Here is a 246,935-nt window from a genome sequence, read left to right on the forward strand (position 1 = left end):
ATGATGCGTTAACTTCATTAGCATATTTAAAAAAAAAAAAAACTAATGATAATTAATAATTTTGAAATTAATAATAAATAAATTTGAAGTAAATTTGATTTTGGAATTTTTTAATTAAAAGATATTTTAGACATTTTTCAATAGTTTATGCAAACATGGACTCAGAAACGTTCAAATATGATTAGTTATTAAGTTTGTGATAAGTTACATAATTTAAATAATTTTCATAAAATTTATTTCAGCAATATTTTCGTTTATACAATATTTGTCTGACTAATTTTCATTAGATCAAAACATTTAAACAAGCCGGAGTCGAGTTAATTTTGTTTTTGTGCTTAACTTCGTAGTCTTGATTGTAACGCTGCATTGCTCATAAAAACATGCAAACTTGAGAATTATCTATTGATATTTAAAAAATATTTATCTAAGTATATCGCCGATCAACCGATTTTTTTTTGAAAAAAAGGTTGACAATGCCTTAAATATTTTAGTAATTTTTTAAAAAAAAAGTCTAATCAGTGTTCTGCTTAGTAGCTAGATTGTATAAAAATAAAATTTTTCTCCGTGTTTTTTTTTTTTTTTTTTTTTTAAAAAAAAAAAAAAAAAAAGACTCAAATTCAAGCTTTTTTAATTTTTCTTGATGAGTAACACCCTTTAGTTATAACCAGTAGATATTCAAAAAAAGTTTATTTGAAATAAGTTTAATTTGAAAATTCAAAAGAATGTTATTCTAAGAAAAGCATGCCTTCATCAGAAGTTGTTCCAAAAAGTTGAGGGATTAATAGCGGATTACTTGACCTGTAGGAAAGCGGGGATTAGTGATTTCTGTTTTGAGAACTTTAAAATGTAAAGACAGTACACGGTCAACCATCGATTTATAATGCTCAACCATTGCAATTTCGAAAATATTTGATAAACTACGAAATGCTTTTTTAGCCTATTCACTAATAATAATTTCTGCAATTGTCAGTATATGATACTCAGAGATACAAAACAGATGTTGAAAAAAAAAAAACCTTTAAACCTGAAAGACGTCAGTTGTAGGGAAAAAAGTGACAAGATACGTCAATATGCCACTAAACGACGAATCTGATATTGTGTTTGATTTAGCCTTTTCGAATTACTTTGTTCTATCTATCAAAGCAGATGGCAGAGACGAAGTAAGAATCACTGCTTCGATAGTATATAAATGACTACTCAAGACAGCGTTTTGATACTTTATGAAAATTCTTTTGTTTTGCTGAAAAAGTAAGTATTGATTTATTTTCTTATTTCAAACGACATGGCGTTAGATGGGAATTATGCGCATAAAAGTACAGCTTTGATGCGTCTGAAGCGGGAGCTTAGTTTAGAGGAGCTGTCCGCTTACTGCAAACGATTGGAAGATGGTCAGAACGTTTCAGACACATGGCTTGGCATAGCGGGTGCTGTAGCTTCGGTTGCAGGTGCTTTGGTTATGCCGGGATTGGGGGTGGTCCTGGGCGGCATAATGCTGGGCGCTTCAGCTGCTAAGGGTTTGCTGGGTGACACCAGTATCGAAAGAGATTGCGCTGACGTTCCATTCAAGGAATTAGAACAAAGACTGGACAAAAAATTCAACGAAGTCAACCGTAAATTGGATCAGCAAGCAGAGATTTTGAAAGGCATTTCTGAAAAAGTGAGCGAAACACTTTCTCAGCTAGAGTTAACCAGGCAAGAGATGAACGCTGGATTTGAGCGCATTCTAACGTCCATTACAGCTCAAGACATCAGCGACATCATATCCGATATCGAAAACGCGAGGATGTCAATTGCTTTCAGCGAAAGTAGTAAAAGGGAGGCGAGCAAAGAAGAATACGTAAACATAATAAAACAAGAATTAAAAGATAATTTTCTATTTAATTATGTGAAACAGCAAGGTTCTTTGTTTGAAGCACTGTTTTCGATGATCAACAAGAAATACGCGGTTCCGAGTAACATAAACGATCAGAATGCGTATAACGCCCTCGCAGCTTTGAACTTTGGCACACTGACTTACGCATCGATTGTTTTTACCCTTCTAGACGAGTACGCGTACATATCCGAATACTTTTACCAAACGAACGAACTTGGTGAGTTCAACCAACATTTAGATAAACTTTTGTTTTATTTTACCACTTTCAAGCGCATTATGAATACAAATCGCAATGGTCTAATCGATAAAGTCATTCAGTTGTTGGATAGTGCTAAAAACAGCCATGACATGCGAAACTCTAAAAAAGATTTGTACAGTGCTTTTGAAAGTCACATTTTAACACTAAGGCAGTTGAAACAAAAAATAAATGACATCACCTTACCAGTTATCGATAAAGCACCGGAAAACGACATCGATATATCATTCAAGTCTTACGTGGGTGTAAGACGCAGTAATACTAACTTTTTAGATTGGAAGCGTGGTGCTAAGGTCAGCTATGCTTTACAATTTGAAAGCGATGGTAAATATTCTAAAATAAGCAAATGGCTGCCACAGCAGGAAGTTATTGATATCGCTAACCCTGACATTAAGTTGAGAAATTCCAATCGCATGAACAGGCTAGTCTTTCGAAAATTCGACAATAATCCCCCGGAATTGATACGAGTCGTATCAAACGCTCAAAGAGCATTCAGGGATGTAGACAGAGATTTGTATAATTTAGCTTTTGTAGATTCGTACCAGGATTATGAGATTTTGAATAACATGAATAAACTTATAAGTCTGGGAGCAAGTGTAAAGGCAGTGTTCGAGAACAAGAGAGGGGTTATCCACGCTGCCGCAGAATCGGGGAGGGTGGGGATGTTAAAGCGGATATTAGACATTGATCGTTCGCTGATTAATCAGAAAGATTCCATTGGCTACACCCCGCTGCATATAGCTTCGGAAAGGAAAGAGGTCGATGTCGTGAAAGAACTTATTAAGCGGAGGGCTGACGTAAACTGTAAATCGAACACTTATCACTTGACACCCCTGCATCTAGCCGTTCGTTATCAGTCTGAAGACACCGTGAAAGAACTGCTGGCAAGTCCCAACATCAATCCGAACGAACAAGACAAGGCTGGAATGACTCCATTGCATATCAGCGTGTCGGATGAAACTTTTAGTTCGTCTATTGTATGGAGGTTATTAACCAATCGGAAGGTTGATCCGAATGTGAAAGACGCGAATGGTTTAGCACCCATCCATTACTCGGCAATTTTGGGACTGTACATGGCTACCCAGAACTTTCAGCAGAGGAAGAATGTCGATATGTTCCCAAAGGACAACACTGGCATGACTCCGCTTCATTACGCCGCCATGAAGGGACACGATGGGTTAATTACAGACTTAGTGACCAACAACAGGAGCCACATCAATGACGTGGCGGGAGAGAGGGAGTGGTCTCCTCTGCATTACGCAGTGTTCTTCAAGCAAGCAGAATTTGCCAAACTTCTGCCATCGCTCGTCAACAACCAGCCATACATGGACGTAGATTGCGTAGACGTAGACAACCAGACACCTCTGCATTTAGCAGCTGCAAGTGGTCAGAAAGACGTAGTGAGCACTTTCATCGCCAGAGGAGCGAAAGTTTACATAAAAACAGTTAATGACCACACACCCCTTGATCTGGCAATCATCCATGGAAAGAAAGACATCATCGGAGAGATATTGAAAGCGGAAGAGAGGCAGAAAACGCAAACAGGTAAAGCAGCAAGGCAGGAAGATACACTGGCGTGTGGCTTAGCTAAGGGAGATATTCTTGATATGCTGATAAGAGCAAACCGCTGCAGCAGCAAATTTCTGCGTGCAACCGATCACCAGGAAGATAGTCACATTCGATCATCACTGATTGAATCTATCAGGTCAAAATTAAACGTAACTAGTGACAACATGAATCGTTACGCCAGAAAGATAGTATCAAGAAATGAGAATCTTCGCGGAAAAAAATATTTAAGTTCCTCAAAGTCCAAGGAAAATTTGGATCGAAAGAGTAGCGCAGTTTTAAAGCACGTAGACATTAACGGTGCTTTACTTTTACTAGACCTGTTTATTAGAAAATTTACTAATGAGAAATATAATTCAGATTGGGTTAATGACGATGAGCAGTTGGACGCGCGTGCTCGCACGTTGAGCATCATGGAGAGTCTAGAAAAGGTCATGGAATCTGTTGCAAAAGAAGGAGACCTGTTCGATGTACATTCGAAAATCTATAAGGCTGTCTTGAGTGGTAATGAAAACAAACTATTAAGTACGTTATGCTCATACGTCAAAGATAACTCGTCTTTGGAGCCAAAAAATGTCGATAAGATTGTAACACACATCTTGAAGAATAGTTTCATCATCAGCAATCCTAAAAAATCGTCCGGGAAGTTTCAAAATGTCGTTACTTACACTTGTTATTAGAATATTATCTTCTGTTTGCGTGTAGTAAAAAGCAGTTTGAAGAACTAATGAATAGCATTTTTGATTTACTTTAGAGGACGCTATGCCGCGGGGGAAACTTTTCATGGCTAGTTTTTTTTCTTCCGTTTTCATAGGCATAGTTGGGACTTGGCTCCGCTTTCATCACTTGGTATCCGACGATACTATTTCGCTATTTTTAGGAGAAACAATCCTGAAAGTGGTTACTATTTGGCGATCGTATAAGAAAAATATTTATTTCGCAATCTTTATGGGCAATTTTTTTAACATTAAATATTTCATAAATTTGATGATATTTCTCTCTTTTGAGTGAATAGTTTGTTCTTTTTGAAGTATTTTGTCGGGAAAAAAGCAGTTTTTAAATTTAAAATATATTGAATTAACTAGACTGAAAAAGAATTCACTGTTTGCATTTGGCACGCATTTAGGGTTGTCTCAATTTCAAGCGCAAATATATTTCTCCTTTCCCGCGCTGAAATGAACTCTGCGTTTGGGGAGGTGGAGCCAAATACCAACACCTGGTGAACGAACTATAGTTAAAGATTTAAAGTTTAGAGAAAAGTGAACTTATGTAATCCTAGAGTAAAACATGAAGTTTCAATTAATGAAAAAGTTTTTCAAAGGGGGAGGGGCAAGATCCAGATGCTTACCAATCCCGATGATTGCTTCTCAATAATTACTGCTTCTTGGCATCAATCAGTTGAAAGTATTCAACTGAAAATATATGTACTGAAAAGAACACTTGTGCCTCCCACGTTCAAATATTTCCGCTATGTCGCTATTAAGGTCTATAAGTTAACATATATCATTTTTCTAAGTAATCACTTTTTGAAATAACTTTTAAAATTAAAAGTATATTGTTATAACAAATTTCGCAACTGCAATTTAGTATTTTTGCTTATGCATACAGTTTGCTTTGCATTCACCACTTTGTCTATGAAGCTGAAAGTTAAGTCATTTAACGAATCTCTTTAATCGTCATTCATATGTCAGCATATTTATGTATTTTCCTCCCCCAAAAATAATAATTGCAAAGCGTTTAATAAGATCAGACACCGATTTAAATAACTTTATCTTAAAATACAACGCAGAATTATATTATTGTAATATTAATAATAAAAAAAAAACCTCCTAAACTTTTAATTTAGAAATCCAAACAAAATCAAAAACGTAATAATAACAGTACAGGTAAGTTTAACCTTTAAAAATTAGGCAAACAGAAATATTTATAGGAAAACAATACCTTTATGACTTATATCAATTCCATGCTGATGACAACCACACCAATATGAAAATAAATGTGGGAAACTGGACCCTACCATGTGATTTTTCGGCCAATATAAATGTATTGACAACAATGGAAAACACCATCATTAAATTTTTATATCGAGAAAAAAATTACTGCGCGATAATTTTCCCACTGCGTATCGGAAGATTGCGTAATCCTATCGTAAGTTTTTTTAAGTTTGATTTTTTCAATTTTTTTTTTAAACATTTGAAACTTCTTGATTTATTCTAGGTTTATCCGAACTCACTTTTTTATACTTTAAATTTTAATTTGCTTCTGGAGATGAAAAAGAATTGCCATGTAGGTTTTTTCCCGCGGTATAGCATTCTTTTAACTGGTAATTTTCAGCATTTATTTCTTCTTTAATTCATTTAATTTAGACACGTTTGGAATAATTTAATTATTATTTTACAATTATTAAAAAAACCATCACTTCAGAAAAAAACATTGTCCGGAAAGTTTCAAATTTTGATTACTAACATTTGTTATTAGGGTGAATTTTTCTATTTGCATAGCTGCTCAATCTCCTGGTCTTGGCGGAAGGTTTTATTTTTATTTTTAAAGTGGTAGTACAATCTATACATTTGCATTCTTTGTTTAACCACGCTAATTTATAATGATTTTGACAACCACTGCTTGTAAATAATTTAAATAAATATGCGAGAGTCCTAACAAAACTCTTTAAAACTATTAAAACGAATTCTGCTTACAATCATAAAATCGATATCTATATCGCTCTACCCATTCGAAGTACCTCCATCAGAAGTATTGAAAACGGCAGTTATGTATTTCAGTGCAGGGTCACAAAAAAAATTGCAATTTAAAGATAAAAGAAAAAAACAATTTGTTTCTTTTTTCACTGATTAATTTCTATTTTAATTTTTCCGGTAGAATCCGCTTATTATCGACATGACTGAAATATTTTGCGACTTCCATCGGATTTTAAAAATTCATTTTTTATGCTCGACAATCCTTTACCCAAAATTGTTATTTTTACGTAAATTTTAAGGAGTAAATCTACTATTAGTTTTATTAATCTTAATTTTTAAAATAATAAAATTGAATGAAAGATTTCAAAAACTTTCAGGTAGATTAAAAAGGAGAATATTATTCTAACATAAAACAAATAACTTTGAATAATTAAGAGAGCTGATGATTCCTACGCTTTCCGTTTCACGTGTGACAAAAATAGAAAGATTTTTACCTTTTTAGTTCACATGTGAATCGTAATTTTTGAAATGTTTATTTTATTATATTCTTCTTTTTAGTTTTCTTGTCTGTCAGTTGGTTTATACCAAAAAAGTGACAGAATAAAGATAAAGTGTTGTAAGTTAACTTTAAAAAGAAATTGTAACTTGCATTGCCATCAGTTAAGAGTCCTTCATTTTTTTTGAAAGATTTGAGTTCTCTAGCTATTGAAAAAAGTAGTTAGAATATCGATTGCCGATAAATCGTTTTTGGTAATCGTATCGTAAAAATTTTGTTTATGGGTATCTGAAAATGATCGAAACATGAATTTTCATCAGGCTTGAGTGCTTTAACTAATCAGAAAGTAGTCGAAATTCCAATGGTCAGATTCCATCGTTAGTTAATAAACACGTTTTCAAAGCGCAGGTTAATCCACTGATGTGGTATTCAATGCAATGTTCGGCATCTCATGTAGAAGACAAACTGTAATCGATGCTACTTTTAATTTGTTATTCAAAACTAGTTTTAATTTTTTTCTCCAACTTATTAAAAGGCTCTGCTTACTGGTCTCATTCAGCATTGCTTTTTCTTTTTCTTTCTTAAAAGTAGATAAGGAATGATTTTATGAAATATATTCATTTTGCTAGTAAGTAAATGTTGGTGTCTCTGGTAATGAGCCTGGCAGAAATGGGGGCACTACTGAGGTTGCAACACCTGACTACCTCATCAAGAGATTTACTCCCTGAAGAAAAGCCCTTCTGTTTACCACTGGTTTGGCAGAAAAAAGCCCTGGTGGTGCTCTAGAGTTGTTTAGGATTTCATCATTGGCCATTTTAAATTCTTAACTTTCAAAAATGTGGGGCAAAATCTTCCCAACATGTGCAATTTGAAACATCCGAACACATCCTCGATTCTTAGAGTCTTTCAATTTTGGTGTGTGATTTTGCCAGAGGAGGACTCATGGATTTGATAGGGTTGAGACTATACTGTGAAGGATAGGAAACAAGTTAATTGTAATAACTTGGATTTCAAAAATAACAACTGCACTTCGAATATTCAAACTTAGGAATGTGCGACACAATACGAAGTAACAGGCGATTTGCTAGCTACCCTTCACAGCCTCCTGTATTTTTAATAATTTTGATACAAATGTTGTCACACTTAATTTTTCTATTACAGTCGAACGATCGCATCTTTCGTTTTCCCCTATCTATCGACACAAATTCCTTATAATGCTACCCGCTTAGATTGTTTCTGATTTTCATTTCCATCGTTCAGAAATTCTACTTACATTTGAGAAAAAGATTTGTATTAAAAAGAAAAACACAGTGATGGTAATAATGTGTGTTGCAATTCTTATGCATCAGTTGATTAAAATGTTGAAACTGAAGAAGTGATGAAGCAAACCTTTGCTGAAGTACTCAAAACAATGCGGAACTATCTAGTTTTGCATCAGAGTTGCCAGACTCACAAATCAAATATATATCATGGTTACAATAAAATAGGTAAACCAATAATTAATCTAAGTTAAGTAAAAAAAGTAGACGAAAAAGAATTATATTTCATCTAATTCGATGTGCGACACAGATCTGTATTTAATTAACTTTGATTAACATTCTAACATATCTAGAGAAACTTTGTTCAACTTTAATAATCCATTTTGCTGATAAAGATTAGCTGGTGCTGACGTCATTGGTCACATGTGTGGGTATGGGAGGTCTTCTTCTTGAAATGCAAATACCCAATTGATTAAAGTAAAAACTGTATTGGAAGAAAGAGAAAAATAATTGTAATTTAACTTTTAGTGTTATTTTAATTGTATGAATATTCTTTGTTGTTGACATACAATAAATTGTCTGAAAAAATTTTAAAAGTGTGAGATATTTTTGCTGCTGGAAATTTTATATGTTTTAATTTCTCTTTAATTATTTAGAAATCATTTAAAAAAAACATTTCCCTTTATTTGCAATAAAATTCCATTTTATTTGCAAATATCGCATTGAGTTGGTTAAAATATTTTTCAAACTCATAACTTTTTGAATATTTCTCAGATCAAAACTCTGAATAAACAAATAATACTTAAAATAATCAAATCTTCGGAGTATCATTGCAATTATTTTGCAAATTATGATAAAAATTGAAGTTCATGATTGCTTTCAAGATATTATACTTAAAAATTTTCGAACCTTTTATATGATACGTGACGTTATAGTACGTCGATGGATCCAATAAAAATGGGACTTTTTTAATCGCAGCAGACGATTTTTATTTTCATTGTTATGGCAACAAGTTATTTTGTGTACATTGTCATGCCATTGTTTTTTTAATTGTTTTTATTCTCATTGTTATTCTCATAGAACTTTATCTAGAGTCTAAAATATTGTTTGAAAGTGTTAAGTTCTTTTTTTAGTAGCTTTATTACAAGTTATTCAATTAATCATAAGTGAGAGCTATGTTTCTCATGCAGTTGCAAAATGGATAATAACTCTAGAAAATGTCAAACCTATTGAAACTTTGCGCAGATTACAGTTTGGCAATGATATCCTGTCGAAAGCTCACTTATTTAAAGAAGGTTCGTGAAGAAGTCTCTCACGGCAGAGAAAAACTGACCAATAACGACTGACAAAGGAAAGTTAACAGAGATGCAAAGCATAAATCACGAAACATCTCAGCAAAGGTGTTTGAACACAAATCAAAAGACATTTGTCGGTAACCTGCAATTGGTTTACTTCTTTCTATGCCACCGGGACTAAGAAACTTCAAAAACGTTGGAAAAAGTGTGTTCACGAAAAATAACATTTTTGTATTTTTTTAAAGTAAAATTTTAATATTTAGTTATTAAAAGTCTCATTTATATTTGATACAACCTCGTGTGTACTATATGGCAAAATTAGGCACTACTGGCCCGTGGACCTGGTAATGGCCAATTATATCATTTTTCGCAGTGGTCACCACACGTGGCCATTTTTTTCTTCAAAATTTTAAGCTATCATTGCTAAAATAAAGCGTTTCTTTTGAAACATTTCTTAAAGTACAGCAAACATGATAATGTTCATTTTTTTAATTGTAGAAGAAAAACTCTTTTTCTGATCAAATATTTACATTTTTGTGCAAAAATGCCTTCATGAAAAGAAAAAAAAATTGTAGTAAATTTATTGAGAATATGTTGTTAACTGCCATTTTAGCTTCAACCCCTTCGTGACATCATATAACGTGTGTCACAAATCACACACGATTTAATCTTCACGGCCCAGGATTTCATGACCACGGATCACAAGATTTCTGACTCTAGCGACCCAATATCAGGCGGACGTGATCTCAATAGGGTACTCTCGTATTAGTATGCTTACGTACTCTTTAAGAAGGGACTGGCGAGCATCTTTCTCTCTCCCCAAGTCCTGAAGGGGTTGAAGAAAACAGTATATTTTATCTACGGTAAGATCTCCCCCAGCTTTAAAGTCTGTGGCCGTCTGCTGCTATGGAAACAAGAATAGTGCATTTCAGGGAGGGTAGCTTCTCTTCACTCTAACACAATAGACTGAAGAAAAAGATTCCCTTTCTCTCGACGATCCAAGACAAATCTTGTCCTAAACAGTGAGTGACCCCACACCCCTACTTGAATCAGTTATACGACCCCGTTACCATAGTCACCGCTACGGGTCCAGACCAATGGCTAGGCAAGTTCTTACTTTAGACAAACTATACATGCATGTTACTGTGAATGACCGAAATGGGTGGACGATCACATAGTCGCTTTAGTAAATGTCCGAAATATATACTAGGTCTAGTTAAGTGCCACTGACCGGTATTCTCTACTTCAATGTTTTTTTTAAGTACCACCTCTTAATATGCATTCAACCGGTAATCCGAACACTCATGTTTTTCCTAATCTATCCTCGGCAAATATTTAAATATGGAATAAATATCAACGAATAAATTAATATCAAATCGGATATAACAAATATTTCGGGCATTCACGAAAGCGACTATGTGATTGTTGACATTCACGGGTGAAAGTCGACATTCGGTCATTCACGGTAATATATATATATTTGCTTTATATCAAATTGTATTAATGTAACAAATTATGGTTATTGCGACATCGATGCTAAAAATGAATCACTTTTTTCAATTCTGTAAAAAAACTTATTTTTGAGCCCTTAGTAAGCTGTATGGTACATTTGTAAAATTTAAAAAATTATTGTCTTATTCTAATGTGTCTATTTTACATTGGATTAATTTATAAAAAAAATATAATGCAAAATTGCAAAAGTGTAATTCACTTTATTGATTTTTTTATGTATTTTACTATAAAAAATTAAATAATTACCATAAATTATTAAATATTTTACAAAAAGTAAAAAAAAAATTTAGCATGAAGATTCTGCTGTTGTTCAAAAAACAGAAAAGATAAGTACTCTTTTGTTTTTTCAGTGCATTTAAGACCTACATAACTTAATTCTGATATGTGGGCACTGAAAGTGATTTTGATGCAAGTCTTTGGAAAACTTTAAATGCTTTTCATAAATAATTGCATCTTTTTTTTTCACAATTTACCAGGCCAATTTTAAAAAACCTGTCTATTTTGCTTTGTTCTTCGTTTTATGGTACATATTTAAACCAATTTCTTTTTTTTTTACGAAATTGTTATATGTGAATTTTTTATTTAAGTTTTAAGTAAAGTTTGACGACTTTGCATTTTAATTTCTAATTTCAGTATCAAAAGTCAAACTTATAAAATTTTAAAATTTAAATCTTTAGTATTTCAACTCTCTTTTAGAATTTCAACCATCTTTTAAAATTTCAACCTCAAAGTTAATTTGCGACCCCCACATTGGAGGTTGTAAATTAATTTTTAATCAGGCAAAAACAAAACTCTATCGAAATCTAACAAACTACAGTAGAGGAAGTAGTAAATATCCTATAGAGTATCCTATACAGTAGAGGAAGTAGTAAATATAACAGGTTTCATTGGAGGCTGGAAGGAGTTTCAAATAATCCTTTTTCGAATCTTCTCTGTTTATTCACGCAATCAAGACAGATTTCAATAGCGGATTTGTTTCCCTTTAAATATCAATTTCATATTTTGTTTTCCTTTTTGATAAGGATTCTAAAGATACATATTGAGTGCGGTATTAACTTAACACCTTATATATATATATACAAAAGACATACATGATTACAAAATGGGTCGTTTTGGCTGAAGTTGAAAAGGGGACTTTCACCAAAATTTTTAAACCTTATTTTGCTTTTCGAAGATACAATGTACCACAAACATTTTCTCATTTCTTTAATTATAATTATTCTTATCTTCTAAGAACTGGCTTCACAAAAAATATTATTTAAATGAATTTTGAGATAATTATCACATTTGAACCCATGTTTGATTGAATTATTGAAAAGACTCAAAACAATTTTATTTAGCTCATTTGAAAATTATTTAAAAATATATGCAAATGAATTCTATGCATCATTTGTAATAGTTTTCCAGAATATACCTTAAAGAATTTTTTTTAATCATAAAATGCTCATAAATCTAATTTTGGATATTTAGCATTTTTCTTAGAATGGTTTTGATTCTATAATTTGTTCAAGTTCATACACTTCATATTTGAAATATGAAAATATGTATTTGTAATTGAATGTTTATTTCGAACTTCTTATAAGAATATGTGTCATAAAAATATGTATAATAAGATTATTATTTTAAATATTTTAGCCAAAATTGTTTATTTATTTTGAAATTCATTTTGCTTAAAATGAAGCATTTAGTATTTCCATTTATTATCGTTCTGGTTCATATCTTGCTTTGCAACACATATTAGTTTAAGCCCTTGAAAAAAAATGATGAAAAATATATTTCTGCCTATAGAATCCTTTTCATAGAATAATCCATTTCTTCTAAAAGAATGGATTAAAAAAAACCAAACATTTCAAAGATCACGAAAAAGAAGCATTTCTAAAAGATCACGAAGGAAAGAAGTCTGGAAAGAAATTTCGAGCAATTAATGTTTGAAAGGATATTCGAAAGAATGGATTAAAAGAAAACCTAAACATTTGAAAGAAGATCACGAAAAAGAGGCATTTCTAAAAGATCACGAAAAAGAAGCATTTCTAAAAGATCACGAAGGAAAGAAGTCTGGAAAGAAATTTCGAGCAATTAATGTTTGAAAGGATATTCGAAAGAATGGATTAAAAGAAAACCCAAACATTTGAAAGAAGATCACGAAAAAGAGGCATTTCTAAAAGATCACGAAAAAGAAGCATTTCTAAAAGATCACGAAGGAAAGAAGTCTGGAAAGAAATTTCGAGCAATTAATGTTTGAAAGGATATTCGAAAGAATGGATTAAAAGAAAACCTAAACATTTGAAAGAAGATCACGAAAAAGAGGCATTTCTAAAAGATCACGAAAAAGAAGCATTTCTAAAAGATCACGAAGGAAAGAAGTCTGGAAAGAAATTTCGAGCAATTAATGTTTGAAAGGATATTCGAAAGAATGGATTAAAAGAAAACCCAAACATTTGAAAGAAGATCACGAAAAAGAGGCATTTCTAAAAGATCACGAAAAAGAAGCATTTCTAAAAGATCACGAAGGAAAGAAGTCTGGAAAGAAATTTCGAGCAATTAATGTTTGAAAGGATATTCGAAAGAATGGATTAAAAGAAAACCCAAACATTTGAAAGAAGATCACGAAAAAGAGGCATTTCTAAAAGATCACGAAAAAGAAGCATTTCTAAAAGATCACGAAGGAAAGAAGTCTGGAAAGAAATTTCGAGCAATTAATGTTTGAAAGGATATTCGAAAGAATGGATTAAAAGAAAACCCAAACATTTGAAAGAAGATCACGAAAAAGAGGCATTTCTAAAAGATCACGAAAAAGAAGCATTTCTAAAAGATCACGAAGGAAAGAAGTCTGGAAAGAAATTTCGAGCAATTAATGTTTGAAAGGATATTCGAAAGAATGGATTAAAAGAAAACCCAAACATTTGAAAGAAGATCACGAAAAAGAGGCATTTCTAAAAGATCACGAAAAAGAAGCATTTCTAAAAGATCACGAAGGAAAGAAGTCTGGAAAGAAATTTCGAGCAATTAATGTTTGAAAGGATATTCGAAAGAATGGATTAAAAGAAAACCCAAACATTTGAAAGAAGATCACGAAAAAGAGGCATTTCTAAAAGATCACGAAAAAGAAGCATTTCTAAAAGATCACGAAGGAAAGAAGTCTGGAAAGAAATTTCGAGCAATTAATGTTTGAAAGGGTATTCGAAAGAATGGATTAAAAGAAAACCCAAACATTTGAAAGAAGATCACGAAAAAGAGGCATTTCTAAAAGATCACGAAAAAGAAGCATTTCTAAAAGATCACGAAGGAAAGAAGTCTGGAAAGAAATTTCGAGCAATTAATGTTTGAAAGGATATTCGAAAGAATGGATTAAAAGAAAACCCAAACATTTGAAAGAAGATCACGAAAAAGAGGCATTTCTAAAAGATCACGAAAAAGAAGCATTTCTAAAAGATCACGAAGGAAAGAAGTCTGGAAAGAAATTTCGAGCAATTAATGTTTGAAAGGATATTCGAAAGAATGGATTAAAAGAAAACCCAAACATTTGAAAGAAGATCACGAAAAAGAGGCATTTCTAAAAGATCACGAAAAAGAAGCATTTCTAAAAGATCACGAAGGAAAGAAGTCTGGAAAGAAATTTCGAGCAATTAATGTTTGAAAGGATATTCGAAAGAATGGATTAAAAGAAAACCCAAACATTTGAAAGAAGATCACGAAAAAGAGGCATTTCTAAAAGATCACGAAAAAGAAGCATTTCTAAAAGATCACGAAGGAAAGAAGTCTGGAAAGAAATTTCGAGCAATTAATGTTTGAAAGGATATTCGAAAGAATGGATTAAAAGAAAACCCAAACATTTGAAAGAAGATCACGAAAAAGAGGCATTTCTAAAAGATAACGAAAAAGAAGCATTTCTAAAAGATCACGAAGGAAAGAAGTCTGGAAAGAAATTTCGAGCAATTAATGTTTGAAAGGATATTCGAAAGAATGGATTAAAAGAAAACCCAAACATTTGAAAGAAGATCACGAAAAAGAGGCATTTCTAAAAGATAACGAAAAAGAAGCATTTCTAAAAGATCACGAAAAAGAAGCATTTCTAAAAGATCACGAAGGAAAGAAGTCTGGAAAGAAATTTCGAGCAATTAATATAGGAAAGGATATTCGAAAGAATGGATTAAAAGAAAACCCAAACATTTGAAAGAAGATCACGAAAAATAGGCATTTCTAAAAGATCACGAAAAATAAACATTTCTAAGAGATCACGAAGGAAAGAAGTTTGGAAATGAATTTCGAGCAAACTGATATTTGAAAGGAGATTGCAAGTGCATTTGAAATGTAACCACGGGTAACAGATATTTGAAAGGAGATTTCGATCAACAGACCTTTGAAAGAAGAAATAAAGTCTCAAAAAAGAGAAATTTGGAAAGGACATTTAAGGGAGATGGCGAGACATTAAAAAAGAGATACCTTAAAAGTGTATGTAAAATGCTTTGTGAGATACGAAGGATTGAATGAGCCCAGTTTCATGATCGCGTAGAATCAAAGAAAATAACCCAAGAGAGACAATTAATGCACTCAATAACAATCTGTGCATTTATTCATAATTTAGTTTTACACTTTTTAAAAAAATAAAGTAGAATATGTACTGAACTTTGAATTAAGATTACGACAACTACCAGAAGAGATATCAACTAAAATTTGTGAGAAATATTTCATCCGAGACGAGAGCCCATAAAGATCCTATAAAACCTGAAAATTCTGAATATTGAAGACATAATTCCTTCAAAAAATGTTTCCAAATCTCCTTGCATTAACAAAACTCTATACTATGTACAATTGTGCTCTTGCTCTGGTAGCGGTAAATTGCTACTCATAAATTACAATGATTTTTTTTGTGCATAAATTTCGTCTTGAATTAAAAATCAGTGTTGTCTTTCCTTTTGTTCCTAAATTCTTCTCATGCAATACACAAATGCAGAAGTCTCTATTTAGGTATGATTGTCAAATAAATGCACGAAAAGGTTTCTCAAATCATTTTTTTTCAGGGGGAGGCAAGAATTTGACAAAAATATAATTTTATCATACTACAGTAAAAAAAAGGAATTATTTGGTTATCTAAAAATAAAGTTCTATTCAGCGGAAACTTTTAAGTTCGCTCCTTTAAGAGGACGCTACACAAAGGACGAAATCCCTCATGGCAAATTCTTTTTTAACTAAATAGATTATATAAAATTTAAGGTATAGAAAAAATGATTACAAGTTAATCTAGATTAAATCAAGAAGTTTCGAATGCTGAAAAAATATCTTTCAAGACATCGATATACATATAAATGATGGCAGTAGGTTACCGCTGTGAGGAAGCTATCCAGCAATAATTTGTTTGCCGGTTGAAAAATTTCATAGTTTAATCTAGGTTTGTTTCATTATCACGTAACTTTAAAACAACAATGGAGAGGAAACACAATTTTCAACGAAAATTTTTTTATCGCGGTATCGCTAACTCGAACTGTTCGAACTCGCGTATCGTGTTTTGGTGGGAAGAAAAAATGGAATAAAAAGGGCAAAATCTAGACAAACGGGAATATTGCTATCTGAACAAGTGAGGTATTGTATCAAATGCATTTTTTTTTTACATTGAACCAAATGAGATCAGAAACAAACATCATTTATAAATATCATCAAAATATATTTGAGCATCACAGAAATGATTATGGAATCGGTCGGTATTCGACCGAAAGGACACGTGTTCGACCCATGTTCAAAGATACACCAAGCCATTTTGAGTGGTGGACAGAAAAAATTGGTTTTTATTTTTTGTTCGTATTTAAAAGATTCTCACTAAAACCAAAAAATTTCGACTTATTTTTTGAAAAATAATTTTTAAATACCAGCTCTTTAATTATAGTGTTGGAAAACTCAAAATTTTTAAAGTTCATTTATCACACATGTGGGAGGAGAATTCGAAAACTAATCTCTATTTCTCCACAAATAAGACATGCACGTAGATTAAATATAAATTGCATATTTACATTTGAAAGATACATTTTCTTCAATTTTTTCAAAAAAAATTATAATCATGGACATTCAAGCACTTATCATAGCTATTCAACTCCTGTTCGCTACAGCTCACCCACCCCGATAATTTCTTCGCAATAACTTGATTTCATAACCGTCACTGAACAGCCGACCCAATTTTTGGGCTCATGATTACCACTACTTTATGCTTCCAGATCATTGAGTTTGATAGTCCCAAAAAATGCCTGAAAATCCCGTTAAATACGAGTATAATTTTATTTTATTTTATGACCGTCGTCGAACAGCAGATCCAGTCTTTTGAGTTTAAAACTACTACTGTTCAACTCCGTAGCCGTGTCATTTTGAACCCAATCCGGAAGACAAGGGAACTCCTGGATAAAATGTTGGGAGAAATCTGCCTTCATGGAGGACTTTTTGATGGAACTAACCCGCATTTGCGTTACATGGAGTGGAAAACCACGAAAACCTCCCACGGTTAGCCCGAAGGAAAGGAGACTCTAACCCATGATTTGTCTAGCACTGAAGATATTTTACGTCAGGTCGGTGAGGGCCGGGTGTGGAATTCGTATCGATCAGCCATCGCTGTGGTTCGAACCAGGCTCACCTCATTGGAAGGCAAACCACGCCTCCTTCGCAATAATTATTGTTTCTTGGCAGAAAAAAGTTTTTCTTACTACAAAATGCACTTAAAGTATATGAACAAAAATAATAATTCTGTTTACGCTTACGTCCAAACGTTTCCCAACTGATTCTATTATTAGGTGAATACAAATAATTTTGCTCAGGAATCACTGTTTAAAATAACATTTCAAAAATCGCAAAAATCGTATATCGTTATTACAAATTTGATAAGACCTTAATTTACTGTTTTCGTTAACCAAATATATTAAATACATTATTTGTGCATACTTCACTATGCGCATGATGCCGATCGAATTTCTTAATCGTTTAACGAATCTCTTTAATTCAAAATATAATATTAATATAGTTTGCACCAAAAAATAATAATTTTAAAACGGTTCATAAATTTAGAGTCTGATTTACATAAAGTTTATCTTAAAATGTAACATATTAAGGTAATATCATAAAATTATAAGAAGGAAACCAATATTAAAGAAATCGATAAATATATTATTCCAAATCAATACATACGTATGTATGTTATTGTAGCAATTACTTAATGAACTTACTAAAAATAAAATAAGCAGATGTACAACCACATTCTATCAGCTTTTATAAAACTCAACAATCTTTGAATGTAATTTTTTCTCAAATCTATTTGCTAAATTGCGAATAAATTTTCACATGACTTAAAAAGAAATATCCTACTTCATAATTAAAACATTCGGCTGTCAGCGGAAAAAATACGAATGAAATGTTACGTAAGTCAAGATCCTCATAAGTTGACTACATTTAAATATTAATCACCCAATATTTCTGCATTGTTTGCCAAAGATAAATAATTCATATTAATTTTTTTCTCGGCTTTTACTGAATAAAAACAATTGACACTTTAGATTTTCCAATAGAAAAAGACGTCGAATTACATAATATAAAAAAAATTATGACTTACAATTGAAAATTTTTTCTTCCACAATTAATTGATAAAAAATAATAAATAATTATTACAAATATCGTTTGCTTAAAATTATTTTTGTAAAAATGATTTTCATGAGCGGGTGAAATTTCTGAATTAGTTTTAAAGATATGACTAAAAACGCAAAAAGGGAAATTAACATTAAGGAGACCAAACTTTCATCCGCTCTCCTGTCTTAAACTATAAGGGACACAACTTCCAGATTGCGGCTACCCCCTCTGTTTTGAAGGCCAAGATTCTAAACGTGAAAAAAAAATTATTCAGAGAAAGTACGCTTTTATGTCTGATTTCGTAACTTAATTAATTTTCGTCATTCAAAATATAAGGTTCTAGTTTTACGTTCTTTAGTCTAACACATGTATAATTAAATAAACACATAAATCGGATCTAATTAAAAGTCAGAAAAATTCATTTCTTTAAATCAGACACAAAATCGCGCTTTCTCCAAATAAACATGCCTTTTTCTGTCAACGGATTCGGATGTCTCAAAATATAGAGGGGGGTGTAGCCACAATCTGGGAAATAGGGTCCCCATAGTTCAACTAGGAGAGCGATTCGAAGTTTGGACCCCTTAATGTCAATTTTTGCCTATTTCACCCTATCTCGAGAACTTTGGCACACATTTAAGATTCGTTTATCCAAAGATAATGCCATGCAAAAAATAAATTTCAGTAAATATTTATTATTTTTTATCATTTTATTTCATTGGCAGATAGGTACTGCAGAACTCTCTACCTATGGCAACACTTGGCATGCTTTCACCATTAGCGTGCAGAGAGTCATACTTAGAAGGAAGTACGTTAATTTCTGTATTGATTTTTAAAGAGATTAAAAACTTTTAAATTAGGAAACTCAAAATTACATGGAACATAGTTCTAAAAGAAAGCATCGTGGAATTAAAAAAATTTTTTTTTTGACAATTAAATACGAAAAATGTTGAGAAAGGGGAAAATATTCCTATACAATTGAGAAAAGGATGAGAGGGAAGAAGTTCTTTCCAGACGGTGTATTTGAGTGTTACGATCGCGATTAATAATCTAAAAAGTAACGAATTGTAAGGTATACCTTTTTTTTTGTCATTTTAAAGTAAATAATTTTTCATGACAAAATTCAATATACGAGCGAAATTGGTTGATTAGTTCCTGAGAAATTAAACTTTAAATTCTCTAAACAATTGCTTTACAACAAATCGTTGGTGAGCTTTTTTATTCTGGACACAGCAAAAATTATGAGTTTAATAACACGGATCAAATTGCTTGTTTAAGAAAATGAACACAGTTCACAATACGTGTTTAAGAAAAATGAACGTGGATAAAAATACGTGTTTAAGAAAAAGAACACAGCCCACAATAAGTGTTCAAGAAAATGGATGCATCAAAATACGCGTTAAAGAAACTAGACATGCATCAAAATACGTGTTTAAAAATTGGACACAGCTCACAGTAAGTGTTTAAGAAAATGGACGCAGATCAAAATGAGTATTTAAGAAAATAAACACAGTTTAAAAAATGTGTCTAAGAACATACACATAGCAATGTAAGAAAATGGACAAAGTATTTCCTTCCGTTTTCTCAAACTCTTCTTATGAAAATTGTTCTTTTTCAAAGAATATACTAATGAATCCAAATAAATTCGTAACGTGCTGTGGTATATTTGTCTGAATCACTTAGTGCATTCTTTTAAATGAGTCCTGATCTTTTTTTTAAGACTTAAAAAGTCAACACACGGTTTTACACTGAAGAGACATTACATTATGACCACCCTGCTAATAACATGTAGGACCACCTTTAGCCCTCAAAACTGCTATAGTCCATTCCACCTTAAGTTGGCACTGGAGAGAAAGGTAGGTAGAATGGATTACATGGAAACTGGGTTACTCTTTAAGTCAGTACGGGGATGAGGTAGCAACAAAGGGAGAGAAAGTGGCCAGTATTGGCGTTTAAGAAAGCAAAACGCCGATTTTTTTTAAAAAAAAAACCAAGAATCGTACTAAAATTTTGTACAGAATACGGAAAAGAGCACAATTTTTTAGAGCATTTCTCATAATTATTATTTTGAGATACTAGTTGTAAGCTGATTTCTTAATTAGTATTTAAAAAGCAGATTTTCTTATTATGATTTTTTAACTAAACGAAACTAATTTTAAACAGAAAAAATATATCTATTTAAAGATATTCTTTTTTGCTGAAATCTAAGTAAAAAAAAAAGGAAATGCATAGATGCGCAAAAATACTTTGTTTTAAATATTTATTTTTATATTCTTATTCTTATTTTTTGTAGATTAATGTACATTAATTTATCCCACATTGGTGATTTGTTGGGGAAGGAAAAGCCAGCATAGGCTGGAAATTATTGATCATGAAAAAGATCATACTTATGTTTTATAATACTTACTGTTTTTTTTTTCTTATTATAATTTTTTAATCAAACGAAACTAATTTTAAACAAAAAAAATTATATTTAAAAAGATTCTGTTTTGCTGAAATCTAAGTAAAAAAAAAAAACAAAATGCATAGATGCGCATAAATACTTTGTTTTAAATATTTAATTTTATATGCTTATTTTTTGTAGATTAATGTACATTAATTTATCCCTCATTGGTGTTTTGTTGGGGAAGAAAAAGTCAACATAGGCAGGAAATCATTGATCATGAAAAATATCATACCTATGTTTTTTTAATATTTACTGTTCTTTTTTTTTTATAAATGAAAAATTAAAAAAATCTTTTCAGAAAAGTTATTTTTTTCTGAAATATATTTGCTTCTAAGAGACAATAGAACTTACCTGAAAAAAATAATTAGTATTGTCCATATGGGGGGGCGTACTGTTTGTTCGCCGCCGCCATCCCCCCCCCCATGTTTTCAGCTGCCATATCCCACCCTCTTAGACTCAACAGGAACTCTTTGAATAACATGATAACCACCTATCCTGGTGGTTATCATGTTATTCATTTAATATTTTAACAGTTGACAGTTCCTTCTGCAAACTCTTTGTGGGGTAGCCCTGAATTTAATTCAATCCACAATTTCTCATCAGGCGAAATTCTACTTGGATGGGTAGGAGCATTTCTTCAAAAGAAAATACATATTTTGAAATATCAGAACTTTCCTTTACTTTTCAGGACCTTTGCAGGTGAAAGGAGGCTTAAGAGAAAAATCCGTATAATTTGTTATTTAAGTACAGTAGAATTAGTTAGCCTCGAAATATTTTGTCAGATACTGAAATATCTTAATATTTTCTACATAAGGGAAAGGTTTTCTCAGCTTTTTGGGCTTTGTATTTCAAAAGTAATTATTAAAATATTGATTGGTTTAAATTAACGTTTCGATGTTTAAAAAAAATTAATGATTCAAATTTTGCGTTTTTTTTAAAATTATTTCAATTCCTATACATTTTATTAGTTTATAAGTAACGGATTAACACTTCTATTATGGAAATTGTATTTCAGATAATATTTAAAAGTCCCTTTAATTGAACTACCTAAAAATCTTAAATTTTTACATTATTTAAGTTCCTATAAAAAGCGAATTGTATTTCAGAACTAAGCATGGCGCATAAGACGCAAAATTTGAATCTTTACAGAGATCGATCAAAGCGAAAACAATTTTTTCTTTTGTCGTAAGAAAATAATAATAAAATCACATGTTGAATTAGCTACACAGCAAATATGCTCAACTGTCATCAGTTTAATAATATTCACCTGTCTATTGGGGTGTTTTTTTTTTTTTCATTTATTCTGTGGGGAAAAAAATTTTCATTAAATATTGTACAGATGAGGTTAATATTTAGAAAATTAAAAAAAAAAAAAAAAAAAAAAAAAAAAAAAAAAAACGAAATAAGAACTGCACAAGAGATAGGACACTTAAGCAAAGCCAAGGCGAATGGAAAAGCTGACTGACCAGTGTAGAAACATAGCCAATGAGCCAATTCCTTGTCCTTGAAAACTAATTCAGCGCCAAACTAAAACACCTCCTTCTTCTTTGTACATTCGCTTTACTGAGAAGGTATTTATAAGTTAAATGCATTTAAACATGAAAAACTTCTAATGAATGTTTCAAGATATACTTTTCTTACTACGCAACATTTATTTATATTTGTACGCGCATTTAAACTGCAATTAATTCCAAAATAGCGAAGGTGAAAAGGCGGAGTATTACATTTCCTACCTTTCTCTCCAGTGCCAACTTAAGGTGGAATGGACTATAGCATCCACCGTGGCATTGATTCCACAAGGAGCTGATAGGTAGTCTGAGGTATCTGGTACCAAGCGCTTGCCAACTGGTCCTGCAATTCCCTCACATTGTGAGGGGGTAGCGTGGCAGCCCGAATTTGGTTTTCAAAGTAGGACCACAAATGCTCTATTGGATTAAGGTCAGGTGAATTTGGGGGCCAAGACATGACTTGAAAGTCACTGGAATGTTCCTCGACGATTCGACTACAACTATGTTCAAGTAGCTTACAGACGTCAGGGATTGTTCTATGAGGATGCCCCATGAAAATGGAGCATCCTAATGTGCCCCATGAGAACATTGTTCCTGGGCGAGAAACCATGAAAACCTGGGCGAGCCCATTGTTATAGATGGATGGTGGTCATAATGTAATGGCTCTTCGGTGTATAATATTATCACCGGTCTTATAAATTTATATGTGGTTATGAATTTACGTTGTACGAATTTAGATTTTTAAAAACCAATTTAGTTTACTGAATAGATACCAATTTAGTTTATTGTAAAGAAATCACCTGAAATGTTACATCGGTAATGAACCCAGTCCGGGACGATTATGCTATGTGTTTTAATAAGAACAAAATTCCTCATTCAGTTGTTAAATATAGTTAGAAAGCAAAATGGGGATCATTTCTCTTAAATGCGCATTTTAAGCTGTGCTCACACAAAAAAAGAAAAAAACTCACCGACGAATTAATAACACAAATACCGTTTGAGTATTAGTCTTGTTTTACACAAAACAATAATTTGACATTGAACTCATGATTAAACGAGTTATCAATCCAAATTAGATAAAAAAAAAATGTATTTCGTTTCTGCCATATTTTTTTAATTTACTAATTTTGCTTTAAAATACCATTCACTAACAAATTACAGTACTTTTTAGTTCTCACAAGTTGTTTGAAAGCAACCGCTTGCAAATCATTCTTTGATTGGAAAAGTTTGTCTTAAAACGCATTTCTTAAGAGTGAAATGAATGTTGTCACAAAAGATCATTGTTCTGTCATTCAATACCCAAAATCATTCCTTCTTCTTCACCTGTTGTGGGGAAGATGTCTTTTTTGGACGTCATGCTTTGTTCAAGTGTCATATCTGCACACAATAATAGTAACAGAACAAGTGGAATTTTGTTTTGCAATGTATACATTCATTTCAAATGGTCCATATTCGATGATCACATAGATGCACAAAAGTTAAAAATAGGAAGGGAAAAAAAAGTATCAGCGTAGGTGATATTTTATGCTTTCATTAGGGGGTTGAGCCCTCTGTTCGCTACCACTCACCAACTCACCAACCCCGATGATTTGCTTCGTAATAATTGTTGTTTCTTGGCATCAGTTTTTTCTACAAAAGTTAAAATTATTCACTTAACATACTAAAAGGAATTCTGTTTCCTTACGCTTGTGCCTCCACCAGGGCTCGAAAAAACTCAGAAATTTTACCCGTCCCCGAGGACGGCTTGCCCAACAATGTACCCGTCCTCCTTTGAAACTAACCCGTAGCTTCTAAATAAACAAAAATGTAATTTTCTCTTATCTATTACGAACATTTATATATAAATTGCACAATGAATTAGCAGTTTCTAGGATTGCATTATACAGTAATAAAAGAAATACTAGGTTACTAATAGTAAAACCCAGTATTTCTTTTATGAAATAATTTATTTCCTTTATGAAATAATTTAAATGACAAAGGTCAAGTTATCTGGAATGTCAATTTATCCGAGGGTACTGCGTTTTTTAAATGAATCAAATATGACGTTTGCCAGTTCCACAATCAAGTCAATGATTTACAGAGGTTCAGTTTATTCCTTCGTTAGAAGTCCAATTGCACTTGCACAGAGCAACTTTTCTTTTGTTTACCGATTACGTGAGCATGCGCATTCGGTCTGACGAAGGAATTAACGGGATTTCTAGATTAGAGGGTCATTTTAAAAGTGAGAAGATAACAAAAATTGAAAATGTATCACGAACATTATCGGGAAAATGGCCGTCCGCGCGGACGTAGGATTCGAGAAATTCGTTGTCCGCGGGGAATTTTTGACAGCCGTGGACAGGCGGTTTTTCGAGCCCTGGGCCTCCACTTCCCACGTCCAAATATTATTATCTATCAGTAATACTATAAATATTTAGATCTATTGGTGAACAGAAGTAATTTTTATAAGTAATCATTTTTGTAAAATAATATTTATATTGCTATACCATTATATAGTGTTCAAACAAATTCGATGAGTTCACAACCATAATGTAATATTTTCTCTCATCTTATGGGCGGATAGTATTTTAAATACTATATTTGCTTGCATCTCATTCTGCAAGAAGCTGATCGTTAAGTTCTGAATCATTGAGCAGATCTCTTTAACTGTAATTTATAACAGTAATGTTATTTGTTAATGTTAGCATTAATGTTATTTGTACAAAAATAATAATTGTAAAACGGTAAATAAGATTAGACCACCTTTCTAAATAATTTTATTTTAAAATGTTGAGCAGAATTACATAATAATAATAATATAATAATAAAGTAAATTCTCTTCATTTTAAACCCTTGAATTAAAAGCGCAATAATAGCATTACAGGAAAATAACTTTAAATTATGGATTCGCGATCGCAACGAACTATAGGGGGCGTTGTTGTATGAGACGAATTCCTGCGATTTCCACAAGAACAGTCGTTCAGTTGCTCTGGAAATGTCTTCAGTGTAGCATTGTAACGTTCCTTCTTTATTGTGGCTTATTAAATTTAAAAAAGAAAAATGTTTGATATTCTTTTTTATGCAAACGAAAACAAAATGATATCTCTCTCTCTCTTTTTCTTCTTTTTTGAAATTTTTTTTATAGAAGGAACATTCAAAACACATCGGAAAAATATTTGTAAATAAGCAGGATAAAAAATATGTATCTTCCTATCAGAGTTAAAACCTAATGCATGAGAAATAGTTTTACTAAATTTAATGTATAACATGAAAGGCCTATTTAAACTTTGCATTCCATAGTTTTAAGAATCATATTACTTCAAACATTAAAATATGCATAAGCTCACAATTTTAAATAATTTAATTTTGAAAAAAAAGTTTTTCGACAACAATTTTTATCAAAAAATTTTACGTTTCAATAAAAATCATTATTTATAAACTGAAAAACGTAAAAGAAAGAATGCTTAAGAAACAAAAAAAACAAAAAAAAAAAAAAAAAAACGATTCTAAAAATTCTTCACATTAAAATAAAAAACTTTCATGTTTCTTTTTGCTTTTTTTTAAATTCATAATCGGACGTAGAAAACCATTGTATAGAAAATTATCATCCAATAAGAAAAAAAAATATTTACAAGTAAAATTTTTTATTATAAAAATTGTAACACTTACCTGCATTATAAATGCAGAGAATTCCAAAATGATATTTTGTTCATTTGAAAACTTTATTCTCAAATAATATATACATAGATTATCCCTTCATTACTTTAAGATGCCATACAACACACAATAAAATTTTATAACTGCAAGATCTCGATATGAATTTTAATATGTAACATAAAAACAGAATAGCTGAATTCTAGTTGAAATTTATCATTCAAAATTCAAGTAATTCGGATGATTCTTTACTATTGTTTTCCGAATTATATAGATTCAGAAAAATATACTATTCTATAACTATTACTGTTCTGCATGTTCTGAAATTACATTTGCTCATTGGAATAAAGTAAGCACTGTTGACTTCACTTTAATTTGTAATGAATTAAGGGAAAAAAAATTTATTTTACCGTAATACACACATCTGTAACATGTATGGAATGTATCGGTTGCAAGTTTGTTGAAAATAAGAAGGTAAAAATTATTGAGAAATTTCTTTAAATGTTGGGAGCGTTCTGTTTCTGAAAGATTTACCAATGTACTGGGTCGTTTTTTCAAGTTCTTCTGCCTTTTCCTTAGGGAAATTTTGCTTCTTATTTGCTACTAAGAAAATGACGTTCAACTTTGCCAATGAACTAAATAAATAGAACTAAATGGATAGATGATAGAACTAAATGCCTGATATTTTCAGGCTCCCGCTAGAGGGCGTACTCAAGCGTTGCGATCGCGAATAGAAAAATGTTTATAGAAAAACAATACCTTTATGACCTTTATAAGTTTTATGCTGATGACAACCAAAACAATATGGAAGAGAATGAGGAAAAATTGGATCCACATGATTTTCTAGCCAATAAAAATGCACGGATAACAATAGAAAACTGCTACTCAATCATTAGATTTTTATACATAGTAAGAAAAGAAACTGGTACTTTAAAGTACATATGAAAACTAGTACATTTTAATCAGTTTATTTTTTTAATAAAAAGCTTTAAAAAAATAAACCCGTGAGAAAAAAAGATAAATGGCTTAATTTTCTTATAAATTTGACCTCTAGATGGCAGCCCCCGTTCAAAATTGAACCTGGTAATTAAGAGACCACACGCATTCATTTGAACTAGTCTAACCAATATTAATTCAACTGAAGAGTAAATAAATACAACAACTGTATCAGTTTGGTGTTTGGTTGTCGTATTGGAGCTACACTAAGGAGCTATAGGCGATCGCAACGCTCGAATACGCCATCTGAGGAGAAGACCGGTTCCATAACTTTGGCCAGCCTTCCTTTTCACTCCTCCTCTTCCCGATTGCATAGGAATGTTCTATTATAATTTTTCCTTTTCTTATCATTTTTTATTAATCAAAATACTTTTTTAAAATTTCCATGATACTTTCTCGTAGAACTATGTTTAATGTAGTTTTCAGTTCCATATAGTATCCCAACTTAATAGATTTTAATCTATATGAAAATCAAGACAGAGACTAACGTGCTTCCTTCTTCTATGACTCTCCACACGCTAGTGGTGAACGCAAGCTAGTGTAGCCATAACTAGAGAGTTCTGCTCTACGCCACCTGTAGCCCATTTCGATCTCCAATTGTCGACGGTCTGGGATTTATCCTGTACTGTTACCTCCAAAATTTAGGTTTACGCTAAATATTAATCAATTTAGAAAATTTGGCAACAGTTTTACACAGGTTCGAATAAAAAAAAATCAACCAAGAAATTATTTGCAACATTAAACATTTACAATAAGTTTATTGATGCTTAGTTTTTCCAAAAAAAATAATAATAATCATTTCTAAATGCTATTATGCAGACATCACATACGTACAAATTGTTAGTACTTCAAGGTTTAAAATTGAGCAATATGAAATTATATTTTCAGTAAAAACAATTAAAAGTACATGGCACATTACTCTTTCAGTAAAAGCAATTAAAAATACACGGCACATTACTCTATATATCTTGTAAAAGTATTAATTAAAAATAAAAGGCACATTATTTTCTAAATCTGGTAAAAGCAATTAAAAATAAAAGGCACATTATTCTCTAAATCTAGTAAAAGCAATTAAAAATAAAAGGCACATTATTCTCTAAATCTAGTAAAAGCAATCAAAATTAAGAGGCACATTATTCTCAAAATCTAGTAAAAGCAATAAAAAATAAAAGGCACATTATTCTCAAAATCTAGTAAAAGCAATTATAAACATAAGCATACTATTCCTTAAAACTACTCTAAAATTAAACTTAGAGTTTTTAACTTTTAAAGCGAATTTTAGACCGAGATCTTTGAATGCTCACCGGTACTTCAGCCAGAACTCGTGGGTCAGGTGAACACTTCCTTTTCTTATATGCAGCGCACTGAAACTCCTCCACCGCTTCCTTCTAGTATTGCAGCTGGAACAGGTGGATCAGCAACCATTCTGATATTAAGCACCCCAACACTTTCATTACTCCGTCCTTCCGGCAACACAATAGGAACAAGTTTGTCAACACATTTCCTTCTAATTCATCGACACAGGTACTCTTCCCAACAGGAATCCTTCATCTTACCAGCAGTGGGAGGACTTGGAAAAGGCAGTCCGTCTCTTATGTACAGGGTAACAAAAAAGTATAGGGATCACTTTTGTGGCTATCTACCACTAAAGTTTTAAAGCCTTTTTACATATATAGCTTACTGATCTAAAGCTCTGCTATTAGACTTTCAATTGCAATACTATTTCATAAAATCACAAAAATGCCTTTGAAGAAATTTGACAAAAAGCTAATTGGTCAAGTACAAGCATTTTTAGAACTTAGCTGGAGCCACAGGATTATACAAACCCATTTTAAAAAGAAAGGTATTGCGATTTCAATCAGCCATATCAGTCGCATCAAGAATTCAAAACTCGAATCGATGCAAAATAATGCGAAACCAAAAAGAAGTGGACGGCCAAGCAAATTGAAGAAATCAGATTTGCAGAAGCTTGATAAGATGACAACAAAACCGGATCCACCAACACAGACAAGCATGGCTAAAGCTCTTAACGTGAGTCAGCAAGTTGTAAGCTATCAACTAAAACAAAAGTTGAAGAAAAAATGCCATAAAAAACCTAAGTGTCATCATTTAAGTGAGAGATCGGTGCAGATTAGGAGGCAACGTTCATGGCTCCTCTACAAGCTTCTCCGTAAGGGCAGATGGCGAAAGTTCATTACAACTGATGAAGCTTGGATCTATCTATCTGATACCAATGCTAAATCTAAAGTTCAATATCTTAGTCGCTGGCAGAACAGGCGAGACTTGACACCATCAACCACGGTGCCTCATCCCAAAGGCGTAATGGTTTGGATGGGCATATCCGCCCATGGTGTGACCAAATCTCGGTTTGTGAAACCTGGGGCCAAAATAAATTCTGAGTATTATATACAGAAGATATTAAAGCCCTTTCTTAAGGATGATTACTGCAGATTGTACCCTAATGATGATGCTGTGTTCCATCAGGACTCTGCCCCATCGCATGCATCTAAGGTCACCCAGAAATTCTTAACAGATCAGCAAGTGCAATTCCTGAGACCAGAGCAATGGATTCCAAACAGTCCTGATGCTGCACCATGCGACTATTTCCTATGGGGACATCTGAAAAACAAACTGAATAAGCGAAGAATTTCTACATTGAGAGGCCTTCAAAGAGCTATTAGAGAACAGGTGAAGAAAATCCCACAGGAAATCATTTTGCGGGCTTTAAAATCATGGCCGAAGCGTTGTAGACAAATCTATTATGCCGAAGGTCGACATATTGAGAAGCATCGCTGAATTTATGTAATAAATTTTGGAAATATAAACATTCAAAAATGATCCTTATATTTTTTTGTTACCCTGTAGTGGCTCTGGGCAAACTTCGCCACTTTCATTCATCTCTTTTTTTTCAGTCGTTCTCCACTACCTTTTATCCACGCGACAGCAAAGCGAATGAATCTCAGACTGACCTCTTTCCCCTCACGAGCAGTAGCGCAATATCCGTGAATGCCACAAAAAACAAAACAAAAAAAAACAAAAAAAAAAATAGTCCAGCGATGAAAACAGTCATGAATGAAATAATATTTTATACAATTGATAAAACAATACTAATTTGATATAAACATAATTTAACCAAAAAATTCATTATTTAAAAAATAATTAAAAATTTAATATAAATATATCACTAAACTAAACTAAACTCAGTGGCGCGACAGCCAATAAAGGGCCAAGGCCTTCTGTGCCCATCTCAGTTTTCTTGACCTTGGGCTCTGGGGTGCAGGAGCAGATGTTCCTGTCAGGTGGTCAGCCGAACGTGGAACCCCCAGTAAATAGTTCCCAACCATGCTTGGTACTCATTTATCGACCCACTGAAGGGGTGAGTCAATCTTGCCCGACCCGAGGTTCGAACCCAGGACCTGTGGCACCGGAGCGCGAAGCGCTACCACTCTACCACCGGGCGTATAAATATGTCACTATTGTGATTCATTTTAAAACGTATCATAGTGGTGCCACCTGGAGGCAAATCATGGTATACACCATTAAAACTTACAAAAATTCGATAATAAGCCGAACTAGCCAGTGATGCCACCTATTCAGGAATAAGTGAACAATTTTCAATGGTAAACTAATATTTAAAAATATTTATTAAATAAAATGTAATACATTTTTATTTATTACAATCCTAAACAATGATGAAAAAGACAATTCTCTGCATTCTAGTTTATAACCGGCATGGAACAACTCACTCTATTTTGAATTTACGACTATCTATGTTCAATGTCATAGCTAAATCATTTTGAACCCAATCTAGAAGACAAGGGCACTCCTGGATCAAGCACTGCCATAAACTATCCTCCATGAAAGACTTTTTGATTAAACTAACCTGCATTTTTGTTACATGAACGGGGAAACCATGCAAAACCTCCCTCGGTTAACCCGATGGCAAGGGGATCTAACCCATAGTTCTTCTACCACTGAGGAAATATTTTTATGTAAGCATTGTGGTCGATTCAACCTGAAAGAAGAATTCATATCAACCAGGCATCGCCAGGATTCAAACCTGTGTCCCCTCATTGGGAGAATCCTCAGAGCCACCGCGGCTCTGGTGAACTACATTAAGGATCATTTTTATCTGAGAGTAGAAGACAGTAGCAATCCTCTTTTAGTAGTTAATCCTGACCTGTTGTCTTTTATTGTCCAGAAACAGACGTCATTTATTGCAAATCAGTTTGGATTCCGAAGATCCGTACCAGCTTTTAATTCGATCAGCCGTAGACCACGCCCACAACATTGACTAGGCAATTCAGTTCGAAAATACTTCGCGAAAGAATTATTTACTTTCGAACTTAGTTTCTGGACTGTGTATTCGATTTCAATCTGGAAATTCATTTTGAGCTGACTATTTTTGGAACTGATTCTATATCCAGTTTCTTGACAGAGGTTTATAATGAGTTACTGAACTTGATATATCTTGATACTTGCTTCTATACTATTAAGAGATTATTCCCTAATTAATTCATTTTCGAATTGATACAAGGATGTTTGACGGATTTGTTTTTGAACAGGAATTTATAACAATATATGATTACATTTCCCTGATGTGTTGAACTAGTCAAACCGTGTATGAATAATTTTTCTTAACAATTTAAAAAAAAATTTAGATTATTTCCACTTATACTAATTGTAAAACTAATTATGTTTATAGATAAAGTTTCAACGGGAACTTTTCTTTAAAATGTTCTGACAAAAATTACGAACTGATAGTTCACAGTTTCATGTTGATAAATAAAGAAAAATTATGGATGATTTTTAAAAGCAATTAATAGGAATAATTAATTTTAATTTCATTCCCAAAATCTTTCATCATACGCTTAACTAAGTTTTGGCAGCAAATCAAACAAACAAAAAATAAAGTAACTGGAAAATAAATTAATATTTCATTTAGTTTATTATTTAGCTGCAAATATAATTTCGTGAAAGTTTTTTTTATTTTTATTTCCAATGGCCGGGAATACAAACAATAACACAGAGGAACAAAAAATAGAAAATAACAAAAGACCGAAGTCATCTTCCCAAGAGCTCTCTCACACGCCAATATCTTGCGGTCTCCGAGTCAAGTCCGTGGAGCCTCCTACAGCAATGGAGGTGCTCTCTATTCATTGGTGCTCCAGAACCACACAGTTGACACCGAGGGTGGTCATAAATACCTATACGATGCAGAGGAACCCTACCATGAGCTCCATGGAATGAAATTCCATCTGGGAATGACGTCACGTTCCAACGGGAATTATTTTTCCCCACCACGAACACCTTAAAGAGTTTCTTGGCTGGAATTGGAACCGGTTTCATTCCAACCAGTCTCCGGCACCTGGAATCGTCGTTCCAAGGAGGGAATGATGAATTTTTAAGGACTAAATACGATATTTCGTCGATGAATGTCTTAATTTTTTTCTATTTCATGAGAAAAGATAACAAAATTTCTAAAAGATAAACTTGCCCGAGCCATTTTCAAGACGATAATTAAAAGAGAAATGTTTTGTTTCATTAGTATGTGTGAACGAAAAGATACTTTCAGAGTTAACTAAGAAATTACGGCAAACTAAAAATAATTATGCTTTCATATGATAAATGTTACTATTTCTATGTTATTATTACGGGATATATTACTTGGCCAATAACTTTTTTTGAAGTTCCACTCATTTCTTTTTTTAATTTTCTTTCGATGAACTTTTAGTTAAACAATATTTAACTTCCTTTCGAACGATAGTTCTTTATATTATACACCAATGGCAGCACATTTTAAAGAATTTGTAATATATTTGTATAATAAAAAATACAAAAAAAAAATAAAAAAGTTTCAGAAAATATTTATGAAATTTGTATTTATTTCTTCTTTTACTCATTTTCAAAATTTTTATTCTCATTCTTCCATTAAAATATATACTATAAAAGCTGCGGAAGTAGTTCCCTGAACTATAATTTTTAAGTATTTCATACGTAAAATGATTTTACAAATCACGAAAAAAATTTTACGCAGTTCTATAAATTAATTTCTTGTGAACATATTTATTTAACTATCAGTAAAAACAGTCACTTTTATAATGTAACAAATAAACCAAAGTAATAAGCAAAGCAGTAAATTCAGTCATTCATACTGTTACAAATTTAATTGAAAACTAATGAACTTTTCTGAAATTAAATTAATTTCAAAGAGATCAAGGCAAACGTTAATTTTTTTGTCTGATAAAATTTGAATTCTTTCTGGCAATTAGTTTGGATTTAAAAACTAGTATAATTAGTAATCTATCTACATGCAGTTCTCAGGCACGAAATTTTGAATCTTAATTCATTAAAATATGATCATTATTTTAAGAGTTGTACTTTTTAAAAAATATTTAAAATAAGTAATGAAACGTATTAAGGAAGGGATATATCAGAAATATTTATTATGAAAAAATGATTTTATTTTATGAATTATACATGATAAATATGACAGTTTTTAATTAATAAAACTATATGTATAATAAATTAAAGAATATTTCAAAGTATTCGCAGTTCATGTTTTTTTAGTCTAATGAAAACAAAAAACATTATAAAAAGAAAACAATAAGTAGTCAAAAATATTATCCAAATAGCAGAAGCTCGTTTCGTTTTACTCATGCTAATGTTGCCAGACTCAAAAAGAAAATCTAAAGTAAATTGTGTGATTGGTTAAATTTTAGCCACGCCCTGAGAGCGAGTTATCGTGGAATGTCTGATTCCAAGGGAGTGTTCATGGTGCGGTATTGAACATTCATGGAACCAAACTTTCCCAGTTTCACTTTCCAGCCGGGAATCTTCATTCCATTCCCGGTAGCTCATGGTAGGGCCCCCAAGACAATCATGACCTGTTAGGAGTCTAAAGGTGGCTACTGCATCTCGGCGAGGCTTATCAGGCACTGCCTTAATATCTGTCTCACTCCAGTTCATATTCCTTAAGCTTTCTCGTAGGTCAGCAGAGGCATTCATTTTATATGTAGTTTTATGGAATGGTATGACAATCCAGAGCAACTTAAAGGATTTGTGTTCCCTTGCGAGCAAGAAAGTCAGCTTGCTCGTTACCATAGATGTTACAATGGCTGGGAATCCACAAGATGACTACGCTTTTGTTTTTTAGTGCCAAAAGTCTAATAAGTCTCCGACACTTAAGCACTTCATCCGACAAAGTGTCTCCCTGTGACCCGATTGCCTGAATCTGACAGCAATACAACTTTTCCAAATTTTGAATGGATGGCCAACAGTTGTTTCAATGCAATATATATAGCATGTACTTCGCCATCGAAGGCCGTTTTGTATTTCCCGGCAGATGCGTAGAAGGCAAAGAGATCAGAGAAAACACCGGATCCGGCAGCCATTTACAAGTCAGAGTAAGAGCCATCTGTATAAATGTGTAACCATTGATGCTTTGGGTACTCAGTATACATGGTCTCCAATGCAAGGGATTTTAAAATTTCAGGTGCTGTTATTTTGTGAAATTTATACTATATTTAAATACAAAAACATATTTGATTTCTATTTGATTGCATAACTTTCTTTTCCCCAATATTTTGTGCTGAACCGTGGTGGCTCAGAGGATAGAGCATTCGTCTGCCATTGAGATGAACCGGGTTCGAATCTCAGCGATGGCTGGTGGATACGAATTCCGCACCTGACTCGCACCGGTGACTGTGCTGACTCAAAATGTCCTCAGTGGTAGACGGATCATGGGTTAGAGTTTCCTTGCCGTGTAACTAACTGTGGGAGGTTTTCGTGGTTTTCCTCTCCATATAATGTAAATGCTGGTTAGTTACACCAAAAAGTCCTCCACAAAGGCAAAGATTCACCCAGTGCTTAATTCGCTGGTTCCCTTGTCTTGTGCATTGGGGTCAAAATTGCAAGGCTATGGCGTTGAACAACGGTAGCCGTAAACTCAAAATTGGGTCTGCTGTTCAACGACAATCATAAAACATTTTGCGCTGACAATCTCCGGGTACAATGTTTTGTATGAAAAACACCTCCGAGTAGAATATGCTGCTTGGAAAAAATCTCTGTATACAATATTTTGTATAAATAACGCTTCCAGTAAGAAGCTTTCAAACTATTTCGTCTTCTTTCATGATCTTTCAACATCTTTCATGAACATATTGCTTGGAAAAAGTCACCGGGTACAATATTTTGTAATGTTTTGAATGTAATGTAATGATTTTGTTTCTGAGTAGAGTATGTTACTTGGAAAAATCTCTCTGTACAATGTTTGGAATGAATAAAATTTGCTTATTTTGGTTACTAGCACAAAAAAAAAAGAGAAAAAAAACTGGATACAATATCTTGTACAAAAAAACATAGGTAATATTACATTATTTTGAAGGAAAAAAACTGGTTTCAATAATTAGCATAAAAAATGGTAAGTTTGAAATAAAAGAAACTGCTTAAAATATTGAGTATAAAAAAAAGAAATCACTGGTTACAAAAACTGACAAGAAAAAAAAAAAAACGCTTACAATATTTCGCACGAAAAAAATATACCCAGTTGCAAAACATTTGAATAATTGAAGTCCAAATCAGTGCAAAAATCACTTGGGAAGAGATTTTTCATGAAATGAGAGTACTGATCTGGAAGATTCGGTTACGGTTAAGAATTGATTCTTTTATGCTACTAGCTTGTATTTAAAATTAAAAGAATTTTAGGAGGGTAGGTAGGAATTTTATTTACGTCGCACTAGAGCAGCACAATATGCTATTGGCGACGGTCTGGGAAACATCCCTCAGGATGATCCGAAGACATGCTATCGCAATTTTGATCCTTTGGCAGAGGAACTAGCTCCTCCGCTTCGGTAACCCGACGACCTGCGAGCGAGGTCGAGCACTTTACGGTAGAACAGTTTAACGCGAACCGATACCGCACACCCTTGGTCCCTACTTAGGCTGATCAAAGTGGTTACCCACCCCTTACTGACAGCAGCCAGTGATGCTTGGCTTTGGTGTTCTACTATGGACCATGTCCTTACGATCAGTTCATAAGATTGGGTCTACAGGAATGTATTTAAAGAAATTTTGGTTTGAACAATAGAATTAAAATATAATGAAGCGTGGAGATGGTCACAATTTATGTCATCACAATAAAATCACGTGATTGTGCGATTCGAGACAGAGAATTTTCAACCACCGTTTCTCCTTGATATTTCGAAAGGAAAAAATCGATGATTTTGAAGCCAAAAATATTAAAATAGGGTAATTTATAATGTGGTGATTTTTTAAGTGAAAAAAGTTTACCAAACTTTGTCCAATACATTAGGTCTCGAAAGGTTTAAACAAATTTAAAAAAAAAATAAAATTAAAAAAAATTAATTTTGTTAACGAAAAAGGAATTTTAATGGGGAAAAATACATCAAATGAAATGTAAAAAAATGCGGTGGAATTCCAAAAGACATTTGCCAATGTTCCGTCAATCAGCAGATGTGTGCAGCTGCAAAAAGCTGACATGTTATCATACTAAAGATCATTGTTGCATTCAATTTTTTTTCTAAATACATTTATGCAATAAAAGAAAAATATGATAAAAAATGGAGGAGGTTCTGAAGTCTCAATTTTTGAGTATAAATAAGTTTCCCAAAACAGTACTTCACGCATTTTTCTCTCAAACATTTTTTTGTTTTTTGCTGTAAGTAAGTATTGATTCTATTCATGTCTTCTTCCGTCGATAAGAATATCCGGGCATTGATGCGATTGACGCGAGATGCCGAGTTAGAGCAGTTAGCAGAGAAGTGCAAGCGCCTAGAGAAAGATACGAACGCTTTCGACACTTTTCTGGGGGTGGCGGGTGCAGTAGGAGCGATTGCGGGTGCTTTGGTCATGCCGGGGCTAGGGGTGGTCATGGGCGGTCTCATGCTGGGCACTTCAGCGGTCAAAGGTTTGCTGGGTGATGCCAGTATTGATAGAGATTGCTCTGACGTTCCATTCAAAGAGCTGGAAGAAAAACTAAATGAGAAATTCAGCGAAGTCAACCGGAAGCTGGATGAGCAAATGGAAGTTCTAAAAGACATATCTGGGAAGATCAGTGAAACTCTGACTCAGCTAGAAATAACCAGGCGAGAAATGAGAGCAGGATTTGAGCTAGTTCTGACAAAGATGGATTCTCAGGATATCAACAGGAACGCGGCCATCATTACAGGCGCGAGTTCTGCTTTCGCGACGAGTGAAGAAAACAAGCGGAACGCCAACAAAGAACAATACATAAATTTCATCCAACAGGAAATCGAAGGCAACATCCTTTTTGAGTACATAAAACAACAAGGCACGTTATACGGGGCATTATATTCGATCATGGGACAGAATTACGTCAACCCCAGTGGCAACAATGATAAAAATGCGTACAATGCTCTCGTTGCTTTAAGTTACGGAACAGTGACGTACGCTACGATTGTCTTTTCCCTTTTGGATCAATATGCTTACATTTCCGAACATTATTATCAGAAGAACGAGTTGGATAAATTCAATAGGCACGTAAACAAATTGTCCTTTTACTTTACAACTTTCAAGAGTATTCTGGGAAAACCAAATGGTTTAATAGACAAAGTGACGCAGTTGCTCAGTGGGGCAGAAAAGATTTATGACGCACAAAGCTCTATGCACCAAGCTATTGAAAACCAAATGACAACTTTAGGAGCGCTGAAACAAAGAGTAAACGACATGGTTTTACCCATTATATCTACGACACCCCGAAATGACATAGAGATTACATTCAGCACCTACGAAGGTCCTCTAAATAGTAACACTGACTTTCTGGATTGGAAAAACGGTGGTAAGGTTAGCTACGCGCTGCAGTTCGAAAGTGGAGGTAAATATTCTAAAATTAGCAATTGGATAACGCACGACGTTATTAGCGTAGCTAATCCCAATATTGAGCTCAGAAGTGAACATCCAATGAACAGGCTAGTTTTTCGAAAGTTTGACAACAACCCCCCGGAATTAGTACGCATCGTCTCGGGGATCCAGAGAATATTTAGGGACGTAGACAGGGATCTCTATAACTTGCCATCTAAAAGATCTCTCAATGACGCCGAAGTTTTAAATAACATGATCATTCTCAATCAGAACTTGGGGGCAAGCTTGGCAGCGGTGTTCGAGAATAAAAGAGGTGTCGTCCATGCCGCCGCAGAAAACGGCAGAGTCAGTTTACTTTCTCACATTTTACAGTTAGACAGCTCACTCATTGATCTGAAAGATTCTGTTGGCTTCACGCCGCTTCACATTGCTTCGGAACGAAAGCAAATTGGCGTCGTGAATGAACTGATTAGGCTAGGAGCAAACGTCAATGTTCAAACTGACACTTATAATTTGACCCCATTACATTTGGCCGTTCGTCAACAGTCTGACGATATTGTGGAAGCTTTGTTGGCAACTGCCAGCATTGACCCCAATCTAAAAGATAAAGCCGGAATGACTCCTTTGCACCTTAGCGTGGCCGACACAAGTTTCAGTCTGAGTATTTGCAGTAAGTTGCTAGACAGTGGAAAGGTTGATCCGAATGCGAAAGATGCTAGTGGTTTGACCCCACTGCATTACTCTACAATCCTGCATCTAGAATATCCTCTTAGAAGGTTACTGCAAACCAGTAATATTAATAAGTGGCCGAAAGACAATAATAATATGACGCCACTGCATTATGCCGCCATGAAGGGGCTTGACGGGTTGACGGAGGATCTCTTGACGAGGAATAAAAGACGAATCAATGATGCAGCGGGAGAAAGAATGTGGACTGCATTGCATTATGCCGTATTTTTCAAGCAACCAGAGTTCGTGGTAGATTTGTTAGAGACCGAAGGTAGAGAACGGCACATCATGGTCGATGTTTTAGACGCCGACATGCAGACGCCCCTACATTTGGCCGCTGCTAGTGGCCAGCAGGAATCGGTCAATGTCCTGCTCAGAAATGGAGCAAAAGTGTATAAAAAGACATCCAAAGACCAGACACCCCTCAATCTTGCCATCATCCACGGTAAGAAGGACGTGATTGTTCCATTATTAAACAAGGAAAAAGAACAAAGATTGGAAGATAATACACGAGCCAGGGATGCGGATACTTTGGCCTGTGAGTTAGCAAAGGGAGAAATTCTAGACCTGCTAGTGCAGAGAGGCCGCTGCACTAGGCAATATCGCCGAGATATCGAAGATTCTAATAAATTGACGTTTGACTCAAAGAATAAGAAACCATTCGTTGCATTGAATCACAACGGCAATTATGTGAGAGATGCTCTTCATCATCTTTTGGACCATCCTTCAAAGCCATCGGAAAATTTGAAAGTGAAGGAAAGCTTAAAATCAGTTGATTTAAACGGTGCGTTGCTTTTGTTAGATTTGTTCGTTCGGAAAGTCACGAATGAGAAATACAATTCCGAATGGGTTCATTCAGGGTCTCCGTTATGGGCGAGAGCTCGTGCTCTCAACATCACAGAGAGTCTCGGGAGGATAATGGAATCGGTTGGGGTTCGGAACGAAGATCTTTTTGACCTGCATTCGAAGGTCTACAAAGCTGTTTTGAGAGGAAGTAAGAAGGAACTGGTGAGCTCGTTGTGTTCTTACTTGAAAGATTATTCTAGTTTAGGACCGCAACAAGTTGAGGAATTCATTACAGCCGTTTTGGAAGATGAAACCGTTTGCAACTAATTCTGAAACAAAGGTCTTTGTAAAACTTAATCCCATACACCTGGAACTCAAAACAGCTCTGATATTCATTTTTGGCAAAATGCCACAAAAATAAGAAGAAAAAAATTGCCCTCTCTGTTTATTTTGTTTTTTTTCCCTTTCATTTAACTGTGAAAGTAAAAGTTTTGTCGCCCTAATGTGCATTTTTGGCATATTCTTATAATAATAATAAATTATAATAATAATAAATTATGGGACCGATCTGCGTTTTCTAGAATTTAATATCATAAATATAGCATTTAAATTTTGTATTTCCTCTTTTTTTATGCATTTAAATTTTTTGTAAGCCTTCCTTAAAGTCAACGATAATGTTAAAATAAAAGTCTAGTCAACTCCTTTACGCAGAATTTTTAGTAACATATTTTTCATACTTTTTTTCGTTATCTTAACTTAGGTCAAAATCTTTAGGTTATCTTAGGTCAAAATAAGTGAAGAAATTTTTATTTAGAACTTTAATAATTTAGGGTTATTGAAATACAACATGAAACACAGCTGCCTTTATTTTGCTTTAAAGGTCTTCAAAACGCGGCTCACTTCCAAACAATAGTTTTTCAAATTTGCAGTTATTTGTAACTATTTGGAGCGAAGAAAAATTCATCATTGCAAATTCTGTAATTCACAAACACCAATTATTAATAAATTTTCGAACATAAATGAAAAAAAAAGAAACAATTTTCAAGCTATTATTTTTTCGTTCTTTCTTTGTTTTGGGATTTTATATTTTACTCTTAATCTAATTAAGATAATATAACAAATTGTTTTCAGCAGCTATTTGACAACTTTCTTATAATTAAAAAACACCAAAAAATATTTTTACTTATAAATAAAGTGTCAGAAAAAAACATATGAAAGGGACACCGGTGTTGCATCGGAGTTACATAAATAAATAAGCAAAACGAAAAAAGGGGAAAAAAATACAAACTGCTTATTTTTACTATTTTGTACCATAAGGAGAGGGAATGAATCAAGTTATACGATACAATCATATCATCAAAATCTAAAAAAAAAGTTTCTTTTATAAGACATGTACAATATAAATCGTCTATCATCGATATTTTGATAAGAATAGGAAGAAAAAAGAAAGAAATTTATTTCGAATTTACGATAGAAAAGATGAGAAACAGAACGATAGCGAAAATAATTTTATTCTACATATTGGCTTTTTTTTATAAACATAAAGCGTGTAAAAAAAAAAAAAAAAACGACGGAATACCCTGAACAATTGGATTTTTTCATACTAAAACTCTATTTTATTGGTTTGAAGATGGGCCAGACCATATATAGGCTAATTAATCAGAGTAAAAAAAGAACTTAAAAAAAAAAAAAAAAAAAAAAAAAAAAAAGAATTCTCTCTGTATAAACATAGTCTTTTCGACGGATTTCGATTTTTGACACACACAATATGACGGGTACCCGAAATCCGCGAAATAAGATTCCAATATATTGATCATGAGAGCTGTTTATACAAAATTATATAAATTTTTTAATCCAAAGATAATTCCACTCAAAGAATAATTTTTAATAATTATTTATTATTTTATCTGATAATAGTCGAAAAGAGTTTAAATTGTAAAGTATATAAATTTTGTAAAGTACATAAATTTTGTAAAGTATATAAATTTTGTAAAGTATATAAATTTTTACATCAGTTTAAAGAATCTAATTTTAATTGGAGAAGTACAAAACTTGAGTGCAATTAGTTGAATAGTTTCTGATTTATAAATTTAAAAAAGACGTATATTAGTTTGATTTCACAAAAACTATTTGAAAAATTTCAATGGATCCATATATGTTTGAAAAGAAAAAGTAAATTCTTTTTTTTTTCTTTCAAAAAAGGAAAGAAAAGAAGAGGACATGTAACGAATAAAATGTTCCTCATTACTTTCCGTTTGCATTATTTATTTTAAATTCAATTGGCTGAAACTATAAAGTGGTTATTTTTTCATTTATTATTTTCATTTTGTGATACATTATTTTCTGCTGAAACTCTCGCAAATTATTTTCGAATTATTAATTTATGTAACCTATTTGTTTTTTCTAAATTGTCAGAATTTTTAAGCACCACTCTCAATTTTGTAAAAAATGTCTCTAACACTGATAAAAAAATTAAATAAGAAGCGAGAGAGATAAAAAAATCTCGTATTAATAATATTTTTTCATTAACTTTTATACAATTTTAACCATTTCTCCAAAGTTTCAAATGTGTTGGCAAAAAACGATTGATTTAATACTGTATTCTACAACTATGAATTAAAAGGAATCCATTTTTTAAATGTTTTTGTTACAGTCGATAACAAAAAACACATATTCATAGAGTTTAAGTATAATATTTGAAAGAATACAACAAATGTTATATCATTTGAAAATATAACATTATATAACCACTATTCAATAACTTTTTCAATATGCACTATCTTAATAATAATATTGAAATTATAACAAAAGTCATTATTAATGCGTTGCTAAAATGTTTTTGTTGTAAAAGGAGAAAAATCAAATATCTTTAGCAACAAATTTAAGAGAAATAATTGAGAATGATACCACTCTTTGTGGCGGTATGATTCTCAATTATTATTATTCTAACAATTTAAGAATAATAAGATTCGTTTTGGTCGCCTCATTCTCGATTTTTTGAACAATTAAAGAATAATATGATCCCTTGCGGTCGCATCATTCTCAATTATTATTTCTCATTCTGTTACTATTATTCTAATAATTTAATAAAATGATCCTTTGTGGTCGTATTATTCTCAGTAATTATACTTGATTTTACTATTATTTTAATAATAATTCAAGAATATTACGACCCTTTCTGGTCGCATTAAATCTATCCATAGTTGTTAACATACTGGTCGGAATTAATTTTTGTTGGCCGAGTGAGCATAATATGCATTATAAAGTAGAAGAAAAATAAGTCTTTTTTTTAAAAAAAAATTATTTCAAAGTGAACAAGTATTACTATAAGAGATCAATTTCTTGCTATGGGATTGAGAGCGATATTAATTAATTACATATTCCATTAGTTTCTTTGAATAATCATTATTCCATAACTATTTTGGTATACTCTTCCCTTTTAATACTATAGTACTTATTAGAAAAATAAAAAAACAATGCATAATTATATTATTGTTTAAACACCAAGTGTATGTCATTTGAATTAATTTTCATTTTTTCGTTACAAATCCTATTCAGTTATTAATACTAAACAATTATTTCAATATGTACTACGCTTGTAATAATTATTTTTTTAACATTATTACGAAAATCAAAATTATTCATCATGTTTGGGTCTAAACTATTGATGTTTAGAACGTATTTGTCACAGGTATATTGTATTCTTATTCATTCAATACGCATTCCGTTGAATAGTGCTATGAATACAAATTCATCGATTTTAATTTTAAAATAATAATTTTTCTGGTAGTTACTTGAAATGAATAGAAATTTACATTTGTCTAGAGTTAATTTAAAATACAGTCTAAGCCCGCTATAGTGAATTCAACTGATGATATTTCTCATGGTGACCTATTGCAGTCACTGTTTCGAACAATGTGTAAAAGTACATTTTTGATAGAGTGTACCAGTTTATAGGCCACTTATTGCTGGTTCACTATAGGGGGGTGTAATAGAACTGAAACTATTCTGTATATTTTCTATATATCACATTATTTTTAATAACTGGTTGCATAATAGTATTGTTCTTTTAAAGGGTTGTTCAAATATTATGTAAGCACACGTTTAACCTCTTATTTTATCAGCAAATTACAAACCCCCTATTAAGTTCATATTAGAAAACTGTAACTCCTCTTTGTTTAAACTTACACTTCTACTGTAGCAATTTAATTTTAAGAATTTTTGGATTAAACTGAAACGAAAGATACAATTTTTCGTAAAAGAAATTTATTTTATAAAATTTTTCCAAATTTATTATTTTACTTATCTTTAAAAAATTAAATTTTAGTCTCTTACGTAAGCATTGCTCATCCTCCCTTCCTATTAGCAAAAATAAGCAAATAACAAACCCCCTTTCCTCATTTAGGTGCTTACGCAATGTTTGGTCAACCTGGTCAATGTTCGACATGTTGATTGGTGCCCCAATGGTACCAAAATAAATGATTGTCTCCATAACAAATTATAGTTTGCATATCATCGTAAAAGACCGAAATCTGGAGATAGTCAACTTTCACCGGTGAATGGCAACATAGTCACTTTAGTGAATTTCCAATATTAATTTATTCCCTAATATTTTAATATCGATTAGATAAACGTCAGAGTAGGGTATACCGGGCTGTGGTATTTTTTTTTACAAAATAACACAAGCGTAGGAATTATGGGGGAAGTGTATACCGTGAGATGATACTCAAATTTAAAAAAATAAAAAACAGTGCAGGGTATGCCGGGCAAAGATTTTAAAAACTAATACGGTAGAAAAAACCGATTATTATCCCTGCCCGGATATTCCCAACACTTATGCTTTTCCGAATCGGATAGTAAAATATCGAATTCAAAAACCGATGAATAAATTATTATCAAATCGGACATAATAAATATTTTGAACTTTAACCAAGGCAACTATGATTGTTGACATACACTGGTGAAAGTTAATAATTTTGGTCTTTCATTTATCATGTTTGTAGACGAGTAATTTCCAAAAAATATTCAACGTGATAATGGAAATTTGTATTGCAAATTACCCATGATTTAACAAAGGACATTACTTGCTTTCTCCATGTATTAGCATTGCAAACATCTTTATTAACACGATATTGTATTAATGAACCACTGAAATAACCTATCTTCCAATAAAGCATAATTTAACCAAATAGTCTCTTGAAAACGTTGCCAATGTCATTAGCCAACCATATCTCAACAAAAGACCTCTCTAATGTGTCCAGTAATATATGTTTGAGTTAAGTTTAACTTTTACAAATACTAGTATAGTCTCTTACAAAAAGTTTACTCAAATGTCTTGATGAAGAATTAAAGAGACCTCTACTGTTTTGCCAGTGTAGCTCGTCCTGATAGTCTAATGAAAAAAGTTTACATCACTGTTCCAATGAAAAATTAAAGAGGCCTCTACTATTTCACCAATGTAAGTTCCACTAAAGTATGGTTCATTCTGATAGCCTAATGCAAAACATTTACACCACTGTTCTAATGAAAAATTGAAGAGGCCTCTACTATTGCACCAATGTAAGTTCCAGTAAAATGTGGTGGTTCATTCTGATAATCTAATGCAAAACGCTTACACTACTGTTCCAATGAAAAATTGAAGAGGCCTCTACTATTTCACCAATGTAAGTTCCACTAAAGTATGGTTCATTCTGATAGCCTAATGCAAAACATTTACACCACTGTTCCAATGAAAAATTGAAGAGGCCTCTACTATTTCACCAATGTAAGTTCCAGTAAAATGTGGTGGTTCATTCTGATAATCTAATGCAAAACGTTTACACTACTGTTCCAATGAAAAATTGAAGAGGCCTCTACTATTTCACCAATGTAAGTTCCAGTAAAATGTGATTCATTCTGATAGCCTATTGCAAAACGTTTACACCACTGTTCCAATGTTTTACCAATGTAAGTTCCAGTAAAGTATGGTGGTTTATTCTGATAGTCTAATGCAAAACGTTTACACTACTGTTCCAATGAAAAATTGAAGAGGCCTCTACTATTTCACCAATGTAAGTTCCAGTAAAATGTGATTCATTCTGATAGCCTAATGCAAAACGTTTACACCACTGTTCCAACGCTTCACCAATGAGAGAACTATTTCACCAATGTAAGTTCCAGTAAAGTATGGTGGTTTATTCTGATAGTCTAATGCAAAACGTTTACACTACTGTTCCAATGAAAAATTGAAGAGGCCTCTACTATTTCACCAATGTAAGTTCCAGTAAAATGTGATTCATACTGATAGTCTAATGCAAAACTTTTACACCACTGTTCCAATGAAAAATTGAAGAAGCTCTACTATTTCACCAATGTAAGTTCCACTAAAGTGTGGTGGTTCATTCTGATAATCTAATGCAAAACGCTTACACTACTGTTCCAATGAAAAATTGAAGAGGCCTTTACTATTGCACCAATGTAAGTTCCACTAAAGTATGGTTCATTCTGATAGCCTAATGCAAAACGTTTACACCACTGTTCCAACGCTTCACCAATGAGAGAACTATTTCACCAATGTAAGTTCCAGTAAAGTATGGTGGTTTATTCTGATAGTCTAATGCAAAACATTTACACTACTGTTCTAATGAAAAATTGAAGAGGTCTCTACTATTGCACCAATGTAAGTTCCACTAAAGTATGGTTCATTCTGATAGTCTAATGCAAAACTTTTACACCACTGTTCCAATGAAAAATTGAAGAAGCTCTACTATTTCACCAATGTAAGTTCCACTAAAGTGTGGTGGTTCATTCTGATAATCTAATGCAAAACGCTTACACTACTGTTCCAATGAAAAATTGAAGAGGCCTTTACTATTGCACCAATGTAAGTTCCACTAAAGTATGGTTCATTCTGATAGCCTAATGCAAAACATTTACACCACTGTCCTAATGAAAAATTGAAGAGGTCTCTACTATTGCACCAATGTAAGTTCCACTAAAGTATGGTTCATTGTGATAGTCTAATGCAAAACATTTACACCACTGTTCTAATGAAAAATTGAAGAGGTCTCTACTATTGCACCAATGTAAGTTCCACTAAAGTATGGTTCATTCTGATAGCCTAATGCAAAACATTTACACCACTGTTCTAATGAAAAATTGAAGAGGTCTCTACTATTGCACCAATGTAAGTTCCACTAAAGTATGGTTCATTCTGATAGCCTAATGCAAAACATTCACACCACTGTTCTAATGAAAAATTGAAGAGGTCTCTACTATTGCACCAATGTAAGTTCCACTAAAGTATGGTTCATTCTGATAGTCTAATGCAAAACTTTTACACCAATGTTCCAATGAAAAATTGAAGAGGCTATACTATTTCACCAATGTAAGTTCCACTAAAGTGTGGTGGTTCATTCTGATAATCTAATGCAAAACGCTTACACTACTGTTCCAATGAAAAATTGAAGAGGCCTCTACTATTTCACCAATGTAAGTTCCAGTAAAATGTGATTCATTCTGATAGCCTAATGCAAAACGTTTACACCACTGTTCCAACGTTTCACCAATGTAAGAACTATTTCACCAATGTAAGTTCCAGTAAAGTATGGTGGTTCATTCTGATAGTCTAATGCAAAACGTTTACACTACTGTTCCAATGAAAAATTGAAGAGACTTCTGTTGTTTCGCCAATGTATGATCCAGTAAAGTATGGCTCATCTTGTCAGTCTCAAGGTATAAGTTTTACACTTCTGTCTCAATGGAGAATTGAAGAGACCTCTACTATTTCATTATTGTATTTTGCACGTTCAATTAAAGTATAGGCTATCCTGATAGTCTCATGCAAAGAAGTTTACTGTTTTAATGGAGAATCTATAATCTGTTACTAATATGTCCCACTAAAGAATGATCTATTGTTTGTCTACGGTAAGAACATCCCCCGCCACAATGACTGAGGCCGTCTTCTGCTATGAAAACAAGAACAATGCATTTCAGGGAGGGTAGCTTCTTTTCACTCTAGGGATAACACAATAGACCGAAGAAAAAATCCCCTTTCTCTTACTGATTCGACCCGAAACCTTCCCAAATCAGTGACCCCACACCCCTACCTGAAATAGTTATACCTCGTTACCATAGTCACCGCCAAGGGTCCAGACGAATGACTAGGGGAGGTCTTACTTTAGACAAACTATACTTAGGCGCGAATTGGAAAAACCCCACAAGGGTTTGTTCAGGTGCACCCACTTTAAAAAAAACTACTTTTTGCAAGATTTTTTCTTATTTTCGAAATCCGTTATATAATTATGCTTTTCAAGACTAATAGAAATCTCTGAATTCAATAGATTACATTTATACCAACTCTTTCCCCCCCTCTTTTATACACTTCACCTAAACCGAGTTTTTCGGTTATCCAAGTGAGTCGTGGTCAACATCGACTCGGTTAACCGGGACTCTACTGCATTTCAAAAATTATATTTTGTTTAAAAAAGCTTATAATTACAATCTAATATAAACAATAGTATTAATTTTCAATCTATATAATGTCATTTTTAAAACTAAAAAGTAATTAATGCAAAAGAAAATAAATTTAATGAATTTCTTTAGAGCTATGGTTCTTCAATATATTGCGCACAAGAGTATGTATCAGAGGTGATTGTGAGCCCAAGTTAAAATTCCGGAAAATTTCTTGAGTAAGAAAAATTAAATTTTTTTTTAAGTCGAAAAATTAGAAAAAAAATTTAAACAAGGTTTTTTCCTTTTTCTCAATGCTTCTTAATTTACTTAAAATATATTTAAAATTCTACACATACCAATGGTCACTTGGAGAAGTAATTGAAATTTACAAATATGTCTTTCTTTGTTGAGTTTATGATTATAATAACTATTTACTGATAAAAAAATGAATATTAATCTTGAACATAAGCTTATAAAGTATCTGGCTCTCCCATACAAACAAAGAAAATAAACTGAGTTTTTAAGTTCCACCTTTGAAAATTTGATTTCCGGAAACCTTTGTGATCAATGATTTTTTTAAACGTCTTAACCTTCGATCTCCGGAAACATCCGGATCACGGTTAGCGAAACATCCGGAAATCCGGATTTTTTCCGGAGCACAATCAGCCCTGGTGTATAGTAAAACCAAATTTTATAATAGTAACACAAAAAACTATTACATTATTTTAATCAAAATTTTTTAATATATAATACAATATACTGAACATATACACCACTAGAAAGAGAAGCTTTTCATGATAAAATTCTTTTTTTACCTCTATCGGTATTTCAAAATTCATAGAAAAATGAATTCAAGCAGACCACGAAGTTTCAAATGCTGTGAAATTCTCCTGCGGTATAGTGTCCTCTCAAGAAAAAACCCAGAGGCGTTACAATTAAAGAGCGTTTCGAATGGGACGTAAAAATAAGTTGCTTCTGAAACTTCTACGGTTCCATGTATACAGACGTACATTAAAGGAAAGACCAGGTTATTTAGAAACATAAAACTAGTCATGAAAAATAATAGAAGGTAGGATCGGTTATCATAGACTCAATGCGTGTTTAAAAAAAATGAAGATACATTTAATTCCGATTAACTGTTAACTGATTCAGATAACATCCATTTACCTAAATCACTTGGAGCATTTTTTCTTCTAAATGAGTCTTTTTTGAAACTATATGAGTTCTTTTTACAAGGTTGATGGGGTCTCTCTGTACATTTTATTTCATGACAATCGTTGAACAGCAGACCCAGTTTTTGGGTTTACAACTACTCATGTTCAACTCATTTTGAACCAATCCAGAAGACAAAGGAACACCTGGTTTAAGTATTGGGAGAAATTTGCGTTCGTGAAGGACTTTTTGATGGAACTCATCATTTGCGTTACATGGAAAGGAAAACCACGAAAAACTCACGGTTAGCCTAACGTCAAGGAGACTCAAAATCTTGATCCGTCTACCACTGAGGTTATTTTTCGTTAGCACTATGGTCGGTGTGAGCCGGAATTCACATCGATCCGCCATCGCTAGGATGTCTAAAAAGTAATATTGCTTATCACTAAGAAAATAGGAAAAATAATATACCAAACACAACACTCGATCCCGCAACGTAATAATCCTAACTCAGCAGTGAATAGTGTTGAAAAAAAGTGCGAAATTTCTAATTGTTAAATTTAGGTTGAATATTGAAAAGACGTTTCTTAAAACATTAGATAAAGAGACACCCATTAAAAACAACAAATTTATTTTACTGAATGAGGCACTTCTAAATGATAAAAATACAAAAACAGAATAACTACAGGTTCATCATTTGGAATGCTTTGAATCAAGAACATTTGAAAAAGAGATCTCATCCCTTCTTTCAGCAAGCTATAAACATTTAAAAAAAAGTTTGCGTGTTTGTCAGATAAACAAGGAAAAAAACAATGCAACTTTTTCATAAAATATAACATTCATCTAAAGGCCCACATACAATCAATTTTGAAACAATGACAAAAGTAATTTAGGTTATAAAAAGTATGGCTTACTAGCTAAGACTAAAATAATATATTCAATTATAATGATTTTAACCTGGTAACACTATTAAACATATCAACGTTTTAAGAAATGTGTTTATTTTCTGAAAGGGAGTTATAGAGTGACTTTTTCATAGGAGTAACTACGGTGAACTAAGCAAAGCATCTTCTGAAAAAGTTGAATTTAGTTTATTACGTTACGAAAAAAACTTAATTTAAATATTTAATTGAAAGAATGTATGGGATCAAAATACTTAATTAGAATGGTGTATAATATGAATATTTCGTATTCAGTCAGAAGAGCGTAATTAGCAATAAAAGAATTATAATGTAAACAATTTCGCTTATAATATTTCATTTACTTATTTTAAAAATAAATAAATAAATGTGTTGTTAACCGGTTGGATATGGACCGGTTTTATTTTCCGTTCTAAGCTGAATATCAACATAAATTTTGTTGGTGCATTAGTAATTGTAAACAACGGATTCTCAACTAAAATGAAGTAAAATTCTTTTAGTTTTGGTATTCAGAAAAGCGTATAATGAAAATGGTCTGTGACAAAAGAAGAAAGCAGATATAATTTCCAGATTAATCCTTAATAAATATATAGTCTGTGGGGGGGGGGGGAAAGACGATTTTTTTGATCTTGCAACCAAACAGGTTTTGGAGTGCCGTCTCCAACAGCATATAATTAAGAGAGTATTTTTTTCCTTATTTAAATATTAGTTTATTAGATTATTTTTGATAAGGATTCTAAAAATAAACTTCAATGTCAAATTTTCATGAACATTGTATAACTCTTGTTTGTTCAAATGTTCTACAATTCACCAAATTAGTTTTCCTTAAAAAATATGATCGATATTTTGATGGAATGGTATTAAATATTTCATGAAGAGCGAATTAATGAATGCTTTATAGCATTTTTTTGAAGCGGTTAAAGTGCTTGACGCTTCTATAATTCAAAACTATGTATATAATTTTACCGTAAAAAATTAGATCAGATAAATAACTTAAATATTTCATAAATTATTTATTAAACTTTTCTAAACATCACTAATTTGGGAAGCGTTTTCCTTCTGAATAAAAATCACTTGAATAAATGAATGATTCTCAATTTTTTTCAAATTTTACCCTGTTAATACATTTTTTCTTCTTTATGTTTCAGAATCAGAAAGTGCGAATCATGTCTGAAGCATTTCTATTATATTTAAGTAATACTTCAGAACAAAAATTTTCTAGTCGAGTACATTTCTAATGTTAAATATGGTTCAACTTCGGCAACAGTTCCTGTAAATGTATTCGTAATCGGAATGGCCAACAGATGGCGCAATTCTTTTCCCGTGGCAACTGCTTCAGCATTAGGTTGTGGATAGTCACGGGAGGTGGCAGCACTAAGTGGTGTTTAAAATTGATTAAAAAAAAGGCTACTTAGGTCTCAAAATGCATTAAAAATAGTGCTTAAAGTAAATATATATCTAAAAGTTTAAAATAAATATTTTATAATCCGAAAGTGAGAAGAACTGTAAATGGTAATAACATCGAAAAACAGTGACATACAACTGAGTAGTATAAGAAACTTTCATAATTTACAAAAAGTGGTAAAATCAAAGCCTGAAAATAATTCTGAAGAATTATTTTTTAAAATAGTTTATGAATTAAAATTACGAATTTAAGTACAATCATTGCTTGAGCTGCATTTTCATATAGAAAATATACTAAACATATTTATTCTTCAAAATATTTTAACTAACGTTAAATTCTGTTATTGTTCGATTTTAGTTTCAAAAACTAAATTTCCGAAATTTATTTTGAAGACCCATTCATAATATTAAATTAAATCATACACAAAGTTGTAAAGTAACAGAAAAAACGTTTTTGATCAGAATTTTAAACAAACACAAATGCTTTTTTTCCCTTCCCTTTTTAGGTTTTCGAAAATAAGACAAAAAAAAAAAATAAATAAATAAAAAAAAAAAATACAATTTTAATAAATAAAAATGATTTGCTCCTGTAATGACAACTTTCTTTTAGTTGAAAACGTTTCTTCAGTTTTTTAATTATATGAATAGAGTGAACCGATATTATAAACAGATGAAATGATTTTTTTCACATGACTGAGTTCAACCAGTCGACAATGTGGACATAGTTTTTATCCATCCACCTAACATTAGCTTCGGCATTTTCCAGCGACTGATCAAATGCTCTGTTGGCTGTACCCAGATTATTCTTGTACTTTTTGTAAAACTCCTTCAGCTGAAAAAAAAAATATATATATGTTAGTATTTTTCAAATTAAAAGAGATTTGAAGCATAATGTTTATCCTTTAAGCATCTGGATCGTTGATTCAGTGCTTCAGAGGACGCTAAACCATGGAAGAAAATTTTCCACCCAAATACTCTCTTACTCCTTCATTATACTAATTTAACATTAGAAGTGAAGAAGTAGCCATGAGTAAGCCATGAAGTTTTAAATACTGAAAAGAAAATTTCATAATATACAAATGAAAATGAAGATGATAAGGTAGGAGTACGAGAAGTTCTCTACGAATAATTTGTTTGCATTTTAATATTTTGAAGTATTTTTTTCAGCAATGGAAACTTTACGACTTAATTATTTTTTTTTTTAAATTAGTAAGGAAGGAGAATTAGTGAAGAAAATTTTCTTTCGCGGTATGGCTTCCTCTTGTACCGCATGTTGGCGAAAAACGAGGTGACAAGAAGATACTACTCAGAAAGGACAGCTAGTAATATTTTTATTTTGTGACGTAACGAAGTTAATTGATCCTACAACCAAATCATGCATATTTGTCTCAACTTCCGTCGAATTCCAAATGAATACCGGTTCAGAAGTGTGCTCGTTCTTACCCAAGCAATGCTTTTTACTTATTGGAACTGGTTGAACCTCTTCGAATAATGACAAAAATGGATACCCATAATTAGAAAGAAAACTGCTCAAACCTAGTCGTCCATTCTAGGGCTCTTCCAAACTGAACCTGATGTTTAGTTCAGAATGGTAGGTCAAAGCGTCTTAAAATTTTCAGCAGTTTTAACAGCTAATCCATCACTAAGAAGTCAATAAAATCTCTGAATGGATATTACTTAGCATCGATTCAGAGTAAATGAATTTTAAGCAGACAAATTTCTGAATCATCGGGACATAATAACTTATCGATTGAGATTCGGCATACTTCTTAATCAGTGAAATGAATTGAACGTCGGATTAAATCTCTTTTGCCGTGCAGTATGACGTGTAGATTCGTCGTGTAAAAAATTACCCCTGACTATCAAAACTCGAAATTTCAATAAAATACAATAAGTACATTATTGGGTGATACGTTTCTTCTATATTAACAATAGTGACTATTTTACAAGGTCCGAAACCAATTACATTAGTGATTCGAATGAAAAGTGTTGATTTATGCAACTATTGCGTTGATAAACAATACTGGCCTACGAAGTATAGACATTTTGGAATTCAATACAAGAATCCTCTCGCCTTTCGAAGCAGAGCTGAAAGTAAAACTGAAAAACCATTTTATTTACAGCTGGTTTATGTGATGCTTTTGCTATTTTCTAAGCTATATTCATCACTATATCTCAGGCTTGAATTACTACATATGTGTTATTACTGTTGAAAAAAAAAACCTTTTCTTGACATTGTCAATAAGACCATTCGCGTTATTTTTTTTCTTACAGTCCCGAAGCTGCCTGTTGTGGGCTAGGGAGGTCAAGGCTCTACAATTTCGTGACCAACGACATGATTTTATTTTATTTTATAACCATCGTTGAGCAGCGGACAGAATTTTCAGTTTACGACTACCAATGTTCATTTCCGTATCCTTGTCACTTCGAATCCAATCCAGAAGACAAGGGAACTGCTGGATCACGTAGTGGTAGAGCCTTCGTGAAATACTTTTTGAACCCCCATTTGCGTTACAAGGATATGAAAACCAAATCGAACTTCTCAATTGCGAGATTAGGCTGTTGCAATATCGTATAAGAAATATCGGATTCATAAACTATGGAGAAATAAATAGAATAATTGTCAAAAATTCGATAGAAATATTGCCTTAAATATAAATACTCAAATGCACGATTCGAATTTTCCATATTATTTGATATACATCAGGATATTTAAAATCCACGTAAAAATCAATATCAATAGCTGGCAAAAGTACAATCGAAATATTACATCGATTTACGATATTATCGGCGTAAATTGAGCGCCTCAAAAAGTGAACATCTAAATGACTGATTCAAATATTACGTGTAAATTTCTGTAGAAAAGAAAATGATTTTTTTTTACTTTTCAAAAGAAAAATCTTTCAGTAAGAACTCTGTAAAATTCTGTGACAATGTCGCCGCGTCGCTGCAATACTGCCACGGGGGTGACATCTTCATCATAAGGTTAGAGAACAAGGACGGGATTTGACAAGAATTTAAATAATTATGGGTTGATATTAGATATCCCACCTCAATCCCATACAGTAAATTACAATTCAGCGATCTTTCACGACTCTTTCCTTTGCTGTAGTTGGTCGCAATTATTATTCTAGATTTCATTTCTTTTAAAATTTGTTACCTAAACTAAGTTAAAAATCATGTTTTTCATAATTTAAAATAATGCCAAAGCAGGTCGTTAAAAGTCGTATCCAGTATCCAGTATAGTACAAAAAAAAATAAAAGAACACCCAGCAGAAACTTTTGATAATAATGATCGATTTTTCACGTATTAGGAACTTATCTTAATGATTCGAGAGGGTGACCTCAAATACGCTAACTAATGAATACGAGCGATATTTTAAGTTACAAAATAAGACACAAAAATGAAATTTACTTTCTCTGAATAAGCGTACCTTTTTTTGTTGTTAACGTATTTGGATTTCTGATAGCCAAAATTTTTGCTCACAATTTCAAATAGCTTTTATCGCAAAAAATTTCATGCATATTATAACTTTAGTAAATATTTAGTATTTTTAATTATTTTATTTTAAAAATTGTCAAAAAGAATTTTGAACCGTACGGTATTTTTTAAATAATAATACGTATTTTTTAAATAATTTTGAAGAAAGTAATTTTACATACTTAAATACAAAATTTGATCAAAATCCATCGAATAGTCCCTTAGAAATTGAATTTTTCCCAACGGATTCCTGACTCTAAAAACTTTCAGAGGTAGCCGAAATCTAGAAAATATAGGACCAAAAGTTTGGTGGAGAGAGGGGTCGAAAACTCTTTAATGTTAATTCACCCTATCTCGAGGATTCTTTAAGCGAATCGAAGCATTTTTGCAAGCAATCTATCCAAGATACGGCGAAATACGCATAAACTAACATTAAGAGGTTCAACCCTTCTCCTGTCTAAACTATTGAGACCCTATTTTCCAGATGGCGGCTACACCTCATATTTTGAGGGTTAATAATCCGAATTTATTTAAAAATATATATGTTTATTCATAAAAGGTACGTTCTCGTGTTAGATTTAAAATATTGTCCGCTCAAAATAATTAGCATTGATTGAAACCGTGAAGATTGAGTCCTCGTACGTGAAAATCCGATTCTTAAATCAAAAGTTTCTCAGAGAACTCTTTTTTTTCCGCACTGTATATCTCAAAAACATTAAATACATAATTTAAATTTTATAGAATCCAATTCTGGTAAATCTTGAACTAAATAGCCATAAACTGCAAAGTGTTAGTTTCAAATGAGAAAAAAAAAAGAATGACTAGAAAAATTAAAATAAATCAACACTATTTTAAAATACAAACTATTAAAATATAATAAAATCAAAAGTATGCGCATCTAATAATGATGTATAAAAAGTTAAAAACTCTTTTACTTTTGGTTCCTTTGCTATGTGTTTCAGATATGTAATGAATCTCCTTAATATTAAAGACTTACATAACACATAACATACGGCTTGCAAAATATTTAAAGAAAACATACATTTTGTAAGTTTTGCCAACAATACTTACCTTAGTAACGTAAAAACATTTAATCTATACCTCAAGTGTTTTAATGGCACATAGAGCCAATTTTAGTAATTTTACAGCATGGTGTTCTGTAATCACCTCCCTTTATTATTAGAATTCTTTTCTATGAAAGTTTGCAAGTTAGAAGTCACAAATTAATATTTAAGCGAGGAAAAACGGTATCGAAAAATTTTGAATCATTACTGAGGAAGGCGACAACAAAAAAAAATCAAAACAAAGATGATTTCCTGAGGAAACATGGTGCATCTTAAAGGTGATAATAAGTAACACATGCAAGTTTCATCAGGTAGCAAAACTGGTTTTGATATTTTTCATTCAACCTAGTGATTCAGTACACTACTAGAATTTCCTCCTGGCTTAAATATTATTTGATCTCTTAAATAAAAGATTTTTAATTTTCTTTCTTAAAAAGTTTTTAAAAATGTATATTGAAGGCGGTTGTTACAGAGCACGTTTTTTAAGAAATATACTTTCTAAATATTTTGTGCTGGGAAAAAGTCTTTCATGACGTATTTGCAATTTTAGTACCACATTTCTAAGAGCTAGAAAAGGCGCTTCAAGGTTACTTGATTTACCCTCTCCGTTACCATGGTTGCAACAAATCTTTTTTCACCATTGCTGTTCGCTTCATGAAGGCAATTTTTTTAAAGGCTCCGTCGTCCTATCAAATGAAGCTTTTTTTTGCCATTAATACGCTATTGTCATAATTGCAATGAGTTTGCAACAGTTACTCATAACTGTTAGGTCAAGTTTAACCTATCTAAAGTCAGCACTATCTACGCTTATTATGAAAATGTCGCCAAACGTTAATATGGAGAAAAGCCATAGTTTTTTAAAAATGAGAAGCGTTTGAGGTCTAGTTTTTTTTAAATATTTAAGAACTGGCTGCAATGCTGCATTATTTGGGTTCATCAAGATTTGCAAGAACTGAGAATAAAGCAGTTATTTTCTTAATTTTCATCACGATGGAAAAATGGCGGCACATTAGCGATTTCTTAAAAAAATTTAATAACTTTTAAACTATTTATTTGTCTGTTTTAAAGGTCAGATAGTTCTTTAGGTCAAGATGTAGTTCAAAAATCATCGCTTTGCTTCAAGTGTCAGATAACTGTGGGTTTGTATTTACCTTGTGACGATAGAGCTTCGAAAAACCATGTTAAAAAGTAAGAATATTCTGGAAGAAGAAAGGGGAAAAAAACGAAACCATGGTAACGGAAATAGAGCTCCATGTGATGATATCTCCTTGAGATGCCTATTCTATTTATAGAGTCGTTTGATAATAATGATTTCAAAACTAAGAAGTAAGTTACGTTATTAAGGTAAGTTAGAATGATTTTAAAACAATAAAATTAAAATGGCGACTCACCTGGAAGAGTTCGAAAGGTGTGTTGAGAGATCGTGTGACTGATTTCAACATGCTGCTGATTGCGAAGAAGGACTTACCATACCTTCAAAGACATAAAAAAAAGATTAAGAGAACGAAAAGATTTGGTTTCTTTAAATGTACCTTTTTTTAAACTTTTAATTCTCGAATTGCACCCTAATTAAAACAAACATTAAGTTACACGTTGAGAATTTTCATGTTAAAGAACTATTGCAACTATTTCCTGTCAAATAGTAGAGATTTTTTTAGGAAGAAGACAGTGGCATCAGCCAAACAGATCGTCCTTTGGGTCAATTAAAACTAATATTAAAACTTTAAATCTGTGATTTTTAGTGTGAAAAATTCAATTTTTAAAAAATATTTTGAAATATTTAGCTGAAAAAAATCTATTTTATGAAGAATATATTATGATCTAATAATTTAATAATCAGGTTTAAGGTTACTAAAATTTAAATATTTTTTACATTTAAAAACAATAAAAACAAACGAACTCTATTACCATCAATACTTATTTATAAATAACAAATTTTTAAAAATGACAAAAGTAGCAAGTCAATTGGTTACTTGCAATTCAAGATGAAGAAGATCTCCCATATGACATATGACGTCAGCGCCAGCCAATCTTTATCAGCAAAGTGTCGCATTAAAGTTAATCTAAGTTTCGCTACATAAGTCAGAATGTTAATGAACGATAAGTTGTTTAAGTGCAGAGTCATATCGCACATCGAATGAGTAGAAATATAATTCTTTTTCGTCTACTTCTTTTACTTAATTTAGATATTTATTATTTGTTTACGTTCTTTAGTGTAACCGTGATATATTTTTGTTTTGTGTGCCTGGTAACTTCGAGGCATAATTTGTTTATGATCCACATGACTTCGTGCCTATTTGGCGATTTTTAACTGATACAAACAAATAAATATCTTTTATTTCATTAATTTTGCTGCTTAGTACATAACTTTTTTTTAAAAATTTTTAATTCAATTACCATTGATATTAAATTATTTAGTTTCATAAAAACATGTTTTAAAAGTCTAACTATAAAAATAAACAAGCATGTGGTTTTAGATGATAAGTTTAAAAAATACTCCTCAGATGGCGTAGTTTGCTTACGTTGTCTATGCCACAGCCTTTGCTGTCTGCTTATGCTAACACGTCCATTTTGATCACTTTATTTCATTTTGTCGTTAAACAGCCGATCCAATTTGGGATTTACGGCTACTAATGTTCAACTCCGTATCCTTGTAATTTTGAACCCTAACCAGAAGACGAGGGAGCTCCTGGATCAAGTATTAGGTTGCCTTCGTGGAGAACTTCTTGATGAAATTAACCGGCATTTACGCTACATGAAGAAGAAAACAGCGAAAATCTCCCATGGTTTGCCTGACTGCAAGGGAACTCTAACACATGATCAGTCTATCACTGAGAATATTTTACGTGCTTATTGGTCAGTGCGAACTATATGTGGAATTCGTATCGATCAGCCATCGCTGGGATTCGATCCCAATTCGCCTCTTGGGAAGGCGAACACCTGAGCCTCAACAGCTTTCATTTTGATCATTGAGCTTATCTGACATGATAAGCTCAATGATCAAAAAATAATTAAGTATTAAAGAACTTAATTAACTCATTTTTTGATTAAATGGAGTTGTAAGCTAGCAAACATCACTGATGTTATCCTTAAAATACTTAAGGCAAAAGTGTAATTAAAATACTTGATAAAACAGAATTGCTTATAGTTTATTTAATACAATGGAGAGTCGTAACGACGATCTCAACCTTCGTCTATGAAAAGGCACCTCAGGATAAATCAAGTTAATATGTCTGATATACTAGCGAAATGGAATTGAATAATTGTAGTGGTAGACACGCTACAGTACTCCCCCACCAGAATTTTGTCTGCGACAGAATTCGACGAACGGATACCACTAGTTGATTCATTGCTGTTTTGTGATAAGCCGGGAGAACTGTATTAAGATCACCTGACTACATGTAACCAACTTTTACAACTACAGATTGTGAAGAAAAATTTTGAGCACGATTATTGGATTTTTCGGCATCGCCTTCTGTTACAACTTTTTGCAACTCCTCCCCAGTATCGTTTCCCCGTAATTTGTTCACAAAATGTAAGAAAATAAAATGGTCGAAAATTAGAGTCCATCTATGTAACTTTTTTTGCAAAATATAGAAAAATATATCAACCAAACTTTTCTTGATTGAAGAATGCATTCATTATCTTCGTTTATTTTCGAGTCAAAACAAGCGATCTTCCCCGTTAACCCGAAGTCTGTTATTTATCGAAAATGGTACTTTATATCGAAACATAGTTGCCTCAGGATTTTTTTTGTTGTTAGAATTCTTATTAAAGTGACGCGTTGCTTTGTTAGGAGTTAATATTTATGAAAAAGATATTTACCTTTCAAATACAATATTCCACTTGTCTCTGATGTAATTGAATGTTATGTCTCTTCCATAAAGTTTAGATCCAACAGATCGGAAGACATAACTTCCATCCTGTCTACGAATGCCCGAATCAGAACTCAAACTCCAGTTTAGGTACCTAAACACAAATATCAAAGCACATTTTAGGCTAAATTTATGTCCACCTCAGAACACAACTAACTTTTAATCACTTTTTTTTTTAAAAGAATGAAAGAAATACTTTCTTAGAAAGCATAATTTTTGAAAAGTTATGCGATGTGGGATTGATAGTCATTTACAACGACACATTTGCCAGTCTTTAGATTTTTTTTCAAATATAATTTTATTAGAGTTTAAACGAATGAAATCTGATTTAGAAGAGACTTTAATTGCGCACGAATAAAGATATTAATTATAAAAAACCTGAAAGCAATCAAAGTTATTTTTTCAAAAAACGAAATTGTGTTGGTAATAGAAAAAACTGAAATATCTCAAATTTTAATTGGGCGACGGCACACGCATAGCTGCCAACTTTTGCGATTTTTATGGAACATTAATGCTTCACACTGTAATATAAGATTCTGGAAGGGAATAAGAAGGCAAAATCTGAAAAGGGATTCTGGTTTAAAAATGTTTATAAACAACACGAATGAGAAAAATAAACGATATATATGTTACCGGGAATGATCGAAATTGAGAGAATGTCGACTTTCACCGGTGAATGTCTGCAATCACATAGTCGCTTGGGTGAATGTCCGAAATATTTGTTACATCCGATTTTATATTAATTTATTCGTTGATATTATTATAATTATTCGATATTTTAAGATCTGCTGAGAATAGATTAGGAGAAACATGAGTGTTCGGAGTACCGGTTAAATGCATGCTGGGCAGTGGCACTGAACCTTTAAAAAAACATGGATGTAGAGCATACCGGGCAGCGGCACTTAACTATACCCAGTATATATTTCGCACATTTACCAAAGCGACTATGTGATTGTCAACATTCACCGGTGGAAGTCAACAACCACCCATTTCTGTCATTTTCACAATAACATATATATAAAAATCCGGAAAATGATGTAAAATGATTTAATGGTGATTGTTTTGTATAGCATTTTCTTAAGGACTATTAATTGTTATTGTTACATTTGTTTGTATGATAAGAAGGTTCTAATAAAGTAAGAACACTTACCTTGTGAGCAACCATGGTTCTTTGGCGCATGCCAATGAATACATGAATTTGTCTTTCTCAGATGCGATCTGAGCTTTCTTGTATTGCTCCCAGATGAAATTCCAAACATCTTCTCCGCCATTTTTGACCGCCGAGCAATACACTACGCTTCTCAAATTAGGAGGAATTCTGGAAAGGAAAAAAAAATTATTTGTCCTTCATAGGCTATTCTTTAGGGTGGATAGAACAAGTGTAACGTCTTCACTGATTTGACCACACAATGTCTTCTTCGAATGGCCAAACTTATTGGAAATTCTCCCCTGAAACCGAAAGTCTGTTTTTTTTTCCGTCAAATGCTTATTTATTTAGTTATCAAGCATTTAAATTGCCCAAAAATGCCTTCGTAAGTGATGCAATCAAAAACAATCCCTGATTGTTTATGAATTGTGGAATTAAAATTATGCAATTATGAGTGAAATTGAAATTATGCAAAAACGGAACCACTGATCCTAAAGGACTGAAATTTCAACAGTATGCTTCCAAATCAATGAGCCTTTTTTTGGCGTGGTAAAAGGAAAACTTTATATCGCACTGATAGATGGCGCTGTATAGAAAAGTCGGGAGACGAGTTTGAGCTTGACACGTGCACAGTGGCGAAGTTAACGTTTTGGTTGTGTGTGATAACTTTTCTTTTGCTCAAAGCATTATTTATTGTTTTCGTCACATTGGGGATATTTTTAGTTTTTGTTAACTTAAAATCACACCGATAGATAGCGCTAACAGTATTTTCAACAGAGCCTAATTTATACTCACTGTCAATAAAATAGGCGTTTCAAGGTTATGCGATTTCCTCCTCCCCCTCTATCCGTCACTACGGTATCCACATTTCTTACTTTTCCCCAAGTCATTATACTCAGACTTCTTAAAAGGGAAAATACAATATCTTTCGCAACGTAATCATGAAAAAGGAGGGGGGCGAAGAATAGAAAATTTGTGTATAGTTTGTCGATCGAAAGAATTCTCTTCGCCATAAAGTCTGTTGCTATGGAGACAAAGAGATCTTCTTTCTCTCGCTAACGTGTCCTAACACGTTGACTGTCGCCTCACTCATATTCGGGTGATCGGACAGCGTTACCCATATTCGGGTGACAGCAAAGTTTCTGATTGGGCCGCCTCATTTATATTCGGGTGACAGCAAAGTTCCTGATCGGGCCGTCTCACCTGTATTGGTAGGGTGACGCTTATTTGACTACCTGCGTAGGATATTCGTATGTATTTGAAAAGATATTTCACAGGAAATAACAAAACTATGGATTGTTATATAAGTAATACAAAAATGATTTATTAAGAAAATTATTGCGATCCTCGTTTCTTGTTCACTGCTATTTGTCTCTCTAAGAAATAAGTTTGTTTTTAATCGAAATTTCAACGAATTAGGGTAAAGATTTTAAATCCTCGGCAAAGATTCAAACTGATCGTGTAAAGTGGCGAGATGCGAAGCAACAGACTCGATACCATGAAAACAAACGGATATTATTCTTGGGATCACCAAAGACTCGCATTATTAAAATATCGGTGGGAGTTCTTAGCAGAATACGCTTCGTACAGCGGTACTGGAGGAGATTTCACTGTAAATGGCTGTTAAATATTAATCCTATAGGAAAACGTCGCAACTATAGTCACCAGTCCAGTCGAATCTTTCCCAAGACAAACTCTTTTCTATTAACAAAGAGGACTTACACGTTAGTGTTGGTGGGATCTCTTCTCCATTCTTCAAATTTTTGCTGGGCCGTTTTGATGCAGTCTGGATAATCATAACCGCACATCCATCCCACAACGGTCGTTCTCTTGTATCTGAAACATCACAACAGTTTATTATAGCAAAAAACAAAATATTTCGAATGAACAGGGCAGCCACAGAAAAAATATGAAAATAATTAGTAGTATATGAAAATCGTAAACCATTCCATATCATAAAATATTTATCAAATCCAATGAAAAACCTTTTACTTGGCTAGTGATCGGAGGGATTATTAAAGTAGACAATTAGGTCCGTTGTGTCAAAATGAAGTCTACCCTGAGCAACTTTTGATCTAATAATCGAATCTTCACGTATTTAATGTAATGATTCGAGGCTGGGGGGGGGGGGGGTAATCTGAAATATGCCATGTATAACACCATTTTATGAAGATCCGTTAATTTGGGAAATATTTAGATTGTATTTACACTATTTAACTAAACTCTTGTATGAAATGATGGTAGCACATGTTTTAATGTTTTTGGATCATTGTTAAAAGTTTAAAGGCAAATAATTGAGTAATATTAAGATATTGACAATAGGGTGGTTTGTTTGCAAGATGTGTACTGGTGAAATAGGAGTTCTTGTCGGATTTGATTGACACACTGGCTCACTCTTCTTTACTGATTCATAAAAAAATATTGATTGCGGTCAATTTTTTGTCCAGCCATTTCGATCTTTTAGTCGGATTGATTTGCCGAACTATTTACATAAACTATTATAAAATTTGTGTATGCTAAGTTGCATAATAAAGATATTCTTATTCTCATATAAGATTTACATAATTCTATCATTTATATAAAATAATATTAAACTTCTATTCACTTCGAATTCATATTAATAGTCTGCTTGTGCTGTGTCTATGTTTGATTAACAAACTAATTTTATTTTAAGAATTAATGTACATATGCACATCCTAAATGTATTATTCTTGCTTTAGATTGTATCGTAAAAGTATCTTTACCGATTCTTATGTGTATCACATAGTATTATAACTATAAATGTTAGTGTTACTGAATTACAAACAGGGTTACTTTGCAAAAAGTAGTTTTAAAGAACATTCTAGATGTTTCATTACTCTTGGTTTTGGTGTAGTGGCACGCTTCGTGAAGCACTCCTTTGTCGTTAGGTATTTGCCTCCATTTTTGTATGAAAATCGCTTACAGTACATGTTTTCGACTCCGTATACGCATTATTTTAACCATAATTGACCAAATTCTTGCATTTGTTTTATAATCAGTTCTTTATCACAACATACAAATAAAAAAAACTTTCGTGATTTAGCTACTGCAGTGGCCGAGATAGCCTATGTAGCAGAGCACTGGACTAAAATGTAGTAATAGGTGAATCGATCGTGTTAAATCCGTCGGAACACAAAGTGCTCCATGTTCCTATAACAAAATATACCTCTGTGGGTTATGAATTAGAGATGAATCGTTCTCTGGTACAAGTCAAAATTACGATCTGAGGTATAAACGGGTGTGACATATGGCTGTGGCAGAAGTCGAATTCTTGGTCATAGATGGCGCAACTGGAAAACAAGAACAATCGCACCCCTTGCCTTAATAGCCTACGGCAGCAACAACAATTAGTGCAGACAATATTTTAAGTTACAAAATCAGACACAAAAACATACTTTCTCAGAATAAACATACCTTTTTTTCGATTGATTCCATAGGGGGTAGCTGCAATCTAGGAAATAGGGAGACCATAGTTTGGTCAGGAGACCATTTCAAAGTTTGGACTCCCTAATATTAAATTTTTTTTGCGTATTTTGCTATATCCCAAAAAATTTTTAAGCGAATTGAAAATTTTTTACACACTATTATAAAATTCATTTATGCAAAGATAATTCAATGAAAAATATTTTTTCCCGCAAATATTTATTCTTATTTTATTTAATAATGGTCGAAAATATTTGAAACTGCAAGGTCGTATAACATTTTTTACATCATTTCAAAGAATGTAATTTTATTTTGCCATGTAAAATTACATTCTTCAAAATGATGTAAACAGATTTATAGCGTACAATTCAAAATATTTTCCAATATTAATAAATAAAATAATAAAACATAATAAATGCTTGCTAAAATTTTATTTTTGCATGGAATTCTTTACTTATAAATGAATTTTATAATTGTGCGCAAAAATGTTTCTCTTAGCCTAAAAAGTTAGAGAGATATGGCGATATACTCGGTCATCCCTTATATTATTTTGGGGGGGGGGGGTCAGAAATCCGAATATTTCGAGAAAAAGGTATGTTTATTTAGAGACAATTTTGTGTCTGATCATGTAACTTAGAATATCATCTACATTAATTATTTAGCATTTTAGAAGTAACCTTCTTAAACTTTTAAGAATGAGTCCTAGAACGCGGAGATCCAATCAATAGATCAAAAGTTATTTATGGTGGTCCATCTCTTATTTTGTTTCCTGCATACTAAATTAGGTGCGGATTTGTATAAGGTTCATATACATATGCATATAAACATTCCATCACACACACACACACACACACATATATATATATATATATATATATATATATATATATATATATATATATATATATATATATATATATAGCTTCAATTAATCTCTTTATGCTATTCCTTTTCTGTAAATCCTTTTTTTAAACGCTTTCGCTCACACTTTTAAATTCATATCCTGTCTATTAATCTATTTTTGGTTTAAGTAAGCATTAATTAAAAATAAAAATTTTTTCCCTTTGTTCTTTGTGGGAATCGCGCGACTTATTTAATAAACGAATTACAATTACTAAGATTTCCCTTATTTTTTCAAATATTATTGGGAAATAAATAAAAAATATGAAAACTACAATCCGACTGAAACGTTCGATAACGAAATTAAGTCTCCCTAAAAATTTGAACCAGCCTAAAATAACCTGAATGTTCCGGGAAAAAAATAGCTTTCCCGTGTAATAAATAATAAGAGAACTTGCTCGTGTGTTGAAACACATGGGGTGTATTTTCGGTGAAAATAAAAGGGATGATCGGTTGCCAGTTAACAAACAAATTTTTACTCGCCAATTTTTATACTTGGTCGTCCTGCGATCGGTGGTTAATTTTACCCTACACAGGATGAAGAAAAAAAGGTTTTTTTATGAATGAAAAACAATAATTGAATTAACACATAATTCGTAAAATATTATTTCGACTTTAATACAACTGGAAACTAAAGTGATTGTTTTATAAATCAGTATAATCCTTATCGACTGTGAGAAGGAATTATTGACCCATAAAAAGGCATTCAACTACTCGATTCATTTCGTACGTCTGTTCATATCTTATGTCCAAAAATATTTTTTTTCCAAAAATTGATACTTACTGAACTAATATATTTTCATCTGAATTTTCGTTCCAGCCAAGGCGTTCATACATAGGTTTCAACTGCTCAACCAAATAATTCTGAAAGATAAACCATTTAAAAAAATTTGCATGTGAAATTTTTTTTCCGCGTTGTCAGAAGGAATTGAAATATCAAGCGAGCGAGGGGTCATAGAGCATGAGCGCTTAAACCTACAACATATTTCATTTTTATATTTGATGTGGTAGTAAAATTTATATTTTATTGTTCTTGAAATAAATGCAGTTTAAAATAATTTTGACAAACATTACGTTTAAATAATTATATATGGTACACTTGCTGGTTCTTTAAAAGTATTTTTAAGTGTTGACTAAATTTTATTAAAATATGAGCTTACAATGTGAATTTAATTTGATGTTCCCTACTAAGAAAACACTTTTTTAAAAAGCGTGAAACTTGGAGGTATCATACTTAGACTACAAATTTACAAGTGAAAATTTTTCAAACTGAGCTGTAAGTTGTACAAAAATGTTAATTTGGACGTCTAGTTTCTGCCACACTAGATGGCAGCACCGAGACTCTATTTGGATGCTAAAGTGCACCAGGAATTTAATTTTTCCGGAAATGCCAAAAGCCAATAAGGCACTCCAGGGATCTTTTACATGCCGCATAATCATACGACATGGCCGCTGAGGATTTTCTGCATCCCGAAAATCCGGTGTCTGGGCCGGCAGACTTGCAGACTTGGAACCCGCAGACTTGGGCTCAAAAGGCCGACGACAAACCAACTGCGCCACCCAGCCACACGTTAAAAAGTGATTACTCTTATTTTGAATTCGTTTCCGAAACGATATGATATTAAAAATATCGTTATTTCAAAAACCACGTAAAAAATATCGTATAAACGAAAAACAGCTACCGAGAATACGGTCGCAAAAGGTAGATGGAATTAGTCACAAAGTCATTACTCAAATGCGCAATATCGCAATTACATTGCATTAAAAAATCGGAATTTGGAAAAACTCTGTCGATCGAAAAACGACGTGGGTCACCTATAGGTTTCAGAACAGTCTCAAAATAAGCGCGTTAAAAAAATAATTATTCAAATGTCGCAATAACACCTGGTTAAAAATACCACATTTTGAAAAACCATACAGAAATGGCCGAAGAAACGATAATTAGCAGTCGAAAAAAGGAAATTGTCGCGAAACGATCGGGTCAAAAAGTGATAAGTACTCAGACACGAAATTCGTGTTTCCTAATAACATCGTATTTAAACACTGCAATTTTTAAATTGCATGGAATCGGCAGAGATTGCAATAAATATAACGCTGATTATAGCAATCAACAGAAGATGACCTTTACCAACGTGTATATTTAATTTTATTTCAAATTTATAACCGTCGTTGAACAGTCGATCCTATTATTCTAAGTTTAAGACTACCAACTCCAAAGCCTTGTAATTTTGAACAAAATCCAGAAGACAAGGGAACTCCTGGATTAAGTATTGGGAGAAATTTGCCGTCGTGGAGGACTTTTTGATGGAACTAATCCACATTTACGTTACATGGAGAGGAAGAGCACGAGAACCTCCCACGGTTAGGCCGACGGCAAAGGGTCTCTAACCCAAGATCCACTTACCACTGAGGATATTTCACTTGAGCACTGTGGTCCGCGTAAGCCCGATGCAAAATGAGTATCGACCAGCCATCACTGGGATTTGAACCCGGTTTACTTTATTGGAAGGCGAACGCTCTATCCCCTGAGCCATCTGGGAATCGAATGTAGGGAAATTGTGCCAAATGTTATTGCTCATAAAAGTTCGATTAACGGCATCGGAAGTTCAATCTTGGCCGCCAACTCAACAATCGGCGAGTTTATGCAGCAAAATGCTCACTGAGTATGTCGTGGCTGAAAGTTTTTTTCGTTGGTTGTGGCGCGGAAGTTAGGAGAGGGGGGTACTCACTCAGACACTGTCCCCGTCATCTAATTGGGTTCAAAGTTGCGAAGCATTTCGGCCATAGCTGTTTAACCCTGAAAATGGGGCTAGGTGCTTAACCATGGTTAAGTTATGTGTGCCAATCCGTATATTGTCTTTCCCGTAAACGATAAATGATTGTATCGTAGGGGATATAATCGTAAGTCGTTCTCAGAAACGATGAAATTTAGAAGAATGCTGACATATTTCCACAAAGGACACATCATTGAATCGTAGTGAATCCGTATCATGTCTTTACCGGAATAGGATGGAAACATCACCTAACGATATGAGATAACGACTAACTCAATAAAAAAGAAGAGACTTACTTTCCATTTTCCGAAGACAGCACTCCTAGAGATCATGGAGTCGATGAAGGAGAATCCGTAGAGAGCTGCTTTCCAAGGCAAGTAGTCATCCTCTTCCTTCAAGTAGAGGGTCATATTGAGTGCCAAATGGTAATCTATGTGACCCGCCCTGTACACAACAAATTGTTATTGAGACACACTCATTTGGATTACATACACAATTCGAATGATTATATTCACCGCTGACATTCATTCTACTTAGAAAAGTAATTAAAAGTTTTGCAATGGAACATACTAAAGAATGAAATTAGTAAATAAAGTATAATTAAGCTTTAAAAAATCAGATTTAATTAAATCTACTAATTTCTATCGCTTGCAATTTTAAGGAACAAATTTTGTGAAATTTTGTTACAATGTTTGATTTTGAGTCAGGTTTTGTTGCTGAATTCGAAACATCTATAAAAACTGTTAATTTTAACACATAAAGATCAAAATTAGTTTTTCACCAAAAGATTTCAACAAGTTGCCAGTTAAAGAAGTTACGCCACAACAAGTGTGACTGAACTAGATCCTATAATTCTTCCTTTCACTAAATATCAAATATTAGATAAGATAAAGCGCATGATATGAGCGCAGTGTCTCCAAACAAAAAACGTATGTACTATTAAATGATCTTCGTAACTCTTTGAAATATAATATTCGTTTATTTAAAAATAATAGCTCATGATTTCTGTTGAAGCATACGAAAAAGTAATTACCTTGCCAAGTCAAGTGAATCGTCAATTATCTGCGCCCTATTCACAGGATGTATCACCTAAAAGAAACAAGAAACAATCTGCAGAGTTTCTTTATACAACAAATCTAAGCAAAATTAGTTAGTCTCCATTGGCAACACTAAAAGCTTTCTGTTTTAATGGCGGGCATTTTGTAACTGATAAAGGAAACGATAGGTTTGTGATATTAATGTATTTAGTCTATACATGACATACCTTGTGTATACTGTACTCAGATGAAAAAAATGACACTCATATTCTGCGCCTTTATGATACGGTCACATTAAGTTAGCATAGTTTGCGTCCTGCAAACAATTTTTATTCAACTCATTTCAAAAACTACAAAGAATATAAAAACACGCTTCGCAATAAACTATATAAAAAAACAGAACTAGTTTATCAAGAATAGTGAATTAGAGATCTTCCAAACATAAATATTCTTATTTATTAAAAAAAATTAGTCACGAAAGCTAATTTAAAATAATGTCTTCAATTCTCTAGTGAGTGAAGTTAGGCAACACTTATATCTGTGTTTTTATAGAAATTCTAACATTCTTTGAACAAAATTAAAAACGGAAAACTTGATTGGAAATGTTTGGAAGGAGTCGCATTTTTCAATTTTATTACCTTAGTTGAAAAATGTTTTGTATTATTGAAACAAAAAAAAAAAAACAATATTAATCTTAATAAAATCTGCAGGATGAACAACTGTAACGATTGTTTTTTTTCGGTCTATGAATTTGGTAGCTAAAATTATTCATCAAAAACTTTTTGTAAATATAAGTTCTGAAAAAAAAACGAGAATATAGATACCTAATATGGAGATGTGCAGTTTTTGTGATGTCCACTTTTGGAGAAAACAAAAAATTTTTTATTTCCTAAATATTTCTGTTTTAATGTATGTAGATTTACAGTGTCAAATACCGGGACACATTTTAAACAGGGCAAACTAGGTAGCATATCCTATAAGATTAATCTTTGGAGGCGGGGTAAGCTGTAGAGAGTTTGGGATGGATAATCCCTTGAACTTTGTTCAAAATAAGAAGAGCTAACGGCAAACTGAAGATGAAACCCTCAATTTTTTCTAAAAGTTGCCGATGGTTCAGGGGATAGAGCGTTCGTCTCCCAATGAGGTGAACCGGGTTCGAATCCCAGCGCTGGTTAGTCAATACGAATTCCGCATCCGGCTTGCACCGAACACGGTGCTGAGGTAAATACCCTCAGTGATAAGCTAATCATGGTTTTGAGTCCCCTTGCCATCAGGCTAACAGTGGGAGGTTCTCGTGGTCTTCCAATTCATATAACTCAAATGCGGGTTAGTTCGATCAAAAAAAGTCCTTCACGAAGGAAAATTTCTCTCAATACTTGATAAAGAAGTTCTTTTTCTGGATTGAGTTTTAAATGACAAGGCTGAAGAGTTGAACCTTAGTAGTCCCAAATTTGCGTCGGTTGTTCAGAGACGGTTATAAAATAAAATAAAAGTTACAGAAATATAAATTATTGCAACAAAAATGATTTTTCCAAAGTCAGTACACACCTCCAGCTGATTTCAAGCAGAGGGCACACAAACGAGAAAATATAGAATAACTTATCTGTATCTACACAAAATGGGGTTTCCCCACTATTCAAATAAAGCCTTCGTAAATATTTAATGGCCACACTAACAAAGATAATATTATGTGGTACTTTCTATTAAAGACCAAAAGAAACTTTATAATATATTGTAATTGTAATTTGAGTTTAGCAAACTTGTCAAATAAACGCTTTAAATTGAAAGACAAATAAATATTTTCAGGAACGATTAAGGACTCGCCTGCAAAATACAAAAAATACTTATATAGGGTTGTTTATCCATCAAAAATAAATGCCAAAAATAAGTTCAGCAATGTTCGAAATTAAAACCAATGGAATGAAGAAAAAAACAGCAATCATTACAATCTTAATCATATCTATAGTTTCATAATGCGATTTGTGACAGAATTATCATTCAAATCTTTTAAGATCATCGAATTGACTGATATATATGCTCAACTCCTTTTATTCTTAAACCAAACCTAAAAGACAAAGGGAATCCTGGATCAAACAATGGTACATGTTCACTTTAGCGGAGAACTTTTGAAAGAAATTATAACCATCATTTTATTTTATAACCGTCGTCAATTTTTCAGATTTACGACTACTAATGTTCAACTCAGTAGCCTTGTAACCTAATCCAGAAGAATTTCTTTATTAAGTATGGGAGAAATTTTCCTTCGTGGGAAACATTTTGATGCAGCTAACCAGCATTTGCGTTACGTGGGGAGTAAGACCACGAGAACCGCCCGCGGTTACCCTGACGACAAGGGGACTCTAAACCATGACCCGCTTACCACTGAGGATATTTTACGTCAGCACTGAGGTTGGTGTAAGCCGGATGCAGAATTCGTATCGACCAGCCATCACTAGGATTCAAACCAGGTTCTCCTCATTGGAATGCGAACGCTTTATCCCCTGAGCCACCGTGAGTCTATGACCCATATCGGAGTAAAATGGATATCGCAAACAGTTAACCTTTGCGTTTAGCCCAACAAGACATAATCCATCTACCCCTGGTGATTCTTTATGCTAGCAACTGTGCCTCGTTCAACATTTTTTTCTTAAATTGTATAATCGGCATTCAATATCTGATCTTAATTTACGACTATGAATTTTCGGTTCTGTAAACTTGTCATTTTGAATCCAACCCAGAACACTCCTGGATTAAGTATTTTTATTTTATATCGGTCGTTGATCCAGACGGGAATGGCAACAGCTCTTCGAGTAAGAAGGTTGTGTTTTTGTTAGCGAGATTCGTTTACAAGTAAAAATGCAGTAAATAGTCAATTCTGAGGAATAATTTGTGTAATAAAGTGTTTAATATCATCTGAGAAGCATTGATAAGGTATAAATTTGTGAATTTGAATAATAATTAGTGAAAACCTGAACTTGTGTTACTTGCGAGACTTAACATGGCGGCTAACTGAAGTGGGTGTTTTCTGGCGAAGTAAATTATTGATGTGGATATCTGGTTGATGCTGCATCAACACTATCAAGGTGAATATAGTGATAGATAGTACCATAGGACTGCTATTTGTGGTTAATGCAAAGTGAATAATAGATGTTTTGCGATAGTGATCGTTGTAATGTGTAATACGTCAGTGAATACGTGTGACGTAACAGCGGATACAATAAACACTGAGTAAGTACTTTCTGAATTATAATTAGTGATACTTTTATTGTGGGGCAGGAGTGTTCAACAAACTGGATTTTGATATTGCCCAAGCGTTAATTGATTGCCTGATGTTGATTGTGCGCCTGGTATCATAGTGAATTCAGCTTTGTTTACAAATTGATGACTGATGTCACTGTGATTAAGGCATTGATAACTGCATAACAGACGTCACTGTGATTTAAACATTTGTGACTCCTTAGAGTCACTGCGTGTTCACAAGGTACTGGGTTCAAGGTCAATTGCTCACCCACATTATGGGAGAGGTATCGGAGGAGGATATGAATAATAGGGATACTGAAGATCCTAGTGACACGGATGACTTGACAGGACCAATCACAATCACACCAGCCATGGTCATTGATAAACGTATAATGTAGGTTCTGAATCAAGACAAGAGTAGAATTACAAAGACTGATAAAGATATATTAAACCAACTGCCTCACCGAGCTTATGAAACTGTTCGCGGAACGGAATATCAAGATTTGCCTGCTAAAATCAAAGATAGACGACATGAACAAACTAAATGGGACCCACCTGGATCCACAGAACAGGAAAAACCGTGAATTCAGGAGAACATATGCAGAAATGGTGAAAAACACATACAGGTTGAACAACAGAGTCAAGATAAAGAATTCATAACTATAATGAGGCCAAAAGAAGATCAGACTTTGTCAATCAGTAAGACCCAGCGAGAATAAGAGTGGGAATTAAAAAGATGGTTAATGTAAAAAACGGAGGAATATTGATACAAACAGACAGGCAAGAAGGAATTGATTGCATCAAGCGTGAGATGATGAGATTAAAGCTGGATAAGGAATACAAAACAAAATCACCGAGATTGCGACAGACAACAATAATTCTATTTGGAGTTGAAGAGGAAACTCATGAAGATGGCTTAGGTGATCTAACCCTGTCAACAGAAAACAGTAATTGAAAGAGAGCACACAAGGATTATAACAAGACTTAAAGTTAGAAACAACAAGAGACATTGGATCCTTGAGATAGTGCCGGAAAGTTACAACAAAATCAGATGTAAGGATAGGTCGAACTTACTGTGGAGAAGATATCGATTTGACGAAACATTTGGGATAAAGCAATGCTTTAGATGCGCGGGAATCGGCCATATAGCGGCTGCCTGTAAGAGCAAGCAAATATGCAGACACTGCTTCTCGGAAGGCCACAAAGATAATGAATGTGAGGAGATACCATTCTGTCATCATTGCGACAGAGTAAACAAAAAACACGTATTGTCTTTAGATGTGGAACACTCACCTTTTAACAAGCAATGCAATCAATATGTGAGAACCCAGAATAGACAAGCGAAAAGAACAAACTATGAACAGTGACAACAACACAGGTTTGAAAAGAGGACATATAAACTTACATCACACATTGTCAGCAAACATACAACTTAATGAGGATTTTATTAATCTGGATATTAGTATAGTACGCATTAACGAGCCTTATTACAACCAAACTTCAGACATCAGAGGATTCAACGCCAGGAATAGGATTTATTACCGAAAGGACTCACCGAGATCGGCCAGCCATTATGCTGAGGAGTAACCTGATTAACGATTTCCCAGTACTTGTAGCTGGAGACATTTATGCGATCACATTTAAACATGGAAATAATGAATATCTGTTTATTTCTATCTATTGTTCACCCAACGAGGATATTGAGACCAATCTGGAGCTACTTGAATCTGTGCTAAGCAAATATAGGGACATGGATACAATCTTGTGTGGGGACTTCAATGCCAAGTCTGCTGCTTGGGGCTCCAGGAGCGATCACAGAGGAGACCTTTTATTAGACTACTTATTACGAAACAATCTAGACATAGTGTACGACCCAGGCTGCCCGCCTACGTTCAATTCAGTACTTGGCCAAAGATGGATCGATGTTATTGCCAGTAACATTAATGAAATCAATAACTACAAAGTTCACGAAGGAATAACTTGCTCTGATCAAGAACTAATAATGGCAGCAATTGATAGACAACACCAAAACCACAGAATTCATAAAGCAAAAGTTGATTTCCGTAAACTAGATTGGCTTTCCTTGAAAATTGAACTCAATAAAATAATTGAGAGAAATAAAATTATTGATACCTCAAATAAAACCAACTTCAACAAACAGATTGAAGACATCACAGAAGAGATAGTCAACGCTTGTCAATTGTCAAGAAGAAAATTAACAATAAATTATAAAAAACACTACTCCTGGTGGACCCCAGATATCAACACTATGAGGATATCATACTTGCCAACTTTTCCGGATTTTCCGGAAGATTTTATTTTCATATTTAAAGTGGTAGTAAATATATACTATTTTTTCTTTTATAAACTTAATTTTTAAATGATTTTGATCACCACTATTCTTACAAAAATTAAGCACATATATTAATATGCGTTACTATCAAGGTTCTCAACTTAAGTTTTTTCAAATGCAACGTATTTGTTTGCTTAAAATTGAAGTTTTAATTTCATTTTAATACCACTGGGAAAAATGATAATGAAAGGAATTAAAAGTTGGCAGGTATGGGATATATGTTAGAGCACTGAGGCGCAGGTATCAGAAAACAAAAGACAATAACATCAGAATGAACTTTAAAATAAAGTACAAACACAACTAGGCGAAATACAAAAAATTAATCAAGAAAGTTAAAACTGACCATCTCAAGTCATATCTTAGCAAACTTGGCACAGACGAGGCGTTTGCGGCCCCTTACAAAACTTCAAAGGGAGCAAATATAGGCAGATCATTGAATCACGCTGTTTTTGATGGAAACAATGTTTTAACAACTGATTGCACAGGAAATATCAAAACGATTATGGCACATCACTTTCCTGAACGTCAAGACGACACTGTAGCACTTCTGACTGGTAACATGATGGACCCCCCCCCATTTACACTGAGGGAACTGGAAGCTGTAATTAGAGATATGAGATCAAACAAGGCACCGGGACCTGATTGGATACCCAACGAAGTCATCAAAGAACTCTACTACACTAATAAGTCTTGGCTTCTGGAGATCTTTATTCACTGCCTTCATGAGATGTACTTCCCGGACAGTTGGAAACTAGCCAGGGACGCTCTAATAGAAAAACCTAACAAGGACCTCAGGCTACCGGAAACATATAGACCTCTGTCCCTGCTTCCAGTATGGGGTTAACTACTAGATAAATTAATTACTAAGAGACTGACATACTAGTTGGAAAAAAAAAGCTCTTACACGAACAATAATGTAGATTTAGAACTGGAAGGGGGACGGAGGACGCGAGCAGAGTGGTAGTGGACACTATCCAACAGGCAAAACTCGAAAAAAGGCACACTATAGGGGTGGCCCTGGACATTAAAGGCGCCTTTGACAACGCCGACTGGGTAGTACTTAAATCACTCATAAATCAACTCGATATTCCCTACAACATAAAAGGCATCATTTTCAGCTTCCTTAATATAAGACAGGCAATTTTTGTGGACTCCAGTGGCAAGACAGTAGACAAACGTAACGTCAAGTTGGGTGTCCCACAGGGATCCTCACTGGGACCCATTTTATGGCTCATATATATCAATACTATTTTAAGCCATGCTTTTAACATAGATTTTAGTGGCTTCAATGATTTTAATCAACGATATTTTAAAATTATTGTCTTTGCAGATGATTTTTTATACTCCTCAGTCACACTATTTTATACCGATTTGACCTATTGGTGACTCACATTCTTGCAGAAATGTCGGCGTGGGCAGAGTTAAACAAACTAACTTTCAGTGAAAATAAGACCAAGGTAATTATTTTCAACAAAAGCAATAAAAAAATTGGCAGAACTCCTTGTATCAAGATGGATCGTAACAGTAGCATCAACCTGAAAGTGGTCAATACACTCAAATACCTTGGCATAGTGTTCGATTTGGGCCTGACATGGATGCAACACCTTAACGACATCAAAGATAAACTTACTAATTTCAATCAAATGATTAGAAGAGTCGTCAGAGCTACATGGGGACTTAGCCCATACATTCTAAAGAAAATATATCTCCATCAGGCAAGCGAAAAAATCATACTATATGCGGCCAGTGTCTGGTACAAGAACACTACTAAAATGAATGATAAATTAAAATCTCTGAAACACATACCTCTTTTAACAACAACTAAATGCTATTCTTCAGTTAGTAGAGATGCTCTCCAGATTCTGGCCGGAGTTAAACCCACACACCTCAAATTAATTGAAACCATTTATACAAAGAGAATCAAGTGGGGCTGGAGGAGAGAAGATTTGTACCAAATAATCCCATAAATCATCTGTAACAACCTCGCAACACAAAACAATATACCAGCACCAGCCCCAACCCATCCAGATGAACAGGTCGTTTTGCCTTGGGGATATAGTCCACCACGTAATTCCGGCAGTGAGATCTACACAGACGGCTCTAGAATGGAGGTCGAACCCAAACAATTTAGAACTGACTTTGGTGTAATATTTAAATATGATGGAAGTACTGTTCACCAGACCTCACCCAGAGCGTCTGACCACTGCTCAATCTTTGAGGTCGAGCTGATGGCAATTCGTGAAGCCATAAGATGGACACAAAACAAGGAAGGCAAGTTTAGTATTTTCACTGATTCGCTCTCCTCACTTCATGCCCTAGCGGACCCCTCTTATAAAAACACTACAGTAATTGAAATTTAAAAAAACTATGGCATAAAGGTATTACTTTTAATCGAACTAGAGCTCATATGGGGACACAGGGTAATGAGGAGTCGGATCGGGCAGACAAGGAAGCCACCAGTCTCGACCGAGTGGATTTCACTGCCCAACTTGCCCATGTACAGGTCAAATCGATAATCAATGAATGTGCCATGACAAGGTGGAAAAGCGAATGGACAAACAACACTAAAGGGACGTCAATCTTTTAAATTTTTTAAAGATCCAAGGGTCACCAGACTGCAGGCAGATTTTTATCTAAATCAATTTCTTACAGGCCATGGCGTGTTAGGTAATCATCAATACCGCCTTTTCGGGAGATGCCCAAACTGTAACTTCTGTGGTGAATTCCAGGATATAAAACATCTATTACTTGACTGTCTGGAATTCCAGACGTGTCGTAGCACTGACTTTCTAAATAAAAATACTGAACATCAACTCTTTTCTAAATGGCCTGCAGGAACACTATCAAATACATCATCAAAGTGCCCCTAGAGAATATTTTAGACTGTACTTAAACTATAATACTTGAACTATTACTTCTGAACTTTGACTGTCCCGTCACCGTGCCAACATTTTAACTTTTTATTTATTGATTTTAACTATCGATTTTTAAAGTTTACACCTGCTTTTATCACCTTACACCTGCTTTTATCACCTTATCTATTTACACGACAATGTTGGTTCTATATTTGTTGGATTTTATATGATTCGTCAATTTAATATTTTACTATTTCACCCAAGTTTTAATTTCCCATAGATTTTAAAATTGCTCATTTTAGTATTTGTAGTTAAATTACTTTTAGGATTTTACTTGTTTTGGGGCTTTTTCCAGGTTTTAAATTTCACTTTTGTACTATAGCTTAATATTAATCTTACTCCCCCGCCTTGTTCATGAGCTGTTGCCATGTAGGATATGTATTTTATGTTTTGTACTGACTTTTTGGATTTTAATAAACATTTACCCGTATGCCCTAAATAATTGCAGGTCGGGGTAAATCGTTGAACAGCCGACACAATTTTTGTGTTTACGACTACTAATGTTCAACGCCGTAGCCTTGTAATTTTGAACTAGTTCAGAAGACAAGAAAACTCCTGGATCAGTACCCCCAGAAGTACTGATTTGTTATGGGAACATGGAGGACTTTGCAACTCGACAGATTTAACGTAATCAGTCATCATTAACTACTTCGGCCGGCGGGGATCCAATCCACGAACTCTTGGACATGGGCCCAGCGCTCTACCGACCAGGCTTTCGTGGAAGATTTTCGATGAAACTAACCCGAACTAACGTTACACGGTGAGGAAAACCACCCGCACAACAAGGGAATTTTAAATGATAATCCGTTTACCGCTGATAAATTTATACGTTAGCATGGCGTTCAGTGAAAGCTAGGAGCAGAATTCACACCGATTAACCACCGCATGGTTTCAAACCTGGGAGATCAGTGCTTTATCCTCTGAACCACCACATTAGTCACCCATAAACCTCTGAAATGTATAACATACCTCGTGGTTTTCCAGGAATTGCTTGATGAGTAATTTCCAGTTGTGGTCATCGTAGTTGACTCTATAGTAACCGACCTCTTGAATGTTGCCCACTACCCAGTGGTCAGCTCCAGGTAAACCTTTGATGCTTCCTATGAAATGAAAAAAAAATTGAGATAACATTTAAAAAACAGCAACAAAACAAAAAGAATTTATATCAATAAAATGAATAGTTTCTCTTACAACTCCAGAACCTTTCACGTCCTGAAATTTCGACAGTGGATAAAAAGGAGCAACTTTAGCCCCCCGATCCTAAAATCATTCAAAAATTTCAAAGACTTATGAAAAATGGAATTTTTTTCATTGGTTGCCGACTGTTTCCATGCCAACTAACCCTTACATTTCAACACGTTGACTGCCGTTTCACTCATATTCGGGTGACAGCAAAGTTTCTAACCGGGCCGGTTTATTAGACTGCTTGCGAAGATGTATTTGGAAAGACACAAAACTGCACTGGAAGTTACAAAACTATTGAATTGTTATAAAAGAGATACACATCTGATTAATTAAGAAAATTACTGTGAGCCTCTTAAAAGCTTTCTTGTACTTTTCTATTTGACTCACTAAGAAATAAGTTTTTTCTTTTCGAAATTTCAACGAAATCAGGTAAAGATCCTCTTTTCTCGGCAAAGATTCAAACTGATCGTGTAAAGTGGAGCAGTCAACGTGTTAATCGATAACATTATTGATGTCTTTTATATCTCTCATTAAAGAAGTGCTTTATTATTTAAATATACCTTATTCGTTATAACTTAAGTGGTGGTGATCAGTGCACAAAAAAAAAAAAAAAAAAAAAAAAAAGAAACAAATAACTTCAAGCTCAATCTTGTTGATTCGAGAGGGTGATTTCAAATATGGTAATTAACACGTGCAGACGAATTTTTAAGTTACGAATTCAGACACAAAAATGTTCTTTCTCTGAATAAACATACCTTTTTATAGAAAGATCCGGATTTCCCAAACTATATGTGGTAGATACAATCTGGGAAATAGGGCCCCAATAATTTAATCAGAAGAGTGGTTCAAAGTTTGAACCCCTTAATGCAAATTTTTTCTTTCTGCGTATTTCGCCATATCTCGAGAACTTTTCAAGCGAATTCATAAAATTTTGCACACCATTTTAAAACTAGTTTATCGGTAGTTCAACGCAAAATTTAACTTTTAGTAAATATATAGTATTTTCTATTATTTTACTTAATAATTGGCACAAAATTTTGAATTGTAAGGTATACAATTTTTCACATCATTTTAAAGTATGCATTTTTACATGGCAAAATACAAAATCTGAGCGAAATTGGTTAAATAGTTCCTGAGAAATGAAGCTAAAAATTGTATTCTTAAAAATCAATTTCACAGGAGCTATTCGACCAATTTTGATCAAATTCTGTATTTTAATATGTAAAATTACGTTCTTTAAAATGATTTACAAAATTGCTTACCGTACAGTTCAAAATTCTTTTTGATAATTATTAAATAAAATGATACAAATAGTAAATATTTACGAAAGTTATAATTTGCATAGAATTTTTTTTGGATGAACGAGTCTTAAAATGGTGACCAAAAATTTTTGAATTCCCTTAAAAAATTCTCGAGATATTTTGAAATAAGCAAAAAGAAAAATTAACATGAAGGGGGTTCAAACTCTCCTGACCAAACTATTGGGATCCTATTTCTCTGATTGTGGCTACCCCCCCACCCCCTATATTTTGCGTTTATTCAGAGAAAGTATATTTTTGTACCTGATTCCGTAAATTTAAAATATCTTCTGCACAAATTATTTAGTATATTTGAGGCCACCCCATCGAACCACCTAGATAGATTCCTTGAACGTGAAGATGTTATTAGATCAAAAGTTATTTAGGGTATTCCATTTTTAATTTTGTGCCCTGTACTTCAGTATTTCTAAAGTTGTCTGAAACCAACTGTTCTTATTTCTGTGTATAAACTGTGTTTCTATCAAGCTAAATAATTTAAAATCAACTGCAAATGGAATATAATAATGTACTAAAAAGCAGAAAAAGTGCCGTTTAGGAGAAGCGTCAATATTCGCTCTACTCTTACTGACATCAATGATGCCTTATGGTATTAGACACTATTATGGTCATTGGACCAGTTTTAAAAAAATATAAAATATATTAATATGACAACACATTATTTTCCTAATAAACAATAATGTGCCGCTTTAATACAGATACTGTAAAAAGAGGATTTTTCAATTGATTGTGGTACCTATCATGAGTGGGTCTCGATCAAAAGAGCATCATAGTAATCTTTATTTTGATCGGTTAAACTACTGAAAGCGTCTTTTTCTCAATCTAGTAACGTAAAGCCACCGATAAGGGAAACAAATAATAAATAAGAAACTAAATAAAACTAGTTTAATGAAAATACAATAATATTATTTAGTGTCTCAGTTTTGTAATGTTGTTCAGTACAGATCGATTGATTTTGTTTTCACGAAGAGCAGGCATTCAGATAATTAGTCATAGACATTAACTCAATCGATCATTTTAATACGTATTACGCACACAACCTATGTTAAAACCATTTTAACATAAATGTTACATTAAAGAGTATTTCATTATTATAACTGTCGTTGAACCCAATTTCTTCGTTGGGATTCGAATCCGGTTCACCGCATTGGATGGCGAACGCTCTATCCGCATCATGGCTCTATATATACTATCATTAAATATCGGCCGATTATACATTGCATACGATGTCAAGTGTTATAATCGTTGAAGTATGAAATATAATAAATTCGCACTTCTCATTAGTATGATTGAAAGAAAGTAATTTCTTGTAATAATTTTGCATTATTTTAATAAGAAAAGCAGTATTATTAATAATAACTAAGATGATCCCGCAGAAGATGTGAGGGAAACTAAATTGCTTTTCCCTACAAATCTTTCACATTCTCATACTACGTATCGATTGCTGCAATTGTTTAAAGGATATTATCATTTTCTATTTAAACTCATATTTCCACTTGTAAACATCTAGACACTCGTTAAGAAAAAAGTTAGTTAACATCATGAATGTCCGAATTTCGGTTGGAAAAATTTATTTTTGATGCAGATGTAGAAAACTTTCGCAATAATTTAAATTTCTGTTACTAGACAGAATTATGAGTTTATTCTAAAATTTTTAACGTGTTTTAATTTAAACTTAATGGTTCTTCTCTTTTGAGAATTGACCCTATACTTTTAACGTAAGAATTTTTAACATTCATCCAATAGCGAGTCCAGGCGTGAAAATACCTATTCATTCAGACAATAATAGAATAATAACGAGCGAAACTATTTTGCACAATAGACTTAGAGGTTGGAGCAGGACGCATCGACCAGCGGTCTATTGTACCCATACCATAAAGTCATGATGAGTAAACACCTGACAGGAATATCTTGCAATTCCCAGACCTTAATGAAATGTTGCCCTAAATGTTTGAGCAGAATGGACCTCACAATCACAAAGTTTATGTCGAGATGTCTCATCCTCAAGACCTCGACAAACAGGATAAGATTGTGCATAGGTGTGTCTCCTGAGGGTGCAGTGAGAAGACAGTCGCGATTCAGCTCTTTCTGACGATCCGAGTTGCGTCATTGTTTCATGGGCAATCTTGCCACAGAGTTTGAAAATAGATGCCCTGAATGATGTGGGAGAAATTCCTTCAGGGTCCCCAGCTCATGACCAGGAATACCCATATGTCCAGACACCCAAATGTAGGTTTTTGCACAATGCGAAAACATTTAAATTACTTACACACTTATTTAAAGTTTTTTTTAAAGTTTTTCTTCTTTTTTTTTACTATTGACTGTCTAACATACTGTTAAGTGTTATATACAAGTCAAGATTATAATGAATAAAGTAAAATAATGTAGAAATATTAAAAGCTATACAAATTCATGGAAACGTTGGAAAAAAATGAGAATGCCTCTTACCATTTGTTTTGTGTAGCCAAAGTTTGGTTACAGGATTCCAATCTGGATTTGCTCCATCTGTGTAGGTGAAAGGAATTTCCCAGCGACTGCTGCAAAATTCACATCACATTATTATTGAGAATGGGGGGATTTTCTATGAATAAAATTACATATTTAATTTTTTTTTCCTCAAGGAAAAAAATCTGCACTGAAATTAAGATTTTAGATGAATCGAATGAAGGTAAAATTAATAAAATTTATTTTGTTATTATAATTTTATCAACAGAAAAAAATCCACCGCATTATAATTACAAATTTCAAAACATTTTTATAGGAAACACCGCAATTAAAGTGATAAAAAAACTCCCATGAATCTCATTATTATGTCTAATTTCAGTATGATTTAATTGGAACACAGCTATTAAAGCTTTCAAAATAAGAACAAAAAATTTACAATCGCATCATGTTTGCAAATTTTAAAATGCTATAATGGGAAATAGGGCTGTAATAGTCTAAAAAAACTACAATAGCCCTAATGCAGACTTCGTAGAGGCTAAAAATAAAAACGAGTACAAGATTTCACATAAAAACAGGGCATTTTTGGTACAATACATGCATACTCTAATATTTTTAGAAGGGGAAACCAAGAGCTGATGAATAGTATTCGAATAAGGCACCTGGGGAGATGACTCGTTTCATGTCCTTCCCCCTTCCTCTATGTATTACAATGTATTACCTTTCAAACATTTTTCGCATGTAGATTATCAGGAATATATTTTAAAATTTCCCTTATTCTTAAATTAGGTAATACGTTTAATGGTGTTCTGAGTTCCATATAGTTATCAAACTATCTATGTATACATATTTCTCTTACACGGCGACAAAAAAAGCCTCATTACAACTTCCCGAAAGGCAACGCTAGAAAATCGACCAATGATTGCCGCTAAAAATGTCACATGCCAAATCTAGCTGAGATGGCTCAACATATACCGCTTTTAAAAACGGAAACTGAAATAACTAGAGAAAGCATAAGCTAGGCAGAAGTGAGTAGTCTTTGTCGATAGATCTCTATTTTAGTATTTTGTCGAAAGCGCTTTTTTTCACGAATTTATATATTACGAATTTATATATTACGAATTTATTTGACGATTTTTGATTTATATCACGAATTTACTTGTTTAACTACAATTTATTTGTTTATGCAGGTTTTTCCTTGCAATTCACTTATTTCAATTTTTAATAGACTTAATTATAGCCAAAATTTTAACCTTTTAAAAGAGATATCAGTTTTAGAAATTTCATCTTAAGATTTTATACTCTAGCACATTTCTAATAGGTTTAACGAATTACATGTCATTTATTTGAATTCAAATTTATTTTAATGACTTAGTATTTACTAAAAAGATGTAATTTTGTTTTTTTGAAAAAAAGTTGTTACATGGATTTGAATGATTGTTTTGAATTTTTAGAATTTTGTGCATTTGCAATGTACCTAAGTTAGTAGCGAGTGAAGCGAGCTTGGTTTGCGAAGCAAACTATATAAGATTGCGTAGCAATTTTCGGGGGTTGGCGAGCGTTAGCGAGTAGGGGGCGCAGCCCACTAGAATAGCAATAAAACTTATATAGCAGAACCCTATAGCAAACAAACTTTAGTGAATAACCCTCGAATTTAAAGACTATTTTTTCAACTTATAAAAGGAAAATAATAATTATCATTATAGGATTTAATCGCAACTTACTAAAGTGAACATGACATTATTGCTTAATATTATTCGATAAGGATCAAAATGATTATTTTAAAATTGCGTTCTCATTAAAAGGGGAATTCTGCAAAAAAAAGAAGAAAAAAAAAGCCAGGCGTACCAGGACAAATTTAGTAATAATCAGGATAAATAAGGACAGAAAAGTTTTTATTAGGAAACTAAGGACAACTACGAACTCTGCTTAATTGTGATTTTCAGAATGTTTTAATGAGTAATGACGCTATAAAAGCATGATTGCAAATTTCAGAATGTTTAAAGATGAATTACGCATTAAAAGTCTAAAAAAATCTACAATAGCTCTAATTGTAGTTTTCATGATGTTTTAATGAGGAATGACACCACAAAATTCTTAAAAATCCTACAATAGCCATGATTGCAAACTTCAGAATGTTTAAAGATGAATTATGCATTAAAAGTCCTAAAAAATCTACAATAGCTCTAATTGTAGTTTTCAGGATGTTTTAATGAGGAATGACACCACATAAGTCTTAAAAATCCTACAATAGCCGTGATTGCCAGAATGATTCATTGGGTGATGACGCTATAAAAATCTAAAATAAATTTACCATCATCGTAAATTTCGAAATGAGTCTTTTAGGAAAATCACCATTCAAGGTTTGAAAAAAAGATGAAAAAAAAAAAACAAATATGACGCGATTGTAGTAATCGCGTCATATTTGCAAGTTTCAAAAAATTTATATACATATATATATATATATATATATATAAAAGACACATCACTACTTACTCGATTTCCACACTCTCCATTACTATTGCTTCGGTAAATTCCCCCCTCCCCCACGCAGGTACATTCCAACTTCTAACTAAAACGAACTGTCGTGGAAAAAAAACCCCAAGAAGAACCGAAACCATTGAAACGGAGAGAGGAAAAGTGTAGAGATAGGAGGAATCACGATACCATGAGACACCTATTCTATTTACTAAGTATAAAGCAAGGCTGACTTGTTTCCTAGCTTAGTATAGGGCCTTGACAAACAACAACTAGTATTATACTACATAAGAAGAAAAACTACATTGCATTTTGAGAATGCGACAAGTCATCTGGTATTTAACTTTGACAGCACGAGAAGCTATTTTGTTGTAAATTTCGGGAGTACGAGTAACCATGATTGTGGTTGAGAGTGGAGATGAACAACGTTACCTGTCTTTTTCTGAGGATTCTAGGAGAAATCTTGTCTGTTGTACGGTTGCAGTTCCAGCAGTGTAATCTCTGGTCACTTTGACCACTGGATAGCCTGTCTGAAGTGTCCATGAATCCATTACAGTTTTAACATCAATGCGGTCTTGTTCCTCCTGGACCTACATTCAATGAGTGAAAAAAGAAATTTTATTTAAGTAAATTTAGTAAAAAATTCTGATATTACTAATTTGATTTGTTATAGGTAGGTTTGTTTGCATGCAGGTATTTCGTTTCTGCAAACTATTCACTTATTTTCAGCTTCTTTAGTTATTGGTTATTTTTGATTTCAAATAACTAGAATTGTTATAAACTGGCCAGAAAGTAAAACCTAAAAATTCTTAAAAATTAAAAAAATGAAGAAAAAAAAAACTTTGAAAATCATTAAACTTTCAAATGAAAAATATTGCCCTTAAGATTTTTTGAATACATGTTTTATGTTAGATCTTTTGTGTAAAAAATTATTATTCGAAACTTTTATTTATTAATTTAATAAAAAATAAGGTAATACTTTAAATAAATGTGTCATTTATGAATAAAATGAGATATCAATAAATACTTGAACACAATTGGGAATTTATTTATTTTTAAGATTTATCTTCAGAAACATCAAAATTGCAAATGTTTTTTACATTCTTAAGTTAGAAAGGTTGCTTTTTGCTGAAAAGTAAATTCTTTCTATTTCATATATTCTTTCTATTAATGCAAAATATACTAAATATTTTGCAAAATGAGCAGTAGTTGGCAGGCCTGTGTGAAAAAATAAAAACACAACGAAGAACGAAAAAAAAAACGCATTTAACACCTGATTATAAATAATAATTTTCTTTATGTTATCAGTTCATAAAGCCGGATTAAATATCAGACAACAAACATATTATGTTGCATTATATACACGTCTTAAATACTAATTTAATACATGAGAATTTGTTCAAGAACATTAAAAACTTAAAAAAGAAGTATTTATCAATCTTCAGTTTTTCAACTTTTATTCAAAATTCAGTTTTTTATATATTTAGATATTTTTTAATACTACATATTCAATTTTTGTTAAATAGAATTTTTAATGTTGTTAATAAAGTAGTTTATGTATTTCTGAAATTTCAATTTTTTTTAATGAAAAGGTCTCAAATTACTGAAAGAAATAATTTTTATTCTTGTAATAAGGTAAGGTTCCTTATTTTCAGCTCCTTCAAGAAGGTAAATGTTTTTTTTTTAAATCTCGAGGGGGGGGGGAGGTAATGCTATTCGAAACTAGAAAAGATAAGGAAAAAATTCATCTTCTAGATTTCAATTATCTGATTGCAGGGGTAAAAATAAAAGTAATTGAATTCCACGAGAAAAATTTAAATGACTTTCCTAAAAAAAAAATTCTTAAAAAAATAAATAAATAAAGCATTCCTTTAGTTCTAAAGAATCTTTGCTTATTTGTTTTTTTTTTCGAATTAATTCTCACTGGTATTAAGAGTACGTTGAAAGTTTTTTCTCCCTTAAAAGATGTTGATGTAATACAGGTTACAAAAAAGTGCAATAAATAAAATAAATTAAAATAGGTTTTTCACAGAGAGAAAACTGAAGGTAATTTCAAAAATTGTTTTTCTAAGTATTTCTGAGAAAAATTTTTTTAATGAAAGATTCGGAATTTAGAACATAAATGTTTAAGAACGTATTAATATATAGTGATACATATTACTTACTCTGAAATAGTAATATATACGTAAATTCTGTACCTGTTTATGTTTTATGACTCCATAAAAAACCCTTTAGGAGTTTCAATTGTCGTTAAGTTAAACAATACCGATTTGTTTGTTGCCATAAATAATTAAGTCGGTCAGAATGGTAACTGAAGTACTAAAGGAGTGGGGGGTTGCAAGTTCGAAAGAGTATTTTATTTTAAAACCATCGTCGAACCCAATTTTGAGTTTACGACTACTCATGTTCTATTCCGTAGCCTCATCATTTTGAACCCCATCCAGAAGACAAGGGAACTTCTGAATCAAATATTGGGAACAATGTGTCCTCCTGGAGAACTTTTTGATGGAACCTACCCGCATTTGCGTTACATGGTGAGGAAAACTAAAAAAACCTAAGTCTAACGGCAAGTGGACTCTAACCCATGTCAACTGCTGAGGATATTTTATGTCAGCACTGTGGTCCACGCGAGCCGATCACCCATCGAGAAATCTAATTTTAAATATACAGCTTCTTTGAAATTCGACTTCTTAGTCGATCTATATCTTTCGATTTTTGCATTTGGCCTTATAAAATCACAATCTAAAATGATGTCAAGTCTTTATATTTTACAATTCAAAATGGTTCGATTATTTTTGAATGAAATAAAAAAATAATAAATAATTATTAAAAATGATTAGCTTAAAAAATTCCAAAGGTGCGGCGAAATACGCAAAAAGTAATGTTAATAAACTTGATGAGGGGTCCAAACTTTGAACCGCTCTCCTGTTATCGAAACTATGTATAGCAGATGGACATTTTGAGGGTAGAAAACAAAAGGTTTTTCTTATTCAGAGAAAGTAAGTTTTCAGGGGTCTGTCCAGACATTTTGTGAAAGGTCCGTTTTTCGTGAAATTGTGAAAAAATTACTCACATTCTTTCAACCAGGGTCCGCTTTTATGAATTTGTGCAAATAGGGTCCGTTATTGCAAAAAAATATTTTTTCAAGGAGTTTTTAAATTGTAAAGACATACAAGATTATGCTCAACACTGTAAAATTATAATTAAAAAAATTAAATTTAAAAAAATAAACAACAATTGCTGCTTCTAAATTAGAGATGCAACACACAAATATTTGGTATTTAGCCTATACTGCTGAACACAGAATATTAATTTCGGATGAATAATGGAAGAATCGTCTACCGAAGACAAAACTTAATTCGTTTACATCCATCTTTCTTGTTTTCTGCCCTGGAAAGGGTTTATTCGATTAACAAAATAATAATGAAGATAAACAAATTTGTGAAAGGTCCGTTTTTAAGTTAAAATATTTTGTGAAGGGTCCGTTTTTATGAAAAGATATTTTGTGAAGGGTCTGTTAACGGACCCAAATTTCTTCTAAACAGACCCCTGGTTTTTGTGTCAGAATTTGTGAAATATCTGCACTCATTAAAGAGCATATTGAGTCATTGAATAACATATAATATTAACAAAACATTCATACTTTTGCAAAACTTGTTTGAGTAAAATAAAATAAATTTAAACGTTTGTTTTGTGCAAATATTTATGAATTGCAATGCTCGAAAACAAATTTCTCATGTCATCAAAGCGATGAAACTTTTGTTATTTAAAAAACTAGTAAAATATACAGTTTAATTTCTAAAAGAAAGAAAAAATCAGTAACGATGTCGATTGGCACTGGAAGCTCATTTATTCATAGTGATAGAATACCATTATCTGATTTAAATTTCAGAAATACTATACTTGAATGCAGAAAAATTTCTCTGCAACGATAAAAAAAAGGAATTTAAATCATTTTTTTGTAATTCAAATTGTTTTGGGTAACAATTTGAATTAGTTTTAATGAAACTGTTGTTCATGCTTCATATTGCGTGATTCTTTCTGACACAGATAAATTGCTTTAGTGGTGCAATGTATGATGAAGCGCTGTGTTTACTTGTTTCGCAGTTTTATACTAGGTAGTTAGTTGTTTATTTTGTGTGCAGAGTATAAATAAACAATTCGAGCTGTTTCATTATGGGTAAAAAAATTGAAGTAAAGGCCCTCGTGAATGATAAAATATTTTCAAACCGCGCATTATCACAAAAATTGAGTCGCAACGAAAGTAAAGATGTGGTAGAATATCGCAGTTTATATATATATATATATATATATATATATATATATATATATATATATATATATATATATATATATATATATATATATATATATATATATATATATATATAAAAACAATAGAACGACAAAAAAGAATAACAGAAAAAGAGAGATTAATGATGAAAATTAAGAAAATATTATAAAACGGTTTATTTACTATGCATAAGTTGCAAGTGCAGAGAATCCTTAAAATAAGCAAAAAATACAAAGAAAACAAGAAAAAATATATAATTGTAAAAAGGAAAATATATCGAAATAATATAAAAATTTCACCTAATTTTCTGTTAGTACTTAATGCAGGAGCGATTGTTTTTGCGTGACTCTTGCTGTATGATGTATTCCACATAAGATGTGCCGGAACCATCCGGTGTTTTGTCCACCCCCCTCCCTTGTGGAGTGGAGATGTGAAATGTTATAGCCACCAGCCTACCCGTAAATAAAACTAATCAAGGAATAATTGGTTCACGACTGAATTATTTGAGCTAAACATAACCAATGATAACAGGAATGTAGCCCTGTTATTATACATATTTCTAAACCATGATTGGACGAGAACCATATGTTTATATTTATGTTTGGAACAAAGCTTTTTTTATTAAATTGATGACATAGCATCAGATGCAGAACAATCTTCATCAAACTTTATTTCATTACGAAGCAGTTTAGACACATCATATTATATTCCGCATTTGTCTATCACAGGAATTTACTTATTTGTCGAAATTATTTTCAGATCCCCTTTTTTTCTGTTTTATTTCTCGCTCCTACTTTATGTCAGACAAAATTATCTTGTTTAAAAGAAACATGTGCATTTCTGATTCACTGGTTGTAAAATGTGAGAAGATTTCGGAAAAATTCGAGACAATTGAAGTACATTTGTTAAGATTTGAAGACATTTTTAGTCGTCAGAGAGCGTGAAAGTTTTTAAGAATAACTATCGAAATGTGAAAACTTTTTTCAAAATTTGTGGAATTCTTCATAAAAGGCAATCTTTACAAAACATCTTGCACATGGTATATAAGTTTTTATTTTTTATTGTCAAATTAGGTATAATTCTAAGATAAGGTAATCGATAAATTACTAACCAAAGTGAGATATTGCCAGAGATCATCTTGAATAGCATTGTCAAATTTCTTGGCGTTCAAATAATTCTGAAATGATAAGCAATATGAATGAATAATAAGAGGTGTTTCCTAAAAACGACACCTAAATGCATATTTTTAGAATCCTTGTCAAAAAAAAAGGGAAAAATATGCGTCATTAGCAAATCATTCTTTTAGAGAGGAAAAACAAAGTTACTAAAAAAATATCTAAAATATCACTACTGCGGAGGCCGTAAACTGAAAACTATAAAACCTGTTCCATTGCTGGAGTAAATACACAGGTGTTGACTTGTTATTATTCAAAATATCTTCAATTTTCATAAGGCAATTAAATTGGTTTTGATGTTTTCAGTACCGTCTTCCAAATAACGATACTTTGGATTTTGAAGTTTAAATATTAGTTTGTGACGCCCAATATGCCTACTTTTTTGTGACATGTTTTCTAAAAATATGCATTAATAGTTGTCAACACAAAACACTCTGCTATATAAACTTTTTAAAAGATAAATTTATATTTTCTATTTCATTACGTTGTTTTATGAACATTCTTTACACATTTAGAAGAAATATTTTTGAATACAGTCAATAAGCTCAATTTATGTCGAAATACATTTTTGACTTTATCGATTAGTCAATCTAGTTACAAAAATTAATTGCTTTGTATTTAACGTCCTTTGAAATCTGTATTTAAAAATTCTTCATTTACATTTTTTCTTCATTTTAAAAATAGTTCAAATTTGTAACTTCCAGATAGTCAGCATTCAACATATTCTACAACATTGGGTACAATTTTAACACTTAAAAAAATACACAATTTAAGATAGCTTAGAAAAATCTACTAACTGAAGGAGAATTCACTAACTGATTAAGAATTTGCAGTAACAGAAGAAGAATTTACTAACTGAAGAAGTTACTATCCGATTAAGAATTTGCTAACAGAAGAAATTACTAACTGATTAAAAATTTGCTAACAGAAAAAGAATTTACTAACCCATTAAGAATTTGCTAACAGAAGAAGAATTTACTAACCGATTTTAACTGAAGGTAAATTTTTTTAACCGAAGGTAAATTTACTTAAGAATTTGCTAACTGTATACCGTACAAAGCGTATGTTAAACAGTTTATTGGCTCATTTGAAAGACCACTTGAAATATTGTAGGAATGGGGACTTACCGCCAATCCCCTTTTAAAGTTGTCATCTCCAAGGAAGTACTTCATCATTCTGATAATAGATGCTCCCTACAATAAATGGAACACTTATGAATCTATATTCTGTAAACTCACTGTATATAGAATAGACGTTTTCCCACTCTCCGTTACCGGCACAAGTTTATTCCAAATTCTTACTAAAACGTACGGGAAAAGAATATTTAATGAAACCATCGTAATGGAGAGAGTGGAAAAATCGTGTAAAACTATTCTAATTACATATAATATACTTTTATATAACTTAAAGAAAAAAGAAGTTACTGTGAATAACAGAAATCAAGACATGTCAACACTCGCTTTGTTGAATATTTGTTATATCCGATTTGATATTAATTTATTCGATATTTTAATATTTGCTGAGGATAGATTAGACGAAACAGCAGTGTTCGGAGTATCGGGCCTTAAAAAAACATTAGTGTAGGGTATACCGGGCAGCTCTCTTTACATCTAGAGTATTCCTAAGATATTTTGACGCCGCTGATTGGATTTCTCGTCAACGCCTTCTGTGACGCTATTTCATTCTGCAATGCTTTTTATTTTCAGAATTGAGCGATTTCCGTAGGATAGCTTTTGTTTTTCAAACTTGAAATGTCAGTTTTTTCGCCTGAAAAAATGCCTTCTTCATTTAAAAATGAAATAGGAACTATTTCATCAAATATTATTACCCTTAGAAGCAATATTCTAAATTTAGAAGATTGGAACAAATGGGTAAAGGAATTTGGGGAACTTACAAATACGAAATGGAATTCTAGAACTTCGAAACCTAAAGGAGAAAGTTTTGTTTGTTGACAAGTAACTAGTTCAGACATTTTAAGAAAAATTTTGTACTTAATTTTTATGGGAAATTCTTTTTCGTTAAATTTATGATTATCATACGCATGAATTCTTATGAAGTTAATGTAACTCTAATTTATGGAATAACATTGAAATCGAAGTTTAATTGCCATACTCAATTCTTATATCCACTATGAAATGAATACTCAATAGTTTTAACTTGATATTTCTTGAATGAAATTAAAGTTTATCAAATGAAATTAATATTTTATTTATTTCTTGAGGATTACTAAAATTAAATTAAAATTAAGTTTTAAATTTAACATTTTATTAGTGGCGTCATCTATTTTCATTAAATAAAACAAAAATATCTGCATTATACCTACCTACTTATAACTTTTTTTGAACGTTTTTTGTTTCGTTTGTTAAATGTTTAGTAATACCGAAAAATTATTATTTGACATCTAAGAAATCTAGCAATTGTCTTTAAAATGTTTATTTTATTAATTTCTGATGCATAATTCCCATCAAAGTGAATGATTATGAATTGTCCATTGTACCATGAGTAATGGAAGAATAAATTTATAAAAAATTCTATCTTTTGATTCTAGTACATTTCAATTGGATTGTAAATATTAATTGCAGGAAATTATTTGTTTGTCACGTTTATGAAAGTATTTTGTACAAAACATTTGGCTTAAAATTAGTGTGAGAAATATACCGTGACTTATTTTTTACATTTTGTGAACAAATTAGGGAGAAATGATACTAGCGAGAAGCTACAAAAAGAACAGAAGGCAATGCCGAGAAATCCAATCAGAGAGTTCAAAATCTCTTGGGGATACTGTAGATGTAAAGGTAGTTGATATGCTACCGGGCAGTGGCACTTAACTAGACCTAGTATATATTTCGGACATTAACCAAAGCGACTATGTGACTCAACATTCACCAACGTTGCTCTCACTCAGCAGGATCAGACAGTTCAGAGAATGAAAAAACATGCATGCCTTGCCCTGGATTCAAACCATAAACCTTTCTGATGCAAGGCCAGTTCCTTGACCCCTACATAGGCCAGTCGGCGCAATCAAAATATACCAGTCACTGTATAAATCGTGATTACAAGTGATCAGAATATACAATAATCATGAATACCATGTAATCTCGATAGCCTGTAACGATTACATATAATCATGATTGCATATAATCGTATATTATTGTTACTTGTCGTCAGAATTATAGTGTTAATCAACATTATGAGAAGTTTAAACTACGGTTACAAGTAATTGATAACTGTAATCTATTATATTTTTGCCCAACTCTTGAAGGGAACTTTGGAAAGCAGTTGTGGGGTCTGGAGAGCGATAGCGAGCAGGGGGTGAAGCCTCCCAGTTAGGTATAAATGTTTCATTGTTGCGGTAGTGTTCTTTCTTTTTCCTCATCGCACACCACTGTAACTGGATTCTTCTTATCTGTCGTGTGTGTTTCGTCTTTAAAATTAAATAACTATATGTAAAAAATGAAGTAAAATTTAGAGCATTAACGTTAAAAAACTTCCATAAAATTTTTGTTTATATTTTTAAAAATGTTTAAAAAAAATTGTGTGAAAAATTCTTTGTGATTATAATTGGTTTCAGTTTAGATAAGTTTATGAGACCCTTTTCACAAAATTACTGTCGACAAATGTAATTATGAACGAATGACAGGAAAAAATATCAATTTAAATTAAGAAGTGAGAAATTAAGAACAAGTAAGAAATTTGAATTTTTGAGGTATTGCAATATCTCGATTTCTGAGGAATTATTGAAGTATTGCAATATCTTATTTAGATAAATTACAGTTCTATTCTAAGTTTAGTTCTTTTTAGAAAATGCAATTTTTGAGGAATATAATTTTCTTATTTAGTTTTTCCATTATAAGTGAGTTTTTGGGTTTCACTACTGACTACAGAAAAATGGCTCCAATGCACACAGTGTGTCCCCCTGATGAAGTGCTGTTTTTGCTAACATACATATTTTTAAAATTTCGTTTTGCTTACTTTTTAATTTAAATCGTTTACATAAGACAAATATGGCTTTAGCTGTCTTTAGCCCTTTTCGATTTCGACTTATTAATTTAAACTTTTTATCTAAAATTTGTTTAAATTTTCCTACTTCGATAGGAAAAAATATCATCCATTCGATATTAATAATTATATTATTTATTTATTAATTATCATTAATTCATTCTTATTTTTTGTGATTACTTATATATCATTCATTCGATATTAACTATATATCATTAAATCGACTGAAATTATTATTACTTATGTAAATTGTGATATAATTATTTATTCGATATTAATTATGTTCATTTCACTATTATAATCGATATTAATTCGATGCTAAAAATAGAAAGATACCTTTCCGTATGATATTCTATCGAAAATCTCGTTAATTTCATCAGGATGTCGGACAGGCAGAGAGATGGGATGAGAAGTCTTTAGGCAGTCCAGGTCAAGAACATCCTGCAGGTCATCCAGGACAAATTGATCGCTCATCTTCCATTCAGGGTGGACCGCCTCTACTCCCAGGTACTCGACGTAGCTCGCGAACCCTTCATTCAGCCACAGGTCGTCCCACCATTTAGGAGTTACCAAGTTGCCGAACCACTGAAAAAATACATTATTTCAGCTTATATCCTTATTGAGCGGAAAATTTTGCAATTATTTAGTGGTAGCATTTTAAACACAGCGAGCACTTTTTTTAAAAAATGAACTAATATTATAAAAACTGTTAATATTAGTAAAGTCAGGCATTTTTTTTGATGATGGAGTGTGTTCTGTATTTATAAATTACGCTCTTGGCGTTGGAGCATCTCCTTTAGCGCACTGTAATTACGCCAATTTGGCAAGCACAACTTTTTCTAAACTCAGTCTGTGTTTGTACGCCAACACAGTCCACGCATCTACACCCGAAAGGGAAAACGCCAACTCATTTTAGTAAAAAACACATTTTTACTTTTTATTTACGCTATCTACGCACAGAGTGCCAGTAGAACACTGATCACAGTAGAACACTGAAGTCACTGGCCAGTCAGTAAGGTGGTGGGTGGGTGGGTGAACACGTTGATCAGCCTGCGTAGGGACTGAGGGTCTTCATTAAACTGTTCTATTATAAAGAGTTCGGGCTACCAAAGCATATGAGCCATCCCCGTTGCAGAGAATCAGAATCGTGATGGCTTTTATCTTCGGATCAAGATGCTTTCCAGAGAGTCACCATTAACTCACTCTGCCCACTAATCCAGAGAGCCACCATTAACCCACTGTCTTGATAAAAATAGTTTGAATTACGCAAAAATCAAAAGTTAGAGGTTGTAATAGATAAAATTATAAAGCTCTTTTGAATGTGCATTTAAAAAAAAGTAAGTCAGCTCATCGAGGAGGCGTATTTTTGCAAACAACCGCAAATAAGGTTTTATCCGTAAATCTGCAAATGACGTTTTATTCTTTAACATTATTTAACAATTTAGGTTTTATTCGGGGATAGTACTTGCAAAGAAAGTTTTATTGAGAATACTCATGAGGTTAATTTGTGACTCGTTTGTAGAAAGTACATTTTATACGTAAGGCAGTTAAGCTTCTATTATTTTTATGAATTAGTACTTGGCAGGCTAAGCTTCACTTCACATTGGTGTATTATAAGCAAACTTTCAGCAAATGCATTTAATCTATAATTTACATTTGAATACATGCTAATATTTTGTGTGTAAAGTGTTTGAATGCTATTTCATTGACCTTTTTATTTGAATGTAGTCATATTTAGAAGATAACGCAATTCATTTAGGTTAGACTTAATTCCATAAAAATAAAAATTCAAAATTTGGCAAAATGGATTACATTTGGGGACACCGAAAGAATGATTAAAAAGTGGCTTACCTGGTGGGCGAGTTCATGCGAGATGACCGTTGCCACCCTTTGTTTGTTGGAGGCAGACGAGTAGCGGGGATCGAACAGAAGAGCTGTCTCCCTGTAAGTAATGAGACCCCAGTTCTCCATGGCACCCGCACTGAAGTCAGGAATTGCTACCATATCTGTAAAACAATGCGAAAAGAGTCATTTTTCCCCTTCAAGATAAACTTAAAAACTATTGTCAAGTTCGCTAACCACATAACGCTTACAAGCTATCAATGCTATCACTTATAACGCTATCAATGTTCAATCGCTATCAACGCTATCAATATCAATCAAATGCTTACGCTTATAGCGCTATCAATGTTCAACCTAATCCAGAAGATAAGGAATTACGTGAATTACGAACTTTTTGGGTGGAACGCGCTTGCGCTATACGTAATAGCAAACGGATTCTAACCCGTAAAATATTTTCACGTCAGCACTTTTGTATTGGTTTCAGCAAACAATCTTAATGTTTCATCTGAATGAGAGACTCCATCCCCTCCCAAGTCAAAATTCGTAATGGTTCAATCAAAAGATTTTGTTGGTTTCAGTGCGATTCCTGATGCTCCAACATCATTTGATGGTCACCATCATCCAACAATTTCCTTTATGCGTTCATGGTTCTTGATATGCCAACAAACTACTATCATTCCATGATGGAAAATGATACTTTAATACTATGATGATTAACCATCAAGAAAAGTTTGATTCTCATGAACCAACAGTCCATAACGATTCGAGATGGTCCCAACTATACATTTTCATGATGGTTTCATGGGAATTCTTGTTGCTTCTCAGTAATATGCCATCAAAACAATTTGGTTTTTTAATATATTGGTCCAAATTCCTACATTGGGGTGATGATAGTCCATGATCGTTCCTACATTTGTATTCTAAGAAACTATGAGAGAAATTTCTGCTAGTTCAACATGAATAAACCATCAAAATAAGTTGCTATTCTTATGTTGGACCATCCTAAATCAGTCCGAATTCCTACATTGGGGTGATGGTTACTTATGTTGGCTATTATCAAAAATATAATGATTCATGATGGAATTATTGATGGTTACCATCAAGATTATGTTGGTCCATCAATGGAAAAACATCGAAACTTTGACTTGGGCTGAGCCACAAAGAAGTAATTTACACTGGTGCTCAAAACTTAAGCAACAAGTGCGTTTTTTGTCATAACTCTACAGGAAATCATCCGATTGGCATGGAATTTGAATATGATGTACATTATCTTGTATTAAAACGATTGTAAAAGAATAATGGCGCAGAAATGAATATAAAGCTTAAAGTAGGGTATGGAACAAAAAAAGGCTTTATTTGACATATAGTGCCGTTACACATGATTGCCTGAAGAAGCGTAAGTACAACTGGCAGATGTTCCCTAGTATGGGATATGCCCTCCCCTTACTGTAATTGTTGCTTGGCATCATCTCTCCATGCTAAGCACCAGATTATCCAGGAGTTCTTGGGGTAAACGTCTCCATTCCTCCTTTAACGCATCTTTCAGCTGATGGGTGTTACCAGGAGGATACTGTCGTATCGCAAGACGTCTCCCAAATGCATCCCACACATGCTCTATGAAATTTCGATCTGGAGAGTAAGCTGGCTAATCCATTCGTGTGATATCTTCACTTTCCATTAGCTCTTGAACATTAGCAGTACGGTGTGGCCGGGCATTGTCATCCATAAAAATGAAGTCTGGTCCAATGGCCCCTCGGAACAGACGCACATGGAGTAGGATTACCTCATTGCAGTAGCGGTCTCCAGTTGCAGAACCTCGGTCGAAGATCTGAAGCTCAGTCCGCCCGTTCAACATAATGCCACCCCAGACGACAACTCCAGGACCACCGTAACGATCTCTTTCCGCGATGTTATTGGGATGAAATCGAGCTCCAACCTCTCTCCAGATCAACTGACGTTGAGAATCGCTTGTAGCACAAAAACGACTCTCATCTGTTTAGAGGACGCGACTCCATTGATGAGGTGTCCAGGTTTCGTGTTCTCTGCACCACCCTAAACGGTTCCACCGATGGCTAACTTTTAAAGGTATGCAGCGTTCAGGACATTTAGCAAATAAGCCACCTTTGTGGAGGCGTCTGACCACTGTAAATATTGATACTTGTCGTACTGTGGCTGTGCACAGTTGCTGAGATATGGCGCTCGCTGACTGAAAACGGTTTCTTTTCGCCTGGAGGACAATGTAACGGTCATCTCTTGGTGTTGTTTTCTTTGGACGGCACCACCAACCTTCCGAACAGCTGTACCAGTAGTCTTAAAGGCATTCCAAGCACGAGAAACAACAGTTTTGTTGATCTCGAACTCTTCGGCGACACTGGTCACACTACGCCCCTCCTCAAGCTTCCTAATCATTCTTCCTCGTGTAAAGTCGTCTAAATGATTTCTTGAAGACATGTTTCACAAAACAAATCACTTGCAGCGAATGTCTTTAACTACGGTGCTCTTCATCCTTTTACCACAGCTTTAACCAGCGCGCGCCGACCCACAAGGTTTACGTACACTTACATCACCTACGACGTTTTATTTCTAAAATTTGCATACAAATAATCTTTCTACTGAATTACGTGCATATTACACTGCAATTTGATGGCTATCTTATACTTTGTTGGTGAGCTGTGGCCGAAAAACCACTTGTTGCTTAAGTTTTGCACACCAGTGTATTATCACTTCATGAGGGCTCACAAGGTTTCCATGAAAAACGTTTCTTATATCTTCGCCAATCGATGGAGACTGTTTCTCAGAAACATTACAAATTCAATAGTGGTTAGGATTCTTCCAACCGGTGATGGTTGGTCAATTCGTATTCCCTTTCACGCAGACCTTAAGTATTGGTCTAGAATATTAAATCAGGGGTTGTCTGAGTGGATGGAGCTTTTTCCCTTATCTCTTAAGAAAAGTTATTGTTCTAAGAATTTCCTTGTTATTTGGATTAGGTTTGAACACTACAAGGTTATATACAATTAGGAATTGTAAATACGACAAGGATTGAGTGCTTACCCACAATTATATAAATTTTATTGTTTATTTATTATAATGTAAGTACAGTAACCACTTTAAAATCCAATCAACCTGAAAAGTATGGAATAATAATTAAACCAACGATTTGCTTTATATGCCCCAGAGAAGTGAAACACTGATATTCTAGTGTACTGTACTAGAATAGCGAACTAGAGTTACTGTAGTTTGCGGCTAATCACTGCGTGAAGAAACTACAGGGTAATTGTGGCGACTATAAGAAAAAATAAAAACGTTTGACGACAGTATTAATCTGACTAGAACAGAAAAAAAATCAATGACGATAGACTTTTTCTGAAAAATATAGGTGAAAATAATTCTTTGATGACAGGTTAATTCTGGCAACATCAGGCAAAAAGATCTTAGATGATAGGTTTACTGTGACAACAATAGGCCAAAAAGGTCTTTAATAGGATGATTCTCGCATTAATAGGCGCAAAGATCTCGGATGACAAAATTTACTGTTGCAACTACAGAGAAAAAAGATCTTTGATGGCAGATACATTTTGAGAAGGGAGAGAACAAAAAAAGAGGCATTTGATAACAGGATATTTGATTAACCTCAAAAAGAAAAAAAAAATGTTTGATGACAGGTTAATTACAGCAACAATAGGCAGAAAAATATTAGATGATAGGTTTATTGTGACAACAATAGGAGAAAAGGTCTTTGATAACTGGATGATTTTCGCAATAGTAGGCACAGGGGCCGGGATAGCCTGGTTGGTAGGGCAGTGGACAGATGTTAAAGAGGTCATGGGTCTGACTCACGCCGGCCGAAGACTCCCCGTGCAGTAAATGGTGACTGATGCAGGTCAAATCTGTCGAGTCACAAAGTCTTCCATGTTCCCATAACAAATCATACTTCTGGGGGTACTGATCCAAGAGTCTTCTTGTCTTCTGGATTGGGTTCAAAATGAGAAAGCCAAGGAGTTGAACATGAGCAATCGTAAACCAAAAAATTGGGTTGGCTGTTCAACGACGGTTATAAAATAAAATAATAGGTGCAAAGATCTGAGATGACAAAATTTACTATTGCAACAACAGAGAAAAAAAATCTTTGATGGCAGATATATTCTGATAAGGGAGGGAACGAAAAAAAAAAACATTTGATAACCGGATTATTTTAACCTCTAAGAGAAATATTTGATGACAGACTTTTTCTCTAATTTATATGCGAAAAGATCTTTGATGAAAAAATCAACCCTTTGACGCAGAATTAATATTATTTTTTTCTTCATTTTTTTGTATTAGTTTTGGTAAAAATGAGTGAAAAATATTATATTTAGCTTTTTAGTGATTTTTGGTTATGGAATACAGCATCAGACACCGGTATCCCTTTTTGCGTTAAAGGTGAAATTTTCCAAACATTGTTCACTTTCACATTAATTTTTCAAATTTGCAGTCATTTATATCTAATATAAAAACAGTAATTCATCATTGAAATTTTTTCGATTGACAAAATAAACTATGAATAAATTTTTGAGAATGTAAAAAACATTCACGCTACTTCTTTTTGGATTTCATATTCTAGAACAAATATAATCCCGAGAATCAGACAAATTTTTTTTAAAATAATAATTAAACTGTTTCTTACAATTAAAGAAAACCAAAATATATTTTTATTTGTAGTTAGTGCGTCAAAAAAATGTCCTTTTTTATTCTTATAAAAAAAGGACACCGGTGTCCCATCTGCACCAAAGTGTTAATCTGACAACAACAGAAAAAAAAAAATCTATGATGGCAGGCTTTTTTGGACAACAATAGATGATTAGATATTAGACGTAAAAAAAATTCTGACAATAATAAACGAAAAATTCTCTGATGGTTATGGCAATAATAGGAACAAATATCTTAGGTAACAAGGGTTACTATTGCTACAATGGAGAAAAAAAAAGACCTTTTACGGCAGAATTATTCTTACAACAACAGAAAAAGAGATATTTTATAACAGATTTATTCTAATCTCAAACAGAAAAAAAATATTTGATGGCAGAGTTTCTTTCGTAACTAATCAGCGAACGATCAGATAATTCTAACAACAATAGACTTAAAGATCTTTGATGATAGGTTAACTCTGGTAAAAATAGATAAAATAAAAAAAAGTATCTTTAACGACAGGCTTAATTTTGACAACAGTAGACAAAAAGATCTTTGATGATAGGCTAACTCTAGTAAAAATAGATTTAAAAAAAATATCTTTAGCGACAGGATAATTCTAACAACAATAGACAAAAAGATCTTTGATGATAGGTTAACTCTGGTAAAAATAGATAAAAAAATAAATATCTTTAACGACAGGATAATTCTAACAACAATAGACAAAAAGATCTTTGATGATAGGTTAACTCTGGTTAAAAGAGATTTTAAAAAAAAAATAGATATCTTTAATTATTAGATTTAGACTTAAATTTGACAAAAGAGAAAATAAAAATATTCGAATAAATTTGCTTGGAAATTAAAAAAAAAGAAAAACTCAAGAGTTGATAATATATTCTCTATTTTAATATCTTTTGCCGCATTGTCTTCAAATGTATAAAAATAGAATGTGAATTACCCATTTTTGGCAAAGGATATGATATGTTGAAGAAAGTGTCATAAAATTTGAGAATTTTTGGACCCACATCCAGAGCGTAGGCTGTTGTGTCGATCACAGACTCTCTGCTCCACACGGAAAACTGAAAATAAAATTTAATCAGGTGTTAAGCATCAAAAAAGAAAGAAAAATCGAGCACTTATGCATAAGGGTGTGTCGTAATGACCGCTCTTAATATGCATCGTTTTAGAATCCTTGTAATAAAATAAACTGTGCCTGTGTGTCTTCCCAAATTAACTATTATAAAGAAAAGAAAAAACTGTTCATCTTTGTTGAGGTTGGCGAGAGCAAAGGGGAGATTAAAATCATCAAAAACCCGTCTGTTTGTCAATTGAGACAGCAATGAATTCCCCTTTCGTTAAGCTTTTAAGCTTCATCTTAAAAAAAAAGTTGGTTTAATTGATTTTAATGCTTGGAAAATAATTTTATTTCTATTCTTTCACTACTGTAATGCGTGACAACAACAATTTAAATAAAATTCACTTTTATCTTTTTATTTATGTAAAAGATATACACTGAAGAGCCAAAAAAACTGGTATATCTGCCTAATATCGTGTAGGGCCCTCGCAAGAAGTGCCGCAACACGACGTGGCATGGATTCGATCAATGTGTGAAGTAGTGCTGGAGATAATTGACACCATGAATCCTGCAGGGCTGTCCATAAACCAGTGGAAGTAAGAGGGGGTGGGGATATCTTCGGATATCGTTCTTGCATGATCTTTTTCCGACCGCAGCGATGTCGTAGATTTGATGTTTTACCGGATTTCCGATACTCACGGTATACTCGTGAAATAGTCGTACGTAAAAATCCAAATTTCATTGCTATCTCGGAGATGCTATGTCCCATCTCCCGTGCGCCGACTATAACACCACGTTCAAACTCACTTAAACCTAGCATTGTAGCAGCAGTAACCGATCTAAGAACTGTGCTGGACACTCGTTGTCTTATATACGCTTAGCGGATCGCAGCGCTATACTTTGATTGGCTCCATAGCCCTTTATTTGTATACTCATGCCTGTACCAGGTTTTTTGGTTCTTCAGTGTACATTAACTCATCGTGAAGGAAGGAAGGGGATTTCATTCCACATCTCATTCTACTCTCGCCATCAGCGACCGAGTTAGTTTTGTCTTCCAAATGTTGTTTCAAATCAAACAACCCTATTTCTCCTGAGTTTTCTGTTGATTAATATTAAAAATGAGAGTAAAAGTTTCAGATTTTAAGAGAGAGATTAACGCAAAGATGTGCATCACAAAAAGACTACAATCTATGTAAAAAAGATGATCGATAAATCTCTGCATAGTTTTGATACCATAGGTTAGCCTTCCAAAGATTAAATTCTTGAATATGGGAAAGTTGAAACAAAGAAACTCAAATTAATGTATGCAAACCCAACCCACACAAATGTATTCATGTATTTCTATATTTAAACACAAATCTCTTTAACGTGCGAGTTTATGCTTTCTTCACTAACATTGATGCAGACAAAGTCAAATAGTTCAACGAGATTCCCGAATAAGCATCAAGATTTTGTGATTTTCTGCAAGGGATCCTCTGAGAGTATCTGTCAGAACAAAATCTCTTTGAAAGACACTTGATGATTGACTCAGAATTTCTATGAATGAAATTTTCAGACAGATGGCACTGTAAGTCCCTTTTACCATGGATGGTGACTTCTGTTGATCATGGCTGATGATGGACATTTTGAACCCAATGTGATATTCATTCATTGAAAGGAAAATTGGAAAAGATTTTCGGTTTCCTTTTGATTTGCAGGTTTACTATTTACAGCACCATCTCTTCGAAAAGCTCTAAACTAAAATCAGGAATTCTGTGAAGAAAATCTTGCATACTGTTGCATCAATTTGCTAATCAGTATTAAAAATATAAACTAAAACTACGCCAACAACATTTGAATTTTTTAAAAAAAGAAGAAATTTTTATTTCTTTCTAACTCCACAAAGATACGAAAGTACTTGGTTTGCTACATCAAACGGCTTATTACGTCATTACATAGAAAGTTACTTTTATTTATGTGCGTAAGGAATTGTTTTTTTTTATTTCTCGGGGAGCTGTATATTATTAAAATTAAACCTGTCATTCACAACTCTCGACTAGTCAAAAGGATGCATATATCCCGGAAGTGCAAAATTTTACTATAAACAAAGTAGCCGATTGAAGCGAAAAGCTAGTCTGCTTGCTCTTACTCACCGCTTCGCGGATCTACGATGTCATTCACTTGCACGCTGCACTGCTTCATGGGTCCAAGCCTTATTTTCGCTGCATTCGACAGCATTGCTCTGCATTAATAAGTGCAAACTGAAGAAATCTCTTTCGGAATCGTTGGCCCAAACAAAATCATCGCTTTGCACATATGTTAATTCCCCTCTTTTGTTGAATGGAGTTTGAATCTGCTGTGTAGCACTAAACACATATCGATATATCTTGAGATCATATTATTTGGCATCTAGTTATCCTAATATTAGCAAAATATCGAAAAGCAGCTGCTCTTTCTTTTTATCTTATAAACACAGAGTCTCCATTGGGTCATTTCAATCTTGGTAAAAACGTCTGACTGTCAATTAGGCTAAATTTCCCGATAAATATAAAATATGGAAATTTAACTTTTTAAATGTTTCCATTCATTGCAAGTTTTAACTCTGTAACTTCAAGGTGAATAGTGATGGAGGGATTGTAACCAAATTTACAAAATGATAGCATTTATATTAAAAGAAAACCGTCTTACGTTGGGAGCTTCTTTTTTAACGAAGTCGCTGACTATGAAAGCCAAGAGATAGGTGGACATTCGGACAGTTGTTTCATAATGATCAGCCACCCAGCCATCATCTCTGGAAAAAAAGGAAATTATCCAATTCAATTATGAGCAAAATATAAACTAATATACTTTGACACAACCACAGTATTCTTTTTGGAAAGGCGTACAGCACGGAAATGGACTGTCATTAGGAAGCATCTATGCTCATTGCAATCAAATGCTCATTGATGGATTTTATTTCATTTTACAGCCGTCGTTGAACAGCCGATTCAATTTCTTTCGGTTTACGATTACTAAACGTTTAACTCCGTAGCCTTGAAATTCTGAATCCAATCCAGAAGTCAAGGGGTACTCTTAAATCAAGTATTGGGGGGAATGTTGCCTTCGTGGAGAACATTTTGATGCAATTAACCCGCATTTGCGTTACATGCAGAGGAAAACCAAGAGAACCTTCCACGGTTAGCCTCACGACAAAGGGACTCTAACCCATGATCCGTCTACCACTGAGGATATTTCATGTCAGCACTGTGGTCGGTGCAAGCTGGATGCTGATTCGTATCGACCAGCCATTGCTGGGTTTCACCTCATTGGAAGGCGAACGCTCCTCCAGGATGCTCTTTTTGATGTAATAATAAAAAGGCTTTGAAATATAAAGCTTTAAAATTTAAGTAATTATTGTCTCAATAAAAAATAGTAAACGTCACCACCGCTTAACCTTACGTTTTATTTTGCTAAGCAAAAAATAAGATTTAGAAGTTTGGAATTATGTAGAATTAAGTTTGTAGCAAAATATACGATGGAATAAAAGAAAATCCACATTTGGTAATTATTGGCTGTTTAACTCGTGATAAAAAATACCGCGCGAGGATATTAACAAGAAAAATTACTTATTTGCTTCTTATCGTAGCACAAGCTGTATTTCTAACTTTAAATATTTTTTTCCAGTGCAATTGATACACTTTTTTTAAATTCAGGTAATCGTTCTGTTCTTTCAGATAAACATATTAAAAAAATGCTTTTACCTACAATTCTGATAATTATTTTTTTTTTAACAAAATGCTCTTTGTTTTCGAGGAAAACATCGATTTTTAAAGGGAAAAAAGATTCATGCGAAGCCAACGAGAACTAATTATAGATAACAAAAAGTCTTTCTATATATTCTAACTGCTATAAAATAATTCTAAACTTAAATTAAGACTTTCTATGTTATGTCCTAGTCGTAAAAAGAAATCATTAAAGAATTTCTTAATACGTTTTTCAGAATGCATTTATATGTAATTTCGAAATAAAGGTTTTCGTAAGAAACTTATCCATTAGTATTTTAACAGAGGGAGAGAAGTCATACGAATGTCATTTATAAAAGCAACAGAACTGAATACAGAATAATCTTTCTTTCTCGTCTTGTCTCTAAAGCTTCCGAAATTTAAGAGCTCTGCTAAAGTTTGTTTATGTTTTTATATGCCCTTGCCATTTTGGTTTCATTTTTGATTTTAGAATACATATTATTTTGTTTTATTTATTTATTTTGCTTTGAACAAACTTGTTATGATAGAATATCATTTAACAGCATAGCACCTATCAATAAAAAAGCAAATAAAAGTAAACAAAATATTAAAAAAAAGGGAAAAATATTCATTTCATAGAAATATATTACGACTAAAACCAATGAAATTTGGCAAAGAGAAAGTATGAGGAAGGTCGCGGTCGCCATAAGCACATATCCTACGACAAACTGTTCGAACGGGATGAGCAAAATACGAAATGGTATTTTCTGACTGGTTTTAAATTTAACTTTTCGCGATTCAATTTTTCAGGTATTTTCAAGGTAACATAAGTCATATTTGTTAGCTTGTAGCCTAATTTGATCACAAAAAATAGTTTATTGCTAGTTTTTTAATATTTGATTATTTTTATGTCAGATAAATTCAATATACAGCATTAATGTGGTAGCACTTGTGGACTACGTGACAAAATTAATATTCTTTAAAATTATCTGATACTACGTGTTTATTTTGTTTATAGTAATCCCTTTAAAATGTGTTTCTATAAAAGTAAATAATTTAAAATCAACGGTAATCAAAGTTAAAAAAAAATAATTATGTATTTAAAGAAAAAATCAACGGTAAAGTATTGATTCGCTTTGAAGGAACGTAAAAAATTGTCATACTATTATTGATGACATTGATTTTAAATTAATTTTGAAATAAGTTATGTATTAAAAGGCGACATCAATAGAGTAAAAATACTTATTCGTTTATAGGAACAGTAAAAAAATTGCTATACTATTATTGACGACAATGATTCTTCATTTTGTTAAATTGAAATAAATAATAAATCTATCTACTAAAATGGAAAGAAAGCTAACTGTAAAAAGATTCATTTTAGGGATATTCTTATTCACCCTTTTTTTAATTATTATAAGTAATATGTATTTATTGAAATAAAAAAGAAAACTTATAAACTAAAAGACAAAGTTTATGAATTCATTTTGAGGAACCGTAGAAAATTGGCATGACGCTCAAGACAATTAATTAATTTCGGTAACTACTGGTATTATGGTAATTATGGTGCAGTTTTAATTAGAATTCTGCAACGGGTTGTTTCAGAACATGTTTTTTTTTCTCAAAGTGGTAGCAAGGATAGTGCATTAATATTTTGATGAATTCGAATTAAGAAAAAACTTTTTCCTCTATACTTATATATTAGTAACATTAAATTAAAGGAGAAATCTTCGTCATCAAGGTCTTAATTAAAAGAATCTTTTTTTTTTTTTCAAATTTTGTTGCTTCTGATCAATGTAATTTAGCACAAAACTCAAATGTTGAAACAATAAGTAACAAATATACTAATGTAGGTATAAAGTATTATCTGGATACATTTAGTAATTATTAAAATTGAACCAATACCAAGCAGTTTTAATACCGATACTGTAGAACCCTTTTAAAAGGGATATGTACCGTAAAAAATGACTTGATACACGTAAATTGTGACTATCATGAGATAGTCGCGAGCAATATCACCACGCCAAGTGATGCAGCTAATCTCAATTCTAATGAGATGAGCCACAAAACGTGTTTTATTTAATATAATACTGAAGAAGAAAAACGTACGCCTTCCAATTAGGTGAACCGGGTTCGAATCCCAGCGATGGCTGGTCGCATCCGATATCAGCATCAGGCTTGCACCGACCACAGTGCTGACTTGAAATATGAGTGGTAGACGGATCAGGGGTTAGATTCCCCTTGCCGTCAGGCTAACCATGGGAGGTTCTCCTGGTTTTCTTCTCCATGTAACGCAAATGCTGATTACTTCCATCAATGTGTGCGTGCGTGCGTGCGTGTGTGTGTGAATCCGACGTCCGCGGGGTGTCCATTTTCCCGTTAATGTTCGTGATACATTTTCAGTTTTTGTTATTAGAATTGATGTTTTATCTGTCTGGGAGTACTGCAGCGGTTCAAAGGGGCTTTTCAGCAATAAACTTACAAAAAAACACAATACGTACTAGTCTTAAACAAGAAGCTTTAAAAGCAATTATGAACATCTACCTAAATGGAAATCCCCTTTCAGATTTCTGTTCAGAAACCTCTGTAAATCATTGACTTGATTGTGGAACTGGCAAACGTCATATTTGATTCATTTAAAAAAACGCAGTACCCTCGGATAAATTGACATTGCAGATAACTTGACCTTTGTTATTTAAATTATTTCATAAAAGAAATAAATTATTTCTTTTATTACTGTATAATGTAATTCTAGTAGCTACTAATTCATTGTGCAATTTATATAAATGTTTGTAATAAACAAGAGAAAATTATGTTTTTATTTATTTAGAAGCTACGGGTTAGTTTCAAAGGAGGACGGGTACATTGTTGGACAAGCCGTCCTCCGGGACGGGTCAAATTTCTGAGTTTTTTCGAGCCCTGATATAAATAATATTATAAAGCTACCGGGAAGGGTAACAAATGAAAATGAAATTATTTTAGCTTCATTGAAAATATTTTATGTAAAAATCATATAAGTGACATTTTCGGGGAGACTGTAATCAGGGTAAGAAAAACAAGTAGTCTCCGAACAATTTTATTACTGATTTATTAGACGGCGGGACTAATAATTCTTATTTTCTTTACTACTGCCCAATGGGAAAATAAAAACGATGCAAGCATACTAAAAATCGATGTAAATAAGTTGTGTTGACATTAAAGTGAAAGCAAAAATATATCTAAAGGCTCCGCTTTAGAGGGAGATGAACTGACCGTCATTATGGAGCAAAAAAGTTCACCAAGTGTTAAAATTAGCGTGAGAATTTGATGCCCATTCATATACTTAAAATTATTAATAATTGTGCAGCGATGAATTGAACAAACAGTTTAAAAGGAAGTTAATCTTTCTAATGTTTAGATTTCCATTAAAAAAAATAGAAATTGGGTAATAAATTGCAGAAGATACAACTGGCAGTCTGGAAGTGGAGGTCGCTTATATGAAGTTAATACTCATTTATATATAATTTATTGAATTTATTTACTTATATAAAACGATAATATAAACGATATTAAGTTGTTAAAATTTATTTCTAAATGTTTGTTTTTGTCTGTTTTTTTTTAAAAATAAATAAATGAATAATTTTTCAGGGTTACTTGAGTTGCATAGCTCTAACTATGTATCAAATATAAGAATTTCATTGAAAACTGCATTTATTAAGTAAATAGTTACTTAAAATATGACCTTTAAACAACATTTAATAATTTTTTTTACCAATTTTGAGAGTTTGCGCAGTATAAAACTAAGTAAATGAAGGCAAGAAATTGGCAGAATAAGTATTCGCCAAACTTATTTCAGAATCGCCAAGTTTTGCATTCGCTTTTAAGTATTTCCTTTTGTTTTGCTAAAAATAAAAATTTACCTGTTTCTATTTGTATTTCATTTCGATTCACTAATATGTCAGATATTGAGCTCTTTAATCCTTACTCATTTCATTTTTCTTTTAAATTACTGATGATAACATATCGACTAAAATTCAAACTGCTTGTTTACATTTTTTAGTAAGAAATCTATTTAATATGTGATCCTTCATGCTTTTTTGGATCTATAAATGTTGCTTTTTTTCTCCCTTTAAAATTATTGTGTTAAATTGCTGAAATAATTAGTTTCAGTTGTATAAAAGTTAATGGGAGTATGTTAATAAAATTTAAACTCAAAATCTCTTAATGTGATTTAATTTAAGCATGAAAATATAAAACAGTATTTAAAATTTTCTTACTAGTTCATTTTGTAGAGTTTCAACTTTTAAGTAAAAAGTAACTAAAAATTAAGGCCTTATGCTATTCCAAATCTTTTAAAAATTTCTCCAAGACTAAAAGGAATATGTTGTCCAAAACCAGGATCAATTTCAAATGAGCTTAAATCTAATGCAATTATAAATTTACTGATTCTTCTCGATTAGCTTCGTTTTTTTTCTATTTTTTAACTATAAAAAAACCAAAACTGTGTATAAACTGCTTCTATCTAATAATGAATAATATTTTCATTTTAAATAACACTAATAAATTTTTTAATGAATTTGTTCCAGTACTAAAAAAAAAGAGTTTCCGCAAAACCAATGTAAGTCGATGTACACAAACACGCTTTTCTGTTTTCCGAATTATTTATTTGAGGTTAGCGTCATTTGTAGCGATAAGTTGCCAAATCCTGTAGCTGCTCTTCTGCAAGTTGAAAGCTTTTGCACCGGCGGCCTCTCTCATTTGTGGGCTCTAATCATACCTATTTTAATGTAATTACTTTGTTTTTTTTCACTAACTCATAAATACTCTTAAAATGTCACTTACCTTGTTCTTCCACTTAGCACTTCAACTGTGTCAGAATAGGCCTTTTAATTTAGTGCATGATTTCGTAGTATTGTTTAGTACTGCGATTAATACTTTTTTTATTCATCCCGTACGATGAACGGGTATTCAGATAGTAATAAATATTTACCGCAAAAAGATGAGAAAAAAAAAATCATGAACAAGCACTTAAATTTGCAATAACTTTCGAATTAATGGAAATTTCTAAAATACCAATGTCAAAGTCATAATACAAAATGGTCCTAATCAGCTTATTAAATTTCAACTCAATAGTTGCATTTCAACAGGCAATAAATCGACGAACTTGATTTTTCTACGACAAGTTTAACAGTTAATAAACTAAGAATCGAATCTTAATTTTTTTTTTATTCCGTCGTACTTATTGTTTTGTACACTTTTCTAAAACACTTTCGTAATTTCAAATTTCTAAGTTTTATAGATTTTGCACTCCAAAGCAAAATGTAACCTTAAAACAGAATATAAAAAAGTGCGAAAAAATTAGAAAAAAAATTAGCATTTTAATAAATTTCGAACAAATTGGAATTTCGAAAAAAAATTCTATGCTAAGTTCATAAGAAAATATGATTTGAACTGTGTAGTTGCATTTCTGCGGCCTGTAAGTTATTTTTTCTAACAAATATGACAACTAATAATTCTCGAACAAATTATGGAATGTAAATTTTTTTCTGCCATAGTAATTTCACGTTTCTAAATCTTATCATTTTTGCGGTCCAGCAGAGGACTGATCGTTAAGACACGGTTCTCAGCAGATCACCGAAGTCAAGCATCACTGGCTGCGGTCAGTGTGCGGGTGAGTGACCCACTTGGATCAGTCTGCGTAGGGACCGAGGTTGTGCGGTATTGGTCCTCGTGAAGCTGTGCTACCGTAAAGTGCTCGACTTCGCGTGCAGGTCGTTGGGCTACCGAAGCGGGGGTGCCATCCCCTCCGCAGAGGATCAAAATTGTGATGGCATGTCTTCGGATCATCCTCAGGGATGTTTCCCAGACCGTCGCCAATAGCCCATTGCGCAGCTCTAGTGCGACGTAAATGAACTACTACTACTATAATTTTTGCGCAACAAAGCAAAGTGCAACTTCAAGTTGAAGACTTAAAGCAACGGCGATCCTTACGATTTTTTAACATAGTATTATATACTATTGTATATTACTTAAATGTGAGTTTATATTAAGTATTATCCTTTTATTCCTCTTATTTAAGAAATATTTCATTCAAATTATTTTCGAATAATTACTAAACTACATCAACACTTTCATCCGGGCAAAAGTCTCCCCCTCATTGCTAAAACAGACAAAATATTAGGAACTGGAAATGTTGAAAAATATTGATACATTTCAGGGCACGCTTCAATAATCTAGAAAAACATTGTGTAGAGGACGAGTTATATCGTCCCTAGGGAACAGCAATAGGGCGCCTGGAAGACTAGTTATCTCGTTTGTCACGATGAAACAGTCGAATTCAGGTTCAACGGCTCGAATCAAATCGGACGTTTAATTTATTATATAGTTCAGGTCCTTTTTTCAGTACGTTTTCGTTCGGTACTTATATTTTTTCAGCGATTTTATTTCCTAACGTTAAAAACTACTTACGAAAAAAAAAATTATATTCGATTGGTGAGTGACGTTTCGGTCAACTTCCTTACAAGTTATTGAGAGCAGAACAAAAAACATTTCTGAAACATTAAAAATCCGTTTATTTTGAAGTTGCGCGATTAGAACCTGAAGCCACAGATTTAGATTTTGTTAAGTAATAATAATAATTCAAATTTTTAATTTCTCTTACAGTAACTTTCAGTTAGCTTGGCAGAAATTTTATTGTTGTTATAGTTACGACACTATTTTCAGAAATGAGAAATACATAGAGGATACTATTTGAGGAATTTTTCAAAAGATCGAAATTGAGTTTTATCTGCAGTTTAATTAAACTTCAGAGAACGAAATGAAAGAAAAAAGAACTTTCTCTCCGCTGCCCAAATCGAATGCCAAACAATTTTATGGAGTGAATAAATAAGAATAAATACCAGCCAAGAGCATTGAACCAAAAATTCAATTCAAATCGAACGAAAACATTCCGAATCGTTTGGAATAGTTCTCCTTTTTTATTCCATTTTGCTCAGGTTAATCCTCAATTAAACTTACACCTAGAAAGAGCGAATTTCTTTTATCTGACCTTAAAAAGGAAAAAAAAGAAAAAAAGAATCGAATGTGTGTTCTTTAAATATAAAAAAAAAATCAGCCAAATGAGCCGTGACTTGTGAAAGTGGAGAAAAGAAAGAAAGAAAATTGTCTCTACTTCTTTTGTTATTATTTGATTTTTTTTAAAAATCTATTTAAAAATATGTGGAAAAGCGTTTCGAACCTGTTTTTTCTGCTATTGGTTTCGATCGTGAAATTCGAATAGCTTAAAATCTTTTCGAAAACATCATTTTAATAATTATTTACATTTTGTGTTGTAGGGGAAAGGACGACTGAATGTCTATTAAAAAAGTTGTCTGTTAATAGCCACTTGATCATCACTTTTTTCGTCGAAAATGCACTCCATCTTCATTAGATTATTTTTTTAATAAGCATGGAATCGTTATGAGTATTTTATAATATTCTAAACAATTTCTTTATTTTATTCTACTTTAGAAATGATTATTTGAACGTTTACTTAATTTTCAGAAACAGTCTCTTTATTTTACTCTATTTTAAGAAATGAATATTTTAACGGTTACATAGGATAGGACATAGAGATCGAAAATGAAGTGTATTGCAGACCGTTGAGTGTAAAACGACGTGAAATCACTCGAATAGATGACACACATATGTATTTTAGTTAGTAATAAAATAAGCTACTCCAGGTGCGCTGCGAAAAAGAAAAAAAAATATTTATGTGGGGAAGTGGTCAAATATTTATCAGCACACCGAGGGAGTCATATGGGAGGCCCAAATGTTTGAATGTCTGAATATTGATACTAATACCGCTCAGGGAATAAAATACTTGCCTCCCAATGAAGTGACTCAGGTTCGAAACCCAGCAATGACTGGTCGACATGAATTCTGCTCTTGGCTCGCACCGACCAGAGTGCTGATGTAAAATATCGGATCCTCTTTTGCCACAGGACTTACCTTCAGAAGTTTTCGAGGATTTTCTCTCTATTTAACGTAATGACGGGCTAGTTACATTGAAAAGTCTTCCAGGTAGGCCAGCATTGCTTCAATGCTTAATACATAGCTTCTTTTGTCTTCTGGGTCGGGTTCAATAAGATCGATGGATTTGAACATTGATAATTGAAAACCTAAAAATGAGTCGTCCAGTTATATAATAAAATAAAAAATATTATGTCACCTTTCTTCAGTTTTGTACCGTGGCATATTTGAGATACTGGTAAGGTGGGAGGGTCTGATGAGGGTGATGTTGAAGGTGGCCTTTAACCCGGGTTCATCAAAGCAGGGAAATGCCCGGCGAGCATCAGTGGGTTGGAATTGTGTTGTTGCCAACCACCTGTTGGAAGAAATATTAAACATTTCATGAATCAAATTGTAGTTCAATATTTACTGAAAATGTTATTAAAAAGTTTTCCTCATCAGATTAGTTTGAAACGTTCGATTCACTCACCCGGAATAGAAGAAAAACATTTGATTTACAATCAGCATTTTAAATTAAAGTAAAATCGAATGTCTTTCTACTGTTAAAAAACCGTTTAAAGTTTCGTTAAAGGCTAACGAAAAGAATATATATGTTACCGTGAAAAACCGAAATCTAAAGAATGTCGAATTTCAGCGGTGAATGTCAACATTCACATAGTCGCTTCGTTGAATGTCCGAAATATTTGTTAAATCCAGTTTGATATTAATTTATGAGTTGATATTATTATATTTATTCCAGATTTTAATATCTGCTGAGGATAGATTAGGAGAAACATAAGTGTTCGGAGTACCGGTTGAATGCATCAGGGGAACTTGATCTTAAAAAAAAAACATTGATGTAGGGCATACCGGGTAAATGTATACTGGACAATGACACTTCACTAGACCTAGTATACATTTCGGATATTTACCAAAGTTATTGTCAGCATTCACAGATGTCAACAACCACCTATTTAAACTATCTTTTGATTCTCCTAAGAATATAACAAGCTTGAAACCTTTAGGAGTGCAGAATTTGAGTTCATATGCTCCGTTGAAATACTCATTTGAAATCTTTGAATATGAGGGTTGTTTTCTAAGTAAGGGACGTTTGAAAATAAAAACTAAACGAGAGAAAATTTTCAAGAAGCAAATTTGTATTCAGATTCCGCATACGTTTCTCTTTTTTTCTTCTGCAGAATAGTTGCCAAGTGTGTTTAAACACAAATCATACCTTAACAACTAGATTTAGAATACCCACCCTCTTTTCATAAAAACTTGCTCCGTTAACCGAGAGATCACGGCTGTTTACACGTATTCGTCATTGTTGTAGTGGTTGACGCCAAAATGATGTTTGAAATATCAGAAAGGATGAAATCACTCAGCGCAAGGTCTGGGCTGCATTGAGGGATGGTCCAAAACTTCCCACCAAAACAGTCCAATAAATCTGAGCTGCTGAGAGGGTCATTGTCATAGAGTAACAAAATTCCCTGTCGGCATGGCAGGAAATTTTGCTACTTCACATATCTGCCAATGAATGAATGCAGCAAACAGGTTTTTTTGCAGACTAAAAGCGCATCACTGACCGCATCTCGTCGGTGGCGGGCGATTTGTTAAATTTGAGCATTTTTAAGACGCAGAACTGACCGTACAGTTTACCCACACAGCTGCAACTGAGCTCAGTTGCTTTCAAGGAATGCCAGACGAATCCCAGTCTATACGAATTCCGCACCCGGCTTGCACCGACCACAGTCCTGACGTGAAGTATCCTCAGTGGTAGATGGATCATGGGTCCCTTTGCCGTCAGGCTAACCGTGGGAGGTTCTAGTGGTTGCCCTTTCTATGTAACGCAAATGCGGGTTAGTTCCACCAAAAAAGTCCTCCACGAAGACATATTTCTCCCGATACTCGATCCAGGAGTTTCCTTGTCTTCTAGATTGGATTCAAAATTACAAGGACGGAGCTACGGAGTTGAACATTAGTATTCGTAAACCCATGAAATTGGGTCGGCTGTTCAACGACTGTTATAAAACATAAAAAATAAAGGAATGCCGGACTACGACAGAAATACCACGCGTCACCTATACACAACAAAACGGCCCTCCCTTAAAAAACTATGTTCTATTTTCTCTGAATTGTTTTCTTGACTGTGACTCTAAACATGTGGATACCTTCGTATGTCACAGTTATAATCAAATAGGATTGAAAGAATAAATGAAGTTTTTTCAATGCCAAGAATTATTTTTTAAAAAAAAACAATCGAAATTTTTTGTTGTTGTAATGAATTAAAAAAATATCTTTTTAGAATATATCTGCAAAAAAGGCCTCCTTAGAGTCCTATGTAAGCAAGGTTTTGGGCAAGTGGCTCTCTTGCCCCCACATTTACAACGAACGACCCTGAAAACTGATTAAAATACTCTTTAAAGCTGATAAAATAAAAACGTTTATTTCTTTGTTTGTAATCAAATACTAATTTGAAGCAGATTTTCTTCCTTTAACTCTCTCTATCAAAGAATTCCGTCACAGTTTTGAGTGTTGAAAAGATATAAGAACTTTAAAATTACGAAAGTGTGAAGAGAAATATACAAAAGAGTGGTTTGATAGAATAAAAATAAACCACATTCGATATTTATTTCGATAATTATTACTTGTTAAACTTGAAGTAAACCTGTTAAACTTGTTCCTCACTCATTTCTATATTGTATTGCTGTCGTCAGCATAAAAGTATTGTTTTTCGATAAATATTTTTGTATCCCTAATTTAAAGTTTTTTTCCTGTACTGCTATTATTGCGCTTTTAATTCAAGAGTTTAAAACTGAGAGAATTGTTGTTTTAGTATTACTATTATTATAATGTAATTCTGCTCTATAGTTTAAGATAAAGTTATTTAGAAAGGTGGTCTAATTTCATTAACCATTTTACAATTATTATTTTTGTGCAAATAACATTAATTCACTGTTATAAATTACAGTTAAAGAGCTCTGTTAAATGATTTAGAACTTAACGATCAGCTTTTTGTAGAATGAGATGCAAGCAAAAATAATACTTAATATATACGCCCGTTCGATAACCGAAAATATGAAATTACGGTTGTGAATTCATCAAATTTGTTTCAACAACATAATGTAATCACTTTACAAATGTTACTTTAAAAAGTGATTACATCTGTTTACCAATAGATGTAAATATTTATATTACTAGTAGATAATAATATTTGGAGGTGGAGGCACAAGCGTAAGCAAACTGAATTCCTTTTAGTATACACAGATGTTATAAGTGAATAATTTTAACTTTAGTAGAAAAAACTGTCTTCTGCCAAGAAACCAACAATTATTGCGAAGTAATCATCTGGGTAGGTGAGCGACAGCTGACAGGGGACTTAATCTCCTATTAAAAATACTTCAAAATACAAACAGTCATCTATTTTATTATTATTTACAAAACTTCAAAAGTATGAACTCAATTTCAGTTAAATATGTACTTTTTTAAAAGCAATTTTAATTTTGTGATTATTTTTGTTACTTTTAAAGATTTTCCAGAAAACTTCAACAAAATAATCTAGTTTATCAATTTTAACTCCTCAGCTACAAAAAAATTCCTCAGCTACAGCCATCATTAAATCTAATAAAAAAAAAGAAGTTTTATGATCTCAAGTGAGTGAAGAAATTTATAGTTGTTGTCCATAAAGAGGTGATAAAAATCTGAGTATAGTGTGGTGATGTTTTACGTTGTTATCTGTAAAGTGGTGATAAGGAAGATTATTGCAGGCATTATTTTTTACAAGTTTGTTATCTTTTTCTTTATTAAGTTACAAATCTTTACGCATAAAGCATGGATGTTTTTTAAAGCAAATTTTATGACATGTAAACTGCGGTGCATTAGAATAATCAACTTAAGCAATAAAAATAACTCAAAATTATAACTAAAATAGAAATATATATATGTATATATTTCTATTTTAGCGTTCATGATATTAAGTAGGGAGCTAAGCACCCCGATCCTCACCGATTCCAATGATTGCTTCGCAATAATTGCTGTTTCTTGGCCTGAAGGAGTTGAAATTATTCAGTTAAAAATACATGTACTAAAAAGAACACTTGTGCATCCACTTCCAAATACTTTCCTTATGACGTCACAAAGTGAACATAAATCATTTTTCCAAGTAATCATTTTTTGAATTAACATTTTTCCATTCATCACTTTGTGCATGAAGCTGAAAGTCATTTAACGAATATCTTTAATCGTAATACATCTTTAGTGTACTGATGTAATCTGCGCCAAAGAATAACAATTGTAAAACGGTTAATAAAAGATCAGACACCGATTTAAATAACTTTATCTTAAAATGCAACGTAGAATTACGTTATTTTAATAATAACAATCCTCTTAAACTCTTCATTTAGAAAACAAACAACTTTAAAAATTAATAATAATAGTGCAGGTAAATACCTTTAAATGAGGGGTACAAAAATATTTATTGGTAAACAATATATTTATGACTCATATCAATTTTATGCTAATGACAACCAAACCAATATGAAAATGAATGTGGGAAAACTGGATCCTACCACGTGAATTTCCGGTCAATAAAAATGCACCGTTAACAATCAAGAACTGCGACACTATCATTAGATTTTTATATATAGTTAGAAATAAAAAATAGGTCTAAGAATTAAACTCTAACGAGTTTTTTTTTTCGTTTTCAACCCCATTTTTAACAAACATCAGTAAAAAAATCCTATTTTATATTATTTTCGCACTCTTGCGTATTCCTCAGATGTCTGATTCCGCGTTTTATAAGAATACTAGGAGGCTCCGCCCCCTGCTCGCTAACGCTCGCCAACCCCCGAGAATTGCTACGCAATCCTATGTGGTTCACGCCGTGAACCATGGCTCGCTGCGCTCGCTCGCCAATGAACACAATGTTCTAGCACAAAGACATAGTATATTATCATCAAAGACATAGTATTTTATCATCAAAGACATAGTATTGTACTTAGGTAAAAGAATTCTATCAATGTTCTTATTGGCTTTTAAAAAAGTATATTAGGGGCCGTTCAAAAAGTACGTACACAAAAATGGAGAAATTTTAAACCCCTCCCCCCCCTTCGTACATTACCGTACATAAGGTCTTACTCCCCCCCCTTAGAGTACGTACATTTTATTAGTCTACCCCCCTTTTTCATAAAAATTAAAATAATTATGTTTTAAATAAAATTAAATATTTAATTAAGGAGTGTGTAGGATACAGTCATATTTAAATTTGGTGTATGTTTATAAAGTACGTACTTTGTACAATACCTCCCCCCCTCCCCATCGTACAAAACCGTACAAAATAGCAAATCCCCTCCCCCCCCTTCGAAAAGTACGTACTTTTTGAACGGCCCCTTAGCTATTTAGATTGTACATGGTGAAAAAATCAAAACATTAGCTAAATGAGAATCATATTAGCAAAATAAATTATCAAATATTGCAGTTACTCACCTAAATTCAACTAAATGTGTATAATAAATTAGTTAATGCTAGAAATTCTGAAAGTTTTAGAAAAAAATTTTATTATTTAAAAATATAAACTATAAACCCTAACTTTTCCTTGTGAGATAATAACCCTCAAAAAGTCTTTCATTTTCAAGAACACAAAAATTTGTTTTATCGCCAAATGAAATATTTTTTGGTGATCAGCATTATTGAAATCAATTTCTATATTAATTAACATTTGTGATAAAGTACATAACATTAGAACAAAATAAGTATGTTTTACATACAATAAATTAAAATGCATGGCTGTTAGCATTACCCGAGAAATACTACGTGGAGGTCGCCATGCTGCATTTCTAATCGGGGAGTTTTGATTTTGGCTGTTCCCCTTGCCTACTGCCAATAGAAGTTTCAATTAAATTTTTTCCAAAAAACATTTTTTTCTGCAAAGCTCTAAGAAATTAACACTAAGCATTTAGAATTTCTTTGAAAACACAATTATAGATTTGGCATCTTGGAGCAATAACTGAAAGGCTGTCAAATAACTTAACTCTTGACAGGCCAACATAAAGTTGTCCATGACTAAAAACTTGCTTAGTCAATACTAAACTGATTTTCTCAAAAGTCTGACCTTGTGACTTATTTATAGTCATGGAGAAGGCCAGCCTAATTAATTCCTAATTGAGTTTAAATTAAATATTATCATGTTTTTAGGGCATGAATCTGAATTGAACAACCTGATAATGCTCACTCTGGTTATTGTTTCCGTTTTTAAAAGCGCTATATGTTGAGCCATCTCATGTGACATTTGCCATGTGACATTTTTAGCAGCAATCATTGGTCGATTTTCTAACGTTGCCAATCGGGGAGTCGCAATGAGGCTTTTTTTTGGTGCCGTGTAAGAGAAATATATATATAGATAATGATAAAAAATTGGAACTCAAAAAATCACGTAGAAATCCATACTAATAATAACTGCGGATCTGCGATAGAAAAGTGCATGAATTAACAATGAATTCGGATCAAAATCGGGTGAAAATCGAAAGGTAATCAATTATTTATGCGATTCGAGATTCAATAATAATAGTAATAGAAATTCACTTAACAATTCCATTTTAAAAATATCGAATTTTTTAAAATTTAGAAATCTATGGCTATCATTGTCCAAAAAACGATGAAAAAAATGTCGGAATATGACGAAATCGGGGCAAATCGCTTGCCTGTGACAAAAATTATTATTCGAGTACGAAAATCACCTATAATTAAACGTACTTGAAAAGAATATTAAAAAAAAAAAGTGTAACAATTGCGGAAAAACCATCTGGATTTATGGTGAAATAGGAGCAAAATCGAACGAATATGGTGAAAAAAGTATGGGTGATTACTCATACGCAAGAATGAAGATAAATGAGCCGCGACAGTTTCGTTTGAAAAATGATGGGATTTTAAAAATTACGCACATATATTGTTATAATATTCATAAAAAAAAATATCGGGGATTTCAAAAAACCGTGTAGTAATCTATAAAAAAATATTTCTGAATAACTACATTGATGATTTACGATGAAATCGAGACCGTCAAAAGAAGATGCGCCATTTGAAATTTCCGAGAAGTAATCATTTAGTATTAAAAAAAAAAATGAAAAAATGCGTTCCTTCCATTTATTTCATTAAAATAATACGATTTGTTTTTATCCAAGCAATCGCATTATATTTGTGCAAGTCAATCATGATTTCAGAATTTTCTTTTTTTGAGACCCGTGGAATCGGAAGTTTTGACGAAATTGCTTCTTAATTTATGCATAAATAAAACCATATTGAATCTAGATATGCATAACCACAAATTCTCAGATAATATTCTTATTTAATTGCAAGAAACATAATACTTCAAATACACAGACTTTTATTATTTTGATATTTCTTTTTAAAAAAAAATTGCTATAAGTATTTAACAGAACATAATATAAGTATTTAACATTTAACAGAAGAACAAATGTAAATATTTAATTTTTATGCATGGATGTATTGATAAAATTAGAAATATTGAAGGAAAAAAAACGCTAAACGAAGCAGATGTTTATATTTTCACTAGTTACCAGACATTTTTGTTAGTAAGCAACAAATTCTTAGAGCCCTGTGCCCACCTCCTACACGATGAAGGCTGTTATCAGCTTGCACCAACCACAGTGCCAACGTAAAATATCCACAGTGGTAGACGGATCGTGTTTTAGAATATCCTTGCCGTCGGGCTAGCCGTGGAAGGGTTTCATGGTTTTCATCTCCATGTCACGCCAATCTGGGTTTGTTCTTTGTTCCTTTAAAAAGTTCTTTAGGAAGCCTAGTTTATCTCAATGCTTGATCATCTTGTCTTCTAGGTTGGATTCAAAATTAAAATGTTCAGCACTGGTTATAAAATAAAATAAAATTATGCCTAACAAATTTAAGGAATCTGTACTAATATTATTATATTTTACAACCGTCGTCGAACAGCCGATCTAGTTTTTGGGTTAATGACAGACAATGTTCCACTCAGTAGCCTTGTCATTTTAAACCCAATCCAGAAGACGAGGGAACTCCTGGATCAAGTATTGGGAGAAATTTGTCTCCGTGAAGAATTTTTTGATGGAACTAACCCGCACTTGCGTTACATGGAGAGGAAGACCGCGAGAACCTCCCACGGTTAGCCTGAAGGTAATGGGACTATCCCATCTACCACTGAGGATTTTTAACTAAGCTGTACTAATTGAAACGAAAAGTAATAGTAATGTACTAAAAGGCAGAAATAATGGATAAATTGTGGTAAAATAGTCGCCATACTATTTTTGACGCTAAAGATGATTAATTTCGGTAATAAATGAAATAAAATAAAAAAATTAATGAAATAAAAAAAGCAAAGTATAATAAAGAAAAATGAAGGGAGAAAAGGTACGAATTCGTATAGGAGAAACGTAAAACATCGCCATGTCGTCAATGATGCTTTATTAATTTTGGTTATAGGCAATACTGGTATTATGGGTGTAGCTTTAATATCTACCAAATACACAAAGTATTGTGTTGGTATAGTTCGTATCTATTAAAATTACATCAATATTGTACAGTTTTAACATAAAAACTAGGGTTTTTAGGGCTGTTTAAAACGATAACTATCACAGAAAATCGATGGTAAATTTCGACTGTCAAAGACTCGAGCAGCAGCATTATGCCAAATGATACTGAACATCAGGGCTCGAAAAACCGCCCGTCCGCCCGTCCTCGGAAGTCAAAAATTCCCCGCGAACAACAAATTTCTCGAATCCGACGTCCGCGCGGACGGCCGTTTTCCCGTTAATGTTCGTGATACATTTTCAATTTTTGTTATCTTACAAGAGTCCAACGCCTCACTTCTAAAATGACCCTCTAATCTAGAAATACAGAAACATACTACGCGTGGTGAAATTGATGTTTTCTCATTGTGGGAGTACTGCAGCGGTGGAAAGGGGCTTTTCAGCAATGAACTTACAAAAAAGAACACATTACGTACTGGTCCTAAACAAGAAACGTTAAACCCAATTATGAACATCTACCTAAATGGTAAACCCCTTTCATATTTCTTTGTAGAAACCTCTGTAAATTATTGACTTGATTGTGGAACTGACAAACGTCATATTTGATTCATTTAAAAAAACGCAGTACCTCGGATAAATTGACATTCCAGATAACTTGACCTTTGTCATTTGAATTATTTCATAAAGGAAATAAATTATTTCATAAAAGAAATACTGGGTTTTACTATTAATAACCTAGTATTTCTTCTATTACTGTATAATGTAATCCTAGTAACTACTTATTCATTGTGCAATTTATATAAATACTAGTAATAAATAAGAGAAAATTATATTTTTATTTATATAGAAGGTACGGGTTAGTTTCAAAGGAGGACGGGTACATTAAAGGACAAGCCGCCCTCGGGGACGGGTAAAATTTCTGAGTTTTTTCGAGCCCTGCTGAATATTTTTGATGGGACGAACTTTTAAGAAACGTGTTTTGCTCATTTACCGTGAAAGACCGAGATCAAGAGAATGTCGACTTTCATAGGTGAATGTCAACAATCACTTTGGTGAATGTCAGAAATATTTGTTATATCCGATTTGATATTAATTTATTATTATATTTATTCGATATTTTAATATCTGCTGAGTATAGATTAGGAGAAACAAAAGTACCGATGAAATGCATTCTGGGCACTTGACTTTAAAAAAAACATTGATGTAGGGCATACCGGGCAGTGGCACTTATTTAGACCCAGTATATATTTCGGACACTTACCAAAGCGACTAGTATGAGATTGTCAACATTCACCGGTGGAAGTCAACAACCGCCCATTTCTGTCACTCACAGTAACATTACGATAACGTAAAGTCATCTGAAGAGCAGCAAATAATAACAAAGAAAAGGAACTCGATTTTGTTGACTGTATAAGTATATAACTTTGTTTTGTGCATGGTTTTGTCCAATATTGATTTATTTTTTTCATCCCGTACAAATAATGGGTTTTCATCTAGTGAGTCATTAAGCGAAAAGTTAGTTTCTAATAACTAAAAATGAATACGATATAGCATTCATCATTTTAATGGCATATGCTGACTGGACGCAGTTCTACACAGCAGCATGCTGTTGTTTCTAATGCCACTTGCAAAGCCTGCTGAAAGAAATGGAGCGATTTTAAGGCAGAGAGTGCGTTTCTCGTTTTTCTGTGGCACCATCTATCCCAAGAATATCACTTCAGCCACAGACACGCTACTACAAGTTTATAGGATTAACCCATTCATTCATCCACAGATCGTAACCAGAGAACGATCCATCTCCAATTTAGTATCCCCAGAGGTATGACTTGCTATGGGAAAATGGATGACTTTATGTACCGACAAATTTAACATGCACCCGTCACTGTTTACTACACGGAGAGTCTTTGGTCAGCGAGGATCGAACTCAGGACCTCTTGGACATAGTCCAACACCCTACCAACCAGGCTATCCCACCACCCTCTTTGCAACATAAATAAATTAACTTATTTACTGTTTAGTAATTGCATAACGGTTGATAAGTTTAGAATATTTAAAATTGTTGAATATTATGAACTAACTGAAACTCAGTTCAAAATTTTCAATAGTAATGAATAACGTTCCTGTTTTAAAGAGGAAAAAAAACAATTATGAATGAAAAACAGGAATGGATTGGTAGGAATTCATTGACACAATCTGCATGAAAAGAAAGAAAAAATATTACTTATACAAAATCAATCGAAATCCTATTCATTATTATATAAAAATGCGATGTCATCAAAATCTTGATAACTGACTTGAGAAACTTTTATTTTCAAGTGTCATCATAACCTTTTTTTTTTTTTTTTTTTTACAAAGGAGATTTGATAAACATTAACGTAATTAAATTCGATGAAATTAAGAAGAATATAAAAAACATGAAAAAGTATAGCAGTTTCTTGTAAGCTCAATCCATTAACTTTTGCAAAATTCGATAAAAGTTCGAAAGAAAAATTAATAACATCTAACTTTATTACAAGTAAAGCTAATTCACTTTTCATTCCATGTCCCATTTAAGTGGCAAACGATAACTTATTCACATCGAAGTGAAGTGAGTTAATAGGTTGAATGCGTTCCGCCGCAAGCAGTTTAATTCGTTTATTCAGTACGAACGAAACAAGGTCGATGAAGAAAGAAAGAAATTAATAACATGACTGAAAATGCTTTGTAAAGGGAAATATTGTGATCGAAAAGAAATTCCATAACCATTTCATTAGTTCAAATTTCATCTTAATCGATTCTGTATTATGGAATGAAAAGAAAACGCTCTCAACTTTTCCTTTTTTTTATTTAAATAATTTAAAAATTTTCGCCCAAGGAGAGTAAAGCGCAGGTGATATCATTTAAAATATTCATTTCAAATCATCCACTTCAAAGGAATAGTCAAAACGAAAGAAGAAAAAAAAAACGCAGTTAATGGAAAAAAAGGCCATTTATCAACCATCAAAGAGGAACCTTTCATTGTGCCTACAATTGTAATCCAAAAATTGCCTCTATCGCTCATATACCATTGTCAATTTCATATATAAGCAAGTTTAGATTTTTTTTTCAAAACTAATGAAATAAAGTTATCGATATGGTTAATTACATCTAATGTTCGTGAGACTGTAAGAACAAGTGTCGGAAGCGATTGCACTGTGCTAAACTCCACCAATTTTATTGACTCAAGGTAAGGAAATCAAATGAAATTATAAAATAAATTCGACACTGGAGGTTATTTACTAAAGGTTATTTACTTATTTTCGACACAGGAGGCCAGTGGTTTCCAAAAATGTACACATCGTTACGGAGAAGATTTTAATCAGCAATCATTTTTCTTAAATATCTTTTCTATGATCAAAAATTCATTGGTATCAATTCTATAATCTGATTTCGAATGTTTATGTGAAAATATTTACGTTAAATATGTCAAGGAAAAAAATGTAGCAAAATTCTAAGCTAAAGATTTTTTTTTAAACAAGATGAATGAATTATGAAAAGGTTACGTGTTTATACAAAGTTCCATAGGTATTTTAATAGCTTTTAAATTAAAGCATTCGAGCTTTTCAATTAAAATTAAAATAACCGAAATTCAGAACACAGAATTACATTTCTCTGATAACTTTTCTCAACAACAGCTCTTGCGTGAAAACGATAATTTAGCTTTCATTTTTAGAACATGCGTACATCAAGAAACAAATTCACGAGAAGAAATATTTCATTAGTTGTCAGCATTTGTTATAAAAAGTAGACTTAAGAAACGTATCCCGAATATCGGTATTTTGAGTCCAACATGAGTCTTTTCAGACCTTTGCTGATAAAATTATAGTCAATTAAAAGAACGATTGATTTTTTGAATAAAACTCCCACATTGTATAGTTAAATATTTATAGTTTTTGAAACAAATATGTCAAAATGTCAATTATGTCAAAATGACAAATATGTCAAATGAAACAAATATGCAGAAAATGTCAAGAAAAATAAAAAGCAGGGTTGAAATGATTTAAAAATCATTGATTTAAATCACATGAATCACAGATTTATCTAAAAAAATATTTTTATACAGCACTCTCCATTAACTAATATGTCATATTTAAGGCTGTGATAATAAACCATCGATATCAAATCTCAATGTGTTATTCATAGAATCGAGAAATAAGTTAATAAATTCAAGAAACAATATCTCATTCTTTTTTAAAAGCTTAAACGTAGATAACAATGTAACTTTCAAATTATAATTTTCCATTATTCCTTTCATATTATTGTCATATTTTAATGTACGCATTGTAGCATTAAATTGCTATTTTATCACCAATATGTATATTTTAATTATAAGCATTTAATTATAAACACATTCATTTAAATACAAGCAACTTTAAAACTTATTAAATATTTATTTTTAAATAAAGACTGTTCAAATTAATTCACTTTTCTAAATTAATTCATCTGTTCTAAATTAATTCACTTTTCATTCGACACATTGGTTCTCTGTCTTTGCAATTCATCCATGTTTTTATTTTGATTGTTAAAAGCAAAAACAATTTTTTTTAAAAATCTGATCGAAATAAAAAAAAATCCAATGTTCAATACGTACTTTGTTAAACAGAACATGATTTATATTAATTATGATAAAATGCCTTCATGTATTGCCCAGGGCCTCTAAAACCATAATTACGAGCTCCTGATGGTCATTCCATCTTCACTATTAGTTACAAATTTTGTGAACTTAACTTACGCTTTTGAGAGTGTGTGCATCAAAATTTAAAAAAACTGCAATTTTCCAAACACAGAATTGCATGTAAACTAATAAAAAATTTATAATTACTAACATAATATCTTGAAAATCAATGCCATTATTTAGACTACGAGTAGATTGCAATTATTAATTGTTTTAACATTTGACAATTCTTTTCAAGAAAGAATTTCTTCAATTTCTTCCACTTGGTTTCGAAGAAGCCTATTTTCTTCCAGGGCAGTTTTTTCAGAAATAAAAGAAATTGTTTTACAAATGAAAACGATTTCGAAAACATTATTTTATAATATATCGCCGTTAGCAGTGCCGTTTGTTGACGAACTAAATTTGAAATGGTCGGTAGAGTGCAACGAATTGTTTATTTCGATATCCTTCTGTTTTTCTTTTCAACTGATTTTTCGAATTGTCTGTCTTTAGAATCATTTTGGGAATCTCGATATCTATAGTTGAACACAGTCTGATGCTTTTGTTGACTAATCATCATCTCGGAAGTTGAACTCTCCTATAAGGATTATTATTGACTCGGCACGAGAATACAATGGAACAGTTGTGTCAATTCAAATGAGATTACGTCAAATAGAGTCCTATGTATCCATATTTACACTTGACATTTTCAGCAAACGATTCATATTTGCCTATTCTGTTCTTCCTCTTTCGTCATTTTAAAGCCCAGATTATGCTGAAACGTGATGGGGGGGGGGGAGAGCGAGTGAAATTCCACAAAACTAAGTCAACGAACCTAATGATCCCGACACGCAGCAGTCACACACTTTCTCTTTCCACACACAAGAACTTTTTTCTTGCGCGACCTCAATGAAGTGATATTTCTACTCAGAATTTATGTTTTCTAACTCATCGGTAACCCTTGGAGAAAAAGAATGCTATTTGAATCAAAAGAGCAACGCTTATTTATTTTCTCTGAATCCTAGTATAGGTGGATGGTTTCGATTTCATTGAGAAAGCATTAATGCACAGTGCATAGAGAACAGCTCGCGAGCAAAAAGTAAAAAAGAACAAATCTGAATAACTTGTAATGATGACATCTTCGCGTTCTAGAACACGTATCTTAATGATTCGTGGAGGGTGATCTCAAAATATAATAATTAATTAGTGCAGACGATATTTTAAGCAATGAAATCAACCACATAAACGTGACAAACATGCCTTTTTTTTTCTCGATGTATTCAGACTTCTGACCCCCCCAAAAATAAGGGTGCTGCAATCTGGGGAAATAAGAGTCCCAATAAAAAGGTCAAGAGAGAGATCCAAAGTTTGGACCCCTTTACGATAATTTTACTTTTTTTTTTTTTTTTTTTTGTATTTCATTATATCTTGTAAAATTTAAGCCAATTTAAAAATATTTGCAAAAATTATAAAATTCCTTTATACAAAGATGATTTTATAAAAAAAATAACATTTAGTAAATATTTATTATTTTTTATTATTTTATTTCATAATAATTGAAAAACTTTTGGAATTGTAAGGCATGCAATTCCTTACATCATTTTAAAAAATGTAATTTTACAAGACAAAATATAAAATTTGAGCGAATTCAGTTGAAGAGAGTTCGTGAAAAATTTAATTTTAAAAAAGTCAAATACTCAAAATTTATTAGTATTGTGTATTATCTTATACTTTGTGTCAAATCGCTTAGAATAAACAGCACATAAAATAAACAATTTTCAAAAAAAAAAAAAAGAAAAAAAAAAGAAAAAAAAAAGAAAGAAAGAAAGAAGAAAAATTTACAAATTTGAAAATTCTTTTTAGGAAAAACCCTTTAGAATCCCTTAAAATTATTATGTGGAATTTTTTCAAACTGTTGGATGGAAATTGCCAGTTCGAAAATAGACTTCTTATCTTAATCATTTAGTTAAACTAAATTTTTGGAATGAAATTTTTGAAAAAAAGAGTCAGCTCTCATTATTTGAACTATCAGATTAAAGTAAACGAATTAAAAACAAAAATGATCAAAGGAATTATATAAAATCAGTATTTTGTAACTATGATAATCAACATTTAAATCACTGATTCGAATAAACTGAATTAACTGCGTTTTTCTTCAAAAAAATCAATAATTTTGTTTCAATTCCAAACCTTTTCATAAACTTTAACTCAAAAGCATCCACGTTTCTCCAGTCACGCCATTAAAAGTCCGGCTATTCAAATGAATGAAAAAAATTATTTTAACAGCTAAAATTTTCGAACTGAAAAGATAAAATGAGCGCGTACCATTTCTCGCCTGTTCAAAACATGGATTAGAAATAAAATACAATGAAAATTAACTCAAAATTTCTGCTCCTTTCTCAAAAAGTTTGTCAACCTCACAGAGAAAAGTTTTCATGTCTGAGGAAAGAAGAAGAAGAAAGAAAAAAAAAGTATAATTTGTCGTTTGAAAAAAGGTTTATTTTTAGAGAAGAGGAACAGAGAAACGTAAACAAAACGAAACGTTAAAAATATCAAAGGAGGTGAGGGGAGGGGAAGTGAGAGTTTTAATGATATTCAAATAGAAATGACAACTGCGTTATTTGGATGAGGGGGGGAGGGAATATGACTCGCGCTAGAAAAAAAAAACTTAAAAACTGAGTGTTAATATTGAGTCGTAAGAATTTATGCGTACTACGTCATCAAAAAAGCAATTTAAGACTCATACATCTTTAGAAACTAACGTATTTTCGAAGTTTTTATTGAATTTTATTTTAAGAACAAAACACGCACAGCAGATTTTATTTTATTTCATAACTGTCGTTGAACAGCCGATCCACTTTTGAGTTTACGACTACAAGTGTTCAACTCTGTCATTTTGAACCCGATCCAGAAGACAAGGGAACTCCTGGATATAGGGAGAAATTATGTCTCTCTGACGGAACTAACACTGCATCAGTTCATCTCTATTCCCCTGAGCCACCACACTTCAATTTAGTTCATTTTCAAAATAATGAGTCTTTCGTTATTTAATGTATTCAGAAATGCCGATGAAATTTATTCATTAAGTCTCCTTCAAAAGAAGGCTAATCATTTAAGATTCCACAGAAGAAAAAAAATAAATACATAAATAAATAAAATTTGGGAACCACTTTTATAAAGAATTTTTCATCCATTGAACATCACGTCATTTCCTTGAAAACAAAATTAAAAAAGCTGACCATTTAATATAAAAATTATTATTTTATTTTAAGATGGATCCCTGCCTTGCCGGAGTCAAATTCTATCAAACACTGTTAATAGGGAAAAATTAGAAAAGTTTGCTACTGAAGCATTTTTAACAGTGGCCACTTTTCAACACCACGTGACTTCTTTTTCAAACATTCAACATTTTAAACGATTCAATAAACTGTTGATATTAATAATGTAAGGCATTTCGTTTGAAATATTTCTCAAAATATGTAAAACATTACACATTTTATTTTTAAAATGAAGAAATTAATAATGATAATAAAGAAAGAAGGAAGCAAGCGTAAAATAAAGTAATAGTTTTCAGAATAACTATTATAAAATATTCATAATAGTTCCATATTTATTTAAAACAAATAATAATAATAAAATGAGCATGAGTACATTTTCGATTTTAAAAAAAATGAATGTGTTTCGCAGGCAATTTTTAATCGCGATTTCTTTTAATAATTAGTTGTTCTGTGGCGATTGTTAATTTCGCCCTAACGTTCGTAAATGATTTTATAACATAGATTATATTGAAACTAACAAATAAATGATGCAACGTAAATAAAGTAGAATGAATGTTTGAATATCGAACCGAAAAACAGTCAGGGATCTGTCCAGACATTTTGTGAAAGGTCCGGTTTTAGTGAAATTATGAAAAAATGACTCACATTCTTTCAGCCAGGGTCCGCTTTTATGAATTTGTGCAAATAGGGTCCGGTTATTGCAAAAAACTTTTTCAAGAAGTTTCTAAATTGTAAATAGATACAAGATTATACTCGACACTGTAAAATTCTAATGAAAAAAATTTAATTTTCAAAAATAAACCGCAATTGCTGCTTCTAAATTAGAGCATCTGGGGACATCTGGGGTCTGATCCCCAGTGGCGGTTTGAAGCCCATCAGATCGATGGGTACCAGCATACCTGGGAAATAAAAGCAGCCTTTGTGCATTTCAAATAACAGTATCACCATCAAGCCATTGATCACGAAATTGCAGAGTTTTTCTATAAGAGATTTTGTTTTATTTCATTTTATTGTCTTTTTTTTCATAATCCAAATGTGAAACTTTCTTCAAATTCATCATGAAAGGCTTACGAGAGAGCATAAATAATAAGTGTCATTGGAGTCAAATAATACATTTTTATGTATTGATTGTCCAACAAGCACGAAGGCATTTTGTTTAAGGTTTTGTGATCTATTTTAATATCCAGTACCTACCAAGTATTCGTTGAATGTCCCTATTTTATAATTGAGATACATTTTCCTAATCTATATTAATTTTTAAAAGAAAAAAAAAGAAATATTCTGTACTTCAGTTCAGTCTATTTTTTTCAAAAAAAGAAAAAATTCGATTTTTATTTTAAGATTTTAACTGTCACCTTTTTTCAAAAATTTAGGACTTAAAGTTTTCTGTCATGTGAAAAGACCAGTTGTGAGTGTAATCGACATACTAAATGACATCAATTGTGGTAAATATAGAGGAGCGAAACTATCCAAAAACTGTTGTTGGCAAGTGATAGAGACGATAGGTGCTAACTTTGCAAACTATCTATGGGTAAACAAAAGTACAACAACACAGAAATAGCTACAGCTAGCTGTAAGGAAATTAAAATTGCAGAATTTTAAGATGTTATTGTGAGAATGACAGAAATGGGTGGTTGCTGACTTCCCACCGGTGAATGTTGGCAATCACAGTCACTTCGGTAATATATACTAGGTCTACTTAAGTGCCTATAAACATTTGCCCGATATACCCTACACTGATGTATTTTAAGGCCACTGCTTAGTACCACTGTGGCAGAATCGCGGCGACACGGCGACAATGTCGCAGAACGTTACAGAGTTCTCGCAGAAAGAATTTTTCTTTACAAAGTAAAAAATTTTGGTTTTCTTTCTGCAAAAATTTTCGAAATTTTTTTAAAATTATGTTTAAAAGATGCCTTTTTCGCGCATCGGAGGGGAAAGAAATGTTCGTAATTTTTCAATTCTTATTTGAGAAAAATGAAAAATAAAGAATATTGAAGCAAAAAATTTCTTTTCCGCAGAAATTTATTTTCCCTTCCAGAGGGGAAGAAATGATTAATTTCAGCGTGATTTTTTTTATTTCTGTTTTCTTTTCTTTCACGGATTTTACGATTTTTAATTATTTTTTTATGTAATGATGATTTACGAAATGCAAAAAACGAAATAATTAGTGTGTTTTCCTCTTGCAAAATGTGACAATATCGCCCGAGATGATTAGAATTAAAAAAAAATATTGCATATTAATTTTTAAAAAAAGTACATACAATTTTATTATATCCAAATAGGCTTTTCTTTGTAAATACTAAGTTTCTGTTACTTTAAATATAATTAATAACATATATGTTTGTTATTATTAAAAGTATTTTGCAGAAAGATATTAGTGCTAGAGAGGTTTGTCACAGAAAGCCACCAAAAATTCTGCCACAGGGCGTAGTACGCATTTAACCGAACGCTTCTCCAAATCTATACTCAGCAGATATTAAAACATAATAATATCAACGAATAAATTAATATCAAATCGGATGTAACAAATATTTCGTACATTCACTAAAACGAGTACGTGAATGTTGACATTCACCAGTGAAAGTAGACATTCTCTTGATTTTGGTCATACACGGTAACAGACTTAATTCTATAAGAGGTATGTATATAAAATGATGCGTGAATTTACTATTCAATAAAAATGTAATATTTAGTTAAAACTTGTGCAACACTGCAACTGTTTACTTTATGATAAAAATGAAATGAATTACTTGTAATCAATGTACTAGGTTTTGGTTACATTAGAAGTATTGTCTTTTTTAACATCCTACATTTGAACCATCTCACTCACAGCATTTCAGATTTGAGTTTTCTATTAAGAGAGAACATGGGGTTTCAGAATAACTTGCTTGGAAGGAGCTTTTTTATTTATTTATTTATTGTTACAGTGACAACTACTTCCACAGTCGTTGATTGGGTCACCTCCATTCACTTCAAAATTGTCACCAAAGGTAAAGGATTTTTCGCAAACTAATTAAATTTTAGTCAGTGTGTGAAAACAAATTTGCCCATTATGAATGATAAAGTTATTTTGAATAAATAAACAATTATGTTTTTTGTTTAAGCTTGCATTTTATTTTTTATCATAAAAATGTGTCAGCATGAAAAGATGAGAAGGGGTTCGTTTGTTTGAGAGGCTTGTTTTTTCTAAAATAACTTTTTTTTTTCCAGTTTAACTTTCAACTCTAAAAATAATTCATCATCTTTAGTTCTCTCTGACTGCAACATGAGGTTGTTATCGTCAACAGTCTCTATTTCGAATAGATTTTAATCTACTTATTCGCTTTGTTAAATTTTTATTTTGATATTTTTTCGAGTTTCCTTATTTGACCTTTTCCGCGCATTGGGTTCAGATGTTTGCCCAGTCGGTGGTTTTAAGGGTCTCCTCTAAAGGTTTTCTTCTACACAAAGTTTATGGAAAAAATTCCCTACCTCCCAAAAGTGGTCGTCAATAGCCTAGTGGTCTTCCCCGGAGGTTTCACTGTATTAGAATTATTTAAGGAATAGAAAATATATTACCGTAGATGAGTTGCATTTCACCATTATTGGTTGTTAAGGAAAAGAAAACTTAGAAACAGATTATCAGGGAAATTCTCAAAAACCATCATTTTATCACTCAACCGTAAGACCGTAACGTCATCATGACTACGAAATCGTAATGATTACGGATAAATCGTAATAGTTGGCACCTCCGTAGACCTATAATTATAAGTACTTGTTTAAAAACAATTCATGAAAATCAAAGATCTCTTTTGATCTACCGGGCCTAACTTTTAACAAACCGCAGTTGGAATCGAGAACAAAATTTGATCAACATTTTCTTTATGCTAGTAAAATAAATGGTACCCTATTTGTACAAAAAAAATAAAAATCCTTATTTGGTGATGCTTTAAAAGTGTCATTTACCCTTTCAGCAAGAAAATTGAGTTCAAGTGTGAATGATGTCATTAAAGTCCCATTGTTCCTCCATTCACAACCAGAAACATGAAGGAAAATTCGAGGAATAAATACTTTTCACGCGACCATTTGCCTCACACATACATACCCTATAAATAAGTCAGGAGTGTATGAAGTATGTTAGTCTTCGATAATAAAACATCAAGAATTTTGTTCCATAACCGCCAACATGTTTTTCGAAGTCAGACGAAATACTGCTCTTTTGAAAATAATATGCTATTGTGAGTTTGCAACAATTATTTATGACTCCTCCGGGAAATTTTTCATATCTTTAGCGATTCTTCGATACTAATTTTGAAAATGGCGCAAAAAATTGATAGAAAAAAAAAAGATACAGTTTTGTAAAAATGAGAAGTGTTCATGATCGAGTTTTTTGATGATTAAAAAATTAATCTACTGTTCCATTATCTAGGCTTATAAGAATTTGAAGTAAAAAAAATAGAATTGTCGTCTTTTTAAAAATTTAACCATTTTTTAAATATTTAAGCTATTTTCCGTTCAGATAATTCTTACGACAAGATGGTGCATATAGTTTAAAATCATAGATTTACCCCAAGAAGAAGGCTCTTTATTTATTTGTCATTTTCTAGTTTTTTTTAAATTTTTTTATTTTACTTTCTTTGGCGTAAGAACTTTGAAAAACATTGTTAAGACTTGTTCTTAAAAGACATGCTGTTTTATGGAAGAACACTTTCTCTAGTGAATATGCCCTTTTTATATCTGTTTCAAGTTCATGACAGTTTATTCATAGCTGTTTATCACCCATCTTTGCTCTCCATGTCGCAAGTGTTTTGACAAGACATTGATTTGTGAAAGTATAATGCCTTGGTGTTCTAATTTTTTCAATATCTCAAAAACTGACTAGAAACGCCTCATCGTAAAACTATGTAAATATTGAGAGTGATGCATTGATTCTTAATAATTTTTCATACAGGGTGTTCCATAAAGCCTTTACTAAGTAGTCCCTTATCAAAACTGGAAACTGTGACATATGGTCACCGAACAGATTTTGCAATTTTCACTCTTTCTCTCTTTAAGGTCACCGCTTCAATTTCCGTCGCTTCGAAATTCTTAGTCTGCACCTGTTAGTCGGCTTCTTCGATCAACACGTGCAATTTCGTCATTGTTTCAGTATTAGTTGTGACTAGCTTCTTCTCTTACCTTTCCAGAAATAAAAACCTGAACAGTCGATCCAAATTTTTGGGGTTTACGACTACTAATGTTCAATTCCGTAGCCTGTTCATTTTGAACCCAATCCAGAAGACAAGAGAACTCAAGTATTGGGATCGACTATTGTAATCATGTATTGAGAGAAATTTGCCTTCGTGGATGACTTTTTGATAGAACTAACCAGCATTTGCGTTACATGGAGAGGAAGACCACGAGAACCTCCCACGGTTAACTTGACGACAAATTGACTCTTAACACATGATCCGTCTACCGCTGAGGTTATTTCACGTCAGCACTGTGGTCGGTGCAAGCCGGATCCAGATTCGTATCGACTGCAGTCATCACTGGGATTCGAACTCGGTTTGCCTCATTGGTAGGCGAACGCTCTATCCACTAAATCATCGCGGCTCTAAATAATTGATAAGGATCATCCAAATCAGTTTTTTTTTAAAAATGAAAATCCAATCTGCAGTTTTAAAATATCTGATTCAAAACCAGACTTCGCCTACTTTTTATTGCTCTAAAGATTTTAAAAAATTTGAATAAAAATTTGAGAAATGAACAAGAGTTATTTTTTCAATCTAAAAGAGTGACCCTTTTGTTTTCCATTTTTTTTAACTGTGTAGATAAAAGTTCGTTAAGAATAGAAAAATACCAGGAAAACGCAAATCAAAAATGTTACCTAAACTCCAAGGTGACGTAGGCAGTCACAAAAAGTTTTTGTATGACATAATTCATCAGAACAACATTATGAATTTCTGATTACGATTAACGAGATTCATTTTATCTTTTATGATTGTTAAAATACTTTTAAAGGCAATCAGAAACCATTTGTTTTAATGCAAGATTTGTTAAGTCTATAATTTGTAGACAAAGTTACGAGACTGAAAATTTCTTTTCAGAAATTTTTATCAGAATAGCAAGAAAAAAATTAAAATGCTCATCGGCTTTGTTGAATGAATGGGTCACATTACACGTTTCCAATCGTACATAAATAACTTATTCTTTGTAAAAACAAATATTTTCCATCAACCACAGGTAATCCTTTACAATTATAATAAGACGAAGAATCTTCCCTTGAGAGGCCTCTAACCACGCCATCTTGGATTCTAGTTTAAATTTTTAATTAGTGCTCACTCGATATTTTTTTGAACTTTAGATGCTGTTGCTGTTGTCGTCGGCCATTAGGCAGAGGGGGTGCAATTGTTCTTGTTTTCCAGTGGCGCCATCTATGGCCAAGAATTCGTTCGTCCACAGATCGTCATTTTGACCTGAACCAGAGAACGATCCATCTACAATTCAGTATCCCCAGAGGTACTGATTTGTTATGGGAACATGGTGGACTTTGTGACCCGATAGATTTAATAGGCACCAGCCACCTTTTACTACACGAGGAGTCTTCGGCCTCGAACTTCCACAACAAACGTGAGTCCAGCGCCCTGCCAACCAGGCTATCCCGGCCATAAACTTTTGATGATGGAACATTATTAGACAGCACACTGCTAAAACATATAGAAGAACTCTTCCAATACGTAACTGCTATATCACAAAAACAACGCACAGGGTGAGTAACATGCTGAGATTTAGCAGAGCGTCATTTGAACTAAGGGACCAGTTCTTGCGCATAAGAGGCAGTCAGGAGCCTGTAAACCGGGAGTTCTTACAGGGTTGGATACGCCCGCCATTTTATTCTTTCTATGTCAAAATGCGTAAGCAGATTTAATTAACAAGGATGATATGTTCGCAAAGAAATATCCTACTTAATAGTACAGTACTGTTTATAATAGTGTAAAAATACAGAACAAACCAATGGTAGTTAAAAGAGAACTTTTCTTCGTCAACCCTTTCCCTATTCCAGTATTGGTTAGAAGAAGAGGGTGTTGTTCCCTTAAATGTTATTTTTTCCTTTATACACAGGGGTATCAGTGGAAGCTAGACTTCTTGTATATTCTTTGACATTTATAGAAAGCAGAATTTAAAGGGACAGCTTTGGGGAAAGGGCGCTTGATAATTTTTAAATTTTTTTTCCTCATAACTTTAAAATAATAAAATGTGTGATTTTGAGTGAGTCATTTAAAACATCATGAATTTTTAGATTTTTTTAAAAAATCTAATCTTATTGCAGCTTAAATTATGGTGAAGCTAAAAAATTTCCTTTCATATTAATTGCTTAAAAATAAAGGAATTTATAAAAACTAAATAACTGTCAACTATTTAAATAAGTTTCAAAAATTGCGGAATTGTATTGACAAAATTTTGCCAGAAAAAATTCTGATTGCCTCGAAATAGAGTGCCAAATAGAATAAATATCCATCATTGTGAAAATTAAATGATTAAATTTCCCTTCGGTCGGGAAGATGAAAGGACTCTTAATAATAATTCCTTAACATTGGATGACTTAACTGAAAAAAAAAGTACCAGTTGTAGCATTTTTAGCACTGGCATTTTTCTAAAAATTTTAAACCATTAAAAAACAGTTGCTATTCATAATGTAAACATTTCTTTTGAAACTGTCTCAAAATAGGGTAAACATTAAAAGGTTCATTTCTAAAATAAAGTTGCATTTTAAGAAACAAGTGAGAAATTCAGTCATTTTCAGAATAACATAAAATATTAATTCATAAAGTAATTATTTATTTTATTTCATTTTCATAACCGTCGTTGAACAGCCGACCCAATTTTGACGACTAACAATGTTCAACTCCATAGCCTTGTCATTTTGAACCCAACTCAGAAGACAAGGGAACTCCTGGATCAAGTATGGATACTCCATGGAGCACTTTTTGGTGGAACTAACCCGCATTTGTATAACATGGAGAGGAAAACCTACCACGGTGAGCCTGACTGCAAGGGACTCTAACCCATGATCCATCTACCACGGCTGAGGATATTTTACATCAGCACTGTGGTCGGTGCGAGCCGGCTACGGAATTCGTATCGACCCGTCATCGTTGTTGGAATTCGAACTCGGGTCACCTCATTGGGAGACAGTTTTTGAAAAATAATAATCAAATGCCCATTGTGGCCATAGTTGAAATATCTTTTGAAACAGACCCTGTAAAGAAGCAGTTGTTCATTGTAAACTTATTTATCTAGGACACAGTTAAAAATGCGTAGTTGAGAAAACGAACTCAACATTAGATTCCGTCTATCAAACACCTCTTATGAGAATTGTAAGTTTTTAAAAAAATAATAATAAATCCAAATAAATTCGTAATGTTATGTACATTTGTCTACATAACTTTACATACAAATGTTTTTGTTGCCTACATACAGATTTTTTTTTAAAAAATCTTTCTAAAAAGGATTTACAAGTACACAGCTCTTTTTACAAGGCTGTCATGGATTTTATAAATTTATAATAATGGTATTTTAAAAATTTAGATTTTTTAAAACCAATCTATTGTTTAGGGAACTGAATACGAAGAGATTGCCTAGAAAGCTGCAAAAAAAAGAAGAAAAAAAAGCCATCTCTGAAAAAGTCTCGACCGATTTTCTAGAAAACTAAATAATTTAAACTCAGCTGTAATAAAATAAAAAAAAAGGAAATAATTTACGTCCTGAAAATCGAAACATAATTGAGAAATGTTACTAATTCCTTTAAGAGGAAAGTAACAAAAATCGCAACAATAATTGGCAAAAATATTATCAAAACACTATAGATATTTACGACGGAATCGGCGCGAGTAGTGAGCGGAAAAATTCAACTGCGTAACTCAAATGCGTAATTTAAAATATATATATGTAGGTTTCAATACCATAGTGTAACAACTTCGAACATTGCGTCATCCACCATCTTGTAATATTAAAGGAAGTTGCATCATCCTCTTGACATTGAGAGGCGCCAGCCAGACCAGAAGGGGAACTCCCGAATTTATAATTAACTCTTACTTTATACCATAGAACAATCTAATTCTTAGTCACATGCATTCCGGAGACCACTGCGCGAAGGCAGCTCTCACGAGTCATGTCAATACTGTTAACTGCTATATCCATCTACCTTTTTATTTCTATTAAATTGTTATGTTTATTAAATTATCGTCATCATTTACTCCTATGCTGCACTATCTCCCACATATATATATATATATATATTGGATCAATTTTATTTCAACCAAATTATAAAAAAAGTAATACATTATTTTGCGACAAATCTGAATTTGTAACAAAATCCCCACTCACAGTTACATTTTATTAAAATGTAAAATATGGTATACTTTAAATTATATATATATATATATATATATATATATATATATATATATATATATATATATATATATATATATATAATAATATATATATATATATATATATATATATATATATATATATATATATATATATATATAATATATATATATATATATATATATATATATATATATATATATATATATATATATATATATATATATATATATATATGAATGAAAGAACATAATTTCTATCTTTTCAACTTTTGCGATGACGGAATTTTTTTCCATTATATTTTATAATTGAAATTCTAGCTGAAACCAGTTATTATCGAATTTTTTTCTACTTAAATAAGAATTGAAAAATAAGGAGCTTTTCTTTTACCACCGATACGCGTAAAGGAATCTTTTGAGAAAGGAAGTAAAAGTTTTGTTACATAATATAAATTGTTGTATAATAATTCTTAATAATTCTGGAGAAAAAAAATCTTTTGAAAATCTCGGTAGAAACAATAACCGACAGTTTTTTACTTCATTATTCTTTATTCCCAAATATGAATAGAAAGATTCCTAGCATTTCTTTCCACTCTGATGTGCGAAAAATGCATCTTTTGAATATGATTATGGAGAAGAAAGAAAATCTTTCGAACATTTCTACAGAAAATAAATTTTTTACTACATTTTTTAATTTTCATTCTTCACAAATAACAGGAAAAAAAAACAGGAACATTTCTTTCCCCTCCAATGTGCGAAAAAAGCATCTTTAAATTCGAATTTTAGAGAGAGAAAAAAAAATCAAAAATTTCTGCAAAAAAGAAAATCAATTTTTTTTACTTTCTTAGAGAAAATTTTTTCTGCAAGAATTATGTGACAATGCGGCCGTGTCACCGCAATTCTACCACGGGGACAATACCTTTATGACTTATATCAGTTTTATGCTGATAACAACCAAACTAATATGAAAATTAATGTGTGAAAACTGGATCCTACCATGTGATTTTCCGGCCAATAAAAATGCGCCGACAACAATGGAAAACCACGACACCATCATTAGATTTTTATAGTAAGATACTGTAAACGGGCTCTATTAGTATTTTACTTTGAATAATTTTTTGATATGCCTTTCAGGGTGTCTTGGGATATTCATCCACTTTTAGATGCACCTGGATAATTTTTTTAAAACATTTTTTCCGCACATGCGCTGTATAAAGCAACTACTTCAATTACTCTTATCTGGCGCAGTTTTTATTATTATTTTCTTAATTTTAAAGCAATAATTTCGTTATCAGTTTAAAATTGATTCAAACGCTTTGTTTAATTTTTTTAAATATTTAAGCTATAGCAAAAGTGGCACTAGATCTAGTATATATTTCGGACATTTACGAAAGGTTTAGTCATACTAGGTCTGGTTAGGTGCCGTTGCCCGGTATACTCTACATTGATGTTTTTTAAGGTCAAATGCCATTGTCCGGTATACCCTACACTGATGTTCTTTTAAGGTCAAGTGTCACTGCCCGGTATACATTTGCCCGGTATACCCTACACTGATGTTTTTTTAATGTCAAGTGCCACTGCCCGGTATACCCTACACTGATATTTTTTAAGGTCAAGTGCCACTGCCCGGTATACATTTGACCGGTATACCCTACACTGATGTTTTTTTTTAAGATCAAGGGCCACTATCCGGTATATATTTGCCCGATACTCCAAACACTGATGTTTCTTCTAATCTATCGTCAGTAAGTATTAAAATATCGATTAAATGTAATAATATCCACGAATAAATTAATATCAAATCGGATGTAATAAATATTTCGGACATTCACCAAAGCGACTCATTTGATTGTCAACATTCACCGGTGAAAGTGTCGGTTTCGGTCATTCACAGTAACATGCACATCATTTATATAATAACCTCATCAAGACGATTATTTCATACTTTGCCTAAATAGCATCCGGCATTTCAAAAAATAAAAATAATTGGTTTTGTTGGCGATGATCTCGTAAGGAGATAAAGAATCAGGCATAGTACAGGAAAAGTGGATGAATATCCCAAGGAACCGCCTTTCAGTTTTTTACGTGATTTAAGTGTAATTTAGAATAGAAATTTCTTTATATTTTATCCTTATATCTAGTTCATCTTTTTCTTTAGATTTTTTTTTTTAGAAAAGGTGAATTAAAACAACTTCCTTAGTATCCTTAAAAAACAATAAATTCAACGAATTCAATTGAAAATATGATTTTTTAAAGAAAAAATTTCCTAAGTGAATTAGTAACTTGATAAAAAGTTTGCCTCTTATGTAAGCAACTTGAATATTTGAGTTAACCAGTTGAAACTTAAGGGGGGGGGGAATATAAGCAAATTTATCTGTTGAAACAAGAACGAAGAAAAACTTGTCTATAACTTTAATTTTATTAGAGATGTAGTTCTTCCTATTATATGTAAATGTACCATGACAAATATTATGGAATACCAAAAAGATTTAAAGGACCTTAAAAGCCTCGGGGCAAAATCGCAGCGACACGGCAACATTGTCGCAGAACGTTACATAGTTCTTGCAGAAAGATTTTTCTTTAGTTCAGAAATTGACACCTAATATTTAAATCATTCATTTAGGTAATCACTTTTTGAGGCTCTCAATTTACGCCGATTCTATCGTAAATCGATGTAATATTTCGATTGTACATATTTTCGGCAGTTATTGATTTTCACGTGGTTTTTAAATATCCCGATATCTATCAAACAATATGGAAAATTCGAATCGTGCATTTGAGTATTTACGTGATTTCGTCGTCGATCTTTTTTTCGGCAATGACTACTAAGCGAATTTCATGATTTTTAATTATTTTTTTATTGTGATGATTATATACAAAATGCGAAGAATGAATTATTTTGTGCGTTGTAATAAAAGTGTCTTGCAGAAAGATATTAGTGCTAGAGAATTATGTCGCAGACAGCACGAAAAAAATTCTGCCATAGGGCTTAAAAGGAACTTAAAAAAAACTCTCTGTCTGTCATTGACGTCTAATGATTGAAAAAAGCAGCTGTTTTTACATCTTAATCTGCTCCATGAAGGTCGCCAATTTTCTATTTTTCATTTTACACACACATAATAATGCATCATACAGAATTTTTCTGTAAATTACGCTAATCAACGTATTCACAGAAAAATTCTTTCATTCAATTAAAAATAACATTCCATTTTAATTAAAAAGAGGTTAAAGCAATTTTACACACGTGCGCGGACTCCCCCCCCCCCCACATGTAGAAGGATAAATGGGGGAAAAAACACTTCCAAATTAGGTTGAATTTTTTTATACTCTTATTTTTAAGTTAAGAAATAATAATATTATATACTAGTGGGCTGCGCCCCCTGCTCGCTAACGCTCGCCAACCCCCGAAAATTGCTACGCAATCTTATATGGTTTGCTTCGCGTACCAAGATCGCTTCGCTCGCTACTAACTTAGGTACATTGCAAATGCACACAATTCTAAGAATTCAAAACAATCATTCAAATCCATATAAAAAAAATTACCTCTTTTTAGTAAATACTAAGTCATTAAAATAAATTTGAATTCAAATAAATGACATGTAATTCGTTAAACATATTAGAAATGTGCTATAGTATAATTCGTGATGTAAATCAAAAATCGACAAATAAATTCGTAATACATAAATTCGTGAAAAAAAGCGCTTTCGACAAAATACTAAAATAGAGATCTATCGACAAAGACTACTCACTTCTGCCTAGCTTAATAGTATGAGATTGCCGCAGTTGATGCTCTCTGGTTATTTCAGTTTCCGTTTTTAAAAGCGCTATATGTTGAGTCACCTCAGATAGATTTAGCATGTGACATTTTTAGCGGCAATCATGGGTCGATTCGCCGTGTAACAGAAATAGTAGCGTAAGCAAAACAAAGCAAACGTTGCCACCGGCGGAAAAGAAATACAGCCAAAATTTGGGAGCCACGTAAGAGAATTATATATATTAGATATTTAGAGCTATTGGTAAACAGAAGTGATTTTTCTAAGTAATCATTTTTTTAAATAACATTTATGTTGTTATAACGTTATATTGTTGAAACAAATTTGATGAGTTCACATCCTTAATTTAATATTTTCGCTTACCAAACGGTAGGATATATTAAATACTTTTTTTTTGCCTGCATCTCATTGGGCATGAAGCTGATCCTTAAGTTCTAAATCATTTAACAGATCTCTTTAACTGTAATTTATGACAGTATATTAATGTTATTTGCTCAAAAATAATAATTGTTAGACCACCTTTCTAAATAACTTTATCTTAAAATGTAAGGCAGATTTACATTATAATACTAATAAAAAAACAGCAATTCTCTTAGTTTTAAACTCTTGAATTAAAAGCGTAATAATAGCAGTACAGGAAAATAACTTTAAGTTAGGGATTCAAAAATATTTATAGAAAAGCATGACTTTTATTAATTTTATGCTGACTACAACCAAAACAATAAGGAGACGAATGAGGAAAAACTGGATCACACCACGTGATTTTCTGGCCAATAAAAATGCACCGACAACAATGGAAAACTGCGACACCATCATTAGAATTTTATATATAGTAAGATATATCTTTATATATAAGAGAGTGGAATGATAACACATAGCCAATCACAGAAGACTTCTGGTTAGTAACGCACAAAACAGCCAATCAAAATTGAGAACGCGTGAGTGTGTAAAGGTAATGATTTTTAATAATGCTGCCTGAAGAAATGTTACAACTAAACTTACCAGCTAAATATTGATGCGATTTTTATTTTGTATTGAATGTGTGAAATATATTGAACAGAGTTTACTTTAAAATACTTATCTTTTATAAAAAAAATGAATCGCCGTGAATATCTTAGGAGAACATCTCGGAAAGTTTCAAGCAATTTTAATACAAACAATAATATAAACTTATATAAAGCGAGGAAGCAATATTATTTAACAAAATACTATAAGGCATTAGCCGGAGATTAATCTCCGTAATCGAAGCATACGTGACAGAGCCTAACTCTGGTTGACTATATTTGAGTGTGTCCCTTGATTCTCGAAAGTAGTAATCGCGGTTGATCACCAAGTTGGGCGATGTTAAAACCCAATCGTGATTCTGATTGGTTTAGATTTTAGCGTTATTTTTAAATGTTCAACAGTATATGTGATTTCAGAAGTCGGTTAGTTCTACGTTGGATACCGGCTGGTAAGGTTACTTTTTCTTCTGGTCAATAAGATCGATGGTATGTTGGCAGTCATAAAAAGGGACTAATGTCATAAGGGGAAAAAATGTCATCGCCAGTCCGGTACCACACACGCCATTTTCGATCCGTATTTCGCCGAATTTATGTGGCGATGGAGGTACACAGATTCTATTCATGATAAATTTTGACAGTATCTAACTGCTATTAGAGAATTCGGTGCCCCTAAATCTGAGGATATGCGAGCTTAAAGAAGAAGTGAGTTGTTTTTTTCCTTTTCCTTCTGTGCTTACTCCATTAATTTTTGTTTCGATTCAAAATGCATTTTCTAGGGTTTATTAATTTTGCTCATATAGGGTTCATTGCAATTTTATAAAGTTTTGGCCGATGTTTTGTTGAAATTTTCCAATGTTTTATTGAAATATCATTATATTTTGGCAATTATTCCTGTTACCACGGTGTTCTGCGCAAACAGGAATGGCGCCAAACATAAGTCGCCAATTTCGCTAAGGGGCACCCTCGAGTAAATTTTTACCCCTACTAACTCAAATCATTGTTGATCTTATAGGATGCCAGACGCTCCCTATATGGTGCTTCATGCCCCCCCCCCCCCCAGTAATTTAAATTTTAAACTGAAAACAATTAAAACCTAATAAAAATAACTTTAAAATATGGCAACCAAATAAAAATATGTAATATTAATAAATTGATGCTGAGTAATATTTCAAAAGCAAAACCCATTGCAAGTAATTGCTCAATTAAATATAATACTGTCAACTGACAAAATATTTTAGTTACAATCAGACAAAAAGCAAATTATATAATAAAAACATATGTAACTGAAATTCGACAAATTAAATTAAGCAATTTAATTTTTTTGTCACATTGAATACTAATAAAAAAACAAAAGTAAAATGAAATACAGTAAAACCTCGCTACAACAATATTTTGCGGACCAAATAAGAATATTGTTGTAGAGGGATATATTGTTATATCGAGGGCCCACATAATTCTGGGACGCAATAATATTTTTTGAAATTTAATGTTATATATTCATTAACTGTAAATATATTTATATATTATCGAAAAAATTAATTTGCAAAGTGTTTATTACGGTTAAGCATTAAAAACAATGGATATAAATACAGAACATAAGATTGTAAACTTACCTTAAAAAAACATTTTTATTGAAAAAAATCCGATATTTTTGTTTGTTTATTCATTTTTCTGACTGTTAAGTCAACCAACAAAGTATGCATAGAGTCCAATGCCCGAAAATGATTTTCATTTGTGAATGGAAGACTTGAGAAAAATGTCTTTAGAGATTTTACGGACTGAAGAGCTTCATGGGGTGACAATACGGACTGTGATACACATGGATCATCATCACCATCTTCTTCCTCATCATTATTTTCCATTTCATCCGTAATTTCAGAGAGAATCTCTTCATCACTAACTCCTGCGAAAATTGTGAGATCGTCATCGGCAGTTAAATAGTCCTCCACGTTAACACCATATGTCTTACCCATTTTTCCCTCAAGTTGGGATAAAGATTTTTGAAGATTCAAAACAAATTCTTGATTATCTGAAAGATCACTGTCTGTGGAATTTTCTTCACTATTAGAAACAATTTCATCTTCCAAGACACACAAACCGGCCTTTTTCCAACAATTTTGAATAGTTTTTTCTGTTACCTCCCACCAACTACCAGCAATAATATCACATGCTTCCTTGACATTCACAGTTTTAAAAGGATCTTCCACTTTATTTTCGATGTTGACAAGTATCGATTCAACCAAACGCTTCCTGTAGTATCCTTTGAAACACTTGATTATGCCCATGTCGAGTGGCTGCAAAATCGAAGTGCAGTTGGCCGGGAAATAAACAATTTCGACGTTGTGTAGTTTTGGAATTGAGGTGTGAGCGGTGCAGTTATCAATTAATAATGCAATTTTTTTCTTCCTCTTTTTCATTTCTTTATCTAACATCAACAACCATTCAGAAAAAAACTTAGAAGTCATCCAAGCTTTTTTATTGGCTTTATATTCCACCGGAAGACTTTTCACATTCTTGAAACACCTCGGCTTCAATGATTTGCCGATAACAAGAGGTTGAATTTTGTGTGTCCCGGTGCTATTGGTACACAGAAGAACAGTCAATCTCTGCTTTGATTTTTTTCCGCCGTAACATTTTTCACCCTTAAATGCCAATGTTCGATCGGGAAGGAGTTGAAAAAACAGCCCAGCTTCATCTGCGTTATAAACGTTCTCTGGTTTATACTTTTGAAGAATATCTGTCATCTTCTCTTGCTTCCATTCATTTGCTTCGTTAATCGGAGCAGATTTTTTCTCTCCGTGAACTTCCTGGAAAGTTATTCCATGTCGATCTCGAAAACGCATTAGCCAACCATTACTAGCTTTAAAAGTTTCGTTCCCTAGCATTACTGCGAATTTACGTGCTTGTGTGCATAACAAGGGCCCATTTATCGGGATATTTGTTGCTCTCATCTCTTGAAACCATTTTAAGACGGCAGCATCAATGTTTTCATTAGTTGCGACTTTTAGTCGTTTATGCTTTGGATTAATTAAATTTGAACTTACAGTATCTTCGATCTGTTTTCTTTTCTTTAGAAACGTTGCAACTGTAGATTGAGATAATCCGTATTTTCTAGCTGCATCAATCTGCTTCATTCCATCATCAATATCTTTAATAACGTTAAGTTTATCTTGAAATGAAAGTTGCTTTCTCCCTGCCATTACACTAGTAAAAAATATCCAATACACTGAAGACTCACCAAGCTGAAAATGTTAGCAGCACTAAATGCGAAAAGTTCTGATCATTGAATTTGTGCTAGCTCATGAAAACACCAGGTGTAGTTTAAATCAGGGATTAAGTGACAGTGATTAACTATGACCAATGGTCAGTATACATTTTTTTCTCCTCTTCAATTTCAATAAACGTGCTCCACCCACCTTCGACAGAAACAGTACCTTCTCAGGGTCGCAGATGTTAATGTGATGTGTGTGGTCATTTATGACTCATGATGTTACAATGGTGATTTCTGAGAACTGAGGGAGGCAATTCTAAAACATGAAGCTCTTAGGGTGGTCTAAGTACCTCAACAGTGGGGGAATGAAATTTGAATACAAAAGCCATTCTCTGATGTGCAAAGAAATAACAGTGGGGTGAAAGATCATAACCAGCAGTGACCCTTTTATCAGAAAAGATGAAAAAAATGGTAAAAGATGACAAAAAGGCATTTTACATTATTTGAAAACCAGTAAAAAAAAATAGAAAATAATGTTGAAATTTGAAAAAAAAATCGTTTTACAGAGGTTTACTGCTTCAGAGAATATCGTTATATTGAGAGGAAGATAACATTAATCCATATGCAAGTTTGGCGGGACCACGGAACATTATCGTAATAGAGGGAGTTATTGTTGTATCGGATATCGTAGTAGCGAGAGTTCACTGTAATTATGTTATCAATGAGAAAGAAACAGTTTTGTCTGAATTGTTATTTAAAAATAATATGAAAACAATTAAAAATTATTTACAATAGATCTCTGAATATTCACAAAACCTAGCTATGTACATTTTTCATAGATTTTTCTTTTCACATCTTTTTGTGTACCAAAGATTTGCACTTTTATGCATTATTTAAGAAATATCTCAAACAAATATAAACTGTTAATATTTCTTGCTGCACGATTTTTTGAAAGTAAGTAAAAAACAATTAAAAGTAAGAAAAAACAATGATAAAATAAAAAATTATTTACAGAACCTCCTTATATACTGTATTTTTTATCAATTTCTTTTCCATATTTATTCGTTTTCATTTAAACGTCTTGACTCTTCAACGTTTCTTCGCCGCGCATTTCGCTGTCGCGTATTGATAGTACTGTGGGGGGCGGAGTTAATCGACAATACCAACCGTCATCTATCTAAAGGTAATTCGTGATAGAATCAAGTTAGCATGCGTTATATGCTACTGAATGATGTTTAACTTTTGTAGTGGTAGTTACGCCACAGTACTGCGATTATTTTCCCGGTAATTTTGTATTGCTAAATTATGTTTAGCCCTATGTCGCTGTTGATATCTCCTAAGATACTCACGGCGATCCATTTTTTTTATAAGAGATATAAGTATTTTAAAGTAAACTCTGTTCAATATATTTCACACATTCAACACAAAATAAAAATCGCAACAAGATTTAGCTGGTAAGTTTAGTTGTGACATTTCTGCAGACAGCATTATTAAAAATTATTACCTTTACACACACACATGCGTTCTCAAATGTGATTGGCTGTTTTGTGCGTTACTAACCAGAAGTCTTCTGTGATTGGCTATGTGTTATCATTCCATTCTCTCCTTATATATATATATATATATATATATATATATATATATATATATATATATATATATATATATATATATATATATATATATATATATATATATATATATATATGTAATAACAGGACTACATCCCTGGTTATCATTGGTTATAATTTCAAATAATTCAGTCGTGAACCAATTATTCCTTCATTAGTTTTATTTACGGGTAGACTGGTGGTTATAACATTTCACATCTACTTTGCACAAGGGAGGGGGTGGACAAAACTGCGGATGGTTCCGGCACATCTTACATGGAACACATCATACAGCAAGAGTCATGCGAAAACAATCGCTCCTGCATTAAGTACTAACAGAAAATGAGTGAAAAGGCTCAATCATCGCATACCTTGTAACCCGACGCATTAAGGAAAACCATTTAATGCTTTCTAATATGGAAGTGAAAGAGGGAAGATTCAAAAAATAACTCCTTTGAAATATAAATCTAATTATTATTCATTGGTATGTTTTCAGCCTTGAAGTTCCAAAATAGAATCTCTCTCTCTCTCTCTCTCTCTCTGTATATATATATATATATATATATATATATATATATATATATATATACGTACAGTCCCTGGCCTAATTATTAGACGCGCTATAAGATTCAATGAAAATCTTAATTATCAGGTTTCTCATTTTTACACGACTTGCACTTATTTATATTCGTGTATCAATTGGTTAAATTCGACGATATATAATATTAATTCGACGATACGATAAATTAGACGATACATTATTATATTAGACGATGCAGCCCGCCAGCAGGGAGATTTTAAATTCACGTCCTAACACTGAGGATATTTTACGTCACTGTGGTCGGTGCGAGCCTGGAGCAGAATTCGTATCAACTAGCAGTCTTTGGGAATCGAAAATGTGTCATTTCATTAGAAAGAGTTCAGTTGAAAATATATTCATAAACTATTACAAACGATACCTTGAATAATTTACTAAATGATAAAGAGTAGCTTAAATTAATTTGTTTTCAAAATTCATAAATTAAAAGGTTACTTGTTAACAATTCATTCTTTAATCCAAATATTTCAATAGTTTCACCAATTTCACGTGAGTTTTCTTTTTTCAGTCATTTTATCAAACATATATTCAAAAACATTCAATCGTGATTCATAAAGTTTCTTATAATTTAAATAACAGTCATAATACTCATTTGAATAATATTTTTGTTCACATAATTATAAATATTTATCTAAAACTTTCCATAAGATCATTTTTTACTCCTTTTTTAATCCAAATTTTTAACAAACCGGAATCAATCGGATCTCATTTTTTCCGACACAATATTCTTCGACTCTTGTTATCAAATCAAAACGTCATAACTTTTTAGCACTGAATTATACCCAAAACACATTTTTACTTAAAAAAGTAACCTTGAACCCCGGATCTAGTGTTTTGTAAAGTACCAGAATAATGACCTCTCTATTCTGTGTGTTAAGTCATGCGCATTGACCATCGGATAGGATCTTCAATATAGAATAAAGCTTTCCCAAATATTCGGAAAGATTACTCTGTCTGTTTACAAAAATTGATTTTATGCAGGATTACTTTATTAAGAGTTTTGGGTCCAGTCTCGATATTATATTTGTTTTGCGTTTTATTTTTCAGATTCATTGAAGCGCGGAATATAAATTTTTATACGCAGATTGTTCTTACTAAAAGAACGATTTTAAGCAAAAGGTTCTACTGAACGGATCCTAACTTCAAATTTCTGTTAATTAGATCATAAGGTTTTGTTATACCATCAGATGGCGCTATACCACAGCAAAAGGAAATATAAGAGCTCGAAAGTTCCAAACATAACACTTTGTTCACAATGTGTGTGCTTTGAATGCCTTTTTAGGCAACAATATGCCGGGGCAGCACTAAGTCTTCGCCATCATGCCAAATGCTATAGAATCGCAAATTCAGAGAATAAAATTGTGTTTTGGCGAAAGTATAGGTGACTCATTTTTTCCACTGGAAAGAAAAATATATATTTAACTCCAGCATCAAAATGAATTTTTCTAAACAAATTAGTCTTTTTTTTTTTTTTTTTTTATTCGATTATAGTCATTTTCGATAATTGAGCCGCATAACCCGTTAGAATTGGATCCAAATAATATAAGCCTGAAACACGCTACTGTAAAATAGTTTTCTATGGGGAAAAAATGAATCATTAAAATGGCTCTAAGATTTGCATTTGGCGAAGACTATCGAGAATTGGCATATATTTTTGATATTTTGCTAATTTACTGGCTAATCGTTAGAAATCCTTAGCGCGAGCCCCGAACATGTCTAGGGTTGCTTCATTTGCATATAATTTTAGCAGTACAGCGCTAATTTTTTCATACCCTACCGTTGTTTCTAATATAAGCGCATGAATATATAAAAGCTATTTTTTAAGTACCACCGCTTATAGTAGATAAGCATTCATGAACTAACTTTTAATTTCCACAAATCCCAGCACAGTTTATAATAAAATTAAATTAACAAAAATAGATGAATATAGAACTAATTTTTCACGATTTCATATCCCACCACTGTTTACATTAAAAGAGGATTATAAAAAATTAAATGCCAAATTTAAATTTAATTTATAAAAATTAAAGTCTCTAGTTCATGCTCAAACATTAAATTGTTGACGATGCAAAGTTATTAAGAATCTACAACTCATTAAAATTCTTTAATCTTTCAACATTTCCTAAATAGCAATGGCAATGTCAAGAGCGGAAATATTGAAAAGAAAGAAACAATTTGGAATCAACATTTGTCCTTCTAATGTCACTCGAAATCAAGGAAGAGGGGTTGTGGGCGTCCTAGCTGTCACGGCAACAAACACCTTTTTCGCGCCACTTTTCCTAATGATGGGCGCGAAATTCGCTTTGGCGGTAAAATATCGTGAAAGTGAAGTGCGTGGCAAATATGTTTATTTCTTTGTTTGGAGAAGAGACCATTTTTTTTCTCCCTTTTTGAAAGAAAAGAAGGTCATTTCATTTAAATAAATTCAGAAACTGCAATTCTTCTAACAATCTTTAACCTAGCCTCGTTTAACGGATACACTTCAATATATATATATAAAAATGAGTCAGAAGATGAGGAACACTGTAACAAAATCAAATGGAAAAGCACTAGAGCAGCATAAAGCTCAAAATTTGCCTTCAAATATATAAAAATTGAAGAACTGTAATTTAATTGAAATAGAAAAGAACAAATAAAGACATGAATAACATTTTTGTTTTAAATAGTTACAGAAAAGCTTCAACATAAATGTATGCAGGGTGGGAAATACGATAATTTTGAGTTTTCATTCATTTATTCAATTTTGAATGCGAAATTCGTTAATCAATATCAGACGAGTGGGTTGCATAAGTTACATCAAAACGCTTTATAACGGAAAAATATAGATATTAATAATAACAAAAAATGATGTTTGCGTAACAATGAATGGAATCTAAATATTAATTAATAATATATCATTGCGCAGAGTGCCATCTGTCTGAAACATTAACAGAAGATGTCCTCTGAAGAAGTTCCGTAAGGAATTTAAGTTTCTTCCGGTAAATTTTAAATTACTTTTCTACTTTAATTGAATGGGCCGGGATAGTCTGGTTGGTAGGCTGTTGGACTCGTGTCCAACAGGTCTTGAATTCGATCCCCGCAGACCAAAGACTTCCCGTGTAGTAAATGGTGATGTGTGCACATTAAATCTGTCGGGTCACAAAATCCTCTATGTTCCCATATCAAATCAATACCTCTGGGGGGGAGGGTACTGAATGGGAGTTGGATCGTTCTCTGATTCAGGTCAAAATAACGATTTGTGGATGAATAATTGTATGTTTGAATGGGTCCCCCCTATAAACGGGTGTGGCTGAAGTTGAATTCTTGGCCATAGATGGCGCCACTGGAAAAAAAATCACACCATTTCTGCCTTAATGGCCGACCACGACAGTACCATTTCAATTCAATTATAATTCTCTAATGTTTTAAAAAAGAATTGTTTAGTACACCTTTGAATCCTTAATAATTTTGTTTCGCCTATAAAATCTATCTATTGATTGCTTTCAAGTGACACGAACATGGAATCTTTTATCCAAATTACTCTGATAATAATTTGTGTGCTTTGCATAATTATTTCACCACTCCTAATGTTATGTTTCAGCGATGTTGAATGAAGAAATCACTTTTTTTTCTCACGAAAATGTATTTTAGGTCAAAATTAAGCCACAAAAAAGTGCATACAAAACTTAACACGTTGACTGCCACGCGCGTTTACTGTGAAATCTTCTTCAGACCATGAGTACTGCTGTACGTAGCGTATTCTGCTACGTACTCCCACCGATATTTTAATAACGCGAGTCTCTGGTGGTCACAAGAATATCAGTTCGTTTCCATGTTTATTTGTGCCCGTTGCCTCGCCACTTTACACGATCAGTTTGAATCTTTGACGAGGATTTAAAATCTTTACCCTAATTCGTTGAAATTTTGACAAGAAAGAAACTTATTTCTCAGAGAGTCAAATAGCAGTCAATAAGAAAAGAGGCTCGCAATAATTATCTTAATAAATCATTTTTGTATTACTTTTATAACAATTCATAGTTTTGTTACTTTCTGTGAAATATCTTATCAAATACATACGAATGTCCTTCACAAGCAGTCAAATAAGCGTCACCCTACCAATACGGGTGAGGTGGCCCTATCAAAAACTTCGCTGTCACCCGAATAGGGGTGAGGCGGCCCGATCAGAAAATTTGATGCCACCCGAATATGGGTCACCCGAATAAGTGATAAGAAACATAATGTAGCTGTTTCCATGTAGTAGGAAAAAAGTTCTGAAGCACATAGATGGAACAACGTAAAAGGTTTACCTAAATGAAAATTTTACACGTTGGAATGACTTCACAGCTATAACAGCGTCACTGCATTCAACAGTGAAAGCTTCTCCTGGTAGAGGAAACTGATCGAAAGTACATAGATCGGAATAACGTGCGGTTGTACGATTTCCGATAGCGGATGGTGAGAGTAATGTATTCTGACGAAATCAAAAGCCTTCTTACGCAACAAGTGATCCTTCTCCGCGAAAATGCCCGTCCACACAGCTGCGATGGCTCAGGGGATAGAGAGTTCGCCTTCCAAAGAGGTGAACCGGGTTCGAATCCCAGCAATGACTAGTCGATACGAATTCCCCATCCGGCTTGCACCGACCAGAGTGCTGACTTAAAAATATTCTCAGTGGTAGACGGACTATGGGTTAGAGTTCCCTTGACATCAAGCTAACCGTGCGAGGTTCTCGTCCTCATGTGACGCGAATGCGGGTTAGTGCCATCAGAAAGTTCTCCACGAAGGCAAATTTCTCCCAATACTTGATCCAAGATTTCCATTGTCTTCTGGGTAGGTAGGTACTTTATTTACGTCGCACTAGAGAGCATACGTTACGAGAGTTTATACTTAAAAAAGCTCTTAATTGTCTTTTGTTTTACATTACTTTGGCACTTTTCTGCAACTATTTTTTGTCATTTTTTAGGGTTAACAGGAAGACAGGTATCGCCTCTTCTTGTTGTTGTATACATTTAATAGCACTTCCGATAGCTTTTAGTCCATCTATATGAGTGATTTTAATAATTTGATTTTCATCGTCACTGTCTTCATAATCTTCGCTAGATTTAGTTTTATTATTGACGATATTAACGATCATTTCATCGGTCGTCTCTAGTTGTCCGTCAACTTGTTTTCCTGAGTGTTTGGAAGACAAAATTCAGATTTTTTTTATATGGTAGTTTCAAAAATAAAAAATAAACTAGAACTAAAAAAATAGCATTGAATTATTAGATAACTCGGTTAAAGCGAAAACTTGAATAATCGGAACTCTATTGTATTTGGATTCTTTTCCAGCAACTATTTTAGATACTGACTCCAGGATTGCCAAAGAGTCAGAAACTTAGAAGGGGGTGGGTTTCCAGGAAAGTGGTGCAGAGGTTCATCAAATGCAGAAACAAGAGTTGAATAAAATTATGCGAACGCTTCCATTCTAACTCTTCATGAAAATATTTCTTTCAGCAACAAATGTATTAAAAGATTTTGACGGCAGAACTCTCCAATCTTTTAGAAATGGTGTCATATTGACCTATCCAAAGTTCAAATAGAGCCACCATGAGCAGAAGAAGATAAAAACTTTTTTCCTAGTTTTAATACAAGCAATTTGAAATCACTTAATAAAATTGTATAATTTATATAAGAAGATTTTTAAATAGAGTGGTATAAAAAATGGGGGGAAAAAACTTTTTAATTTCTAGCCTCTCTTTGATAGATGCAAATTTTGCATAGGTAAAAAGAACACCCTATCTTAAAGCTTCAGGCACGATCTTTCAAGTTTTATTTGCAATGTAAAATCTTCCGAAACATTTTCTGCTAAAATCGTTTGCCTTCAGTTATTTTTGAAGTGTTTCCATAATTTTGTCCAACCACTGTATATCTTAAAGGATATAGAACTCTCTGACACACACTGATTAACTGACGCACACTTAATGAATAAATTCTTGAAATTGTGTATACAATTCATAGAGCAGTAATTCGCAACCGGGGGAATTTCGTCATTTCAAAAGATTCAGATTAAGTAAACTTTTTAATGTAGAGACTTTTGTATCTTTAGAAAATGAATTCAGGCTATGCTTTCAAGAACTCTCAGTTTTAAAAGTTAAATTTAGTTTCATATATATTTAGTTTGGTTGAAAAAGTTCTTGATGTTCTGCGCGATGATATTCTTCGTCTAAAAAATTAAACCTCAAAGTACAGACATGTGTGAAGACAAATTAGTCAAAAAATTGTGGTTTTAAATGAGCAAGTCTGAACCAGAAGAAGTTTTCAAAGCACTCCATCTATGCCTACTTATATATTTCTACCTATGCTAACTTATCAGTCAATTACGTGAAAGATAGGAATAACCTAAAGAAATAGACTGAAGTTTTGCCTTTCCTGCATTTTGCCTTCGCAAGTTAACTCCGTCTAAAGAGTAAAAACGAACATTCAATTAAACAAAAACATTACACTTGAACAATTTGTTACTGTTTAAAAAAATGTGATGAGAAAAGCACATCAAAATTTTAATGCTTTTGTTGTTTAATTTATAAAGGTGTAATCAAAATCTGAAGAGAAAAAAAAAAAGTATATTTATGCAATGAGATTTTATAATAGAGGAAGCAATGAAAAAGAAGGGATAGGAGTCAGAATGAGATGAAGGTCTTCATGTTGATTCTTATGAAATGTCGGATTTTCTTTACATATGAGTGTTCTGTTTTAGTTATGCTTAGCATTATAGTCCTGCTGCCCATTACCAGAGTCAAATCTCAAAAAAATATTGTTTCTAAAATTGTTCCTATTTGTTCTTTATTTTGAATTTTTAAATAAGTATAATAATGTAACTAAAGTTACAAACTACATTAACCAAGGAAATAGCGATCAAAAAGGGCTGTGTTAGAGAAACCTCGGTCCCCCTTCTAAAGCGAGGAAGATTCAAATCGGCAGTGAAACATGTTCGGAAAGCATTGGTAGAAACAAATCCAACTGTATCAGCAAGAAAATTTGTCACCAGAATGAACATTGCGACACCCTTCTGACGTTGGCAAGGTGGGGGAACAAAGGACATGGATCGATTGAACGTATGCTCATCATTACTAACCAAATACCATTGAAGAGCAATTTTTCGATGTAATTTTGTTGCACCCAGCTTATATGTCGGATTTTATACCAAATGGCTTTTATTTTTTTTATAAACACTCAGAATAGTTTTTACTGACTAAGCACTATGAAAATGAACACAGACTAAAACATTCCATAGAGTTTATTGGTTTCCAACGATCATGAAGGCAGGCATCTATGCATTAAAATCTCGATGGGAAAAGTGTATTGAAGCAAATGGAGCCTATTTTGATTAAATTGATAGCTTTTGAAGAATGATATGCAGTTTAATGCATTGAAATAAAAATTCGACATTTCATTACGCATTCATCTAATAGTGCTTTGTCACTCCCTCGAGGTTCAAGTTTTACAGATAAGAAAACTGCTTAATCAAAACTCAAGGTGGCATCAATACAAAACAACAATTTGTTTATAGTGTGTTACCAACACAAAAGCCTTTCCACAAAAATAAAGTCATTGTAAGCATTTAATAACAATATTATCGTTTTCATTATGTTTGCTGATAAACAAACGCAGACGATTACATAATTTACGTCACATCTCACTTTCAAACTATAAATAATTCTGTGTAACCTAGTTCGGAATGATAACAATTAAAATAGTGCTTTGTGAGAGCGTATATTATCTCGTGACAAATAGAATGACAAATTAATCAGTTATGAATTAATATTTTCACTACGGCCATCCAATTCTGGGTGAAATGTATGACGATAAACGAGTCTAGAAACGAAGGGCATAAACTGAGATAAAAACAAACGAAGGTCTATTTATTACATCTGAAATTGCTTTGTAATTAGTCAATAATTTGTGCAAACTTTCTTCCTCTTACAAATGTCAAAAGTTTTTGCTTATTCATTTAAATTAAGTATACGATTATAGAGAACATTATTTTTTTGCTTTTATACAATTCGCCAGCATCATTCATAATTTTAAATGATGTTTTTTTTATAATTATAAAATGTTTCAACTTTCGAGTACTTTTCTTTAAAAAAATATATTTACGCTTATGTGAATGCTAAATAAAATCTATTGCGTTTTATATTACAAAACGCGTGAAGACAAAATTAAGTTGCATCCGACTAATATTTTTCAATCTATTAAATATTAAAACTTGTCTTTTTTGTTGAATGACACCATTTCGCTAAAAAACATTTTTTTCTTCTTTCTTTTTTTAAAAAAAAAGAAATTTTATAACAGATATACATGAATGATAAAATGTAAAACAAAAATTTGATAAGTCTAACATTTTTTTTTCTGTGTATCTAAAGTGAAGTATTGCATTAGAGATCAATACTTATTTATTATATTATGAATTACTTTAAATTTAAATCAAACTTTAAATGAAATCAAATTTAATTAAAAAAAGTAAAAAAAGAAAAATGCCGAGGAAAACATAGCATTTTTAATTAATACAAATTTTTTAAAAATCATACGAAAAATTTAAAATTCAAATATAAAGTTATATGTATTCAAAATAAATATATAAAGTTATTATATAAAAGTTGAAATAGTATTACGCATTTTATAGAGTAACTTTGAATAATATTCAAATAGCACAAATAGTAATTGTATAAAGTTGAATATAATATTAAACAGGGACGGCAAAAAAAGTTTTTTTATACTTGAAAACCCTGAAAATTCCAGGTTTCGTTTGTTTAAACTATATTATTTTTGGTTTAAATCGGGGGATTTTATAACAAAATGTAAAATAATATTTTAAGTCCCAACTGAAAAATATCTAATTTAAGCATTATTTAATTACTATTATTATTTTAATGCATGCAATTTATCAATTTATAACGTTATTAATTAAATTTTATAAAAATATTTATTGTTTTTTTTTTTGCTCGTTTGAATTAATACAAATATATATTTTATTTTAATAATAAATAAAAAATATTTCAAAATAATGATTCGATGAAAATAATGAAAATGACAAAAAGTTTCATATAAAACAATAAAAGTAAGTTTTAGAGCATACTAATGATTTAATAAAGAACTAACTACTTTTTTTTCATTCATTTAAACATACAGCTTTAATGTTAATAATACCAGGGTTTAAGTTTAAAAATATTGGGGTCGTCCTGAAATTCTGATAAAAAAATTTTTTGCCCATTTTCTTATAAAATTTTGTCCTAATGCACCCAAACTTTGTGGGTGTTCAAAACATCTTATTTTCAATTAAAATACAAACGTAAATTTTAAAATAATCTATTTGAGAAATCAAAAGATTTGAATTTTTGATCCATCATCTTTTTATTTTAATTATTAATTCCATCAAAAATAGCAAAATTCAATAGTCCAAACCTAGGCATCCACTAATTATAATATAACTATATATACTATAACATAAGGTTTAAGCAATATCCCGCATGAATCCATGCTTTTAACGTTTTGGGAATACAGTCATTCCATGAAGAAAAAAAGCTCAAATAACAATTTTGCATTCTCATTTTTTTTTTATCAATTCAGGAGTTTATGAGCTAATTTATTATTTTCATTAAATGTAGTAACAAATCTTGAGGTTGCAGTTTAATAGTTTCACTAATGACGATTTTTCTCCTTTATATAATTTTAAAAATGAACAATTCCAATCAGCAGTGAAATAATCATATCTGTTTTGAGTAGTTTTGGTGCATGAAGAAATTACTATTTGTTGATGATGTATTAGCCATAAATTGAAGAAGATGTGTTATGATGGTATGTTTAAGTTATTTTTGTTAGTTATTTATGGGCACAATTTTATTTAATTCTTTTTGGGCACCGCGTTTTAATTTAAATAATCTCATTTTTTTTTAATCTATATTTTTTTACCTTAATCAACAACCACATCTGATTTTCACTTACACCCCTATCATTCAACACCTTCCAATATTCCTTCCTTCACCCCTGCTTGAGAGTGGATTCATTCACAGGTGTGAATAGTCAAAGCGAGAGTAGCGCCACCCTTCGGTGCGGAGGAATACATGAGCGGGAGGAAAGAGCGGCAGTTCGATTTTAGGTATGCCCTGCTGCTGACGACTGAGATCAAAACGTGATCTGTGGAAGGATGCGGGGTGGCCGGCCACGCGCGCTTCTAGGATAAGTCCTTTACCTTTTTTTTTTTAATTTATTTTTATGTGCCCGTAATTTTTTTTTATTGTTGTATAATTTTGGTATGACGTAACTAAAGAGAAATGATTATTTTTAAATAACCTGTCGAACTGAAATGTAAAATTATGTAGCAGTGAAGCAACTCATTTTTAAATTGTAAACTTATTTGAATTATGATTAAGTTCTTTGAATAAAAATATTTAGTCTGGATTAATCATGCTGTTGGATGTGAATCCTTAAAATTTAATTTGCTTTTATCTTCCAGATCACCAAGATTATCATTACTGTAAATTTAAATGTGCTAATAGTTTTAAATTAACTTAAATTACTTCTACTTGTTATATCTGATAAATTTTGTTAGTTAAAGTTAAATGTTCTCACAACGCAATTATTTTTTTGAAAAATCATTCTTGATTCCTTAAATCTACTTTTTTTTTCTCTATTCAAAAATAAGATATAACAAATTGGTGCCGTTGACCAGCGGCCACGTGTTAATGCTTAAGATTAAAAAATTAACTTGCTGGTCGTTAACTTTAAGTAATATGAAACTAATAATGCTAAATTTAATTGTGATTACCAAAAATAATTTTTAATAATATATATAGTATATATATGAATGATTGCTTAAATCTTGATTAAATTAATTTTTATTACTGCTACATGATCGCGTTATTATTGTCGAAGCACTACATCTGCGTATGCTTCATTTTTACTCTCTTGTTATTGTTAAGGATTATTGTATTTAATTGTATAATTGTGTTCATTTTATGAGAATTGAATAGAATCTTAACTCCTCATAATCTTAGTCAATCACGTGTACTTTTAGGTTTAGGGTTAAAAACTATATCCCAACTTGTTTTATATATTTTGTGTAGTAGGAATGTTTTTAGATTTTCATGAGATATTTGAGTTTTTACAAGAAAACATGGATTGCACGTGTTATAAATTGATAGGGTTAATTATTGAATGTAATAGATAAACGTCATCTGTAATATCAATCAGGATTTTATTTTATGTTTTATATAGTCACAAATATTAAAGCCTTTGATTTTATTTTAAGTTTATGTAAATTTTTGGCGCGTTTCAGGTGTAGGAAATTTCTTATAAATTTTATTAGTTAAGCCTTTTATCGAAAATGGCAGAACCTCGGTCAGACACTTCGTCTTCGGATCCTGCTGCAGCAAACAGAATTGATATTATTCCTGTGGTCAAAAGCCACACGATCTCAGAATTTTTACCCGTTATCCCTAATTTTGATGGGAATTCGAGTTTTTCCAGATTTTTCGACAAATTCAATTCCATTGCAGAATACTGCAACTGGGATGCAAATGATAAAATTTTAGCACTATCTTTACGCCTCACTGGCGAAGCACAAGAGTTTATAAACACACAACGAAATTTAAAACAAGCGAAAGATTTTGATTTAATAGTTAATTCTTTAAGGGATAGGTTTGAGACGAAGTCAAACATGGCTTCAAATATCACTAAACTTACACAGGCATATCAACTGCCGTGCGAAAATGCCAGGCAATTTTTTAGCCGCTTAGAAGGTATATCATACAACTGTGTACCGAATAATAATAGTACTGAATTTGAGGATTATCGACAACAACTCTTGTTGTCAGCTGCTAAACAGGGTCTGAGGGTGGAGTTACTGAGAGGAATTGCCTCAACAGCTTTAAACAGCTATAATGAATTTAAGAAGCATGCACTAACATTCGAAGAAAATTTTAAGGTTATTGAACCGCTAGAGCTAGCAGCTACTATACAAGCTAAAGCAGGAGAAAAATCAGATAACAAAATAGATAGTCTTACTGATAAAATTGAACAGCTTACTGTAAAATTAAATGATATGCAAATTCAACTAAATGCACAGAGCATTCATTCAAATAAAGAAAATTCACACAGGACGCGAAATGTTAATAATCATCTTCAGGCTCAGTCAAAGAAAAAATGCTTTAGGTGTAACAAATTAGGCCACATAGCTAAATATTGCCGAATTCCATTTTGTAACTTGTGTAACCGTAGCGGACATTCATTGGATAATTGTTTTAAAAAGAATAAAAGTTTAAACTAATTGGGGGAGAGACCGCTGCACCACCTGTCTCTGTTGGTATCCCCGATGTGGTGTTTAAAGATTATCAGAATTTAAATCAAGATATAAAAAGGAGTACACTTTCGGTTGAAAGCCCAGAGTTTGTCCCCAGCCTTAACAATTATAAAAACCTTCCCATTATAGGAGTAAATATTAAAAATTTAAATTATTTTGCTCTCTTAGACACTGGATCTACTGTAAATTTAATCTCCGAACACATTTTAGACGAATTAAGTTTGACTAGTAAACAAAAGAATTGTAGAGTGGAGGTACAGAATTTCAATGGAGGTCGTGTAAGCATAAACAAATCAATAAATTTGAGTTTCAAAATCGATACCAGTAGATTTTCGGCAGATTTTTTTGTCCTACCTAAACTTTCTAGAGATTATGATATGATATTGGGTTTTCCCTATTTAAATAAAAATAAACTGATATTAGATTGTAAAAACAAAATTTTGAAAAATGATGAGCTTAATGTGAATCTAATGTATGCAAATTCTAATGATACCTGTAATGCTTGCAAGTCAGAGGAGGGAATTCCTTTTTATGCAAATAAGAAAATAATTGTACCCCCTTTCTCGCAGTTAGCAGTTCCTGTTCGTTCTAAAAACAAATTAATTAAACATACTGAACAAATACTTCTTTTGCCCAACAAAAATATAGACAATCTTTTAATTGCAAGGACTGTTTCCTTGGCTTCTGATAAACTATTTATAAATGTCATGAATGTAGGTGAAACCCCTATCCATATTAATAAAAACGCGTCTCTTGTTAAAATGGAATGTTTGTTTGTATCAAATAAAGAAAAATGTAATAGCATTGACACAGCTCAACTTGGAGAGGATTTTGAGTGTTGGGGTGGAAATTTTCAGCTTGATCATTTAGATGCTGAACAAAGGGATAGATTGTTGGAATTTTTAAAAGTTTACAAGGATATTTTTGCTCACTCGGTCACAGATTTATCAGAGGGATGTGAAACGCTGTTACACAAAGTTGATTTGTCGGATGACATTCCTGTCAGGCAACGTCACTATAAAGTACCCCACCATCTAAAACAAGAACTTGATAGACAAATTAATGAATTGCTTGATATTGGTATAATTAGCCCAAGTGATTCACCATATGCAGCCCCCGTGGTTTTAGTGAAGAAAAAAGATCAATCATACCGCTTATGCACCGATTTCAGGAAATTAAATTTAAAAACCTTACCCGATTCGTTTCCCATACCCTGCATTACTGATTTGGTGGATAATCTGGCTGACGCCACGTTATTTAGCTCATTAGATTTATGCAGTGGGTTTTTTCAAATGAAGATTCATCCTAGTGACAGATATAAGACCGCTTTTGCCACCGAGCACGGTCTCTACGAATGGAATAGGGTACCCTTTGGGTTAAAAAACTCCCCAAACAGCTTCCAACGATTAATGTCTTTAATTTTATCAGGTTTAAAACCCTTACAAATAGCCGTATATTTGGATGACATTATAATAGCCTCGAAAACTGAAGAAGAACATTACAATAAATTGCAACTAGTCTTTGAACGCCTTCGCCAGCACAAATTGAAACTAAAGCCGTCAAAGTGCTCATTTCTAAAAACAAAAATAAAATATTTAGGCTTCTTAGTAACCGAAGGTAAAGTTTTTCCTGATAAAGACAATATTAGTGCAGTAGAAAAATTTAAAACTCCCAAAAACTCTGATCAGGTTAGGTCCTTCATTGGAGTTACCGGTTTTTACCGCAGATTCATAGAAAACTATGCAAAAATTGCATTGCCATTAACTAAACTAACTAAAAAGAATTGTAAATTTCAGTGGACTCCGGAAACACAATCCGCGTTTGATAAATTAAAAACTGTTTTAACACAACAGCCTTGTTTAAGTTTGCCAAATTTCCAGAAACCATTTACAATATTTACTGACGCATCTAAATATGCGTTAGGCGCCGTTCTGTGTCAGGAAGATGAACATCAATTTTTCCATCCCGTCGCATATGCCAGTAGAAAACTTAAAAATCCCGAAATAAACTATTCGACAGTTGAGAAAGAGATGTTAGGTGTCGTTTTTGGTGTTACCCATTTTAAACAGTATTTATATGGAAAACATTTCACGGTATACTGTGACCAAGCTAGTTTGTCCTACGCTTTAAATGTAAAAGACCCTACATCTAGAATTGCGAGGTGGGTGATGACCTTACAACAGTTTGACTATAAAATTATTCACAAACCAGGAAAATCCAATCTGACCGCAGATTACTTATCTCGATATGTAGAAAATACTAATAATATTGTTAGCACTCAATTTTCCCCAGCATTGTTAGAAAGATTGAAGATCCATCAAAAACAAGATCCACATTGTATTAAAATTCTTAAATTAATAGAAACTGGTAGTAATATTTTGTCAGAGATGCCAGTAATTTACTTCCTTAAAGATGATACCCTATGTTGTACCCCTAAAAATGGAAAAAGTCAAAGCATTGATAAATTAGTTCTTCCCTTAACCTTAGTAACAGAAGTGTTAAATTTATGTCATAATTCACCCACTACTGCTCACCAGGGATTTACAAAAACCTTGAAACGAGTAAAATCGTCCTTTTATTGGCCCCAAATGTACAAACATATTTTGAACCATGTAAAAACTTGCAATTCTTGTATTGGAAAAAAAGCCCACAAACCTAACAGGTTAGCCCCTTTGCAGAGAATACCAGTTACAACTAAACCTATAGAATGTATAGCAATCGATGCTTTAGGCCCTCTCCCTACAACTTACTCGGGCAATAGATTTATTTTAGTAATGAGTGATTATTTCACCCGTTACCCGGAAGCATTTGCGACTTCCGATATAAAATCTGACACAGTGGCACGTAGTTTGGAAGAATTTATTTCTCGTCATGGTGTCCCATCTAAAATCATTTCCGATCGTGGATCCAGCTTTTTATCGAAGGCAATAGTTCAGGTATATGACTATCTAGGCATTAAAAAACATTCCACTACCAGCTACCACCCACAGAGTGATGGTGTAGTCGAGCGCTTAAATGGGACGCTAATTAATTCACTCAGCCACCTTGTCAATAAAACACATAATGACTGGGATAGACACTTACCTTTCGCCCTAATGGCTCATCGTAGTGCTATCCATTCTTCTACAGGCTATTCCCCAGCATCCTTACTGTATGGTCGTGAAATAGAACTTCCTAAGGATATCTTAACCAATGATGCGAAATTTACTTATGCTGACCACCATGAATATGCATATGATTTGTCACTAAGGTTGAAAAATTCATTTCAATGTGCCAAAGAAAGCTTAGAGCTGTCTGCTTCCAAACAAGAAAAAAGGCGGGACAAAATCAGCAAAATAAAGGATATCCAGGTGGGCGATATTGTATATGTGTACACTCCTCAACTGTCACAAGGGTTAACAAAAAAATTTGCTAAGCCCAATAAAGGTCCGTTTAGGGTTAAAAGTCAAAGATCACCTGTAAATTTTGAAATTGAGGATGTTTGTGACACCAATAGGACACAGGTGGTGCACGTAGATCGCTTAGCGAAAATACCAGAGAAAATTGTATTCCCTAACCTTTGTGATACAAATGCAAACAAACAAGACACTGATAATTCTAATAAAACGACAACTAATAGAAATAACACCCATAACTATAATCTCAGACATAGAAAGTAAATGTGACTTTGTTTTTATATTTCTATGATATTTCTAACTTTTATATAAAATTTTATGTATGTTTTCAATGTATTATCGTCGCAAATATATCTAAGGATATTTTGTCAAGTTTTTATTCTGTGAGTGAAACTCACAAAAGTTATGATCAATTTTGACATGAATTGTATAAGTTTTTTTCTAAAATCCTTGGCAAGAGAGTAAATTATAAATTTCTTTTTGGTCATTTAAATTTTTCAATGTTTTTGTGATTTTGAGAATTGAGTTGTTTGGGGATATAGATGGTAGGAAGTGCAACTATGGATTTATAATTACCTGCTAAGACGTTTCAACTAAATAGACTGTTAAGCGTATTTAACAATATGTAACTGTTGGACATTACCTGCTAAGACGTTTCAACTAAATAGACTGTTAAGCGTATTTAACAATATGTAACTGTTGGACATTTCACTGTGTTCAAAGTGTGTGTTTGGAAGTACAAAATGTCTCATCAGAGAAACAGAACTAAAATCACGTTAGTCTCCATAAGCAACGTACACTCCATAAGCAACGATGGTTACTACGCAAGAAACGTTACTGCCTGGGGCAGCAAAAGGGCCCTTTGCCGTTCCTGGTCGGTAGATGATTTTCTGCTACGTTATATCGTGTCGAAAAGTGACAGTCATGAATGAGAGTTCTATCCAAGTGAGAGTACTATTGAAGTGAGAGTACATGTATCGAAAAGTGCCATGTGATCAGCTAGCTAAGACATGGAATGTGATAAAAGACAGAGTATACAGATGGGAGGCTTCTGAAGGAAAAACTCCTAACACACACAAGAATACACATCACGAGCAACAAAATCTTTCCTCTGGACTTACTGCAGAAAGTCTATTGTGAAGCTTTGAATTATGTTGAACTGTGTTGATTGGTTCAAGGAACCGAAGATGCCCCTGTAACTTTTAGACCTTTAAACAACTCGATTCTCAAATACACACCGTCATGATATTCCATTGAATCATTTATGTTTAGGTTTAGTTCAAATAAGTAATAATCAAAAAAAAAAAAAAAAAAAAAAAAAAAAAATTCTTTTAATTTTTTTTTTCTCCTTACCGGGATGGAATGTTATGATGGTATGTTTAAGTTATTTTTGTTAGTTATTTATGGGCACAATTTTATTTAATTCTTTTTGGGCACCGCGTTTTAATTTAAATAATCTCATTTTTTTTTAATCTATATTTTTTTACCTTAATCAACAACCACATCTGATTTTCACTTACACCCCTATCATTCAACACCTTCCAATATTCCTTCCTTCACCCCTGCTTGAGAGTGGATTCATTCACAGGTGTGAATAGTCAAAGCGAGAGTAGCGCCACCCTTCGGTGCGGAGGAATACATGAGCGGGAGGAAAGAGCGGCAGTTCGATTTTAGGTATGCCCTGCTGCTGACGACTGAGATCAAAACGTGATCTGTGGAAGGATGCGGGGTGGCCGGCCACGCGCGCTTCTAGGATAAGTCCTTTACCTTTTTTTTTTTAATTTATTTTTATGTGCCCGTAATTTTTTTTTATTGTTGTATAATTTTGGTATGACGTAACTAAAGAGAAATGATTATTTTTAAATAACCTGTCGAACTGAAATGTAAAATTATGTAGCAGTGAAGCAACTCATTTTTAAATTGTAAACTTATTTGAATTATGATTAAGTTCTTTGAATAAAAATATTTAGTCTGGATTAATCATGCTGTTGGATGTGAATCCTTAAAATTTAATTTGCTTTTATCTTCCAGATCACCAAGATTATCATTACTGTAAATTTAAATGTGCTAATAGTTTTAAATTAACTTAAATTACTTCTACTTGTTATATCTGATAAATTTTGTTAGTTAAAGTTAAATGTTCTCACAACGCAATTATTTTTTTGAAAAATCATTCTTGATTCCTTAAATCTACTTTTTTTTTCTCTATTCAAAAATAAGATATAACAGATGCTGATTGATATATAAATCATAAATTGAAGAGGATGTTGATTAATATATTAACCATAAATTGAAGACTATGTTGATTGACATAATAACCGTAAATTGAAGAGGATATTGATTGATATATAAATCATAAATTGAAGAGGATATTGATTGATATATTAACCATAAATTGAAGAGGATATTGATTGATATATTAACCATAAATTGAAGAGGATGTTGATTGATATATAAATCATAAATTGAAGAGGATGTTGATTGATGTATTTCCAATAGTTCATATTTTATTCCGGAGTGATACCGGCAAGCAGCATGAATTATTAAACAAAAACCATAAATTGCTTAATAACGAATCAAATTAAAATAAAATAAAAATGTTTTATTTTTGAAATTTATGTGGAGCTCCAAAGATTAATCTCAATTTTTAGTATAAATAGACATTATCAAATTATAAAATTTGGAAAATGGCTCCGATAGTGTGGCCCACAGGGCACCTTCGTCCACTAATAAATCAAAAATGCCAGTGTCACGTGTACGCTAGCATAGTTTTCGCTAAGAAAAGTTAAGGAATCCACATATTGGCTATCAATGGATTAAATTGAAGGCTCTTTTTCTCGGCCTTACGCGTTCAAATGTGTTGTCAGAAAAGAAAGCGTTGAAAATAGTGAATTTTAAAGAAACATTAGCAACCCTATAACAGATGTCGGTTTTCGAATCTCTATAAAAATAGATTATTTTATTCTGCACTCAATTCAAGGTTGTGGTATGAAAAGATTATATGAATGACTTTTATTTATTGAAAAAGTATTAAATAAGATAATAATTCGATTTTTAAAATGTTAGGAAATATGTTATGCATATTTCAGCATCGCAGAATTTTTAGTTATGGAATTGCTTTTAAAAACACAAATGCGGAGTCGAATTTTGAAATTATTGAAATCCTACTTTTGAATTGTTTGACTACTTTTAAATTACTTACCTACTTTTAAATTATTTATTGATAAAGTTTTGAACTCAATTACATATTTTAATTAAATATTGGTATGAGATAAAATTAGCGAATGGATACTGGTATTTTTTTATGCAACAGTACCATTAAAATCTTCTAAAATAATGATGTCAAACTATTATGAGTGCTCAATTAATAAAAAACGGTATATTTTATTGTACTTGAGATAAAAAATGTCGATATAATACTCTTTCTAATTTGCTGTTGTACGAAAAAATGCCCAGATTTTTTTAAAAAATGTCCTAATTTTTTCTTTGGCCCTACAAACTCTGCAATAACCTTAATAACATGATTCAGCATTAAATAAAATGACATACAGTTAAAAGTATTGTAAATAAATTTTGAATATTTTTCTAATATAAAAAATGCATTTTGAAATTTGTTTACACTGATAACAGAAAAAAAAATTATATGCATAACTAATTTTAAAAACTATCGGATTTATTGATATTCTATTTTATTTCAAGCATTTCTAGAGATATCAGAACTTAAATTTGTTTTATATAGATATTTTGGCAGAGAGAACACAATCATGCATAAACGTTTAAAAACTATATGTTTATTTTTATTTAAAGATATACGTTAACATTTTATATGTGTCTGTTATTATGTATTTATCGCTGTTTTACAATATCTCTTATAATAGCTGACATGGGGACTAAATATCTATATGCATTTATATAAACTAACAAAAAGCCGCTGTGGCTCAGGGCATAGAGCGCCCAAGTTCGAATCCCAGAGATAGCAAGCAGATTCAAATCACGCACCAACCACAGTGCTGACGTAAAAATATCCTCAGCGATCGTGGGTCCCCCTTGTCGTCGGGTTGATCGTGGATCGTGGGTTTCTTTCTTTCTTTTTTTTCCCTTTATATAACGCAAATGCGGGTTCATTCCAACAAAAAAAAAATTCTCCATGGAGACTTGTTGGTCTCATTAATTGATCCAGAAGTTCTCTTGTCTTTTGGGTTGGGTTTAAAATTGAAAGGCTGCGGAGTTGAACATTGATAATCGTAAAATTGAATTGGCTGTTCAATGCAGATTATAAAGTAAAACACATAATAAAAAATTATCACTCTTTTAATAAAGTTTCGCCGCTTACGCTTCTCTTCAGAATGTAACGTTAAACGTACGTTATGTAACGCTTCTCTTTCTCATAACGTACAAAGTAATGCTTAAAAATAGCATGGAAATGTTGCACATTTTTAGAGAAACAATTAAGTGACATTCTGGCGTGACTATTAATTAATGCATTCATTTTCTTTTAGTTCCTTCTATTTTACCACATAGTTTAGTTTAACGGAAATTATTGGCAAAGGAACAAATAATTTTTTGCTTCCATGCAACCTCAGAAAGAAGAAGAGAAAAATGTCTCATTTAGATAAATTTCGAATCAGTTTTTGTGTTATCATTTTCTGTCTTTTCTTTTATTCGGTCTGTTTATTTATACGTACATAAGACTAATTAAACACATAGAAAAAATAATCGAAAACATAATATATGAACCAGACTAGTATAATAACATCATTCTTATATGACCCGCAAAAAAGGTAACTCAATAAGTACTCAATATGTTCTATTTTCGTTTCAATTTTTTGGGAAGCTCCTCACACTATTGTATTGATATTTTTTGCCTTGGCTATATTAGTACAATATTAGAAAGCACTCCTTTTTTGCGGATATAATCGTATGAGCTCATGACAAGATTATATCTTTTCATTATTTTGTTTCCCGACTTTTTAATATTTTTTTAAATAAAAATTTGTATTAAATAAAAAAAAAATTATAAAAATTTTTAAAATATTTTATTTTAATAATTTTTCTTCTCATTCGAGCCACTGCAGGTGCATTGACTCATTTTATTATGCAATTATATAGGCAGATGTGATTCTGAATGTTACTTCTAAAACATACCTAAACATCTAATACTGAATAATGTGTATTGAATCGTCGTATTGTAATGTGTTCGTTTGATATTGCACTTTTAATCAGTACAAAGAGAAGATAATTTTTTGAAAATGCGTAAATAAATGATTGAAATTTAACATTTTTATAAATTTTTGAGCAAATACAAATTTTTAATTAATTTTTTTTTTAATCTTATTTTTTAAAATATGGGGAGAAAACAAAAACAAAAAAAAGTTAAAGGGGAAAAAAAGTGATTTTTTTTAATTTTATTTTGAAAGATATTTTGATTTCTTTTACTTACATTATTAAAATCGTAAAAAAAATTATTCAAACATTTAATTAATTTTAGGTTACAAAAAGAAAGAAGCATTATTTTAAATGGTAATACGAGCGAAGCAATAAGTAAAGATGTTACAACATATTCTTCAAAGATCAAATCGAATCGCATCATCGTGCAGTATATTCACGTAACGTTTCAATTCTTTTATTTTCAGAACATGCAACAGAAGAAGAAAAAAAAGAAGTAGTAAAACGACCCTGCGGCTTCTTTGAGGAATTCTCCCCCTACCCCTTTCTCCACCTAGCATAAAAAAATAAAACGATGCAGCAGCTCCCAATGAAGTCTTCTTCGGGAAGTTCAAAATCCACTTAAGAAAAACGAGAGAAGAAAAATCTTAGTGGCATCAATTATGCGACTTCCTGGACTTGGGGAACTCGATTGACCGTCCTTTGAGAAAATTCAATCAGAATAAAGAGTTCCCCTTCTGCTGGTTTGCTTTCAGAAGAATAGTAACAATGTTGCGTTGAGAGCTACTGAAAAAGTAAATTATCGTTCGCTCAGTCATAATTATTTTGATGCAAAATGCTATCGTTTTTCTCCCTTTTAGCATTGTATATATATGTTTATTAATCAATTAAAGAGTGAAAACTTAACAAAATTCTTCCACGTTTAAAGCAAAATATTTCTTTTTTAAATTGATTAAATAATAATTAATAAATTGTAAATTGACCGATGAATTATTTTTTGTGTGCTAATCAAAATAGTAGTAACAATGTGCTCTTCAGGTTTGCTTTCCAGAAAACAATAACAATGTGTTGAGGACCACTAAAAAAATTATCGCTTTTAACGTCATTATTATTATGAGACAAAGAGCTATCGTTTCTTTTTTCTTTGCAAATATGTTAACAATTTGGAGAATAAGCACTTAACAAAAAATTCTTCTACGTTTAAAACAAATTTTTGTTTATTATGATTGTTTAAATAATAGTTTAATGAATGAATTAGAAATTTAGTAAAAATGACCTATTCGTGCTTATCAAAAAAGTAATAACAACTTTGTGTTTGGAGTTAGTAAGAATATAAACTCTCAATAACTCCGTTATTATTTTGATGCTAATAATGCTATCATTATTTAGTTATGAGTTAGTTAGTTAGTTAGTTTTTAGTTATTGGCGCAAGAGCCAGTTGTGGCTATATCGCACCTACAACTTGGTTTTTTATTAAATATCTATATAGTTGTATCAAAACCAATGGCTTTGAGGTATGAGAAGATGTTGTCGTGGGTATTTAGTTATGAAGACATAAATTATTTAGTGGACGAAAAACTTCGAAAAAGTTTTTCTTTCGCCGAACACACACAGAATTTAATTTATTAAAACGATTTAATAATAAGAATTGATTCACTTCAATTAAAAAATGGAATTTTATTTTATTTAGCGTAGTTGCGTTGTTGGGAGGTAAAATGAAAATTAAATTATGATGTACACGTGGCATATCACAATTATTACTTTGATCATTTTTATTTTGATACTATCAATATATAAATCCTATGGTGGAAAAAAAATCAAAGGTTATTTTGAATTACACACAAAAATTATAAATTTTCATTAATATAATTCTAGTCTGTTTCCACACTGAGATCGCTAACTGGATTGCAATTCGACCTCTCCCATTGGATACTCATTTTGGTCTAGCTTTGTATGTATGTATGTATGTATGTATGCAGATACTCTTTTAAAAATGATCTTCTGAAAATATGAAACATATTTATCCTGTGAATTTCTTGATCTCAAAATATTTCAATCGATATATATATAGCACAATAAAGACAAAAAGATAAAAAGAAAAGAGAAAAGCGAAGAAAATTAAGAAAAATAATATGTTTTATTTACAGCTCATAAGCTGCAATTATATAGAACTCATAAAATAAGTTAAAAATACAGAGAAAACATGGAAAATAATATAATAAAGATTAACGAAAAGAAATATTTACAAAATAAAATATTTAAAAAAAAAGCTGGAAAAACAAAATAATAAAGATATAATCAGCTCACACAATTACATCCGCAAAAAAAGGTAATTTAATACGTTCTTAATATGGTTTTACTTAATAAGTTCTACTTTCGTTTCAATTTTTTAGGCTACTCCTCGCGCTATTATATTGATATTTTTTTTCGTTGGCTCTATTAATACAATATTAGAAAGCACTCCTTTTTTGCGGACATAAAAGTGTGAGCTGATGACAAGAATATATATTTTCATTATTTTGCTTTCCGGCATTTTAATATTTTGTAAATAAAAATGTTTATTAAATAAAAATATTTTTTGAAATATTTTATTTTAATAATTTTTCTTCAGCTCTTTTCATTAATCTTTATTACATTATATTATATATATATTAGGGGTATATATTATATAAATATATATATACTAATATACATATATATTAGGGGGACCGGAAGGTAAATCGTTTCGGCACATTAAATATTCGTTAGTCTTAAAAACCAATTTCTTTTTTTCACTCTAAAACAAAACCTCACTATTTACGCGTTCACCTCAATTTGCGCTTTTGTTTTCATATTTTGTAATCTGGCAATCTTGTTACGAAAATATTTTAAATCATTCTTGAAAAGTTTCCCGTACATGTAAGTTCATTTGAATTCACTACTCGTTTTATGGATTTCGTTTTATGTTTTATTCTGTTTTTTCTTTACATTTTATTTTCTGTTTTTACCTGATATTTTTATTTAATGTGTTCTATTTTTGGTGGTAAAATTTTTTTGAGTGCTCCTTACACTATTGTATTGATATATTTAGCTTTGGCTATATTGATACATGATTAAAAAGCATTCTTTTTTGCGGATATAATCGTGTGAGCTGATGGAAAGATTATATCTTTTATTTTCCGAATTTTTGTTTTTTTTCTCCGGATTTTTATTATTTTTTCTTTTTCCTTTTTTCATTGTTCTGTAATTTTTCCATGTTTTCTTTACATTTTGAACTTATTTTATGAGTTCTATTTACTTGCAGCTTATGCGCAGTAAATGAAACTTATTGTTTTTCTTAGTTTTCTTCGTTTTTTTTTTTCGTTCTTATATATATTTTATTTTTATTATATATTTTTCTTCGTTTTTATATATATATATATACAAATAACTTATAAAATTTCTCTATGTGTAAACAGTTATAAAAATTTTAGAGCTTTTGTTTTCAGGCACTTTAGCTTTAAGGTCTTTATTCTAACATAAACTCTCGAAATGTATAAATACGAAAGTTAAGAGGGAGAAGAAAAAAAAAAGCTCAGTAACAAAATTTGTTATGAATAGAGCCCGGATTTTGATGACCTAAAAAATCTCAACTAATGCCCTTAAAAAGTGTAAAAAATGCCCTTAAAAAGGACAAAAAATGCCCTTAAAAATCCAAAAATTGCGCAAAAAAATGCCTTAAATAAAGTAAAAATATTGAATTAAAAAATGTTTTGCTCTTTAAAACAATTATGAGTCATTTAAAAAATATAAAGCAATGCAATACTTGTTCTGCGTTCATTAAAGTTTGAAAAATTTGTTTTATATCCTAAAATAACAAAAAAAGGAAAATATATTGATACCAAAATACTTTTATTTTGTATAGAAACTTTAATGGATATAACAACTTCCATCTCATAATATTACTAAATATCAGAATTACATTGGATTATTAAGTGTTTTTTGATAATTTGAAATGTAAACGAGAGTCTCTTGTCTGAAAGTAAGTTCCTGCAGTAAGTTCCTGTTCCTGCAGAAGCTTCTTTCAACGTCTACTGATGTTATAGGTGCGTACTTGAAAAAGACGGTCTCACTTACTGACAATTCTTCTTCAATTTGAAAAGATTTTGCTTCACCTGTTAATATTCTACAGATTTTCTTCATTGTTTGGAAGCCAGTGTAATAATGAAAATTGATAAAAAATAATGAAAATTGATAAAAAATAATAAAAATAGGAAAAAATTAACAAAAAACTTTTAGAAATGCATTAAAATGCAAAATACGCCCCAAAATTTAAAGAAAAATGCCCTATAAATCTAAAAAAATGCTCCAATAGACAAAAAATGTCCAAAAATGCAAAAAATGCAAAAAAATGCAAATGCCATCAAAATCCGGGCCTTAGTTATGAATCAATGAGCAGTAACGTATTTCTGGCCGATGGCGTTGTTAAACAGGCATCCTTAAAATTAAAACACAACTATAAATTATTATGTTACCTTCCGCAAATAATATATATTTATGATTTACGGAATTAATAAATTAAAAATAATCATTATTAATAAAATTATTATAATGATGTTAATTATTATTTCATAAATTGCATAAAATAGTTAAGCGTGACAGTCAGAGCCCAGAAATGACAATATGAATGTTGAAAATTAATTTATTAAATATTGAACAACTTATTTTTGATGTTGTTGTTGTTAATTTACGTCGCACTAGAGCTGCACAATGGGCTATTGGCGACGGTCTGAGAAACATCCCGGAGGATGATCTGAAGACATGCCATCACAATTTTGATCCGCTGCGGAGGGGATGGCACCCCCGCTTCGGTAGCCCGACGACCTGCGCGCGAAGTCGAGCACTTTACGGTAGCACAGTTAAACGAGGACCAATACCACCCACCCTCGGTCCCTACGCAGACTGATCCAAGTGGTCACCGACCCGCACACTGACTGTAGCCAGTGATGCTTGACTTCGGTGATCTGCTGGGAACCGTGTTTTAACGATCAATTTATAAGAATTGATTAAGTAAACGTAAAACTTAGTTTTGTTGTTTTAAGTTTTATCTTTTAAGATACAAACTCAGAAGTTACAGAAAACAAATACTTGTTTTTTATTTATACGTATTTGTATTGTAATCTCATTGTGTACACTTATGAATGCTGAAAAGGTTTAAATTTAAATACTGTCAAAATGGCTGCCTTTGCGATAGAGAGAAGAAGAAAAAAAAACTAGAGAAAAAAAATGTGTATCTTTCATTAATGAAGATGCAACACAGATTGCGTCAAAACAATTTTTTTCTTCCTTACATTTCACAGCGGGATTCCTTTTAATTAGCGGAAGATGGGTTTTAGTGATTTTTACATCAACTTTTTCTTTACAACTCTTTTTATTTTTACTCTCAAGTTCAGAACATTAAGTCTTTATTTGTTTTGTATGTTTAAAACGTTTGCATTTGGCGTATTGCCAACAAGAATTAAATTGCAGTTACAAACGATAATTACTCAAAAAGATCAATGAATATCTTTATTTTTCTTTAAAAAAATAAGTACTTAAATGTAAGTGAGAGTAAATTTTATTTACAAGTTAATTAAATTATTTACCTATTAAGTGATGCACTTCCTCTAATAAACTAAATGTGTTCCCTCTTCTAAAGAATAAATCTACCTTTTTGAAAATCTCGTATTCTATTTCTTAAACTGTAACCGAAACAGGTCGTTCATAACTCTCTTTCGTTTGATACAATATTTAAAACCTTAAATGAATAAATAATCTAGAAAAATCTAGTCTTTCATTTTCTAAGTGCTACCGGTTTTCCTGCCCGTAGTTTAAATCAGTTTCAATACGAACCAATTTCGATAGAAAAAACGGTGTCTATGCCCTTCCGATTTATTTTTATGGTATTACGTCATTGTTTATAATCATAGACGTAGAGTTAATGAGACACAGTTTTTGTTTTTAAAAAACTGTTCGTTTATTTTAAGTTTTATACATACATTTGTATGTAAATATACATACTAATAAAAAATAAATATGCATAGACACACAAAATAAACAAACAGTTTTCTGAAAACGAAAAGTGCTATGCTCATGTTTATGATGTCAAAAGCACTGTAAACAACGACGCATCTGTGCAGCACCTGTGAAACAATTGAATAAGTGAAATGAAACGATACCAGTTTGAATATTTATGGAGTCACAAAAACGTCGAACTTGTGTAACGGAAAAAGAAATTCTTATAGTTTTCCTTCCTTTTCTGTAATCTGTGAAAAAGTTTCAAAAATATAAAATTTTTAAAATCCGGTTATTTTTTTAAACTATATTGAGTTTCAAACACTCACTGAAATAATTTGAAATTTTTGTAGGTACTTACTAGTCATAAAATCCTCAAGTACATAGGATTTTTTTTTCTTTTTAGAAAATAATTTATGATTGAACTGAGTTTACTGTCACATTTAGTTGTAGAACAATTTATACAAATATATAAATAAATAAAAATAAAAAGAAAATCGAAATACAACTTGCATTTAAGATAACATGTTTTTTCTACATATTTCCTGAAACTTGTACAATGAATGATTACTTCACAAAGATGAAACTTCTTGATGAATCACTCTCTTTTTGTGAATATCATTTGTTCACCTTGAAATATTCTTGAGGAAAGAGAATTTTTGTGGTGTTTAAATATTCGCTTTGTCAAACAGTTGAGAAATTATCTGTGTGACACAACCAACTTTTACATTATGAACAAAATGAGAACAGCATTTCGAAAAAGGCAGGAGATTTTTCAGGCTGTTCTTCTGTCTTCATAATGAACTGGCATTTATAAAAGAAGAATTTGCTATTCTAATAACAGTTATTTATGACTGTTAGGTTTAAAGTTTTGGTATTTTTTGGTCAATGCCTTCTGTTCTAACTATGAAAATGGCGCTAAGTGTCTATACTACAAAAATAAATTCTTCAACTTTAGGAAAATGAATGTAATTGGCGAAGATTTAAAAGGTACAACACATTGCTGCATAACTTAGATTCATAAAAATATGCAACGATTCATAGTCATTGATGGATTTTAAAAACATTTATATAAGTGTTACAATTTCGTTAAGTTCGCAATATTTCAAAATGTTAAAAAGGTTAAAATTTTGAATAATGATTCATTTTTACGTTACGAAATACCGAAAAAATAACAATGTATACAGGGAAAAAAAGGCTTCAAATTTTTAAACATAATATTTTCGTTAACCGTAAAAAATAAAATGTGAAAAAAAATTAAAAATAAAACTTTTTAAAATACTAAACAGTTTTTTTGGTACTTTCCGAAACATATTTTTCAGTAAAAAGTATTCCTTCTGCCAAAGAAAAATTTTTAAAAATTAAAGGAAAGTGAGTAAAAAACATTTTAAAAAATATAACCTTTTAAAATAACAAATCGTTTTCCTTGAATTTTTAAAAGCGTTCTCTTTCATCAAGAATATTCTAAAAAATTTTTTAAAGATTTAAAAATATTTTCGTTAACCGTAAATAAAAATTTATACTGTTTTCTCAGTACTTTCCGAAACGTTCTTCTTCGTTAAAAATATTCGTTCTGCCAATAAATAAGTTTAAAAAAAGAAGTTAAATAAAGATTTAAAAAATTTAAAAAAAGATATAGAACGTTTGAAAATAATAAATCGTTTGCTCGGTACTTTCCTAAAAGTTCCTTTTCCTAAGAAATATTCGTTTTCTGCCTTCTAAGAGAGAGAGAGCCGTTTCTTCACACAAATAATGAAAGACACGTGACTGCCAAGAACCCTTTCAAGAAAATGTGTGTTTGTTTTACTTGCGAAGAGTAGCCAATCTGTCAGAAATTAGGAAATATTTAAGAAGACAAAAGAATGCCCTTGGAAGAAACTATTTTTATTCTTAAATGCTTCCTTCGTTGTGGCATCAAGGCCAAGGTGGAATGGACTGAAAAATCTTCTTCCTCAAAGTGGACATCAGAAGTACCGTAAAACAATAAATGCCGTGACATCCGACATTGCTTCTTTGGAAACAATGACACCTTTTCAACGAAATATTTTCTTTTCTTTGAGACGTTTTTAAACAATTATTTTACCTTAACGAACATGAAACCGTTTATATTGCACAACACGGTATTATTTTATTTTATACCCGATGTTGAACAGCCGACCCAATTCTAAGTGTTCGACTATCAATGTTCAACTACGTAACATTTTGAAACTAATCCAGTAAACTCCTGGATCAAGCATTGGGACAAGCTAGCTTTGGTTGGAACTAACCCACATTTGCGTTACATAGACAGAATAACCTCTCACTGTTAGCCTGATGGCAAGGGAACTTTAATCCATGATCCGTCCTACCACAGAGGATATTTTACGTCAGCACTGTGGACGGTGCGAGGCCGGAAGCAGAATTCGTATTAACCAGCCACTGATTGGATTCGAACCTGGGTAACAAAAATATAAAATTTTTTGACACGGTTTTGTGTTTCGTTAACCTGCGATGCCCAGCCAAATAAAATTCTCATTCGTATCAAATACATTTATTATCAAAATAAAACAAAAATAAATACATAACGTAGAAATGTAAATGCAAGTTATCTGATATGAAAAAGAAATGATCGATTAAACCTTATTTAGAGGTTTCTGCGCTGGTTGCCATAAATTGAACAACATCGCTCATTCATGACATAATCCAAGATAAGAGATAATTGTAAGGTACACTTTAAAAAGATAATCTAACCGCACACAATACATGGTTCGGTGAATTGTCATAATTGTATTTAAAGATAGAATGAAATTGCTAATTATTTCTCACAAATGCTCTTTTCTTTTTGAGATGGAAGGCGTGTGTATATTGTATTTATTTCCTTATCTTTCTTACTAGCTAAATCAAAAACTGAATCTTTCTGATCACTCGTATGTTATAGGGCAAAATTAGAAAATGTTACTACCACTACCTGGCCAATGGCTATAGTTATAGCATTTGAACTGTGACCACTTTTCAAAACGTGCGTCTTCAAAAAATAAAAATTTTAATCCATTATAAAAAGCTGTTGATATTAATAAAAGGCATTTATTCTGAAATATTTCTCAAAATGGGGAAAATATTAATAATTTATTTCCAAAATGAAGGAGCAATTTTTAGAAACAAGTGTGAAATAAAGTAATATTCAGCTTATTATAAAATATTCGTAAGAAATACATATTTTATTTTATTTTATAATCATCGTTGAACAGCCGACCTAATTTTTGGATTTAAGGCTACTAATGTTCAACTACGTGGCCTTGTAGTTTTGAACCCAATCCAGAGGGCAAGGGAACTCCTGTGTCCAATATTGGGAGAAGTTTGCCGTTGGGGAGGACTTTTGGATGGAACTAACCCGCATTTTCGTTACAAGGAGAGGATAACCACGAAAACCTCTCACAGTTAGCCTAACAGCAAGAGGAATGAGCCCTCTATCACTGAGGACATTTTACGTCAGCCCTGTGATCGATGCTAGTCGGATACGGAATTCGTATCGACCAGCCATTGCTGGGATTCGAACCCGGTTCACCTCATTGAAAGGCTCTATCCCTTGAGACATCACAGCTCTAAATATATAGATTGTTAAAAAAAAAACTGATAAATTTCTTTTTAGTGTTGGAAACAAAGAACTAACTGAAGTATAAAGCAAGTGAGCAGTCCTAAACATGAACACATAAGCATGCATTTTTTAAATCTTACCTCACGTACATAACGAAAAGCTAAAACCACTGGACTATAAATTGGTTAAAAACTAAAGGTTAACAGCGAACAGTTCATACTAAGAAAAAGCTTTATGCTTTGATTTACTTATTAATTGATTGATAACATTCTAGAATTTCATTTCAGCAGTAATTATATTACAAGCCGCCAGACGTGAATTATGCCTGGCCGGTCTTGAGAATAAGTGCTCATTTCAGAGCGCTCAAAACATGATGACTTTTAAACTGTTTTCATATTTTTCGAAGCTAATGAGTTTCATATCATTATATCATAAATAAATAGGGATTATTCATGTAGATTGATATTTTTATCATTCTCTATCTGCAAATGAAATATTGCTATAAATATGCCGCTATTAGAACAAAAATTGTTCTTGTAAGAAGGTCAAAATATATTTTTTATAGCAAGCATACTGGTACAAAATTCTTTTAACAATCTTCCTTTTCGTTCCAAAAACGGTAATAAGTAACTTGGAAATTTAATTGAATCCTGAAAAATAGTTCTAGCAAAACAATAAAACTATTTGCGTCATTTTAAATAATAATTTTCCCTCGAGTCTTCCAAATAAAATGATGTAACAACGCTTTTCTGATCATAAAAAACGCATTAAGACGTAAATGAAATGAAGTCCGCTAATTCATCTCACATAAATTTATGACAGAATTTTCATTATGAGGAAGCGTGTTTTTATGAAAAGAAATTATTCCCGTTCAACAATTATGAGAGAATGTATTGCTTCATCTTACTTAAACAAGCGATTCAAAAGAAGATAATGGAACCTATTTTAGACCAGCATTGGAAACAGAGTTGGAATTTCATCGAAAAGAAAACTGTTCCTTTCAGAACATTGGAAAAAAAAATCAGAAAAAACCACAAAAAATTGGACAAAATGGAAGAAACTAAAAATACAGTTTAATACAAACAAATTTAATACAGTATTACAAAGTTTTTTAGATGTATTTTTTCGTTAAAAAAATCAATTTTCATAGTTCATAAAAAAATTAATTTTCATAGACTTATATAAAATCTATATTATTTAAGAGTCAGTTCAGTACTGAACAGTATTTGATTATCTCTCCAAGTAGGAAAAATCACCAACCTCAAAAAAGAAAACTCTGACAAATGGTTTTTTTCTTATTTTTATTTTATAACCGTCGTTGAACAGCCGATCCAATTTGTTTTGAGTTTACGACTACCAATGTTCAACACCATAGCCTTGCCATTTTGAACTCAATACAGAAGACAAGGGAACTCCTAAATCAAGTACTGCGAAAAAAAGCCTTCGTGGAAGACTTTTTGAAGGAAATACCCAGCATTTACGTTACATGAAGAGGAAAACCACGAAAGCCTCCCACAATTGGCCACGCGGCAAAAGGACTCTAATCCATGAGTCGTCTACCACTGAGGACATTTTACGTCAGCACACTGTGGTCAGTGCAAGCCGGGTGCGGATTTCGAATCGACCAGCTATCGCTGCGATTCGAACTCGTTTCACCTCATTGAAAGGCAAACGCTCTAACCCCTGAGCCATGGCTACTGTGACATATTGTTTTGTGATGAAAAAAATAACTTATAATTTTTTTTTTAATGAATAAACAAAAATAGCGATAAAAAACTAAAAAAGCAATCTTATGCCTTAATGCCAAACTCTGATTTAAGTTTTAGGTCAACAAATTGCACAAATAATTAATTTCTGCAGATTTGCTGCTTAAAAAGGTGTTTATTTTGAATTTAAATTTCACTTCAATAAAAGCTTTCAGATTGGCCTCCCGTCTAAAGAATTTGAATAATATTTCAGACTCGGGGAGATAAAGCGTTTTGCCTCCCTATGAAGTGACCACCAACGTTGGTTGGTAGATACGAATTCTGCTCCCGTCTCGCCACAGTGCTAACATAAAATATCCTCAGTTGTATCATGGGTTAGAATCCCCTTGTCGTCAGGCTAACACTTGGGAGGATTTCATGATTTTCCTATCGTGTAATGCAGGTTAGTTCGATCAAAAATTCCCCCGCGACAGCAAATTTCTCCCAATACTTGATCCAGAAGTTCCCTCGTCTTCTGGGTGTTCGAAATGACAAGGCTACGGAGTTGAACATTGGCAGTCGTAAACTGAAAATTGGGTCGGCTGTTCAACGACAGTTATGAAATAATAAAAAAATATTTGCGTTCTAAGTTTAAATCAATTTATAACTGTTTTTACGATTTATATCTGAAAATAATTTTTTTTTCGTTATAGGGTTTAATTATGAAGCTTGTTTAAGTTAAATTACCTATTTTCTACATAAAATTCAATGCCTATTTTTTTTACTGATTAGAAATCTACATTTATTACTTATACCTGTATAAAAGCATATTCAAAAAGACTTCATCAAAGTTTAAATAAAGTTGCCATAAAATTTCAGAATAATGAAGGGTTCTAAGATGTTAGTTATTGGTTCTTAAGAAAAGATCCTTTAATTGCATTAAACTCATTTGTTTGAGGTAAAGTGTTTGGTTCGAGGTAGAACCGGGAGCACTTAGTTTTTTTCGTTCAGTTTTGATGAAATCCCATTTCTATGATACACTTGGCGGTGTTTGCTTTCAGTGACGTCCCTTTCGGTTCACCACAACTTTTGTTGACCTTTATGCGATTGGTTCTTTTATATATATATATATATATTTGCAAGGGGCCAAAACTGAGAGGAACCCCCGATTGTTAACTATTACCGCAACATTAAGGTTGAATACTATTCAGATGTTGTTGTTGTTGTCGTCGGCCATTAAGGCAGAGGGGGAGAGGTTCCCGATTTCCAGTGGCGCCATCTTTGGCCAAGAACTAGACTTCTGCCACACCCATGTATAGGGCTGACCCATTCATACATTCATTTATTCGTCCACAGATCGTAATTTTGACCTGAACCAGAGAATGATCCATCTCCAAATCAGTATCCCCAGATGTATTGATTTATTACGAGAACATGGAGGGCTTTGTGACCCGACAGATTTAACGTGCACCAGTCACCATTTACTCCACTGGGAGTCTTCGGCCGGCTGTATTCGAACTCCCGTTCTCACAAACGTGAGTCCAGCGCCCTACAAACCTTACTTTTCCTAGTAACGAAATATGTCATTTAAACATTTTATTAAATTAAAATCTTCTAAAAACTCTGACGTTTTGCGCTGAACAATTGAAGAAGAAAATAAACACACTACACTAGCCATATATTGGATTGAGTAAAGTATAAATATAAAAAGAAATATCTTTCAGCACGTTAAAAATAATTTATTCTAAATTTAACTTTCATTTACTCTATTTCACACATATATCAATGCACATTTCTCGACAAAAATTACACCAATCAACCTTCTTTATCAAAGGGTACTCCTACATTGAATCGAATTAGCATGTAATTTATACTAGGGAATTTATATTTAATAATCATAGTGGTAGTTACGATACTCCATCACCAGAATTTTACCAGGGATAGAATTCGATGAACGGATAACCACCAGTTGCCGTATTTGTGAAAAATACCGGGCGAACTGTATTTAGTTCATCGGATTTTGAACGCTTATGGTGAGAATTGAACTAAGTTCACGATTGTTTGTGTGGTCTCTCCTGTGTGGCTATGAGCAGTCGAGTGTGTGCAGGATCCAGTTGTGTGAGACTGAGAAGCAAGTACGCATGAAGGACGCAGTCAACTCTTCAATGTAGATGATCCATCTAAGAGGGCGTTACTTTCGATGTAGGCGAGTTCCTATTACGTTCGGGTCACCAATGTGGGGAAAGAGTTTTCGACACTATCAATCGCCATCTATCAAAAGGTAACCCAGTATTGAATAGAGTGACCATGACTTATATACTAGTGAATTGGAATTGAATAATTGTAGTGGTAGTTACGCTACACACATTGATTTTACTCTCCTCAAACCGTTCCTCGGAGAAAGTTTAAAACGAAGAGCGTTTAAATGGCAGGCACATTCGTAACCACCCGTTCGCTCAACAAAACTTTCATACCAGCAAAACAAAAATAATTATTACTAATCAAACCTTAAAGCATTTGTTGCTGTGAGTGACAGAAATGGGTGGTTGTTGACTTCCACCGATGAATGTTGACAATCACCTAGTCGCTTTGGTAAATGTCCGAAATACATACTGGGTATAGTTAAGTGCCGCTGCCCGGTATGCCCTACACTGATGTTTCTTTTAGGTTCAGTGCCTCTGCCCGATACTCCGAGCACTGATGTTTCTCCTAATCTATCCTTAGCAGATATTAAAATATCGAATAAATATCAACTAGTAAATTAATATCAAATCGGATATAACAAATATATGAGACATTCACCAAAGCGACTATGGGATTGCTGACATTCACAGGTGAAAGTCGACATTCTCTTGATTTCGGTCATTCATGGTAAGAATTACACATTGAATTTCAACTTAAAACCTTATTAAGTTAAACTACTTATGCGAATAAAGATTAAATAACGAGCTTCTACAATCGAAATGACTATGCAAGTCAGATAACAAAATGATTATATATATTCCCGTTACAAGTTAAGAAAAGACCATTGTGGTATAAGATTTAAGTAATCATTCGTTACTGCATACAGTTCCATTTTATTTAGTTATAAAATCATATAAACTATGCTTTCAAAACACTATAAAAGATTTAAAACTCGTCAGATATAAATTTAATTCGTGCTATCTTTTACGGTATATGTCATAGAATTATTATTATAGTTTCGTAGTCTGATTAGAATCCTAGATTTCACGACCTATTTCAATAAGTTAAGAGAACATTCGTTCTTGAAAAAGAAACAACTATATGATGTTGCAAGAGCATTGCATTTGATTGGACCACTAAAAATGGTGCGTCTAATGCTGACATCCCCTTAACAAATCAAATGCGAGATGGGTTAGATGTTTTTGAGGTGCACAGGTTATTTATTCGAGCAAGTATATTTGTGGTTTCATCCATCTTCAACTAAAAGTATTGTTGTGCCATATACGAGGTTTATTTTATGAGGTTGAAATTGAGATTTATGGATGAGATTATTTTTGGTGCAAAACATAACCTCATTTTCTCCCTCAGGTATAATCTTTTACAACCCTGAAAAACATCTTTTTTTTTTTGGTAAGGGTAGAGATCTCTAATTTCAACTGAAGTATTGTGATTGCTGACAATACAAGTTTCAATTCATTCCAAACAGAATTTATCACAGACAAAGCGAGTCATTTTAACTTTAAATCTGTGCTGGATAATGCAAGTAGAATTTATTGTCATATTATTAGAAGTAATCAGAAAAAATTTCAACTGCTTTCCAACTAACAAGAATGCTCAAATTTCAACTTTGTATGATACCAATAAAATTTTTCATTATTAGAAACATACAAAATCTGTCGCCATTTTGTCCTCAATCTTTTGAGTACTTTTTTATATAAACTAACAGGCACGAAACAAAAAAGAAAAATAAATTATAACCCAGATAAATAACTTTTGGTCCAGTAATTTTTCTTTTATAGAGATCTTAAAAAAGCACTCAAATTATAAAATAGTACAGAATTAACTTTCAATCATTAACATAGGTCTTAGAGATAAAAAAAAAATGAGCATAACAAGGAGTTTTATTGTAGTTTTTTGTTTCTAAAATTATAAGTAAAATATATATACAATGTAATTTACTTTTGTGTAATGTATTTTCTTTAAATAGGATTTAGATTATAAGATGAGTATGAACGTAATTTTGTTGCATGTTTAAATAGTATTTGTCATGGAATTTTAATGAATACTTTTGAGTAGTACTTTTCCTAAAAAAGGTCCTGGATAATATGATAAGTATAACATTAGTAAGAAATTTCGTTGTATTTTTTAGTAGCTTTTGACTTATTACTCGAAAATTTAAATACACTTCTGGGAAGTACTTTTTCTTAAAATAAGAAGGAACCCGGATTTCGTATTTTTGAATAGCTTTTATAACGAAATTTGATTACACTTTATAATAGAATTTTTTCTTCTTCTAAAATGAGTTAAAACGTGGAATTTAATTTTACTTTTCCGTAGCTTTTTTTCTCGTTTTTTTTTTCTTCAATAAACATTATAAAAGCGTAACTGTAAATAAAATCTCTTGCGATTCTCACACTAAGCACTTGTTACTCTTTTTTTTAAGTGCGGCACTTATGGACGCGCGAATTATAAACATTAAACATATTAAGAGATTGAGATGTCGGCACTTTATTTTATCTTGCACCTTATCATCAATACAGCTTTCAACGCTCAATCTTCAGTCGTGAAAAATAGTACTTTCTTACAAGGGCGATAAAAAAAACAGCTTTTTTTTTTTCGTTTTGCACTCTATTTCGTGAACAATGAGAGCTGTTTTTATCGCCTCTCTTCTTTAAAGCTGAGCTTTTTTTTTCCATTAGTATTTTATTCAATATAGACCTAAAGTAGAATAGACACAACATGTGTACTTTATATTCAGCTTTTTAATACTATTTTATTAACAATTGAAATAAAATTAAAATTACTTATTCAAATCACTTGATATTTTGAAAGAATAAAAAACAGGAAATCAATTTTGCCCATTTTGCTGTAAGAGAAACAATTATTAAATTTAAAAAAAAAATCTGTTAAAAAATCAATTTGAAGATCCAGTGCAGAAACAAAATTTAAGTCAAACCTGGTACAGCGCTAAAGTCCTAACATTTATATTCAAATATATTTATTTAAAAACATATATAGTGTTCATTTTTGACTTATAAATTGTTTAGCTTTCTTTATAGTGTGAATGTAAATATATTTCTTCTATAATTTATGTATTTTTCTTCTAAATGGAGCTTTAGGATACAAATAATGCGATATTATATGAATGCATGTTAGGATGTTCCATATTGTTCTATTTTAATTTAATTTTCTTAATTTTTATTTAAGTATAATTCTCTCATTTTTTTCATAAATACACAATTGTTAATTAGTTATACATCGTGTTTCCAGCAAAAATATTTTCAACACTTGATCAAATTCACGATCAAATTATTCCCGAACGCATCAATTCCTCTTAACGTTGAGCTAACCATGAGAGGTTTTAAATTTTTCCTCTCCACGTAACGCAAATGAGGGTAATTTTCCTCAGAAAAGTCTTTTTCGATATTAATCTTTTACCCTATGCTTAAAACAGGTCTTCTGGGTTGGGTTCAAAATGAAAGACTAAGGAACTTTGATGGAACCGCAAAATTGGTATGTATTGGCTGTTTAAATGCTTTTTATAAAATAAAATAAAAATAAACTATCAACGAGGAATGAATTCAAATTGTTGTGAAATTCTAATTATAAAAAGAGATAGATAAAAACATTTTCCACAAAAATAATAATTTTTTTGAAAAATTAATGATTATTCAAAGTTTATGTATCATCTATGTTGGGGCCTGAAAGTTGAATAATGTCACTTATTTCTGGACAACATTCTCATGGCTGCTTTAATGAATGTCCAAAAATTCTCGAAATGTCACATTTCTCAAGTAAATATCGACATTCACTATATCTCTGGTGGATGTCAGAAATGTAATTATTATTTAGACGAAATTCAGTTATAAATATCATTTTCTCGCTCCTAAACCAGAAAATGTAGACTTTCGACAGTGAATATATAGAATTAAACTTGATTTTCCTCTTCTAATCAAGAACTTTCATCAGCGCAATCTGAATATCGATGTATGTAAGAAATAATGATGCAGCGCAAAAACATTCACCGTCAGTGCATGTTGAATATCAACATTTACTGAGAATATTGAGAAATAATAAAAAAAAAACATTAAAGAATATGAAAACAATTTTTTAGACTACATTTTCCTAATAAAGAGTAACGAGGTTAGATGAGAATTAGAATTTCCACCTGTTAGTATCTATCAGAAATGTAGACCAATCAGCTACTCGATGACGCAATTCATCTTTTTGAACCGGATTCTGCATTTATTTTACACATCACGATTTTTTTTATTTTCAAAGCACACACGGGAGGGCATTCTGAAGAGGGGGGGGGGAGATAAAAAAAAAGCGTGTAGTTTTATATTTCCGGATAGGACATTTCCGCCAATAGATGTGTTGCAAAATTCTACCCAGGTTTGAGGAAAAAGTATTAAGGATTTAAATAAGTTGGACATCCTTTTTTGATGCGTACAAATGTGAGGCAAAATGAACGGTCAACACAGGCCACGGGGAGACTAAATAAAACAAATGACTATTAAATATAATCTGCCAGTCGCCAAGCGATGACTATTTTTTTTTAAATGCATATCATGAGCACTTTATTAATATTAATATCCCATATATATAAAATTATAATATCTTAATTTATTAAAATCTTAATATAATAATAATTTATTAATATCATAATAAATATAGGGTTATTATGAATATTTTATAGTATTTTAAAAATTACTTAATTTTACGTTTGTTTCTTTTTTTTTCTATTTTTCTTCATTTTAGAAATGTACTTCGAAAAATAAAAATAAAAAAAACGAACCACACTGAATAACTTTAGATCTTATGATCGGATCTTCGTGTTTAAGGACTGAATCTAAATAACTCGAGGGCGTAACTTCAGATATACTAATTAATAGGTGCAGCCAATATTTTAAGTTACGAAATCAATTTCTCTGAATAAACATACCTTTTTTTCGCAAGATTCAGATTTCTGACCCCCAAAATAAAAGGGGTAGCGGCAATGTTCGGTCATGAGGACTACAAAGTTTGGACTTTGTAATATTAATTTTTACTTTTTGCGTATTTCGCTACAGCTCGAAAAATTTTTAAGCGAATGGAAAAACATTTTGCTTAAACTTATAAAATTCGTTTATCCAAAGATTTGTTTATGCAAAAAATAACTTTTTTTATTATTTCATTTTATAAAAATCGAAAAAATTTTACATTTTAAGATATAAAATTTTTTGCATCATTTTACATGATAAAATACAAAATTTGAGCGAAATCGGTTGAAAAGTTGCTGAGAAATTTAATTTCAAAAAAGTCAATCTTTAAATATTTACCATATTTTTAAAATTGTTTCGAAAGAGATGCAAAACATTATTAATATCAAAAGTTTTTGTACTCGTTTCGAATTTTCAATTTTTGAAAAAACCACCACTGCTACAAATGCTATAACTTCTGCTTTCTTTTGCTTTCTAGTGTATACACTATGATTTAGTGATATCAAACTATTTGAAGCAATGAAAAAGATGCTATATTATATCTTTTACTTTGCTAAAATAAATTTTGATAATATCACGATAATTCGGAATTTTATATCAAAAATAATATCGCGATAAATTCTACTTTTAGTGCTCAGAAAACAATGACAACTTGCATTGTCGTAGTTGTAGTTCATTCATGTCGCACTAGAGCAGCCCAAATGGGCTATTGGTGAAGGTTTTGGAAACATCCCAGAGAATAGTCCGAAGACATGCCATCACAATTTTGATCCTCAGCAAAGGGGATAACACCCCCGCTTCAGTAGCCCGACGACCTGCACGCGAAGAAGTCGAGCACTTTTACGGTAGAATAGTTTAACGAGGACCCATACCGCACACCCTTGGTCCCTACGCAGGCAAATCCAAGCGGTCACCCACCTGCACACTGACCGCAAACAGTGATGCTTGACTTCAGTGATCTGCTGGGAACAGTGTCTTAACGTTCAGTTCACTGCGGGACCAACTGGCATAGTCATTGGTCTGTTAGCTCAAGTTGAGTGCTAGTCGAATGCTAGCAAATTTCCATCGTCAAAAACAAGAAAGCGAATATAGCAAAAACTTACGAAAAAGAATTTTTTTTTCAAAAAGTGGATTGCAAAGCCTTTTAACTGGAATTTTCTTTCAAAAAATTGAGACATTAAACTAATGAAAATGGAATCGATAATACGTTTATTCTCATACTAAGAAAAAAAAATCTTAAAACGATGAAACGCATTATGCAGATGTATACAGATTTTCTCTTAAAAAATGCAGTTATTAGATGAGTAGGACAAATTAAATAGTACGATCGAAAGCAAACCAATATTTATTTACAATTACTAATCGTTGGTATCGGTACCAAAGTAGAAGAATCTGCTAATTTGGCGATTTTCATTTCAGCGCCATTTTTTATTGTTATTAACATTCTGTTAACTGAGCAAAACACATAAATGTCACACCTAAGAAATCTAAAATTAGGTAGCATTTTAGGAGGAATTTTTGTCCATAAACGGGCTCTTCATTTTAGCGTTAAAACAAAGCTTTCACAAAATATTAAAACTGCATTGGCGATTTCACGTATTTGTAAATAATCTCTTAATTGACGAAAAACACTAAACGGGGTTTTTCTTATACACATTTTCACGATTAGACTTTCAAATTTCGGCAATAGTTCATATTTGTATGTTCAATTTTGGCGTCATATTTCCTGTCACTTTCTTTCATTGAGAAGTACCAACAGTGCCTGATATAAAATAAAGCCTGTTGAGCCCCCGAGTTTCTTTCAAATTTAACAAATAATGTTTTAGTTTTGCCCAAAGAAATGTCAATTTCATTTATGACCTAAGAAAAACTGAAATAAATAAGAATTTAAAATTATTTCATAACACAATGCCATCATCTTATGGATCATACAAAAGTATTTTGAACAAAAATTAAATTAATTAAATGACAGTCATTTAGTCATTCAAGTCATTTTAATTTCAAGTCATTTTAATTTGCCAAATTACAAAATTTGAACGTAACCGATCAAATAGTTTTCAAGAAATCAAATTTTAAATAAACTACATTTTTAAAATTCGGTAACTCAAACTATTCCCCTGGTTTTGCTTAAATTTTGTTACGTGTCAAATAAATTTACATTCTTTACAAGGATAAAAAAAAATTGTATACCTTACAAAGCAGATTTGTCTTCGACTATCATTAAATAAATCATTATTAAAAAAATAAATGATTTTAAAAAAAAAATTGTGCATGGAATTAACTTTGGATAAATGAATTTTATAATAGTGTTTGGTTCGCTTAAAAATGTCTCGAGATATGGCGAAATGCGCAAAAAGTAATCTTAACATTAAGGGGTCTATTTTGAACAAATAATGGGGAAACTATTTTCCAGATTGCAGCTATATTTTGAAGATCCGTCAAAATAAAGTATGCTTATTAATAGAAAACATTTTTTTGTTTATGATTTCGTAGCTTCAATTATATTTGAGGTCAGGCATTCGAGCCATTTAGTGAAAAATCTGACTTTGAGATCTAAAGTTATTTTGCACGCTAGACATTTTGTCGACCTGTAAGATCTGAGCCATACGCTTGTGTATAGATATGAAATGAAATTGTTTATGTCTCATATATAGAGGGAGACTTACCTGGTTTGACCACTTGGATCTTGGTACGAACTCCTATAAAATCCGGAAAGTTGATCATTAAGAGTTCCCACAAAGTCCATTCTCACTTCATACGTCTGTCCGGCACTCAATTGACCCTTCAGGTACAATATAAAAAACTGTTTTTCTTTATCCTCTCCGAGTGAACTGATGGTCGGTGCCCCATGACCGGACAATTCAACTGTGTCCTGCTTGACGGTGATATTGTTGATGTGAACAGTCACATTGTTTGTCGGTTCAAGTACCTTAATTCGAATCTCAACTTTTCCGTCGAAAGAAAAATTCCCCGGTTCAATGTAGGGCTGCAGTACCACATTGTAGTGTTCTGGTATAATGCTTCTAGGTAATCGCACATACGGTAACTCTTTACGAGCTTCGGGATTTATTAAGTCGGAAACACCGGACCTCGAACCACAGGGAGCCAAGTATCCCACAATCAGCCCCACAGCAAGCACGCACAGCGCAGCAAAGCCCAGTCCCGCTACAATCCCCCAGCGTGGAACGAAATAACCCTTCCTCTCTTTGAAACTCAAATTATTCGGTGTCTTACCGCTCGAATCCATACTTGCGATGTTTTCGGTGCTGTTTTAGCACCTGTTCTAATACGGCGGCCTTTCTTGTTTTCACGTTTTACTACTAGCCCCGCCTCTTATTCTGACGTCACTCACTTGATCAGAGACTGGAGGGCCAATGAAAGAAATGAGTTTGTTCTGTCTCTTGGCGTCGTCTACGACATCTCTTCATCTATTTTATTTTTCGCTTTCTCTTTCGCTCTAATTGACTCTCTTCGGGTGAATTAATGTGGGGAAAGTGTTATAACATTCCGCGCTCTCAACTTTTTTCTTTATTCATCGTCGCGTAATGAATTGACTCTATATCGTATGGTTGGATTCGCGCGAAATTAATTTAAGGTCGTGATTTAATTTTTGTGCAGGATCCCGTTTATAGATTGCCATTTTTTTTCCCGTTAAAATATTCCAAGACTTAATGCTCTATTTTTTACTGGTGTTTTTCTTGATTCTGTATTTGTGCGAAAAAGATTTGAAAGCTTATAATTATTTTCTTAATAAATTTGCAGCGTAAAATTATTTGAACAATAATACATTTATTTTTTAACATTTTAAAAGCGGAAATAGATTTTTAGCATAAATTTTGCAATTTTGACTATCCGCCTGATAATTTAAAAAGAAAGAAAAAAAACGCAATTCTTAATTTATAATAATGAAACATCTATTGAAAGAATTCGATTTGAATCTAAGTATTAAAGCAAAATCACTCCTTCAAAATATTTGGAACATTTTTTTTTTCTACAATTATTGAAGAGAAAAGTATTATTTGATTTCCTTAGTTATCTAAATAATTTGATATTATACAAAGTATTATCATTTATAAATTTGACAGGGTTAAGAGAGATATGGCAAAAAAATTTTTTCACAAAATAATAATATTTCTCAAATATTATTATTTAAAGTAATTATCATAAAATGTTATTATAAATTTTTGTCCTTCGCCGTTTTCACCATTAATTTTCATTGCGCCATCAGACTACTTGGAAAGTTCTTCAGAACTTTTTACCTATCTTCCTGATATTTTTAGGCCCATTACTATCAGCCTATATGATAGGGCACTCATCATTTTTTTTATATATATATAACCGTTGCTGAATAGAAGGCCCAATTTTTTGGGTTTACGACTACTAATGTTCATCTCCGTAGCCTCGTAATTTTGCACCCAATCCAGAAGACAAGGGAACTCCAGGATCAAGTTTTGAGGAAATTTGCTTTTGTGTAGTACGTTTTGATAGAAATAACCAGCGTTTGCGTTACACGGAGAGGAAAATCACGAAAACCTCCCCTGGCTAGCCTGATGAAGGAGGAAACTCTACCCATGATCCATCTACCACTAAGGAAAGCTTTCGTCAGCACTGTGGTCCGTGCGAGCCGGGTGCAGAATTCGTATCGACCAGTCATGGCGGATTCGAATGCGATTCTTCGCATCGGGAGATGAACGCTCTATCCCCTGAGCCCCCACGGCATAATTTAAAAACTTAAAGAAATATTTTTTTTTTTCTAATGAAGGTGATGTAATCATTTAACTGTAACTTTTACGCATGATTCTTCACCTGGTTGATGTATTTTATCTCTTTCTCTCTTTCGAATTTTTCATTTCTGTAACATGATAGCAAAAAAGATTTTCTTGATTTGAGCTCATTTTCTATCCTAGTATTAAGTGCTCGTAATATGATCCGTGCTCTCGTTTTCCGCCCAGTGATAGCAGAAAAGTGCTCTTGATGTAATTCTTACTTTCATTTTCCACCCTATGATAGCAGAAAGGTGCTTTCGGTGCTGTCATTTTTTTGTCCTATTTTTTTGCAAATAAAAAGTGTTCTTCGTGTGATCCAATTTGCAAGTAATATAATCTATGCTGATTGGGAAGAAAATTATTTAAAATTGACCACATATGACACTTTTTGTATGTAGCATATTCCTTAATTTTACATGTATCCGATATACATTATAGAAATAAAATAACAGCTCCACCATTCGGAATTATGTGGGAACATAAAAGGAGTACTCATATCGCACAAATTGAAGTGAAAAATACTGATATTGAGTTCATTTCTTTTCTTCAACCAGATTAAGGAAACCGTTATGTACAGAACTATTATCAAATTAGAAAAAAAAATATTTGCATGTAATAAATATTTATTATAAAATCATAACACTTGCTTCATAAATCCGGAGAATCTCGAAATAAAATGTTCTTTGATTTAAAAATTTTATTCTCAAATGATATATACATAGATTATAACTTCATAACCTTAAAGTGACATATCATACTAGAAAATTTTATAATTTTAAGATCTCGATATTAATTTCAATATATAACTTAACTGAATTCCAGTCAAATTAATCATTGACAATTAAAAAATACTTACTAAGAAAACATTGAAAATTTATTAATAATCAACACCAATGATACTATTTCAAGTAAGTCTGACAATTCTTTATTGTTTTCCGAGTTATATAGATTCAAAAATATAGACTATTCCAGGGCCCCGAGAAGGATTTTACATTATCTGTAAGTATCAAAAGTATTCGCCAATTTTTCGAATGTCTTCGCCAAATGCGAATGTTAACAATTTTTTATGAATAATTTTTTTTCCCCATCGAAAACTATTTTACGTTAGTTTGTTTCAGGCTTATATTATTTTGATCGAATTCTAATGGGTTATGCCGCGCATCTACCGAAAATTACTATAATTGGATAAGAAATACTGGATTGCTTAAAAAATTTATTTTGACGTAATTTTAATTTCTTTGCAGTGCAAGAAATTATTCGTCAATACTTTCACCAAAACACAATTTTACTCACTAAATTTATGATTTTATCGCATTTGGCGTGATGGCGAATACTGTGTTTTTCTATTAAAGTTCTCAGTTCTGCACATTCTTAAATCCTATTTATTCATTAGAATGAAGTAGCCAATGGTCTTTTCATATCTTCACTTTAATTTAATGAATTGAACATCATCTATCTTAATTTAATACACATCCGTAATAGTGCACGAATACGAAAGCTCTCAGTTCACCGAAATGATGCTGGAAGTTTGTAAATAATAGGAAGGAAAAATATTTGTATTAACGAAAAATTGTTCCAGAATTTTTTTTTAAATGTCTGTTCTGAAAGGTTTACCGATATTCTGGTTGTTGTTGTTAATTTACGTCGCACTAGAGCTGCACAATGGGCTATTGGCGACGGTCTGGGAAACATCCCGGAGGATGATCCGAAGACACGCCATCACAATTTTGATCCTCTGCGGAGGTGATGGCACCCCCGCTTCGGTAGCCCGACGACCTGCGCGCGAAGTCGAGCACTTTACGGTAGAAAGTTTAACGAGGACCAATACCGCACACCCTCGGTCCCTACGCAGACTAATCCAAGTGGTCACCCACCCGCACACTGTCCGTAGCCAGTGATGCTTGACTTCGGTGATCTGCTGAGAATCGTGTCTTAACGATCAGTCCACTGCGGGACACCGATATTCTGGATTCCTTTGTCTTCAGCTCTTTGTGAAATTTCGTCTCCCGTTTGGTGATGGAAAAAACACGTCCTACATTTCCAGTTATTCTGATGGAACTGCATAATAAATTAACAAATAGTAGCCTGAAAATATCCGCCCCGCAAAGACGGCGTATTCATGCGTTGCGATCGCAAATATAAAATGCAATTAAATTTTTTCACACCAGAAAAAAATTTATTATTAAAATGTGATTAGTTATTAAAATGAATTACAGTTTGTCGATAAAAAATAAATATTAAACTTGATTTGTTTTAAAAATAGACAATTATGCATATTTTGTTACGTCGTAGCATACCAGTTTTTTTACTAATTTTTTTTTTAAATATTGTCACATAGCAACCTAGGTAATAAAAAAACTGAATGATTATCATTTCAACAATGAAAATTGTTTTGATATCCTTACAAAATTAGTAAGTTTTGCCGCTATTTACAAAAATGAACGAAAGCTCTTTATATTTTCAGGTTATTTTTTAATACTATTTCACAAATTTAATAAAATTTTAACTCATGCAGTCAGATACAACTGTAGATAAATGAGCTTAGAACGATGGTGCTCACTATATTCAAAGTTTTTGAAGAAAAAAAAGGAGAGATTTTTAGTTTATTGCAACAACATTGTTGGAAATAAAGAGATTTCTATAGTATATAACCTTTTCATAAATATTTAACGTAAATATATAAAGATTGATGTCTCTTTGTAACAAAGTAAATATCTTTCAATGCCATCCAAATCCAGGCATAATCTGAAGGAGATAATAATTCTTTTATTTAATTTAAATTATTTTAGGAAAAATAAGGCGAAAGTCCAGATATGATGCAAATATCAATGAAGCAAATGGTAAGTCTGGAATTTATAAATGTGGAATTTCTTAGAACTGTGTCACATATGAAGTACGGCAGATTGTAAAAACAGTTTCTGCATTCATTGTTATCAATAATTACGATATTATAATTTTATATTATAACAGTCGTTGAATAGCCGACCCAATTTCATGGGTTTGCGACTACTACTGTTCTACTCCGTAGCCTTGTCATTTTGAACCCAATCCAGAAGACAAGGGAACTCCTGAATCGAGTATTGGGAGAAATTTGCCTTCGTGGAAGACTTTTTGATGGAGCTAACCCGCATTTGCGCTACACGGAGAGGAAGACCACGAGAACCTCCTACAGTTAGCCTCACGGCAAGTGGACTCTAACCCATGACCCGTCTACCACTGAGGACATTTCACGTCAGCACTGTGGTCGGTGCAAGCCGGATGTGGAATTCGTCTCGACTGGGATTCGAACCAGGTTCGCCTCATTGGAAGGCGAACGCTCTATCCCCTGAGCCATCGTGGCTTCATAATCACGATATATTTAGATTTAAGGAAATCGGGAGAAATTGTTTCCATTGAAATATAGAATAGCCATTGAATTTAGGTATCTTTATTTAATAAATTGCCATAAAAAATATTTATTTTAAAATTATTTTAATAACTCGTGAATTTTTAATAACGAAGGTCTTCTACAATGCGCTTCATCGTGTCTCTCAAATTTAAAATATTAAATTGCATCACAAAAACTCCTGCAAAAAGATTGCATTTTATGAAACGATATTTTAATTATTATTTTTAATTCGAAATGATTTATTTCAAAAAACATGCATTTCACATCTGCTTTAGCTGTATTTATTTTTAGTCTTTCAAAAAAAAAAAAGAAAGAAAAAAAAACGACATTGGTCTTATGAACCATTTTAAGAAAATTACTTACAATTTCTATTTTTTTTTTTTTTTAAATCGTAAAAGGTGTCCCGCACGTGACCATGGAAAGACTGTATAATGCAACCATTTGTCCAAAATAATCATTCCAATAGAGTATGATTTGCTTTATGAATCGTTAACGAAATACCTCTACAACGAAGTTTCGTTACAATGAAGTTCTTCCTATAAGGAGAATTTTAATTGGAACATTCAATAGCATTAAAAATATTCTAAATATTACGAAGTGGTTATCTATCTATGATGAATTCTTCAGTTTTTATCATTTTTGAAATTTTTCCCATGCTTATCTTTTTCATTTCTACCACTTTAGAAGAAAGTCTCTTTTTGGCACCATTCAAATGATTCATTCTAGAAAAACTTGACTCCTTTTAAATACCCTTTCATTCATTTCTTATTAAAAGTCATAATTTTATAACTTTGAACTTATTATATGGACAAAAAAAAATTAACATTTATTTAAATACCCGCAAAAAGTAAATTTGAGTCCTCTACATAAGAAAGACTCTCAGCTATTTACTATAAGCGTATGAAACAGCAGTTTAGACTAGACAACAAAAAACATTCATTAGAATCGAATGTTCCCTGTATCCGGTGTTCATTATAATCATGTTAAACTGGTGGTTTAATTGCATAAAAATATTCTTAAAAGGGTTTTATTTTTACTCAGCTAAGGAAGGGTTCAGAATATCATTCTGTTACACTGTTCATCAAATCTGATTTTTCAGCAATCAACATTTACGATATAGACAGGTGATTAAGGTACAAAGGTTTTGCTTCCTTTTATTGCATAGAATATACACTGTTCCTGATAATATGGAACAACTTGAATCGTGATGGCTCAGGGGATAGAGCGTTCACCTTCCAATGACGTAAACCGGATTCAAATTAGGACGATGGCTGGTCCATACGAATTTCATATCCGGCTTGCACCGACCACAGTGCTGACGTAAAAATATCCTCAGTGATAGACGGATCATGGGTTAGAGTCCCCTTGCCGTGGGGAGGTTTCCTCTCCATGTAACGCGAATGCGGCTTAGTTCCATCAAAAAGTCCTCCACGAAAGCAAATTTCTCCCAATAATGGATCCAGAAGTTCCTTTGTCTTCTGGATTGGGCTCAAAATGACAAGGCTACGGAGTTGAACATTTGTAGTCGTAAACCCAGAAATTGGATCTGATGCTCAACGACGGTTATGAAATAAAAATAGAAATCAACTTAGAATGGTGTTTGACTTACGAAAGGTAATCACAAATCTTTTTTTGTTGAAAATACTATAACAGAAGACCTCCTCTTGTAACAAAAGAAATCTGAATAATTAAAATTTATGTATATACAACAGGGAAGCATGATTTATTCTCACGACATACAATTACATCAATTACACTCTTTTTTTAATTTATACATTTTATAATACATAACGTTCTATTTAAATGTGTCATTAAATTATGCAAGATTATACATGTTTGTATAGTACAAATTATTCACTTAAAATCACGTTTAAAACCAACTATCTGACAATTTTACAAAAATTATGACTTGCTGTTCACATAAATTTTGAATTTTTATCATTTAAAATTTCAAAGACGGAATATTTTATCATATGTTATGTTATAAAATGATTCTCCATACTTCATCTATTTAGCTTTACAGTCTGCTGAAAATAAAATATATTCACTGCAATAGGGTATAAAATAAAATAAAATAATCAACCCTTAACCTGTATATTAGTTTAGAAAAATCCCACACTTACCAACACCTAAAACGAAATACTTAAACTTGCAATTTCTGCAGGACTTTATAATCATTATAGAATTTATTTAAATATTGAAATGAGTTTCATGGAAACGATTGTTATAATAGTAAAATCTTTGATTAAGCGCTCTTCGTGTTTGCCTTGATCTGTTTTATTATTATTATTTACTTATTCACAGGAAATAGTGCTCAATGCGCATTAAATTTATTTTAATCTTAACTATTTTAATTACTTTAATCTCATCAGACGTTAGTGTTGAACATTCTTAAATTTATTAAATATTGAAATGAGTATAATTATATATTGAACTTAATAAATACAGAAAATGATTTCAGTACCGAAATGCGATTCTTAGTAACGTTTGTTATTGTAGCAGGATTGTTCGATTAAGCGCTTCAAGTTAGCATCAGCTTGTTTCTCTGGAAATATTGTTTCAGGTTCATCGAATGTAACTTCTGTCAAAACTTGTTGAATCTCTTCAGGAGTGAGTGATGCATACTCTTCAATGAATGAACATAAAATATTCACGATTCGGCGCCCATCACGACTCGTGATAGCTTTATATAGCTTCGAATGGACATCGAAGAAATCTAAATCTTCCATATTCTTCTCAGAACTTATTGCAGAGAGCACTTTTTCTAACTTTTCAGTAATTTTCAGCGCTTGCACTCTTTCGTCGAAGGGAGAGCTTAAATTTTGCAATTCTGGAGTGAATTTTTCATTTCTGTACTTTCGCATAAACAAATCCAACAGCAGTAGTGCACCATTTACATCTGCATTCTCGAAAACATTATGTTTTTTAATGCCCAAATCTTCATTGGACTTGAAAGAATCACTTGAGATTTTTGCTTTCGGTTGATAATCATTTTCTTTCGAGAAATTCTGAAAATAAAAGTGGTCATTGTTTCCTACATTTTCTCTTATCGAAATAAAAGATCTTTTTTCCCTTTTCGGTAATGGGTAAAGCTTATTATATTTACAGCGACCCAGTTCCACTAAATATTCCCAAAGATCCCACATGAATATTGTTTGAGCTATTCCACAGGCTAGTGGATCTAGATCAGCGATATAGGAGCCATTTTCCATTTGTTGGTTAAGATCACGTTCCCACGTGAGAATTTCTCTAACACTCTCCTCGTGCTTATAAAGAAGTGCGAGGTCGAGAGCCGTATAGCCTTTTGCGGTTTTCTTATAAACTTTCGCCTGACCAGGAGATATTAAATATTTGACAGCTTCCTTCACTCCACCTGCAGCTGCCAAGTGCAACGGCGTTTGCAAGTCTGCATCTGGTAGGTCTGCCTGTATCGTGTCCTTTGTTTCTTTAGAATGCAAAAGCAAGTGAATGACTTCTTCATGTTTGAAGTAAGCAGCGAAATGTAGTGGGGTCCATTCTCTGCTTGTTGCAGCCTCGTTTATACCTTTAGTATCAGTCTGAATGATGCCAGAAAGCGGTCCAGAAAATCCACTCATTGCTGCATAGTGAAGTGCTGTCATGTTATTATTGTCCTTCGCCCACAGGTCGAGGTTCTTTCTCGAAGCCAGGTTGAAAAAGTTCTTTTTAGAATTTAAAAGTACTGCTGAGTGCAAAGGTGTCAGTCCCAACTTATCTTTGGCATTGACGTCAACATTGGGATCTTTGACTAACCTGTCGACGACTTTTGGATTCAGTGAATTATCCGAGACGGCAATGTGCAGCGGAGTTTTTCCTCCGCTATCAGAGTCATTAGGTCTTATATCTTTACTGGACAATAAATATTCGACGCATTTCTCACACTTCCAACGCACTGCTAAGTGTAAGGGTGTCGAATTGAAGTCATCCGTTTTTGCGTTGACATCAGCATTTTGTTCGATCAGCGCTTTCACAAATTCTGCTTTATTGTTCTCTGCTGCTACATGGAGAGGCGTCAAGCCAAATGCATCCTTTTTATTCACAAGAGATTCCTCAGAATAGTCTATAATTTTTGTCAGTAAAACGACTCTACCAGCTTCAGCTGCTGCGTGCATCACGTTTCTTTTGTTCTCAAATTCTGCTTTTAGGTCCGCACCGAACCTAATAAGTTGAAACATGCGGTCAACCATTTCTTCGTCGTTGTAGGATCGTTTGAAAACCAAGTTGTACAAATCTCTGTCGACGTCTCTGAAGCTTAAGCTGTCTCCCGATACGATGCGTATCAATTCGGGAGGGTTGTTGTCGAATTTTCGGAAAACGAGTCGATTCATTTCGTCCGTATTTCTCAACTCAATCTTAGGGTTAGCAATGCTCATCACCTCCTCTGATACCCAATTGCTAACTTTAGAATATTTACCATCCTTTTCGTATTGCAAAGCGTAACTTATTTTGGAACCTTTCTTCCAGTCTAAGAAATCAGTAGTGCTACGTTGAAACACGTCATATGCGTCGAAATTGATATCGATATCATTTACCGGGGGATCTTTAATAACAGGTAAAGACATGGACGTAATGTTCTTTTTAAACTGTTGCAGCGTGTTTATTTGGCTCTGGATGGTATCGTATAATTCTACGCTGATCCACCCCACGTTGTTGATGTCTTTCGCATAACTTAATATTTCAACGACTTTGTCAATTAAACCTTCATTACTTTTATTGATAATAACATCGAAAAATGGGAAGTAAAATAAGAGACGGTCAAGATGCTCGTTAAAATTTTCCAGGTCATTTTTTTGATAACAGTATTCTGCTACATATGTGTACTGATCAATTAGAGACAAGAAAATGGACACATAAGTCAGAGTCCCGAAAGTGAGGGCAGATAAAGCATTATAAGCATTTTGATCGTCAATACTTTCCGGCTTAGCATTATTTCTGTTAATGATAGAAAACAGAGCTTCGTAAAGGGTTCCTTGCGGTTTTATGTAACTGTAGAGAAACCCTTCGGCTATTTCCTGTTTCATTACATTCGTGTATTGCTGTTTGCTAGCCTGCAGTTTATTATTTTCACTAAATGCAATGGATGCACTCACGGTTTTAATGACTGAAATGGGATGACTGGTGTCGAGCTCTTTCATGGTTTTTATCGTGAGCAGAAAACCTTCGCTCATTTCTTTCCTCGTATCTTGTATGTCAGAAAGAGTCTTGCTGACTTTGTCAGAAATATCCTTTAAAATTTCCGTTTGCTGATCTAACTTCCGATTGATGTCATGAATTTTTCTATTCATCCTTAATTCCATTTTTCTCATAGGAAGATCAGAACAATTTTTATCCACCATTGCGTCTCCCATCATACGCTTGCCGATGCCAGCTCCTATCAGAACACCTCCCAAAAGAGCGCCAACACCGGGCAAAGCTGTGGCAAGGGTTAACATCCCCACACCAAAGGCTGCTGAAGTTGCAGCATCTGCAGCATTCGAGCCCTTCTGCAGTTTGTTGCACCAAGCTGATTGTCTTTCAAGTGCTTCCATTTCATCTTCCCTCTTCATACGCATCAGCGCACTCGAGTTTTGAAAATTAATTTTAATTGACATAGTTGTAGCTGTGTAAAAGTCAGTTAATTCAGTCAGTTAAAGGGTATTCACAATGGCAACTGGAAGAGACAAAAAGTTTTTTTAAAAAATACCATTAATCATTAAGGTAAATTTAGAAGAGTATACTTTAATTCGAAAAGCAATAAAAACAAATTAAAACAAATAAAACAGGGGGGATTGCATTCCGGGCGTACACCGGAATTCCCGTTTTTTATGTATCGTTCGTCTGGGCCTAAAAACTAGAAGCAGGGCATATGAATTGTCAGCGAATTCCGGGTATCACGAGATCATTGGTTCGCGAACTTCCGCGATTCAAAATCTTATGATCCATCTCAATCTCTTATGATTCGCGATTCAAAATCTTATGATCCATGTTGAAACTTTTGTTGAATCATGTTAACATGACTTATACATACATGTGATTCATCGGCCAATTTCGATTTTTTTGGGATGGTTTTTATTTTCGTATTTACCTGATTTAGAAGTTATACATTGCGATTCGCATTTACACGATTTAAAAATTCTGCATTACAATTCCTCCTCACGTGATTTAAAAGCCAAGTATCGTGATTCGTATTCACGCCAGTTTAATATCCAATATCGAGATTCGTATTTACGAGCTTGTCATATCAAAAACGATTTTCGTATTTATACGTGATTTAAAAACTACGCATTGCTATTCATGTTCCTATGATCTAAAAATTATGCATCGCAATTCATATTTAAGCTATTTAAAAATTCAATATCGCAATTTATGTTTTCGCGTTTCAAAATCCAATATCGTGATACATATTCACGCGATTTTAAAATCCAAATAGCGATTCTTATTTTAAAAAAAAGCTTTTTTTTAAATTAGTTACTCTAAAGGTGTGGTATTCTGCATAAGTCGCTAATTTAATTACAAATAATAGTTCAAAAAATTATATTAAATATGAAACATGTCAGGTATATAAATTGATATCGAACTGTCGCGCATAAAAGCATTCTGACGATTCATTACGAAAGTGAGAAAATTGTGGTTACAATTTAGCGATCACTGATCAAATGCTTTTTTTTTTCTGGATAGACCTTTATAAACACGGTCACATTTTACGTTGTAAGTTGTAAAAGCACCATCAATTGATTCCCCTTGTCACTGAACGGGCTAAATTGGTTTTCAATTCCTACCAATATACGTTTATTAAAATGTTACAAAACACTTCTCTTACTTCAGTATTTATTTTTATCTTAAAATTTCCACCGAGATAAATAAATATGAATAAATTATTCAAAAAGAACATAACACTTGAAATTCATATTACGTAAGCACATTAAGAATACACACTGGAGAAAACAAAAACAAAAAACTCATTCTAGTAAAGAATCAATTGGGTACTTGAACTTCAAGAAGAAAAAGACCTCCTATACTCACACATGTGACCTATGACGTCAGCGCCAGCTAATCATCCAATACTATCATTAGCAAAATGGCGTATTAAAGTTGAGCTAAGTTTCTCTAAATAATTTAGAATGTTAATGAAATATAAGTTATTTAAATACAGAGCCGTATCGCACATCGAATGAGTTGAAATATATTTCTTTCTCGTCTACTTAACTCAGATTTATTATTTGTTTATGTATTTTATTATAACCGTGATATATTTTTGTTTTGCGTATCTGGCAACTTCAATGCATAATAAATTTGTTTATGTTCCACTTGGCTTCGTGTCTGCCTTTGTGTTAAATATCTGTGTAAATATAGAGTGAAAGAATTGAAATCCTTGAAAAAAAATCTTTACAAAAGAATTTAGAACGTGTTACTTAAAAGAATTGATATTTGATGGGCTTCTCTTATTCGAAATAGAATGGAGAGAAAGGTTGCAAACGTAAACAAATACCACATTTCTACTACCCATGAGGATCGAGGTACCCACACTACGTCACTTGCTGCAGGCACTCCCATTCCAAGAAGTTCCAAAATTATCATCTGCTTTTTTTTAATTGATTTTCTTGTGCTGCTGTTGTATGAATGCTTACGCAAGAAGAATCTTTTCAGTTCTTTATTTGCAATTATGGTGTTCAAAATTGATCTAGACTATGAAGGTAATCTAGTTGAAAAGAGAGCGGACATAAAAAACCTAAAACAACACCTATTTTCCAGTTGATAACCTTGTGAAACTCTTGCTGAAGAAGATTATATATTTAATTGAAAAGAACAAATAAAAGTCGCTACATTTTAGACGGAAGGCAAGAACTCAAACTAAGTTAGAGTGCCAAGTAGGGTATTCTTTGGATTGAGCACTGTACATTCAACTGTATATAAAATTTTCCATTTTTCTATTATTTTTATCTCGATTACTTATTTTTAAAAATTTCATTTTAGCGTCATTTCCTTGTTTTCTGTAAGATTATAAAAAATCACCACTATAAGAGGTGCTCCCGATTTTATATTTTATTTTATAACCGTTACTGAACAGCCGACCCAATTTTTTTGGGTTTATGACTACTAATGTTCAACTCCGTAGCCTTGTCATTTTGAACCCAATGCAGAAGAAGTGGAAACTCTTGGATCAGTACCCCCAGAGGTATGTTTAGTTATTGGAACATGGTGGACTTTGTGATCCGACCGATTTAACGAGCATCAGTGTGAGGATCGAACCCACGACCTCTTTGACACGGGCCCATTTCACTGCCAAGCAGGGTATCCCAATCCTTGAATAAATGTCCCACTTCGTTATTCTCGTTTTTGAGAACCGTGAGAGAAGAATGGGCTCAATATCTCCTAAGTAGCAGAAGCGCAAACTCTCCCATTATGGTACGAGTGACTGAGCAGAATTTTATATTTAAACTTTAATTTCCTTTTCCAGAAAGAAGTGTTGGTGTACAAAAAACACTGTAAGAGTCATAAATAATCAAGCTAACTTAAGCAGTAATTAAATAGTCCGACAAAAAGCAGACAACATTTTTAGTAGAGTTCACAGATTCAAGCCGATATTTTGTGACGAAGTGGAGTGAACAGGAAAATAGATGGCAATGTTATTAAAACAACAACGTGAATAAAGCTCAAATGAAAATACTGGATGGCTCAGGGGATAGAGCCTTCCAATCAGGTGAACCGGGTTTGAATCCCAGCCATGGCTGGTTAATACGAATTACATATCAGGCTTACACTGAACACAGTGCTGACGTAAAAATATCCTCTGTGGTAGACGGGTCATGGGTTAGAGTCCCCTTGGCGTAGGCTAACCGTGGAAGGTTCTCGTGGTCTTCCTCTTCATGTAAGGCGAATGCGGGTTAGAATGCGGGTCTTCATGTAAGGCGAATGCGGGTTAGAATGCGGGTCTTCATGTAAGGCGAATGCGGGTTAGAATGCGGGTCTTCATGTAAGGCGAATGCGCAAAATGCCCTCCACGAAGGCAAATTTCTCTCAATACTCAATCCAGGAGTTCCCTTGTCTTCTGGATTGGATTCAAAGTGACAAGGCTACGCAGTTGAACATTAGTTGATGAAAAAACCTTTCGCATCTCTGATCACGTTTCCGTGTTTAAGGCTGAATTATGGGCCATTCTCCAGTCGATTCGTTGGCTTAAAGAACAAAGAATTACAGACAATATCTCAATTTATACGGATTCCCTGTCTAGCCTGCAAGCTTTGGAAAGCAGCAACTCTAAAGAGTATTTAGTCCACTTAATAAAACAAGAATTCACAAACAATATCGCTTTACATTGGATAAAAGCACATGCAGGCCATAAGGGCAACGAAGAAGCTGATAGGTTAGCCAAATTAGCCTGTGAGAGATCAACGGTCGACCTGTTTGAAGATCCTAGCAGGCGGACTGCAAGAAAAACTTTGGAACGCGAAAAATTGATTGAATGGCAGGAGAGATGGAGTGACAGCTTCACAAAGGGAAGGCACACATTCGAGCTCCTCCCGAAAGTTCAAACGAGGAAAATCATGGGGAATTTCTTTTTAAATCAATTCCTAACTAATCACGGCTGTCATGGACAACATCAAGCCAGGTTTTTTGGGGGAGCTCAGCTGTGCAGTACCTGTCAGCTTGTTGAGGATTGGGAACATATCTTAATCCAGTGTACAAATTTTAAGCACATTAGAGAGAAATTTTTTCATTCAAAAACCACCTACGAGTTTATAAAGCAGCATTGGTCAAACCCTAAAATAAAAAAGGGAATTGAGGAAATAATAAGAAAATTGTTTAGTAACAAGGCACCTCCCTGAATCCTGATGGCCTTTTGCTGCCTCTTGTTAGGAAAAATACACCTAAATCACGGCTTATTAACTTTCCTGTTATGGTTTGATTATTACTTGAATTTTCTCTTAAAATGTTTTTTTTTTTGGAGCTTTAGTCTCATGCTTTGTCAATCTCTGCCCTTATGTGATTCCTCATTTTGAAAATTTTAATCACTTGTGTTCCTAGAGTTTTTATATATGGTATATATATGTTCTTTCTGTTTAAAAAAAAAATAATAATAATAATTACTGGAATTTGATAACTTTAGTACTGTTGTGCCAGCCATAATTATATTCTGAGTTACAAACATCCTTTATTTTCCATGTGAAATTGTTTCCTTTTATTAACTTTGCACCCCTACTGAAGATGCGACATCAATATCTCTTCTGATTGTTACTGTTTATTTTCTTTGTAGTGTTTGTTTCCTTAGTTTATTTCTAAGTAGCACCGTTTTCTGGATTTCATATTTAATATTCCACCTATTTGTTAAAACTCTAATTTGAAAATTTTGAATATGTTTGCTCATGTAATTGAACTGTTACGCTCACTTCGAACTTTCGGAGTGCCCCCGGATGCCCCCTTACGGGGGCGGGACGGGCTTAAGCTTGTTATTAGTTGATGAAAACCCAAAAATTGGGTCGACAGTTCTACGATGGTTATAAAATATAAAAAATTGACATGCAGCAATATACATACTGTACTTCCGGTGCTATAAACAAGATACTTCCTCACTGCTTAAACAGTCAAAACACCAAAAACGATGTTTAGACACTGATAACACTGATAAAGATTCTTGTTTATAGGACCGAAACTATAGCACGTCCTTTTCTGTACTATAGTGCTTTATTCATGTCATTTTTCATTTTTTTTTTTGCTTTAGTCTACTTAGCACAAAGTATACCATGACCTTTTTGGGACAGTAGGTTTTGTTGAGAATTGTGGACTTCCCTCTACGCGATATGATAAAGACACGATTCCCAGTAGAATACGGAAGTCAAGCATCACTATCTGCGGTCAGTAAACTGGTGGGTGAACACTTTCATCAGCCTGCGTAGGGATCAAAATTGCGCGGTATCGGTCCTCGTTAAACTGTTCTACCGTAAATAGCTCGACATCGTGCGCAGGTTATCGGGCTACCAAAGCATTCCCTATGCGTAGGCTCAAAGTTGCGAAGGCATGTTTTCGGATCATAATCAGGGATGTTTCCCAAACCGTCACCAATAGCCCACTTTGCAGCTGTAGTGTGACGTAAATAAAGTACCTACCTACCCTCTATAGGAAAATTATGAAGTTCGAATTATATCATCCATTGAAGAATTTGCTGTCATTTAATTAGGTCTGATGTCCACGGAAAATCAAATGAACTGATGAATTTGTTAGTGCCATGTTTAAGCTTGAAATGATAAAAAGCTTCCTTGATATTTAAACTAACTGTGATGTTGCTACAGCACATGTAAGCCTACAACTCCAAATTCAGCAACTTAAATGAGTTTCTTTTGTTTTCGGTCGCCATTCTAAATTTTCAGCATTTTATTTATTGAGTTTATTTAGTTTTTACATTTTTACTCTTTTAATTTATATTTGTTTTTACGCTATCGATTATCTTTTTCATAACTGTAATCGACTCAAGGCGTGCAATTTGCTGTTCATTTCATGATAAGATTTTTCTCTTCCCGTCTTACGTTTCTTTAGTTTTGTCTTATGTTCTCTCAGCTCTGTCTAAGATTTAAAAGCTTTTAAAGGAATCTACAATGGGATAACTGCAAGTGACGTAGTGTGGGGGTATCTCGATCCTGATGGGCTATTGAAACGGGGCATTTGTTTACGTTAGTAACTGCTCTCTTCATTCTATTTCGAGTAAGCCATGCCCTTCACGTATCATATTTTTTTAGTAGGGGAGAGTGGGGTCAATTGTAACAGGGTACGATTGTAACAGAGCAAAAATTTCGAGTGTCGGTTTCTAGATTTATATCCTAGGCAGCTCACAAGGTGTATTTAATAAATCTACATGTACACCCCTGCTGGCAACCATTTTCATGTATTTTTGAAAGAGTTGCATCACAAAAGATATTTTCACGCTACGTAAGTACTTTTTTTGGTATTAGAATATTATATTGTAACAGAGTAATTTTGCTTAAACAAATAAAAATTATTAACCGAATATGTAAGTGGACACCTTAATTAACATTTCAAAAAAAAAAAGATTAGTTTTGTTAATTAACTAGCATTGTTTTTAACAAATGAAGCTATAATGGCGTCTTGGGGACGATTGTAACAGCTGAAAATAAATAATCATATGTTTACAAACCATTACTTAACTCTTTAAGGACCACCAATAGTTTCCTACATCATTTATATTATGTTGCATGAGCATTATTTTATTTGTCACCTTTCACAGCATAAATTAAAATTTTTAACCCCTTAAAGTTAAAAGTTTAACCCTTTAGGTCTCTGCTCGTTATTATTTTTACTCCTAAAATATCACTACTATTTTGATCAATAAAAAAATATATCACAACTATGATAATATGTATAATTAACTACGTTTTAGTTGAATTTATGAACTGTTACAATTGACCCCGTGAGTGGGGACAATTGTAACAAGTGAACGACTGTCAAACATTGTTAATAACTAATATAATAGCATTTAAAATAAGGTATTTATTTTTTTTCTAGTAGAGGATAGTCTACTTTACTCGTCTGTCAATTAATACTAATAATATATTGGATTTTTTGTTAGTTAAAAATAGTTAAGTAAAAAATGTTACAATTGACCCCACTCTCCCCTACTAAATTCATACTTCATTCGATCACATTCTATCTTATAAATATATTAATATTATGATCTTAATGTCACAATGTGTGATATTGACATACTTAAACGGTATTATTCTTTAATTTCATGAGCATGAATTTTCATTTTAATTAAGTAAAAATTGAATAACTATATGTACGCTTTTGTTTCGTAAAAAAACAAAATAGTACGTTTTTTTCATATAATCCTGCAATTAATGTTTGAAACAAGAAAACATGTCAATTTGATTTGTCAGCATTAATACCCATACATTATAATTTGTTATAACTTCACTAAACGAAGTAAATAACAGTTCTCCATACGGGTTGAACATCTCATTGTTGAACATAGGTGCCATATAAACCATATAGAGATATGGGAGGGGGCACACATATACAACACATAAACACAAACAAACTCTTCATTTTAATTATATAGTAAATGTTATACTTTATATTAACTGGATTATTAATTTAACACTAGGTATAACAACGTTAATCAAGACTGGTAGTATATGAAAGATCATTTATTTTTTATGAAATATTTTATACTTCAGCTGTTTTATAAAATCAGAGGAAGAGTTAAAATAAGTTCATAGTTGAAGCTCCTCATAATCATTCAAAATAGCTGTCGTATTCGGAAGCGAGCGTACTGTGAGCAACTCGACCCTTTCCTAGAGAATACTCTCCTAATTAGGCACTTCAAGAAGAAGATATCCCATACCCATACAAGTGACCTATAGTGTTAGTACCAGCTAATCTTCATCAGCAAAATGGCGTATTAAAGTAAGTTTCTCTAGATAAGTTAGTAATTAAGTACAGAGTCGTGTCGCACATGGAATGTGTTAAAATATAATTCTTTCTCGTCTGCGTCATTTGCTTAACTTAGAGATTTATTATTTGTTTATGTATTTTATTGTAACCGTGATATATTTTTTTGTGTACCTGGCAACTTTGGTGTTTGTTTATGTTCCACATGGCTTCGTCGTCAATCGATTTGGTAAACATTCTAGTCATATTATTTTCAACACTTCTCTGTATGACTTCATTTGTTTCGTAATTAATACACTTTTGGGATTATAAAATTTTGCAACTTTTTTTTTAAATTCCTGCAAAAAGGAAATTTGAGTTATCGAATAACTACTTTCTTAACTGTTCATTATAAGCATATGATATAGCATTACTTAAATAATTGCGTGGTACTAAAAATGTTCACTATAACCGAGTTTTCACTATATACCGGGATCATTGTAGCGGGGTTAGACTGTATATCCGTATATAAGAATATAAATGCACGATACTTACATGTTTTGAGGAAGTGAAAAAAAATCCTTTTTAATGAATCACAATGTTACGTTGTTTTGAACAGAATTGCCAGGAGGGAAAATTGATTCTCGTTTCATCGTTAAGGTTTTTATACTCAACATTTCAATTTAGATTCCGCTTTTGACATCTTGAAAGAAACAATTTTAAGTTCATCTGGTGCGAATAATTAGTTGTCGCAACTTTCAAAGAGTTCCCTTTAACATGTGTTTCATTATTAAAGAAGAGGTATCAGAAATGAGGTATTTCATTATCTATAAGCCCATGTGTTTTCAATGATGAGTTGTTCTGGAATTTAGTTTTTTATTTATTTAAAGGTTAACTGTTTTTAGAAGTTCACTCAGACAATTCTTTGCGATAAAAGAATATGTTACTGTAAATGACAGAAATGGGTAGTTGTTGACTTTCACCGGTGAATGCTGACAATCGCTTTGGTAAATGTCCGAAATGTATACTATGTCTAGTCAAGTGCCACTGCCCTGTATGCATTTAACCGGTACTCCAAACACTGATGTTTCTCTTAATCTATCCTCAGCAGATATTAAAATATCGAATAAATATAATAATATCAATGAATAAATTGATATCAAATCGGATATAACAAATATTTCGGACATTCACCGGGGAAAGTCGACATTCTATTGATATATACATGATCTATATACATATATATGCAAAGTTTTGAAAGTTAACTAACAAATCAAACGAACTTTAATACAAGACTCCCCCAGTTACCCTTTTAGCTCAATTTACGCTTTTGTTTTCATTTTTAGCAATCTGGCAATCATGTTACTAAAATATTTTAAATCATTCTGGAAGAATTTCCCGTTCATGTAAGTTCATTTGAATTCGCTGTTCGCTTTATAGTTTTCATTTCATGTTTTATTCTGCTTTTTCTTTATATTTTATTTTCTGTTTTTACGTGATATTTTTACTTATTGTGTTCTATTTTATTGGTTGTAATTTTGTTGTAAAAATTTTTTTGAGTGCTTCTCACACTATTGTATTGATATATTTTGCTTTGGCTATATTGATGCAATATTAGAAAGTTATAATCGTGTGAGCTGATAAAAAGATTATACCTTTTATTTTCCGGATTTTTTAAAAAATTTTGCTATTTTTTTCCTGTTTTTTGTTATTTCTATTATTATTTTTCCTTTTTTCTCCTTTTTTCATTGTTCTGTAATTTTTCCCATGTTTTCTCAGCATTTCGAACTTATATATATATGTGTGTGTATGTGTATTTTTATTTTATTCATGTTTTTCATATTATTTTGTGTGTGTGTATATATATATATAAATATATATATATATATATATATATATATATATATATATATATATATATATATATATATATATATATATATATACAGTACCGCTCAAAAGTATCAGTACACCTAGAAACTTATTAAAAAAAATGGCAAAATTCAAAGTGTCATAACTTCTTTAAAAATGATCAAAAATGCTTCTGCTTTAGCTCATTTTGAAGCTTAAAATCTCTACTTTTATGTACTCTAATGGTTATTAATTAAAATATTTTGCAACTATGTACAATTACACTCTAAACAATCATAGAAAATTGTATTAATTTCTTGTGAAGTTTGACGCGATGTACGGGCACAAAGGGGTTAGATATTGTTAATATTTATTATACCATTGAAAAATGTGGACTTTTAACTTTCATTTGAAAAAAAAATTCCAAAAAAACATGTTTTTTGACGAAGTTATTGTCAAATAAAAAAAAAGTTTTTTTTTCAGAATTTGATGATTTTTCAGCAATTATAATGAATTTTAGTGTAATTATAATATGATATAAAAATTTTTTAATTAAAATAAATTAAAATTTAATATTTCTCGATAATATTATTTCATAATTTATTATAACAATTTTAACTTTTTTTTCTTTCTTTTTTTTCTTCAATTCTTTCGCCATTACACTTGTGGCTAAGCTATAATTTTAAACTGTTATATGGATGATTCCATAAGTATCATATCCAAGACTGACTTGAGATAAAAAGTTCTTTTTTATACTTTCAAACACAATTTTCTCCTTGCATACTAAAAAGATAACTCATTAACGATTTCCTTAAAAATTTTAAAATTACCTAAAGGTCACTCTCTTGTCTAGTCCAAAACTGTTCGTAAACTTTACACGAATAAAAACTTCATGCCTTTAAAAACATATAAATAGCAAATAACAGCCGACATGCTTCAAGTTCTTCTAAATCATTTTCAAGACTTACCAGACGTGAATTCGAAGAAACAAAAGTAATTTGAAATAAAAACGTCAAGTTGCCAACGAAAAATGGAAAAACAACTTCTCCTAAGTGCTGTAGTTGTAGTTAATTTACGTCGCACTAGAGCTGCACAATGGGCTATTGGCGACGGTCTGGGATATATCCCTGAGGATGATCCGAAGACTTCTCCTAAGTGCGTGGAAATGCATTTTACCACTCTGATTTGCCCCTCTCGGTCACTGCAGTTTTTCCAGTTTCGTTTTTCACCTTTTTTCCAGTCTTCGTTGACAACTTTAAATTTTTATTTCAAATCACTTTTGTTTCTTCGTATTCACGTCTAGCAAGTCTTGAAATTGGGAGCCTATTTTTCAAGCATTTTTATCATGTCGACTGATATTTGTCATTTATTTATGTTTGAACCGAATGGAGTTTTGAATCAAGTAGAATCAAACCGCTTCAGTTTCTTGGGATCATTTATTTAATGTTCTTAAACTGATTTAATTTATTTGGATTGTTTACACTAACATTTCATTAAATAAAGTAGAATTCATAAACCACATATTTGAAGGTATGAAATAGTTTTTGAATCTCGATCTTAAAATTTAATTTATTTCAAATTTTAGCACTAACGTTTCAATAATTAAAATAGTAATTGTGAACTATATATTTAAAGGTATTTAACTATCTATAAAAATCTACTAATGGTAATTCGAATCAATAAGTAAATTCGAATCAGTAAGGGATTCGAGTCAGTGGTGCTTCAAAACAGTGATTCAACTCAACAAGTGTTTCGAATCAGTTCGAATTACTAAAGTTAACTTATTCTATTGATTCGAATCATTTTGGTGATTCGTTTTGCCCAACTCTAAACTGCAGGCAGCAGAAATGCAACTACGTACAGAGTTGAAATTTGACGAGCTAAAAAATCCATTTTTGATTAAGAACTAAACACATTTTTTATGTATATATTCCATATTATTTGTAAGTTTTAAGTACTATTATGTATTTTTTTTAAATCTTGGTAATAGTTTATTTTATTACTATCAACATATTACTACATTGGTGTCATATAAGATTAAAATAATTATACCTTTTATAAAAATAATATTTCTTAAAAAAATGTATAAAATGTAAGTAAAAAAAGAAGAATGAAGGTGAAGGGCTGGTGAACGAGGCCTTCTGATATGAAAATAAAATAAAAATCTTTTGATACTTTTGAGAGGTAATAATATTTGTTATTCATAATATAGAATAATTTATAAAGAAAAATATTCATTTTTAAATCGTTAGTCATAAATAGAAACGTTTTTAATAATTAAAAATGATATGAGAATGAATTCAATTATACATTCCTTAAAATTTATTTTTAGAATCCTTATCAAAAATGAAAACAAGAAATCAACACATGGAAAGGAACAAAATTGTATTAAAGCAATTATTATTCAAAAATATGGCAAATTTCAGTAGAGGAAGGCGAATGTAATAAACATTAAAACAGGTTTCGTTGGAAGTTCAAACTTGATGTTTTTTCAGATCCTCTCTATTTCTTCCGACAATCAAACCAATTTAGCTATTTATTACGCCTGCTTTCCTGTACTGTTATTTGTCAGATTTCTATAGGATTTTTTTTACTGTTATATACTAATTGTGTTTTTTGTCTTCATGAAGGATTCTAAAAATATATATTAAGATCGGTCTGTACGATATACTCATTACATTACGAATTGATACATTTGAATAAGGATACAAATCAAAAAAATATGCCTTATTCTGTAAAAAAAGAGACACATGAAGATTTTTATAGATATATTTTATAATTATTGTTTTATTATAAGTTTTGATGAATTTTTTTTCGAACCGTATGATAAACAGAGTAAAATCTCAACTGGAATTCATATGAATGCAATTAATAATAATTGATTCAATTATTTTAAGGCAATTATTTTTACTCTCAAAAAAACTTTACAATGTTATTGCATTAAAAAGCAAATTTAACCTTTTTAATATGAATTTTAACACTCCTATGGAATCTTGATTCTGCAGATAACCTCCTTTCATCTATCTTGAAAAGAACAGTGGGAAAAAAATGTAATAAATATGCAAATCAAATTGGTCTACAAATTAATAAGAATAAAAACAAAAACCATTTTGAATAAATGCAAAACCTAATAATAAAATGAAAATAAATTCCGAAGAAGTTTCTTTCCCATACCTGGGAGCAATAGTAATTAAAGAAGATGGTAGCAACGATGATATAAATTAAAAAATCATAAAATCTAGGATCTGTTTCAGAAGCTGACCAAAAATTTTGGAGAGCTTCAAATATAACCACGAAATAAATGTTTTTAAAGCTGCTGTCCACTTCTAAAAGGTGCTGAATGTTGTAACCTCTCCAAAAGTGAAATAGAAAACTAGAAAAATTCTAGAACAAATGTTTCAAAATTATTTTAAAAATTTTCTGGTCTAATATTATTTCAAATAACGCTCTACAAATAAAGGCGAAATTATCACCCATTTATGAGAAGAAAGAGATGAACATGCGCTTAAAACGAGTTAGTCTTGCTGTAACATCGCTCAAAAACGAAAGTGGGAAAAGCCGACACTTGATTAGTAAAAGGCTCCAATCACGTTTGTGAGAACGGGAGTTCGAATAAAGCCGACCGAAGACTCCCCATGTAGTAAATGGTGACTGGTGCACGTTAAATTTGCCGAGTAACAAAGTCCTCCATGTTCCCAAAACAATTCAATACCTCTGAATGGGTACTGAATTGAAGATGGATCGTTCTCTGGTTCTGGTCAAAAATACGATCTTTGTTCAAATGAATGGATGTATGAATGGTTCCACTCTATAAACGGGTATGAAGTATGGGTGCGATAGAAGTCGAATTCTTGGCCCTAGATGGCGCCACTGAAAAAAAAGGAACAATCACACCCCCTCTGCCTTAATGACCGACAACAACAACAACAACCAAGGCTCTAGGTGCCTAGATCTGTGCAAAGCGAAACTAAGTGTATAACAGTGGCCCACGACGGACAGGGAAAAAAGACTTGCTTGTTAACTAGCGTAAAGAGAAAAAGTAGTTTTTCTATATTATTAAAAGAAAAGAAAATATTTTCAATGAATCCATTCACAAATATATTTAATTTTATACTCACAAATCACACATTTTTGTACCAGTTGTTAATTTTTCCATAATAAAGTGTTAAACGCAACTTTTATGCCACCTATTTGATTTCTAAAATACAGGATGGCGAAAGGATAAAAAGTGGGAAAAGTTTAAGGAAACAGATTAATTTTTATCAAGTTTTTTGACTATTACTAAATTTTTTTTTACTATTACTAAATAAAAAATAATAAATATTTACTAAAATTTTATTTTTCGCATTGATTTACTTTTGGATGCACAAATTTTATAATTGTGTGCAAAGATTTTTCAATTCGCCTAAAAAGTTCTCGAGATATGGCGAAATACACAAAAAATAAAATTAACATTAGGGGGTCTGAAGTTCGAATCGCTCTCCTGACCAAACTATGGGGACCCTATTTCCCAGATTCCAGCTACCCCCTATATTTTAGGGGTCAAAAATCCGAATCCGTCTAAAAGAGGTATGTTTATTCAGAGAAAGTACGTTTTTGTGTCTGATTTAGAAACTTAAAATATCGTCTGTTACATGAAGTGACATAAAATATCTGTGATATAAAATATCGTCTGTGATATAAAATATCGTCTGTTATATGAAGTTACCCCTTTGAACTATTAAGATTGAGTCCTTGATCGTGAAGATGCGATCATTGCATAAAAAGTTATTCAAGGTGGTCCATTTCATTTTTGGCTCACTGTACATAAGAAAACATGTATGCTCTTCGTTTTTTGATTTTAAAATTTTCGTTTTCACTGAAATTTACTGAGCACTATTTCGCATAGCTAGCTTATACCACTTCAAATTTTCGCAGAACAACAAAAACATTAACGTAGTGCTAAAATAAACTCATTTACTCGTTCAATAATCATTTATTACATGATAAACAAAAAAATTTCAAACGTTTTTTTGTTTTATTTATGGCAACATTTTTTCATAAGCAATTAATTTCATAGACAATTCGAGTCTCCATCTGTTCACATTATAAAAAAATCATCATTCAATCATTTCATCGGTTGCTCGGTGTCGCTATTCGCGATCGCAACGAACTATAGGGGGCGTTGTTGTATGAGACGCATACCTGCGATTTCTATATGAACCGTCATTCAGTTACTCTGGAGACGTCGTTAATGTAGCACGTAGCATTGCAACGTTCCTTCTTTATTGTGGCTTATTAAATTTAAAAAAGAAAAATGCTTGATCTTCTTTCTTATGCGAACGAAAACAAAATGGTATCTCTTTTTATTAGAGAAGGAACATCCAAAACACATCGGAAAAATATTTGTACATTAACAGAAAAAAATATGTATATTCTTATAAGAGTTAAAACCTAATGCCCGAGAAATAGTATTACTAAATTTAATGATATAACATGAAAGGCCCATTTAAACTTTACATTCTATAGTTTTAAGAATCATATTAGTTCAAAAATTAAAATGAACAAAAAGTATACATAAGCCTCATAATTTTATGAAATTTAATTTTGTAAACAACGTTTTTTGACAACAATTTTTATCAAAAAATTTCAAGTTTCAATAAAAATCATTATTTAGAAACTAAGAAACGTAAAATAAAGAATGCTGACGAAATAAAAACAAAAAACAATTCTTTTTTGTCGCCATTTTTCGTGCTACGAATATTCGTCTTTGGGATTTGCCAAAAACAAAACAAGATGCAATTTTATTTTTTCAGGAGGGAAATATTTTACCGAAAAAACGAAAATGTACCAATTCCCACAACATGAAACTTTATCTTGGTAAACGTACGTTTTGGAAATGCTATTTCATTTGGAATCTTATTCATCAGAGTTCATATGGCGATATGATTGTTTTGAATCTATGCTAAACTCTATATCGGCTCATTTTCCACCGAAATCCGATTAACTATTTTGATTTTAAATAAAGTGTTTTATTTTATGAATTGTCCCAAAACTTTTAAGTGTAGATTGGCGGCACTTAAAAACCGCCAAATCTGTAGCGGCGGTGGCGTTAATACGTAAGAACCGAATTTTTATTCCATACTTTTCTGAATCATATTATTTCAAACATTGGAATATACAAGAAGTATACATAAACACATAATGTTATACCATTTAATTTTTCAAAAGTATTTTGAGAACAATTTTTATCAAAAAATTATAAACTAAAAAACGGAAAATAAAGAATTCTTAGGATAAAAAAAACGATTTTAAGAATTATTAACATTGAAATAAAAACTTTCATATTGTTTCTTTTTTTATAATTCTTATAGTTTTTAATCAGACGTAAAAAACCATTCTGTAGAGAACCATCATCAAATGAAAAAAAAAATATTTACAAGTAAATTTTTTATTGTAAAAATCATTGCACTTACCTGATTTATGATTCCCGGAGAATTCCAAAATGATAAGTTCCTTGTTTGAAAACTTTATTCTCAAATAATAGATACATAGTTTATACCTTCATTACTTTTAGATAACATACTACACAGCAAAATTTTATAATTGATATGAATTTGAATATGTAGCTAAAAACAGAATAGCTGAATTCTAGTTGAACTTATTCTTTCAAAATTAAAAAAAACTTACCAAGAAAACGATTCAAATTAATTAAGAATCAGCACAAATGGCACTATTTCAAGTAACTTGGATAATTTTTTATTGTTGTTTTCCGAATTATATGGATACAGAAATATATACTATTCTATAACGAAGAAGAATATGCTATAACTATTACAATTCTGTATGTTCTGAATTCATATTTATTCACTGGAATGACGAAAGCAATGTTGACTTCACTTTAATTCGTAATGAATTGAAGACAGAAGAAATGCATTTTACCTTAATACACACATCTGTAACAGTATCCGAAATCGGAAGTCATCAGTTGCAAGTTTGTTGATAATAGAAATTAAAAATTATTGACGAATTTTTCTTCAAATGTTTGGCGTGTTCTGTTCCTGAAAGATTTACTAATATTCTGGAGATTTTTTTCAAGTTCTTCGGCCTTTTCCTTAGGGAAATTTTGTTTCTTATTTGCTGCTAAAAAATGGCGTCTGATTCAGTCAATGACTTTGATGGAACTAAATGAAAACGTGATAAATTAATGTCCGATATTTACAGGCTCCCGCTAGACGGCGTACTCGAGCGTTGCGATCGCGAATTGCCAGTAATATCAAAGAATTAAAATCTCGTAAAATCTCACCGTTACGTGGTTTTATTTCAGTTTGACCTCCCCGGTTATAGGATACTAGAGTTCCTAATACTTAACTTTACTAGCTAGAAATTTTTAGTTGGAGAAAATTTTAGTAAGATTTCTTAGATAATTTTAATTAGAGAGTTACGAGACTTGCTTCAAAATTGTCCGAAACATTGCGAAAGAGAAATTTAGTAAAACGGGCTACCACACTTGGCGACGCTTTTCACCCATCTTGCTTTCTTCAGGCTTGGAATTTTTCGACTGCACAGTGATTTTTAGTGTTACTTTTATTGCTATTACTTTTATTATTATTATGGAGCGGTCTATTATTCTGCTCGTTCCATAAAGTTCCTTTTGCTGTTCCATAGAAGCAATGATATTTTAACGCTCATTAGAATATCCGAACTGGAGTGTTCATTCCAATATTCGCCATCGCACCTCTCGCCATCTGGAGAGAAGAACGGTACCATGTCTTGACCTGTTAAGAATTGTCAAATGATGCCATGAAGCGGAGCTCATGTCAATATCATTCAGTAGCCATTCAACTCCGGAACGGGAAGCGTCTCCCTGTCACTTCAATTTTCAGTTAACTTTTTCCTGTTTTCGTGGTTTTCCTCACCATGTTACGCAAATTTGGGTTAGTTCCATCAAAAACGTCCTCCACGAAGGCAGCATTTCTCCCACTACTTGATCCAGGAGTTCCCTTGTCTTCTGGATTGGGTTCAAAATGACAAGGCTACAGAGTTGAACGTGAGTAGTCGTATACCCAAAAATTGGGTCTGCTGTTCAACGACGGCTATAAAATGAAATATATCTGCAACCACGGGTACCACAGTCAACAGACTTTTGGCGAATGCTCGCCATCCTGCTCTGCTCGTCGCAATTCTCTAGCGATTAGCCTGCAGTTGTAATATAAACATCGTCACCGTGGCTTTTTTCCGACGATACTTTGGAGTCTGATTTACATTGGAGTTTCAGAAGGAGAACACCAAGACACCATCACTGAAGAACATCATGCAGGTGGGGGCAGTATTTTGTGGTGGAATTATACTGGGCTCCTGAACAGATCTGCTCGTTCAAATCGGAACTATGACTGGGCCAAATGTTTCGGGACATCATTCTGGAATAACGTGTTCGTTTGTTTCGGAAACACAGAATGTGTGCTCTCGTCTCACCAATACACCGTGAATGAATCTATTCTGTCTTATATCCGTCTCTGAACAGCCAACCCAATTTTGGGTTTACGACTACTAATGTTCAACTCCGTCATTTTGATCTCAATCCAGAAGACAAGGAAACTCTTGGATCAGTACCCCCAGAGGTATTGATTTGTTATGGGAACATGGAGGACTTTGGAATTCGACAGATTTAACGTTCATCAATCACCATTTACTACTCGGGGAATCTTCGGCCGGCGGGGACGGAACCCACGAACTCTTGGACAAGAAATGACCAGCATTTTCACCTAACTTTAATCAGATAGATCATATGCAGGCCGACGAGTTGCAGCCCATCAACTAACTTTTACGTGTTTGCTCGAAGCTTGAAGGACCACTGCTTGTTGAATGGAGTAGCTTACGGTTGATTTAAAATTATTTAGTTTTCTTGAAATACGTTTCAAAAGCATAATTATAAAAAAAATAATCATGTAGTTTCAAATGACTTAAGGAATACTAATTTGGTGACGTAGTCCACCTATGCTATCAAGCTCACGTTGATCATAGATATTGCCTGACATAACTAATAAAATATAATTAAATATCTGAAAACGTGCAATAAACTCCTTAGTTGATGAATGAGAGCAAAGCAAACAAACATCACTAGCGCTATCATTAAAATCGTCGGCAGTTTCATTTATATCAATAGTGCTAGCTCTAAACCAGTTAGAAAGTTCTATTTTCTCTTATTAATATAGAATGTCTCTCCTGATAATGATCTATTTGAACGATTTTTAGGAAGGAGAGCTAAAGTTGCGCCGTCCTGCCACTGTCAAAATTTCAGGACACACACACAGATATATTTCACAAATTCATAAATTCTAGACTCAGTTCCAAAACTGTGAATTAAATTGTCTGACTTAAAACCAAATTTAAGATGATAAAACTATGAAAAATATTATTCAGTATTAATCTTCTTAAATATTTTCAACAAATAAAAGTAGTCTCTCATTGATTAATACATTCACAATTGTCTTTATATATTTTGTTTATAAAGCCCATGTTCTACTGAAAGAGAGGTGATTATTCTAAACTTCTGTAACCGAAAGCAGCTGATCTAGATCGAAAAAATTAACAAAATACTTATTTCTCTCTGCATATTAATATACAGATAAAATATTGGTAACATTTTAATTTAAATCAGTGTTTAAGCGAACACTTTTGTTTGAAATAGTCGTAACTTACAAAACTTTAAACCATACTTATTTGAAATGTATTTAAACTTCCTTAACTATTCAAATAAATGTCGTTTGAGTTTCTTGAATGTGTTTAAATTTAAGGACTAGGAGGTAACGAAAATATCGTAAGACATATGAATTGTAATTTTATTTTTTTTGAGTCATATTACATTAATCTCACTGTTTGTGAAAAAAAATTATACTCATTATTTAAATAATTTAAACTTCATTTTAGATATTGAAAATTTATAGCCGACTCTTGATGTAATTCATTCACTTTTTTCTATCCCATGGGTTCAGAAAAAGTAATCTTGATGTGATCAGTGGCTCTATCTTCTGCTCCAAAATTTCTGATAAAGAACTCTTAATGTGATCCGTGCCCCATCTTCTGTTCCAAAATTCCTAATAAAGAACTCTTAATGTGATCCGTACTCCCTTAGGCTTCAAAATTTCTGATAAAGAACTCTTGATGTGTTCCACGCCCCCATCATCTATCCCATAATTAAGAACTCTTGATGTGATCCATGCCCCTATCATCTATCCCATAATTAAGAACTCTTGATGTGATCCACGCCCCCATCTTCTGTTTCAAAATTGCTGATAAACAACTCTTGATGTGATCCATGCCCCAATCCTCTGTTTCAACATTGCGGAATATATTTCTGTTGTTTTAAATTCCTTTTTAGTTTCATTATTGTACAGTTCGGTTTCCATCGTGGTATAAAAAAATAGTTGAGATCTTTGACCTTATTTAATGTCCCATTCATTTCGATGTTTGTTTTAATTTAATGACATCATCTGTCAAGCTGTCTAATGGATGTCAGAAGGTTTTAATTGTCACGAGTTCTTTCAAAAAACATTTATTACAGTTTTCATGGGGAAAAAGGGTTAATGAATGTTCTTTAAGAATGAAGTACATAGAAGTTAAATTTCAAAGCATGCGTTTGCTAAACTTTTTGATGTACTATCCAAATGTTTAGTATCGTAAAGTACGCAAAATGAAAACCGTAACACCCTGAATAACTTTTGATCTAATCATCGGATCTTCACGTTCTAATTCTCCATCTTAAAGGTTTGAGAGGTTACCTTAAATAGGCTAATTAAAACTTTATACATCTTGTGATCAGTGCAGTGTCGTCTGCATGAAAGGCGATGGTTTCACGTTCGTTTTGAAACTTATAATGGACGTGTAGATGATATATAGCTGGGGGGAGGGGCCTAGAATGTCTCCCTGTGGCACACCAGCATTTATTTGGAAAAATCTTTTTATTTAGTTTGATCCTGAAATATCTGTTCTTGAATCGATCCATTAAGTGATGTCTTATGGAATGTTCAATTCGTTGTGTTTGAAGATAAGGCCCTCGTGCTATACCCGATCAAAGGCTTTAACTATGTCGAGGTCGTCTCTCTCTCTCTTGAAAAGAACTTTCGCGACGAATTCGGTGATTCTTACTAATTGTTTAACCGAAGAGAGGTTCTTGCAGACCTTGGGTGGATAGGAAGTCCTCCAGTAATCTCTTTTGAATTATTTTTTCAAATATTTTTTAAAAGTGAGGGTAGTAGGCTAAAATCCATTAGATTGGAAGTGTCCTTTCCAGGTTTTAGAAAAAGTGTGACTTTCGACCATAGGAGCGATTATTGAGACAGCAGTTGAGGATATCCCACAATTTTGTCTCGATAATTTATTGGCAAGATCTAAGCATGCTATTGGGATGATATGTTATGGAGCTTTCCAGTTTGGGATCTCCTGTAATTGAGTTCATCCATAGCAGCTGGATAAAGTGTATGTTCGGAGTATGGATGATGTCACAAGGCGGTCGATATCATCGCAACAAGGTTCATTACTGAGTGTTCCGTGGTATTGGTGAATAGGTTGGCTTTGTATTGATCAAAGTAGACTTTGCCTAGGGAACAAATTAGCGGTAATTTGGAAAAATGTTTTGATGTTAGGGCCTTCGATAAGGTTCGATCATCAGTATATAAGACAGAAATTTTATCATTCCATTGGTCTTTTTTGAAATTTTGGCAGTCTTCTTTTATTTTTTTAAGGAGCTTTTATTTTTCTTTAATGATATATATGGTGAATACAAGAATGGAGTGTTTTAATGAAGTCATTATTAAGGCGTTTAAAAATGCAAGGATTTGAATAGTATTGGATTAAAAATAATCATATTACTGCAATATTCTATGGCTCTAGTCTTATATTTTTCGATTCATGACTATCTAATCAAACCAATTTCATATAAAAATTTCGTAATCACAGCTGCAATGCGAAAATCTTCTGTTGCTTCCACGCGAAGATTTGACTAGAAATACTAAAAATTTAAATAAATCGTAGGTTTAGTTGATCAGCTTGTTATAGCGCTTGCTATTTCTTAACATATCGTAACATATAATCGTAAGCTTACCAAATCTTAAGTTTATCAGTTCTTAACATATGTGCTGTATAAGTTTTTGAAAGTGAAATAAGTTCATCTGAAAAGTGGCATAAGTCCAAGACTTTTTAAGGTTTAATGTTGGTATAATTTAAAATATTGGCAAAGGTTAATCAATTTGGGTGATGTTTTTAACGCTATAATTTAATCAAACATCAAAGTGAGACAATTATCATTAAAATCCTCAAGAATTAATAAATAATTAAATGATTTTTTAACTTCCAATAGACTTATTTCACTAAATAACGGGTCACGTGTTAACATTTTAGAATTGTAAGGTTTTAGTTTCTATCATCTCAACGCTACCGAATTTTTAAACAGAAGCACACATTCTTAAAAACATATTATATCAGCCTTTATTGATTTTAACTGAACCCAAACACAATTGTTTATTATTTAAAATTTTGTGCAATTCGGTTAACAAAAGATATAAAGCCCTATGGTATAAGGTATTGCGCATACTTTCTAATGATGATCGCAGTATCGATGAAAGTTTCAAGGCACTTGGACCATTTAAAATTTTGTATAAAGGTTGTTTCTCTGTTGTAAAGGAAAATAAAAGGCACAGTTTAAGTGCCTTACACGTGAATGAATGCTATAATTTTAATCTATACCTGTAATCAATACTAATCATCTTGTTGTGACGAATTATTTGAGCTGTAGACCGGAAAATAACTGAAATATTACAAAAGTTATTAAACTTTTTTAAAAATCACCAATTTTCCACAGAGATTAAAATTATCAAAATCAATGTCTTATTTTAATTTTTTGCAATCTTTTGGAAGTCCAGATAATGCAGCATTGGAGTAAGTTTTTAAATATTAAAAAATTAAGTAACAAACACTTTTCGTTTTCTGAAAACAGTGGCATTTCTCCATTTTCAAAATAAACATAGAGGGAACTGGATAGAGATAGGCTCAACTTAACCTAAAAATCATGAGCAACTGTTGCAAAGTCACAGCAGCTATAAAACTTACATTATAACATTATTTGCAGGAAAGCATTATTTCATGCGACGACCAACCTTTGAAAAAAGGGCCTTAAATATTTGATTGTTAATTATTTGATTAAATATTTGATGAACTTATTCAGATTTGAGAAGCGAGCTTCCTAAATTTGAATTATTATGTGAGTTACAAAATAAAATGATCAGTACTGTTTATTTTGTTTTAGAACCATCCAAAAACCAAAATAAATTTATCATCAAAATATTATAAAATAAATGAAATATAATATAATAAAAAGCCCTTAACATAACCAAACATTTAGTATTTAGTAGTACCTAAAACGAAGTTCTCAGGCCTCTAATAGAGCAACTCTTTTACTAAACTCAGAAGCATTTAAATATTAAATGATATTTCAGATGGGTGAAATTGCAGTGAAAACTTTTTGAACGTCTTCAAGAGTCAGTGCTGAATGATCTGTTTAACTTTTTTGAAATGATTGAATTTATTAAATATTGAAAATGGTTTGTAGATTAAAAGGATTTTTTATCAACGTTCATTGTCATGGAATGTTAAAATATTGAATCTATGAAATGTTTTAAAAATAATGAAATGAACTTTTAGAAAGGTTTTCAATTATATCTAGAGTCTTCGATAAATACCTTTACGTTTGCAACGACCTTTATTTAATTTTGTCTGTTTGTTTGTTTGTTTGTTTGCTCGTTCGTTTGTTTGTCTGTTTTCAAAATATTGTTTCAAACTCAACCAAAAACTTTATATATAACTACAATAACATCATACAGAGATATTGCTTAAATTTCATTAATTTATTATATATTTAAATGAGTATAATAATATATTAAAATTAAATATTATTTAAGTATTGAAAGGAGATTCTTAGAAACGTTTGTTATTGTAGCAGGATTGTTCAATGAAGCGCTTCAAGTTAGCCTGTTTCTCTGGAAATATTGTTTCAGGTTCATCGAATGTAACTTCTGTCAAAACTTGTTGGACCTCATCAGGAGTGAGGGATGAATACTCTTCAATGAATGAACATAAAATATTCACGATTCGGCGCCCATCACGACTCGTGATAGCTTTATATAACTTCGAATGGACATCTAAGAAATCTAAATCTTCCATATTCTTCTCAGAACTTATTGCAGAGAGCACTTTTTCTAACTTTTCAGTCATTTTCAGCGCTTGCACTCTTTCGTCGAAGGGAGAGCTTAAATTTTGCAATTCTGGGGTGAATTTTTCATTTCTGTACTTTCGCATAAACAAATCCAACAGCAGTAGTGCACCATTTACATCTGCATTCTCGAAAACATTATATTTTTTAATGCCCAATTCCTCATTGGACTTGAAAGAATCATTTGAGATTTTTGCTTTCGTTTGATAATCATTTTCTTTTGAGAAATTCTGAAAATAAAAGTGTCCATCTTTTTCTTCTTCTTCTCTAGGAGATCTCTTTTCCTTTTTCCCACAATCACCGGCGGAGCGCCAAGGGTAGGCTTTACGACGCTCGCAACGCTCACGTTCCACCAAATATTCCCACAGAATGTTTTTAGTGCTAGCTATTCCACAAGCAAGTGGATCTAGATCCGCTACATATGAACCATTTTCCATTTGTTGAGTAAACTCCCGTTCCCATGTGAGTATTTCTTTAACCGTTTCTTCTTGCCTATTAAGAAGAGCAAGATCAAGAGGTGTGTAGCATTGGGCAGTCTTCTTATAAACTTTCGCTTGGCCGGGGAATATTAAATTTCTAACGGCGTCTTGTGCACCACTTGCAGCAGCCAAGTGTAGGGGCGTCTGCAAGTCTGCATCTGGCAGGTCTGTCTTTATTTTGTCTTTCGTTTCTAGCGAACGCACCAGCAAGGAAACGATTTCTTCATGTTTGAAGTACGCAGCGAAATGTAATGGGGTCCAATCTCTGTCTGTAACAGCCTCATTTAAGCCTTTTGTATCTGTTATGGTAATGCCTGAAAGTGGTCCAATAAACCCATTCATTGCTGCATAGTGGAGTGCTGTCATGTTATTGTTATCTGTTGCCCAGAGGTCGAGGTCTTTTCTCGGCTTAAGGTTGAAAAAGTTCTTTGTGGAATTTAAGAGCACTGCTGTATGCAAAGGCGTCAACCCTAAACTATCTTTCGCGTTGACGTCTACCTTGGGATCGTTGGCTAATTTCTCAACAATTTTTGGACTCAGTGAATTATCCGAGACAGCAATGTGCAGTGGAGTTTTTCCTCCCTTATCTGAATCATTAGGTCTAATACCTTTACTGGACAATAAATAATCGACGCATTTCTCACACTGGTAACGCACTGCCACATGAAGGGGTGTCAGATTGAACTGATCTGTTTTTGCATTGACATCAGCATTTTGTTCGATCAGCTCTTTCAGAAACTCCGCTTTATTGTTCTGTGCTGCTAAATGAAGCGGTGTCAAACCGAATGAATCCTTCTTATTCACAATAGATTCATCAGAATGGTCTATGATTTTTGGGAGTAAAACGACTCGACCCACTTCAGCTGCTGCGTGCATCACGTTTCTTTCGTTCTCAAATTCCGCTTTCATATTAGCACCAAATCTTATAAGTGTCAACATGCGGTCTAGTATTTCTTCGTCGTCGTATGATTTCTTAAATACCAAGTTGTACAAGTCTCTGTCGATGTCTCTGAAGCTCAAACTCTGACCCGAAACGATGCGTATCAGTTCGGGGGGATTGTTGCCGAATTTCCGGAAAATGAGTCGATTGGTTTCATGCATAGTTCTCAACTCGATCTTAGGGTTGGCGAGGTTCATCACCTCTTGTGAAACCCAACTGCTTACTTTGGAAAATTTACCATCCTTTTCATATTGCAAAGCGTAACTTACTTTAGAACCCTTTTTCCAGTCTAAAAAATCAGTAGTGCTACGTTGGCCGTCTGTATATGAGCTGAAATTGATATCGATATCATTAACGGGTGTGACAGTAAGGACTGGTAGCGTCATCTCCGTAACGTTCTTTTTAAACTGCAGCAGCGTGTCTATTTGTCTCTGAAAGCTTTGGTACAAATCATAATTTAGATTCACCAAATTGTGCTTGTCTTTTGCATATTTTAGAATACCGATCACTTTGTCGATTAAACCTTCCGAATTTTTGTTGATTATGACTTGAAAATAAGGGAAGTAAAATAAGAGGCGATCGAGATTCTCGTTAAATTTATCCAGATCACGTGCTTCATAGGAGTACTCCGCTACATATGTGTACTGATCAATTAGGGAAAGGAAAATAGAAACATAAGTCAGAGTACCGAAACTCAGAGCAGATAAAGCATTATAAGCATTTTGATCGTTAATACTTTCCGGCTTAGCATTGTTTCTGTTAATGATCGAAAACAAAGCCTCGTACAGAGCTCCTTGCGGTTTTATATAACTGTAGAAAAAACCTTCGGCTATTTCCTGTATCATTATATTTGTGTACTGCTCTCTGTTAGCCTGCACCTTATTATTGTCACTAAATGAAACAGACGCAGCCGCAGTTTTGATAACTGAAATGGGATGGCTGGCATCAAGTTCTTTCATAAATGTTATCGTGAGTAGAAAACCCTCTTTCATTTCTTTCCTCATATCTTCCACTTCGGAAAGTGTCTCGCTGACTTTTTCAGAAATATCCTTCAAAACTTCCGTTTGCTGATCTAACTTCCGATTGATCTCATGAATTTTTCTGTTTAACTTTGCCTCCAGTTGTTTCATAGGAATATCAGAGCAACCTTTTTCAACCATGGTGTTCCCAAGTAAACGTTTGGCAACGGCCGATCCGATCAAAACGCCACCCAACACGGCGCCCACTACTGGAAATACTGTTGCGACGGATAACAAAGCTAATCCAAAACTTGTCCCGGAAAATGAATCAGATATGTTGATGCCTTTTTGCATTGCACTGCACTCAGCCGATAATCTCTCAAGTCGTTCAAGTTCATCCTCTCTCTTTAAACGCATAAGAGAGGTGGAGTTCAGAAAACGAGTTTTATTAGGCATGGTATTGTAGCTGTTATATATGCCAGCTATGGCTGCAAATCAATTCTTTATTAAATAATGAAAGTCAATGTTAGTTGATTTTGCAAAACCAAAATGCTTCTTTGAATCTACGATTGGCAACGAGGAGGGGCGAAACTGCTCCTAAGGAAATTGTAATTATCACTTATAAAAACTCAAACAGTACTCACTAAAATTTAAACTAAGTTATTATGACAAAAATGACTTCTTTGTAAATTATGAATGCCAATAGTCTTGACGATAAGGAGATAAACTGACTCCTTTAGAAACTGCAAGGGCCAATCTTCACAAAAAATCCAAACTAAAAGAAACAAACAGTTTTATTAATAAATTATAAACGTCAAAACACTGTCATGTCATTGAAACAACAACGCAAGTGCCTTATCGTAGATTTTAAGAAAAGTAGCTTGATTACTAGTATTTACTTTCTAGCGCTAATGTTATGAATGCTAAGGTAGATTTTTTTTATTATATTTTGCAATAAGTCACTTATCATAAAAAATACTAACTAAATAAAAATCTCAATTTTGAATTTTTTGTCGCAAACGTTGGTTTTTCGATTGCACGTCAGAATACGCATTGTTAGAAATCAAGGAGGGCAATTTATGAGCCGTTGTTTTTTTAAAAAGTAAAATAGTTCCACTTTTTGAAATAAAATTTTTATTATGGAGTAAATGAATATTTTAAATGAGAGTTTCTTAAAAATAAGTCATTTTAGTTCAATTATTTTTATAGTAACAATTATATACTCAAAGGAGCGCGATTTCGTTGTTAAAATAATCAGAAGAATTTTAGCTAAAAATGTTATCGCAAAAAGAACTTTTAAAAAAAAGTACAATATGTCCATTGGGAGGCAAGGAATTTTTTTCCATTGACTTTGTGTTGAAAAAAACCTTTCGGAGAAACCACCAAAAACTCTACCAGAGACGGGGCAAAAACCTCTGCACCAAATGCGGTCAAATAAGGAAGCACGTAAAAATTTCAGGATTGATTTGCATTTTGAAAACAAATTAAGGAGAAATGAGTAGGAGCTACAAAACGACATAACAGCCGAGAAATACAATCAGCGCTCTCAAAATCTTTCTTTACAACCTGTAGATGTAAAGGTTGTTTACATGCAACCCGGAAGTCTTACGACGAATTTCAACCCCATGCGCCATCTGTGATTAGCTTTACGCGATCAACCATCAATTTACGGGTAAATGCATTTTTAGACTATTTAGCTCAACGTGTTCATAGTGTTACAGTGAAGACAGTACATCTGATTACATAGTTATAAACATGAGTGATGAAAAGATAGTAAACATGTTTTTTGAGAAGTAATAAAAACTTAATATTCGCATTAGAATCGTACCTTGTCAACAATATACAAACTTCGAAATTTAAATGTAAATGATAATTTAAAAAATAAACTTTGTCACGTTGCTCTAACTAAATACTCTAACTAACGTATGTACGGTACATTGCTTGTAGCAAGAATAAATAACAATAAACTAGTTAAAAGAAGCTAAATCAGGGCTGCCATAATAGCGAGTTTTTTTTTTATAAATGTAGCAACCATGTTGCCTTTTTTTATGACAATATATCTATAAATAACTAAAACAAATTTTCTCTTCAAACTCACCGGAACTACTTAACATCATTAATATCTTATAAAATGCAGCATGTTTGAGCTCAGAAATTCTATGATTTATTTATTTCATTTAAAACTAAATTTTCTGTTTAAAAATATCACCTCGCACAGTAATAAACTGCAGTAAGCAACTGTAAACTGTCTCGGACCGGAAGTCCTAAAGGTAAGGAGCTCTAGATTTGTTTTTGTTTACATGTGAATAGAAAATGTCATTCCTTAACCTTAAGTAAACGGTGAAATAAAATATAAAATAAAAAAGCTGTGTACACAAGAGGCCTCTTGACCGAACTCAGCTGTCAAAGGGGTGGAGACACGGAGGGGGGGGAATTGTAAATATGCTAAATGTCTTTTCATTTAATTTTTACCATTGGAGAGGTTGATGATTGTTTACTCCATTTGGCAGTATTGTGGCGTAACTACCACTATAAATATTAAATACCAATTCACTAGTATATAAGACATGTTAACTTGATTCCATTATGAGGTACCTTTTGATAGATAAAGGTAGCCATAGTCAAATATCATAATCCACAGTATATTTCGATACGTGACTAAAGGGATGTTGTTTTCAATATGTATGTTAACAACAACAATCTCGTGCTCTTGATTTGCTCTACTTCCGGTTAGAAAGTATACAGCTAATTCTGCGAGGCGATATTTTCAAACAGATAATTTTATTTTTAATAAAGAAATAGATTATACAGGGTGTCTATAAAAGAACTCCGGGGTTTTAAAAATTCATATCTCACTAACTATAAAAGATAGCAAATTTTAGTCGATTTCTCTGAAAAGAGTAGCTCAAAAAGTTTTACTCATACCAATTGGGAATGTTTGTATCAACTATTGGCTGCGCTGCAGGGCGTTGACCTTGAAATGACGTCGCGAAATTTGAAATGATGGCGACTCCGCAACAAAAGGCTCTATGTGTTATTTGGCTCATAGAAACGAAGTCCTTAGTTACCCTACAAAGAAACTTTCGACGTAACTATGGTGTTAACCCGCCTTTTGACAAAACCATTCGTCAATGGTTCAGTGCATTTAAGGAAACAGGAAGTGTTTTGAAGCAAAAGTCGCCGGGTAGGCCGAGTGTGTCTCAAGAGAAAGTGGACAGAATCCAAGCTACATGCCTTCGAAGCCCTAAGAAATCGTTGACAAGATGCAGCCTGGAGTTGGGGTTACCAAGATCTCAGGGAACGAATAGTCAATTGTGTGGCAACCGTCCCCCCAGACATGCTCGCCAGGACATGGAAAGAGGTAGAATACCGTTTAGACGTCTGCCTTGCCACTAACTTGGCTCATATAGAACTTTACTAAGTGTTAAAAAAACTTGATAATGTAAGCTTTTCAGTCAGGTATAAAACATGTATGTATGTTTTTATCTCATTAAAATATTTTGCCTCAAAACCCCGGAGTTCTTTTACAGACACCCTGTATAATTTCGAAGCTCAAAATTTGCAGTATTTCATAAGATTTTAATGATATTAAGTATTTCTGGTGAGTTTGAAGTGAAAATTTATTTAAGTTATTTAAATATGTATTGTTAAAAAAGTTGACATAGTTGCTAAAATTAGGAAGAAATCATCTTTTTTTGGCAGTTATGATTTTGCCTTTTTTTTAATTGTTTATTACTGTTTGTTCTTGGTTTCAAGCCGTTCACCATCAAACGTAAGTGTTAGAATATTGTTCGAGCAGCGAAATTAAGTTCATTTCACAAGTTATTAATTTAGATTTATATATTACGAATTTGGTATAGTGTTAACAAAGGTAAGAAGTGTTTTGTAACGATTCTTTTATACAAATGACAATTCTTATGTTTTGAAATGACAGACGAATCTTCAAATGACGATTCTTCTTTTAAACACAAATAATAAATCAGGTAACAAATAAAGAGTTTCATAACACGTTGTGAGTAAATGGCCTCACTACACACCAAAAACAATAACCTGGAAGAATTGCCAGTTAAAAGCTTGCAGCTCTCCCTAGTGTAGAAAACACCATCCATACAATGCCACTTCCTAATCAAATTTTGAGTTGCGGCCCTTACCAATACATACCAATTACACCGATACAATTCTGCAATCAACAGCTTTTGAAAGGCAGTTAAACAATATATACAGTTGTCTGTTTTGAGAGTTTTGATAAATATCTTTTTTTTTTTTTTTTTTTTTTGTACAATCAACAATAAAAGAATTGTTTTGGTATCACCCAAATCTGTTTCCCTCAATTTAAAGTGTAATTAAATTAAAGTTTAAAAAGAACTGTGTAATTTTAAATGACTGACTCATAACCATACACAATAGATTTCATAGTTTTTATTGAATACCGATTTATCGATTATTTACGACTTCTTAAGTAGAACGGGTATTCACTTCCCAGATAGCAAAAGAATATTTTCTAACATTATAAAAATGCAATATAATATTGCCGCACTTGAATGCTATCTTCTAATATATTTTATAAGATTAAATAATGTTATATCGAACTTTTTTACAATGATCATCTATTTAATCATTTTTGGTCCAGAGCCACTTTTTTGTGAAAGACTATCCCATAGTATTGATAAATAAACATTTATTTACGAAAGAAAACAATAAATTAAAATATCACTTAAAATATCATTTTTAGCTAATGCAATTTTATGTCAGAAAACGCAAGAAGGTATTAGTGGAAGTAAATTCTGTTCGCGAACAATATAAAACTGGAAAACTTCTTTTCAACTGTTGAGTTGTAACTTCTTCGCGTTTGTTTACATCGTCATATTGTTCGGGGTCGGTAGCTAGAATGAGTCGCTTCAACTTCAAAGATATTTAGAATTTAGTAATTTTTCAGTACACTTTATGAATTTCTATAAAAGTTTAAAAAAATATTAAATTAGTATCGTAGGTAGTGTTTTTCTTTTAATGGCGTTCTGGTCGTGTTATCTAATACGAGGGTTGCTATTTATATTTCTGGCCTTGGCAACAGTAAGTGTTGCTAGGCGACCGCAGACGATTTTAATCGAAAGTTTGATATTTTTAAACATAAATTCAGCAGACGATTTACCATTATAGCTTCATTTGTGTTGTTGACAGTAAATTGAAAAGTTCTTCTCTTTCAAAAAATGGAATTAAATCGTGAACATTTTCGCGCCATTATTTTTCATAACTTTCGACGTGGATTGTCAAGACAAGAGCACTTCGATGAACATAATTCCTTATTCAGCGATAAAGCGCCATCCTACAGCACTGTAAAAAATTGGTATAACGAATTTAATCGTAGTCGATGTTCGATCCAGGACGAATCTCGTGCAGGTCGTCCAAAATCCGTTGTTGTGCCAGAAAAGATCGATGCTGTGCGTGAACTGATAAAGCAAGATCGTCATGTGACATACCGTGAGATAGAGGCGTCTTTGGACATTAGTATGACTAGCATCAATAAAATATTGCATGAACATTTGAGCGTAAAAAAAATTTGTTCGTGTTGGATCCCGCATAATCTGACAATCGCTCAAAAAAAGGCTCGTGTCGATTGGTGCAAGGAAACGTTGGAAAAATACGTTCAAGGTACATCAAAGGCTGTGTATAACATCTACACAGGTGACGAATCATGGATCTATGCATATGAGCCGGAAACAAATCAGCAATCAACTGTATGGGTCTTCCAAGACGAGGCAAAACCAACAAAAGTTGTTCGAGGAAGAAGCACATCGAAACAAATGATTGCCTGTTTCTTCGGCATTAACGGTCATGTGGCAACAGTGGCGTTAGAGCAACGCAGGACGGTCAATTCTGAATGGTACACGACCATTTGTTTGCCAGAAGTCATCGGAGAAATTCGAAAAAAGCAGAAGAACAGGCGAATCATTCTTCATCATGACAATGCGAGCTCTCACACATCGACTCGAACAAAGGCATTTCTGACGGAGCAAAAGATCGAACTAATGGGTCATCCGCCGTACAGCCCTGATTTGGCACCCAATGACTTCTTCTTATTCCAACACATCAAAAATAAATTACGTGGACAACGATTTTCGACCCCCGAAGAAGCGGTTGATGCATTCAAAACGCATGTTTTGGAGTTACCTCAATCGGACTGGAAAAAGTGCTTTGAAAATTGGTTCAAACGCATGCAAAAGTGTATTGATCATCATGGAGAATATTTTGAAAAACAATAAAACCAATTTCGATCCTACATATTTGTTCTTTTCATTATTAGGCCAGAAATATAAATAACAACCCTCGTATTAGGTGCTACTTGGTTTAGTATTGCATAAAAAATTCATTGTACAGTCAATACTTACTTTCTACGAGAAACGAACGTTGTTTTTGTAAAAGCTGAACAGCTCTGATCTCGGGACTATCAGAAAGAAGACTAGTTCATTGTAATTTCAGTTTTTTACGTTTCTTTTTATACTCAACGGCGTTCAATATTTAATTTAGATTCCGCCTGTTGAATAAATCAATTTTAATTCATTTGGAGCAAATAATGAGTATTATTTCTGTAGCAGCTTTGGCGAATTCCTGTAACATCTGTTTCGTGAGAAAAATATATTGGAAAATATGAAACAAAATTGAATTTTCTGTAAATTGTTTTTCCCAGAAAAGAGAAAATAAAAGTGTTCATTTTGACATGCTAATATGTTTTAAGATGATGAGGTACATTTTCTTTTACAGCTTGACTGTAACACAATAATACCAGATGAAATCTAATAAATACTGCCGCGCTAATTTAAGCTAGACTCTTGAACCCTATCTACTAATATCTTTAATGTTACATAAGATGAAAGAATATTCGATGTGACATTCGAATATTATTATAAATTATTATTTATTTCATTATCTAATGAATATCGTTACTGTTTTGGGAAAGGGCACCTTACATAATTTATAAATGAAGATTTATTTCTAAAAGAAAGGAACAAATTAAAATGGTACACGAAACATCTTTAACTTTCGGCTGGAAACCACGAGAAAATAGCATTGAAAACTGATTCGGTTCTTAAATGATAAATTGAAAAAACTTTTTAATTAACTGTTGAGTTGTCGAGGATTGTTTACGTGCAATAAGATATATGTATAATTACATAAATGGGCCGGGAAAATATGGTTTGCAGGGGGCTGGACTCACGTTCATGAGAACGGAAGTTCGAAGCCAGGCAGTCGAAGTAAATTATGGCTGGTGCACGTTAAATCTGTCGGGTTACAAAGTCCTCCATGCCCCTATAACAAATCAATACCTCTGGGGGTACTGAATTGGAGATTGATAGTTCTCTGGCGCAGGTCAAAATTATGATATGTGGACGAATGAATGAATATATGAAAGGGTTCGCCCTATAGACGGATGCGACGTATGGGTGTGGGAGAAGTTGAATTCTTGTCCATAGATTGCTCCCCTGGAAAACAGGAACAATCCCACACCTTGCCTTAATAGTCTAAGACAGCAACATAATTACATAAATGCGCAATTATGTAATGTCATAAGAGAAACCACCCTAAAAACTGCCAAAATCTAAACACTTCCTCCAACCCATTTCATTTATTGACGATCATTTTCTGACGTCATAAGTCACATATGTGAGTATGTTTGACCTTCTCCTTCTCGAAGTGCAAGTACCTAATTGGAGACTAATGCTAGATTAAATTACGATCAAACCTCGTTAAGCCAAAAGTGCATAACACGAATGTTCGTGTAAGACCAAGGGAAATAGTTTTCTCGCTACGCTATCCTAGAAAACAATAATAATAATGTCATTTAATACGAACGTTAAGAAAAAACAACCTTTTTCTCATTTGAAGCAAAATAAATATTCTTACCTAATGATTCCTCAATGAAACCCCTTGCTCCAATCTTAATTGCTGAAACAAATTTATCGCTTTTTTTAACGGAACTAGTGAGACTAGTACACTTGTTCTTGGAACCAAGGTGGGGACCTCCGCTAGTTCACATTGATATGCAGTTGATAATGTCGTAACTGAGAAGGAGTGGACCTTTGAGGACTGGGTGAGTGACGCCGACCTATGGTGATGTCCCTAAGAAAAGAGATTCCTTTCTCTACTGACACTAAAATTCTTTTTCTGATCGCCAGTCTTTTGTGAGGTCTACATTGGGTAGATAGCAGGTAATTAGTTTCATAAGTATAGTTCGACACACATTCAACATTTACGTATCTGAGAGATTGTGTTGGAAGGAAGTTGCCAGAAATGTAACTTTTTTTGAGTGAAACACAGATTTACTGACCATAAAATATTTCCCTACAGAAGAAGTCACGGTATTCGGCCTGCTCGTGGCCCACACGTGGGTCCCGAGTAACTTGGTACTGGGCCGTATAAAAATTCCTTTGAAAAAAGTTACCGAAATAAATTTTAATCCACAAGTGAAGAAAATTCATTATTTAAACTAACATATGACCCAGATTCTAAAATCAATTTTGCAATCAATTGCTACACTGAAGAAATCTCCAGTGCAAATGATAATCCTGTTGCTCTGCTAGCAGGAATTCGTCACAAATAACTACGCCCCCTATAGGTCGTTGCGCTCGTGAATTATAATATTTTCCTTTATTTTACCAGTATATGATTTGTTAACAATGCTTTGTTTCAAAAAAAAAAATCCCTTTAATTGGCATTTTAATTCTCCGTGCTAGTGGGTTTTATTTCATTTTTATGTTATTTTACATATTTCAAATTGAAATAAAAATCATTAGTTAATTCTATAATTTCATAATTATAATTTCATAATTTTATCTGCGAGACTTGTAAAAGCAGACTTTAAAATAAATTGCCATTTCATTGATTTAATGTTGATTTTTAAAAATTTTATGTTTTTATATATTTTTGTGATTTTATTTTCCTTGTTTGTAATTTTCTCAATATTTAACTTAAAATTATGCCAAATTTGAATAAAATTAAAAATTCTAATGTTACCTCTCCTATCGATAAATTATAATTTTAAGTATCTGATAATTTTTTTAAAAAAAATTTCAAAATATTGTTTGTTTGTTTTTATTTTTCCCATTTTAAAATTCAGTAATTCGCGATCGCAACGAACTATAGGTGGCATTGTTGTATGAGACGAATACCTGCGATTTCTATATCAACAGTCATTCAGTTACTCTAGAGACGTTTTTAGTGCAGCGTGTAGCATTTCAACGTTCTTTCTTTATTGTGGCTTATTAAATTTAGAGAAGAAAATTGTTTGATATCCTTTCTAATGCAAACGAAACAAAATGGTATTTCTTCTTTTTAAAGAAGGAACATCCAAAACACATCAGAAAAATATTTGTAAATAAACAGAAAAAAATATGTATATTCTTAGAAGAGTTAAAACCTAATGCCTAAGAAATAGTTTTACTAAATTTAATGATATAACATGAAAGGCCCATTTAAACTTTACATTCTATAGTTTTAAGAATCATATTTCTTCAAAAATTAAAATGAATAAAAAGTAGGACATAAAGCATCATAATTTTACATAATTTAATTTTGTAAACGAAGTTTTTTGACAACAATTTATATCAAAACATTTCAAGTTTCAATAAAAATCATTATTTAGAAACAAAAAAACGTAAAATTCGCGATCGCAACGCTCAAATACGCCCTCTAGCGGGAGACTAAAAATATTGGACATTAATTCCATCATAACCATTGGCCATGACGGACGTCATTTTCTTAGCAGCAAATAAGAAACAAAATTTCCCAAAGGAAAAGGTTGAAGAATTTGAATAAACTAACCAGAACATGCCAAACATTGAAGCAGAACACGCCAAGCATTTGAAGAACAATTTCTCAATAATTTTTACCTTTCTATTACCAACAACATAACTTCCAATTTTATGTTATCTTGCTGTTACAGATGTGCATATTACGGTGAAATAATTTTTTCTGTCTTCAATTCATTACAAATTAAAGTGAAGTCAACATTGCTTTCATCATTCCAAAGAATAAAGTGAATTCAGAACTTACAGAACTGTAATAGTTATAGAATATTCTACTTCTTTATTAGAATAGTATATAGTATTTCTGTATCTATATAATTCGGAAAACAACAATAAAGAATCATCCGAACTACTAGAAATAGTTTCATTTGTGCTGATTATTAATAATTTTTTATCGTTTTCTTGGTAAGCATTTTTTAGTTTTGAAAGAATAATTTCAACTAGAATTCAGCCATTCTGCTTTTAAGCTACATATTCAAATTCATATCGAGATCTTACAATTATAAAATTTTGATGTGTGGTATGTTATCTAAAAGTAATGAAGAGATAATCTATGCACATATTATTTAAAAATAAAATTTTCAAACGAAGAACATTTCATTTGGAATTCTGCGGATTTATAAAACAGGTGAGTGTTATGATTTTTATAATAAAAAATTTGCTTCTAAATATTTTCTTTTTCTTATTTGATGATAGTTTTCTACAGAATGGTTTTTTACGTCGGATTAAGAACTATAAGAATAAAAAAAGAAACAATATGAAAGTTTTCATTTCAATATAAAGAATTTTTAAAATCGTTTTTTTTTTCCTAAGAAATCTTCATTTTACATTTGTTAGTAAATAATTTTTTGATAAAAATTGTTGTCAAAATACTTTTTTTGGAAAAATTAAATGGTTTAACATTATGTGTTTGTGTATACTTCTTGTATATTATAATGTTTGAAGTAATATGATTCAGAAAATTATGGAATAAAAATTCGGTACTTACGTACTAACGCCACCCCGCTACAAATTTGCAGGGCTAAAGAGAATAGAAGGGCTGATTCACTCCTTTGAAGTAGCTCTCGCCGCGCCAATCCTCCAATTTTCTCTAGTGACGCCACTTTGGTGCAAAGCTCGCACTTTTACTTCAAGAACGGAGCGTTCGGCCTTACTATCTCTTACTAATAGTGGAGCATTTCTTTTTGCGAGATATTCTAAGACATTTGTTATTTTCTATAATGTTTTTCCTCAGTTTTTGCAGTGAATTTACAAGAATTTAAAACTATTATCGAAATGCCAGTTTGCGCGATTGCAACTTGAAAATATTTTGATAGAAAAACAAAAGGAAAAAATATAATTTTCCGCGTGTTCTCTAAAGTAAATGAACAACTATGTAAAGAATGGATTCCGAAATGACACAGTTGATATAAAACAGCAATACGTTTATTCTGTCGTTAAGAACTTTTATAAAAATTCATTATCTAAATAGAAACCGCCTCGTTACTTCAAAAAGAAAGGCAGGTGAAAAAATTAAAAAATGGATAAAGTCAAAGAAAATTAAAATGTAAATAAAAAGTATGAATAAAGTGTCTAGTACATAGTTGGAATTCTCCTAATTTCATAACATATTTTTTAATGTAGTTATTCTAAATATTTATGACTTTTTTTAAAAATTATATTCTCTTAAATTTAAATATCTATAAATTATATCATCGTAAATTTAAATATCTATAAGCAATTGTAAAATTTCTAATGTCATTATGAACCTAATATATGCTACCGACCGATATATGCTTTAATTTTTCTTAATAATCTATATATATATTTCTCTTACACGGCACCAAAAAAAAGCCTCATTGCAACTCCCCGAATGGCAACGTTAGAAAATTGACCAATGATTGCTGCTGAAAATGTCACATGGCAAATGTCACATGAGGTGGCTCAACATATAGCGCTTTTAAAAACGGAAACAATAACCAGAGTGAGCATTATCATGTTGTTCAATTCAGATTCATGCCCTAAAAACATGATAATATTTAATTTAAACTCAATTAGGAATTAATTAGGCTGGCCTTCTCCATGACTATAAATAAGTCACAACAAGGTTAGAAAATTTTTGAAACTTTTGAGAAAATCAGTTTAGTATTGACTAAACAAGTTTTTAGTCATGGACAATAAGTCATTTGACAGCCTTTCAGTAATTGCTCCAAGATGCCAAATCTATAGTTGTGTTTTCAAAGAAATTCTAAATGCTTAGTGTTAATTTCTTAGAGCTTTGCAGAAAAAAATGTTTTTTGGAAAAAATTTAATTGAAACTTCTATTGGCAGTAGGCAAGGGGAACTGCCAAAATCAAAACTCCCCGATTAGAAATGCAGCATGGCGACCTCCACGTGGTATTTCTCGGGTAATGCTAACAGCCATGCATTTTAATTTATTGTATGTAAAACATCCTTATTTTGTTCTAAAATGCTATGTACTTTATCACAAATGTTAATTAATATAGAAATTAATTTCAATAATGCTGATCACCAAAAAATATTTCATTTGGCGATAAAACAAATTTTTGTGTTCTTGAAAATGAAAGACTTTTTGAGGGTTATTATCTCACAAAGAAAAGTTAGGGTTTAAAGTTTATATTTTTAATTAATAAAAATTTTTTCTAAAACTTTCAGAATTTCTGTCATTAACTAATTTATTATACACATTTAGTTGAATTTAGGCGAGTAACTGCAATATTTGATAATTTATTTTGCTAATATGTTTCTCATTTAGCTAATGTTTTGATTTTTTCACCATGTACAATCTAAATAGCTAATATACTTTTTTAAAAGCCAATAAGAACATTGATAGAATTCTTCTACATAAGTACAATACTATGTCTTTGATGATAAAATACTATGTCTTTGATGATAATATACTATATCTTTGTGCTAGAACATTGTGTTCATTGGCGAGCGTGCGCAGCGAGCCATGGTTCACGGCGTGAACCACATAGGATTGCGTAGCAATTCTCGGGGTTGGCGAGCGTTAGCGAGCAGGGGGCGGAGCCTCCTAGTTAAAGTTAAAACTGAACTTTTTAAAATAAAGTATTTATAGTGTCATTTTCGGCAACTAGTAAAACATTTTTATAAGTTTAAAATGGCCTTTTTTTTAATATAATGGCCAAGAAAGTTTTTTTGAACTATGTTTATGAACGGAAATGATGTGTTAATTACGTAAAGTTTGAAAGCTAATAACCAGAAAAAGTCTAACTTATTTTTACAAAGAGAAAGATGCAAAGTTATCATATCTTTGCTTGCGATCTCCGAGATCTGTGGGCACAGTGACGTCATGAGGAAGGAAATCGTAGCTTCAGCTCTAAGAGCGGAGTGAACTAGCCCTTCTATTCTCTTTATCCCTGACAGATTTGGCGGTTTTTAAGCGCCGCCAATCTGAAATTACACTTAAAATTTTTACGACAAATCAAAAAATAAAACACTTTATTTAAAATCAAAGTTGTCAATTGGATTTCGGTGGAAAATGGGCCGATATAGAGTTTAGCATAGATTCAAAACAATCATATCGCCATATGAACTCTGACAAATAAGATTCCAAATGAAATAACATTTCCAAAACGTATGATTACTAAGATAAAGTTTCATGTCGTGGGAATTGGTACATATTTGTCTTTTTGGTAAAATATTTCGCTCCTGAAAAAATTAAATTGCATTTTGTTTTGTTTTTGGCAAATCCCAAAGGCGAATTTTCGTAGCACTAAAAAATGTCGACAAGAAGGAATTGTTTTTTTGTTTTTGTTTCGTCAGCATTCTTTATTTTACATTTTTTAGTTTCTAAATAATGATTTTTATTGAAACTTGAAATTTTTTGATAAAAATTGTTTTCAAAAAACTTTTTTTACAAAATTAAATTTCATAAAATTATTAAGCTTATGTATACTTTTTGTTTATTTTAATTTTTGAAGTAATATGATTCTTAAATCTATGGAATGTAAAGTTTAAATAGGCCTTTCACGTTATATCATTAAATTTAGTAAAACTATTTCTCGGGTATTAGGTTTTAACTCTTATAAGAATATACATATTTCTTACCGTTTATGTACAAATATTTTTCCGATGTGTTTTGGATGTTCCTTCTCTAAAAAAAAATAGATGCCATTTGTTTTCATTTGCATAAGGAAGAATATCAAATTTTTTTCTTTTTTAAATTTAATTAGTCACGATAAAGAAGAAACGTTTCAATGTTACACGCTACATTAAAGACGCCTCCAGAGTAAATGAATGACTGTTCATATAGAAATCGCAGGTATTAGTCTCATACAACAACGCCCCCTATAGTTCGTTGCTATCGCGAATACAGTTCCGTGTGAGTTCTGAATTCACATTAATTCATTGGAATGACGAAAGCAATGTTGACTTTACTTTAATTTGTAACGAATTGAAGACAACAAAAAAAATGTCCGTAATGCACACATCTGAAACAGCAAAAGATCATGAAACGGAATTAATGTTGTTGGCAATAGAAAGGTAAAAATTATTGAGAAATTGTTCTTCAAATGCTTGGCGTGTTCTGCTTCAATGTTTGGCATGTTCTGGTTAGTTTTTTCAAGTTCTTCTACCTTTTCCTTAGGGAAATTTTGCTTCGTATATGCTGCTAAGAAAATGGCATCCGTTATTCGCGATCGCAGCGAACTATAGGGGGCGTTGTTGTATGAGACTAATACCTGCGATTTCTATATGAACAGTCATTCATTTACTCTAGAGACGTCTTTAATGTAGCGTGTAGCATTACAACGTTCCTTTTTTATCGTGGCTAATTAAATTTAAAAAAGAAAAATTTTTAATATCCTTTCTTATGCAAACGAAAACAAAATGGTATCTCTTTTTTTAAGAGAAGGAATATCCAAAACACATCGGAAAAATATTTGCACATAATCAGAAAAAAATATGTATATTCTTATAAGAGTTAAAACCTAATGACCGAAAAATAGTTTCACTAAATTTAATGAAATGACATGAAAGGCCTATTTAAACCTTACATTCCATAGTTTTAAGAATCATATTAGTTCAAAGATTAAAATGAACAAATAGTATACATAAGCCTCACAATTTTATGAAATTTAATTTAGTAAAAAAGGTTTTTTGACAGCAATTTTTATTAGAAAATTTCAAGTTTCAATAAAAATCATTATTTAGAAACTAAAAAACGCAAAATAAAGAATGCTTACGATACAAAGCAAAAAAAACCCATTTCTAAAAATTCCTTACATTAAAATAAGCAACTTTCATGTTTTTTCTTTTTTGATTCATAATCGGACGTAGAAAACCATTCTATAGAAAACTATTGTCAAATAAGAAAAAAATTACTTAAAAGTAAAATTTTTTATTTTATAAAAATTAACACTTACCTGCTTTATAAATCAGAAGAATTCCAAAATGATTTGTTCTTCGATTTTTGTTACCATTTTTTAGTGCTACGAAAATGCGTCTTTGGGATTTGCCAAAAATAGAACAAGCTGCAATTTTATTTTTTCTGGAGCGAAATATTTTGCCCATTGTCCACCGAAATGCGATAAACTACTTTGATTTTAAATAAAGTGTTTTATTTTATGATTTGTCGCAAAAATTTTGGTGTAGATTGGTGGCACTTAAAAACCGCCAAATCTGTAGTTGCGGTGGCGTTATTACGTTAGTACCGAATTTTTTTTCCATACTTTTTTGAATCATATTACTTCAAATATTAGAACATGCAAGAAGTATACATTAGCACATAATTTTATACCATTTAATTTTTCAAAACAATTATTTTAACAACAATTTTTATCAAAAAATTATAAACTAAAAAACGTAAAATAAGGAATTCTTAGGATAAAAAAAACGATTTTAAAAATTCCTCATATTGAAATAAAAAATTCCATACTGTTTCTCTTTTTATTCATATAGTTCTTAATCAGACGTAAAAAAGCATTCTGTAGAGAACTATCATCAAATAAGAAAAAAAAATTTTACAAGCTAATTTTTTATTATAAAAATCATGACACTTACCTTCTTTATAAATCCGCAGAATTCCAAACGAAATGTTCCTCGTTTGAAAGTTTTATTTTCAAATAATATGTACATAGATTATCCCTTTATTACTTTTAGATAACATACCACACATCAAAATTTTATAATTGTAAGATCTCGATATGAATTTGAATATGTAGCTTAAAAACAAAACAGCTGAATTCTAGTTGAAATTATCTATTCTCTCAAAACTAAAAAATACTTACCAAGAAAACGATAAAAAATTTATTAATCATCAGTACAAATGACACTATTTCAAGTAATTTGGATGATTCTTTATTGTTATTTTCCGAATTATATAGATACAGAAATATATACCGTTCTATAACAAAGAAGAATATTCTATAACAATTGCTGTTCTTGACGTTCTGAATTCCCATTTATTTATTGGAATGACGAAAGCAATGTTGACTTCACTTAAATTTTTAATGAATTGAAGACAGAAGAAATGCATTTTACCTTAAAACACACATCTGTAACAGTATGCGATAGCGAAATCGGAAGTTATCAGTTGCAAGTTTATTGATAATAAAAGTTGAAAATTATTGAGGAATTTTCATCAAATATTTGGCGTGTTCTGTTTCTGAAAGATTTAACAATGTTCTGGAGAGTTTTTTCAAGTTTTTCGGCTTTTTCCTTAGGGAAATTTTGCTTCTTATTTCGTGCAAAGAAAATGGCGACCAACTCTGCCAGTGATTCTGATGGAACTGAATGAAAACGTGATAAATTAATGTCTGATATTTACAGGCTCCCGCTAGAGGGCGTTCTCGAGCGTTGCGATCGCGAATTGCCAAAGGTTATGACGGAACTAATGCCCGATATTTTCAGGCTCCGGCTAGAGGGCGTACTCGAGCGTTGCGATCGCGAATTATATTTATATTTTAAATGGTTTATTTTCGCTTTCTTACTGTTTTTCATGAAATAGTAATATTTTTAAAATTTATCAAATATTTGCAAATTAAAATTATATGACTGTATTTATTTTTTTTACTAATAACCTACAAAATTTTGAAATTTTTAAAAAGTGGCAAATTTTTACTTTATTTTTAAGACATCAAGACATTTGTCACATTGATTTTCATTTTTAAATTTTAGTGATCAATCTTTTCGATAATTTTAATTAGATGAACGTGAAATTAATGTCGTTTGTTGTTACATTTAATTGTACAATTTATTTTAACTAGTTTCTTTTATTGATGGTGTAAATGTCTACTAGATATCAATGATGTAAATGTCTACTTAATTAGAAATATTTTGTCTATCTAGCCTACAAAACTTAAATGCTGGGTTGGTAAAAATCACTAGTATTTTTGAGCAAAATATCAGGAGCAGTCACTTTGGAAAAGTTATAGGAATCAGAATGTATGGAAATCTAATGTTGTATAGTCGAACAATTATGATGAGTTTTGGAAGTGCTTCTACCTTTATTCATTTAATTTTAACCGATTATTCAAGACCGCACTGTGTGAAACAATCTATTAAAACGAATTATGAATAGGGGTGGCTGAAAGAAACTAAGAAATGTATTGATTTAATCAAGAACGAAATTTTCAAGTTGAAACATCTGAATAATCCAATGTGTATATATTTGAGCAATTTCAAACTGTTTGCAATATTTCGCTCACGTTTTTTATTTTTATGTGTAAAAGTATGAAAGAAGACAAAATGTTATGCCTTATTATCCAATTTTTTTTATCATTATTAAAAAAATAATTTCAAAATAAAAAAAGCCAAGATTTATAATTGTATGCTAACAATACTTGCTTTTCATTTGAGAATACCAGGCATAAATGATAAGTCGATAACAATGTAAAGATAATATAGCCATATAATATTTGATTGCTATTGATATTTTTTTCGCGCTATCGAATTTAAATAAAAGTGCATTATATAAGTAGTTTGAACCCCATTTTTACATTTAAAAAAATACATATTTGTAGACTTTGATAACTTTTAAAATTATGAAGAAAAAA

At 32.3% G+C, this 246,935-nt stretch overlaps 4 protein-coding genes across 4 annotated transcripts; 2 read left to right on the plus strand and 2 right to left on the minus strand.

Moving 5' to 3' along the window:
- Positions 1-821: 821 nt before the first annotated feature.
- LOC107437797 (uncharacterized) lies at positions 822-15,860 on the plus strand. Its single transcript, XM_087163114.1, has one exon. The coding sequence runs from the start codon at positions 1,283-1,285 to the stop codon at positions 4,373-4,375; it is 3,093 nt and encodes a 1,030-aa protein (XP_087019240.1). The 5' UTR covers positions 822-1,282; the 3' UTR covers positions 4,376-15,860.
- Positions 15,861-36,780: 20,920 nt separating this feature from the next.
- On the plus strand, positions 36,781-47,315 carry LOC107437799 (delta-latroinsectotoxin-Lt1a-like). Its single transcript, XM_016049899.4, has one exon. It carries the CDS (start codon positions 36,835-36,837, stop codon positions 39,814-39,816), a length of 2,982 nt encoding a protein of 993 aa, XP_015905385.3. The 5' UTR covers positions 36,781-36,834; the 3' UTR covers positions 39,817-47,315.
- A 2,373-nt stretch (positions 47,316-49,688) lies between these two features.
- On the minus strand, positions 49,689-192,444 carry LOC107437802 (aminopeptidase N). The gene is made up of 19 exons (XM_043045904.3): positions 191,776-192,444; positions 113,989-114,144; positions 104,770-104,872; positions 101,986-102,106; positions 96,369-96,523; positions 94,854-95,102; positions 91,646-91,711; positions 90,455-90,520; positions 85,482-85,639; positions 82,578-82,666; positions 78,598-78,728; positions 69,117-69,172; positions 68,380-68,527; positions 66,094-66,173; positions 62,688-62,801; positions 60,969-61,136; positions 59,769-59,912; positions 57,335-57,416; positions 49,689-52,230 (listed from the first exon to the last, which is right to left on the minus strand). Exons 1-19 carry the CDS (start codon positions 192,354-192,356, stop codon positions 52,084-52,086), a joined length of 2,814 nt encoding a protein of 937 aa, XP_042901838.2. The 5' UTR covers positions 192,357-192,444; the 3' UTR covers positions 49,689-52,083.
- A 7,122-nt stretch (positions 192,445-199,566) lies between these two features.
- On the minus strand, positions 199,567-235,638 carry LOC107437800 (uncharacterized). Its single transcript, XM_087165069.1, has 3 exons — positions 235,504-235,638; positions 226,451-229,892; positions 199,567-202,908 (listed from the first exon to the last, which is right to left on the minus strand). The coding sequence occupies exons 2-3, from the start codon at positions 229,571-229,573 to the stop codon at positions 199,741-199,743; spliced, it is 6,291 nt and encodes a 2,096-aa protein (XP_087021195.1). The 5' UTR covers positions 229,574-229,892; positions 235,504-235,638; the 3' UTR covers positions 199,567-199,740.
- Between the last annotated feature and the right edge of the window lie 11,297 nt (positions 235,639-246,935).

The sequence above is a fragment of the Parasteatoda tepidariorum genome, chromosome 5 (assembly GCF_982258835.1).
Source record: "Parasteatoda tepidariorum strain Cologne lab strain chromosome 5, Ptep-v5.0, whole genome shotgun sequence".
Taxonomy (NCBI): Eukaryota; Metazoa; Arthropoda; class Arachnida; order Araneae; family Theridiidae; genus Parasteatoda; species Parasteatoda tepidariorum.

Coding starts and splice junctions, on each gene's coding strand:
- LOC107437797 (XM_087163114.1), top strand. CDS start 1,283: ATGGCGTTAGATGGGAATTATGCGCATAAAAGTACAGCTTTGATGCGT.
- LOC107437800 (XM_087165069.1), bottom strand. CDS start 229,573: ATGCCTAATAAAACTCGTTTTCTGAACTCCACCTCTCTTATGCGTTTA. Junction 202,909..226,450: donor CCTGCTACAATAACAAACGT/TTCTAAGAATCT, acceptor AATACCCTTTAA/CTGACTGAATTAACTGACTT.
- LOC107437799 (XM_016049899.4), top strand. CDS start 36,835: ATGTCTTCTTCCGTCGATAAGAATATCCGGGCATTGATGCGATTGACG.
- LOC107437802 (XM_043045904.3), bottom strand. CDS start 192,356: ATGGATTCGAGCGGTAAGACACCGAATAATTTGAGTTTCAAAGAGAGG. Junction 90,521..91,645: donor ACTTTAAAAGGGGATTGGCG/GTAAGTCCCCAT, acceptor TTATCATTTCAG/AATTATTTGAACGCCAAGAA. Junction 68,528..69,116: donor GATTCACTTGACTTGGCAAG/GTAATTACTTTT, acceptor TGTTGTGTACAG/GGCGGGTCACATAGATTACC.